Source organism: Eptesicus fuscus, chromosome 4 (assembly GCF_027574615.1).
Source record: "Eptesicus fuscus isolate TK198812 chromosome 4, DD_ASM_mEF_20220401, whole genome shotgun sequence".
NCBI classification, from domain to species: domain Eukaryota; kingdom Metazoa; phylum Chordata; class Mammalia; order Chiroptera; family Vespertilionidae; genus Eptesicus; species Eptesicus fuscus.
This window is the reverse complement of record NC_072476.1, coordinates 104,536,486-104,780,717: the sequence shown is the minus strand read 5'-3', so window position 1 is coordinate 104,780,717 and position 244,232 is coordinate 104,536,486. Positions and strand designations below refer to the sequence as shown.

Below are 244,232 nucleotides of genomic sequence, written 5' to 3'. Positions count from 1 at the left end.
ATGTTAGAGGGAGTGGGAAGGGGGTCCTAGTGGTCTACAGGTCTGGATGGAAAAGGGGCTGAGGAGAGGGGCTCAGCACAGTTCTCAGCTTTTGCTGCTTCTCTGGCTAGCTTCTATTCATTAGTGACGTTTAGTTCAGATTCAAAGGTAAAATGCTTCCAACTAAATCTTTGAATGCATCTTTCTTTTCATAGACAGGTATTCTGCACTGTATTTATTGTAGAAGGCCTCAGCAGGCTGAGTGAAAAACAAGTTCAGTTTCCCAATTCAGCATCACCATTTTCTGATCTGTCCACAAGTGCCACGTAGCAGGACTCAGGTGGTATCCTTATTTAAAACTAGAGGCCTGGTGCACAAAATTCTTGCATGGGCGGAGGGTCCCTCGGCCCGGCCTGCACCCTCTCACAATCTGGGACATCCCTCTTGCAATCCAGGACCACTGGCTCCTAACCACTCGCCTACCTGCCTGCCTGCCTGCCTGATCACCCCTAACCACTCTGCCAGCCTGCCTGATGCACCTAACTGCTTGCCTGCCTGCCTGATTGCCCCTAATCTCTCTTTTTGTGACTGTCTATACTAAAGAATTCCTTGATTTCAGAGAGATAGAAACGTTAGGAGATGATTGATTTTTTCCTATTTATTTTCCAAGAGTTGGGCAATTATATGGTGATCAGCTATATTGTTATGATAAAATATATATTCAAAATACCCTCACCAGAAGAATTTATGTATGAAACAAAAGGAAAAAGAAAAAAACAACATGGAACCTGGAATTCAGAAATTTGAATTGCATTTAAGTTCTGCTTCAAACTAGTTGTATTACTCTGGAAAAATCAACTGAGTTTGTTTCTCAATTGTAAAAGTCTGAAGTTCAGATTAGTTGACCTAAGAATTGTTATTTCCTGCATAAAGCAACTTTGTTTTAATTTTCTTGGCAATGCCAAATCATTTGTAATGTTATTTTTAATGCCTAAACAGCAAACATTAAATTATTTTTTTTGTATTGGACCTTTTGTGGATAGGAAATTTCCTATACTCTTCCCCAGAAGTAAGGTTGGGGCAGTCATTGGGGCCAACCTCATATTTTCTCCACTCTTAGAGATCAATATCCTGAATTAACTGGTGTTCAGTGTCTGAACACTGTCATTTTTCATATTGTGCCTGTTGTTTTAGTTGTTTTATATGGAAGGATGAATCCAATCTCTGTTGTTTCATATTTGCCAGGAGCAGAAGTCTGAAACATTCTTACATATCGATGTTGTTTCTGTCTTGTGAAGTTCTGCCACCTAGTTTGCTGCCAGGAACACTGGTGTATAAGTCAGAAATATGTTTCCTTGCAAAATAGAAGCAAAGCAACAACAAAAACAACAAATCCCAAACCCCAAACCCAGAAAACACTTTTAACATGGCTTAAACATAGTGCTTTATTGTTCTTATGTCAAATTCCATCTGGAGACAGGCAGCCAGAGCTGAAGCAGCTGTTGAGGAATTGCTGTTCTCGTTTTACTGCTTTGCTATCTTTAGAGTGTGGTTTTGACCTCCTAGTTGCAAGAAGATTGCCATACCATCATGTAGACCTCACGCTTGCATTCCAGGAAGGAAGAAGGTAGAAGAGTACAAAGCTTTCTCCATGTGTGATATTGGCATTCTGAATTTTGGAGGAGAAGACATCCACAGTGAATTTCATTCACATTTCATGGGATGGGAACAAGAGCAACATAAGAATTTCATCACATGGCTACTCTTCACTGCCGTGGAGTCTGGGAAAACATGTATTTTAGCCTCTATGCCTCTCAATAGAGGGAGGTATGGAAGAAAGGTGTTATGAGGATCTTTTGAGTAGATAGTCTAGTGTCTGCCAGAACAATAATGCTGTTATGTTCCAAACATTATGGATTGTCATAAGCCTAAATATGACTAGAGATCTGTGGAGACCAGATATGGCCACTTAGTTCCTATGCTTGATCACATTTTCCTTCTGTGTTTGTCAGTTGGCCTTACATGAATCATCAATAGCAAAGGCAAGACTATAAAATTAGATTAAGGTATAAAAGATCAATTCAAATGGAGACTATACCTCATACCACTGTCGTAATTTGTTAGGTTTACTCCATTCTGACTTGTTTATTATTTTATTTAACTCAAGCTCTCAAAATTAATTTTTCAACTCTCACTTAGGCTTTTATGCCTCTTAGTCACATAAATAAACTGAGCTATACAAGTGTATATGTGCACACACAGGCACACATATGAATTTTGATGCCGCTGAGTTGATAAAATTCATGAGAATACATTTTCTTTGTTTTAAAAATTCCAGTGTAATAATTTACAAGGCGTGTTGTGATTTGGTTAAATGATTAAACAGATGCTTTGGCATGAGAAGCAAGATCTCAAGGGATAGGCTTTAAGCATATTAATCATCTTTACTTTTAAAATGTCTTTTAAAGGTTGGGCATGGTTAGCTTCAAGGTTTTTGTTTTTCTATTTGAGGACTAGAGGCCTGGTGCACAAAATTTGTTCACTGGCCGGGGCGGTGGGAGGGGGGGGGGGAATCCCTCAGCCCGGCCTGCACCCTCTCGCAGTCAGGATCCCTCTCACATTCCAGGACCCCTTGCTCCTTACCGCCCACCTGCTCACTGCTCCTTACCACTAGGCTCACTGCTCCTTAGCACTGCCACAGAGGCGAGAGAGGCTCCCGCCACTGCTGCTGAGCTTGCCAGCCGGCTTCTGGCTGAGCTGTGCTCCCCCTGTGGAAGTGCACTGACCACCAGGGGGCAGCCCCTGGATTGAGCGTCTGCCCCCTGGTGGTCAATGCGCATCATAGTGACCGGGCATATTAGGGTTTTATTATATAGGATTGTAAGTGTAAGGAGAGAGTTGACTTGCTTGAGGAAACAGGAGTTTGAGAAAAAATTTAGTGAAATGGGAAATTTTGATGAGTGGTGGTTGAAGAAAGACTTTGGAAGAGAAGAGAATGTCTAAATAAAATTTTATTTTATTTTGTAAAATATGGCAAATATCAAACATTTACAAAAGTAGAGATGGTTGTATAATAAATACTCATATGTCAATAATTATCAAGTCATAACCCATCTTCTTTCATGTACGTCTTCTTTTGTTTCCCCTATTTATGGATTGTTTTGAAGTAAATCCCAGACATTATATAATTTTATTCACAAATATATTTGAATATTTCTCTAAAAGTAAAGAATTCAAAAGAGTCATTGAAACCTTCGCCAGTTTGGCTCAATGGATTGAGCATCGACCCTCAGACTAAAGGGTTTGATTCTGGTCGATCCACAGCCTTGGTTGAGGTGCGTGTGGGGAGCAACCAATCAATGTGTCTCTCACAGCAATATTTCTCTCTGTCTCTCTCCCTCTTCCTTCCATTCTCTCTAAAAACCAATGGAAAAAATCCTTGGGTCAGGATTAACAGTAACAGAAAAAGAGTGCTTAAAGAAAATGTAAGTATAATACCATTATTATACTTTAAAAATTTAACAGTAATTTCTTAATACCATCAAATATTTAGTCAGTTCAATTTCCTCATAGTATCATTATATTTTTAAAGAATATATTTGTTTGAATACAACCCAATTGTGATCCATCAGTTGCAATTAGTTATTATGTCTCTCTCAAGCTATATATTTTAATTGTGATTTCAAATATTTGATGCCTATGTAAAGAATGATGTAAATTATCCCTGTTTCCAATCTAAACAGTCAATAAAATATGCATAGTTTACTTGTGCTGTTTGGAATATATTTATTTTTGGTGGAATGAAACAAATGCGAAATCACTTACTGGCAAGAGATCAGCTATAGATTGGAGGTTCCTATGAAATTCTCCTCAGGTCGAATTAACTTGCTAGAGCAGCTCACAGAACTCAGAGAAACATCTGGCCTACAGGATTAGCAATTTATTACAAAAAGATGTAACCCAGGAACAGCAGGTGGAAGAGATGCATCAGACAAGGGATGGAAAAAGGGCAAGGAGCTGCCAAGACCTTAGACACACCCACCACTCTCTCCAGTCTCCACGCACACCACCTGGAAGCTCTCTGCACCTGCTATTTTGGGTTTTTGTGAAGGCTGCATGACACAGGCATGGATAATTAAATCATTGACCATTGGTGATTGAGCTCAATCTCCAGCCCTCTCCCCTTCTTTCAGGTGAAGGTCAGGGCTAGAACTGAAAGTTCCAATTCCCTAGTCACATAGTTTTGTCTCCTGGCAACCAGCCTCCATTCTTTAGAATTTTCCAAAAGTCACCTTATTAACTTAACGGAAGACATATTTATCACTCTCAACACTGAAGGACATTATGAGTGTTTTGGAAGCTGTGAGCCAATAACCCTGGATGAAGCCCAACTTTATACACAAATTGCAATATGTCATGTCTTTAAGGCTAACATGAACAAAATGTTCCACTGCTTACTGTGGCTTAACATGTGGGCTCTCTCTCTATATATAAAAGGCTAATGTGCAAATTGTCTCCATGGGAGTTCAACTGTGAGAACTGGAGTTCAATCACTTGCTATGATGTGCACTGACCACCAGGGGGTGGTGTGGAACAAAGGAAGGCCCCAGCCGGTAGCCTGCAGCCAGGGAAGGAAGACCCCAGGCTGGCAGCCTGAAGGCCCCAATCAGCCCTGATCGAAGGCCAGGCCTAGGGACCCTACCCTTGCATGAATTTCGGGCCTCTAGTATCAGAATAATTGTTTTCCCTATTTACAAAACACTGGTGTAGTAGGAAAAAAACAATATTAAAGAAATAAAGAGAAAATAAACTTAAAAACAGCAATACTATCCAATTTCAGCTATAAACACCTGCCCTACAAAGACAAACATATACAATATACGAAGGAATACTTCGTATAAAGTGTGTGTGTGTGTGTGTGTGTGTGTGTCTGCATATATATTTGCATTACAAATTGGCAAAGTATCTCACAAGTTATAGTATTTAGACAGGTTTGTGGTTCTGTAGTTGGCACTCAAATATTTCCCTTGCCTGTCAAGAAGTGTCACCTTTAAGATTTATTCAATGAGTACCATATGCACATCTAAGTTTAGACAGTTTTATTTAAGTGACTGAATTAGCAATTCTCACAGGGGCCATTCTGCTGTGGGTGGAAATAGGATTCTTCCACGGAGTCATGAGAAAAGCATTTCGGGGACTCACGCATAGGAGGATGTGAGCAACACTGGCAAGATTTATTGGAGCGAAAACAAAGGACTGCCCCCAGGTGCCCGATGTCTCACCCACGACCAGGTGGCTCAGCTCCGTGTGGCTGCAGAAGTCCAGGCTCTGGGGCCTCAGACCCGCACCTGTCAGGCCCAGGAGGGCCAGGACCCAGAGATGTAGACTTCTATGTCTCGTTTCCCTATCAGTACGTCACCAAGGCCTGATGGTGCCAGGGGCGGAGAGAGAAAGTGTGCACTCACGAACCTCAGGCCTTTGTCAAGCTTTGATTATATTACCTTGGGTTTGGGAAGAAGTATGCTTTCTTTCAAATTTGCATATATTTCATCTCATCAAAGCCCCACAGGTAAAGGAGGGCAGCGATTCATAACTGCATAATAATGTTGAGGCGACCAAGGCTCCCCCTGACCTGGCAACTTGCTCATGTCTCCTGACATCAGGAATGAGTCCCTTTCCTGGTTTCCTTGATGAAGCAGCAGATGCTCAATGTGTGCTGGAAAATGGAATTATTGAGTATTTTAAAATGTTATTTGGCTAAACAGGATCAGGGCACTTCTGGGCTTTCAGGCAGAGATGAGAGTTGAGTGAATGTCATGAGGAGGCAGCAGTGCAGAGAGGGGGCAACTAGCTCAGGAGGCAGGGCTATTGGTGGGACTTTGTATGAGCAATAGTCAGTAATAATAAAATAAAAAAGACAGTAATAATATAATAAAATAAATATAATAATAAAATATAATATAATAATAAAATAATAAAATAAAAAAGACAGTAATAATAAAATAAAAAAGATTAGAATGCACAACAAAAATCCCTAACAATAAAAACCACGGATCTCTAAAATATCCCGGATAATATATAATCCCGAAGGCACTACTTTATTTTGGACCTTACTCTCCTGTCAGGGAAAATCTGCTCCTTTTAATTGAGACTTAGCATCTTGGCAGAGCAATGGTAATTTCCCAGCATCCTCCTCAATTTCTGCGGGAGCACTGACTGTCAGGATGATTTTAATGAGGTCGATTATCATTTTAGCAGCTCCACAAGACTTCTGTGAGAGAAGAAGAGAATATGGCTTGGGACAACCATATCCCTGAGCTATTATTTATTATTTATACAGACTACTAAGTGTTTTGTTTTTTTTTTAGGAATAGAAAACTAGACTAGAGTAAAAATTAACTGCTACATCAATAGAGCACTCCTAATTTCTGGGTGGCATATTCTTAAGGAATCCCTTAGGTTTCCCTTCAAAACAAAAGACACACAGAGAACTAGAACTGGTGCCTGAATGTGAGAGGAGAAGCATTCTGTGTTCTCTGAGGGCTTGTTTGTCTTCCTGTCCCCGTTGCCTACATACTGCCCTGCACTCTGTATGGTCTTTAATTGCACTTGCAGTTGGTAATCATGCTAATATTTGTTTGATGATGTGATTGATGTCTATCTTCTCTCCATGAAGACAAAAGACCGTGTGTGCTTTGCCATCCATTTGTATCCCCCGTGCCCAGCAAAGTGCATTGGCATGCTGTCTTTCAATAAATATATAATCTGAACCACCAACTAACAAATACAGGTCACCGGCCGGAGTATCCTTTGTGAAATCCACCCCTTTCATTTCAGAATGAAGTTTACTCCATGTCAATCCTGTGCTAAACAAGGAAAAGGCTAGATTTAATCCGCTGACCAAAATGTATGGTCCTGTGTTTTTTTAAATTTATCTTTATTGTTGAAAGTATTACAGATGTCCATTTTTTTCTCCCCATTGACCCTCTCCACCCTTTCCCAGGTATGATCCTGTTTTAAATTTATTTCTTTAACTATCTTTCTTCAATGTTTACAAAATAAAAGTAAGGGGGAAAGATAGTTTTTATTAAAGAAGCATATATAGACACAGATTTTCTTATAAAGTCACATGCACTTGTTGAGGGCAGCAGGAATGGCACCAGGTGTCTGACTGGTGGGTGGGGTCAAACCAAACCTGGGTCCTGGCTAGGAAAGAATTTAAAGCCAAGACCCGAACTGTAAATCACAGAGGTAGAAGTAATTTCTAGAAGAAATGGGCTTAGGAAACAAGTTATAGAGGTAAAGGAAGGGCCCCTGGAGCTTGGGAGTGAGGAAGCTAATGGTAAAGTGCCTGGGACAGGTTGGGGCAAGGGAAAGGCAGGAGGATTGCACTGGGTCCTGCCTCCTAAGGGTTTTAAGGGTGGAGATTTTAGGGGAGGTTCCAGGGGAAGATCTCAATGGAATATTCAGCAGTTTTCCAGGTGTGTCCTTTCAGGGTTGTGGTCTCCACTGATTGATTGGCCAGCATCAGTGCAGGGGGTCATTATTCAATGCAGCTGGTCCTGATGTCAGCTGTGGCTGGTTCTGTTGCTTATCTGGGCCTGGACCTGAAATACAACTGAGGCCTAGTGTTGCCTCTAGAGAGGAAAGGCCAGGGGGTCCAAACTGCAAGACCAGTGATATGCTAAGGGAGGAAAAGTCACCCTGGGGGCGAGGTCCCACCCTACAATTGTTCTGTGCTAGGCACCTGGGCTTTCCATGCATATATGTTTGTAAGCAGATGAAAGGAAATAGTCATGTTCATACAGTCACAGTTGTGAACGTTATTTGTGAAAGGTTGATTTTAGTTGTGAAAGGTTGGATTATCTGTAATCACTGGATCACAATTCATTATCCTCATTGTTTATAACCTACTAGCAGAAGAAATCCATCAATTGCCCACCTTTTTTAAGGAGTAGGAAAGAAAATAAAGTCAGAACAGATATTTTAAGAGCCAAAAATAAATAAATGAATAAATAAATAAATGAATGAATGAATGAATAAATAAATAAATAAATGTTCTGAAAAAACACACACCCAGATACAAAGTGATAATAAAAATGCTAAAATGTTAACTTGATAGCGACAATCCTTGGGTCATATGCTTTCAAGTTATTTCATTGCTATTTAGTTATTTTGTTTTGTGAGCTACATAATGGATTAAATTTTTGACCTTTCATTAAGTATATTTTCAAAAATTAAGCGTACAAAGACATTCAGGCATCTTGTCAAAGGTACACTACACTGATATTCTGCCAAATTTGGTTCTATATTAATGCATTTAGAAATTGCAAAACTGGCAAGAAACATGTAGGCTGAATGGCTTCCCAATTTAAAAAATATACAAATTAAACATTTTTCTAAACATTAAGCTATTTCATGAGGCAGGTGGAAAACAGTTCTTTCTATGCCACATTTTTTCCCATTGGTTTCTTGTTGAATACCCATATGATCATACATCACTTTGTATGATAGCTTCTACTTTGAATTGCTCTTTTCTTCCTCTTTCTGTCATCTATTTCTAAATGATGAGGTTGAGGGTTCTTGGCATCATATTTCAAGGGAACAATAAATGCATCAGGCAAAATAATCCAATTAATTTATTTGAATTTTAGTTGTGAAAGGTTGGATTAACCGTATTCACTGGATCACAATTCATTATCCTCATTGGTTTGGGCATGTCTTTCTTTTAGGTCTTTGTGAATGGAATAAAATTTACATTTCTGTTTTACATATAAATATTCACGCAGTTAGAAACACATTGTTATTTCCAATAAGTGGCCGAACAAGAGTCGTGTCCTTGATCAGAACTTATTTCTTTTTTGCTTGTGTTCAAAGGCAAAATAAGGTGTTACCAAACATATTTGCATTTAATTAGCAGGAGTTGGTACACTGCATATAAACCTGTTTTAATTGGCAGGAGAGTGATTAGAAATACTTTTTAATTTGAATTTGATTTGAATGCCGTTATGTGGTATATATGCTGCAGGTTCATCAAAAGAACACCCCTCTTCCCATTCTCTGTAACCATCAACCTGATATTCACTTGTCTATGTTTCCTGGCTCTGAAGACATGTGCATTTGACACTCATATCTAAAGCCTCAAAATTAATATGTGACTACTCCTGGAAACTGGACTTCTAAACACAAAATTTTTCTGTGCTGTAAATGGCATAATGCTACTGAAAAAATCCCCAAGGAAAGTTAATTTAATATGGAAGAGAGCAATTCAATAAGAATCAGGAGACTTGGATCCTAGTCCTTGTTTTGCTACTATCTAGTTGGTGATCTCAGGAAAGCTTGTCAACTCCCTGGGACTTTCCTCAGCTCCTAACCCATCCTACTGTCATTCTACCCAATTTTGCTCAAGCCAGAAACCTAAGAGTTATCTTTGGTATCTTTCTATGATCAATTATATTCAAACCATCAGCAAGTCCTATTGATTCCACCTCTAAAACATAGCTTGAATCTAGCTACCTCTCCCCATATGCTCTATAACATCCTCAGTCCAAACTACTATTGTCTCTCACCTGGACTAGAGTTATAGCTGCTTAAATAGTGTCCTTGATTCTGCTTTTTCAAATGAAAATTGGATTATTTTGATCTTTCCACTGATTTGACATCAAGGGTGATTCATTCCAAAGAGAACTTTTAACCTTCCTTGCTGAAATTAATCATCATAGTCATGCCTGTATGAGCACAGTGAACAAACACCTTTCATCAGCTTAGGTAGATATAAAGTCTGAATTCTCCAGCCATTTCTCCAAGTAACATTCTAAGTAAGCCTGTGGGCTCCTTAATAAATCAGGCTTCAAAGGCAAGGTTGGCAGTAAAAGTGTCTTGTGTGATAGGAAATAAATGATGAAGTCCAAGCATTTTCTCCACTGATGCTAAATAATAATAATAATAATAATAATAATAATAATAAACCAAGATAGTTGAATGCATAATTCACTTTAGACTCAGTAGTTGTAATATGCATACACTCCAACCAATGCTCAGAACCAATAGAGTGAGTTGGCTGGTACTGTCTCCATTTTCACATGAGGAAACTGAGTCTCAGAGGAGTTTTTCTGAGTTCAAACAGCTACTGAGTATCTCCAACTGTTATCAATCTTTGAGAATTTAGGCTTGATTTTATTAATTGTCCAGTTTATTAATTCCCAAAAAAAATGTTATCTGTACCTGTTTAATTCTAGAAAATGAAGAAAATTAAAATAACCCAAATCCCAGTGATTTGTTCTCCCAGTTGTTGTTTTTAAAGGCATTACACACACAATTTACATAGTTTAAGCATATACAGCATGATAGCCTGTTTTTTCCCACCTTTTATTATGTCCTTTAAATATCTTTTTAAAGAGGTGCTGGTCAATGGTCGTGTACTATTTCCATATGGAGGGCCCATAATTTATCACTGGATATTTAGGCTGTGTCATTTTTTGCCATTATAAATAACGTTGTCATGAACATCTTTCTCCATAAATCACTGTGAGCATGACTTTCAGGGCACCATCTGTTCCTTGGAGTCCCTTAGTTGGTGACACACACCTCGACTAACTGACATTTGACAGGTGGAACTGAAGCTGTACAGCTAGAACTTGTCAAGAAGACAAATAGAGCGGCAGTGGCTGCCTCACTCCCATAACATAAAATAGATACAGCTCTAATTTTGCAGGCCACTTGTTTGGTTAGAAGCTTGATGCCTCATTGATTCCACAGATGATATATTCCAAAAGAATGAAGGTGACCTCAGAGACAGCCAGCCATTTAGAATCCAATTAATCAAGCTGCAGGGATGTGGTGTCTGACGCCAACCAGACAGACACACCAGGACCTGTTAGACTTGCGACTCAGAGATGGAATTTAGGAAGGTGTGGACTAGGGTTAGTTCTTGGGTGCTCTTCTGCAAATTGCAGGAGAGAGACACTCTTTAAACTGAAGGAATCTTGGTTGTGCGAGTTGTAGGTTTTTGTAGAAAGAGAAAAAACAGTGAAATATTCTAAAATTCAGTGAGCTTTGTTGAAGACTGCCACAAAGAGGAACTCACTCATAGCCTTAGGATTCTGCTTCCAGGACATCTGAGATGTAGAGCATGATGATTTATAAAGTTCTTTAAACTTGGGTCTCCTTTATTTTGTCAGTATCTTGCAGAATAAACAAAAATTAAAATCCATATTGAAAAAGGGCCTGAATTGGTTTCCTGTTACTTAACAAGCATGAATGCTTCATATTCATTTCTAGTAGCCTAAGAGAATAAAGCCTTTACCTTTGATCTGGAATTTATTTAATTTTCTAGGATAGTGGTGGAGATTTTAGGCCCAAATTCCAGGTATTTAATATGTTAAGTTTTGCTCTTTGCTTCATGATGATGGTTTTATCACTAGCTCTTAACACTTCTTGTACTAAATTGCTATATTAATATTAATAGTAGAGTGTGAAAAATTCAACTGGTAAGTGGTGTATGCAAAGTAACCTAATGCAAACTTTAATGGATTAATGCACTAAAAATATCCTTAAGGAAGATTGCTATAAGTAAAAGAATAAAATACTTTAAAGCAATGTACTTTAATCAAATAATATGAATGTAACAGCTTGTATAAGCCTTTGGTTATATTATGGGGCACAAAGAGAAAACATTTTCTTTTTTTCCAATCACAGTGCTATGGATTGAATGGTGCCTGCAAAAAAGAATATGTTAAATAAAGTCCAACCCCTGGTGCCTGTGAATATGACCCTATTTAGAAATAGGGTCTTTGCAGTTGTGATCTAAATAAAGATCAGGTCATTAGAGTGGGCCTAACCCAACAGGACTGCCATCCTCCTAAGACAATGCGAACGTGGGTAGACAGCACAGAAGGAAGACAAGAGGACAGCCACGTGATGATGGAGGCAGAGACCGAGTGATGGATGCACCTACAAGCCAAGGAGTGCCGAGGGTTTCTGCAAACACCAAAAGCCAGGAAAGACCAGGAAGGGTTCTGTCCTACAGTGTCCGGGGGAACTGCTGAGACATTGATTTTAGATTCCTGGCCTCCAGAACCGTGAGACGATACATTTTCATTATTTTAAGCCACTCAGCTTGCGGTACTTTGTTATGGCAGCCCTAGCCAACAAACACAGCTTTTCTATGCTCTGCCCAATTCCATTTTCCTCTTGCCTCAAATAAATCTGGGACACATCATGTACATTTCTGGCCAGTTTCTGTTTTTAGAACTTGGTTCAGCTTAAGACTCCACTTGCATTTCCAATTTACACCTCATCACCTTCTCCGCCTCCAGCATCAATGAGGCCTGTGGGTCAGAGGACTTGGGGAGGGAGGAGGGTTGCTTTGGCAAGTTTCCAAGCCCTCCAGCCTCATGGAAGTGAGGAGGAGGGGCAGGTCTCATCCCGGGACACTGCCCTCCCCTGCAGCTGCTGGGCCTGGTCCTCTGGTGTTGGAAGCAAGGAAGTGGACTAGGCAAGATGCCCAGAGTTGTCTGATGGATAGTCCATGACGGGTGTCACTTCTAGACTTGTTACTAAATCTAGTTCCATGTTACTGGTGGTCTGTGTGTTTCCTTGGGGTGATGCTTTCCTTTTCTCCTACTCGCTCTGCCCCAGAACTTCCTGGGAGAGGCAGCCAGTCTCCTTCTGGTGTTTTCTATAGGTTCACATCCAAGATTCAGGGTGGCCTCAGAGCACCTGCCTCTCCTCTTCTCTGTGCTCCTGCCTGCGGAGCCAGGAGAACCAGAAAAGTTATTTTTTCCCTACGCCTTGGGACTCAGATGGAGAAAGCGCTGCACCTATCTTTTTCCTTCTCACCCTGCCAAGAGCGCTGGCTGCTCTTGCAAGCATCCTGCGCTCGGGACGCTCTGAGCAGGAATCGGTCTTGTGTGCTTGTCAAGGGAGAACTCCCCTGTGTGGACCCACGCCTTCCAGGATCTCCTCCGGGAGGCTGCCTCCCAGTACTTGGCACCTTGTAGCCATTCAGAACTCTTTGTTGAATGGATGCATGAAGGTTGCTTTTCAAGAATGTGTTTTTCGCCTGGCCGATGCAGCTCAGTGGCTGAGTGTCAACCTATGAACTGGGGGTCATGGTTCAATTCTCGGTCAGGGCACATGCCTGGGTTGTGGACTCAATCTCCGGTGGGGGGTGAGCAGGAGGCAGCAGATCAATGATTCTCTCTCAGCATTGATGTTTCTATCTTGCTCTCCCTCTCCCTTCCTCTATAAAAACAATTAAAAAATGTATTTCACAAGTTGTAGATTTCTATGTTTATTGATTAATAGAAGAAAATGATGGCTTTTGTTCTTATTTCTACTTGTGAGGGTGCTTAATACCACAGGCTTCAAAGGTCCTCTGAAATTTCATCATTTTAATACAACATGAACAGAAGAGTTAACTAGATTGATATGCAAGGTATTTCCTAGGGATATGCTGCAGGGTGTCATGGGCTGGAGGGGAAGCTAAGACAGGAAAGACAGGGAGAATAATTATAAGAAACTAATACAAAAGAGTTTGTCAATAACTTCTGAGCATGCCAGTCTGCTGTTTGTACCAGAATGCCCTTTTGTAGGGGGTATTTTTGGACAGTCAATCTGTTCATCGGTAACTGTGTTAGGCCAAACACTTTCCAGGATGCAGTATTTCCACTTTCCTGTTGGCACATCTTACAGTTCCTACTTCACAGATGTTCACTGTCTTGCTTCTCGTTGATGACCCCATCCTGACGCAGTAGAGTTGGTCCCCACCCTTGATGCACTGGTTGGGCAACATGCAGACACACTTGGAAGCAGAGGCTGCAAATGAGAGAGACAATGTGATCACCACAGTTCTCAGGGTGGGATTTTACCTAACTTGTCCCCAGAGTGGCGAGCTCCTTGGTTAGCAATAACTGAGAACGCTGAAACAAAGGCAATGACCCAATACGCAACTGTGGCTGAAGGGCGTGCGTGGCCTGCGTGTAAGAGAGCAGAGTGCATAGTAAGCCAGTAAGACAAGACACAGCTTTGGGTCATCTCTGACACCTCCTTCTCGCTCACTGTTCCCACACAGTCAGTTCCATCCTGCCAGCCCATTTCCACAGTGTCATCAGTTAGTCCTTTCTGTTCTTTTCTCATCGGCCTTCGTACATTTAGATTTACAATTTATTGAGCATGTACTATAAAACCCATTTAATAGGCCAACCACTTTACATGCTTTATTTCATTTAATCCTCACAATAGACATGAAATATCTGTTAGCATACTAATTATACAGGTGAGAAAATGGAGCTCAGAGGTGTTAAGTGATTTGTCCATGGTCCCACAATTAGTACGTGGCAAAGGCAGGTTTTAAAACCCAAATGACTGCTGCCACCATATGAGTCAGCCTGACACCCAGCAGCGGTTTCATTAACAGAGCAGCGTTTGTAAGGCAGATGTCAATTCTATCCCGTGTGCCTCAGCTGATGGGAGAAAACAGGGCAAGGAAGTGGGGAGATACTCTTAGGTTCAGGCTTTCTGCCCTCGGTAGGAAAATTTCATGAAAAAGCACACTTTCCCTCCTATGCCTCCTGTCAACCTGCTGGAGAAGATTCCAGTTGTGGAAAGTCTTGTCCATTGTCAGGAAGGATGGGGTCTGGTGAAGGACAGCAGGCTGTTCCATTTCTGAAGAGAAAGCCAGTTCCCTGGGCTTCTGGAAAGGCCACCGTCACCACTCAGTCTAGTTGCGGCTGAAACGCTCTTCGCCAGGTTGTTTTCAGAGCACCAGTACCAGAGCCCTTTCCCATCACCTCCCTTAGTCCATCCTTCAACACTCAGTTCTCATGCTTTCAACCTTGTGAAACCCGCCCAGGCCCCGAAGATACTTATCTCCCCTACAACTCTCATCGCCTATGGCCTTGCATTAAAATTATTCAGGCAAGCACTGTGTAAAGTCATTCCTCCTATTACGGCGAACAGTGCCAGTGTACAAAGGCCTTTTATCTTCAGACATCTCATCGTACTTTGTACAGTGACTTCCTTCTATTAGATACCAAAGGGCTGTGTGCCGAATAAGTCTCCCCCTCTTGTTAGTTAAGGTGGGATACTTTTGAAGTTCAGGCAAAACACTTAATATGCATAAAAACCGGCTCATTGCAAAATCGTTTGTGTTCTAACTTTTGAAAAGTGAACTTCATGTCACTTTGAAGTTCCATTTTAAACTTTTTCTTGTGTTGTTTTAGAAAGAGAAGGAAATGAGTAGCAAAGTACACAATTTAATCACAGTGACATTCAATTCAACTCAGGATTAATAATCTCCCACCTTGCCGTGAGTGGGGCGGGTATCAAATACAATGTTTGACTTTCTCTTTCTTTATAAACGCTGTGGTGTATACAATGATGCTGGTCTATAGTGCTTTTTTGACTCGAATTCTCTGTGACATTGACAATTAGCAATTAAAGAGGCTGCCAGAGGCAGACCATATCTACTGGGGAGGACGTGCTTCCGTTGTCTGATTGTGTGCAGGGCCAAACAATACTTTAAACAATGTCCATCTCTTACTAAGAAATATTTATGTTTTAGGGTGATTAACTTGAGCAACATTCATGTATTCAAGTATTTTACTGTTTGTTTTTTTCTTGTTTGATAAACTTTGACTCCTGGGGACTGGGGATGTTGGACATATGTACAACAAAGACCTAACAATAAAGACCGATTTTTATGAAACTGTAAGCTGCAGCTTATTTGTTACTCAGACAGATTTAAAAATAATAATTTGTGGAAAAGTAGCACTCCATCTCCCCCTCCCCCCCGGTTCTTTGCAATAGCGGAATCTGATGAAGACCTCTTCTCCATGATAGATAAGGAGGGGTGAAAGTTAGCACTAAACACATCCCTAGCATGCCTGAGCTACCATTTTGATTTGATCTTCTGTCCAAATTCCTTTTATTTTCTGTATGTATTTTTGACAATAATGTTCTTACACTACAAATTTCAAAGAAAATGTTTAGATTTTAAAATGATGTTGTATAACACTGGCAGTTTTTTTTTTCCCCTGCCACAAATTATTGTTTCTGAGAGAGATGTCAGTTGGATAATGGTGTTGGTCAGGCAGTGAAAGAATGAATAACAGTGTTCATCTAGAAGATGACTTAATAGTGTTTAGAATTAGGCAGTGTACATATGGGGCCCTGGTTTGCTGTCTCTCACAGTGAATTGCCTTGTTTCAACATGGCTGAAAGGTTGGAGCCCCAGACATTGACCTCCTGAGTTGCTACCATCGGATGGTCCGTTGACCATGGCTCCTGTGTCTACCCTTTGTCATGAGTACCATCCTGCCACCTGTCAAGGGAGCTGAGCCTCGACAATCAGCTTTAAGTAGAACAGGATGAAACTTTATTTAGGAAATAAGGCCTCTCCCCTTTTCTAGGACTGATTTGAAGAACATTGGACTGGAAAGCAAAAGAGGAGTCAATGGGAACAGTAACGTTTTTCCAAAAGTAAGGTGGTTTTAGTAAAAATTACATGTAACAATTCAACAAGTGTCTATTGAATACTTTATGCCTCATTTTAAAATAAGCTTTTGAAGAGTGACACGTGGGATATCTGCTGCCTTTTTGAGTTCTGTTAAATCCTATTTTTCAAATCCTATATTTATAGGTATACTAGAGGCCCAGTGCACGAATTGGTGCACCAGTGGGTTCCCTAGGCCTGGCCTGTGGGGATTGGGCCAAAACAGGCTCTCTGACATCCCCAAGGGGTCCCAGATTGTGAGAGGGCAGTTCTCGGGTGACACACCCTGGAATTGGGCTCCCTGGGTCCAAGGTGTGGGTGAAGCAGATTCAGGGTGACAATGCCCCAGCAGCAACCTAATCCCTGGCTGATTCCGCAAGGAATCAGGCTCCCTCCTCTACTGGTTGGAGCATCTGCCCCCTAGTGGTCATTGCGCATCATAGCTACCAGATGAACCATCAAACAGTCAGATGGTTGCTTAGGCTTTTATATATATATATTGTATGAAGCTCAGGTGGGCTATTTCAGGGTCAAACTTCATCTTAGAGCATATGGACTGCTGTGAAATTCTGCTTCCAAGCAATTAACAAATAAAATGCCAATAGTCAATACACTTTAAAGAAAATAGAAATGTAACGCCACTTCTTAAACATCAAATTGGCAAAGATATAAAGGAGCGATAACTCCAGGTTTGGTGAGAGTGTGGGAGAGCAGTCTTTATCATACATTGTAGATAGGAATACAATATGGTAAAAACATTTCTGGAAAGCAAGTTGATACAAGAAACTTAATAATTTAAAATAATATTTAACTGGAAATTCCATTTTCTAAGGTATAGCCTAAGAAAATAATTTAACATTATAGATTTATCTGTGATAGATTTGTTTATCACAGCACTGTCTGTAATAGCAAAACACTGGGAAAAATCTAAATGCCTAACAGAAGATTGGTTAAATGAATCACAAAATGTCCATATAGGCTTTTGCAGACATTAAAAATTATGTAGCAGAATAATATATGATGACATGGAAATAGTTTTATGATATAAATGAAATGCAGCAATATGTAAAATAAGATTTAGAGTATGATCTTATTTTTTTAAATTTGTAATATAATCAGGGAAACCCCTGGAGAAAAAATTTTTTATGGAATGCTTCTCTATATAAATTATTAAAATCACTCCAAATCAGAGTGCCAGCACCATACCAGCAGTCCAATTCTAAGCAATCTTGAGAGAGACTACCCTGCTGGCTCATCAGCCTGCTCTGGGAATGGGTCTAGCTTTGAACCAGAGATGATGCTATAGTCTTGGAACATCTGGTTGACCCCATGCATGGTGGAAGAGAGGGTCAGAGAAACAGTGCCTGAATCTATGAGGGTCCCTGTCTGGGTTCAGGGTATCCTGCCCGAATAATACAGCCAGCCTTGGCTGGTTCCAGGCCCTACAATTGGACATAAAAAATTTGAGGAATCTGCTTCAGCAATTGGTGTCCACAAGGAGCCCAATCCAGGCACAGAGCCCTCTACCTCTGCTGGCCCCAGCTGGTCCCAAATGCCAAAGGAAATCTTAGACAATTCAGATACACACCCTCTAAAGCTGGGAGAGGGGAAGGGTGCCTGAAGCACGAAACCAGGATGTGTACTCTTCTTACTGGGGTCTGAGGGTGGTGCTGATTATATATGCATAGCAAAAAGATGAGAAAGATTTATACCAGAACCGTCAAAGCAGTTATTTCTAATTGTGGGTGGGTTATGTTTTTCTTTTCTGTTTAAATCACTTTATAAATATTTTTACAACAAAATGGAATTATTTCTGATTAAGGCAAGGTTCATTTTAAGAGTGTATGAATGTAAATAAGATATACTAGCTGAGATGAATTTTAGGCGAGAGCTTTTCTAGTATGTGGTCACCATTGGCACTTACCTGAACATTTTTCCCAGTCGTAGCAGGTGTCATAGCCACAGGATTCCCTCTTGGTGCTGTTGAATGAAAGCTTTGTTCTTTCAAGACCCCATTCTAACGGTGGACCGTCTTGGCAGGAACCAATATGTAGAAAATGGAATTGCTGATTATTTAAACACTTCTTGGCCATAAATTTGCAAGCTGGTGAAGTAAAGTGACTGTTGGAGTCTGAGTCAAACACACAGAGATCTTCTGAATATTGGCTGCCCAAGAGAGGAAAGCAAGCATTTACACATGAAGACCAGAAGACAAGAAATGGCATCCAGCCAATTTAGTATGTTAACTTACTACCCAGTTATCTTTCCCCTGCTCTCCCCACCCTCCAATTTCTCTTCTTTTCATCCCCTTGCATGCTCTGGGATTCATCTTTCAAAACTTTTATCTTAATCTTGGTATTACTCTCAATTGCCTTTGAATTAAGTGAATTTTAAATTCTTAAAAAGATCTTTCATATTTTTATTCAAAGCAACCTGCCTTTCTGGAATTATTTTCCCACCCCTTAATCCTTCTATATCATCTGAAAATTGTATTGATCATTTTCTAAATTGGTAAGATTATTCTTCCTTTGCTGTCATCCCATGCCCTGCTCAATCAGCATTGCGTTGTCTCTCCTTTCTGCCCATCTGTGTCCAGCTCAATTCCTGCCTATACGTTGAAACTAACCCTGACTGACCTAGCCCACAATAGTCCATCTGTACCTTTTCTGAGCTCAGTAATACTCATTAATTGCAGCACCAGAATTGTATATCATTACATGGCTTTGCAAGTGGGTTTGTATTATGATTAAGAGCATGCACTTTTAAGTTATTCTTTGTTAACTTGATGAATAGTTGATGAATCCTGCTACTGAGAATTAACCAGCGGCCATAGCCCTTGTCTCACTGAGAGGTCAAGAACTCCTTGGTCACTCCAAATCAGAGCCTCTATTCTGATGTCAATTTTAGAATTAACAATCAGTTCACCAGCACGTAAGACTGTTTACAGGAACTAGAGCCTATAGCTGAGAGGAAAAGGCCACTCACTAAGTTTGGAACACCTCGGCTGGGGCCAGCCACTCCCCCAGACACCTTTAATGCCATAGAAAAGAGAACTGAGGCTACAGAAAGAGGCTAGAGAGGTAGGGAAGAACTTCAGACAGTTCCAGAGGACAGTCTGTATTCTCATGGTTTGGTATTACGAAGATAGAGACAGAAGTTTCCCCTGGATTCAATGGGCAGTGTGAATGCTTTAAGTACCACCCAGAGGGGACTCCAGCAGCGAGAAGCTGCATGGTGGGCCACTGTGGTGGACACTGAGGAGGGTAGATAGAGCCACCTTTGGGCTGAATTACACAGAAAAAGATGCTGTAGTGTTTGAATGAATGAATGAATGAATGAATAAGCATTTGTGCCCCTGCTACACAGAGGAACATGAGAGCTATTCAGTGTTTAACGTGCAACAGTTGGGCACAGTCTGCTGGCTTCTTACCCCAGGATTCATTCTTTTTCCTCCCCAGTGATCTAATTTTATTAAAAAATGCCTGCACATCCAGCCAAAGAATGGCATTTTCAGCCTCCCTTGCAGAGACATGTGGCCATGAGAATAAGAGAAGATTAAGGAGATGAAAGCAAATGATGGGTCTTTCAGGAACTCTCCTTCGGAGGAGGGAATGTGTGTGTTTTCAGCTTTCCTTTCATCCTCTTCCAGCAGAGCAATCTCAGGGCAGAGCAGAGAGCAGAAGGGGCCTCAGTGCTATCTGAAATAGGCAAGTAATCGCACTGGCCCTAGATTGCCTACCTCTGGATTTATTGTGTGAGATAGAGAAACAAAAATTTATCTGAAACCAATGCTACTTTGCATTAATTTCAGCTGAAAGTAGACCTTCAATAATAAATAACCTCAACACTCCTGGTTTGTTTTTTTTCATGCAAAGAAAAGACAGTTATAACAACAAAGAGGAGATAGCTAACTATTCATGGCAGTCACATGAAGATATATAATGTTTATGCCCTGCCCCTACATGAAAAAATAGACTGACAAAGGTGTATGTGTGTGTGTGTGTGTGTGTGTGTGTGTGTGTGTGAACTCCATGCTCACACCATTTTCTCTACTCTAAACTTTTGGAGTCACAACTTTGCCCTATACTTAGGGAAAGAGGAAAGCTTTGAGATAACTGAATCTGAAGTTTAGAAATAGACAGGAATAAGTATTTATAATAAAAATGAGACTGTTTTAATAAACAAAAGCCATGAGAACTTGGGAACTGGGCTGAGAGATGATGAGAAAGCTTGCAACCAGTAGGAAAGGAGGAATTCAGTTGAGCACAGGGGGGATCAGTTATTTGAAAAATTAATATGTTTCATGTTTGTGATTCAAGAAGCTCAGCCCCGTGAAATAAGCCAGTCAGTGAAAGAAAAATACCACATGATCTCACTCACTTATGGATAATAAAGAATATTATAACCTGGTGAACAAAAAGATAGATACAGAGGCAGAGAAGCTTCTGCCTGTCAAATTACAGCAGGAGGGCTGGGGGGTGGTTAGGGGCGGGAGGAGGTAAGAGATCAACTGAAGGACTTATAAGCATAACCAATGGATGCAAGACATTTGGGGTGGGGTGGGTGAGGGCATGTGCCTGGAGGTAGGGGAAGGTCAATGGGGGGAAAAAAGGAGACATATGTACTACTATTTATAATACTTTAAACAATAAAATAAAATTAAAAAGAAGCTCAGTCCCTCCATCAAGCTGGCTATACTAGACTGGCCTTCCCAATTCCCAAACACGCTTCACAGAGCGCCTCTTACCTGCAGTCTTCTTCTGGAGACATACAGATGCATTCAGATCCTGATTCCTTTTGTCCTAGTTGACAACGGCCCTTTAATTTGCTCATAAAATCTGAAAGAAGAGAAAAAGGAGTGAAGTCCAGTGCATGGAATAGATTCCAAGTGAAAACTTGATTTTAGGAGCAAAGGCAATGGTAAAAGATTCTAATTTATCTTTTACAATGGTAAAAGATTCTCATTTATCTCATTTTGGCTTTTCCAAATAAGCTGTTGTGAAATATTCCATCAAAAAGGTCCTTTCTAGCTCTCATGCACTGTCATTTTCCAACCTAAAATTGCTGTTAAGTTCAGACAACTAAAGAAAATGGAATTGGTGAAATTTCTGTTCACTTGTTTCCTAAATATTTATTGAGAAAACTATGGTATTCCCAGCACCACATTAGGTTTTGGGGGTAGTGTATTAAGCAAAATTTGACCCAGATCCTATGCTCAGAGAGCTTATAGTCTTATGGAGGAAGATAAACATGAATCAAACAAACACATTCATACAAATAGAATTGCCATCCTTATTAGTTCCATTAAAGAGAAAGCATATAAACAAGGAAATTGATGTAGCTGGAAAGTTAGAAATGGTGAAATGATAAGAGAAAAGGGGATGGAAATAGCAGGAAAGGAAAAGAAATATCAGGCATGAAAGTGCTAAAAAGCGAGGCAGCATGTGACTTTCCTGGAGCTGAAGACCAGGGTAATTGAAGAGCACAAAAACAAGCGCACGGAACAAGGTATGACCTTGTACAGGGTCCTTCAGGGCTTATGGAAGGACTTCCATCTTTACTTTATAAGCAGTGAAAAGTCTTTGATGGGTTTTAAGCAGCAGTGGTGTGCCAAAATCAGAACTGGATTTTGGAAAAGAAATTAATTCTGGCTTCTGTGTGGAGAGTGGTCAAGAGAGCTGTGGGTAGACAATCTAGGGGGTTATTGTAGTAGTTCGGGTGAAAGAAGATGGTGATTTTGATCAGTCCCCAAGGTAGAAATGGAGAGAAGTGGATGCACTTGAGGCAGAGTTAGCAGATAAAATAGATGACTCATTAAAAATAGAAATTGGTTGTACATCAGAAAATTGGCGAATAAGTGTGTATTCCTATGTTTCAAGTTAAAATAAAATGCTTAAATTATTAAAAAGTAGTATGTACTGCTTTTTTCATGACCTCCCCTTCTAACTTAATTTTCAGTTAGCTATCAATTCTGATTTTATGGGTGAGCTTGCACTTCCTCAAAATGTTGAAGTATATTGAAAAAGAAACATAACCTCGATCTCTAAAATTTGAAGCTATCCACTTGACCAATAACTTCTCATTTCTGCCTGACCTCCTCCTCTACACAACCTGCTTTGCCCTCCCAGAACACACTCAAGAAATAGCACCATGGTAGATGCTATGCTACCAACCTTGGGAGACCCCTCTCTAGGCACACACATATATTTAATGTGTATATATGCATACATGCGTGTAGATGAGAGAAAAGGGAATCCTGAGCTGCTACTCACCATTTTCACAGGTGAGTGAGTTTGAAATGGGCGGTGTCCAGGAATCCTCAGTGCATGTGTACCTCGATGGCCCAGAAACCACAAAGCCTTTGGGACAGGTTAGCTCAATGGATTTTCCAATTTCATATGATCTCTGAAACGGTGCGATCTTCAGAACTTCCTGCACAACTGGCTTGAGGCACTGTGTCACTGCAGCAGAAAAATTTTAGAGGCGTCAGTGAAGCGGAATACACACCAGATGTAGGCCGATTTTATACAACGCAAGAGGTGATTTTAATGCAATTCATTCCATTCGCTCTGTTTTAATGCCCCCTTGTCATCAGAGAACCTGGGGGTTGAGGATCCCAGGCTTTCCCTGAGACCCTCCTTTAGCTCCATTGTCTGAGGTTCCCTTCTAAGATAGGTTCCAGGCACTTCCACCTTTCATTATATTACAGGAACCTCTTCTTCTTCCCTCTCCTTTGCCCAAAAGCAAGTCACCGCATTGTGAGTGATAGAGGCAGGACATTCTAACCGATCATCATAACCACCATCAGCTGGTCTCAGTTCTGCCTCACGGGGTCCCATGATAGCTCTTTGGAGTCCCCATGTGAGCCTTGTCTGATTCTCATTTTGACTTTACTGGAGCACAGCTATGCGTGGAGCCTTCACACTCCTCCTCAGGAAAGGATGTGAAGTGCTCCAGGGAGAAAACTGCTTCTCCCATGCAGCTTCATCGCCGATACACTAAGGGACTCATCAATCGCCGATACTTCCTGGGACTCCTCAGTCTGCATCACTTTGGACATCGGACTAGGCAGATGTCTGTGGTTAGAAGCAGTGAGCAGACCTCCTGGGTTTCTCTTTAAGCACGTGTTTTGCCAGCCTGTGTGTATGAGGCCAACATGCAGGGCCAGAACTGACACCTGAAGATGCTTTGAAATCCGGTGTTAGCAGATGAGTCCTATTTTCTGCTTCACTAACCCTTTCCACCAGAGTTATTAAAAAGTAGTAAAATGTCCTGGTCTATGGTGACTTTGCTTTATTTATTTTGGGCGCATTGATTCTTTAGAGCGGTCACGAGAAAGGGCAGGCCTCACGCTGGCATTCCACATCGAGCTGTCTCCAGGTCCTGTCTGGCAAGCAGCTGAAGTACTGGTACCCAACAAGCTTGAATCCGGTATAGCATGCGATTTCAGCATCTTCCCCAATGGAGTACACTTTCTTCTCATTCTAGAATTAACACCGAAACCAGCAAATTATTAGTGCTATGAATAATATTTCTCAACACCTTGGGGTCATCTGGTTTCTTTCGATTCCTTCACTCCTGTATCTACTCAGTTACAGAGTCCTTTCAATTTCATCTTTTAAATCTCTCTCCAAGTCCCCCTTTCCTTTGCCATCACCACTGCCTTTGTTTATGGCATTTATACATTTATAATCTCTTACAAGGACAACTTTCTAACTGGTCCCTTTCCCGTGTGTGTGTGTGTGTGTGTGTGTGTGCGCGCGCGTGCGTGTGTGTGTGTGTGTAAGTGTGTGTGTGTGTGTGTGTCGGAGGGAGAGTCACTAAAATTTTCAGTTATAATGGGTCTTACTTGCTTTGGAATATTACCCTCCTCACCTCTTGCCATTTCTTCCTGTAAAACCTGTCCCCTAGCAAAACAAAACATCTGCTGTTCTTTGAATATAACATTTATTCTCTCTCATGCCTCTGTGTCTTTACCTGGCTGACTGGCTAATTCTGCTCTATGCCCAACACTTTCTTCCCTTCTCTCAAGACCCAACTCAAGTAGAAAGTCCTCTGTGCAAAGGTCCTGCATTTCCGAGCTTCCCGAGGAGCACGCCTTTCAGTTCCGGGGGAAACATGCGCAAAGCTCTGTTTCCATAGTGTCATTACTTCTACCAGCCCCACCTGGACCCCTGGGCGGCACTTCCACTACCAGGTCTCCATCTCACAGATCATAATGAAATAGATGCAGGTTCTTACAGCCACCCCAACCCTTGTGATGCTCAAGTGCCATTGTCCACCCACATAAATGCACGGGTAGCATGTGAATTGGTGGAACCAAGTAACACAAGGAACCTGCTATCCTTTGATCCAACAATCAGGTCTAAAGACATCTCCAGGGAATTCAGGGTGGAAGAGTGGCAAAGTGTTTCTAAATACCACTTTTTCCACTTTTTAGGTCAACAGAAGATTATTAAACTAGGAACACAATAACTCTAACTTTTGAAAAAGCATACTTTTAAACTTCTATCTTGTTTTTTTAAACCCCAAACCTGAAGGGAAGGTCAGGATGCTTACTCGGATAAATCCATTTTCCGGAGGAACTGGACGAGGACACCCTGTGTCTGATTCTGGGTCAGGGAGGTCTATTTCTTTTACATATTCATCGTCATTGATACATGCTTGTCCACTAAAAGGGAACAATAAATATGTGCATATAATATAATAAACATGTACATACACACACACATATATTGAATGTATATTTATACATAGAGTGGCATGCAAATATTTATATAAAAGGGTAACAGCAGGTGTAATGCCTCGCTAACACGCTGTGTTGGAAGAGGGAAGATTCCAGTTACTTCTTTGCTTAGCAGTAAGGTAGTAATGCCTTCACTGTGCTGGCGGGTGCCTGACCCACCCTCCCGCTGCGCTCCTTACTCGTTCTGCATGATCGAGATGGAGCAGTGCTCCTCTTGCCGACTCTCCCCCTCGCAGGCCTTCCCTCCTCGCAGCGGGCTGGGGTTGTTGCACACTCGGGTTCTCGATCTCTTGTAGGTGAGGTCGCACGGGCTCCAGGAAGACCAGCAGCCCCAGTTCCCGTCCACCGCATCTGGAAGGCAGGCAGACCCGCCCCCGGTGATGGTGTACCCCAGGGAATGTGGGCTTTGAAGCCAGGCCAACCTGGGTCCCCACTTTTCTGCTGTGTGGTCCTTTGTGGAATATCACAGGGCTGTTGTGAGGATAAGGGGAAGTTAGGGCCTGAGACCCCACCTGATTTCCTTCCCTGATCCCTACAGCTGGATAAAATGGCCACAGTTTGCGAATCATTTTCAACGACCGCAACTTACCTCACACATATGTATATGTGTACACACATGATAAATATGAACTTCTTCTGAGTGGAATATATATCAAACCGTGTGTTTATAGGCAATAGAATATTTTCCTACTCCTATGACACATCCCCTTTCTAAGGAGGATCAGGTAACCAGGAATATTACTTAGCCCTGTATGAAAACTTCAGCTATGGTTTAATTTATCCCTATCACAAAGCCATCTTCATTCTACATTACAATATACAAAAGGCTTATAACACACATTGTATTTTATAGCATTTTCTATTAATTTCTTTATGTCATATTACAGGCATTGTGCTGTGTATCCTTTATGTATTTATTCATCTTCGGATACAAGCTGACATTATCCCCATTCTCTGGGTGAACAGATGGAGGCACAGAGAGGCCAGGCGACTTTCCCAAGGCCACAGAGCTGGCAGGTCACAACAGGCTCATCCAGGGCTGTTGGACTTTGGAGTTGAACTTTTTCCAGGCTTACCTTCCTTGTGAGTTTGCGTAAGGTGGGAGGTGCAAATGGCAGTTTGTCTTTGTTTTCATTGACCCACCTAGCATCCCTTTTGGAGGGGAAAAGACGCCTCCCTCACCAGGAATTGCTGACACTTACCCGATTTAAAATCCGGGGCACGTCTCTCACAGTTGTCACCGTAGGTGCCGCTCTGGCACACGCACAGACATTCGGTCCCCGAGAGAGTGGGGCGGCCGTTGTTAGGACACGGAGCGCACTGGCAAGGGTCAAACTTGGCTGCGTATTCCTGGAGAGCTCTCCTGAGGTTGTTCCGTCGGGTCACCGCACAGGAGATGTTTCGTACCAAGTCCGTGATGGGAGCGAGCTAGAGAGGAGGTCTGGTCACGGTCATGTCCCTTTGCCTAGGCTGCCATCACCACCCAGTTCCCAAGGTATGGACAATCCCACACGTCAAAGGGGTTCGTGCAGAATATAGGATCTATGCCAGTTGCACCGTGGAGAAAGGGATGAGTTTTTTCCGTTTCTTTCTCACAGCAGCTCTCAGCAAGATTCGCTTGCTTCTGCTGTCCCCGAAGTATGGCCAGTGTGATGTGCCTGGAGCTTAGGTTCCCTGGAAATTCTGCTCTGGAGATGCCCCTTACCTGGCCTTGCATCATGTTACGTGTTAAGCGGCAAATGCATGCATCAAAATACTGAGCGAGGTGAGCAGGGGTTAGGCAGCGCAGGGATGTCCTGCTAAAGCTCACTGAGTGTGACCCCAGGTGAAAGATCCAGAGGATGAAGAGAGCCTCTCTGGGTTCTTTGCTCTCCCAGGGGCAATACTGGCATTTGGGGGAACCAGAGGAGAAAGTGTAGAATGGGAGCAAACGGAGAAATGAACTCACTGGTAGGATGAGCAAAGAATTGCAGCAAGAAATAATGGGGCTTACACAAAACCAGGGCTCATTTTATTAATATATTTTTTAATTAATTTCTTTATTGATTAAGGTATCACATATTTGTCCTCATCCCCCCATATTTTATTAATATTTTAAAACCCCAAAGGAATGACTATCTAGTGCCAAAAGTGACTCACTTTCCTACCACAGCCTGGAGAGCGTGCTGCATCGTCAGGCTGCGTGTGCATTAATCTATGTTCATTGTGACTGCACTCCTGCCTTCATTTGAACCAAATGAGCAGGACAGCCTGTTAGCAGGCATTTAAAAAAAGGTGCTTATGGAGCATTATGCTAAGTGAAATAAGCCAGGCAGAGAACGATAAATATCACATGATCTCACTCATTTGTGGAATATAATGAACATGAACTGATGAACGAAAACAGATCCAGAGACAGAGAAATATCAATCAGAACGTCAAACCTCAGGGAAGGTAGGGGAGGGTGGGGGGTAAGGGGGAGAGATCAACCAAAGGACTTGTATGCATGCATATAAGCCTAACTAATGGACACAGACAACAGGGGGGTGAGGGAATGAGTGGGGGAGCTTGGGGGCTAATAGGGGAATAAGGACACAAATGTAATACCTTAATTAATAAAGAAATTAAAAAGAATAAAAAAAATGTGCTTATGTTTGAGGCAAACACTGGTTCCAAATGCACTAGGTCTGATATGTGGGCAAAGTGTTCCTTGAATAATAAAAATCACCTTCTTATGTAATGACAACAAATATAAGACTGGTACATGTAATCAAAGTTCATAGAACCAGAGAGCCACATGCACATAAAAATCCCACTTATCCCCCGGAGCTATCCATGAAGGCTTAGGAGAGCTCACCAAATAAAAGTTGCAAGCAATTACAGAGACCAAATGCTTTGCACGCCTTGGAGAGATGAAGAGTACTACTCAAGGCAAGTTTGAGCAGTTTTATTCACTAAATCCCCTTTCCTGATATTCCACGTATGCTGCAAATTCTAACTATGTATTAGAGAATGCCTGCTTGAACAGCAAAAGCAATAGATGTGTAATTTAACATTGTGCACGCACACTAAAGAAAGACATGTCCTTTATCATCTCGGAGCAAAATGGAAAAGGCGTTGCGTGGCCATTCCTTTGGGCTGCCAGAGAACTACTTTAGCTCTCTCACCCAGCACACTTTTTATTCTTACCTTAAAGTCAATCACAACAGGATTATCCTTCAGCGATTCTACCCACTGAGAAAAGACGTTCTCGTCAGGACCCGAGGTCCCCTTCTCCCACACCAAAGCCGCGGAGTACTCACTCCTCCCGCCTTGGACCAAGGAGATGGATTTCTCTGCTCCCTGCATCATCGAGCCTGCAAGGTGTTTTAAAAATAATTGCCCATTTAATTTTATTGCAAATCGAACCTTTAAAGAAGAGCCTGCTTGCACAGAAGTGGATGGTAGAGGCATTAAGTAAGCTAAGAGAAGAGCGAGAGAGCACCGCTCCTCATCCCCACAGGCAGTTTATGAATAGCAGTGCCAACAGTGCCCACAGCTGCCGTGTATTAAGCAGCTTGTACACAATCAGCTGCACACATTATCTCGTGCAGTTCTCCCAATCCTGAGAAATAGGTGCGGTTGTAAACCTGGACAATAAAGCTAGAAGGGAATTGGCCCCCAAAGTGTGGTCCGCCCCTAGGGAGGACTGGGCGCCTGGGATGCAAATGCAGCCCAAGTCCTGACTACTCTGCTCCCTGCTCTCTGATGCCAGCCCCCCACTTTTGATACGTATTAGTATATGTCTGGCTCCCGGGATGCTATAGACCCCTGGCTTCTGCTATCCAATGTGTTGACGGCCACACTGGAGACTTCCGACTACAGAACAAAGTTGACAGAGTGCTTTAAGACAGGAGTAAAAGTACAACTAACCAAAGGAAAAGAAAAAGAAATTAAACTTCAAGTGAAGAGTTGGCACAGTGTTTCTTTAGAGGCGATGATATTTACTACACATAGCACAGGTTTCTATATAGATTTGCAAAACAATCTATTAACTAATGGTGTCTCTAACTCATAAGAATCGGAACTGAGGAATAGGAAATAGTAGAAAGAAATACAATCAAATGAAAAGGAGGCCTGTGATATGGGTGAGAGTTAATGCCATTAATTTGATGTTGATTCTTCAGGGCCAGGAAGGATTAGCCTTGCCCCCACTGTAAATAGTCTAGAATGACTAGAACGATGGGGGGAAATACTCTCCCTATGAAGAGTAGTCTGATCTTTTTCAAAGTGAGGCATGTGAAATAATACAGAAGGGTATAAAAAGAAAATTTTAGCATTTTTGTATTTATATTTCATATAAAGAATGGTTGAAAAATCATATATTTGCCAATATATCTTATACCAATTGACAGTGACAAAATATAATTGTCTGAAAATAAAATTAACAAAGTTAATTATATACAGAAAATATTAAAGTAATTCCTAATAAATGCAGAGAAAAAAACATCCAAACCTTAATAATTATTACAGAAAACCTAATGGAAATGGAATGACAAATAGAATTTAAGATGTGGGAATTAGCGTCCTTGAAAATAGGCAGTTATATTTTGTCTTTGCAGTGTGTCATTTATTTCAGACTAAAATGGTGATAGTTTTCAGTGTTTATTTGTCTTTGTACTGTAGTTTTGAAATCTTCCTTTTCAGTCAATTCTTATATTTAGTCTTTTTGTCTCTGATGTCTTAATTTATTGAATTAACTTTCTGATTAAGTTATTCTATTGCAGGAAAAACTGGCATAGAAACTGCATCCCTTCTTTTACTGGGTTATGCATGCTGCTCTCCTTTTCCCTCTTTTTTCTTTTCTTCTGATATAATACGAATGCATGGTTGTCAAACCAGTTCTCATTTTGCTCATGCTTCACATGGGCATCTGCAAGGAGACCATCTATATGCTGATATTTTAAATTATCTAGTTATTATAGTACATATTGTATTTTTGTTTGTTCCCTATCTGTCTCCCCATGAGAAGATAAGCTTCACATTTTGGAAGTTTCTGTGATTTTGCCTTCCCTTGTCCTGAGCAGAATGAGTAGCAACCTGTCGGGGGAAGTAAGGGAACTGGAGAATTTTACATGGAGAAGGGAGTTCTTTACAAGGCACAGCACGGAAGAGAGCATGCCTGCGTCAGGGGACTGCCCACACTTTAGCTAGTCAAAGACAAAGAGGCAGGGACTTCCCTCTCAGGCTTTGTGGAAGCATGACATGCTTAAGGCATGAGAGCTTCATGATAAGAATTGCCTCAGAGAAGATTCCTCTCAGAAAATGTGTGGGCAGATCGAAAGAAGGCAAGACTAGAGGCCGGGGGCCAGTGAGGAGGCTTCTGTGGTGATCCAGGTTGGAAACAAATGGAGTGTGTGCCATGGAAATAAAGAGATGAGGATAACTAGGAGAAATATCAAGGAGGTAGAGTGATCACTCAGTGGATGCAGAGGCTAGAAAGAGGGAGAAATGAAAGCTAAGAGGGCAAGAGGGCAGAGGTGAACACTGTACTCACCCCTCCCAGGACCACATCAAAATTACAACTAAGTGCAGAACAATCAACCTGGGGAACCACCTGAGGACCAGCTGAGCAGAACTCCTACAAGATACAGCACTCAGGAGTCTGGCTTGGCTGTCTTATCCTTTTTAAAAAATCCTCAACTGAGGATATGTTTTACAGTGAGGGGGGGGGGGGGAGCGAGAGAGAGAGAGAGAGAGAGAGAGAGAGAGAGAGAGAGAGAAACATCGATGTGAGAGAAACACTGATAGGTTGCTTCTTGTATGTGCCCCCACTGGGGATGGAACCCTGCAGCCTAGGTATGTGCCCTGATGAGAATTGAACCCGCAACCCTTTTGGTGTATGGGATGATGCCCCGAACAATGGAGCCACCGTGGCATATCCCTCTGTATTTTTAATGGCTGGTTATACATATCATTACTTTGTAAGCTTCTTGATAGGAAGGCCTGATCCACACCCATCTTTACATCACAATGGCTAATATTGGGTTCAGCCCATGGGAAGAATCAATAAATATTAATTAAATTAAACAACTTAAGTATAAGATAAAGAAAACCTTAGCCATTTCCCCCTGTAAATGTTGCTAATGACGCTGTATTTGCACTCTCTCCCCACCACACACAGGGCTCTGAGGTAGATAACTGAAATAAGTGCAAACTGAAAAATCCCACACTTCTGAGAAACACGGTCCTAGTTACTGTCAGCCGCGGGGTGCCCTGGGCAGCAAAGGGAGAGGGCTGTCACCTTCATATTTCTCTGACATCTTGTTGGTGGTGCACCGGTGTTCCACATATTTTTTTTTAAAGAAAAGAAAGCGTTTCGTTGTTTCAATCCGGATACAATTTTGAACTTCTGACTCCGTTAAGCCTAGGAAATGGAGCACAAACAAAACCTCCTGAGAATTCAGAGAAGAGCATGAGGCTCTGCAATCAGCCGCCATCATCTCTACTAGTAATTCCCGTGAGTGCGAATGAACGACAGTTCTCGCCTACAGATTCAGTCCTTCACAGACCCTGAGAGGAACCTGAACAGAAGAGGTATTTATGAGTCCCTGCTACCTCTCCCTTCCACACTGGCCTGAAGAAGCACAGCTGGGGTGATTGTGGCCCAGCCCAGGGGACCATGTTGGCCTCTTCCTGTTGCTTACGTAGAATGAACCTCTAAGCTCGCCCATCCTACTGGCCGCTGCCACTGTGCAGCCCTGCACGTCAGAAGATAGACACACACTGTGTCGTGCCCTGCTGTCAGGTTTTGCGGGGCCATGGCTGACACTGTGAAACCTCCGTCCACTTCACTTTTCCTTGTTCATCATCAAAAATGTGAATCCTGTTGGTCATCTCTCCTTCCCTGGATGCCCGTTCTCATACTCACCTGCTCACCTTCTCCCTGACTTGGCTGCTCGCTCCACCTCTACCTCCAAAACCTTTCTGTTAGCTCTCAGAAATTCTGACTTCTGACCTAGGAACTCTTGTCAACATCCTCCCTGACTATTCTCTTGCTCTCCTTGTCTGAACTCAAGCCTGCATTGGATCTGTTTCTCGTTGTCTCTACGGGAGGTAGGTACTGCCCCATTCCCAGCCCGTTCAGCTGTGGGAGCTGGGGTTGACCACATCTTCCTCAATCCCTACTGTTGCTTCCACGGGTGCCTCCCCACAGTTGTCTATGTCTCATAAAAATTCCGGTCTCTGAGGCTGAGGCCACCCAGTTCTAATACCCTTAGTCCTCATGGTCCTTGTCTTTCACTAAACTTCCAAGCATCATTAATTGAAGATTGTGTCACCTGAATCACTCTTGGCCACCACAATGCTTGCCATTATGCTCAATGTCTTCACCATCTATGTGGATGTCAGGGGTTGACTGGGGCACAGTGCAGGGAAACAGATCTTGCCGTTTGTACACTTAGGTGATACTGCCTACCTGGGGTCATTTGAGGAGAATCCATGTTTCCTTTTTGTTAACTGCTTCCCACACCACCTGACCTGCTACCCGAAACATCAATTTTAGATTGTCCAGGTTGTTTGATGTTTAGTTAAACATTGCCTTGCAAAACACAAGCACATGAGGGATAGAGCTGTTAATATCAGCCCTAAAGAATCTTAAAGCCAAGTAGTTTATCAAATACTGATATTTAAGGTTGCAGGTCACCATAGGAAGGAAGAAGTGTGTTTAGAGCTTGAGGCACAGTTTGGTGAGATGCTAAACCTGAAACCTGAAGGCAGAGATCACTGAGAAATGAGGCGGAGTGGAGGAGCATGGGGAGTGCCCACCTCACAGTTTTCTCAATGGTTTGTCACATTGGAAGAGATGCGTTAGAAGTTGTAAGAAGTTCTTAGTTTTAATTCCCCATGATTATCTTGTATCTTTAACTTTAGAAAGAAAAGTCTGCTATTTTGATCGAGTTGAATAAACATAAGTCACTTTTCTACTGGTAGTATTGTTCCTATAAGTGGGTGAGTCAAATGTTTAGGCCACATTAGGAATTTAATGCCCCTATAGCAACAACTCCCATCTTTTCTTATTCTCTTGTTAGGTTTTGATTATTTGTAAGTTAAAATTAAATGTTATGTGTACAATTCATTAATGATAACAAAATTAATTAACCATAAGCTTAGTTAAATCCATTTTCTGAGGGTTAGAGGAGAATCCTTGAAGATTTGAATGAAGAATCCCTCTTATGAGCCATGTTGTTAGTCATACAGTGATTAAAACATCAAGGTTTCATCAGTGAATTTCTGAATAAGCCTTTTCTTCCCTGTAGCAGATCCTAGAGCTTGCTGCCTGACCTCTACCCACACTGACCAAGAGGCAACTTGATGCTGTAGCACTTGGCCCCTCAAACCCCAGTATCCCTTTGCTGGGGTATGGGGATGAGTATTTTAGAAATGTCCTCAGCTACTTTGACTGGACAAAGGCCAATAGTGCTAGTTGAAAATGTCATACTGATAAGTAGTGAGGCAGTTAATTTTTCTGCTCAAATTAAAAGCAGAAAATGACTTCTTAACAAAAGGAGTTTAAAATTACCATCTTGCATATTATGATATTTTAATTGATTAATGTTTCACGGAATTCCTGAAATTCTTTTCACCTTGCAAACTGAAGCAATGTCAACTTTTATTCAAGGCTTTAAATTGACTATGGGACCCTGAACAATAGGGGAATAAATCAAAGGATGCAACTAAAAAGCAATTGAATTTTGTTTATTTTTCCTGAGGGAGACAAAGTGCTATGAAATATTCAAGTTGTGGTGTTTTGAAATGAATGACAAGGGTTATGATTCTTATTAAATAAAGCAAACAAAAACTAAGCTTGTACTCTAGTATCATGTCATGGCTAACTCAAGGGAGAACAAATAGAAAGAGATAAAAGGGAAGATGCCAGAATAGATATTCATCTAGAGAGTAGGCAAAAACAGGTAATCACAACCCCTAGAGAATTCCATTTCATTAAGTTTTGTTTCTGTCTTGGTGTACTTCAACTTAACCACAATTAAAATTGTGCACCAATAGTGTTATTGTGTCTTAGAGAAATAAATAACTGTCTATACTAATTGAACATAAGAATATATATTATGTTTAAGAACACTGAATATAAGAATATGTTTTATTGCCTATATTAAACATACATAGATATAGTGTGTGTAGATATGTGTTTGTGTATGTGTACACAGGTGTGTATGATTATATATTTCCAGTTTCCTATCACATCTCAAACTCCTGTTCTTTCCCTTATTAAGTGTCACTCTCTATCTCCATTTACAGAGAAAGAGACGGAGGGGGAGAATGTTCCAATAGGGAAGGATAGTTCATCACTCTTCATTTTGGTTATGGGGCTTCAGCTATTAAAACACTGGAAGGTTGATTAAAGATTCACATCGTTCTTTAACTGCCCTGATCTCTAAGCCTTTGGAGGCTTTGCTCTGAATGGGTGATGAATACAGCTCATCAAGTGAGAAATTATTCTCTGAGCCATAGCCGAGGTAATCAGAATAATATCATCTCAAGGGTGAATGAAAACAAGTCAAGGGCCAGAGATTTCCCCCCACGATTTTTGCCCAGCATTAATGTTGATGCGAGTCTCTGTGGCAGGAGACATCACATTCATCATGCAAGCATCGCTCCAGTGGGAAGGAGAGCTGACAAAACAGGAGGGCTAGGTGGTATAGAGAGCGCATCACAGCATAAACTTCTTCCATTTCAGTAACTCCATCAGGTGAAATTTTTTAGAGACCCTCTTAGTGAAAGTATTTCTCAAAGACATTTGTCCCATCTCCTCTCTTAGGAAGCTGATCAGGAGGGATCTCTGGTCACCTAAGGGCAGCCCCAGGAACCATTAGTATTTTCGACATGAGATGTAAGAATGGAGGAATTGACACTCCATCGACACCGGTGTTGTATTTATCAACAATTCCCTTGTTCCTTTTGTATAAAGTTACTTGATCAAGAATTGTGACTTATTTGGGGGAATTGGTCAGTTGAATTCTTGTTACCATTCAGTTTCTTAATCGTGTTCTCAAGAGACACATGGTAGAATCATCACAGGACCCTGTGCCATTTCCTACAGGGGTCTGAAAACAAATTATTTCAAAGGTGCTTAAGTTGTATTAATAATTAATATTTGCAATTTAAGATAATACTTAGGAAACCAAGATTTAGTTATAGGCTAAGGTGTATATTATTATTTTATAGGTAGGAAGGAAAACACCACTGGCTGCTAGTGAATTTGCACTTATTTATAGAACTTTTCTATATATATAAAAGCCTAAGCGACTGTTCGACCAGTAGCTATGATGCGCACTGAACCACCAGGGGGCAGATGCTCTGACCAGTAGGTTAGCTTGCTACTGGGGTCCGGTCAATGGGGATTGGGTGAGACGAGCTAGACACGCCCTGGAGCCCTCCAGCGGACCCTCCCCGGCTGGCCAACCTCCCACAGTACCTCCCTGGCCCCAATTGTGCACCAGTGGGCCCTCGGCCTGCCTGCGCCCTCTTGCAATCTGGGACCCTTCGGGGGATGTCTGCAGGCAAGTCCAAGGGACCCCACCAGTGCACAAATCCATGCACTGGGCCTCTAGTTCATCTATAAAATTATTATCGCCTATTAAAATGCTGTAAGTCAATGATCCTTTAGGATTTAGTTCCAGGACAAATCTTGTTGACCTTGAGCAAAGGGAATGCTCTTTAGGTCACTGCTACTGAGTCGCTTATGATCTTCCTAAATGCCAGAAAATTCATAGACAAATCTGATGCCCCATCAAAGATGTTACACATATTTATTTTTCCTTCTTTGTTGGTCCTAATTTACTATTTTTGTTTTATTTCCTTGACTTTGTACTTTTGGTTGTTCTTCATATTATTTTGAAAATAAAGGAGGGTCTAATTAAGGTTAATAGAAAAGAATTAAAATGATACAATAAGAGAAAAAGACATCACCTGTGACCAGATCAGCTAATGAAAAGGGCGGCCGAGGTAAGCATACCTGAGTTCTTCAGTTCCTCACGGCTGTACTGGTAGAGGAGGTCATACACGCCTCCTAGGGAGCCAGAGGTGAAGTAGTGAGTCCCAAAGTTCTCAAATATCCGGCTGTACAGAGCATAGTTGTAGTCCAGAGGCAGTTGGTTAAGGGCTTCTAAAAACACATTTGAAAGCTGCAGGTCTTTACTTTTCATTGTGAAGTTTAAGACTTTTATAACCATATGGATCCTAATAAAACTGGAATCCTAAATGGAAGAGGAGAAAAGAGTGAAAAGGAAAGATGATTAAACATAATGAAAGCTTGTCTTTAGGTATCAAGCACTTAACTGTCATCTATTTATCATTCGCTTCATTTCAATCTACTATCACAACAATTTTAACTCGCTATTGCCTGTTCTCACACGCACAATTATAATTGTCGCTTTATTGTCCAGTTCCTTTTCCTGAGATGTTGAAAGCGCTAAAAGAGATGATCTCAATGATGTACACCATGTGACTGAGGCTTATGTTCCCTACCAAAGAGAGATCAGTTCTCAGAAAAGCAAATCTTTTTCTCTTGATCGTCAATCATGGCTGCATCCCTACTGAGTTTTTATTTAGAAAGCCTTGCCAGTGCAAATAATTGAAAAAGGATTATGCAACGAATTTTCAATTGCAAGTTATGCAACTGAGACTCAAGTCCCAGCTTTGTCACTAACTGGGAACAAGCTTTTAAAGTCTCCACGCCTCAGTTACCCACGAAATGTCTTCTGGTGCACAGATGAGGGCTGTGCACTGTGACTTTTCACACCCTTCAGCATAACACCAACCCAAATGCTCTGATTCCAAATCGCTAAGAGGCAAGATTAACACAAATTATCTTTATTCTCTCTCCTCCACCCATAAGCAAAAAATTTTGTAAGAAGGTTTTTTAAAAAAAATCATTTCTTGTTATGTCGGGTTGGTTTAGAATTAGGTGGTTAGTTATTATACTCCAAACCTCATTCCATTACATTGTTCTTCTATACAGCCACTGAGTTTTATAAGTGTATCCATGTAACTGCTCTTTTTAAACATTTTTATACACTTTATGTAATTTCCCACTTTTACCAAATTGTAGTGTTTGAGCAAAACAAACAAACAAAATAAAAAACAACAACGCAGAAAGAAGAGTATATTTTAGCAAAAGAACTTCATAATAACCGTAAATTATTAAACAGCTATCTTCCTGTGTGCTATAATTATGGCACACAATGACTGCTAACACAACAGAAAAACAATAATCCCAAGGATTGAAAAGGAGTCATCATCCCCTTCCCCACTTCCTTTCCCTTTTCCTCCCCGCTCTCTACCTTCTTGCCTCCGGCGCTAAGACCACGGAAGTGAACAAGGTCAAGGTCCTGCCTTTGTGGAGCTTCCATTTTGTAGGTGCATTAATTCCATTTTTTAAGTTAAAAACCTGATTTTTGTCATAGAATCTGGCTTTTGAAAGTAGGAGGGGCATTGTGCTTTTACTAAGGAGCGTTCTCACTCCCCGGAGATCTGAAATGCCTGTTGAGATTTGGGCACTGAAAGGAATGGTTCAAAATTTCCAGGCAGCTTTAAGAACTACATCGTGGGAAATACAAGTGAAACTGGTAATTCAGCTGAGCACGAGCACCTCCAGGGCGCTCCACCTGTCAGTGCATTCGTCAGTCCCGGTGGCTTGAATTGGCTGTCATAGGCCAAAAGACGACGTGACAGTGAGTTATTAACCACATACGTTCTAGTTCAACATTCGGTGAGATCTTTTTTGTGAAGCAAATTGGAAAAGCACTAACTCTTACTAAGAAAACTCAGTATGAACAGCATTATGACTTTGAAACAGACAATGAGCGCAATTGTGACAAAGATGGCAGAGGAAACAGGAAACAGCAGCCAATAGAAACGAATAAGAAAAATTAAAAATGGGGGGAAAGCGAGCAAGTATCTCAGTGAGAACACTAAATGTAAGTTGGCTGAATTTCCCCAGCAAAAGCCTGAGACCACCAGATTATATTCAAAAAAGCAAAGTTCTGTGACATGTGGTTTGTAAGAAATACATACACTTAAACAAATAAGACCAAAAATATAACCATAAACATAGCCAAACACAGGCAAAAAGGAAGCATCATTATACATATGGCCTCTATAATTTTTGAAGGGGATAAAACAACCATGAAAAAACACTAAAGCTATTTGAATATGAGTTAGACATCCTACTGATTGGATAGCTCCCCCCTTCTTGTCGCATGATTGTTGGAATTGGCATTAATTTTCAGTAAAGAACAAAAAGACCAGGAACCATTATTTTACCTTTTTGTGGGAAGATTGAATGGCTTCCTTGAAAGCAGAATTTTGGGTGGAGGACTGACTTTTCGTTGAGGAATAAAAAATTGGCACATGAACACCACGCTCGTCTTTGGTCGAAGCTGAGATTTTTTGATCTTTGTTCTTTCCAATAGGTGTTAAATCAGTATAGAACTCTGTTTTCAAATCATCTTCTTTAATTTCCACCTGGAGAAAAGTCCATATGAAATATAATAGAATTTAAGAAATGCTGGAGCTACTTGTAAAGATCTAATGCAATGATCACTCATTTATGCATTCAATGAACCTTTATTGAGGACTCATTTTGTTAGAGAACATGGAATATATTAGCTCCTGCCCGCAGGGAGTCAGTAGTTTAGTTAGGGAGAAAGACCATCACAAATACTTAATTCAATATATGAAGCATTGTGCGGCCTAGGGAATTGTCACAAATAACTATAAAATCCAGAGAGATAATACCAGGAAAGTCTAGCTTACGGAAATGAGTCTCAAACTGAGATGTAATGGGCTAATAAGCAACGAGGACTATTTTTATTCTGCCTATGAATTTGATGTATTTTGCAATCTAATTTCAGATATCTTTCAGAATATTAAGGCCTAGAAAAGGAGAGGGCAGGTCCTGTGTGATCATGCTCTGGAATCATCCCCATCTCTTTTAGCCTTATTCAGAGTTGGGCATCAGCACTCTTCTGGCCATGTCTGCAAGGCAGAGGACAAATGATCAATTGGTTCTGCCTGGTGGGTGGTTATCAGTCTTCACTAGCTTGGTGGGAGAAGAAGGGAAAAAGCTAGTGGAGCTGATTTTATTTATTTATTTTTTATTTATTTATTTATTTATTTATTTATTTATTTATTCTTTATTGTTTAAAGTATTACATACGTTTCCTTTTCCCCCCATTGTCCTTTCCCCAGCTGCTCCCATCCCCCAACACATGCCCTCACCCCCAACTGTCTGTGTCCATGGGTTATGCTTATATGCATGCATGCAAGTCCTTTGGTTAATCTCTTATGGACGTGATTTTAAAGATAGTTATGTATTTGTTATGGTTATACCAGTAAGAAGAGAATAATAGATAAATTTTTTAAAAAAAGGTTGCAAAGCAAATTGAAGAGTACTTGTTTATGTGAAAGATGCTTGTCTGGTTTGCAATGGAAAAATTTTTTCTTGTTTTAAAATATTCAGTATTCAGATACACTGTGAGGCAAACCATATGTCACAATTAAATAGGTTGCACAATTAGTCAAGCAAAGATAAAATAACTCTGCTGCAAAAAGGTCTTGCTCAACAGTAAAATATAGTCAAAAGTTCAATGTTACTTTCAGCTATTGCATTGCACACCACTTAGCATTTAAAATGTCCAGGAATAGCCCTAACCGGTTTGGCTCAGTGGATAGAGCATCGGCCTGCGGACTGAAGGGTCTCAGGTTCTATTCTGGTCAAGGGCATGTACCTTGGTTGTGGGCACAGCCCCAGTAGGGGGTGTGCAGGAGGCAGCTGATCAATGTTTCTCTCTCATTGATGTTTCTAACTCTCTATCCCTTTCCCTTCCTCTCTGTAAGAAAATCAATAAAATATATTAAAATAAAAAAATAAAATGTCCAGGAATAAAGCTCTTAACGCTGAAGCAATGCAATCATATTTAGCTATAGTTGCTGACATTTCTGCACCATTCCTCTAAAAAACTTAGATCACAAATATTTTATTTCATGAACTAGCTCTCACACAAGAAAAGATGTGTCAGCTTAAAGAAAAAGATATTGTCAGGTAAGGAAGGGGGTGTGGGTATCCTGGCAGAAGTTCAGAGAAAATCTGACCACATTCATTAGCTTGGTAGGAGGGTCGGCTCACAGACAAGCAGTGCTGAAAAATTAGATGGAACTGGGAAACAGCCAGGTCTTGTAGGCCCTGCTAAAATACTGGGATTGGATTCTAAAGGCAAGCTTTTGCATATGAGATCTTTAAAAATATTAACCGAATGAATGAAAAATTGGGAGTGTTACCATCACATTTGTGTTTTGCCAAGATCATATGAACTATAGTTAACTAAAGTGGAGGCAAGGAGAGTGGTTTAAAAACTATTGTAATAAGCCTAGTGGGACAGGATAATGGCCAGGTCTAGGGGAGTGGTGGTTGGGTAGAGGGAAACTGGTGGATTGAAAAGATATTTAGGATGTAAGTCAACAGAAATTGTTGACCAAGCAGCTGGGAGGGTGGGGGAAGAACAGGAATGCTGTTCTGGGAAAGGGAATATAGAAGGGAATGTAGAAAGCCAAGGCAACTTTTGGAAGGAGGAAGATGAGTTCTTTTAGTGGTGTGTGAGGAACAGCTGGTAGGCTCTGATAAACTTCATTTTTCCACATTTTCCCAGGAAAAGATGTTAACTAAATTCTGATTTATTTTTAAATATGATTTTGTTGATTTCAGAGAAAGGAAGGGAGAGGGAGAGAGAAACATTAATGATGAGAGAGAATCATTGATTGGCTGTCTCTTGCATGCCCCCTACTGGGGATGGAGCTCTGACCAGGAATTGAACCATGACCTCTTGGTTCCTAGGTCGACACTTAACCACTGAGCAACACTGGCCAGGCTGTTAAAGTCTTTCTTGATATAACCATCAAGGTCTCATCTAATATAGGTAGCATTGAAGCAGGAACCAGGATTCTAATTTGCTCTGCCTTTTACTTGCTGCACAGCTCCAAGAAAGTGGATGTTACCATTAAAACAACGTCTTTTCTGTTTCACTTATCCTATATAATAAAAGCCTAATATGCTAAGTGTCTGGTCGTCGGGTCAGCCATTCAACCAATCAAAGTGTAATATGCTAATGACATGCTAAGGCCGCTCAACCACTCGCTATGATGTGCACTGACCACCAGGGGGCAGACAGTCGACCAGTCACAATGACATGCACTGACCACCAGGAGGCAGATGCTCTGACCAGTAGGTTAGCTTGCTGCTGTGGTCTGGCCGATCAGGACTGAGCAAGATGAGCAAGCAGGACATGCCCTGGAGCCCTCCCACAGTCCCTCCCCTGCTGGCCAACCTCCCAAGTCCCTCCCTGGCCCCAATCATGCACCAGTGGGGTCCCTCACCCTGGCTTGTGCCCTCTCACAATCTGGGAACCCTCAGGAGATGTTGGAGAGCCGATTTTGGCCCTATCCCGCAGGCCAGGCCAAGGGACCCCACTGGTGCACAAATTTGTGCACAGGGCCTCAAGTCATAAATTAAAAGAAATAGATTATTTTGTTTAACAAGTATGGGGCACTTATCATGTGTAAGGTACTGGGCCAGATTCTGGGAATATGTAGTATGATGTTCATTACCACTTAGGGAAACACATAGAAAACCAAACCAACTAATAACATCGAAAGAAAAGGGGCAGATCCACCTCTATTATACTTAGGATTATTTGATTTTTTAGGAGGCAGTCACTCTTTTATGTCTAAATTTTGTGGTTACTGGAGGGAGAGAACTATGGTAGAGAAAATTCTGAATAAATCGCCATTTTTCTTTGTGGGGATATGTTACAGCTGTATGTTTGCTGAGGACAGCATGAACTTTGGTGTTTGGGAAACCTGGGATCAAATCTCTAATCTGCTACTTACTAGCTGTTTGACTTTGGGCAAATTAATTATCTTAGTTTTTTTTTTTTAAATCTGTAAATTGATGATAATAACACTGACCTTACTGGGTTGTGGAAGGATTAAACACTAACACCTAACAGGTCATTAAAAATGTTCATTACCTTTTCATTCTGTCCCTTCATTCATCACTAATCTTTCATTGGGAATTTAGTTTAAATCACCATTGGCACTGGCCTGCCACTGTGATAGGCTGTCATACCTCAAAGTTGACATTTTCCAGATTGGCTGGAACCCGGTAAGGATTACTTGCTTTAATGCTTTTGACAGTTTTACATATTCCTCCAGTGAAAGAGTTATCGAGGACTTCTCCTCTGGGCTCTCCTGCCAGAAAATTAAACCTAGAAATAAAGTAGTTTTCAAGAATTCAATAGATGCAGAGCAATCTTGAAAATTTACCTTACTGATATGAAAGAAATACCTCTCATGGACATTTTTGACTTATGACAAATGACTTGGAGGAAAGCCCATTTTTTTCTAGTCTGTGGTGAAACATCCAGAAAGGGCTAGAAACCAAGACTCAGCCCCTCGGGTTCTGTCAGGGTTTCCTTATTCCACTCACATAGTTGTCTTGGGCTTTCAACATGAAATAAAATTCGGGTTGATAATTATTTCATGACTTAGGAAACCAGCACAAATTTTGGAAGCCGATTATGAGATAAATGATTATATAACTAATGCCAGTCTAGGCCCACTTCTTTCAGAAGGATATAGTAAAGGAATTCTTATAGAGAGTTAATACTAAAATAGTAATAGCAATATTTTAACAGAATTCTAGTAACATTGTTTTATCAAGCAATAATATATACAATTTATTTAACAAATGCTTGCATATTATATACTATAAGTCAAGCACTATTTGATCTACATTTAATATTATATTTATTTAATACTTATGATAAGCACGTGATATAGATATAATTATTATAACCATTTTACAAATGAGGAAATTGAAACATAGAGATTAGTTAGTTTAGTACAAATCAAGTATTTAAGATATTGTTTTCTGGGAGATGAAAAAGTCATCCAAGGTGCTAATAGTTTTCCAAATTCTTATAGATATTAATATGTGTTTTGTGGGAAAAGAAGGAGTTTTGTGTCAAAAAGTTTGGTATTGATGGATTACATATGGTGAAATAATAGAAAAAATATATAATGGTCTTTGTCCCTGATTCCTGGCACAGGGCTCCAAAGCCCTTGTAATCTCCTAAGTGATAAGAGCACTACAAGCATCTTTTGTTCTAGTATTTAGTCTTTGACCCCTGATTATAACCCAGGGTTCCTAAATCCCTTGGCATTTCCTGGGTGATAGAGGTGTTTTTTTTACTTTTTTTCTTATTTCAATATTTATGTTTCAATTACAGTTGACATACAATATTATATTAGTTTCAGGCATACAACATAGTGATTCGGCATTTATAAAACTTACAAAGTGATCACCCCAACAATTCTAGTATCTATTCGTGCAGTGTCTTTTTTTTTTTCTAACCGGGTAACTCTTGGTGGGCACCTGGATGGGGACTGGTAACCAAAAAAATCAAACCTTTATTAGAAACTTAGCATTTTCAGCTTCATCTTTCATTCTCCAGAGAGAGGAGCGGGGCTGGGAATGGAGTTAAGGATCAATCATTCCTACATGATGAAGCTTTCCACAAAAACTCCCCAAAGGATAGGGTTCAGAGAGCTCCCATTTTGGTGAAAACATGGAGGTGCAGGTAGAGTGGTGCACCCAGACAGGGCATGAGAGCTCAGAGCCCCTTCCCACACCCCTTGCTCTACTCATGACACCCAATTGGATATTCATCTGCATCTTTTAAGATGTGTGCTTATAATAAGTTGGTAAACAGTAAGTAGATTGTTTTCCTGGGTTCTGCAAGCCCCTCCAGCAAATTAATCAAACCCAAGGAGTGGGTCAGTGGGAACCTTCAATGTATCAGAAGCATAGGTAAAGTGGCATGGGAAGAAGGGGGCAGTCTTGTGGGACTGAGTCCTTAACCTGTGGCATCGGCACTAAATCCAGGTAGCTAGTGTCATAATTGAATTAAATTGTAGGACACCCAACTGGTGTCACAGAGAATTGCTTCATGGGGGAGAGCGCCCACACATCTGGTGTCAGAAGTGTGAGTGTGGTAGTGGTGTGAGAGTAAAGCAGGTACACAGGAGGAGGGCTGGTACATGAGTTACAGCTCACTGAAGTTGTTAAAAAAAGGGAGTGGTTCCTATGGCTTCTCATACCCCAATAGCTGTGAGCACATTTTGAGGTGTGCCCTCATTCATATTTGAAGTTCTATCAAAATGGGTACTTGAGGGAGGAAGTATGAGGAGCTGGTCTGGGAAGAAGTTTCCAAACTACTCAAGTTAGCATGACAAACACAGGTGTTTCAGACTCACTCATTTTTGTTTTCTGACTTAAGAGGGATCAATGAGGAAGAAGGAACTGCTCACCTTACACTGCCTTATGCTATGTACTTGTAAATTTGTCACAAACAAAGGGCTTAACAAAAGTGGCTCCTAGGTCATGAGGAAGCTCTGAAGAGGGTAGCTGCTTGCTGAGAGCCTGAAGATAGGACTTCCACAGAGGTGACTCCCTCAGGCTTGAGAAACCTTTTATGAGTTAAGTCAACTGTGCAGCCATTTTCAGCCCTATCCTTTCTCCTCCCCTCTGTGGTATTTAAATTGACTTTAAGTATTCTGGTCTTTCAAATATATCACGGTTTTTTTATATTGTAGGTTTTTAAAGGAATTTTATCTTATTTGGATTAGTGTGTAATATTTTGTAACTTTTAATATTTATTTTAAAATTATGTATATATGCTTGTACGTGCATGTGTGTGTGTGTGTGTATGCATGTGTGTGTGTATTTGTGCCTTGGCTGAACCTGTGAAAAAAATAAACAGCATGATAATATTGCCTGACTCTTGCTTCAGGTTTAAGACCTGATGACTGATGTTAACAATGAAAGAATGTTGTTCTGTCTTGCTAAATTCTTCCTTGGGGAGATGCCATTTAAAAAGAGGTACAGGCATCCAGGAAGCTACTTTTTGTGGGGAGAAATGTGTGAGAGAGGGGGCAGAGATTCTCAGGCCAGCAGAAAGAGATTCCAATAAGCAGCTCTCAAAACTCTCAGTTCTTGGGGAGTGGGAGAGGACTGGCTGTCCTAAGCCAGCAGGTTTTGCTCATTTCTGAGAATCCTTAGGACAGCAGCTGTGCTTGGCAGAGGCCACATAGGCCTTCTGTCAAAGTACACATAGTGTGTGGTCCTCCCCATCTGCACTCTAGATCAAGACCAACTGAGCCAGAGATGAGACTGGAATGTCACCCTTCATCAATCAGAACATTAGAAAACATGATTACTCAGTGGGAGTTTTGGCTGAGGTTTTTCTCCCAGGGAGAGGAAAAATGAAAAGGAAACCATTTCTGCACATTGATAAGAAGATGCTGTTGAAACGCTCTCATTGAAATCAAGTTAGAAATTCTTAGGACAGAACCTCAGAAAAGCCTGTAGTCATTGGACACACCAGTGAGGAAACCACCGCCGAGAGACGTTCAATAACTTGGCTATGGTGCAGCGAGTTAGTGCAGAACGCGGTCCTGCACCTGGCTCCCTGACTTCCAAGCTAATGGCCGTTCCATTTCACTGCTGTCCTTGATTCTGGCTCTATAGCTTCTGGTATCCACTCTAATCAAATGAGGTTGTATTTGCAGTGGCTGCTGTTTGTCTTTGATGCCTCAAGGCTTCATATTATGTAAGTCTGGCAGTGTAAGTGAAAACTTAAAAAAAAAAAGTCCAATACAAAGCAATAAAAGTCTATAGCAAACTATTTGCCTTCTGGCCAAAAAATTGAAGGGAGATTTCTTTATTATGGGAACAGGAGATTATCTGTACTTAGTTTTCTTTTTTTAAAAAACTATATATATTTTATTGATATTTTACAGAGAGGAATGGAGAGGAATAGAGAGTTAGAAACATCAATGAGAGAGAAACACCGATCAACTGCCTCCTGCACACCTCCCACTGGGGATGTGCCTGCAACCAAGGTACCTGCCCTTGACCGGAATCGAACCTGGGACCTTTCAGTCCGCAGGCCGACGCTCTAGCCATTGAGCCAAACCAGTCAGGGCTGTACTGAGTTTTCTTACACTTCCAACTAAGGCTCAGTTCTTCTCTTTCCACTGACTTCACTTACATTTTCTAAAGTTTTCTAAGTCATTGGCTCAGTGTAATGAATTTAGAATCCCTTGCCAAACCTCTAATGATCTCATTACTTGAACACGAACCACCTGTTAATGCAGGTCTGACCTTTGGCCTTTAAACTGTACTGGCCTGCCCATGCATCATATAGTTTATGTGAGAAAAGTTTTGGACACCCTAGCCATGCTCATTTAACCTCTAACTCTCTTAACTTTTCCCCACCATTGTTTTTATCACCCCTTTTTCCTATGTTTGGCTAAGCCCTTTCCTCTGGCTTGGTCTCCTATTATTGACTCAGGGCTTGACTATAACCCTTGAAAACTGGTTTTAATTCTCTAGTATTCCAACTTTCAACACAGTCATAGGCATACTCTTCTGATACCCTCATTCTCCATTTGCTCCTGGCATTTCTTAGTGGTTACTCACTCACTCAAGACCTAGCACCAAAAATCCACCCAGGCACCACCCAGCTTGGTTGGCCTCCCACCAGTTTGCCCTGATCCGCTCCAGAACTGTCGAAAGGATGTATGAGAATGAAAACAAACAAGTATGAAGGGCCCATAACATTGCCTGGTACAAGGTAAATGTGAAAATGCTAAATAATTTCATTCCCTAGGAGTGAGGATCATGGCCACATGCTGCCCGAGTATGGTGGCCAAGTGCCAGAGGCAGGGCTGGTAAGAGTAGAAAGAGGTGAATGAGGAAGCAGACAAGGTGTATCATTACTTCATTGCTGCTTCCAACTCAGTTCTGAGACGCTGTTATTCCCCCAAATGATAAAAAGATGTTACATACCCAGTGCTCATCCTGTTTACATTAGGGATGGGGTTGTACTTCCGTGAGCATACAGATTTTTTTCTCCCACAATCCCTTTCATCTGAGTTGTCTCCACAGTCATTTTCTCCATTGCATTCTAATTTGCTGGCAATACAACGACCTATCAAGGAAAGCGAACAACATTGACCACAATTGATTATTTAAGGTATTTATTAATCTGAAACGCTAGTGATTTAAACCTCAAGAAAAAGTTAACAGCAGGTTTTCTAACAAGAACTCATCCAAGATCATGTTTTACTCCTTTAAATTTAAAAAAATTTTCAATTACAGTGATATTTAATATTATATTAGTTTTAAGTATACAGCATAGTGGTTACACATTTATATAATTCACTAAGTACCCACCTAAGTTTTCATTATTTTTAAATAAAGATTTAGGAACATACGGGAATGGAATGATAAACTTGTATTTTCTCCCATTTCTTTTTAGGATTAAAAGATTCACCATAGATTATTTAGTCACCATGGGGCTGATTGGCTTAAATAAGAAAATGAGATCTAGAATCCCATTCCCATTTCAGTAAGCTTTCTACAGAAATCCTGCTCTGTAGCAGAAAATGAATTGTAGGTTTAGAATTTTGTTCTGACTAAGGATAGCAGACTCAAGGTCACTGTTTTATTGTTAAAAACTAATTACACGCACGTGCACACACACACACACACACACACACACACACACACACACACACGTAAGTATGGTAACATGGCTGAATCTCCAAAATTTTATTTGTTGAGCAAACAAAGCCAGACACACAAGAGTGATGCCATGGGATTCCTTCATATGATATACAAGAATAAGGAAAGGAAAAAAAAAAACTAAAAAAAGAAGAAAAATAAGGATAGGAATTAACTGGAAAGAGGAGAATAGAAACTTCTTCAGGTTTATGGATATTTTCTATATCTTGATTGGGGGTCATGTACATGTGTGTATACACTCATCAAAATAAAATTGCACACTTACTAACTGTGTATTTTACACTATGTAATTATTTTACTATACATAATTAGTATATTTTTATTATGTAGTCATATATAACTACATAATATAATTGCTTTACTACATATAATTTATTCAATCTAATTATGTTTGGACAAGTTAAATGCCTAGGTGCTATAGCATTCGGTAGCAGGTTAAATTAGTGAGTTTAGGAAATGGGACAAGCTTCATGTACTTAAATAATTACTTTTCCTTTTAAACTTGCTGAATTTCATGAGGATCCTTGTGCATAAGGCATTTCAATTTCTGTAAGCATATATTACAGAAACTGAAATGCCTTATACACAGCCCCTCTCCTGCCCTCACCCTCTTGCCTATAACCAGGGGCACTGGCGTCCTACAGTCTCACTGACAACAATGCATTGTTTTACTCAAGGTTACCTAGTTAACTATTCTAGGTTGTGATCAGCATCTCACCATTGCTATGTGTGACTATTTGGACTCACTGAAATGCTTGGGGAAATTGAGTATTCTGTTGAATACATTTTTTTTTTATTAATGGAGAGTTTCCCAGAAAGCACTTAGTTTCATCTCTTTTGGTTAATAGCTTTCACTAAGGAGGTAGAATGTTAGAAAGTAATTAAGCCCTTCTTTGATTATTCAAAATCCTGTATTATATCTAGACTAACATTATAAAGAATTATGGCTACCCATCCCAGCATCATATAAGAGTGAAAATATAGAGAGAACAGAATTTGTATTAACCCCAGGATATAACCTGACAGATACTCTGGTTTTAAAAGAGCACATTTCTAGTTTTTTATTTGTTTGTTTATTTTTAGGGCAGAACAGAGTAGGTAATTTAGTTTTAAATAGAGACGTTTTTACTAAAGGAAAAACCCCCAAATATTATATTTTTTAATGTTTTGAACCTGGTACTTACAAATTTGAGCAAAAGCTAATTTTTGATATGGTTACACTAAAAAAATCCTATTTTATTGAACTGAGGTAGGGCTATACATGCAGGATACAGTTCTCATTAGTTGTGAGCAGGGTACCAGATTTATTAGAACACAAGAAATTCTATCCATATGTACTTCTGGGGATATTGGAGAAGACTATTAACAAGGGTAGGGATGAAAGCAATAGGACGTCCCTTGAGTGATGTTTAGGAATGAGTGGCAGGTGCGATATAGCTCTGATGAGACACAGCTAAGTCACATGGTTTCAGGCCACAAAAACTCAATGGAGTAGAAAGCACCAGAGGAGAGATATTGTAAGCCACACACACTGTATATCCTCTACTAAAGAAGGGGTGGGAAAGATGAAGGGCAGTTTGGATAGTGCAGACTTTGCAGAAGTCAGCAATTAGCCAGAACATATACATAATACATATACACTCACACCTGAAGCCATGTAGTCATTTAGAAATTGTACATGTTTTTCCTATGTACTTGAACTGATTTTTGTTATTACAATGACATATCTATATCTATATCTATATCTATATCTATATCTATATCTATATCTATATCTATATCTATATCTATCTATAGAGACCTGATGCACGAAATTCATGCAAGAGTAGGCCTTCCTTCCCCTGGCTGCTGGCACCAGCTTTCCTCTGGCACCCAGGACACAGGCTGGCTTCCCCATGGCCACCTGCAGGCACCCAGGACCCAGGCTGGCTTCCCTCCAGCCCCTGCTTTGTCTGGAAGGATGTTTGGTCTAATTAGCATATTACCCTTTTATTATTATAGATAAAAAGCCTAAGCAACCGTTCGGCCATTTGACCAGTAGCTATGATGTGCACTGACCACCAGGGGGCAGATGCTTAACACACAGGCATGGAAACATGGAACAGACTGATGGATCTCAGAGGAAAGGCGAGAGAGGGAGGGCAGGAGGAGATTAACCAAAGATCTTATATGCATACTAGAGGCCCGGTGCACAGATTCATGCACCAGTGGGTTCCCTTGGCCTGACCTGAGGGCATCAGGCAGAAACCATCAGTCTGATATCCCCCAAGGGGTCCTGGATTGTGAGAGGGCGCAGGCCAGGCTGAGGGACCCCACCGCTGCCGGGCCTCTACTTATTTTTATAACCAGCTGCAAATTCTTTAGTCTTCTATGCTTAAAATGAGGACTTTGATAGAGGAGTTGGCACAGTGCACGAAGGTTAGCCTCATGGGTAATTCTCAAAGACTCATTAAATGAATACACTTAGTCTTGGGGACTCCTGGAGGACTCTGAACAGAAACTATGAGGGAGGAAAGAAAAGAAGGAAGCTCTCTTTAGGATAGACAGTTCTTTGATAGCTGAGGGCCAAATATCATCCTAAGTCAGACAAAAGATGATCCATCCAACATTTTATTCTCTTTGAGAGTGACATTAGTGGATGTTTTTAGGAGAGCATAGTAGTATAGCATCTTTGGTAGAATATTTAACCAATAGGCCATGGCACTACCCAATCAAAATGGTTGCCAACCAAATCCATGCCAGGGATTAACCAGTGAATAGCTGAATCTTGGGAAAATCTAGGATTTCCTGTGAAGGAATATGGACAACAGGACAGGGGGCACTCAGGAAGTAGCTGCTTACTAACCATTGCAGATGCATTTCAATATTTTAGATTTTATCTATGGCTGTGGCCATATTGCTGATGAACTAGTGATCAGCTATGTCTAATACCACTAACTTTCCTGAAATCACTCATTATAAATTGGTGGCCTATAGATGTATTTAAAGACCTCTTAAACTTGTGAATATTTTTGGCCTAAAGACAGCTCTTTGTAATAAATTTTATAGAATGTATCATCTATTAAATAAAGGAGTTTTTTTCTGGTAATTTGTTATGAAAACTCTCCTTCAAGCTTCATATAATTAAACTTCACTTCAAAATCTTTATCTTAATATTCTGGATATAATGCTTAGATTTTTCTACTATTCCCTCTTTTGTCAATAGCTCACAGGACCTTATTCATATAGGTATGCTGTGTATATACCTACTCACATACCACCCTCTTATTCCAGGTTTGGGAGCAGGGCACAAAGGGAAAACCCTGACACCAACATTTCTGTCTGACACTTGGAAAAGACTGGCAAAGCTGAAGGCAGGAAGCAAGGATTAAAAGGAGAAAAACCTTAGGTCCAAGGTCTGGGGTCAATTTTCTATGGAATTTGAAATCTGCTATCTAGTTATAAATACTTTACTTTCCAGTGCATTCCAGAGTACACAGAAATGGTGTAAATTGTATTCATCTGAACTCTAAATTTAACTTCAAATGGACGATTTAGATAAAAGGTCAGTGAACTATGGCCCTTGGACTAAAACTGACCTGCTGCTTGTTTTCATAAATAAAACTTTATTGGAACACAGCCATGCTCATTTGTCTATATAGGTATATCTATGGCAGTTTTGATGCTAAGATTCCAGAGCTGATTAGTTACAACATAGACCTATGACCTACAAAGCCTAAGATATTTACTATCTGGAATTTTAGTGAAAATAGTTTGCAGAAATCTGATCTAGACTATTAAAAAATGGTGAGTGTTGAAGAGCTATTAATTATGCAAGACAATACATAGATTAAGTAGTATATTCAAGGCTTGATTATACCTAGTGAAACTTAACCAAATTTATAAATCTGAATGAGTACTGGGCTTGGAGAGAATGTTACCATTGTTTAAATCATTTTGAGTTGCCTCTTTTGGAATTTCCTTTGGAGGCAATCAATGGACCACCCAGAAAATTTGTCACATCATCTCTAATCATCCCTCTTCCTGACATATCTTAATATTAATACCCTTGGTGTAATAAACTATATGAAAATCTTTTAAATCTATTGCTCCTTTTCTATTGCTTATTCTGATTATAGATTTGTGCTTATTAATAGTTAACTTTTAAAAGTATTGTCTCCTTCTCTTTCCCTCATCTTCCTTTTTCTTCCTCATGCTTTATAACAGGGCATCAATACTTGATAAGCAAATGAATCAGGTAGGTGGTTAAGATGGTTATAGTTTGAGAGCAATAACTTCACACGTAAATAGCTTGGTAATTGGTAGCATAACCCCTCCGTCTCCCCATACTTAAAATATGGTGGGATTCCTCTATCACAGCATTTACTGGAGTCAATTGGGATGACTCTGTGCTAGTCAAGTCATTTTTAGTGGAGGAGGAACATTTTCCAAAAGTACATTACCACTGTCACAACGGAATTTATTCTTGCAGTCAATCTCTTCGATTTTGCAGAGTTTAGTTGGAATGCATGGTTGAAAATTCACCAGGGGCTCCGTACACTTTTGTCCTCCAAACTGACTGGGGCGCAAAATAGATCTAACCTTAAACTGAAAGAAAAGGAGAGAAGGCTAAGTAACTATGAGGCAGGATTGAAGCCAAAATGTATCTCAGAAATCTAGGTTTCTCAATCACAGTAGTGATTGTTGTTATAGTGGTGCTGCCATTAGCTAATGATTTTTCTTATTCCATAATTGTGTGTCCTTCAGGAAGTCTCTGGGCCCCAGTTTCCTAAAAGGAGGAAGTGGGCAAAAAGGTTTCTAAGACTTGTAACTCTAAAGTCACATGATTCTAAGTTAAATAGAAATTCAATGCACAAATATTTACTGAGTGTCTCCTGAGTGCAGATTCTTCCGGGAAATAAATAATAGTCCTTCAATATCTCAAAGATAGGGTGACGTGAGTGATAAATGAGAAAGGATTTGGGGGTTCTTTTGCACAAGGAAGTCACCATGGAAACCAAGGGTGACACATTCTCTACACTTTAAAAGATTTAAAGTATATAGATGTTTTATTGATTTCAGAGAGAGGAAGGGAGAGAGAAAGATAGAAACATCAATCAGCTGCCTCCTGCAAGCCCCCTACTAGGGATTGAGCCTGCAACCTGGGCATATGCCCTGACCCGAAATCAAACTGGCAAACTCCTGAGCATGACATGCATTCAACCAACTGAGCCACACTGGCTGGGCTACACTTTAAACAATTTTAAATGGTGAGGAGTAGAACAGAGTCAGGGAAGGACAGAATTATGACAGCATTGAAAAGTACTGACTTTGATATCAGAAAAGTTTGAGTTCAGAATGCAGATCCTATATCCATTAGTGATGTGTTCTTGAGCAAATTACTTAGTTCCTAATGAGCCACAACTTCCTCATCTGTAACACGGGGAGAAAAGCACAATGTGGTGTGAAGTTTGAATAGGGTGATGCATGGAAAGGACCTAGAACAGTTCAGCTCAGATAGGGGGAGCTCCACAGATGAGTTTCTTTTTCTTCCCTAACATGTGAATGCTCAGCATCTGTCCTGATGGGTCCACACGGGCAATGTCCTTACAGGAACAAGCTCGTGGAGGGTAAATATTGCAGCGGGAACAGTAAACAAATGGAGGGACTTTCCCATAGGGAGAGGCAATTAAGAGGAAAGGCAAGGAATCAGGCTTCTGGCTCATGTTCCAGATTTCTGTCTGATTTTAAACCTTGGACTGAAATCCTCATTTTCTAGAGCCTCCTTTTGCTCCCCGTGTTCTCAGAAGGCACAGACAGAACTGGGCAGTTGTGACACGGGTACTGGGGCCAGAATTTCCTTTTGGTGGTCACACAACAATGAAAGTTGTAAAATGAACCTCCTGGCCCTTAAAAATTGCTCAATGAAATGTTTTCCTCAATAGAAAGTGGGAAAGTTTATTTGAAGAAATTCAGCATTTCTGTGATGGTTGAGCCTTTGGGAACCCGAGTCGTTTTATTGTGATTCCGATTTCCCGAATATGTCCACGTGTCACCCACCTGCTTTTTGACACAGGGGTCACAGTCTGACCATGGTCCATAATCCCCCAGGAGGCAGTTGATCGGACAAGCTTGCCAGTTACACTCTCTGGTCTCCCAGAAGGTACAAAGCTGCTCACAGGAGTTCTTCTGATAGTATTCATTTTTTATTACTTGCCTGTAATAGTGAGAAAAAAACCTGCTTCGAATGGGTATAATCACAGTGGCTCCAGCCCAATAAGAAAAATATCACTGAGAATTGACTACAGTGAATAGAAGGAAAGAAGGTTTTCATGAAAAATCAGGTACGTTGGCATACGTACAGTTCTTACCACTTCATGGAACTCAGGACCAGGTACATCATTTATGGGGCCCGGGGCAGAATAAAAAAGGGTGGAGGAGACTGCTCTTATTAAAAAATTAAGAATTTAAAACAGTGGTGATAGAGCATTAAGCCAAGCATGAAGTCCTTTTAAGTGTTAGGTCACTCACTGTGAAGCTGGCCCTGATGGGATTCCTGGAAGAGACTGATTGGGAAAGAAAGGAAAAGAGAAAGTTCCTGAAAATTGCTTAAAAGATCTCAATGTAATAAGTACAGTGATCAAGGTGGAATCAGAGAGGTGTGGGGCCAATCAGTCAAAGAGGAAGTGACAGGAGAGATACATCTTGAAAAGCTCATGTGAATTCTCCCAGCAACTAAGGGAAGAGCATGTGGAGGGAAGGGCCGTGCAGAGAGGACAGGTGGGGGAGCCCGTGACACAGGCCTGAGAAGAGCCCAGTTGGGAAGAACGGGATTTATTGTTGAACTTTACTAGGTGGACAGTGAGACAGCTACTGAGGGACTCTTCAGTAGAAGAATATTCTAAACAAATCTATTTTTACATACTTGGTGGATGGTTTATTGTGGAAGCCAATGGGTTATTTTTAATGAGACTCACACCATACAAATGCAAAAAAAGAGTTTTCCAAAATAAGTTTCTAAAAAGCGTTATCTCCCTCAAGTCATGTGAGCATCTGCAGGGAACAGAAACACCTAGTAGATTTTTAAAAAAACCACTGGGACAAGTAGTCTGAATTGGTAAAAAGACTGAATTACTACATGTGAATTACTAAAAACTACCAGTTTTCTTGCTTCTTGTATATGCCAACAATCAAGGTAGCAGCTAGCATCGCTGTGCAGTTGAGCTCCTGTTAGACTGTTTAATGAGCAGAAAATTCTCTGTAATTAACTCACTGGTGGTGAGCAGTTATATGCTGATTGGATAAAAAGCTTGAGTAGCGATTCTAAGTAAATAGTCAACTGAAAATATTGCACAGATTCTTAATTAAATTTCTTTGAAACTCCTCGATATTATGGAGAGAATAAAAGTAGACTTCCATTCAACCTTATGTGGAAAAGACCACAAACTCCTTCCAAGTTCATGCGTTCTTACTTTGAGACATCTTGTTTTGTCCCATTGCTTAGCGTGGCCCTTTTGGATATTGCTAAGGCTGCCCTCGAGGTTTCCCAGGGCACACAGCAGAGCTGCACAGCTCACACCCACCTGGATCTGGTTTGGGTTCCAGTATTGCAGGTTTTGGAGCAGCTGGACCACTCAGTCCATGGGAAATGATCACAGAAGCAGGCGTGGCTCTTGTCAATCAGGGCGCTTAGCAGGATGAACCACAAGACGGGGTGTCTGGCCATGTTCTGAGAGCCTCCAGGCCCTGAAAAGCAGTGATAGTGTGCACCTCAAAGACCTGTCGGGGGCAAACCTTTACAAATCATTCTGTTAGAGACTCAGATATCATCTTAGAAAACCCTGGTGTCTCCCTGTCTCGCTTTAGGCAAGTTAACACATAACTTTACATGTTCACGAGTATAAATTCTATTTCTAAAGATTTTTAAGGTATATATTCCTGTGGTTACAATCCCCAGTAGGAGGAAGTTTCTCTGAATTGTGAGTGGTAGGCTACAAAGCAAAGTATGTAGTATATATTTGTAACCCATTCCCATTCCAAAATGGGAATTCTTGTGTAAACTTACCCTTTTCAAAACAACTGCTCATTTTGTGTGGGCAGGACCCTCAAGTACATTCCAGTTTTTCCTACTTTTCTGGATCTGGGGAATGAGTGAAGACCATTCTGCTGGAAGTTCTATTCAGTTTCCTGACATCCTGGAAACCTGCTAAAGCAAGTTCCCCTCCCCCCCTAAGAAAAACCCATAAAAAATCTCGTAGACACAGACAACAGTTCGCTGATTACCAGAGGGAAAGGGGGTGGGGGAAGTAGAAGAGAGTAAAGTGGGGATAAATGGTGATGGAAGGAGTCTTGACTTTGGATGACATAGGATCACCACTCAATATTAGCTTTTAAAATTAATAATAATACTTACGAGTGTTGCAAATTTCATTGTAGCTGTTAGTCATGTATTTTTCAAAACTAGGAGCTCTTTGAATTACATCAAGGATCATGTGAAGATTAAAATATGTTTTGATATTAAATATTCAAAGTGATTTAGACATTAGTTTGTTTTTAACTCCAATTTTTAAAAATTGTTTTTATTGATTTCAGAGAGAGGAAGGGAGAAAGATAGAGAGATATAAACATCAATGATAAGAGATCAGCTGCCTCCTGTATGCCTCCTACTGGGGACTGAGCCCACAACCTGGTCATGTGCCTGACTAGGAATCGAACCACAACATCCTGGTTCATAGGCTGATGCTCATCCACTGACCCACACCTGCCAGGTTATTTTACATTTCTTAGTTGTGATGAAAGAATACGTCAGTTAAAAAAAATGGGGCTCATCATTTAATAAATTTTGTTCAAGCCAAAAACTTGAGATCAGATATAAAAAATTGTGTCTCCAATATGGTAAAAAATGAGAACATTTCTTCTTAATATATCAGTAAGCTTTTGAACTTTCCTGCAAGCTCAGAGAAGAATACTGGAATAAAAACAACCAAATTCATTGGCATATGACTAAATACGTCCTCCAATTTCAAATGGAATCTGCGCACATTTGAGTATCTGTTGTATGCTGCTGGGCTCTGAGTGAGAGACAAAGAAAGAGTTCACAGTCACTGTCTGGGTACAGTAGACAGAGATTGGAGATGCTTCCCACGATTTTTACCTAAGCTTTTCGTATCTAACTCTTAGGTAAGGGGCTGCAGGCCCAGGATGTCGATGACTAAGCTGGTCCCTGCACTTGCCTGCCGACTTTAGTTCACTGGTAGAGTAGCTCGGCTTTCCTGGTTTTCCTCAGCAGCACAGAACCGGGGACAGTAGGACCAGGGTGCTCAGACAGAAGTTAGGCTGTGATCAGACAGAATGGTGTGAGGCCTACTCATCAGCCCGAGCTCCAGACCTGGTGCCGGGCGGAGGGGCCAATGCGGGGAGGGAAGAGGACATCTGTAATACTTTCAACAATAAAGAGAAATTTTTAAAATAAATAAATAAAAGGCCCTGGGGAGCTGAGGTTTCTAAACAATATGAAGTTTCCCTGTGTAATCACTCGACAGACCACCACCCCATCCCCAGCCCATCCCCAATTTGGGGTCTTCTTACGCAGGACTGCTTCAACAAGGAAAGCTACACACAGGGGGTGGCTGCTGTTGCTGTTGTTTGTTTATTTTTCTTTTCTTTTTTTTTTTAAATAGTTTCAAGCATTTCAAAAAATATTTTATTGATTTTTTTTTTTTTTTACCGAGAAGAATAGAGAGTTAGGAAGATCGATGAGAGAGAAACATCGATCAGCTGCCTCCTGCATACCCTCTACTGGGGATGTGCCCGCAACCAAGGTACATGCCCTTGACCGGAATCGAACCCGGGACCCTTCAGCCTGCAGGCTGACGCTCTATCCACTGAGCCAAACAAGTTAGGGCATTTGTTTGTTTTTCTTACTGGATTTGGAAGAAATAGATTTCTTCCAGAATAATTCTCTTAACTGTACAGAGGGGAACTTCTTAGAGCATTTTGTGTGATCAGCGTGTGATTGGGAGAAGCTGAAGTACCAGAGGTTTCCAATTCTCCATCCGCAGCACCCACTATCTCTTTGAACTTCCCAAAGCTGGAAAAGTATAGGTGGATTTCATGTCAGTTCTCATTTACAACTGCACAAAGATAAAAATATTCTTACCTCCTCTTTGGCTGTAACTGTTCTGAAGCAATTTGGAAACTGCTCTAAATTAAGATGGTATGTCAAAGTCTCTTATTTGAGCCCTGGCCTGCAAACTCAGTGGTTAGAGCATTGGTCTATGCACGGCTTGTGGATTCGATTCCCGGTCAAGGTCACCTATCTGGGTTGCAGGTTCGATTCCCACCTCGAGTCAGGGCACATGTGGGAGGCAACCAATCGATGAGTCTCTCACACGGATGAGTCATTCTCTTTCTCCCCCTCCTCCTTCCCTTCCATTCTCTCTAAAAATCAATGAAAGAAATATCCTCACTCCTTGAATGAGGATTTTAAAAAAAAGAGCTTCTTATTTGAGGAGATGCTCATAAAAGAGCTAATCGGTAGTGTCTCCTTTTATAACATTCTGTTGTTATGCAGAGACATTACTTTATGTTTAAAATATCCTTTTTATTCAAAGGAAGATAATTATTTTACGAATTATTTTTATTCATGGCCCAGCATATAATATCCAATGCTTCCTTATTTGTTAACTTTCAACATCTCTAGGCACTTGGGTGCTATCTAAAATGATGAGGACATTTCACTTACCCATCACCAGACAATGGTCATATAAACACAGAACAAAAGAATGCTCAGGGGCAGGGGAAGACAGTGAGGAAAAATCTTCCACTGCAGGACCCTGGGAGAAGGGCAGCGATTCCTCAGGTTTCTCACAACTGGCATCCACGCCTGAACTCTCAAAATCTGCGATCCCATTGCATCAATAAAAATGGCTTTGTGAGCATTTAAAGAATTTCAGTGTAGCGTGAAGTCCATCTGATTTTGACCTGTTTGTCCTCCCTTGACTGATTTGTCTGTGAGGCAGCTCAGGGCATCTTACCCAACAGGTTCAGAGGATGAGCTAGTTTGCTCTCAAGTGCAGCTTCTTCCTTTCCATCTCCATGTAAACTTTTAAAATCTCTTATTTCTTGTTTTTCTTTCATCTGTGTGTACCGCAGGGGCTCAAGACATGCTATTTACCATCACCGGTGCGGACCCGGGAGCCCAGGCACAAGACTGATCATGCAGCCAAAGGGTATGTTTGCTTTGCTTTTAATCGCAAACCACAAGGTAGTTTCTGGAAGAAAATTTCCTCAAGGAACATGAACCTTTGGTTCTTTTGATATTTTAGCAAAGTAGCTATTGCTTATGTTTTAAAAAGAAAGAGAAATGCCCACAGTCTGAGTTCGGTAATTTTACACATGAAAGGAGAAGTTTGTTGGAAACATAACCTATAGTGCTGAAATATTAAGATTACAAATAAAATCATTATAGCACTCACCTTTAAACAGAGCTTGTGGTGGCCAGGGATCGAATCTGTAATTGCCCGGGGAGACAATAGGTGCTCACAACAAAAAGGATTGAAATGGTAACCCAGACAAGCCTTTCCCGCCGAGTGCTAGCCAGCAGGAGGGAATGCCGTCATATCGCGGGGACCTAACTCACCTACAGTGTGTTACACAAACATCCCGCGGAGACTCTGGACTTTGTACATGATTGCTTCAGTCGGCAGTTACCTGGAAACTTAAGAGTGAGATATCCCACAGGGACTTGAATTTTCAATGGTTTTCCCAGTCAAGGGATATTGCAATAAGTATTGCTACTGCAGAGAAAAGAAATCTCTGACTCTATCTTAAAAACTCTTGAGAATAAATTGCTTAAAATTTCCTTTCCCTTCCCCTTTAGGAATGTTCATTTCACTAAAATATGTATAGATTCTTACTTTTTTATGATTATAGAATATTTGTAGAGGGAGATTTAGAAAATATGAAAAAGTGTGAAAAGGAAAATCATTTTTAATAACTAGACAAAGACACTATTAATATTTGAAATAAATACTTCTGGTCATATATAATGTATAAGTGTATTCTCTCTCTATGGAAGTATACACATGAGCATATATATATACTATATAATAAAGAGGCAATATGCAAATTGACCATCACTCCAACACACAAGATGGCCGCCCCCATGTGGTCAAAGATTGCTGCCCCCATGTGGACACAAGATGGCTGCCACAAGATGGCCGGCAGGGGAGGGCAGTTACGGGTGACCGGGCCAGCAGAGGAGGGCAGTTGGGGGCGACCAGGCCTGCAGGGGAGGGCAGTTGGGGGGGACCAGGCCTGCAGAGGAGGGCAGTTAGGGGTGACCAGGCTGGCAAGGGAGGGCAGTTAGGGGTGACTGGGCCAGCAGGGGATGGCAGTTGGGGGCAACCAGGCTGCAGGGGAGGACAGTTAGGGGTGACCAGGCTGGCAGGGGAGAGCAGTTAGGGGTGACCAGGCCAGCAGGGGAAGGCAGTTAGGGGCAAGCGGGCCGGCAGGGAAGCAGTTAGGCATTGATCAGGCTGGCAAGGGAGTGGTTAGGGGGTGATCAGGCTGGCAGGCAGAAGCGATTAGGGGCAATCAGTCAGGTAGGCAGGCAAGCAGTTGGGAGCCAGCAGTCCTGGATTGTGAGAGGGATCCCGGTGGGATCGGGCCTAAACGGGCAGTCGGACATTCCTCGAGGGGTACCAGATTGGAGAGGGTGCAGGCTCGGCTGAGGGACACCCCCCCCCCCCCCGTGCACGAATTTCGTGCACTGGGCCTCTATTATATATATATATATATATATATATACATATATATATATATATATATATATATTTCTGGCATATAAAGTGTAAGTGTATGTGTCTCTGTATAAGTATATACATGAATACACATATATAATTTTTAAATGCAATCGCACACTCGTTTAAAGATTTAAATGTACAAAATTGATCCCATTCCACAGTTTATAGAACCATCATGATTGGCCTGTGCAAAATCTTCTATTTTATTTTATTTCACTATTTATCTCCAAGATCTTGTGTCATTTCTTTCCCCAGATTAGTTACATGTATTAATGTATTTGGTGTTTGTCCTCACATGGTTATTTAGATATATGTGTATCCTTCAAAACTACAAAGTCTCATTTCCCATGTGTATTTTTTACAATTTACAGAAATGGCATTTTTCTAAAAGTCTTATTCGATTTCTTATTTTCTTCATTCCACGTTATGATTCTGAGCCTTAGTGGATGTAAACCTACAGGAGCATAGACATTCATCATGCCAACCATATTTCCTCACCCACTCCCTTAGTGGGCACTTCTCTTGCCTTCAGCTCCCACAACCAGAAACCCAGGGGACTCTTTCCTTGTGGACCTGTGAGAAAATGTCTAAAGACTTCCGGGTTGCTCTCTAGAAAACTACATTACCTTTACACTCTTTCCTGCACCTATGGGGGCTTCTCACTAGTGAGTTCTTAGTAGCCTTTGCCGTTAGCCATCCTACTGATGTTACATCTGTGCAAAGTGGTATCTCATGGTTGTTTAAGTAGAATGACTGCGATCAGTAGTGAACTTCAGCATCCTTTTATTCTCTCCAGACATTCTAATTTTCTATGTAAATTAAGAACTCATATTTCCTGATTATTTTTCTACTGCATTTCTTGACTTATTTTTGTTATCTGATTTTCAGGTATGCCCCATACATTCTAGATACTAATGTCTTATAAGCTCTGGATTGTGCAGATTTCTTCTCTTACCCATGTGTTAATTTCATCTGTGGTGTCTATGACTGAAGAGAAAAATCTTAATTTTAATGTAATCTAATATGTTTATTTTCCTTGGATAGTTTTTGCTTTGGATAGTTTCTCTTTTTCTTATGAAATTATTTTGTTTAAGAAATTATAGTTTTATATTTTATAAGTTTTATATTTTATAAGTTTTATATTTTATATTTAATCCTCTGCTGTTACACTGTGTTTTATAAATGGTCTGAGGTAGAATAAAGTAAATAAAACTCCAAAACCTATCACTTAATAAATACAGAAAGGCATTTATTAAAACTCAACACGTATTCCTGATAAGACCTTTCATCAAATTAGAAACAGATGACAACTTTTTTAATCTGACAGAGTATCTACCCAAAATTTGAGGCTACCCTCATAGTTAATGGAAAAATATTGAACCCTTTCCTCTTAAGAAGAGAAGAGAGATAAGAATGCCTGCTATCTCCCTTTTTATTCAATCCTGTACTGGAGTTCCTATCCAATGCAATAGGAAAGAAGAGAAATAAAAGGCATACCATTGAAAAGAAAGTAAGTGGTATTTCTTGTCGACAGCTTGATTGTGTATGCAGAAAATCCCAAAGAATTCACAGACACATATTAGAATTATAAATTAATTTAGTAAGATTTAGTAAGATTGCTGGATATAAGTTTATTGTAGAAAAAAATATTGTTTCTACACACCAGCAAAACCAAATAGGATGTTTAATTTGGAAAGGTTTAAATAATGGTAAAGCAGGTGTTTTTTTTTTTTACATCTAATGATGATTATGCTCCTATGAAAGGCTTGCGGTATAGCTTGAGACTGGCTAACATGGATATTACACTAATGTAAAGTGGAACAAAATAGTGCAGTAGAAAAAAAGAAAACTATAGAGATTGAGAACATGGTGGTTTATATTTTACTTTTGATTCTGCAATAACCAGTTGTGTGATCTTCAATTAGTCACTTTATTTCATTGAAATAGTTTCCTCATTTGTAAAATAAATGTTTTTCACAGTTTTTTCAAAACCGTAGAAAGCTTCTTTAAAAATATTAGTTATATTCTCAATATGGAATAGAGCTAAAAATATTCCTCAAATAACTTACATTTTCACCATATGAAGGGGGATGCTGATCTCAGCAGATCCTCTGAAGCAACACACTTTAACATGTGGGGTAGTAATGTGCCCCAAACCAGAAAACAGGTGTCCTGATTTATAGCATGTTTTCTTTGTCCTACACTACATAGAGACTTTAAAAATTTTTAAATACATTTTATTTATTTTTTACAGAGAGGAAGGGAGAGGGATAGAGAGTTAGAAACATTGATCAGCTGCCTCCTGCACCCCTCACAACTGGGATGTGCCCGCAACCAAGGTACATGCCCTTGACCGGAATCGAACCTGGGACCCTTCAGTCCACAGGCCGATGCTCTATTCACTGAGCCAAACCGGCCAGGTCTACATAGAGACTTTAAAGATTGAAATTTCAGGCCAAGGAGGAAGCAGAGCGAGTGGTGTGTTGAAGACACTTTAGGCTAGTGTAGCAGTTTCACCGTGAGTGTATGACATGAAAAATAGAAGGGAAAATATTTGGTGACTAGAAATAAAAGATATCATTTAAACATATACACTTCTTTTTCCGTTGGTTGTTTGGGGCCCTAAAATTAAACACATTTTTTATAGGTCATGGTGTTTGGAACTAAAGGCAAATTCTTAGAAGTCATAACATAAAGAGATAAAAGTCAGGAGCCAATAAGTTAACCTAAATAGGATTGTTAAGCAATGTGGGCTATAGGACAGAGGAGTGAGAAGGCCATGCGCCATGGCACAGGAAAAACACAGGTGGAGAGAGGTGAAGGTGGTATGGAGGAATTCTTCAGATGGAGTGCAAATGTCTGCGATCCAAATACCAGAACTGATCTGGTATCAACTGAGAATCGAGCATCTTTTCAATCATGTATGTTCGGGTTCCCCATCTTGGGTCCTTATAGGTGATCAAACAACATATCCACTCAGGGTCCTTTTCTAGAGCAGGGGTTGGCAAACTACAGCTTTTCTATTGCAACTAGAGGCCCGGGAAGCGGGCCTAAGCCGGCAGTCGGGCATCCCCAGAGGGGTCCTTAGCGCTGCCGCAGAGTTGGGAGAGGCTCCCGCCACCACCGCTGCACTCGCCAGCTGTGAGCCTGGCTCAGGGCTTCTGACTGAGCGGCGCTCCCCCTGTGGGAGCGCACTGACCACCAGGGGCCAGCTCCTGCTTTGAGCATCAGTGTGCATCATAGCGACTGATTGTTCCACCGTTTGGTTGATTTGCATATTAGCCCTTTATTATATAGGACAGTAGATTTGAGTAGTTGTAACAGAGACTGTATGGGCTGCAAAGCCAAAAATATTTACTATTTTGCCCTTTAAAGGAAAAATTTTCTTAATCCTGCAACTTAGAGGGGAGATTCTCTAAGCAATATAACCCCAGTGTCCAGTTCTAGGAGGTAAAAGTAGTCTTACTTGGGACGGATGGATGGGTGATTGTGGCAGAGCTAGCAATCGAAGGCTTGTGTGCAGTTATGCTCAGGTATGCCTCTGTGCAAGAAGATGAAGCTCCCTAAGCAATGTTTGGATGCATGCCGCTGAGAAACAAAGCATACTACGAAGTTCGCCAGCTGAGCTGTTTCAGCAATGGCAGGCCTTATAAAACCTTGGCTGGTGACAGGCAATGCATTTTTCACACAAAATGCTCTACATTTTCACAATGTAGAAAGCTTCTAGTGAGCTTACATGTAGACTGACCAGTAGAAAAAGCTTTAATTGCAAAGGAACAGAAGGGTGTAGGAGGCAATTAGAGCTAGGACATGGAAAGTTAAGATGGAGCAATTATAATTTTTCCAGTAGGAGAATATGTATTTTGTTCAAAATCTTTATTCCTCTCCGAATGATGATAGATTTACAGCTAACTGGTATTTTCTGCCAAGAAAATGACCCCAAACATAAGGTAATGAATAGTGGAAGCTGCTGATTACCTGAAGGCTTTTTCATATGCTTAAGTATTCACATGCCAACTGATCATTACAGCAAAAATACTGTATTTCTCATTAGAGCCAAGGCTAATGACCCCATCTATTTTACGAGTCCTTTAGCGTGTACTTTGTCAACGGGTGAGTAGATCAAATTGCAAATTGAGTTTTTTCACATGGTGATTCATAGATCAAAACTCTCAAATGGAGGAAATAGAAGGTTGCATTGGATCTCAGGATACCATGCTCTTTTTCCCTTTTCTTTTACTACTAAAATTGTTAGGATAGTCTAAATTGGCTGCATTTGATTTCTTACAATCCACTCCTCATTAACGTCACTCTTTGCCATCTGGGTTATAAATACAACCAGCCTACAAGCCCTATTTTCTCAATGACCACCAATAACTTAATTGCCAAATGGAATGGCCTCTTCTCAATCCACTACTGGCTTCTTGCTCTGAGGAAGCATGTTTTCGTTTCTTTTTCCTGAACTCTCAGGAAAATTTTAAAAAATATATATTTTTACTGATTTCAGAGAGGAAAGGAGAGGGAGAGAGAGAGAGAAACATTAATGGTGAGAGAGAATCATTGATCAGTTGCCTCCTACACACCCCCCACTGGAGAGCTAGCCTGCAACTCGGGCATGTGCCCTTGACCAGAATCAAACCCAGGACCCTTGAGTCTGCAGGCTGATGCTCTACCCACTGAGTCAAACCAGCTAGGGCTCTCAGGAAATTTCTCTTTTCTCCCACTACGATTCTCTTCCCATCTGAATGTCTATCCTCGGCCTCTTTCTTTTCATCAGATATTTTATCTACTTCCATGGCCTTATCCATCACATTTGTGTTCATTGCTTCCTACTCCATCAACCCCTATCTTCCTTGTTTATTAACAAGGTCCAAATAGAACACCATCTCCAGTGGTGGCATACTCTCTCCCACATGTCCTCTATTCTCCTAGCTGATAAGTCCTGGGGCTCTTGTCTCTGAAGTGTCTCTTGCCTCTGTATTTCTCATCTTCTCCACCTCTTCACCCCGTCTACGGCTACAGCTCCCTTTCCAGCCCCAATGAACTCACAAGTTAAAGATTGCATCAATGACTTCACCGGTCCTAGAATTCCTCCTGAAATACTCTGTCAGGTTACTCCTTCTAGAGCTTACTTCTCAGTGTTATAACTTTACTCAAAATCTCAATGTTGCTCTTTTCAGAACACCATCCAATTAGGACCAGAATTCAATTAGCTGATATTTGAAACTCTGAGCAATCTGATCCTATATGACCTCTTTACACTTATTTTCTCTCCTTCCTTTTGCATAATTCATCATCCAGCCAAATTGGACAACTTGCTGTTCATCAAAATGGGCTACTGTTTCTCCTGCCAATGTATTTCTTTCCTAAAACTGCTTCTCCCCTAATTTCAGATTCTGAAATATTAGTGCATTGAATATCTGTTCTTCAAGGGCCATTCCAAATGTATTTCCTTCTTAAATCTTCCTGCATTTTATAAACAAACACTTTCACTCTTAAGATCAGACACTATATGATTCACCCATCCTTGAAGCTTACATAGCTTTTACCTCTTACATGGAGCTCACATGAAATTTCCACGTATTATGATTATTGGTATGTTATATTATTACTTACTATCTCTTACTCCATTTAATATATTCAAAGTTTCTAATGACAGAACCTAAATAATATTCATCTTTGTAATTAACATAAAAGTTAAATAAATGGTGATTGAATTGAGTTGTGTACACATGATGAATTTACAAGAAAATTGCTGAATTTTAGATATGCCTTTAACACATGCCCGTAGTTAAAATTTCATGTAGTTTCTCACTAATTTGGCATAAGAGGCAACAATTTTTCCTTTAGCAAAGTGCTACAAGAATTGTTTATATTTAGATATTTGCTGAATTGTTGAGTAATGCATAAAGATGATATTAAATTGAATAAACCCTTTGATGATTGTTTGTAAGGAAAAGAGAATGCTCTGCTAATTAGGCTCCTAATCTAAAACTGAGTTAACAGAAACATCTGTGTCATAAAAATCTATTTAGTGATAAAAACAAGTCCAACCGCTGCAAGGTTTTGCCCCTTTTAAGATGATAGAGAAACCTGGATTAGATTTTAACTCAGGGCCTTCTGGGAAAAAGCAACAACAAACAAAACCACATTGATTGAGGTCAAATGGGTCTTACCTAAACTCTTCTTTTAAAAAAAAAGTATATGTATTGATTTCAGAGAGGAAGGCAAAGGGAGAGAGAGATAGAAACATCAATGATGAGAGAATCATTGATTGGCTGCCTCCTGCATGCCCCCTACTGGGGATCAAGCTCACAACCCGGGCATGTGCCTTGACTGGAATAGAACCTGGGACCCATCAGTTCCCAGGCCAACACTCTATCCACTGATCCAAACCAGCTAGGGCTTACCTAAACTCTTGAGTCAAATTCCTAGTTTGCTTTTGAACCTCTAATTGTCCCATGCATCTTGACCACTGTTACCAAGGTAATTTTCTGTCTCATTCAGGCTGTTGAATCAGAAGTTCCATAAACTGGGTGGCCTATCAACAACAGAAATTTATTTCTCACAGTCTTGGAGGCTAGGAAGTCCAAGATCAATGTGCTGGCAGATTCAGTGTTGGGTGAGAGCCCACCCCCTCATTCATAGACAGCCGTTTTCTCTCTATAACTTCACATGGTGGAAAGGGCCAGAGTGCTCTCAGAGGTCTATTTGATGAAAAGGCACAAATCCCATTCATGAGGGCTCCAGTCTCACCAGCTAATCACTTCCAAGTACCATCACACTGGGGACTACTTTCAACATATACATTTTGAGGGGACATAAACATGTAACATATAGCATGTTCCTAAACTCACTATGATGACAATTTAATATTTGGGTAGCATTTTATGGCATGCAATATACTGTTCAAAGGAGCAATAGTATATATTTACCCATTTTGATCAATTTATAATTATTCACCGAGCATCAGACATTACGTTGAAACTTAAAGATAAAAAGATAAATAAGTTTGGTTAGTTCTTTTGAGAACTTTATTTAAAAGGTAATGATAGAAAGAAAAAGGTGAATATGAAAAGTCCTGAAAATTATGTCTCTCACAGAAATCATAAGCTCTCTTGTGCATGCAGTCACTTACTCTCTTGTCTTTGGGTCATATTCACTATAACTACCACCAGTATCATTACCCAAGGCCTTGTATTCACTCATTCAGCAAAAGTTTACTGCAAGGCACTGTTCTAGGCACTTGAACAGTGAATAAAACAGAGAAAAATATTCTGCCTTTGTGAAATTTACAATCTATTGGGCATAGGAGAGAGAAAACAAAATAAATATGCAAGTTACATAGCTTTTTAGGAGCATTTATTTAATATTTATTAAAATATTGTATCTTCTAAAAATGCAGGTCATTCTTTTTGTCTCTATTTTTTCATGCTCCTTGGCTTTCTTGGAGGAAAATGTGTCCAGTCTTGTCTCAGAAAATCTAATCCTATGGAGCCTGCTGAGTTGGCTGCAGGTCTCATGATTCCGCCTGTTGGACAAGGCTGTGGGCCAGGATTGGATATGAGCCCATTGGATTGCATGTGCCAAGGCTGGGGATGGGGACTCAGAGGTTCTAGTTAGATTTGATGTGAAGCTTACTTATATGCCAGGCAAAGGGGAGGATGCCTTTCTGCAGAAAGAAGAGCAAGGTGGAAACTTAAAGAAATTTATAGATGTGAGGTCACGTGGCCCCAGAGAGTGTCAATGTTGTTCCTCATAAGGCCCAGTGCACTTTCCTTGATTTTCATCAAGTACCCCACTTCCTTTGGATAAATTTTCTTCTTCTTTTTTTTGCTTATGATACTTGGAATGTTACTTACAAATGATCCTTAACTAAGATAAATTTTGTGATTTTCAAATAGTTGCAATTTCAAACAATTTCAAACAAGATATTCAAACACCTTCACAGTGGTATGATACGCACAGCTCAATCAGAAGGAGGCCTATCCAATTCATCCAAGCCTTGTGTGCCAGCTGATGTCAGCCCCAAGCCCTGTCCACAATGAAGTGAATGGTGCATAGCGCCTGCTTTCTCTGAGCTACATGCAACCACCAGCAATTGTAGAAATGAATAGATCAGTTGAATATTGACTAAACATGCTTTATTCTGTCTCCTAAGACAGCGTGGAAAGTGGAAGGTAGAAATTGTGCTTCCAAATCAGGACAGCTTCCTGGAGGTAGTTCATCGAAGATCAGTTGATAAGATGGATGGGAAGAGGTGGGAAAGGAAGGTCATCCCAAGTTCAGGTATGGCCGTTGAGAGAGCTTTGAGTGGGCTGCATTAAGCTCTGTTTATTTTCTGGGATATGAATAGGTAATAAATGAGGCAATAAAGCAATGAAGGCAGATGGGAGGTCCTTGAGATAGGTCTGGCAAAGCACCTGGAGGAAAAACATTTATTCTGAATTCTAGGCTGGGGGAAACTACCGCAAAGCTAAGGATAGCAGTCATTTGATCCTCTGGGCAAAGGGCACTACCTGAAGCATGGAACGAAGGAAGAAATAGGTCCAGGTCAGATATCACTGGGGTCACGGGTAGGTTTGTGGCTATGAGGCAAAGAAAGAAATGCTGTGTTGAAGCATGTAAATGAGTCCAAGTTTTAACAACAGTCTGAGAGTAAAAGGCAGTGAGACTTGGCTCACATACATAAACATCAATTTCTTCCAAGTTCTGCAAGGAGAAAGTTGTTTCAGTTAAATTCTTGGAAGCCTAACAAGCCCATTAACAGCACATGGCCAGCGTATTTAACCCGCAGTGGAAGACAGAAGTTCCCAATCATCCTCTATGCATCACTAGGTCTGTGGCCAACACAGAGAAAAACAAAAGGAATGGAACAAATTGAAGTGTTTGGTGAGGTCACATTTTAAAATAACCCAACTCTGATGAATAGCTGTATTTTCTATAAACGATGATGAGACAGTCTTACAGTTAATGAAAAACTCAACTTCTGTTGACATGGACAGAGTTTCTTGATGTCTTGACATGTTTTTTAAACATTTGCAAAAAATGGGATTGATTATTTAGCTGTGTTTATTCTTTTTATGATTTGATAAAAAGCTACTTTTTCTTATAAATCTATAAAAATGTTTTCTTAAGAGAGTTCGTAATGAACTCAAACCATTTCCCAACCCACCCTTTAGTTGAAAGTATTTTAAAAGCCTGTTCCAGGTTCATTTTTAAAAACAAAATATTTTTATTGATTTCAGAGAGGAAGGGAGATGGAGAGATAGAAACAGCAGTGATGACAGAGAATCATTGATTGGCTGCCTCCTTCACACCCCCCACTGGGGATTGAACCTGCAGCCCAGGCATGTGCCCTGACCAAGAGTTGAACCATGACTTCCTGATTTATAGGTTGACACTCAACCACTGGGACATGCTGGCTGGGCTCCAGGTTCATTTTTGAAATATTCATAGAGGTTCTCCTATACATGAAGGACTTGATTAAACCCTTAATTTAGTGTGAATTCCAATTAACTGCGAATAAAACAGATATGATTCTTGCTCTCATGAACTTATAGTATATTAAGTGAAAGTGATATAAAATAAATGAACACACACAAAAAGTATATAATATCTTGAAGTATATAACATTTTAAGTAATAACTTTAAAAGTATATAATAAAATATGGTAAGAGCCATAAAAATAATGGGATGTTGTAAGAAAACATAAAGAATATGGAATTTAGATTTGGAGGTCAGGAAAGGATGAAGGACAAACATTTGGGCTGAGATTTTATTAGATGAAAAGAATTTAGTAAATAGAACAGAGGGAAACAGAGAAAGAGTTGTGGAATTCTTTTCCTTCAGACTTAAAAAGAGGTTGTAATCTTCACTGTGACAGCCCTCTTTTTATCAGCCTTATTGAGGTACAACCAACAAATAAAATCATAAGTTATTTTAAGTATTAATTATGGTGGTTTGATGATATACATAGTGAAAGGATTCCCACCATCTAGTTAATGAACACATTCATCACCTCCTATATTTCTTTATTTTTTTTTTTTGGTGAGGCATTTAAGTTCTACTCTCTAGGAAATTTTAGATATATAATTCAGTGTTATCAACTGAATTATCTAATAGTTATCAAATAGTTATATTTTACCTTAGATCCTCAGGCCTTATTCATCTTATAGCTGGAAGTTTGTACCCTTTTACCAATCTCTCCATATTTCCCTAACCCCCCAGCTCCAAGCTACACTTTTCTACTTTCTGTTTCTAAGAATTAGACTCTATTGTCTTTTATTTTTAGATTTACTTTAGATAAGTGACACCATCATACAGTACTTGTCTTTCTCTGTCTGGCTTATTTCACTTGCACAATGCCTTCAAGGTTCATCTGTGTTGTTACAAATGGCAGGCTTCCCTTATTTTTTCACAGCTGATTAATATTCCATTGCATCTATACTACATCTTTGTCCATTCATCCTTTGAGGGACACAAATTGTTTCCATGTCTTGGCTGTGGTGAATAATGCTGCAATGAACTTGGGAATGCATCTATCTCTTCAATATCCTGCTTTCATTTCCCTTGGATATATATCCAGAAGTGAGACTGTTGGATTCTATGGTAGTTCTATTTTTAATTTTTTGAGGAACCTCCATATTGTTTTTCATAATGGCTGCACCAGTTTACCTTTCCCACCAACAGTGCTTTCTCCACATTCTTGTCAACACTTGCTATCTCACTTTCTTTATGACAGCCATTCTAACGGGCGTGAGGTGATATCTCACTGTGGTTTCAACTCACCGTTTACTTATGATTAGTGATACGGAGCACCTTTTCCTGTGCCTGTTGGCCATTTGGACAGCCCTCATTTTTATGCAAGTAAAGTATTATTAATAAAGGAGGACTGGGTACCTTGGTGATTATTCAAGTTAATGCAAAAAAAAAAAAAAAAATGGTGAAAGGGGAATTAGAGGTCTGCTGCTCTCTAGTGGAACTTGTTTTACTTTGTTTTCTGTTGTCCTCAGTATTCCCATGGCCACCCGAATCATTCTGCTATGCCTTTTTACCTTTAATAGACTTACAAATGTTTTGAGTGTAATTAGGGGGAAAAAAGGCATTTTTATAAACTAAATTTTTAAAAAAGGGCAAGGATATAATACACAGTCTTGGTAGTTTAATTTGAACATTTTATAATTTACATCATTAAAAAATAGAAACAAGTCTTAAACTGAGAAACCAAAGCCATGACTTCACCTTTTCCCACTTCTTCAGTGTTCTGTCCAGTACCAGTCAACTTCAATTTTGAGCGGGAGTTTTTGTTTTGTTCTGTTTTTATCTCCATAGTTCTTAGTACTAGTACCTCTATAACTCCATTTAACCTGATCCCAGGTCTTTATGCTATAGTTTTCATGTAAACCCCATAATATACTGTTCTATTGGCTTTAAACTATGCATTTACAATAGGAATAACATTGCCCTCATGAGGAAGAAAACTAGCTTTTGCTGGGTGATGAAACACTCTTAAGTATTACAGTAGTCTGTGGCCCTACAAAGCTTAACCCTACCCAACAGAACCTTTTTCCTAAGAATTTAATTTATTTTTTGGGTTTTCTTACATGTCACATAAGCAGCACTGACACTGAGTTTGTGGAAGATAGACATAATGTATACAAGATCAGTGCTAATTAACTCTGGTGGGCAGATGGCTTCTTTCTTTTGATTGGTCTATTTTGAGGCAAGAGGTGACCTACTCATGTCTATTGGCTGCTGTTGGCTGCCTCATAGATGTTGTTTGCTTGGTCCTCATTGTTTTTGTTTGTGACTTAGACTTTGAGAATTAATTAAAAATAGTTCATATTTGCCAAAACCGGTTTGGCTCAGTGGATAGAGCGTCGGCCTGCGGACTGAAGGGTCCCAGGTTCGATTCCGGTCAAGGGCATGTACCTTGGTTGCAGGCACATCCCCGGTAGGGAATGTGCAGGAGGCAGCTGGTCGATGTTTCTCTCTCATTGATGTTTCTAGCTCTCTATCCCTCTCCCTTCCTCTCTGTAAAAAATCAATAAAATATATTTTAAAAAAATAGTTCATATTTTATTATTAATTCTATAAAAATGATTCAACCCATCAGATCAAGTGCTGAAAAAAATGTTGACTGTATCCAAATGAACATCTTTAGCTATTTATTTTCTTATATCAATCCAAGGTTAAAAATTAAGTTAATTAAAAATAAATTTTAAGAATCTAATGTTTAAATTATATTACTTTTTCAACAATTAATAGTTACATAAGCTCTTCTTGCTATTTATTACCTCTGTTGCTAATTTGCTATTAACTTTATAAATTACAATTTAAAAAACTAAATAATTACATGAAAAATTACTTAGCAAAAATCACACAGTTGTAAAGTTACATATTAATGGCCTTTTAATTTTTAAATTTAACTTTTAATTTACAAAAGTTTAGTAACTGAACACTGCATTAAGCAAAAAGAATAAACTATATTTTTTCTTTTTATGTATAAAGGACAGGTATTCATACAACATATAAACAAGTATTCAATATATATCAAATATTAAAATTTTATTTGGTTTGGGAGTGAGTGATTAGGGAGAAAAGAAGTCTAAAAAGGTCCCTAGGGGGAGATAATTAAAAAAAAGTTTGGAAATGTACTTTAAACTATCACATGTATTTCAGAGAATAGAAGAGAAAGAAAAAGTTTATGTTTATGTATGTCCACATATGTGTTACTTCTCCATTCCATGTGTAAGAGTCTCTCTGGGGAAAAGTGGGGGGTGGTTGCTTATCCTGAGAGAGGTAACCTGGTGCCTGGAAGTCCTTTGCCTGCACAGGGGCTGCAGATGGAAACCCACTCTCTTCCCTGCTATTCACCTCCATGTGCCTTTCATCGCTCCCTCTGCTCTAAGTCAGGCACTAGTCTCCCATGTGCTTTCTGTCTTCCAAACCTTGTTCAAATACCCAGTATGTCTACTGACATCTCCTCTAGTCTCCTTGTCCTTTTTGGGTTTACAGCACTTTATTTCTTTCCTATTATAATGAGAGATTGTTGAAATGACCCCATTATGACCAGTTGCTTTGTTCAGTTGAAATTCATGTAGCCTTTTAAATGGGAATAAATTTAAATCTCTTAACCATTTTCATTTAATTAGTTACTTTCCCTATTATTTTCCCTCACCTTCAGAAACTTGAATATGCATAAGTCCTTTTGATATTCTATTGAAAATTGTGCTTTTTGATCCATTTCTATCACAAATATAAAGAATATCATTCAGGAGAATGTGAGGGAGAAATGTATATTCAGCTCAAAGCTGAACTTGCCTCAGGTACTATTGAAATGAACAAAAGCTTCGATTTTTATGGTTTCTCCTATTTCTGACATTTAGGAATTAATAGGTATTGTTACTCCAAAAGGGTACTTGGGAAATACTTATCAGAGGAGGCAAGAAAACAAATAGAGCAGCAGCGAATTAGTCATGAAATTGTGATAAATTCATTATTCCACAAGGGACTAGATGGCTGAATGAAACTGTGCTTAAATTCAAGTGCTTTTTCCTGCTCTTCTTTCCCGTGATTGTAGAGAAAATCAGTGGGGAACAACAGTTACACAACAGGCTGGGTGAATGAGCAACCTCAGATGCCAAGTCACCAAGCAAAACACTCAAGATGGTGTGGACGTGGTACCTTCAGAGTCCTACCCTTCAGAAAAAGAAAGGTCAAAATACCCTTTCTTGACACCATAGAAAATACCGCATTGACCTTTGGTGTGACTGCTGGCTCGGTCTTCTCTAATAGGTGGGTTGAAGCGGTCTGTTTGAATAAAACCAGTGTTCTCTCAGGCTCAGCCATATGAAGACAACAAAGATAATTTCCTTTTTAGGTTGAGGTGCCTGCACTGTAGTACTTTCATGGTTTTATTGAACATTTTTATTAGCTAAATCATTAGGCAATCTCATGGGAAGGTTATATAATATTACAGGAAAAGCTGCAAGCTGGAAGGCTGACCTGCCCCTTTCCAAACGTTACACCTCAGGACCCGGTCGCTTAGGTGCTCTGAGGCGGTGGTTTGGTGGTAATACCACTTAACCCGGATGGTTGTTGTGAAGATAATTTAGGATAATGGCAGTTTTCTAACTTACAACTAAAGCACAGTTCAACTAATTGTAATGTAACAGCCTAAACTCAGTTCCAAGTCACATAATTTTTTTATTATCCACTTTATTTTTCAGCCATAGTTCAAAAAATGGAGAACTGAGAGATACATAGCTACAACTCAGCTTTACTATAAAAGATTACAAAAATGGTTTTGGAAGCTCACAAGGGATCTCTTTATAGTAAAGAGTTTTAAAGGCAGAGACTTGTTGAACGAAAGTAACTGCATCTCCATGTATACAATGAGATTAATCAAGATGTCCATGTGACCCAGAGCTACTCAGAGTTCAATTACAAAGAAGTGAACTCTGGGTCACAAGCACAGATGCGAAATCACATCTTAAGAGCTTAAATAAAACTGATGTGATAAGTTGGTGTTGTCTTTAGGGGATATTGCTCTAGTTTAATGGACTTGAAAGAAATATTTCCTCAACTTAAAAATCACTATAGTCAAACATTTGATGAGCCTTATAAAAACATAGAAACAGCCCTAACCAGTTTGGCTCAGTGGATAGAGCGTTGGCCTGCGGACTGAAAGGTCCCAGGTTCAATTCCAGTCAAGGGCATGTACCTTGGTTGCGGGCACATCCCCAGTGGGAGGTGTGCAGGAGGCAGCTGATCGATGTTTCTCTCTCATCGATGTTTCTGACTCTCTGTCCTTCTCCCTTCCTCTCTGTAAAAAATCAATAAAATAAAAAAAGAACAAAAACAAAAACAAAAAAAACAACCATAGAAACATGGAACAGACCGATGAATCTCAAGGGGAAGGCGTGGGTGGTTGGGAGAAAAGAGATTAGCCAAAGAACTTGTATGCATATATACATAAACCATGGACCCAGACAATAGTGTGGTGAAGGACTGGGGGTGAGAGGGGGGTAAATGGGGCGGGGAGGGGAAAGAGTATATCTGTGTAACTTCCAACAATAAAGATAATTTTTTTAAAAAATGTTAATTGGCCAAGGATGAACCAAATACATAGCCTATTTTACCCTCAGGCCTGGATATACTGGTGGGTTTCTAGAGTCTCTTGTTTCTTTCATGTCAATGTAAGCAATTATGTCTGGGCTCTTAAAAGGGCTCACTTGAATTTTAAATCCTGTTTTTCAGGTCCAATGCCATCAAACCTCCACAGTTGTCCCAATTTTGAGCACTTGAAATGACAGGAAATCTTTTGTTTTCTGAGACAATAGCACTATTTTTCTATAGTGAGATTTAAACCCTTTCCAGCACATTACCACCTTACATAAAACCATCAATCCCCTTGGCACAACCACTGAGAATTTCAATTGCCAATTGCTTACAGTGGATGTTAACTGGAAGAGGGAAGTTTTTGTTTCCTGACTAGTTTATATTATTGCCCTGAGGCTGCACTGAAAAAGAAGAAGGAGAAGAAAGAGGACAAGATCCATTCCAGTTTCCTAGTGTCTCCTCACATGTGATACCTGTTAAGATTAGGGCCACCATCAGTCCTCAACAGGGGTGCTGTTGGTGTTTGGCTGTGACAGTTCTTCATGAAGCCAGAATGCCTTGTGTGCATGGAGGGTTTCTTGGTATTTCCGGCCTGCACACTAATTGCCTGGGGCTGTCCCCAGTCATTGTGACAATCTAAAACCTTCTCCTCACCTTTCCAAAAGTCCCCTAGGGAGCAAACCACTCCCAGCTGGAATGCCAAACCTCAGAGCAGGAAGAACTCATTTATTTTTAAATGGGTGTGTTTATTATTCATGTGCAGATAATGACTTCTAGATTATTCACCAATTATAGCCAAAGCTTCCTACCTGCCAATTTTTTTCCAAAAGTTATTCAGGCCCACATTTCGTTTTTATTCCACCACCAACTTCATGTAAGCTCCAAAACTCAAATACCTTTTAACTCCTCCGTCTGGGCAAATGAAGTGGTTGCCTAGTGGTGAACTGAGCTGGCAGACGCTCAGAGCAGCTGTGACTCAGCCGCACAACCGAGCAGGGAATGCACACACTGCAAATTGTTGAGAAGCTGAGTTTCAAACATAAAATGTCTGACCTCCACAGTACTTCCAGACTTCCCAAATTCTTCCCTAAAACGAAGCAATAATCCCACAACTTCTCCAGTCTCAATGTTGTAGTAATATATAGAAATGTTTAAAAATGTCTAAAAAATATTAAGAAGGTTTTAAAATGTTTAAATTAACTTTCCTTGAAACTTCAAGTGTGATATTAAGGACACATTCCCCACTGCCCTGAAGCGTGTGTACCTCATAGATAAGGATTTGAAATTCAGTAAACAACTCCAAGTGACTTGTCAAGATAACCATTTGAGTGAGTGCTGTATTCTCTCTAGATAACCACATGTAGCCCCTCGCCCTGTTTGAGATAAACATGTGTGCATGGACGTAATTCATCGATAGCCACCTGGACAGCTGCAACTGTGGTGCAGGCTTTAAAACTGGGGACCTGACCAGCCCAGCCCTCACCTGTCAAGACAGCCACAAAGACACCTCCTTTTGTCCGTCTGACAAGTGATGCTGCTCCGTGCTCCTCTCTGCCAGACGACAGAAGAAGAAGAACTGCTAGTAACTCCCGACTGAGATGCGACTGAGACGAGACTGAGCTCTCGGGGGAGGAACATGGGCCCCTGCATCCGGACCGGACCAGCCCAGCTGCCGGACCCCAGAGGACAGCACCACCGGGATCCCATCAAGCCTGGACCCGCAGCACCAGGAATTGTGTGAGTAACACAGTGCTGTGTGATTTGCAACTGCATATGTTTCGTGTGGTGTAATTCCTCCGGCAGTTAATTGAATCATTTTGTGTACGCTTAAAATTTAAATTAAAGCTTCTGGTCTTTTTGGTCCTAAGCCTGCCCTTGGTCCTGCTTGCGTAGAGCAGCCTCTTTGCTAGCAACTACTTAATGTCCCACACCTGCACGGTTAAAGTTTATCTCAAGGGACGCCTTAGATAAACACCCCAGATCCTTTCCCGGGATCCACTTGGGACACTCAAACACTAGTCCCGTTGGTTTGTTTTTTGGTTAATCCTCACAGGAGATTTTTTCCCTCATTGATTTTTAGAGAAAGTAGAAGGGAAGGAGGGGGGAGTGAGGGGGGAAGAGAGAAACATGGATGTGAGAGAGACACATTGATTAGTTGCTTCCTGCACATGCCCAGAGCAGGGCCGTGGATTGAGCCTGAAAACAAAGTACACGTGCTCTTGATTGGAGTCAAACCCACAACCCTTCAGTCCTCCGGCCAACGCTCTAACCACTGAGACACACTGGTTAGGGCTCAAACGCTAGTCTTAAAGATGAAGATTGAGTAGGAAGAACAGAATTAATAAATGGAAACATTAACCAGTTAGATTTGACAAGGTTGCACTTCAATTAGTAACACACTACACAATAGTTTGCTTTTCAAATGAGCAAATGAAGTATCCATCACCTCACACTGAACTTGTCAGCTAGCAATCACATATCATACAGGATAGTTTGTATTTATAAAACATGGTCTATACAACTGAGCCAGCTTTCATCTAGAAATCTTTTCAAAACCAGAAACACAAACCTCACATGCATGCTCACCAACAAAGGAAAGAAAGTAATAAAAAAATGGAAAACATAACTCTGACTGGAAGAAATCCCAGCAGTCACTGCAGCACACCAGCCAGGCCCAGAGTAGCTGACTGCGTATTTCTTCTTATGGGCTCCCACCAGGAATCTCAGCCTATACTGAAATATTGAGGTCAGGAGCATTGCAAAAGCATTCTAGATTTTAAGTCTTAGTTTCAGAATAAAATTTAGTAAGTGTTAAACTGCAGATAAAATGAAGAGAAACTCAAATATATTTTAGGGAGAAATTTCTATATATTCTAAATTGAATTTAAACTAAATTTTTACGTTTTTTTTTTTCCCCCCAAAGAAATTGGCAGAGCAAAACAGAGGCATAACTATGTTGTTAAGTTTCTTCTTCCAATTATTTTTAAATAAAGTATCAATTAAAAATGAAATAACTTTCTATTTTTTATTTTTAAAAATCACGAATCCAGGAAAAATAATATTGGAGTTGCATCTGAACATTTAAAATCTACCATTAAGGATTGCCAGATGGAAGGGCCGGGGCGGGGGGGTCCTAATATATGGTGACAGGAGATTTTACTTTGAGTTGTGGTGCAATATACAGATCTTGTAACAGAAATCCACACCTGCAACTTATATGTTCATTTGAACAATGTCACCCCAATAAATTTAATAAAACATTCAACTGGCGAAAGCAGTCATTTCTACATTGTTTAATGGTCACTTGTCAACCCACAAATTATTATCAGCTTTCATTTCATATTTAATGAGATTTTAAAAATAGCAATATCACTACACCCGGAGGTGGTTTTTCCTGCTTTCAAAATACGTTTCAAATTCTATGTTTCTGACAGGCTTTTAGAATACACAGGAATGGAATTAAAAACCTTCTATTGAATGAAATATGCTAAATGCTATACAAAGGTGTACAGCGGCCAATATGGACATTCTTTGGTAGGGAGAAAAACTTGTGATTAAAACATCTTGTCACTTTGTAAGTGAGCAAGTAAATTCTTTCTTTCCCTCCCTTTTCTTTTTCTTTCCCTCCCTCCACCCCTTCTTCCCTCAGTACCTCTTCTCTTCTTTCCTCCCTTCCTTTTTTTCTTCTTTTATCCTTCCTTCCTTGCAAAATCCACTTTTTTTTCCCCTGAAAATTGGAACTGAAGAACTAAGATGGGCAGGGAGGAGGGAGAAAATACAGAGATAAAATTGTAGCCAACAGACAATTTACAAAGTCCACAGTCAACTCCAGGCGGGAGGAGCTGCAGAAAGCCAGTTAAAAGGGAGCAGGAGCTCAGGTGTGCACTGTGGTGGGAGGGTGGGGAGAAATCGCCACCTGAAACCAATTGGCCTTCCCCTCCCACATTCTGCTTCCAGCTAGTTCCCTGAAGGAGAACTAGGGAGGGGCTCTGTCCATTACTTCCCTCCCCTGGAGGCCTTCTAGGAACGGAGAGCCAGCAGGGAAGTTCTTTTCCTGCGATCTGTAAAACACCATTTAAGACTGGGCATGTGTGTGGATAGGGCCTGTATAACGCATGTGCCAGTGTGAAGATAAAAATTTATTTTAAAAAATTTTCCATTCTTAGTAATCACCCAAAGGGTTGGAAGGCATTCTTGGATTTAAGAAAACTGAGGTTTATTAGAAATTTCACTTTTCTGTGTACTGTCATGACTGAGCCTCGCATGTGCCTGCTGTTTGGAGTCACTCTGAAAACAGCCATTAGAATATTATGAAAGGACTTAATTAACTGGGTAATGTGTTTGAACCTCCAGTAGCAGGTACAAACACAAAGGAAATTAGTTTAACTCGCTATCTCAAAGCCTGCCTTCAAACAGAGGGATTTGCTGAGTTCATAAACCTTTACCCAGGGATCAGGAGGCAAAAGAACCGGTTTTACTCTTCGGATCACGTTGGCTAAAGTGTTTTCATCCTTTCTTGCCTCCTCAGGAAGAAGTGATCCTATGTAATAAAAGGCTAATATGCAAATTGTTTGCCCAGGCGCGAGTTCCACCGACTGAGAGCTTGACCTGTCGCTATGACTGCTCTGCAGCTGCCAACCGGAGGATCTGGGCCTGATCGGCTCCCCCCAACCCCAGGCCGGCTCCACCCCTGATCAGGCTGCCCAACCCCAATCGGCCTTGATCACCCCAATAGGCCTCTATCACTGACCAGGCCGAGGGACCCCACCCGTGCACAAAGTCATGCACCGGGCCTCTAGTTGCAATATAAAATGCCAGAGTATATGAGTCATTGTTGGCGGGGTTTTTTGCTTTTGTTTTTGTAATGGGGATTGGACTGAGGCATGAAATCATGACCAAGGGTGCACAGTGACCAATCTGGACAGTTAGCAGTGCAGCAGGAGGCTCTTCAAGGGAGGTGGCTCGCCAACATTGACCATGGGAAATGCTGACATTTCTTACAGTGAACAATCTAAGTGGCCACGTGCTGGTCATTCATGGCCAACAGAACCACTGTTTCATGTGAAAAGGATGAATCAAAGCTTCAGAAACGTTGACTGCAAGGTATTTGCTGTTCTAAGTTTATTTGACATTTAAAAAAAGTCTAACTACAAATTTCAAGTTGTATACCTGAATAATATTTACTCCTCTTTATGTCATTTGATTTCCTCAAAGTTCATATTCAATAAAAGACGAGCTTCCCTCAGGACTTCCCTGTGGGGCTATTTTACCTTCTCTCTCATCACCACCATCCCTTCCAACTTTCCCCACAGTATTCCTCTTCCTGGACCTCTGAGTTATTTCTCTCTAAAAATTGCCTAGGTGCCCAGACCTTGTGTGTTAGCCTCTAAATATATAGTCTCCTTATTTTTACAACCTATGAAGATCTAAACTTCCAAGAAATCTTTTAACTTCCTCCTCTCTCATAAAATCTTGCTTCTTTATTTATTTATTTTTATTTTTAATTTCTTTATTGATTAAGGTATCACATATTTGTCCTCGTCCCCCCATTTCCATCCCACACCCCTCCCCACACATTCCCCCCCCCCCCCCTTGTCCTTAACCGCTGGTTGGGCTCATATGTCTGCACACAAGTCCTTTGGTTGATCTCTCCCTTTATCCCCACCCTTCCCTCCCCTCCCCCCGAGGCCCGACAGTCTGATCCATGCCTCCTTGTTTCTGGGTCTGTTCTTGTTCATCAGTCTATGTTGTTCATTATTTCCCCTAGATGAGTGAGATCATGTGCTATTAGAAATACACTTATAAGAACCGAAAATGAGACAAGCAATAATGGTTATGGTGACAGGCATCTTGCTTCTTTTTAGAGATTTGGGTATTCAAGCTATCTAATCTTTTATTTAAAAAAAATTTTTTTTTAAATTAATTTCAGAGAGGAAGGGAGAGGGAGAGAGAGAGAAACATCAATGATGAGAGAATCATTGATTGGCTACCTCCTACACGCCCCCTACTGGGGATTGAGCCCACAGCTTGGGCATGTGCCCTGACCTGGAATAGAACCAGCGACCTCTTGGTGCATGGGCCGATGTGCAACCACTGAGCCACACAGGCTGGACTTAAGCTACCTAATCTTAACCAATCCTGCTAAAGTGCCCAGTGGATCTGCATAACTTTCCGGGTGTCGTTCCTATGTTTTAACAAAAGTTACCTGGAGCCATGACACAGAAACTCAAATACAGATGGGACTCCTCTTCCAATATCATGGCACAATACATGTTATTGGTCTCAACAAGGGCCAACAGAAGCAATACAGATGGTTCTATTATCTGCCCTCATTCCTGGAAAAGACCATGGAACACCTGCATTTTCTGATGTGTGATTGTGAAGTTATGGGGGAAGGGCTCAGCAAAAGCATTCATAGCAATAAAAGGCAGACTATTCATTTCCCTTTCATAACATGAACCAGAACCAAGTCGTTGGAAGCCAATTTTGAATCTGAGCAGATAATGTTTTCTGTATCCTGCTATTATTTTTCTCCCCAGCATGTGCTCAATGAAGATAGGCGGTGAATAATTATCTGACTGCTTAAAACCATTAGGCCAGGTTCCAGTGAGGTACCACAGCTGTGCTAGGGACCAGAGACTAGAGAAAGAACAGCACTCGGGGTTTTTCCCACCATCCATCTCCACCAGGAAGAGTGCAGTAGAGAGAAGATAGGACCCCAAGTGAGGTGGTCCCAACTTCCCAAGGTCAGCCCTGAGACACGCGGGGTATGGGAGCCAGCAAGTGAAGTTATCTAAGAAAAGAACCACAATAACTGTGCTGGCTCAGATATCTCCCAAAACCTGAAAACTGGGATTGGTCTGTCTTTAGTCTCTCCTCATGTGGGAGGGATGCAACCAAAATAGTCCAGTTACTTTTGAGCCTCTAAGGCAGTGGTCGGCAAACTGCGGCTCGCGAGCCACGTGCGGCTCTTTGGGTCCTTGAGTTTTTAGCAAAGGCCAGCTTAGGAGTACCCTAATTAAGTTAATAACAATGTACCTACCTATATAATTTAAGTTTAAAAATTTGGCTCTCAAAAGAAATTTCAATCGTTGTACTGTTGATATTTGGCTCTGTTGACTAATGAGTTTGCCGACCACTGCTCTAAGGTAAAGGCAAAATGCAGGATGAACTTGACATTCAGGGGCATACACTCTGAAGTGCTTTTTCTGGATGTGATCACAGTAGATTAAACCAAACCAGCTCCTTGGAACACGTGCAGTTCTCTTCTAGAAAAGGGCCAGGAGTTGGCGCATGTGCTGCTGCCCATATTGCCTCCTCTGGTCAAGCAGAAGTGTTTTGTTTATTTCCTTAATGGTTTTCTTCTCATTAGGCTTGCTGCCACAACCAAGTGGAGATTCCTCAGCCTGCCAGCGGATGGGTCTGGCCTCTGTCTGCCTGTGTCCTAGAGGCTAGCCTTTTGCTTTCTGTCTCTAAATTTTTAAGAGCTGTCTTAAAGGTAGGACTTCAGGCTACATCAGAACCAGAGGAAAATATCAGCAAGTAAAATCCTGCTGAGAAGACTAAGTGAACAGCCTCAGGGGTTTGTGCCCGAAGACCGGATCGAATCCAATATCATTTCTGTCTGGGAGTCAGAAGCAGGGTATTTTTGGAAGGGTTAGGCATTTTCTTCATGGTTAGGTCTAAAGAAAAAAGCCCACTCGCTGAGAGCCAATTTTTAACTTTTTTAAAAAAATTATTATTGCTTATTTAGAGAGAGAGAGAGGCAGGGAGAGAGAAACATCGATTTGTTGTTCCGCATATTTATGCATTCATTGGTAGCTTCCTGCATGTGCCCTGACCGACGCCTGGGATCAAACCTGCAACCTTGGCTTAGCAGGATGATGCTGTAACCACTGAACTACCTGGTCAGGGCCGCTGGAACCCTCTTTTTTTTTTAAAAAAAAAAGATGGTTTTTTATTGATTTCAGAGAGAGGAAGGGAGGAAGAGAGAGTTAGAAACAAATGATGAGAGAGAATCATCATTTGGCTGCCTTCTGCACACCTCCCACTGGGGATTGAGCCGGCAACCCAGGCATGTGTCCTGGCCAGAAATCAAACCCTGACCTACTGGTTCATGGGTTGACAATCACTGAGCCACACCAGCCGGTCTGGGGCCCTCTTTTTAACATAAAGGCTTACCATCCAACTCAAAATACAGGGACACCCAGGTTATGTCTATTTAACATTAAGTTATTGTGACATAAATACTTGGGGGATAGGTTTGTACTGATACCTGTGAAAAAGAGAACATGAGGAAGACCACAGTAGGATGAGGGGAAGACGTTACAGAGAAGAGTGAACAAGAGAGGAAGAAAACTTAGACAGGAAGACATGATGGTCTTTTGGGGCTAAATGAAGAGAAACAGCAAAAAGACCAAATAGGCCAGGTCTGAGCACAAAAGTACTCACACCTACTGGGATGAGGGTGGTCTCCCACGAGGCTGCTCTGGTTCATGGCATGTCCTCACTGGTCTTGGCTGAAGTTAAAGGAAGATCTAAATTGTACAGATATTTATCCTTAAGATATGTGGTCAACAATTCCTTCATGTGGAAAAATTTGAGGAAACCATCTGTGGGCAGAAAACAATGGCTCCAGGAATTTCCACAACAAACCATTTCGATATCAACAAAAAAAATCTTTCAGGCAAGTGGAAGTTTCCTCCTTTTTCTCCTACTTTCACCAAAACCAATGGAATGTTTACCTGTTCCCCAGGGTAAGTCTATATTGACCAACTGAAGCACTTGAGATGGAAATGACTGTGACTGAGAGGGCAGGAGAGATTTCCAAAGCTTGTCCCTGATGCATACCAGATAGTAGCGCTTGTGTTGCTGCTGGAGAAAATAGCTTTAATTGCATGTTTGCATTCACCCAAAATGAGAATACGGTTTTCTGAGAGGGTTCCAGCAGAACTCTTCCATTCAGACACGGGCACTGCCTGGGGATCAGAAAACTGGGCTCTGGCTTAAGCTTTGGTGATTGCCTATGGGAGCTTAGAGAAGGCTGCTGACCCCCTGGCTGTAGCTTTCACCTCCGTAAAATGTGGAGATTAACCTACATGTTTTCTAAGATCCTTTCCAGGGCCAATACTCCGGAAATCTACACTTCTCCCTGACAGCTCAGAAAAAGGACTCATGGAAACCATGTCTCTAGCATGCCTTGATTATGAGGAATAAAAAAGTTAGGCTAACACTATGGTTTGAGTAACAAAGACATTTTTGTATTTGGGAACAACCATGTTTTCTAAGCTCACGCCAATGAGGAATTATAGAGCCAATGGAAATGGAATTTGTAACTGTATGTCTCAGTGTGTATATAGTTATGGACCTTCCTCCATTGCTGAAGAAGTATGTGTCAACATATCACTGTATAATTTTCAAAAGTTGGGAAGTAGAGAGATGAAAGTTCTTTTTTCTTTTAAATATATTTTTATTGATTTCAGAAAGGAAGGAGAAAGAGAGAAACATCAATGATGAGAGAGAATCATTGATTGGCTGCCTCCTGGACACCCTCTTCTGGGGATCGAGCCTGACGCCTGGGAATGTGCCCTGACCAGGAATTGAACTGTGACCTTCTGGTTTATAGGTTTACGCTCAACCGCTGACCCACACCGGCTGGGCTGAAAGTTCTATCCCTCAGAACAGCACAATAATTCTGGAGAAGGCAAACAAGATGCAACAGAACTGACAGGGCTCAGGAATTGAGCACCTCAGTGGGCAAGGAGACACTGGACTAAATGTCCTTATAGGCAGACCTGTGTGTGAGGTGAGGAACACGTCAGCCTGGTCTTGCCAGCAACAAGCTGTGTGATATAAGGCGGGTCCCTTAGCTTCTCTGTGTCTCAGTTTCCTTGTCTGTAGAAGAAGGGATTGGAGTGGATGCATTCCTAATCACCTACAGTTTTGGAGCCTTATGACTCTGTGAGAAGAAATTCTAATACAGTCAATTACAAATTGAAAATGTAAACAAATTGTACAGATGCGTATTTTAAATCCTTAAGAGAATAAGTTCTTCAAAGACACTCATTTACATATCAATTATTTATAACTTAATTAAAACTCACAGAGTCGAATACCTTTAGATATGAAAGAGACCTTAGCAATCAGTATTAACTGTTATAAAACTGCATCCTAGTTACTTGTGAATGTCCCCTTTTATTTGTGAGTTCTTTCAGGGCAAAAGAGTCTTCTGTTCTTTCGAATCATAGTACTTAGACCAGTGCAGATATAGAGTAGGTACTAAGTAAAGATTAACTCAATAAATTTTGCAGCTAAAAAAACCAAAAACCCTGAGAAGGCCAGCTAAGCTGCCCAAAGCCACACAAGCAGCTGGAATAGAGCTTCTGCCCCCAGGAGACCCAACCAGAGAGGGATGGTTCTTCTTTAAGGCCACATTGAGATCATTTTTCAATAAAAAAAGTCATCAGCAAGGGCATCTTTCTCATGCAAACAGGCTTCGGAGGACGTTAAGGCAGGCCAAATAAAACTGAGCAGACAGTAAAGCACCCAGGAAATACTCAATAACTGTTCACCAATTGACTTAAACCTGAATCAAATTTTCTTCTTAAAAGTGATAAAATCATATGTCTATGGTAGCTGTATGAAAAGATAGGGCCCATAGGGTATAGTAACTACTAAAATGAAAGTGAGTACAAAGGAGAATGGGAACTTAGAGGTGAGCAAACTGTGCTTATAAAAGTAGGGCAAGTTGTTCCAGAGAAGGTGAAGTTAGATCTTAAAAGATAAATTTTGCAGACAAAGACATGGTAAAGGACATTTCAGACAGAGAGAAGGACGTTGGCAAAGACATGAAAAGGTAAGGGAAAAAAGACAAAACTTCCACTGTGGATGTAGCAAAGGGAAGGACAGGAGACTAACAAGGGATAAGTAATGGTTATGGTAGAGATGGGGTTGGGGGCACAGAGTGAAGAACTCTACCATAAGCTTACAGTCAATTGGCCTTCACCCAATGCTCCCTGTGGGGCCTACTGATTGGATAGCATGCCCACCACCATCTACAACTGATTAGACCAGAGGTGTATACCTGGCCCAAAGTCACCCCATCTTTTGGCTTGATTGTGACCAGCCAGATTTTCTATCTCAGACCTTTGCCTTAAGAGGTATGGTTGATGACTGTCTGACCATATACCTCATGGCAAGCCAAAGCCACAAGCAAGTGAATGCTACAGAGCAGCAGAAATGCTATGGGCCTTGCAGAGTCTGTGGACAAGAAAACAGAGCTGTTGTGCTGAGAGAAGTAGCAATGAAGGAACACGAAATCAGAGAGAAAGAGAGAGAGGAGAGAGAGAGAGAGAGAAGGTAGATGGAGAGCCACAGAAAGAGATGCAAGGGGATCATTTCTAAGAGGAGCGTGTGAGAGTAGACAATTAGGCCAAATGTAATAGAGCCATCAGCCAGATGAGGACTTGGTTTCATCCATTAGATTTGACAATTATAAGTGACCTCAAAAAGAATGCAGTCTCAGGACACATGTGGCCAGAATCTTGACATGATTATTTGGAGTCTGAGTGCACTGGAGTGTCTGTGACAAAAGGCAAATGAAATCTGGATGTGACGACTTCGCCTGTCAAGTGGTGAGCCCATAGCAAATGGTTGCAAGGATGAGAGGTTTCAAAATGTGTTCAATGGGCCACCCCCTCTGAGTATATTATGGCGGGATGATCTCTCCTTTCCTCCACTCGATTTCCCCTAACTTGAGGAGGAATTGAGCTCTGCATCCTTCTGAGATCTGTTATCTTCCCTTTCATTAATGATCACAACTAACATTGCTAATGTCCCATCGAGTTCACCCATGTACAACTCAGCAAGTCCCCACTTAATCTAACTACATACTATTCAAACAGGGTGGGGCAAAAGTAGGTTTACAGTTATGAGTTCACAAAGCAGAGTTTATTGTTTTATTGTTATTTATTAATTATTGTATTATTTTCTGTGCTAACAACTGCAAACCTACTTTTGCCCTAGCCTGCATACTGAAAGATTGGATGTCGGACCTCAGAAAACTGTCCCTTTCAAAGAAATGTGTGTAGCCTCCACTGTGCAGAGATGGAGGAAGTGAGGTGAGCTAGGTTTTGCATTGCAATTCTTCTACCAGGGGACCCTCAGAGTGTAGCTAAGCTCCATGTAGGCTGCGGCTGCACAGGTAGCAGAACAAACGCCAAAAACATAAAAGACGTATTTCCTCGTTGCTGGCACAGCAGTTGATGCCTTACTCACAGCAGTCCTTCGTTTCTCTTTTATTTGGTGATATGACTTCCCAATGAAGAGCAGGAAGCGTGGAAATGACAAGTGGTCAATAGGAGCATCCGTTATGTTTAAGAGGGTCCACAACAAAGATATATGAGCAAAAGGTTTCACAGCTGAAAATATAAAAGTATCTTCAAGGTCCAATACTAGAAAGATGGGGAATGGTTGCATAAAATACGGTCTATTCATAGACGATTGCAAAGGCACTAACAATTACATTCATGGTGTGGTGTTAGAAGTCAGAATGCCATCACCTTTAGGGTATGGGGGTGGCTGGTTGGGGGCCTTGGAGGCTCCGAGAGCTGATAATATTCTATGTCTTCATCTGGGCGCTGGTTATGCAGGTGCATTTAGCTTGTGAAAATGTATTGAGTTATACTCATTGGATATGTGCACTTTTTTATATGTATTTTATGCTTCAATAAAAATTTAACTGAAGCCTGGCTAGGCGGCTCAGTTGGTTGAGTGTCGTCCTGTACACCAAAAAGCTTGTGGGTTCCATTCGGGTCTCCGGTGAAGATTAAAGAAAGTTGACTTTAAAAAAAAAAAAAAAGAGAGAGAGGGACTGCAAGCTACTTGAAACTGTTGTTTGTTGTATTATCACATTTCCATTGGTTCCCTCAAAGTATATTGGACGTAAAATCTTTCAGGAAAACAGCTCTGGCTTTTAAAATAGTAATCTTTATTTATTTATTTATTATTTTTTTACCCAGTTTTATAGGAGAAATGAAAAGAGAAAAAAGCAAGCAATGAGTGAGGCCTAAAGGAAGAGAAAAAACCCACAATAGTGAAAGAATGTCTTTTGAGAAAGCTCAGAGCTGAGTTTCCTTTGTTTATTACTGTATTACTGGCTGAGAAGTCAAGGGAGCTAAAAGAATAGAGCTGCTTTCTCTGGTGAATGTATTTGCCAAATACATCAAGTCTGACGGTCATTTGCTTACCACCAGGGTGCACCCATGCACACACTATTCCAGACGCCTAACAAGATCAGCGTTTTTAGCATTTAATAATGGAGCTCAACCAAGTCACGTTTAAAAGAATACTGAGGGCATGGGGGAGAGGGGAGGGTTGGACCTCTGATACACTGTTTATCATAGCACAATTCTCACGTCCTCTGAATTTTTAACGTTACGCCTACAGTCTGTTCCACTACAGCATGTATTTTAAATGCAAATCAACTCATATGCAATTGGTAATTAGGGGATGACAATAACAACAAAAAAGAACAAACTTCTGAATTCTATTTTTATTCTGGATGTAACTGTCTTGATTAAAGTGACTGATGCTAAAGACCTATATCTCCAAAGGGGGAGTCTGAGTGAGTCTCAGGCTGTGAGACATCAAATGGTAGAGGACTCAGGTCCTCAGGGCAAAGGCCAGCGGAGATTCATTCTGCTAGCATCACCTTCGGGGTTCTCATGGCTTTGTTAGTGCCCTGGTTAAAAGGTGCCATCGGTGTTGAGGGATCTGCTCCTGACACTGTGTTCCCCATGAGTGCTGTTGTGTTCAGTGTACGATTTTGCAAACAGTTAAGAATGCGCGTCCGCATAGTGGTATGCAGAAACCCCCATGCCTAGGATTTATTTCTCTTGAGCAACAATTGTGTAAGACTTACAGATTGCCAGGCATTTTCCTACACATTTGACATACATCGTCGCATTTAATTCTCAGAATTTAGTGAAAGTTGGTTCTATTCCTATCCCGTTTTACACACGAGGGAACCAGGAGCCAGAGAGACTAATGGAGATCAGGACAGCAGGGCTTCAAGTGGAGACCCATTTGGATGGAGGGGGAGGGGGAAGTCCTACCCTAAGTCATACCAGAGGGAGGGCTATCTTAAAAGGCGAGTTTGCTGAGAAGTAAGATTCTGTTATAATGAGGCTATCATAGATCAGCCAAAGAACTTGTATGCATATATGCATAACCCATGGCACAGACAATAGGGTGGTGAAGGCCTGGGGCGGGAGGGGTGGGGGAAGGGGGAGGGCAGGCTAGAAGGGGTCAATAGGGGAAATAGGGGGACATATGTAATACTTTCAACAACAAAGATTTAATTTAAAAAAAGAATGAGGCTATCATGTAAAAGGAAGCATATGACCTCACTTGATAAAAACTGGTTTCCAGGTTTTGCCACATACATTTAAATTCATGGCCAATTCCCCTTTCCAATTTATACTATTTTCAAGCGTTTGATGAAGTCGTCAATAGATAGTCTATGCAGCAAGGCTGAGTGCGATACATTGTAGTCATTGCACTGATTCGTGTCACTAAACCTGGTTATTCTGGTCACTTGAAATTGATGAACTGAAACCTCCCTCCCTTCCTTCCTCCCTCTCTTCACTTCCTGCCTTCCTTTCTTTTCCAGATTGGATTAGCTATTGAGCTCAATTCCGCACAAAATCAGGCCAGGCATGGACTATGGACACTTTTTGCATAAACCTTTTGTATACAGTTTCTAAAAGGCTCAGTTGCTTACTTCTCTACCTATGACATTTCTGTGGGTAGAGAAATTCTTTCAGAAATTGATATAATGGGAATAAAAGAAGCTTTCATGGTAAACAGGCATTGGGTGAGCTGCCTAAGGCACAGGCTTCTGGCACCAGGAGCATGTGATAGGGGATATTGTCCTCAGCTGCCTTTCTGTACATCTGAAGATTAGTAAAACCCGGCCTTGTTTTCACACTGAGTACATAGTGCATCAAGTAATAAGAAGCTTGTCGCATCACCTGCTAATTGTACTCCGGACTCTGAAAGGAGGAAGTGTCATCATGGAATTAACACTTTACAATTTTACAATGAGGGAATGATGTATAAGAATGGAGAAAATAATGCTGTGAATGCATAAGGGCAGAAGATGTGACATTGCCTTTTACAATTCTCCCTTCCATTTATTATAACAAAAATGCTTTTCCGATTTTTTTTTTTCAAATTTTCCATTTTGGTGCCAGGTACCTGAGGTTTAGTGATAGTTTCTATTTTGAGAACAAATTTGGATTTTAAAGCATTCCAATAGAGGCAGATCAGTGATTAGCAAAGCGGGGGCTAAGGCCTATGCCAATCAGAATGAGATGAAGTGCTTGTTAAAAAATGTGAATTCTCAAACCCAGGTCTATTTATTGAATTAGAATATTGGATGTGGGAGTCTAGTTCTCTACATTTTTAACAGGTCCCTATGTCTGTTAAACACACTAAGGTTTGGTGTGTGTTAAATTTAGGTTTAAATCACTGATTTAGAAAATTCAGAGAATCCACAATAGGTGTGGTGGTTGTAGTCAGGCACAACAGCCATTGATTGATTGATTGATCGATTACTATAGATTTCAGAGTTTTCTCTGCCAGATTGAATAGGCTTTGTTTCTTCCATCCAGTTGACTCAAAAGAGTTAAATAATATACTTGGTCAGTCAAAAACTGAAGACCAAGTCAATGAACAGAAATCCAGTTGGGTAACCAATCTCAGAAGTCTTATTTGACTGAAAGATGACATTTAAATCATCCCATACACAAAGTTTGTCAAAATAGTCAAACTAATTTATGAATGCAGAAACAGCCTTAAAACAACCACCACCATCGAGATCATAGATATGTTTCAGTTTATCCTAAAATTCTTCAGTTGCAAATATTGATACATGCCGGTCACTCAGGACCTGTGTGTAGCTAAACCTAAGAGACTCTTCTCAGTACTCAATTGCTTGACTTCTCAGCAGTCATTTGATTGTTGAATACTTCCTCCTTTTTGAAATAGTCTCTTTTCTTGTTTTCTGTGATTCCACACTGTATAAATGAAGGTTGTTTTTCTTGTAACAGACAACCCCCCAAATCTTGGTGGCTCAACACAAAAGTTGATTTCTCACTCATGTAAAGTCCAATGTTTTCTCCCAGGGGGTGAGGAAGGTTTCTGGCTTCCTCTAAGAGTTAGCACTGAGCCACTAGATGGAAAAGAGACAGATCATTATGGGACATTTTTATGTGTCAGCTTTGAAAGCGGCCTTCATCACTTTTGCTCCCATTGCATTAGTTAGAACTCAATCATTAGGCAATACTGAACTGCCTGAGAGGTTGGGAAAAAACTAGAAAAAAAAGAAGCAAGTTGGTGCTCAGCTAATAATGTCTGCCAAATGAACTCTCCTCATATTCTTCCTACCTCTTTGCATGCTCTTTCTCAGTTGCATTTGTGACTCTTGGCTCTCTACCTAATCTTAGAATATTGATTTTCTTCATGGCTCTGTTCTAAGTCTGCTACTCTTTTTGGTTTTCAAACTTTCCCTGGTCAGTTTCATTCTTTCACATGGTCTTCCTGTGCATCTTTAGTCCAGGGAGTCCCCAGAGCAATGTCCAATTGCTACTGAAAAGCTAACCCCTCGATGTCTCAAGGTATCTTAGCCTCAAATGTCAAAAGTGAACTTGTCAGCTCCATCCTGCATCCTTGCTCTTTGCAGCCTTCCCTGACACAGTAGCGGGCACTAGTCTCCACCAAATTACCTCATCAAAACCTGGAGCACTCCCTGCTTCCCTCCCTTTCTCCTCATCAATCTATCCATCATTAAGCACTCATGATTGCAATTGCCAGTTATCTCTTAACTATAATCATTCCTCTCCATCTCCAATATCCTACCCTAGTAAAGTCCATCATCATATCTTTCCTCCTTCCTGATTTCTACTCATGGTTTTGCTCTCCCTAGTTTACTCTCTACAGTGGTACCAAAGTAATTTTTATAAAATTGAAGTATGGTCATGTCTTTTCTCTGCTTTAATTCTTTTGATGGCTTTTCCCTGTTCTTTAGACAATAAAGTCCAGATCCCTTACTATGGTTTAGAGTGTCCTTCATGATTTATCCCTCTCTCCCCATTGACTTTAAACTCCTCCCCACTCCACTATTGTCCTTGGATAAGCAATTTTCTCTTGATCCTTTTGCAAACTATACCGTTCTCATTGTTTCCTCTGGACCTTTGCACACGCTATCCCCTTTACTTAGAACATTTTCCCCTGACCTCTTTGAAGGTCTAAATCCAACTCATTTTTCAGGTTTCAGTTTATTAGTAAATGTCATTTCCTTTGGAAGTTAGAAGCTCTGCATATGCTCCTGTGACACTTTGGACTTACTAGTATTTTCTTAGTCAAACTGTTGATGAAGGAATAAAGCTAGTAAGTGAGAAACTCAACCAGCTACTCTCATATTTCTGCATATTCTATGGTACAAATGGTTGCTTATATGTCACAGTTAAATTCTCTAGGAAACAATTTTCTAGAAGTCAGCTTCTGATGGCATCTCGGCATAGCACCTCCGATCGCCTTCCCTGGCGGGAAGGGCAGGACTGCTGTTTCCAGGCGCTTGTTCATTTCCATCACCATCCACCTCCTCCAGGAACTCTGGCAAAGCTGAGGAATGATTTTCATAACATCTCCCAGAGGAGCACAATAAAGGAATCAGAGACATCTGTGCATTGTTTATACCGCCATTATCCTTTAGTTGTAAATTACTTAACAACAGCTGGGCAACAGAGAAGGAAGAGCTATTCTATTGGAAAAAAAGAAGGTCTGAGCATAACAATTCAGTGCTTTCAAGTTTTATCATCTACAGAGTTATAGTATTTCTTTATTACTTAGAATTGTTAATTATAATGCTAACTAGAGGCTCAGTGCACAAAATTTGTGCATGCGTAGGGTCCCTAGCAGCTGCTGACTGCCAGCCGGGGCCTCCCTTCTCACCCACACGGGGCCTTCCTTCGCACCCACTTTGACCTGGCGCTCCCTGCTCTCCTGCTCCACCATCCTACCACGGTCCGTCTCTCGTTGGGGCCCATGGGGCCAGTAGTGCCTCCACTGCCGCCCACTGCCAGAACCGCATCACCAACGCCCACCATGTTCCACGCCGCCCCCTGGTGGTCAGTGCATGTCTAACTCCCAGTCAGTGGAACTCCTTTCTGTGGGGACAATTTGCAGATTAGCCCTTTATTATATAGGATTAGGAGACATCAATATATTGAGTACAGGCATAAAGTGAGTAAAAACAATTCTAAAAGTACCGATCAACTTGGGGAAAGTTAAATGGAAAAATGTATAACCGATTTGAATGTTGGTCTGTGCCACACTGATCCCCCTCAAGGACTGAAAGACTGATTCCTCCTGTAACTGCAGAACCAGCTCAGTTTGATGAGATGCTGAATTGATTTTCAAAGACCACAGACTCAAACCAAAAGTCATGCAGCCAAAGCATACCCAGAGGAGAGAACTTTGACCTCCAGCTGCATCAGAATCAAAGTCTCGCCCTAGCCCACACCACCAACCCCAGGGAACCAAGGAATCAGGACATAACCGGAACTTGAACACTGGAACCCTTCCAGAAGCCAAGGGCCTCTTGTCTTGTCTGGGAAGATCTGGTGTTGATGTCCCTTTACCATATATAGCCTATTTCCAAGATCCTCCAATTAAACTACGCTGCTATAAAAAAGAAGGAATTCTTACCATTTGCAGCAGCATGGATGGACCTGGAGAGCATTATGTTAAGTGAAATAAGACAGGCAATGAAAGAAAAATACCACATGATCTCACTCATTTATGGAAAATAAAGGACATTATAACCTGATGAACAAAGAGATAGACACAGAGACAGTAAAGCACTGAACAGACTGTCAAATTACAGCGGGAAGGCTGGAGAGTGTTGGGGAGGTGGGGGGAAGAGATCAACCAAAGGACTTGTATGCATGCATATAAGCACAACCAATGGACACAACACACTGGGGCGGGGAGGATGAGGGCATGTGACAGGGGGTAGGGGAGGCTGGGGGAAGTTCTATGGGGGGAAAAAAAGGAGATATATGTACTACTATATGTATACTTTAAACAATAAAATAAAATAAAATAAAATACAATAAAATAAAATAAAAAATAAAACTTGCCCACCAGCACTTCTGCATACCTGTTCACACAGTCCCTTTAAAACCCCCCCCTTGCTTATCCAGCAAGCAAGATAGATCTGAGGCACCATTAGGTCTCCCATCTTCTCAATTGGTGCCTTCTCCATCAATAATCCTTTCCTTATTCCAAACCCTGATGTTTTGAGTCCTGGCCTTTTGAAGTGCTGGGCACATGGACTTTGGTTTGGTAATACCCCAGATGTGGAGAGCTGTCTGCCCTTGACTCAAGAGAGCCAACCTCACCCTAGGTCACAGCCATTCACACCAGCCTGTGGAATCTTCAACATTTAATTAGCATGCCCTATTTTTTTTTAAATCATCTTTATTATTAAAAGTATTACAGATGTCCCCTTTGTTTGTTTGTTTTCCCCACTGACTCCCTCTACCCCCATACGCCCCTCCCAGGCCTTCACCACTCTATTGTCTGTATCCATGGCAGCCTGACCCACTGACTAGTTGAATTGGGAAAGAATGGCCCAGGCTTTTTGAACCAACTTGAAATAACTCTTAAGGACTCCTAGCTAAATTGAACTGGCTGAGACCTTGAATTGAATGTATCAGGGCACCAATTCTCCCTCTATCCAATACTGATTCCTTCTCCCCACTGTTGATCCCAGGAACACTCCCTAATGAACTTCCAACCCATTAATCTCATCTCAGATTCTGTGGCATAAGCCCTCTATATCAGGCTGGGAAATAAATTTGCTTGCTCTGTTATCCACTAGGTTCTGGATAGTACTTGGGAAATTAAATGTGGTTGGTCTAGTGAGCACAGTAAGGGAGTAAGATTGGATTTGGGCATGGAGGTGGGAACTGTAACTTGAGTTAGAGGATAGACTGACTCCTTGAAGCTTTGGCTTTAGTGAGAATTATTTAATCTTTCTTGGTGCCCTATGAGCTTTGCTCTGAGAAGAAGCCTCTCCTGAATCTGAACTATAGTGTTTCTGGTTGTTGCTATAATTTTGCTTGCATGTTTTGTCTTATTTTGATAATTAACTGTTCTTTTATAAGTTACTTATCACTCAAGACTTTTTAGGATAGAATTCAGATATTATATGCTGTTATTCCTGCAGAGTCTCTACTTGGGTGTCCTAATAGTTTATTATGAATAAATGGTTATTGAATGAAGCCCTTAAACATAGATACCTACCTCATCATGCTTTAGTCATTCATTCCTCAGCCTCTTCCTTCCATATATATACATACTTATATTTACATTTTTTAAGGCTGGATAAATACAATGAGTTCTTTATCTGTATGTCTTCATTTACTGGTTTATCTGAACATAATTCTCATTAAAATGTAAAAGTGATTCCAGTTAAAGTTGAAAACATTATGTTCCAGGGATGGGCAAAATGATCTACATGCAATCAGGAAATACTTCCCGAATTTTGAAGAAAATATTTGCAGAATGTATTTTTTATTGGGTTTAAATTCTTTTGAAATTGGCAATCTATTTAAGGACTAATTAGACTAATCTTTCTTAATTAGAATAATAGACTAATAACAAAAACTCATGCCTTCTATGCTCCATGTAACAGGATGGCAAGTGCATTGTAGAATTGATTTTTAGGCCCCGAAGGCTCAGTGATGAGACCATGTCTTGTGGGAGACAGCCATTCACACCAGCCTGTGGAATCTTCAACATTTAATTAGCATGCCCTATTTTTTTAAATAAAATTATCTTTATTATTGAAAGTATTACAGATGTCCCCTTTGTTTGTTTGTTTTCCCCATTGACTCCCTCTACCCCCACACACCCCTCCCAGGCCTTCAACTATTATCTGTATCCATGGTAGCATGCCCTATTTTTATTGCTGTTGGAACTACTTTTTGTTTGTCAATAAAGGAGTAATTTAGTTTCCCACTCATACAAAGGGAGGGAGGCAATCAAAAGTCCAAGAACCACATCAAACTAGGATAGTATAACATAATTAAATAAACATGAGCGGCTAGGAGGGGAGAATGTACACGGGATTGTAAATCTTCAAGTAAAAGAATAGATTGAGTATAGGTACAAGAGCTCTCTCCATGAAGAATGGGGAACTGGCAAGAGGGACTTAAATTAGAAACTCATGTCACTTCAGCATTTGTTGAGTCCTCTCTATACATGTGTGCCCCTGGCACTGGGCTGCAGTTCCTACCCTAGAGAGTCAACTGTGGGGGATACTGATACAAACGTGACATCATTACCCAAGGCAAGTGCTGCCTGAGACGTGGGCAGAGGGGCCAACACAGTTCTGGAAAACTGGAACTATGTCCAAAAGTTAGGCCATTTCTCACTCTGGGCTTTCAGGATATTTCTTAGGGAAAAAATATTCTTCATTGCTCTATTGAGTTTTGTTTTCCAAATAATGTGCTTAAGGAAATCTTTGTGTTTAAGTAGGAAATTGCCTGAAGGAAATATAACTTTATTCTTCTATTGGCAGCAGGTTTATCAAAATCATCTCCTGTGAGCACAACTTTATCCACTCACAGAGATCACAGATATTTGTATAATATGGTAAAAATCACCCCACACTCTTCTCCAATATACTTACACCTATAGCAAGTCCCTGAAGACCTGGGAAGTTTCCAGTCTTGGAGGAATCAAGGAGAACAGGTAGGGGAGGGACTGAGGCAAATCAGTATGAGGTCACGGATTTCAAGATGCCAGCACCTGAGACGAGGAGGGGGAGGTGCCACTGTAGAACTTGTATAAATTTATTTTCTGTTATCTGTTCTTTCTAATTTAAAAATATCTGAAGTGGAGAGGAGATAATGGCTGTTAGCAGATTAGCTTTTTGTTTTATTTTGTTTTGTTTTGTTTTGACTGTGCTTTATAAATAATTATTTTCTGCATCTCAGAGTCAGTATCCTGACTCTGCCACTTGCTAACTGTTATCATAAAAAAGTCATTATCTAACACCAATTAATTTGTCCCTGTGAATAGTCATGTTTTAGGTTCCTGAGTTCTGTGTATATAAAGGAAGCAACAGCACAAGAACTTTATTGATTTGTGATCTGAATTGTTTTTATGAATGTACATGGGCCTCATTTGACTTTGTTTGGTGAGCAGATTCTCCTTCCACGAAGGGGGACTAGCAGTTGTAGGATGTAATGTCAGTGATTTAAGTCACAGTTCCCTTTTTCTGTACTATTTTTTTTTCTAAAATGCAATAAATCCCCTAATTAGCAGATTATACTAAATCCTGTGGATGGATATGTATGCTTTCTGGAACGGGACTATTCAAATGGAGGCAACCTACCAGAAGATGTGGGAATGGGTCAGGTTGGGGGTGGGGGAAGGGATGGAAATAATTATATCACCAGCCAAGGGCAAGAGTCATTACTTCCCACAAGGACTACATTTAACAGCTTTGTGGACGGCATACCTTCATCCGGCACCTTTGGCCCATGGCCTTATGTTTAGGATTGTAGCGATGAAAATGAGAGCCCTTCTGAGGATGAAATTAGATGATGAATGCGAAAGGCAAATCACAGAACCTGAAAGTAAGTACACTGTAATCTGGTCATCATTTAATGAGTGGTAGCTATCAGACTAACAATCTTCGACTGCTATTCTCATTGAGGAAAATGTTGAGTCTTTCTGTTCTGGTGCAGAATAGTTTAGAGAGGCCTCCAGAATCTGAATTTGGGGAATGAGTGAGGGTGATGGCCAGCTAGTTCTCAGGAAAGGTTGGTTCTAGGGCGATTTAGTGGGAACACCGGCTGCTATTTCTCTGTTACCCTAATGCAGTGGTGGAATGCAGCAGACAATTATTCCAGAGTCATGTAAGTGAGTGCTGAACAGTGGTTAATTAACTAATTCTTCAATAAGGAGTTGTAATAACTATTATGTAAAATATTAAGTACCTGACTAAGCTGATTAATGATAGTTTTTCTGAGCTTCACAACCCAAATAAACAATAAAAATGTATAACCAACCAATGTCTTGGAAATTTCTATCTCTTTGTACCATCATTTCTGCCCTGCACACTCCTGCCTCTTACTTTCATCATTAATTTCCTCCCTTAACCTGCCCTGCTTTTCCCCATCTTCTATTTTTTTTTATTCTTCTGCTTCCCTAGACCTCTTGCTTTAATTGATCATGTTTTGAGAACAATATATAGTAGCTTACTTTTCCTTAGAGTGTATTACACATTTAATAAATAACCATTTTCACTTTTAAAGGCTGGTAGATTGAATATTTTCCTTTGTAAACAAAGCAAACCTTGTTATTTTTTTTACACTCAATTGATTTTCTTTGACAAATACTACTCCTTAAGGAAACGGCTTATTCTTACTGGCCCCACTGTTTCTCCTCCAGGCTATATCTATTGCTAACTCCCTACAGCTTCTGAACTCTAGTCAAGTTATTTAACAACCATTTCTTACAGATTTAGCATCTGTCAAACACTGAGACTGATGCTGCGGATTAAATAATATTTGGTTCCTTTTCTCAAAGATCATGCATTATATTTGAAAAGATAAGACTTAAAGCTACACAATATATAATTTAAATGAGTTCCTACTGTGTGTTCTGTGGAGAGGTTTGAAGTCAAATACAACAGACCTAATTTAATGATATAATGATATTGTTCTTAATTTCCTAGCAGCAGACTAGTTCCTAATAAAAGACATCTCCCAAATCTCTTTGAAAGGAAATCAATAAGTATGCTTATTTTCGTTTAGAATGAGATCTGAAAAGGTAATACAGGCATGGATTCTATTAAGCAGTGTTATTTTATCTTTCCTAAGATTATTACAATAGATTTACTCCATATTCTAGACTCATTATCTCTGGGACTCACTCAAAATAGAGTACCACTTAAAAGAAAGGCACTTCTCTCCTAAAATATATGACTAATATTTCATTTAAAATGTCATATTAGATATAATAGTTCAGTCCCTGGACTCAATCAGGCAAAGATAGCAGCATTCTCTATGAAAGGAATTTCAGTAAAAAAAAAAAAAAAAAAAAAGCAGCTACTTTTTTTTTTAAAGTCAGAAGGAAAAAAATACTTTCTTAGGTTACTTACTGATTGTCTGAGATGGGGAAGAAACTGTGTGGTCCAAGAAGTCCTTAACCAGGAAAAAGAGAGATCATTCTTTCTTATTGACATCTCTGGGACAGGTAGGTGAGAGAGGCTGACCATCTTCAGTGCTAAGACAATATGTGATTTTATTATTATTTTTTAAAATATATTTTTATTGATTTCAGAGAGGCAGGGAGAGGGAGAGAGAGATAGAAACATCTATATATATATATAAAAGCCTAAGCGACAGACCAACCAAATGACTGGTTAACTGGTCGCTATGATGCACACTGACCACCAGGAGGCAGACGCTCAATGCAGGAGCTGCCACTTGGTGGTCAGTGCACTCCCACAGCCAACCTCCTGTGGCTGGCCAACCTCTCCCAGTCCGGCTGGCCCCAAAGGGGCCCTGATCAGGGCTGGCTGGCCAACCTCCCGCAGTCCTTCCTCCCCAGTGGGCCGGCCTCGATCAGCCAGATCAGCCCCGATCACCAGCCAGGCTGAGTAATCACACCCATGCATGAATTCGTGCACCGGGCCTCTAGTCAATGATGAGAGAGAATCATTGATTGGCTGCCTCCTGCATGCCCTCCACTGGGGATCAAACCTGTAACTTGGGCATGTGCCCTTGACTGGAATCAAACCTGGGACCCTTCAGTCTGCAGGCTGATGCTCTATTCAATGAGCCAAACCAGCTAGGGCAATAATATGTGTTTTTAATGTCATCTTTGCATCTGAGACACTCACGGATCTGGCCTCACCTGAGATCACAGGTCAGTGTGGAGAGAGACAGATAGGAATAGACCATGTTTCATATGGTTTTTGGATATTCACTTGGATGTTAATTAATTTTATAAAAAAGATTTATTTCTTCATGGTGAGCAGGGGCAGGAATACAGGGTAGGGGAAATCAATGTTCATGGCCCTAACCTGCAGGTTCTCAAAAAGATTGTTCCTCTGACTTACTTAACAAAGGTAGTTTTCCAGAGACTTTGAGCTACCTTGACCATAAGGAGAGAGGGAAGCAGTAGGATGAGGTAAATGGAGAGCTGGAGGTGGTAGGCATTTAAGATGCTGAGAAAAATGGTGAAAATAAATAAATAAGTAGAATGAGGAATAGAATGCTGGCTTGATGAGGAGGGGAAATAGAATTTCAGGACCTCTGGTTTATAGAAGAGCAGATCACGGAAGGGGCTTGAAGCAAAATGTGAGTCTACTATTTAGTGGGTCTGAGAAGTTTCAAATCTCAAGCATAGTTGCATAAGTATAAATATGTGCATATGTTTGCTTAAACAGGTAATATATGCACATTATAGATGTTCAAAAAGCTCACAAAGACATATAGTGAAAATGTTCCGGCAATCACTTTCTCTAAGCCACCCATGGCTCAATCCGGGAGGCAACCAAGGTGGCCAGCTTCTTGAGCATCCTTCCAGGGATATTTGTTGCATGTGTCCCATGACTATATTTACTGACTTCCTTTGGCAATATGGAGGAAGGGGTTTTGCGTCTGAGTGAACAGCGTTGATTATCAGGTAAGCCACCTGAAAACTAAGTGTTCCTCTGTAATAGAAGGCTAGCTCGTGGTCATCAGAATGCACTAGAAGCCAACTTGCTTTCCTGAGAGATAAAAAAGAAAACGGAGAAATAATTTGCTGAAAATGGAGCAATGCATACAGCTATTTTGATGTTGGTCATTTAGAAATCTGTATTTGTGTGTATTATGGAACATATTAAGGCATTGTGCCTGCCTCATGTTATTGGACATACATTACAATAGAGGAGACAGTGGGTTACAGGATGAAAGCTGAATGGTAAGGTGACCTGAGCAAAGGAGGCATATCCTGGTAGATCTATGTTAGATTATAGTTTAGATAAGTTTTTCAAGAATTACCCTGTAATATTCATTTTCAGAATTTTAGAAACTTAACTTCAAAGATATGTCCAGAAAGAATAAATGAATAGTCTTTGGCCTATTGAATTATTATCTATGGCTATGGTATAGTCTCTTCCCACCTTAAATTCTAATGATTTGAAGCCAGAAACTGAGCTTTATTTATTCTTGTATTTCCTACCAAGCTTAGTCTTACCAGGTAGGTACTCTATAAATATGTAGTGAATAAGTGAGTGAGTACCTGTATAAATAAACCAACCAAGCCATTAAACAATCTATGGTTTAATTTCTGTACTTTCAATAATCAGTATTTCCATTTGAGTGTTGATGAAAATAGAAAAAAGGCATAGCAGTCCATTTTTAATACCGCTGTATAGCAACATTGCATGAGACACAAGGTGCAATTCTTATGTCAGTTGTGCTAGATTAAGATGTTAATGAAGAAAAATTCAATGAGCCTTGAAATGCTTTTTTTAGCTACTGAACCTGCACTTTCAAAAGGGCAACTGTACAGCTGTGTGTCTGGAACAAAAGACAAATTAAAAATAAGAGATTAATTAAGCATTAAATTGGTATTTTTTAAAACCACAAATTTCAGTACTAGAAGTAGTGAAATCAATCATGTCAAATGTGCTATACTGGGAGGTTTTGATTTAATTGATTAATTACTTAAAAGCTAATTCGGTCTGAACAATTAGAATATCAAACAAAGAACACAGGCTTTTACCTACCAAACAAGCTTCAGAAGAATTGTCCATTAAGTATTATGATTGTTGCAAAAAAATATAACACCGTTTGCACAGCTTTGTTATCAGGAGTCTTACCTTTGACATTTCAAAAGCAAGGAAAGCAAATGTCTTGAAAAGCTGAAAAGCCAATTCATTATGATATGACATTTGGGAGCTGATATTATCGTCTGCGATTTAAAATTCAGAATTTATAAAGTACAGTCACATAACACAGCCCAGCAAACAAAGGGTCGCGCTGAAACCTCTGTACTTACCTGGGAAGACAACAGGGAGTCACAAAGAGCTGATGGTTTTGTATTTGCAGCAAACAAAATTGTATGTCCAAGAAACTGATTTTATATAGGGGGATTTAAAAATCTACGAAATGGCCTTTGCCATCACAGTTAGGGAATGTTTCTTGAACGTGTATCATGTGCTGTTGGTTGATCATTTGTTTGCTTTATTTTTAATCAAAATGTGAAAGCATGTGAAAACGTTTTCAAAGCTCCTCTGGGGATTCTGCTCAGAATATCAATCACAGTCTTGATGCTGTTGTGTGCTTATGCATAAGGTTTTCTGGTCCAGAGATTCCTCTCTGGCAACATCAGGAGGTATTTTCAGTAACATCTGCATCAGAATACATCCAGTTGGGGACATTCTTAGGCAACCATAGTCTCAAACGTCACCGAAGGTGCCCCGACGCCCAGATAATCTCCCTGGCCCTGTACCTAAGTAGCCACTTTCTTTTTCATGAAAGGAATCACCATTAAGATGGAGCAAAGCACACCACCCATTTTATGCTCTCTCCTCTCCTTGTCTCGTCCTGAAAATCCTGCAGCTCTCCTAAGACTGGTTTACTCGGTGTATTGTGCTCAACTTTCTTGCAGATGATCAGCAGAGCAAAACATTCCCTTTCCTCCTTCCTTATAGACACTTCAAGGAAAAGCACCCAGTGATTTGTACAATTGACAAGTGCAGCCATGGCTTCAGGGCAGATTGAGAAAAACTCATATTCTCTCTAACATAACCCAGAAGTGCCTGTTCATCTACCTTGTGGCTGAGGCACATGCTTCGTTGCTGCTCTGTGATTTAATTCTGAGGAGAGATAGCTGCTGCATTTTCAATTGATATATAAAAATAGCTGGTTGCACTAGACACTGTCTGACGTCAATGGAATCATTAAAAAGCAGTGACCGGTCTGCAGAATGTCTCCGGGGAAGCGATTGAAGCTCAATGTGCAGATACTGAAGACATATCATTTTTCTTTTTGACAGACAGCCATCTTTTTCTATTGCAAGGTAATTTTCATCCATCGTTTAGCTAATATGGGACCAAGGCTCAAGGTTTTCTTTCACTAAATCATGGCACATAACCCTGTTCTAAAGGTCAGCCACATCTGAGGAGCGCTCATATCCTGTGGACGTGGTGGGAATGGACAGTGGAGGGCCTTTGGAAATTTCTCAGTAGACTCAAACAAATGCAAGCCCACGGGTTAGCTCTGATTGTTTTTGTTTCCAACTATAGGCATTTGTGCTGAAACTTTTGGAAGGCACTGACATAGGAAACACAGGATAGTAAGTAATATGGTGCTGAGGCTCACTTACAATTCTTTCCAGGAGGTGTAACTAATACCCGGCACCAGGGGTGAGTAGCAAAGTACCAGATGGGTTCAGGCTCGGGAGTTTGCCAAATCTGCTGCCCTTTCACCAATCTAGAGTCCCTTCCCTATTCCTCACCCTGTCATTTTGCTCAACCACACTGGCATCATATCATCTTCCCCTTCTTGATTAAACTACTCCAGCCCATGGACATGGCCCTAGTTCAGACCTTCAGTGAAGTCTTTCTCTCTTTCACAACCGGGACATGTACCCTCCCAAGAGACCCAACCGGGACATGTACCCTCATTGGGTACATGTACCTCTTGGTGCATAAGTCAATGCTCACCCACTGAGCCATACCAACCAGGCATGGTGACTTTCTTTAATCTCCAGGATATTGGCTAGCTAGAATATTAGCTTCCAGAGTCTCCAGAATCCTGTGAGTTTAGGGAAATTTAAGCCTTCCTTAAGCACATTTGGTAACTAGTGAAAAAATTCTACTTCTCCATTTTTCTGATAAAGTATCTGTTTACATCGACTGAAGAGTTTAGGATTTTTTTCTACCATGTGCTATGTCTACAGTTAATCAATTTATTGTTGGGGAGTGTCAGCTTAGATTAGCTGAGTTCATCTAGAATCTCATTGGGTTGGTATAGTGGGTATAATTGTGGTAGGGAGGAAGATAAATGGCAGAAAGGCAGGCAATTATAACATAGCCTAGTAAAAAACCATGAGATCTGTAGTAAGAGAATATGGGTAAGAATCATCCTCTGCTCAACAGCCATGTAAACCTGAATAGGTCATCTAACATCTCTGAACCCACTTCCTTCATTTATAAAATGAGGTATTTTCTGTTAGGGTTTTGTGCATATTAAATGAGAGCATGCATGTGTAAAGTTTATTTAACAGGGGAAGCATTGTGGTGTGTGTGTGTGTGTGTGTGTGTGTGTGTGTGTGTGTGTGTGTTTTCATAAGAGAAGGCAAAATGTGGTTCCCAATAGAAGGCCTTCTTTGGCACCTGCGGAAGAGGCACAGACTGTATCTGGGAAAGAATGTAGTGAAGGCCAGCCCATGGAAGCAGAGGGAGGGGAGGGAGATCAATATTTGTTCAAGCCTTAGGATTTCCTGGGACATAGAAGTTATAACCATACTTTTCTTGTAGGTGTCCTCAAGGGGAGGAAGAACTCCTTGGACTCCTCCTGCATCACGGAAATATCCAGAATCTCCTGATGCCTACCAGAGCAAATTGGTTCCACTTTTTCTCGGACAGGCATTCTAAGTAAGAAAAGAAGGTTTGCCCGACTCACACACAGAACTAATCTGGACCAGGGACTGGACATGAAGATGGAGGAATTGTTGCTAAAAAGATTTTAAGTGATAAAGATAGATCCCACTCTTAGCCCCCTCCCAAGAGACCCATGGAAAATAGAGGAACTGACCAGGCAGAGTAGCTCACCTCACCAGGTTCTACCCTCTGTGATGCCCCTCCCTGAATTCTTTCTCATCCTTGGGATTCAGAACTGACATCAAGGCATTCAAGCCAACCTGATGGGTAAATAAAGGCAATGGCCCTCCAGGGTGCGAATTCAGGGGTGTTGGGAAGCCTTTGTGGAGGACATCTGTACTTGTGCCTGATTGGAGCACCTTCTTACATCTTTCAGTAGCAGAGCTTTGCTTTTCCTTGTAAATCACCATTCCCCATTCTCAGGCCATTCTCAGGGGTGCAGTGTTTGCTTGGGAAATTGAGTTCAGGCCCAACTCAGATCAGGGAGACTCAAATCTTTTTTCTTGGTTGAAACTATTGGGAAAAGAAGTACTCTTTGGTCATCTTGACTCAGTGTGGGAAAATCCTACTTGCATATACTCCCCACAGAAGAAAGTAAACTGAGAGATGGTGGAAATCAAGCTCCGCTGATATTATGTGAGATCCCAGATCCTGTCATCCCCAAAGCTACTTCTTTTTCAGATTCAATTAGCTTGAAAAATATGTCCCCAATGTTTGGCTTAAATTAATGTGGGTTGGATTTCTATGACTTCCTAAGAAGGTAAAGTGAACCTGGACTGAGAGAGTGAAATCTGCCTGGCCATGCACCAGGCTGGAATAACGGCACACACAAAGGCAGCTCGGCACAGTGAACAGGAAACGCTCTTTCTCCCAAGGACGCGCTGCAGCTCTGTGTCATCATGACCCCGTCTTGAGTGGCTACGGCTGTTTGAAAGGAGACCAGTAAGAAGGAGACATTCCACTCGACACGCAGGATCTAAGTCACTTTGACCCAGGAAAGCAGCCTCAATTCACAACCCGGCAGCAGAGCTTCAGATGAGGGGTCTCTGCCTGCAGCCCTCCACAGCTGCCTCAACTTTGTGGGGCCAAAGGAAACTGGCCCTTGGGCCTGCTCTGCAGTCCAGACCCTGACAGTCCTAGCTTGCTTCGAGCCCATCAAAATAGCGTTGCGCTTGCGTTTCATCCAGACTTACCCATTCACAGAACTCCATAGCGACTCTGGGCTCTCCTTTGTTTGGTGAGGTGACCTGTATTTCATCTTCTGGGTGACCTCTCATATACCTGACTTCATCAGGCCACGAGTAGTTGCTGGTGGTTTTAGGTCGACTAGGTTTGGGAAACAAAAATGTTTTAATTATTATAGCTTTCTTTCCTATAATAATCCCACCACGCAAATTGGTTCATAATGAGAGATCTTCTCATTTATTGTCTTTCCCCTACCAAATGTCTCGTGGGAAAGTCAGTAGTTTGAAGCAGTTGCATTAAGACGGGGCTGCGTAGCCTAGCTACTCTGAGTGGGACGCCTGTGCAGCAGCAGTAGCCTCATTCGGGAGCTTGTCTGAAAGGCAGAATGTGGGGCCCCTCCCTGACTTGCTGGATAAGAATCTGCATTTTAGTAAGCTCTGATAACTGTGTTCACAATAACTTTAAAAAGTGAGCTCCAGGAAGTCCTAGGCGTTTCCATAGGGCTCCCCAGGAAAATGTCACGGTAGGGAAGGGGGACACAAAGCTACTGGCCTTTCCCTTATGAAAGCTGTCCTGTAATACATTGTTCTGTGAGTTGCCGTTTTCTGCAAATGCTCCTTTAAAGGAAGAAACATTGGAAAACCACTATCATAGCCCTATTGTGACTGAGCTCATCCCATTGTTTGTGAGGGAACAGGTTTTGTTTGGGGTGGGTAGGGGAAGGGAGACTCCTACTAAGGGGAAGTTGGGAACTTGGACACAAAGTCCCCTCCCCAGTTTTGTCATTTGTCCATGCGTGAAGATGGCTGCTGGCAGGAGATGCTCATTCTTTTAGGCCCATGCATCTGGGATTCTAGAATGGGCCTCAGTAACAAAATTGGAGGGTGGGTCCATCAGAGGCCTATTTGATAATTTCATGAAAGAAGAAAAATTCAGGAAGATAAACTTGACCAGGAAGAAAGCCTCGGTCCTCAGAGGGGAGCAGTGACTTTGAGGACAACGTGGTGGCTTTCCCTGGAATTAACTTCTGTCCTGAGCTCATAGATGAGAGAGAGACAGAGATAAGGGGACAGGGCTGTATCTGAAAGTTGAATTAGCTTTAGCCCTTGATCTTGGGTAATTATTGGGACACAAGAGCCCTTCTATTAGAATGTATCACGGAGGGAGGAGAAACATTTCCTCCGCACCTTCACGTGCCCACAGAACACTCACCCCTTTCATGAGGATTGCCCTTTGCAGTGATGCTGAGCTGGGATGAGCAGTGCCAACTGGCCGGCAGCTGAGTCTGATGGAGAAGGGGCGGCCAGGCCGGAGACTGTGTGGACATCGACATGAGAAAATAACAGTAGCCAGTGGGCAGGGCCGTGGAGTAGATGAGGAATGAAAAATTCAACAAGAGATTGTGTTGAATCTCAGAATATAATACCTTCCCACACCCTTTCTCAGCTCCTTTTAAGTAGCATCAGAAGCCAAGTTCCCCTGGATAAATAGTCTGCGGGGTTTGTGTTGACTTTATAGCTAAGAAACCGGGTCTTTCTGTTCTTGGGGAGAACGTCATGCAGTGCATTTCCCCTCAATTCTCTCAGTGTTGTCAGTATTTCTCCAAGGAACACAGGAGGTGGAGGACTGGGACTTTCTGAACCTTTATAACCACCTGGTGCTCAGCATATTCATGGCCCTTATCAAGCCCGTATCCACCATTTGATTGGGTCACAAGCAGTCACACTTTCCTTTCATTGTTTCTGAACATGTTTTAATAATTGCCATGCCCCGGGAATGCTGAAATTGCTAAGATGTGCTTCTTACCTTCAAAGCTTAAGAGATGAGTAATCTTATAGTCCAATTAAAAATAATCATTGGTTCTAAGTTATTGTTTCCTGCCTTTTCCCCGTGCCAACATAGAGACCAGTTTGCAGGCACATTTTCCCCTAAATAAAAGAATATAATCTAACAGTAGCTGAGCAGTTGTGTTGAGGCAAAGATTTTCTTCTTAATTATTTCTCAGCAAACCCCAGGCGGTCAAGCTTACGCATTCCTATGGGGAAAAGAGTGTGAGTGGAGAATAGCACTCTTCCAAGAAATGTTTCAGGCACTGCCAGCACTGGCCTCTCACCACTCTGTCTCCCTGGCACTGAGGGCACTCCATCCCACCATCTAGATTCTAGAATGTGATGTGGTTCACCTTGCTAAATGGCTCCTCATGGTTCTAGAAACACTTCTATCCACAGGACTAAAGGCTGAATATGGTAGAAGGTGCCTCGTTACATTTAAGTTCACTTTCTGCTCTTGACTCCAGTGCAGCCAATATTAGGGTACATACCAAGGTCATATATTGGCCCATATGTAGAGAGCCAGTGTCGAGACCTCCCATCACATCACAGTAAGCCACAGTATCACTTTCACTTCAAAAGGACTATTCCTCCAGTTCCAGATGACGTTTTCCCTCTCGATCTGGGATGCCCAATTGGATCATGTTTACGCTGGGTCGGGGAGACTCTGCTCTATTGCGTGGGGTCTGCTTTACTGTGTGAGGGCAGCCTTTCCTGTCAAGGAAAAGCAGTTTCATCAGAAGCCCTGGAGGTGAGCTCCAATAGCATGTGGTATCTGAGCTTGCACAGTGTCCTTCACTCGTGTCCTGCCTACAGTGGCCCGGATTGTGGCCTGAGAGGGGAGGGACCTACTCTGCATTATACCATTATGTGGCCACGAACAAACGCTTCCCAATTATTCTTGGAATAATAGAAATTGTTTTTTCCTTCTCAGGCTTTTGGGAATAACTATTCAGTTTTACTATCTGGGAATAAAGGTCATTGAGAATGAATTTATGTTTATTTGGTTGAGGACAAAATAGTGCCACCTATTAGCTCTAGTGAGAAACTAGCAAAGATGGACTTCATCCATTTTCCTAAAAAACATTTTAGGAATATCTGTAGTACTTAGCAGACATTAGGCAAATTTTTGCTGAATGAATGAAGAAATACATAATGGCTCTGAAGAAATGATAGCAATGTTGTTATCTTAAGGAAAAATATGATTATGTGGAGCACTATTTATAGATATAGACTTTTTCCATAAATGTAAGATCATTACAACTTTATAAATAGAAATCCTCTAATGTCACAAACCTACTAGTGTATATAATAAACAAAGCCTTTTGGAGGATTTATGTCCAAGTTCAACTTCAAATATAACCTTGGACCACACCTTTTCTTGCTGGATTATTTTTATAATACTATCACAATGCTTTTGTTTGTTTTAAGAATGATTTGAACATAGGACTTATTTGGTGAAATACAGAGGCAACTTTACTCCTGAAAAGTCTTATGTACTGGGCATGATTGAGGTTCAGCAAAAGTTGATTTCTTCACCTTAAGCTTTTACCTCAAGATGGTGTTTTATAATATCAAGACTATCTATCTATCTATCTATCTATCTATCTATCTATCTATCTATCTATCTATCATCTATCTATCTATCTATCTATCTATCTATCATCTATCTATTTATGGCTAAGTGACTGTCCGACCATCCAACTGGTAGCTATGATGTGCAATGACCACAAGGGGAAGATGCTCTGACCAGTAGCTATGATGCGCACTGACCACCAAAAGGCAGACGCTCAATGCAGGAGCTGCAAAGCTGAGGTGACTTGGCAGCGGCAGTTCTCGAGTGATGCACCCCAGCACCAGAGAGGAGGGAGCCCAATTCTGGGTGCATCATCTGAGAACCACCCTCTTGCAATCCGGGACCCCTTGGGGGATGTTGGAGAACCGGTTTTGGCCTGATCCCTGCAGGCCAGGCCGAGAGACCACACCTGCCGGAGGGACCCCTGCTCACTCCACAGATGCCCTTTGAGCCAAGCCCTGGTGCTGCTGGCTGGGGAGGGACTGTGGGAGGTTGGCTCCAGGGCGTGTCCAGCCCATCTCACCCAGTCCCATCTCACCAGCCACCTTCTAATTAATTTCCTTTCAATGTGCACGAATCTGTTCACCGGGCACTAGTATTAATATAATATTGCTATATTGACATTGGCTTTCTTGTGGCAATGTTAGACTCTAAGAGCATCAGGGTTCAGACACACCTGACTTTGATGTAATGAAAATGCTCATGGCCTTGCTTCTGTTGGTGGAGAATGTATTCTTTCACTGAGGAAATCCTAGTACAGTGACTCATAATTTCTAAAATAGAATTATATTTTCTGATATTCTGAGTCGTCCTATTTAAGAGATCATACTTGTGCTTATAATGAAGCACTGATCAATATGAAATAAAAATATAAGTAGAACTGGTACCAGGACTTTATTCAGCATTTCACTAGATACAAAGAAACTTTTTCTTACATTAAGAACATGATCTTATTTTAAAAAATCACATTTGCTAAACAGAATTGTTAGCATGTAGTTTCTTTACACCACATTTATCAATGTATCAATGACCAGATCCTAAAAAGAGAAGGCACAGATCTGTCTCCCTCTGGTGAATTTCCAGTATCCAGTGAAGGAAATGTCACCAGCTCTGCAAATCTCCGTCCTTTGGAAATGAAGCAAACCCACACAAAGGTGTGCAAGTGGGGCCATGGGGTGGAAATGTTGTATTATAGGATTGGAATTTTCTTACCACTTATGGGAATTTCAAGAGAGGAGGTAGGTACTAAAACTGTTCCAAAATTCCATCCACTTTCAGAACATGTCAAGGATTTGCTGTTGGATACAACAGTGTTTCCACTCTTTGTTGAGTGAAAACTCTATTTTAGGAATTCCACCATGGTTTTATTCTCTGTAATGGGCCCAAGATCTCCCTGTTCTTACTCTGGGGTGTCTTGGGTTTTCAATTCTTCAGAAAAAGTGCTGGTTGTTATAATTTGGTTTGGCAAGTCTCTTTGTTGAGTGCTAACTTCATTGTCCTGGTCACCCATCTGCTGCCCAACCCCCACCCAATCTCCTGAGGAGGCGCCAACAGGACTGTGTCCATCTCTCAGACCCTCTCTCTTCTTCCAACAGTCAAGAAAGTGTTACCGCTCTCTCTCTCTTTAAAAAAAAAAAAAGAGGAGAGATTGAATTTTCAAAGAAATCCTGGTACTGCATTAGAAGATGACACCACTTTCCAGAGGCATTTTCCTGTGTGGGTGTTGTTGTCCCAATTACTGGGGAATGTTATTTAAGGGGACACTGCACCTCACAACAGGCCAGTGAAGGGACATTTTGAATGTGGTGGCATTAAACTTATAAAGGTACATACTTGATTATTTTATCTATTTTCGAGTTGGTCCTTCATAAAGTATTTGTGGGACTTGGCATGAATCAAGATTTTCCTTAATGGAGGGCATTAGGACTACTGATTTTCATGAGGTATCTTAACATGGGAGTGTGGAAGGAGGTAGGATTTCACCCCTTTTAGGTAGCCCAGCTGAAAAAGAGAGCCAGGATGGATGGTGTTACTAGATAAGGGGGGAAAAATTACAGGACACCAGTTCAATTTCAGAAAAACAGTGAATAATTTTTAAGTATGTCTCATGAAATATTTGGGACATGCTTATACTAAAAATAGTTATTGTTTATCTGAAAATCACTATCTCCTACGTTCTGGTACCAGAACTTTATTGGGTTTTCCACTGGATATAAAGAAACTTTGGGTGTTCTGCATTTTATCTGGCAATGCTAAATATGAAAAAAAAAAAAAAAGGTAATTGAGGATGAAGAGAGGAAATAAGAAGATTAATATTCCATACCCAGATCCCAGCCAAAGGAAGATTATGGATTTTTTGCTTTGAGCATGAGAACCTGTGCAGATCCTCGGATTAGACATGAGTTTCCTATTGTGAGACCACAGGTAGGTAGATAGCAAAAGGGTGAGAGTGTCGCATGCTTGTTTTTTGAAAAGGAAACCACATTGGGATCACTGAATGCTGATGGGTCTTGAGCGACCCTCAGGGAGCCAAGGCAATTCATCTTACTTGAGAAGATCCCATTTTAAAAAGTAAAGCTTTGGAGAAACAACTTTTCATGGGAAACTTATAAGCAAAATGGGTTCGATGCATAGAACAGCTTTAGAGGTGAACCGGTTCTGTTGGTGATAGAAACAAATGGGAATTTAGTCTCATTGTATGACTATGAGTTTAATAAGTTAATGGACGTTTGCAACTTTTGAGAAGCATCAGGTGCTCCACAAGTGGTGGGAACTCAGGTAAGTTCTAAAGTACATTTCTCGTATCATTTTGTTAAAAAGCCATTTCTAACAAAGACATAATTTCTCTTTAAATTTTAATCCCAAATTGCAACAACAACAACAAAATGGCAATGGATTAAGGCTGGTCATAATGTGCCCTTTTCTTTAGGATAACTTTGATTTTTTTTAATAAGATATAATACACTTCCACACACATACCACATACCAGCAAATACTTTTGACTCATACAAATATATATTTAGAACTAATACCTAAAAATAGTCCCACAAATGAAATAAAAATTACACAATTATCAACAGACTCAATCAACACATTTTACAAATTCTACAGAACACTTTATCATTGTCATTAGGGAAACAAACAATTTAGAGCATTATTTAAAACCGCATGTAACACAGGAGCCACCAATGAGTTATGGCAAATATAGCATTTACACCATTGTGTCACTGAAGTCTAGCTGAAAAGACTAAAATGTTGTAAAATAAAATACTTTTTAAAAACCTTGTTTAGCATATCCTGAGGGACACTGTGCATCATTTTCTATGAGCAGTTCAAAGGATGAGCATTCTACCTACGGAGCTCTTATTGAGTTGAGTGGCCAAAGGTTAGAAGATTGTGTCATTGGATCCGAAAAACTGTAGAACTGAAAAACTCACGAAAACATGCATTTCCTGAGGCTTCCAACTTTCCAGACTAAAATTCTAACAGGGGAGAACCTGAACAGGTCAGAACCTCAAAGAGCTCAAAACAACTTTAAGTGAAGATGAGGACTTGTTTGTAATTTACATTCAAATCCCTGTTCCATTCTCTAGCTTGAAGTATAATTGACAGTGTAGTTAGACTATGATTGTTGGGCATTTCTTATTTATGATCTTCTTACTTTTTCATTGGTTTCTTAGTGATTTTTCTCCTCTTGAATATTTAAATATTTGAATTATGTTTATGCCTACTCACGTAGGAAATATTGATTTTAAGAGTTAAAATGGCAAAAGAATTAGGTTGAGTGATTACAGTTTCAATTTGAATAACGTGTGTGTGTGTGTGTGTGTGTGTGTGTGTGTGTGTGTGAAGACACACAGCATATACATGCCAAACATTTTATGCTCTAATACATTCACTGTTAGGTGGCACTTCATGAAAGTGACTTTTCCCAATATGGCTGAAAGTGAATATTGAGGTCATCATACAGAATATCCTAAGGCCTTGAAACAATGCCTCCTCATTCTCTGCATTCACATGATTGTGTAGTAATAAGGGAGACATAAATGATGATGGCAGGAGCATTCCATTTGAGTCCTTCAAAATTACAGACAGGAAAGCAAACCAAAAATGACTCTCTTTGCATAAGTTCCCTCATCCATCCACCTACTCCTTTGACTTCCTGCTGTAGATTAGATGAAAGTTGCATTTTGTTTCTATATTTTTTTGCCTTGCAGAATTTGTGACATAAAGTCTTAAGAAACAAGCAGAACAAAAAGTACACCAAGATGTATCTCCTACCATCTTGGGGCCTCTTGGTAGCCCTTTACTCCTAGCTTGTCTGGAAAGACACTGCCCAGCTAAGACAAAGAAGCACAGGCTGAGGGGAAGTTCTGATTGCATATTACTAGCCCTCACCGCTCCCCCACCCACACCCCCCACTGCCCAGCATGCTCCCTAAGTGCTCTGGGCAGGGCCAACAAATAGAAGACAGCCAAAGGCACCTTCTCTTTTCTCCCCTTTCAAAGGAATTCCTTCTAGTGGACTCTCTACCTAGTTGGAAGACCCACAGTTCACTTCTATCTGCTCTCTCCATTAGAAATTAAGGCAAGTCCCTTTTCTCTCAGTGCCTGCTACATAGCATTGTGTCCACGTGGAAACAGTAACAGTGGCTTGAAGAGACCTTCTGTCAAGCATATCATTAGTAGCAATAGAAAACTTTCTCCAGTTAAGAAATTGCACAATTAGTCTAATCCTTCAGCAGGGTTTTTTTTTTTTTCCCCAGCACCGAAATGACAAATACAGCAAAGCAATACTCTAAGCAAACTTTATAGGAAAGCATCTAAGTTCAAGAAAATACAACATAGTTACCTCTATTTCACTAATTTTCATGAATATGTTGAAAGATCTGTTTCCTGTCATATTGATAAGTTAAATCCTGTGTCATTTCAAGTGTGCTTGGCTAAAGATCCTCCTGAGGGATGAACAATGGATAGTCAGCGAGAAAACTTGCCCAAAAAGCAAATTTACAGGACATAAATCTCAATAATCCATAGTCCTTTAAAAAGGATTCATATTCAATTGCACTCAAGGAACAAGTGAAAGACACAGGAAGACAATACAACTGCAAAGCAGAAAGAAAACAATATTTGCAAGTAATTAAGTCCCAAGCTGGAATATCTTTACAAAAATATTTGAATATGATCAGCTACTCTACTTTCAAAGGTCTTATCATTCTTTTTTATACATTGTTAAGTGTTTCACAGTCTTAACATTAAATTATTTTATATTATCAATATTTTCACTTGAAAAAAAGAATTTGATTGTGTCTGTCCATGTCTGTGTTTGTGTGAATTTTAATCTCTCTGCATAGGAGTGGGTATGTATTGATATATTGTGTAGGGCAAAACATACACAAGTGGAATGTAGATCAGAGCTGCTGCGTGTATTTTCATGGTACTTGGTCTATCACATCTACTTATATACTTTTCATAATCATTCTCTTCAGTACAAACAATTTATCTTTCCTGCAATTGCCAATAAATACTATTTTCTGATAATGAATATTTATAACCATGTAAACAACTCTTGATTATTTATAATCTGGACACACATAATCCTAGAATCAACTCCCTTACCTAGGTCTCAGAGATTTAACCACATGCCTTACATTTAGATTAATTAGAAGCTGAGAGCACGCTTCTATTTCTGTGGGCTGTGTTTTCCCAGGAAATGATTGATGCATGGTTATTTCTAAACATTAAGATACAATAATTCATAAGAATTTCAGAAAATTTTATAATTTTTTTATAAATGCCTCACTATATTCCTGTGAGGCATATAGGTAAAGATTATTGTGCTCTTTTAAGACTATTTTAGCATTGTCAAATATCATAAAGACAACAAGGAGGAAGCAATACTCATAGTTGCATTATCTTTTTTCTTCACTGTAGACATGGACAGTCAAATGTTGGCTACAGAAACTTTCACCTCATTCTCAACCCTAGGGGAGGATGGGACCCAGAGGGGTGAGTCTGTGTCAGTTTTCAGTAGTCTGCTCAGGTCACACCTCTTTGAGAATCTGCTAAAGATGGTTCATGATTCTTGAAACTTCATGGACAGAGTTTCAAAAGCATTGCTTTGACTCCTTCTGCCACCCTTCCTCCTTTTTCAACTTTAAGTAAAAAAAAAAAAAAAAACTCCAAGTCAAGCTTCTTGAAATATGTTCCTCAAAATCTGGGATTTAAAGTTACATGTTTAGAAATCCTAATTTGATAGGAAAGCTTGCACAATCTTTCATTTCTTTCTCCTTCCTTTTCTTCCCCCCACCCCAACCCCTTTTCAATCCAGAGAATAGTTAGGAGAGCTTTTGTAAGAGTTCTTTGCAGAGTTCTCTGATTTTAACATACTCTTCAGTCATAATTTTCATTTACTGGGCATTTGTAGGGCAATGTTATTAGGAGATTCTTGAATTAAATTAGCAACCATCTCTTCCCAGTCCCCCATTTAAAGTTGGCACAAGTAATTCTTCCAAAGAATTGTTTACTCTATATTTATAGCTGCCTTAAATAGAAATACAGTGAAACACTATTATTTTTGTATAACACAAAAAATCACTGATTATGGCCTTCAATATTACTGATGCAGGGAAACTATTTTAATGCATATTTTCTATGACAAAGAGTTAGCAATGATTGCCCAATTGCAGATGACAACAGAATATTATACCATGTCCCACGCAACAAATAAATTTCACTACAACAATGTAATACACATTCTGTTGGGACAGTCAATTGTTTTGAGTCCCATACAGCATCTAATTAAGAAGAGCGAGCGAAGGGGGCAGGGTGAAAAGGTTCAGTTAGAGGATACAGAGAGCATAGCAGATCTAGGTTGAAATCAGAAACACAATCAAGTAAACACTTGTGAGTTATATATTACAAAGACTAATTCTGAAAAACAAATTTCACTGGTCTTTTTTAAAATCTCTAACACTAGAAGTAGATTTTGCTCATCAAATGGGAAATGAAATATTTATACTAATGCAGACTATGATAATAACCACTCAAGAATTGGATTTCCCCTTTTCCCACCCACTGCCAGCCCTAATTCCCTCAGAGACTCAGTGGAATAGGAAGATCAGAGTGTTTCTAGATAATATGCCTAATACAATGAATCTTCTCTATCTTATTCATGAATGCTCAAAATGGTACTATCAAGTGTTGGCTTCTCCTTCATCAAAGACATAGTTGAGCTTTATGACAGTGCTGATGAAATCACCAAGTTCTACAAAATCGGCAGTGACAATATTGATGCCGCTCTCTCCTGGTTTCTGCGTGCTGACCCACTGCATCATGGCGGGAAGAGCCCTGAGAAAGGAAAGAAAAAGAGAAGTTGTGGGTTCTTGAGGTTAAAGCATGGAATGAAATACATGTGTATTTCCCTGGGTCTCAGAAAGTATATCTAGTCTATAAACTCAACTCACTGAGGCAAAACTGGGTCAATGGCCTTGAACTACATTAATCTTATGAGTAAAATACCATAAAAATTCTGATCCATATTTTTCAGCATACACATAGAGAAGGATCCAGCTCCTTCTAAAGGAGCATATAATGGATCTAAAGTGCCCAATGCCTTCAGAAAATAGACTGGCAGGTGGAGAAATTTGGTCCCTCATGGCAATAGTTTCCTAAGAGAATTCTATTAAAATGAAAAATCTGGATCCTTAGAGCAGAGACACAAGCATATTCAAGTCATTAGAAAGACAGATGTTGTGGCAATGTGTGTGCAGCCACTCGGGTTTGAAGTCCATTACTTTCTGGATTTGCTAGAGCAGATGACATATTCCTGTTGCAAATATAGCATGATGTTGGCATTTTAGGAAAGGCAGATAGTTTTGGAAAGAACCAGTGCATTTCCTGGGAAGGATGGTTGTTCAACAGATATGCTCAGGTTGAGAGGTGAGAGGAAGGGGTAGATAAGAGTGATGCTGAGGCCAATGCTGATTCTGTATTAACCTTAACTGAGTGTCTAGCTCATCAGTGCCTTAGGCTCTGGGGGTACCAGGCCATGGGCGGTTCCTGAGCAACCAACCTCCCACCTTAGAACCATGATCATCACAGAAACACCTCCTCAGATGCCTCTGCTACTCAAAGATTAGGGTTCCTGGGCCTGAATTGAAAACAATTAATTGTTATCCCCATGGAGAGACATTAGGAGAACACAAGAGTGCTCGTCTGTGTTTCTGGATAAAATAGATTGCTTTGAGGATTGATAAAACATCCTTTTGGAATAGCTTGTAGTCCTCACATGAAATACAAGTTTTACATTTAAAATGCCATTTCTCTTCACTACCCTATTGCCTGTGTCCATGGGCTATGCATATAAGTATATAAGTTATTTGGTTTATCTCTTCTCATTCCCTCAACCCCACATCAAGGTATGTCAGTCTGTTCCATGCCTCCCTGAGGAGGAGGATAAAGGGGGGGGGGGGGTGGTGGTGGTGGTGGGAGACATCTGTAATATCAACAATAAAAAATCTCCTACCCAGAATGTTTCAATCACCTCTCAGTGCTTTTAGGATGAAAATAAAAATCCTTAATTAACCTATAGGGCCCTGAACAATGGCTATTGATTTCAGAGAGGAAGGGAGAGGGAGAGGGACAGGGAGATAGAAATATCAATGATAAGAATCATTGACCAGCTGCCTCCTGCATGCCCCACACAGGGGATCGAGCCTACGACCTGGGCATGTGCCCTGGTTCATAGGTTGATGCTCCACCACTGAGTCACGCCGGCTGGGTATAAATTTTTTATTTGCCCTCACAAGTTTTGCCCTCTTGGGGGCAACATTGACATTGAGAATGCATGATTTATAGCAAACTTACAAGTTGAAATTATACTTAGTTGTGATGTTTTTCTATCCAGCTTTCACAATTCCAATCAAAGTCAGAAAGGGGGCTGGGGAATAAACTTGGTACACAAAGCCTCAAAGCCCTCCTCTGGAATGTGGAACTCTCCTGAGGAAAGGCATCTTCAAATAGATTCCAGGTCTCTTAGAAGAGAAACAAGTAAGTCTACAGGAGTCAGAAAATCTCCCTCCAAGAAAGCAACAGGAGGTGAGAGATGTGAGAGCCAGAGATCTTCTAATGTTCTGGCTTTGAGAACTGGCTTTGAAAAGATTTAGGAGGTGGAAATGCTGAGATCAGTAGCCCTCAATGCGCTGACCTTGACTGATTAATTCATGTCAGGGTCATGAGATTAATTCAATCTCCTACCCAGAATACTTCAATCACCTCTCAGTGCTTTTAGGATGAAAACAAAAAGTGTTAACTAACCTATAGGGCCCTGAACAATGGCTACCAGGGGCTTCTCTTGTGTCATGTCAACTCCAGTCACTCTCTCCATCACCAAGTTCTAATCACACCCCCGTCTTGCTCATCTCGAGCAGCCTAATTTTCCTCAGGGAACTTTGTAAATGCTGCTGTTATTTGTTTGCTTTGCTTTTCGTTTATTTATAAAGAGTGGTTTTCTTCCCCGCCCCTTCACTGGACCACCCACTCATCTTTCAGGTGATATTTTAAATGTCACTTCTTCAAAACACTAGTCAGAATTGTAATTATATTGGTGTATTTGACAGATATCTGTTCCTCAACTAGACTGCAATCTCTTTGAGCACCAGGCTGTGTACTTTCTCACTGGTGTATTCCCAGTCCTTAGCATAGTGCCTGGCAGACTATGTACTCAATAAATACATGTTGAATACATGAACAGGGTTTCCCAGTCCTTAGCATAGTGCCTGGCAGACTATGTACTCAATAAATACATGTTGAATACATGAATAGGGTTTACTTTTAGAGACAAAAGCTTTATTTTTAGAATAGAATATATGCAGTAATATAATTCATGAAAAGGCTACTGTTTTCCTTACTTTGGCTACTGCCATAGATTTCCGTTTGTGAATTCACTGCTATTTGTTTGGAAAAAAAAAGTTTTTTCTTAAACTAACTTGAAGAACTTTAACTTTTCTATATTTGGCAGGTCTCACTTGCAAATTTTTGAATTCACCAAACAATGTGCAAAGCAACTCTCCCCACATTATACATCTAGTGCTATGAGATTATGTGTTAATGATAATGATAGCATTTTCATCACCTTCATAAAAATAAAGTTTATTAGAATTAAACTTAATTCATCAGATTTAATTTAGTTGTTATCAATGTATTATTAATTTTTATTAAATATCATTACATAATTTAATATTTACATGTATTAGACATTAATGAGGAATGCATGTGAAATTCATATTTAGGTGTGCCTGTGTGTATACGTAACACTTTCACAATGAATGCATTTTATATGTGCTACTTTTCTAACTTCCTTACACTTGTGTTTTGTAGTAATGAATAACAATTGTAGATAATAAAACATCTTTTAGCAAATTTTGTTTTTTAAATTGATTTTTTAAATTGATTTTTGTTTTTTAAATTGATTTTTGAGAGATAGAGAGGGGAAGAGAGAAGGAGAGAGAAATAGAAACATTGATGCAAGAGGGGAACATTGATCTGCTGCCTCCTACACGCCCCCTACTGGGGATCGAGCTCAAAATCCAGGCATATGCCCTGACAGGGAATTGAACCAGTGACCTCTTGGCTCATAGGTTGACACTCAACCACTGAGCCACACCCGCTGGGCTGAAAGCATTCATTTTATTTTTTATTGAAATGGATTTTCTTTTTTTAGTGAATGAAATAGAATCTTCAAAATCAACGCATTAATTTTTACCGACCTCTTTGATGCACTGGGGATAAAGATGACTATGAAAGTGTCAGAGCCTTGTTGCTGCTTGTCCCTAATCTAGCCTCTCCTGAGAAATGGAGACTTCATTGATCAACAAAGTTTAAAATAATGACCACAGATCTTTCTTACCCTGAACAACTGAGTCAGCCAGGAGCAACTATTTGAAATCAAATCTGACATATTTTAAAATGTGATTTCCTGTCAATATGGCCATTTCTGAAAGTTGGGAACTTTCACCAGAAAATGAAGAAAAAGACAAAATGAAAAGGAACCCTTGCCCCAAAGACTGGCATTTCATGCACTGACACACCCAGCAATAAAAAGCAGCGCCTTTGCACCTGTAGGTTTAAACCCCAGGAGGGGCTTCACAATAACCTCAGGTAGACACACAGGCACAGGTATGTCATAAATCACAATTTCTGTAAACATAGCCTATCAAGTTTTGCTAACACTGTTTCTGTTCAGAAAGCAGCATATCTGATGCATGTCTGATGAAAAAAGCTCATTTAAAAAATATATCTTTTCCCCTCGAATTGCACTTAGACAAAGAATTAAGTCATGAAATATCTGCAAAACAATGGCCTAACCAGCAACTGTGGAGATTTTAGAAGACCTGCGCTCTCCTGGAAGGACACTAAAGCCCTCCCAAGACTGCCTATGACCTGCGCCATGTGCTTTCAAAACTAAATCACTACAACTATTTAGGTGTAAAACAGAAAAGAATTAAAGGCGCTGGTGACCCTACAGTCAATCTGAATTTTCACTCTGTAGCTGTGAGAGAAAGAAATCCTTCTCTGCTTGATTTTCCCAGATACTCTGCTCAAATCAAGTTCAAACTCCATGTGTAGCTTGACAGAGACATCTATTTAACACGTATGTATAAGGCACCTCTCTGTGCTGCACAGTAATCTGTGTGCTGAGGACACGATGGAGCTCAGAAACAGATGAAGCCCTTGCCCTCCTGGTACCTGCGGTCCAGGAGGGGAGAGAGGAATTTATTAAAACAACCAAAACGATCACTTCAACTTTACTGGCGCTAAGGGAGAATCTGGTCCCGACTGTAGCAATGGGTTTTATTTGTAATCCTGAGTCCCAATGTCCCCTAATGGTAAAATTAGGAATAAACATTCAGAGGTGGACATGGCCGCACAGAAGGCACTGATTCACATGTGAGGTCCGGAGTTCATCATAAAGGCTTGGCCACAGCCATGAGTGCAGACACGCCCCGGGAGTCACATGAGCTGCTGTCCCACCAGGAATACTGGGCACTGGGCATGGACTAACCTTCGCCATCACCCTCACCATGCCAGCTGCTTTAAGTTGTCAAAGGGATACATTTCAAATCCTCAGGAGTCCACAGGAGTTGCTTCACCTCCTTCCCATGCCTGGCAGGCTGTTAGCCTATTTTATTTCTGTGTTTGTTTAACAAAAAGCAATGAAGTCAAATCAAAATGGAAGCAAAAGACACTGTCCCTTTCCTTTGGTGTTGGCAACACGAGCCCTTTTGACTGAGGCATGGAAGAAAACCGTTAAAAATCCACTTTCAATTAAAATAAGACCACCTCCAGGAAAAATGGTGTGTAGAGTTCATAAGATGTCTTGTGCTCCCAGCCAAGGTTGCAGAATAAGCCCTAGACGGTGAGGAGACGGTCTGTGCGCTGAGCCAGCCCTCCCACGGCCTCCAGCAGCCCAGACGGTTCTGTCTGCTAATTTCTAAGGGAGCCCAGGAAGAAAGGAAGCTTTGCAAATTCCAGACAAAGAGACCCTTCAGTACATTCAGATTTAGATTTCCCGGAGGCAGTCAATGGGTTTTCTCCAGAGTGGAGTCTCAATACAATGAACACTTGGGTGTGAGATCAGGGATCCCTACCTCAGGCTCTTCCTCAGTAAAATAGCCCCCACTCAGCACAGATGCTCAGGGAGTTTGGGTATTTAAAATTCAGAAGCAATTTACTTTATTTAAATCCTAAAGTTTCTGTCTGCTGGCACTTGCGCTGCCCTCCTCCTCTCTGGAGCTGCTGCTAAACTGGGCTGAAAGTTTGCACATCTGTTTCTGCTTGGGACAAACATCTGGAGGACAATCGAGTTGTGTCCCTTGGCTTGCAGTGGTTCCCAACTTGGGGGCCCAGCACCTGGCTGTCAGAGGTAGTCGTGTTGGAAGCCCGACAGAAATCAGTCACCCATGAAGTGTGGTCACACCCGTTAACTGAAATGCCACTTTTGTTTACTGCTGGCAGGATCATTTTATCCAGTGGTCAGCAAACTCATTAGTCAACAGAGCCAAATATCAACAGTACAACGATTGAAATTTCTTTTTGAGAGCCGAAAACCGACTTCTGCGCATGGGCCACGAAGTTCCAATCGCACTGTACGTGCACGCCCGACGTGATATTTTGTGGAAGAGCCACACTCAAGGGGCCAAAGAGCCGCATGTGGCTCGCGAGCCGCAGTTTGTCGACCACTGATTTTACCAATTCAGTTTTAGTGTTGACTACCTATTGCTTATGTGAGGTTCAAGTGGAATTCTGTATGCCTTTAACTGTAACCACAGGGAAATGAGTTATTGCTTATGTACATTTATGAAGAGGAGAAGGGCTCGGTGAGGGGAAATGGTGTAAGAAAAATGGTCCTGGATGGTGAAATCCTGGGAACTATTGTTCTCTATCACATTCATCTGTTTTCTCATAATGTCAACAAATGTTTACTGAGTACCTACAAGGGGGCAGTGGCTGGGGCAGACACAGGGATAAATCAGACATGGTTCTTGCCTTGATGATGGGACTAATTCTAGAATTACCTGAACTGTTGCAAATAGAAATTGCTGGACTGCTCAGAATAGCTTTGCCTGAAAACATTGAAAAATGATGTCCATGAAGCCTCCTTTGGGTCATGCACTAGCTGCTGGCCTCTTTCCTGGCACACGCTCCAATTCCTATGGAAAGATTCCATGGACTTTTATAAATTCATGAGGCTAAATAAAGTCTACTATCCAAGGACTCTTAAGTTAAGGAGTACTTATCGGTTTTAATGGACTGTCTGCAATCAATACAGGAGCAGTGGGAGGGCCTTGTTTGGGATACTAACAATGCGTGACCCCGGGAAGGGTACTTCACTCCCTTGCTGCTTATTTTCCTCATTGTAAATGGGGATGATAATGGTACACGTTTCATAGTGTTCTTGCAAGAATGAAATAGAACAGCACTGTAGAGGTAGGTAGTACAACATAGAAGTTAGGAATAAGGACTTTGGGGCAGACTGTTGGAGTTCAGATCCCTGCACTCAGTTCTATGGACTTGTGTGACTTTAGGAAGTCACTTAACTTCTTTTAGATTCAGTTTCCTCACTCGTGAAAGAGAATAAAAAGAGTAAATTCATGTGAAGATTAAATGGAATAACATGCATATAAAATGTAACATACTACCTGAGAGATCAGAACTCAATAGATCCTAGCTGCTACTCTCTTTTTAGTGTTAATGCTTAAAGTGATTATCACATAGCAGACAGTGAATGTTAGTTGCCTTCATATTTCCTAGTTTTCCATTACTTTAAGTGACTACGAAGTTAGTCCTGTAGGCCTGGGTGAAACCTTTGTAGTGACTGTCTTGCAGCCTGTTGCCCTGTTTTCTTCACTCTCCCGTTGGACCCTGATCCCAAGGGAACTCGGAATAAAACTCTGCATACAAATCTCAGCATCCCAGAGTCTGCTTTTGGGGAAACCCAACCTACAAGTGTACCATTTAAAAATATGTATATTTTTATTAATTTCAGAGAGGAAAGGAAAGAAGAGGAAGAGAGAGATAGAAACATCAATGATGAGAGAGAATCACTGATTGGCTACCTCCTGCACACCCCCTACTGGGGATCGAGCCCACAACGAGGCATGTGGCCTGATTGGGAATCAAACCATGACTTCTTGGTTATAGGTTGCCCCTCAACCCCTGAGCCATGCTGGCTGGGCCAAGTTTATTATTTGATGGCAGGAAGTTGTGATCCTTAGATTCTCTTTCGTCCCCCAGCCCCACCCTCTATGTCCACCCCCCACCCCACCTGCCTCCCTCTCCCTGCCCTGAAAATCAAAAGTGGCCTTTGGCAACCTTAATGAGATAAGAAAACTAAAACCATATTTCCATTTCAAAAATGTAAGGTAGGTTGTAGGCTGGTTTGAGGGTGTTTTCCTTGTTGCTGTTAAGGGTGGAGAGAGGAATCACCTGAGAACAACCACACTTATGTTTAGTGCTATGCACTGTGCAGACTTCTTGGGGGCCTCCACCTCCTCTGGCAAAGCAGAAAGGCCACCCAAACAGGACTACTTAGAAACAGTGACCACACAGTCTTCCTCTGTAAGGAGGCTTTGAATCATGGATCAGAGGCTCACGAAGGCCTGCACCTACTTCTAAAGAAATCATGGTCACTCTGATGGGAGACTTTTCCAGTCCCAGCTGCCCCACAGAAGCTGCGGGTATGTATTTTCTCATCACAGCCTTTGGCGTATAGTACTTTGCGCACTTCCATGTCTGTGACGTGTGCTTTCAAAGAGAGTGTGGCTATGGCATCCAAAGTAGATGTTCAATTTCCAAAGAGCCAAATTCAGAAATTTCACATTCCTTAGAGAAAATGCTAACAGGCAGAATGAACACAAACAGAATTTAATTTGGTCACAATATTCTAGGTACAAATGTGTTCCTGTGTCTGTGGGCCAAAGTAATCCTGCAGAGTCATCAGAGGTGATTTCTTTGGCCTTTTCCCCTTTAATCAGTGACAACAGCAGGTGCAAAGGGTAGAGGAGTATGACATCTGCTCTGTAAGATAATAATACTCATTAAGATCTTAATTCTTTAATTTCCTCCTGAAAGTGGTCTTATAAAGTCAGCGTCTTTTATTAGTCCCAAAAGAGTACAAAATTTTAAGTCAATTAGTCCGAGAAGAGTGTTTTCCATTGTGTTATCTGTTGCTTTTATCTTTGTGAAATCATGTTACCTGACACTTATTTAAATTGCCCACTTCAGCATGCTTTGACAACATAGAAAATTCCTAGGAACTTAATAACATGCAATAAATATTCCCAAACCATATAGGTGCCCTGTGTGTATCTTATTTGTTAATACATCCTCCCTCTTCCTTTTATGTGTCCTCCTTGCCACCTTTACAAAAGTGTCAAAGGACATCAGGTTTGAAAATGCCCTTCAGATGTTTATAAACAGTCACCACATTCTGTGTAAAAATGTTTCCTAAATGTTTCCATGGAACAATGCCTCATCGGATATTGGAAGATATTCTCAAAACAAATAAATATTCCTTTGGTCAAATACATTTAGGTAATGTTGAAGCCTCTTTGATGTTCACAATATTCATGATAGCATCCTATCTAATAAAAGAGTAATATGCAAATTGACCATACCTCTGCTACACCCACAAGCCACGCCCACCAGCCAATCAGGAGTGAGTATGCAAATTAACCCAACCAAGATGGCTGCAGCCACAGAGAGAGCAGGAGGGAGGCTTGGGTTTCCCCGGCGATGGAGGAAGCCAAGCTTTCCGCACACCCTGGTCTGGCTTGGCCTCCGCTTAAGGCTACAAAATTTCAATTACCGTATTTTCTGGTGTATAAGACAACTTTTTAACCCAGGAAAATCTTCTCAAAAGTCAGGGGTTGTCTTATATGCTGGGTGTCATCTTATAGGGTGGGTATATCCCAAACTCTATATTTTAACTGGAAAAGTTGGGGGTCTTCTTATACACCCAGTCATCTTATACTCCAGAAAATACGGTATAGAAGATAAATAAATCCTAACAGAAATGGCTGCCACCATGGAGCGAGCAGAAGGCTTGGCTCTGCTCCAGGCTACAGAGTTTCAATTGTAGAAGATAAATAAATCCCAGATACCAGGGCCTCTGCTTGGGTCACCGGGGGGCGTGGCTGGCCTGCAAACCACCACAGGCCCCTTTCCCAGGCTGCCCCATGTCCCAAAGGAACCCCCACCCTGATCCGGGACACCCTTCAGGGCAAACCAGCTGGCCCCCACCCATGTACCAGGCCTCTATCCTATCTAATAAAAGAGTAATATGCAGATTGACCATCACTCCAACACACAAGATGGCTGCCCCCATGTGGTCAAAGATCCTCCCCCCATGTGGACACAAGATGGCCACCACAAGATGGCCAGCAGGGGAGGGCAATTGGGAGGGACCAGGCCTGCAAGGGAGGGAAGTTGGGGGCGATCAAGCCTGCAGGGGAGGGCAGTTAGGGGTGACCAGGCCGGCAGAGGAGGGAAGTTGGGGGTGACCGGGCCTTCAGGGAAGGGCAGTTGTGGGGGACCAGGCCTGCAGGGGAGGACAGTTAGGGGTGACCAGGCCTGCAGGGGAGGTCAGTTAGGGGCAAACAGGCTGGCAGGGGAGCAGTTAGGCATCAATCAGGCTGGCAGGGGAGTGGTTAGGGGGTGATCAGGCTGGCAGGCAGAAGCGGTTAGGGGCAATCAGGATGGCAGGCAGGCGAGCAGTTGGGAACCAGCAGTCCTAGATTGTGAGATGGATCCCAGATTGGAGAGGGTGCAGGCTGGGCTGAAGGACACCCTCCCCCTCACCCCCTCACTCCCCATTCATGAATTTCGTGCACCAGGCCTCTAGTATTAACATATTAAGGACTTTGAGATGTTATTGGAATAAGTTAAGAACTTACTAGTATTTCCCTGAGTTAAAACTTATCTGTCCCCAAGAATAGTCTCACAACCACCAACACATGTAAACACACACACACACACACACACACACACACACACACATACTCTTCTTATTTCTTCTTAGAGACCAATAGATATGTAGACGACCTAATGTTCTACAGAACTCTGTCTGGAACTATTGTCATTCAGGGTCCTTTTCGAGGGATCAACTCTGCCATTTGTTTTAGGGACTTGAAGTTCTCACAAGCCCCCTGAGGCAGACCCTCTCATCTTTGAACTGTTCCCGCTACTGGAAGTTTTCTGACCACCCACTAGTCTATCCCTCTTCAACATGATATTCCCTTAAATATTTGACAATAATTGGGACTCTCCTACCCCACCATCTGCATCACCCCTTCTCCATCTCAAATACCCATTTCCTTTCCTTAGATCAGTGGTCGGCAAACTGCGGCTCGTGAGCCACATGCGGCTCTTTGGCCCCTTGAGTGTGGCTCTTCCACAAAATACCACGGCCTGGGCGAGTCTATTTTGAAGAAGTGGCGTTAGAAGAAGTTTAAGTTTAAAAAATTTGGCTCTCAAAAGAAATTTCAATTTGTTGATATTTGGCTCTATTGACAAATGAGTTTGCCGACCACTGCCTTAAATCATTCTGTTTGGAACCCTCTTATTGTCCTTGTCACTCTCTTCTAAACACTCCACTTTGTCTATGCTTCTTCCAAAAGAGGTACCTGAAAATAATGCACTTTTCTAACTTGGGTGCAGAGTATAAGAGTATCTCCACCCTCATTCTGGGTACTGTTGTTGTTTTATTATGGCCAAAGAGCATTCTGACTATTTCTCTGTTGTTACCACCAAAGTCATTCCATTGTCACCTTTCCCCTGAAATTCTTTAACAGCTTCTTCTGAAGGAAGCAGGTGCCGTGGAGGGAAAGCAACTCTATTTCTACACTTGTCTTTTCCTTCCAGCTTAGGGAATCTTCTCTCTGCTGCCCAAGAAGACACAGAGCATGCAGAAGCTGAGGTCCCTGAACTGTAGCACAGTTCTCGAGAGTGGTCTGAGGCTGGAGAGGGGCTGAAGATTGGGAAGTGGGAGCAGATGAGAAACATGGAAGTTTTGATCCTTTAGGAGGCAAAGCAACGGTATTGTCAGGGGATGTTAGCCATTCAGGTAAGTCTCTGCTGGGTTGTTTTAGAGTTAAGATCTCAACATCAGAACAATTGTGCAGATACAAAGAAATGTTTTAAGTAATATAATTTCCCCCTCAACATCTGTAATCTCATATGCATGTGAATACTTGGTCGTGTGAATTATCTGCCGACTTGATTGAGTTTGCACTTAGCATGTTGCAGAAGCAGGGTTTGGTGAGGTGACATAATGACAATAATGCTGTCCTTCCTCAGGGCTGGTGCTCACTCTAGCTTTAATTAAGTCATTAATTAACTAGCTATTGAGTCTAAGAGTCCCTGAACCTAGAATGTGCTTTATGAAAGAGGAGCATTGTTAGTAACTGTGTCTGGTTGTATTTTAGGGAAGGGTTTGAAATGTGGTCCTAAAAGAACCCTTGCTACACTTTTTTTCTATTTATTTATTTATTTATTTATTTATCTACTTATTGTTGAGTTTATTGGGATGACATTGGTTACTAAAATTATACAGGTTTCAAGTGTACAGCTCTATAATACATCATATGTATACTGCATCGTGCATTCACCACCCAAAGTCAAGTCTCCTTCTGTCACCTTTTATCCCCCTTTACCCTTTTCTTCCTCTCCCTCCCCTTTCCCTCTGCCCATCACCATACTTTTGTCTGCAACTTGTAGTTGTTGTTTGTTTTGTTTTTTGCTTCATCTCTTCATGTTTTTCACCCAACCTCCTTTACATTAATCTGTAATGCTATAAAATTGTCCCTCCATGGGGGGTAGGTATACAGATTGAAGAAAAAGAGGGGAAAAAGATAAAAAAAACTCACAGACATGGACAACAGTGTGGTGATTGCTGGGGTAGGGGGCGGTGGAGGAGGGTATTGAGGGAATAAATGGTGATGGGTGGAGACTAGACTTGGGTTGGTGAACACACAATACAATGTATAGATGATGTGTTGTAGAATTGTGCACCTGCAACCTGTATAATTTTGTTAATCAGTGTCACACCAATAAATTAAGTAAAAAGGAAAATAATTGCTCCATCACAAAACAAAACAAAACAAAAAAAACGTAAAATAAAATGCTTTCTCGTGAGAGACCAGTTCTGGGTTATCTCAGGGGAGGTGTGCAGGGCTGGGTGTTTGAAAGTTGTTACAGAATTTATTCAGGCTGGAAGAAGAAAAGACACTGGCATAAAGAAGGCAGAGGAGCCTTCTGGTGGTGACATGAAGAGTTGTTGAAAATTCAGAAAAGAGGGTCGTGTGTGTGTGTGTGTGTGTGTGTGTGTGTGTGTGTGTGTGTGTTGGAATCTTAATTAACTTCCAAAGTTCCATAGTCACACCTACAATTGCATTAACCGCCTGGTTTTACAGAGATGCTGCTCTCCGGGCCCTTCCCTCCAAAGCACCGCTGTGAGACAATGAAGCCGCAGTTTCATCCAGGGGATGGGGGGACCAGTGCACACCACAATCTGCCTTATACCAGCGCACTTGCCTATAACTGAATTTGAACTTGACTGCACACAGTGTCTCTGAAAAACTTGGAATATGACACTAAGAAAGGAAATAACTAAAATACTAACATATCAAAACTATCCTAGAGGCAACAAAATGTATTTTCGATATAATTGACACACTATATTCATTAAACCAAAGTTGTTAAATGACGTGAAGGCCAGGGGTTCGCAGTTCCTCTGCTCTAGACTAGAAGTACAATGACAGAGATCTCATCTGTCCTTCACCATTGTGGACTGGAAAACCTCAAACAAGCCCAGTTCACATTCGAAAAGGAATTGACAAAGGGAAGTGGCTGGTGAATCAGACAGTAGCACTGGTGATGGTCACCATCTCTGGACTGTGCGGGCCACTGCTCCCGGGAGAGGCGAGGCCACGGAGGAACCTTCTCCCCCGGTGCCAGTCGCGGACAGGGACCTGTTTCAGAGGGACAGTGCTATTTTCAACTACTCAGCAGGAGGGAACTTCAACAACGTCACTGCTCATTTTATTAGGAACCCGTGTCCCACTGGAAGTCCTTAACCAGAAATCGTTTGAAAGCGTGGCTCTCTTAGCTACTAATAATAGCATGTGTTTTATAACAGGTCTTATTCCTGGTGCGAAGTTTCATTTTAAGGGGTAAAAAGGGTTTGGCATTAAACAAACAAACAAAAATCTTGGAAACATGCCACTGAAGTAAGGTATTTTAAGTACATGTGAAAGATGTTGCTGTGCAAATACCATGTTTGAATGTGGCTCGTTACTACGTCTGTTGGCAAATAAAGAAAGGTTCCTAGTGCTTTTCATAGCTACATTATACTGTTACATCTGGTGGAACTGAATGGACAACAGAATCAGTAAGGCTGGCCTGAGAAGCGTGAATCCTTGACTCTCCAGCTGGCTCTGCTCCTAACAAGCTGTCCATAGAGGACAAGACCATCGATACCACATTTCTACATGGCTACGTCCAAATGAGCAGCTTCCTTGACTATAACGTCATTATTGAAACCGTACTGTGACCCCACTTGAACCATGTCTGCAAGGCCCTGGCTCTCTGTGCAAAGTGCAGGATGAAAACGCATCACTCCCACTCAGGGTTATTAGGAAGCTCAGATACAATCACGACTGTGCACACCCTTGAGAACTGCAAAGTGCCCTGCCAATTGAAGTTGTTAAATAAATTATTTGGAATTATGTAAACTGGAACTCCTCCTGGCCCTCAGCTGAACTCTTCACAGGTAAAAGGGTTGGACTGCCTTTGGCTTTTCCGTGTTTGTGCACTCAACCTGCCTTGGCTGAGCATCCGTTCTCTGACCTTATTCTGAGGCCAGGGAGGGTGGAGGAGAAAGAGTCAAGGTCATGGTAGAAAAGAGTTTCTAGCACACTTTCTGTTTCCATTTCTTTTAGAATCTCCTGCATGTTACTAATCTCCAGTAACTTGAATCTAAAATTAATGGGAGCCGTCTAGTTACTATGCACCTATAGATTATAAATTGAGGTGCCAGCATACTGCTTTGGGACCAAACAGCTTGACTAAGTGGCAAAGGAGCTGATTTTAGACATGTTTTCTTGACCAAGAGAGTTCACAGCCCTCTCTGGTTGGAGTTTCCACCATCCACAAGAGGGCTTTGTTCCAATCACTGTAGTAAATGGGAATGGATTATGGGGCTGAGGTCTGGTGAGCCCTGGTCTTCTATCTACTCAACAATAAATCTGGGAAGCCAGCAAGGGACCTGCCCCTTTTGGAAATGAGCACAGCAGCATGTGGCTGTGATTTTGAGAGCACTGTCCCCAACAGGGTGTCCCATACATTCTCAAATGAATCAAGCCATGGTAGCAACAGCTCAAGCAGAGCATCCTACTCTGGAATCCTTCCGGTGAGTGATGCCATAGCTTCCATTTGATCCCGTTAAACCAAACACTACTGTGTGTCAGGCACTGTGCTAGGCAATGGAGGCGCTGTCCCAGGTGTGAACAGAGAGCTCAGAAAAGTATGTAAAAATGAGACCTTAAAGTTTCTAGTTTAAACCAGAAAACCTAAGCATGTACTCAGGAAATGGCCTCAGTTTCACCAGATGCGCAGTAGCTAGATGTTATTTACTCTCTCCACCAAACGCTCTATCAATGGTATAGGATGTTTGGGCCCCAAAGAGCTGATCCCAAAAGGCTGTTTGATGATTAAGATAAAGGTTCACTCACTCTGTCTTATTGAACATACAAAATAAGATGTCCAGAATGCTTTGTGTTTGAATATTTAACGTGGATATTCTATTATCAGCTCTAGCATTTCATTCTCTATATTGACTTAATATATCAATAGCAACGGTTGTAGGAAAAATTTCAAAGTAGAAGCAAAACTCCCAAGTGTGGCATAAAAATAAATGTAAATCAATAGAAAAAAAGGAGATGATTGATTTTAAAATTCAAATATACAAGATTTTGTAATGTACTTAGCTATTTCAATAGCTAAAATCCTTGCTTCAGATATAGAAAATCATGCGCAATGGTGCTTCCGTTTTTTGTTTTTTTGTTTTTGCATTTTACTAAGAAGGATGATTTCTGGACAAAAGTAAAAATAATGGTGGATGGCTGGATGGATCCTAGAAGTCTGCATGTTCTCAAAAGTGAAAAATTTGCAGCTTCAGAAAGCTATACTTACCTGAATGTAAGTACAGACTGAGGATAGATTTTTCTCTTCATCAGAAGCATGTAAAAGTCTAATGATAATGAATTCACTGCCATCAACACACCTGTACTGTCCAAGCCATTCCCACTTCACACAAACTATAGGGTCCTCAGGCCCAGGTAGCTCTACCTTCCCTATCCTTACCTACTAACTGGCCTCTAAGGGTATGAGTATGTGGAGAACATTTTATACACCACAGTGATACAGGGAAATTGAACTAAAGATATTAAGAGCATGTTTTCCCCTTCAAATAAAGGAATCATCCTTTATTACACAATCTGAACATTTCTGTTTACTAGTTATTTTGGTTCAAAATCTTTTACATAAATAGAAAAAGCAGTTCAAAGCCCAAACAAAATATTTCCAAGTGCCCAATGAATATTTTTAAAAAATGAATTGCTATTAGGCAAAAGGAAAATTAGCTTTGTTTATATGCAAAGTATATGCCTTCCTTTTGGCTGAAATAAATGGTCAATTCAGTTCTAAAGTCAAAATGTCTAATCCCAGTAGGTGGTTTCATGTTTGTAAAATCTCAAAAATCACTAAACTCGGTATGTATCTGCACCCTGAGCATTGGATTTAAATAATTTAAAAACATAACACAGGTCTAGACTAAGAATATTTTTAGTCACAATGAAAATCCAATATGCTTAAACCTGGAGAAAATAAAGAATGACATCAGCTAATAGTGAATTCTGACATTTTCCTGATCTTAATGAAAATGTTTTTCAATGTCAAGTTATAGTCATGTTAAAACATTTTCCCCTAAAGCCCAAGCATATATTTGCCATATACAAGGCAAACATTTTCATGAATTGTATTATTTACTTGCTTAAGCTGAGCTGGCTGGCTCATTTGTTTGAAAAGAAAATTTCTCCTTTACACCTTAGGCATCTCTTTCAATTTCATATAACTTACAAAAAACTATTGCTTTTTTACCATCTTATATTTGCTCTAAGTCTTAAATGGCTTCTATGATTCTCCATTTGCCATAAAACATTATCTTGGACTGAAGAAATAATCTTTCTAAACTGATGCTCTGAATTAATGGGCATGTTTAAAAGGAATGATTTCAGATGGACTTCTAAAACATGAATAATAAATTGGTCATAAAGGACAAGCATTAAGCTGGTATTTAGAATCATCTCCATGAACACAGGATAGAAGAAGGCAAGTGTGTCCAATAGTTTATGGACATATTTGACTAAAAGAATAAATGCCAAGTCAACCATCCAGAAATGTAACTTATTTTTTAAAAGAATAGGCTCAATAATGAAGACTTCAGATTTCTTCAGCTTTTAATTGAATAATAGGTAAGATATTTTACATTTCTCAGTTTCTTTTTCCACAGCAAAATGAAAATACGAACTCCAAATGATTAATTAAAGAAATACTTGAATCAAAACTGAAAAATCTATTTCCATTTTGCCACTTAAGGAAATAGCTATTTTTGTTATAAGTTTCATGCTCAGCATAGCTCCTGTTAATTTTCTCTTGTAAGTTTATTTAAATTCAATTAGTTTGCCTAGGAATTATTTTAGATGAGAAATATGTAAATGCGACTGATGCCTGTGGGTCACATCCATTAATAGCAGGTCATTTATGTAAAAGAAATTAGTATTGATTACTAAAACTTAAACTTCCTAAGTTTCTATTAGAAAAATTTCAGCTCAATTGCAACCTATGTTAGCTATCATTTAGAAAAAACTTTCTGATTCATGCAGAGTAAGCCACACATTCTCTTTTACTTCATATGATTAAAATTATATTTGTGTTGCATTCAATTAATATAATAATTAATTCATTCATTCAATTTTAGACACATGTATTGCCCACCTACTCTGGGCTCTAGTTACTGGAGAGTTAAAGGTGAATAAAATAAATGCATCCCCTGCTCTCACATAGCTCACAATGTAGTGATGTGTGTATGTGTGTGTATGTGTGTGTGTGTGTGTGTGTGTGTGTGTGTATGCACACTCAGCAATTAACAAGGTAATCATAAAAATAAGTGTAATTACAAGTCAGTGATAGATATGAAAGGAAGTTAAATGGTCCTATAAAAGTATATAGTGACCCAATCAGGGTAGTCAATGTACCAATGTGGGAAATTTCTTTTTAGAAGTTTAGATAGTAATTGATGAAGTAAATTAATGTTAGATTTGTCTCAAAATAAAGTGATCCTCTAGACATAGGTTTTCTTTGAGATTTTCCAAATTATGTCTTCTTTCAATTTAATTAGACAAGACAAAAGAACTTGCCAGAAAGAATGAAGCTTGGACATTGCATAGTCCAACCCTGCTATTGGAAACTTAGCATGAGGAGGGGTGAGCAGCCTGCCCTTGCATTGTTCCCACTCAGCAGCAGAGATGAAATGGTAGCCCCGTGACACTAAAATCCTGTCCACAGTGCACCCCTCTCACCGTACCATCTGGGCCTGCTTTATCTGATGTTATCTACTCTGATGCATATTCATGAAGCAACTATTGTTTTCTAAGCACAACTTGACATTCAGCTCAAGTCACTTGTGAAAGAAAAAAATAACAATGCATACACCAAATACTGTGTTTCATTATTTCCCCTCAACTGTATATGAGTACTGAACATATGCTCAGTTTTAAAGACATTAACTTTTATAGATTTAGGCTCTTTTGTTTAAATCAAAATTGCCTTTAACTCATGGCCAACTCCATATTTAATTTTTGCTGTATACTTATTTGACTTTATCCATGTGAAATATTTTCTAATGACTATTTTTTAGAGAAGTTTTAAGTTTACAGAAAAATTACGCAGAAAGGACAGAGTCCCCATATATGCACTCTTTCCTACCTTCCCACATACAGTTTATCTTATTATTAACATCTTAAATGAGCGTGGTACATTTGTAATAATCATTGAACCAATAGTGATACATTATTATTAACTCAAGTCCATAGTTTACAATGACCCATTCTTTGTGCTGTACAGTTCTACGGGTTTTGACTAATGTGCAATGTCCTGAATCCACCATTACAATGTCATAGTTACAGTTTCACTGCCCTAAACATGCTCTGTGCTCCACCTATTCAACCCACCTTTCTTTCCCCTAAACCCTGTGCAACCACTGATCTTTTACTGTCCCCATAGTTGTATGTGTATGTGAAAATACGCATACCATAACATATTCAATTTTAATCATTTTAAGTGTACAGCTCAGTGGACATTAACACCTTCACATAGTTATGCAACCATCACTATTATTCAACTGTCTGTAGTTTTGCCTTTCCCAGAATGTCATGTTGTTGAAATTATAGAATATGTAGCCTTTTCAGAATGGCCTCTTTCACGTATAAGCATGCATGCTTGCTTCCTCAATGCCTTTTCAGGGCTCATTCCTTTTTATCTCTGAATAATATTACCTTGTATGGATGTATCAAGGTAATTATAAAGATAAGTGTAATTACAAGTTGCTTATCCGTTCCCCTTTGAAGGGCATTCTGCTGGTGGTTGCCAATTTTTGCCAATTATGAATAAAGTTCCTATAAATATATGTGTGCAGGTTTTTGTGTGAACACTAGCTTTCCACTCATTTAAGTAACTAAGAGTGAGACTGATGGATCATACATTCACACAAGGTCTAGCTTTCTAAGAAACTGCCCAACTGTCTTTCCAAATAGCCGTTCCATTTTGCATTCCCATCAGGAAAGAAGGAGGGTTCCTGTTGCTTTATATTTGGTGGTGTCGTTGTTTCGGATGGTGTTGTTGTTTCGGATTTTAGTGGTGTTGTTTGGTGGTGTTGTTGGTGTTGTTGTTTGGTGGTGTTGTTGTTTCGGATTTTAGTCATTCCAATACGGGAGTAGTGGTATCTCATTGTGTTACTGAATGGGTATTCTAAAACTTTCCAAATTAAAAGGCTGAAGAGGTGCCTCAGCACAGAAAAAGAAAAGCTTCGCTATTACAATGATCTCTGGTCCACTGTCAGCAAAGCTTGCCCTGTGCTCTGCATAGTTGAACTGTTCACTCCAAGGCAACATTATTGATCATATTTACATTGCTTACATATCACACGGCACTGTAACAGTTTACTGCTCTGCCAGGCTTTCTCACTGGACTTCGAGGTCCTGAAGGCAGGAAGCTCGATGTCTCTGGCCTTACATCCCTGGGCCTAGCACAGAGTCTATGCAACGGTGACCAGTGAGCAGCTGAGAGTCGTTCCTGGTTAGGACAGGTGTGAGTAGAGGACATGCGAGACCACCTCAAACTCATCCTGGCCTCGGGTTCACCATCTTCTCCCTACTCACCTTACCCTGAGCTGCAATCATCCCATGCTTTCCCTGTTCTAACATCACATCGACTGAAAGAATCACCAAGTAGGGGCAAGAAAGAAAACACTGAGAGAGAGAAAAACAAATAGGCCCCAAATGAGTAACTAGTCCATAAAAATGGAAGTAGCTGGCTTTATCACTCTGAGCTTCCACCTCCTGGTGGTGAGGACACAGCCTCTGTCGTGGACGTCACCCTGTCAGGGATCGTGGGGACCCTGCCAGTACTACGCAGGGCTCCCTGGAAGCACTAAGTAGAACTGGGGCTATGGAGATATTTAGAAATGCTCTCTGGCAGCTTGGTTGGGTACTTGGAGAAACAAATACTTTCCCCAAATGGTTGTTTAACACGTCATGGGATTCTCTATTGTAAAGTGCTTCTCATTTTGTGAGGTACGTTAATAGCATCAGCCTCATTTCCTAAATGAGTTAAGGGGAGCTGCTGTTGTGGGTACAATTTTCAAAACAAAGGCATGACTGCTTGTGTGATATTATGGCCTAATGAGGGTGCCAAAGGGACCCCAGTGTCCCATCACCTTAAATACACGCAGGAGGATGAAAAGAGATAATAATCACAGGATGGCTGAGAAATCCTACTGGAAACTCAGCGTTTTGTATCTTTTCATCTGATGTCACAAGAATGAGTTGGTGTGAGAAACCAGGGATCCAGCCATCCCTGGGAGGAACCTTTTGCAATCTCACCATCTATTGCTATAGTTTAACTAGTTAATTAACAAGACAAAGAGGCTTTAAAAAAAGTGAGGATATTTTTCCATTGCTTTTTAGAGAGAGTGGAAAAGAAGGGGAGGGGGAGAGAGAGAGAAGAGACAGACAGAGAGAGAGAGAGAGAGACAGAGAGAGAGACAGAGACAGAGACAGAGACAGAGACAGAGAGATGAGAGAGAGACACATCGATTAGTTGCCTCCCACTTGTGCCCTGACTGGGGCAGGAATTGAACCTGCAACTGAGGTATGTGCCCTTGACCAGAATCAAACCTGAGACCCTTTGGTCTGAGGGCCGATGCTCTAACCACTGAGAAACTGGCTAGGGCAAGACAAAGAGGCTTTTGCAGATATTATGGCAAAAGGTCTTCCAACTTGGTAACAGATAGTCCCTCAGAAATGCCATAACCATCATATAAAATGACAACTTACAAATAGAGCAAATGACTGGGGTCTTGGTTTTGTGTTAGATCCCCAGAGCATTGGGCCAGAGGCAATGCTGAATACATTCGGTGCTTGGCCAGCTCGCAAATGCAGGCTAAGTAAACGGCTTTGAGAGAGAGCAAGACCTGTGGTGGTCCATGACGCTTGGCAAAGAGGAAGGGTGACTTTTAAACTGCCTGAGAATGAGAACAGGCCACCACTGCCAGAGAGAATATGGACACACTGGGCCAAGGGTAATGAACAAGGTCAAGTACTAATCACACATCCCAGGACTTGCTTGAATTATCCAGTAACTTCATCTAAAACACATAATGCAAAATCCCTAGGCTGATTGTAACATGATTTGCTAATTTTTCAAATGATTTATTAACAACATCCATGCAAAAATATGAGAAAGATTTCATTTGCACACCAATATGTTACCAGTTCTACATGTGTGAGATGAAGACCCAAGTTCTACCCAGGAACTGTTCGTGTGCCCAGAACATTGTTCTCATGTTTGTTCTTTTGTATGCAATTCAAGATCTACTTTTTAAAAGGATGGCTGGGCTCACTGGAGACTGTTAGGATACTAAGCATGACACCAGCAACAAAGGAGCAATCAGAAGTTCAAAGTGCTATGTCTGGATGAAAAATGTCAACTTGATAATCAAACAGCTTCTATTCTATGAAGGACTGTCATTCTCAGGCAAATAACTCCTCCCAAATTCAGAGGAGTCAAGTACTCATGTTGGGGAAAGTGTACGGAGTCCTTACATTAAATTCTGCCACAGAGGGTGTTAAAAGTACATTATACCTGAGGAATAAACATTCCCTTAAACTGTGGCAACTAGAGCATGTCCTAAATCCCTGGGGGCGGGGATGGAGGTGAGGGTTTGTCACCTTCTCTACATAAATGGTCCAAGGGCTTAAAGCAACGCTTCTTGTACTTTACAGATTTAAATACTAAAAATGCTGGAAGTTTTGCTGCACACTTGGGGAGAGTCAAAGACAAAACAGCACGAAGCAAGTTGAGTAATTATTCCATCACAATCCCACATATCGGGGTGTCTATAAGCCATCCTATGGTATGGAGCACTCGCCCCTTAGTTGTCCTTTAGCACTGCGCTTCCTGTGTGGACTGCCCTGATTGTGCCCACACACATCCAGGCAGAGGTCTGGAACGACCCAGAAAACATGCAGGCTGTGGGTTGCCCTCAGTGCTCCGCACCGCACCCTTTGGTGGAAGAAAGCAGGCCCAGCTCCACCCTGTGCTGCCCAGTGCACTCAGTTAAGCAGAGATCTATCTGCGATGCCACCATGGATGAGGTTGGTGAAGACCCCACTCATTCGTCCAGAGCCAGAGGCTTTCACTGTTCCCCCTGTGTCACAAGCTCCCACTTCCTCAAGGTTTGGAGTAGATTCACATAGAAGAGTTTTAACCTCAAGGGACCAAAAAGCTGGGGGAGCCGAATCATTCTCCTCTGAGCTAAATACCCGCCATCTTTTCTTCATGTGGTAAACATCCTGGGCAGCCTGCTTCTTCGTGTTCCCAACAAAGTCTAAATGCTTTCTGCACATTGATCACAATTTGACAGCTCAGTGTGCAGTTTGCAACATGCTGGTTGAGTACCCTTGCTTTAAAAGATTCAAGGTCCATTTCCACAGTGAGGATCCTACAAATGACTGCACTTGAAGCATCCTAAACCTGGCCGAGGCTCTCCCCCACTGCCCCCCACCCAGCAAGAGCCCAATTCTCTTGACTTTTTAGTTTCTTCTCTCTGTTTGCTCACTGAAAATGAAGGGGGGGGGTTTGACTTCAGCCCAATCAACATTAGACCTCATAACAGAAGCCCTGGGTGAGCTCTCTTTGCTTCAGTTCCCACCACCCGACCCCTTGGCCACAGCTCACCCCATCTCTTTTTGAGACTCCCTCTTCACTTGCTCTTTTCCTCCATTTTTCTCTTTATCTGCACCTAACACTTACATAAGGGAATGAATCTCAGCATATTAGGTCCTATCCCCATTATGCAGAGGGTACTATGAATTTTCATGGGTTTCCACCTCTCATCTTAGGACTTACATATGCATTCCATTAGAAGCACTGTCAGGGAATGGAGAACTGGGTAACTAAGATAAAAGCTCTTCTCTCTTAAACCATGCTTAAAGGGGCACAATAAGGCTGATCTAAGCAGGTAACATAGATCAGAAAAATCAGGTGCACAATCTTATCCCAAAACAAGTTCAAGAAAATTTTCCCGGATATTCATAAAGTAGATCAATTATAGACAATATTATTTCACCCAGAAAATTGCCTCTTAAAATCTGACAACTATATTGTACAAACAAATCAAAATCTCTTATTTGTTACTAGAAGTTCTTGTTAGATCTTCTTTGCTTTTTGGGTTTTGAAATTTGGGACTGGTGACTAGTTTAGACAATTTTATGCCTTTACCAGCACCTTGAAATAAAAAGCTCTGCAAAGAACTGGTTTCTGTTCTTACAGTGGGCAGAGTTCACCAGACTATACTTCATAACATTATGGCAAGGACTAGAAAAATTTTAAATTAGGTGATGATTTGTTTCATACACTATAAAAGAAATTCCAAGTCCTCAGAGCAGATACTTTTTCGAGGCAAACTTGCTCTAACCTTTGCTAGAATTTAAAAAATAATTTATTTTTATTGATTTCAGAGAGGAAGGAAGAGGTTGAGAGAGAAACATCAATGATGAGAATCATTGATCAGCTGCCTCCTGCACTCCCCCTTCTGGGGAGAATTGAGCCCGCAACCTAGGCATGTTCCCAGACAGGTACTCGAACCATGACCTCGGACTTCATAGGTCGATGCTTAATGGGCTGAGCTGGACTGCTAGGAATTTTAAGACAATAAAAATATCAGCAAATACCCTGATCACTAGGTCCCTCTGATATGTGCTTACATTGGACCATATACCTTCCCACTTAGCATTCCTTCCAGCGTGTCATTTCACACCAATGTGACTTGATTAATACCACACTAATATTTATTCTCACTGAAGCATGAGCTATGGACTAGTATGGGACCTGTTTCCTCTTAACCATCCTTGTTTCCCCAGCACCTGGCAGGAGGTCTGAGCATAGAATGGACTTCAAAGCATACAAGGGAAGTAGAGCTCTCACCCCGCTTCCTTCATGGGCCTCTTGCAGAACAGAGACAGGTCAAACCTAACCTCAGTGATGAGGGGACACAAATAGTATAAAGGAACCACTGGACTCCCAGCCCAAGAGCCTGGATTTTAGGGACAACTCTGAGTCAAAGCCTAACTCTGACTTGTAGCCCTCAGTTTTCATATTTAAAGTGAAGCTGAGATAAGGAGAACAGTAAAGATCCTTCCAGTTTTTAAATTCCAGGTTCTCACTGCTGCCCGTGTAATAAATGGTTCTTCATTCATTCAATGAATAAGCAATGTAAATGTTACTACTGCCCATTACACTTGAAGGACTAAACAGATCTTGGTCTCATGATGTTGAGTCTATATTATTTTTCATTTAAATTATATCACTCAACTTCCTCGCTTCACTTTGCTGCTTTGAAACATGTGAAAATATGTCATTTATTATTTTTTGAAGATACTTGAAAAAGGGAACAAAATAAATGCAGCATTCTGGCCTGGTGAATATTAAATTTCATGGTGATTATTATATTTCAGAACTCGGTCATTTTCTCCTAACCTATTTACTGCAGCATTAAGTCATGTGGGCTTAATGAGGCCAGAAATAGCCTGTTCCCAAGAATGGCCAGATCCTGATAATTTTAACCAATGAGCTTGCCTGACAATAAGACAGTCTCCCTACACATATATGCACTTAAAATTATAAAATAAAGGGCCCTGTCTCCTTTATCAATTAAAAGGCTCTGCATATAAGGGACTCACCCCATTGTCTGGCCTCTGGGTTATTTTCTCTGGCTCTCTCCCACATGAACTCAGGTTCAAGACCCATTAAAGACCTTGTCCATCTTGAACATAAACATCCTTGCCTATTTTACACCTCCCATGATTTGTATTAGTATTCCTCCTGCCTCAAAAGTTCTTTCTCTCCAGACTCATCTGGCAAATTCCTACTCATTATAATGCTAAGATCAAAAATCACTTTCTCTGTAGTTTTCCTGGAAACCTCTGGGTTCATGAGGGCAGTGACAGCATCTTATTTAACTTTAAAAGAACAATAGTGCGCAAATGCTGGCAAAAGCAGGTGCTTGAGATATGAATGAATGCTGATTAGCCTACTCTTAAATCTCTACCTGTTTTTCTTCATGTACTTGGTTGGAATGAAGGTAGCAATCTATTATACAAAACCCCTTTCTATACTCAGCATTCTGCACTAGGAAGTCTGAAAATATTAAGACCTAGTTTTCTTTCAGTTATTCAAGCAAAAAGAAAACATACATCTGAACAATTCTTAACAGCTAAAAAATGTGTGGGTTTTTTTTTTTTTTTCGTTTTTTTTTTTTTAGAGAGAGAGAGAGAGCTTAAAATGAGACAAATGCTTTTGTAGCAAGTCATTCTTTTGGAGCCATGAGAATTTTTTTTAGGTTTCAGGTAATTTTCTAAAAGAGTTCTACGTAAGTGAAATTAATGTGAAAAAAGTCCCCATACTCATCACCAGCCAGAGAATACTTCCCAGAGTTGGACCTATCTGTAAGAGAACCTCTCAGAAAAAAAAACAACCTGTAAAGAGCAAGAAAATAATGAGGGTTTTCTCATGTGAATCAAAGACCATGCACATCATGCTAAGGAATTTTACTAGCAGTGTTTACTAGTTCTTATGACAGTGATTTCTTGGTTAACTGAAGCATGGCACACTGAAAACTTCAGCCAGAACCAATATTTTGAGTCTTAGCTTTTAAGAGAAAAAGCCAAACACAAGAAAATGAATTCATACTGGGAACTCTATATAAATAGGCTTTCCTGGATATGGTCTAGGTCAGTACACATCTAGTTCATATATATGATTGACATTTTATTTATTCAACAAATATTTATTGAGCATCTACTACATGCCAGTCACTGTTCTAGATGCTGGGAACACACAAGTGAGCAAAAGAAATAAAAATCCATGCCTTTGTGGAGTTTCAATTTTACTGAAAATTATTAGGTAACATATAGAGTTATGCTGTGCTATGAAACCACGCACCAGGTGAGCAATTGTTCATGATTCTTCTGTTTCTGGGTCTGTTTTGGTTGTAGACTTAGGAGCAAAGAGATTGGTGGAAGAACTTTCCTCTGGGCTCCTATTTCTCTACTGTGAGGATTAGTGGCTCTGAATGATCTACTTAATTGTCTCCTCCTTCACCAGAATTTGAAGTTGTCCAAAGAAGAATGTTTGTTTTGTTTTCTATCCTTGTGTCTTGAGTGCTAGAATATATGCCCTCCTACTTGAAATCTCCTTGTTCAGCCTCTGGATGCTATACCCCATGAGGTCTTTTTTTCCAACTTTTGGTCCTTCCTCAGTTTTCCTGCAACCACTTTTTTTTCTGCCCAAGCCTAAAATATTGGTAGTTCTTAAGAGTTTTTCCCAGTTCTTTTGGGTTTTCAACCCCTCTCTCAATGATTCATTATTCCCATAGCTTTATTTCCAATATGATGGAAATCTCCCAAATACTTTTGCACCCAGATCACTTTTCAAAGCGCTAGACCCTTCAATCCAGGCTGCCTTTCGGTCAGCTGGACATAGACCTCTCAAAGTCTACACATTTGAAGCAAACTATTATTGTCCCTTCTTCTGCCCATTCTACATCCAATGTTTTGGACCTCACTGAATGGGATCCTGAGTAACCCAAGCCAGAAACCTGTGTTTTTATTTTTATTCCTCCAACTTCCCTCCCTTCTCTCCCTATGACAAGGCAGTTGCCCAAATCCTGTAGATTCTACCTTGCTAACACTTTTAGAATCTCTGTCAACCTCTTCTCTTTTATTCCCTACAGCCATCAGATTAGTCCATCACCATAAGTTTCTAAATTCCTACTACAGCTTCAACAACAAACATTTATTGAGAACCTATTATATACCTAGATCCTGAGGAGCAAAAATAGACAAAGTCCCTGTTCCACTGGAATTTTGGTCTGTAACTGCTCTCTGGCCTCCCTGCCTATAGCATTGTCCCACTCACATCAATTTCCTCTGCTGTAGAGAGAGTGATTTGTCTAAATCCAATTCTGATCATATTGCTTCCCTTAGTTCAATCAGTTCTCAAAGATCCCTCAAATTTCTTAGCATGAAATACAAGGAATGTCCTTCATAAGGGGCACTGTTTTTCTTTCCCTAGATTTATCTCTTACTCTATTCCCAAATGCTGTATTACAGCACACAGAACCCCTTGCAAGTTCCCTAATGCAGTGTGTATTTTCTCTTACATCCAGAAGCATGCAGTTCAATGTGTCTAAAGAAAAAGCTCCCAACAAAATATAGACAGACACATACCAAGCTTCTGATACCCCAAATGTGTCCATATTTACTCCAAGACAAACCTCATTGTACTATCACTTCTTCCCTCCCCTAACACTGGCACCAGGTATCCATCTACTAACAGTGTACAAAAAGGCAGCCCCTTAGACCTAGAAAGTGCCCTTGGAATTCTAGGTACCACAGCTCCTAACCCAACATTTGCTTATGTGATGCCAATGATTCTTCTGTCTTTAGAGATCATATTTTACAAGTTACAGAGTTACAAAGAGCCACATATCACCTGTAGCAACACTTTCCAAACCAGAACAGGGAAGATGCTCTCTCGAACACTTTTCAGTTACATAATAATCTTTCTAGGCAGCAAGGCACTTGTCTGCAGTAATAACATCACAATCCATGTCTCCTTCAACCTGCATGCTCCTGCTTCAGCCGGAAGCCCCACCTTATTCTGAACTCTTACCAGAGCCATGACTGTCAATGTCCATTTACACTTCTTCCAAACTCTTTCCCTGCCTCCCCTGGAGAGGATGTCGATTCCGGCTAGAAGACTGTACCTAGGGATTTTTCTATAATTGCTTTGAGACATATTATGTACATTTAAAGGAAATGGGTTTCTTTGAGTTGTTTTTATTCACCAAATGAGTCTCCCCATCCACGTTGCCCTAGCCACAGGAGTAGGTTGTATGTAAGACATGGAGAGGGGCATGGCGGAGTGTTGGTCAAGCTTAAGTTTGGATTGGGATGAGTGAGGATAATATCAGGAGGAGAAGAAAATAACCCCTGCTCACTATGCTTCAGGACTTACTTCCTTCCCACTGGTGTCTCTTTTTCCTCTGGACACCAAGTGGTTTCCTTTGGCTTCAATTTTTAACTTATATGAAATGACTGTTTGCAAAACCAGGCCATTTATTTTCACTACCCAGCCCCTTCTCCTTAAAAGATTACTGAGCAGCTTGATGCTCCTGAGAAATTTACTACAATGATGAGCATTACCACCCAGAGATGGCCTTACATTAGTGGAGAGAAAACTGGGCATGACAATAGAAGAAACTTGGCATGACAATAGAAAACTTGGCATGACAATAGAAAACTTGGCATGACCTGGGTAAAAATTAACTAGTGATTTTGGGCAAGTCATTTCAGGTGTGTGGATATAAGAGCGTAGGCACCAGAAATTGTTGAATGCTATTATTATCAACTCACTTTTGGGTGACTCCTTGTCATTGTTCCCTCATTAATACAAATGTTAAGCTTATTATCATCAGGAGTATCAGCAATTCCCAAATTATGTTGATCCCTGTTTTGAAAAATGAAAATGGCCTCTCATTTTAATTCAGCTTATATATAACTCAGTTTACAGAGTACCATGTCTGACCAAACCTTTCTGTTATTAATGTACTAGAGCCCCGTGCATGAAAATCATGCACTGAGGGGGAGGGGGGGAGTGTCCCTCAGCCTGGCCTGCTCCCTCTCCCAGTCCAGGACCTCTTAGGGGATGTCCACTTGCCAGCTTAGGCCCGATACCCCTGGGGATCGGGCCTAAGCTGGCAGTCAGACATCCTTCTTGCAGTCCTGGACTCTCAAAGTCTGGGACCCCTCACTCCGTACTGCCTGCCTGCAGCTGAGGCTGGAGGGGCTCCTGCTACTGCCGCTGTGCTCGCCAGCTGTGAGCCCTGCTCCTGGCTAAGCGGTGCCCCCCCCCCTGCCATGGGAGTGCACTGACCACCAGGGGGCAGCTCCTGCATGGGGCCAGGGAGGGATGCTGGAGTTTGGCCAGCCGGGGAGGGACCGCGGCAGGGCTCTAGGGCATGTCCAGCCCGTCTCACTCAATCCGGATTGGCTGGACCCCAGCAACAAGCTAACCTACCAGTTGGAGTGTCTGCCCCTTGGTGGTCAGTGCTGGTTGAGCAGCCTTAGCATATCATTAGCATATTATGCTTTGATTGGTTGAACAGCCGACTGGATGACCAGACACTTAGCATATTAGACTTTTAACATATAGGATTTTGAAACATATGCTAGGAACCCTTGCTTTCTTTCTTCCTTTCTCTCTGATGATGGAGCCAAAGTGGGAAAGATTCAGTAGGCCATACCCATCTGGAGGTTTGCATGTTGTTAACACAAGCTATCTGGCAAACAAGGAGGGCTGCATGGGGTGTGGGAAACTTGCATCCCAGGGGCCACAATTAGCTCTTGCAATTAGCTGCACAATTACCCCAGTCACAACAAGGATGACAGAGATCCTAGAAGCAACTTAATGAACCATTTTTAGTTCTACTACAACAACCATGCGTATACAGACATGTATGACCTCACCCTGAGATGGACATATGTTTATTTGCAACAAAATCTGCTGGGTTGGTTGATGTATTCAAATAATGAAAATGTGACTAATGACAACCACACGTCTATCTCAGAAAGGTGCCTTGCCAACCTTATCCAGGTAGCCCATCTTGTCAATAGATCCCTGAGGGACAGGTATTTAAACTATTTGTTAATTGTGGCTAGCCTTTGCTCCTTGGTATAAACCAATATAGATGTCAGAAAAATACTAGAGGTTGAATTTTAGAAAGCAATCTTATTTAAAAATTGTTATTGTCATAATTTAAGTGGCACTGGCCAATTATGAAATTGTCTGATATGAATTCGTTTCTTAAAACATGCAAGACTTGATTTCTGTTTGAATATGGAATTTATTTTTTCTTTTATTATCTTCCAGGGTCTCTGACTCTCAAAACTGCTCAGTAAATACTTACAAGCTATTATAAGGCATTTTAGGGGATACAAAACTGAAGAGCTGGTGGTCCTTGTTTGCAAGGAGCTTGTGGTATAAGTCAATCAGTGGTTTTCAATCCTGACCCAACACCAAAATAACCTTGGGATCCAGAGATGGGGCTTTAATACATGTAGATTGTAAAGTCCCCCTCATAATTCTGATGCACAGAATCATTGTAACCAATTTAAGCTTAGCTCTAAAAATGATTACAACAAAATGAAAATAACAATAAACACAATAGAAATTTATAATATTAGTGTTAGAGGAAAAACGAAACCCCAATATAACTGTTGCAAGATGGCCATATAACTTTTGGCAATTAGTGTATGGAATGGTTATGTGTGACTACATCTATTAAAATATCCAAATCATCATAATAAGCTTTATTACAATAAGGTTCTATTTAAAGTAAATATAATTGGACTCAATAATTTCCTAGGAAATTAGTTTATTGAAGAGGATTATTTACTCTTTTAATTTCACAGAGTACCATTGAGTGTCTTTACAAAGTGGTTGTTGTTAATAATAATAATGAAAGTCAACATTTATTGATCATTCACTATGGACCAAACACCAAGCTAAACACCTTGTGTGACTATCACACTTATGCTTCACGGCAGCCCTATCCGTGCATTTTTATTCCCATTTTATGGAGGAGGAACTGAAGCTCAGAGAGTTTAAGGAACTTGCCTAAGATCACACAATGGCCAGTGGCAGAGTCAGGACAAGCCCAGCTCTGCCTCGAAAGGGAATGCTTGAGCCACTAAAACTCTACTAGAATCATGAACAAGATGCCTAATGGATTCTGAATAAGAGAATATACCTCCATGAAGACAGAAGAGAAACAGTCCAGAGATGGAAGACGCTAACAACACCTTGCCATGCTAGCAGACAGCAGCTGTGCGCCGCTGAAGTCTGGCCAGGACCAAACCAGAGACGGTCGGACCTGCATCACTACCATTTGTCCACCACCCAGAACTGAAATATCATTGCTGACATGTACACATAAGGAAATGTTTGACATTGAAATTGGGACTCAAAAGAACTGTTGGCCCAGAAAGAAACTCACTACTGACTGATTCATTTGCCTCCCAGCAAATAACCATTATGGCCTGTCTTGTTTTCGGTTCTTATAAAGTGTATTTCTTGTATCACATGATCTCACGCATCTAAGGGAAATGATGAACAGCATGAGCTGAAGAACAAAAAACAGACCCGGTGACAGGGAAGCATCGATCAGACTGTCAAACCTCAGAGGGAAGGTAGGGAAGGGTGGGGGAAAAGGGGAGAGAGCAACCGAAGGACTTGTGTGCATGCAAATAAGCCTAACCAGTGGTCATGGACAACAGGGGGGTGGGGGCATACATGGGGAGGGGTTCGGGATGGGAATAGGGGGATGAGGACAATTATGTGATACCATAACCAATGAAGAAATTAAAATATAAAAAAAAAATAAATAAAAAATAAAAGTTATATAAAAAAAGAAAAAAAGAATATACCTCATTCACGCCCAGGATGGAGACTAAGTAAAGGAGTTAAGAAATGAGTGGAGAGACTGCTTTGCCACTCTGCTGGAGGCCACATCTCAGCTGTTCATTTTAGCTCTATGATTCACTACAATTTTGTTTAAAAGAGCTACAAGATATAAAAGTAATATAGTTAAAATGGATATTTCACTTAATTGGCTGTTTTAATCTTAAACTAATTATCCTATCTAATACAGAGGGAATATGCTAATTGACCCTCATGCCATTGCAAAGATGGCGGCACCCACAGCCAATAAGGAGGGAATATGCTAATTGACTGCCCTGCCCTCAAAGATGGTGGCACTCACAGCCAATAAGGAGGGAATATGCTTATTGACTACCACACCCTCAAAGATGGGCGGTGCCCACAGCCACAAGATGGCGGTGCCCAGTGGTAGTCCTTGTTTGCAAGGAGCTTGTGGTATCTCAGGCCTGCCTCTGGAGTCCCCCAGTCCCTTCAGCCCCCCAGCCACCCAGGGCTGGCCTGAGGCACAGGCAAGCCTCAGATGTCGGCTAACCAGCTGCCCAGGTCTGGCCCAAGGTGTAGGCAAGCCTCGGATGGTGGCTGCCCAGCCGCCCAGAGCCGCCTGAGGCTCAGGTAACCACAGCTGGCTGAGGCTTGCACTGCCGGCAGTGGCATCAGCAGAAGTGTGATGGGGTGTCGCCTTCCCCTGATTGCCGGATCACCTCCCGCCCCTGAGGGCTCCTGGACTGTGAGAGGGGGCAGGCTGGGCTGAGGGCCCCCCCCTTCCAGTGCATGGATTTTCATGCACTGGGCCTCTAGTCACAATTATAATATGCAAACTCTTGAATCACCAAAGCTCTCACAGCTGAAGTTTAAAAGCTGGATGGAGGAGGCTGCTCTTTGGTCCAGCCAGCAAACACCACATTTATTTTTATGTTAGCATGTTAGTGCCTCAACAAGGGCGATCATCTGAAAATGGGATTGCCTTTTCCTCCACCGCTGAAATGCTGGGAATTAAAATATTCTGGGTGAGAATCAGTGACAGGCCTTGGAAGCCATCTTCACACATTGAGAAAAGCTGCTCTTCTGACAGAAGCTGAAGTTGTCATTTGAAATCCCTCAATTTGGAAGTAGATATAAACATTTTCTTCTCTTTGATTTTGCAGATGTTCGTAAATATGTGATACTTTTATATTACTGCTTTGGGTTAGCTTTGAAAAGAATCATCTAATTTCAGAACTTAACCATATACAACTCTAAAGGAGGGGCGATGTGTAGGGGGTAAGAAAAAGCAACACACTCTGAAACCAGACTCTAGAAACCATAGAAGCTGTGTAAATCTGGGCCAGTGGGTTTCCTTTGTTAATCAGTTTTTCCACATATAAAATAGAAGTGAAAATATCCCGTGTGAGTTTTTCCAAGAACCCTATGTAATAAAAGCCTAATATGCAAATTGTCCCCTTGGTCAGTCGTTTGACCAGGAGTTCGACTGGGAGACTGAGAGTTCGTCCGCTTGCTATGATGTAAGTGGCAGTGGAGGCACTGTTGGCCCCAATGGGCCCCGACAGGCCCCAACAAGAGTGGGACCACAGCGGGATGGTGGAGCAGGTGAGCGAATGGCGCCAGGCCAAGGCAGGTGTGAGCGGGGCCTGATCACCCCGCAGATGGCGCCCAGCAGTGGCGGTGGAGGGTGGGGCTGCCTCCTGGCTCCCAGGTGCTGAGGGAGCCAGGCGGGCCACCTCCCCTCCCCAGCCCCAATCAATCGCCCCACAGGCTGGATGGTGGAACATGTGAGGGGGCAGCGCCAGGCCAAAGCAGAGTGCCAGGCAGGGCTATGGGGTTGCGAGGCTGGGGGCACAAGCTGGGGCCTGATTTCCGCAGGCCACCCTGAGGGATCCCATCGATGCATGAATTTGTGCACTGGGCCTCTAGTCAATAATATTTATCATAGATTATCTTATTCTATGACTCTAAAGTAGGGGGGTTTCTTTTTATAACAAACACCCCAAGACTTAGAAGCTGAAAGTAAGATATCCCTCAGAACTGTTACTGTGGGGATGACTGTCCACTCATCCCATCAATGGTAGGCTGACTCCAAATCTCTGTAGGGCTCCTCTATTGAAACTGCCTTCAGAGCATGCTCATGAGACACATAAGAAAAAGCGATCTCATTATTGTTCCAGTTGGATTTTGACTCCAAACAACATTCATCAGCTTGGCTCCCCCATCTTATTTACTAAACTTGGCTCTGAATGAGTTCAGGTTGTTCAAACAATCCTACAATTGCTTCAGCATCACTTGGCTAGATAAAGAAATCCCCAAAGTGACTAATCTGAAGGCAGCAGACACTGGAATGTATACATTTTGGCATCTTCATTTAAAGCAAAAAACAAGCCATATAACTAAACATTTCATGTTTTCCTAATCCCTGGGCAGTTGGTATCATCTGTTTAACAAGAAAACAAATGAAGATCCAGGAAAAGCAACTGTCACGGGATCTTTTGTGCAGTGGCTGCCCTAGGCCAGTAGTTTTCAACCAGGGGCATTTTTTTCTCTCTCACACACACACACCCAGGGGGTGACAATTTGACAATATCTGGAGACACTTTTTAGAAAATATATTTTTATTGATTTTAGAGAGGAAGTGAGAGGGAGAGAGGGACAGAAACATCAATGATGAAAGAGAATAATTGGTTGGCTGCCTCTTGCACACAACCCAGACATGTGCCCTGACTGGGAATTGAACCCTGACCTCCTGGTTCATAGGTTGACACTCAACCCCTGAGTCACACCAATTAGGCTGGAGACACTTTTGACTGTCATGACTCAAGGAGGGGTACGTGCTACTGGAATCATGTGGTAGAGACCAGAGATACTGCCGAACATCCTACCATGTACAGGGCAACCTCCAACAATGAGGAAATATCCTGTCCAAAATGCCGGTTATTCTGAGGTTGAGAAACTCTGTCCTAGGCTGAGAATTCTGACTCCTAGTCTGTTTAGTTGCCCTCACTCAGGTCTGTGTGACTATCCCTGTGTCCTTGCGTTTCCAAAAGTAAACGCTTCCACATGTGTTTTTCTTTGGGAATGAAAGAGTAAAGTTTTTCATGCTATGTTTGCCACTTGAATATCTCCCTTTGCCCTGGGCTCCTTTACCAAAGGATACCAAACGGTCACAGAGGTTGCCTGGAGATGCATTCGGCATGTTAAAAGTCTAATTGGCAGGAAAATTAAAGCAACTTAAAATGTGTGTGCTCTTCGGGGCGATGTGCTATTCCCACTCCATATTATTACATCACAGAGACAGCTGGGGCGAGAGCAGCTGGGACTTCCGGCACTATCGTTTTGGCAAGTTGCTATAAATTTGTCCCTTCTCACTACAAAACTGAGAAAGAAGAAAGGAAAAAAACAGTACCAAGGCCAACTACGCTTGTCTAAAGGTTGCTCCTCCATGTCCTTCAGAAGCCCCCAACATGGCTCCCTTGTTGTGAAGTTAATTCAATAAAGGAAGGAATGCACTTCATTTGATAAGCACTCTTGGTCATAGAGGATAGATCTTGGCGTATAAACTGTGTAGGAGAGAATGTCAAGCCTAAAAGCATTTCTTTTCCACCTCTAACTTTTAAAATAATATATGTACCATGCAGTTATTAAATTTTCTCAGAGGACTTGCTGAATTTTGTGGTCAAAAGAGAACCCTTTCACATAATGGTTTTGCCTCCCACCTAAATAGCTGTCAACAACACCGATAAGCACACAGTGTGGAGTGTCCGTGGCTGGTCTTTCAAACCTCCACAGAACTCTCACTTGCTGGCCTCGTCTGAACCTGATTGTCTGGAAGCGTTCCCCAAATCAAGCATAATTTTCTATCTTAGGAAAGATGCTGTTTATCATTTTCAGTGGCCAATGGTTGGACAACCACAAAAGTAGATCTTCTTCGAGTAGAGAAAATAAGACGTGCTCTTGATATTTGAGCCAAACGTTACAATGTAGTGAGGAAAGAAATGGCAGCCAAGGTGAGTGCATTGTTGTCCTGAGATATTGGAGAAGTCACTTTTGTCATCTTTCTTTCCTTTGAGCCTCTATGGGTATTAAATCTGCAGGTCATGTTACTGCTCAGTTGAAAATTCCATCTTGTACCATTCCTAACTGACTCTTACATAAACCTCACATTCCAGGGAGACTGCCCTGTAACCCCAGGACAAGGGTCATAAGGCAAGATCTTATAAGACACTACACCATCCCTCTCCTGTCCCCACTCAAAGCCCACAGCATGGTCTTCAGAGTTTCATAACTGAGGGACTGGCTGACTCATGACATGGATGAATTCTCATGATGGGACACTGGGAAAAACTACTTTGGTCCACTTTGTTGAAGAGAAATTAAAATTCTCTCAAGTCATAACATAAGTGACATCCTAGACACCAAGTGGGTTCTATTCCTTTCTTCCCCTCTCCACCCCATCATATCTAAGTTCTGTCTGAATTTTTATCAAGAGCTACAGAAGGACAAAAGCCCCAAAATATCTCAAAGATAAGTCATGCAACATTGGGTCAGAAAACACACACACACACACACACACACACACACACACACACCACTTTCATAACTACAATGGCCTCAAAATACCAAAGAAAATATGAGGTCTAGAGAAAGCAAAAAGAAAGTAAATGTATGAAACTTGGTGAGAAAGTACCACATTGGGTAGACGAGCAATTGTTCTCTACCCTCAGTTGGAAGATAAAGACACACTACTTGGGAAACCCTTCCTTCATGAGCAGGAGCAAAACAATGTACTCTCCCAGGCGCTGAGTGAAGACTAGGTTCCTACTTAACTTCTTTACTTCTTCCACCCCTTTCAACACACACACACACACACACACACACACACACACACACACACACACACACCAGGCAGGCACATATACATTTTCAATTTAAAGCTGGCTCCCTTGGAGCAGAAATGGTGGGCCATTGAAACAGCCTTTATATGCACAGCCCATGCTGTGGAGACATTGAAATGTCCCTGCTCATGATTTGTGGCATCAAGGAGCCTCTCAGATACAAGATTCTCTGCTATGTCCTGTTTGGGGGTTGCTGGAACACAGGGGTGAAGTGTAAGCACATAGCCAGCAGCAACGAGCTATGTGTTATTGCAAAAGTGTTAAATCCTCCTTCAATCATAGAAAACCATGTAGAAATGCACATGGCTGCCTGCTCTGCTTGTGAATGACCATGAGTCAAGTTTATTCAATAGCCCTTAACTGCTCACCAGTAAATGTAAAATGGAGACTAGAATAAAATGAAGTTTCCAGGTTTTGCTTTTTTAGCCATAGATTCAGCATGTCTCCTCTGAGTCCGCGTATGGTCTCTGTTAACAGACAAACTTAGACTAAACTATATACTCAACCAAGTTTCTCTACATCCATTCATGATAAGCTATTCAAATTACAAGTAGTTTATTGGGAGAAATAGGCAATAAAAATGAAACCCTCCAAAAATATACCCCCAAAATCTTAAGGATGCATTTTCACAAGTAACCCTTTATATCATTATTGTGTTAATTATGTCATGACTGGTTCACTTTTGAACCTGAGCTAAATCACATTGGCTTTTCTGTTTAGTATTCACTAAATGAATGAATTCGCTCAGTTTTGTCCTGGCCAAATCTCACATACATTTCCAAAGGGCAGCCTGTGCTTTTAGCCTTCACTAATGAAGTCACACATCCCTGTCTCACTGCCACAGACATCGGGGCAGGATGTCACAGATCCAGAAACAAGTCGCAAGATTCTTCTCTTAATAGCTGAGGTCACAGGAAAATGAGTGATGAGGGGGTGAGAGGCAGGGATATTTTAAAGCAAAAATTCCAGCTATACTTGTGATTTCTGCAGATAAAAATCAACGATGACAGGCAAGTCTCTAGCTATTCCTGTCTAATTATATTTAGTACTTTCCAGTAAGTTCATTAGCAAAAGGCTACAATCCCAGACAATAGAGCAAGAGCCAGGAGACCTGTACTCTACACAGTGAAGCCAGATATCAGGCAGGGCATGTAGTATTTTCTTCTGAAATCCTCCAAGGCCAGATATTCAGAGAAAATGTCATATTCACAGCTTTTGTTACTGCTGTTGTTATACTGAAAATGTTATGGAAGAAAACATTTTTTATCAACTGAATGTGATATATTAAAAGCTGAAATGTCATGATCTAGAGCGGTGGGTGTACATTATTGAAGATTTTTGTTACAATTTTGTTAGGTGGGGCACACTGAAAGCAACTCCTTGCCCTTTTATTCTTTGATAGAGAGGATTCAGCTTACATCACCTCAGTTAAATAAGCATTTATACTGGTCAGAGTCAACTTTGTTAATCAATAGGTCAGTCACCCAAAGCCGTGTCTACCAAGTACACCCAACACAAATAGCATTCAAGGTGCCCGTTCAAACAAAGCCAAGAAAAAAATGCCTCCCCTGACACAAAGGGCAAGAGAACAATTCAGGGACCACTGGCCATCTCACCTTCTGCTCCTCTGTGCCCTGAGAAGTGAGACCTTGGGAAAGACATTGGGATGCTCACAGATAATAAAGAATAAGCAATTAATTCCCTTTACAAAATGCTGTGTTCTCACATTTCTTTCACACCTTCAACCCCTTCGGCCTCCACCACCAGGGATTCTTTGTACTTGTTAGTCACGTCCAATCCTTGCCCCATGACAGAGGAAGAAACTTAGGATCACAGAGAAAAAAAAAGTGAAGCTAATGATCAATATGACTCAATTGGAAGTCTACATTTTCAGTAGACAAGCCCTGAACTAGGGTATCACCAACTCTTTGATTTGCCTCATTATCACAATGGTCTGGGTTTCTGCATAGACACAGCCTCAACTGTTTCAATGAGAAAAAGAATCACAAAGAAAAAACACACAGAAAACTTAATTCACATCAGAGGCTTTAAAACCAAATGGAAATAAGTGCTATTTCTTCCTTCACATTGCACTGAAAGAGGGAAAGAAATTAAAAAGTAACGCCTGACATCTGGAAGCTACCCTGACACTCACAAATAGGCCATGTTATTCTCTGATTGCAGATACACAATCTCCCAGAACACCAACCTCCCTATGAGGTTACTCAAAATCATGGGAAAAGTAAGATAAAAACAAAAACTTGGTAATTTTGTCTAGGCACAACAACAAAATTACCCACAGAATAGCCAAACATTTATCTGTCTAGACTAAATGAATGACTGGGACTTTTTTTAACCAATTATAGTTTATTCTCCCTTTAGCCCTATAGGTAAGACCTATTGAAAGACCCAGTTATAGAATTGTCCTTGCTTTCTGGCTGCATCCAATCTAGAGAGAATCTCTTCCTCCTTGAGCCTCCCCAAGTGACCCCCCAAGGCCCCAGTTCCACAAGAGGTCCTTTCCATCACCTGCTCACTAGGAGTCTCATGGTTTCCATGGTGTGGGTCCAACCTCACTGCAGCAAGTAATGAACTCGGGGTGTTCAATTATACACTTGTGTCTGATGATTTGGCCGTCACAGAACATTTATGCCCTTCTCCCCACTGTAAAGTCAGAAGGTCTCTGCAGAGTGGAGCTATTCCTCCTTGGATAAATGGCCTTGCTCTCCACGCCAAGGAGCCCTGTCTACAGAGGGCAGACAGCACAAGGCCTGAGCTGTCCAGATCCGGCCCATTTTACTTCTAGACTCAGATACCTTACTTGTTTATCTACTGACAATTCATGTTTTGGTTCATTTCCAATCTCAAACAAGCCTCTCCTCCCCTTACTTGCTGGCTGATGTCCCCAGACTATTGTGCCACAACCTGAGTGACTAAACATCCCTGCTGCATGGCACTCCATCCTTATTCCCTATGCCTCCTCCCACCCCCATCAACTACCTGCTCTCATCTTTCTGTGAGTGCTGGCTACAGACTAGGCTAGTTCCTTTTCAGACATTAAATTCAATCTGCCCAGTAATTCCACATAACACAACTGATACCCAGAGTCACTAAAATAGGCATATTCTCCCCCCACCCTCACCCTCTCTCTCTCTCTCTCTCTCTCTCTCTCTCTCTCTCTCTCTCTCAAACACACACACACACACACACACACACACACACACACACACACACACGCACAACACTAGGAACTGAATGGGTATCTGACTTCCCAACAGCTTAGAACTCTCTCCAGTCTTCAACTCTCCTGATGCAGATAATAAAAGGTACCTACCAGGATTTGCCTGCACTTTAACCTTACAACTTCAGCACAATAAAGGAGAGAGAACGCTTTTATGTGCACTACTGCCACCAACCCCTGAATCAGAACCTCTGGGGAGCAGCATTTAGGAACTCACATTTTAACAAAGTCTCCATACGCACTCTCCAGCTGGCCAAGCCTCGGGCTAGGAAAAGGGTTGCTTTCTGGAGTTTCCTTTCCATTTCCAAGCCAGGATCCTCTCTCTAGAGCAGGGGTCCTCAAACTTTTTAAACAGGGGGCCAGTTCACTGTCCCTCAGACCGTTGGAGGGCCGGACTACAGTTAAAAAAAAAAAAACTATGAACAAATTCCTATGCACACTGCTAAGTTGGCTGCTAAGCAGGACAGGCAGCGGTGGCAAAAACACCTGGCGGGCCGGATAAATGTCCTCGGCGGGCCGCCTGTGGCCCGCGGGCCGTAGTTTGAGGACCCCTGCTCTAGAGGTTCAAAAACCTAGATTCTGAATTGATCCCAGCACTGGCTCATAGTGCCACTAAACACATTATTTACCTTTTCTGATCTTCAGTTTCCTAAACTGCAAGTTGGAAATAACACCTATTGAACAAACGAGGCCTCAGATAAACATATGCTGAAGAAACAATCTTATGATGAAAGTGCCTGGTAAACAATGATTATTCTAATGCTGGTTTTCCACGGTCTCCCTGTTATTCTCTCTCTACAGGCATATGGAACCCAAGGAGACAGCTTCCCATTTTACTGAATAGGCTGGTCCACAATCAGCTGCTATAGTGCCTACATCCGTGGGGGCAGGGCCTGGGAGGACACAGGCAGAAAGCTGCTCTTCATGGAGACTGACACGCTCTCATGTCACCCTGCCTTCCAACCCACCTCTCAGTGAGTTTCTCTTGGCTCTGCACAGCTGTTGACATGACTGATGTTGCAGGCAAACAACTTCCCAGAGGCCAGCCCCGTACCTGCTGGGCCCAGGCAATGACAGGTAAATTGGGCAGCAGTAATGTTGTTTGGGGTGCTGGTGTGAGCTGCGGCGTGTCCTGATTAGATGGAAAAAATAGAGTCCATTGTGTTTGTGAGGCAGAAAGAGAGAGAACCCAGAGAAGGTTGGCCCTGCACAAAATCCATGGCCCAACCCCAGGCCCGACCTCTGACCCTCAGTCAGGGCCCCAGGTACCACGGTATGTTGTGCACGGTGCAGACCTTTCATGTTTGTCCCTGAGCCTGTTCTATGACCCTGCTTGGTCTTCCTGTCCATCCCGTCCTCTGTCCTCATCCCTCCCTGGGGTGTGGAGGACAAAATTCTGCCTTTAAGCCAGGAGACCTGGATTTTAATCCCACTTTTGCTGCCAGTTAGCTCGGTAACTTGGGTAATCATTTAGCATTCCTTTGGCCCAATTTTCTTACTAAATGGAAAAACAGTTAAATGGGCAGCAAGCACACAGTGGGGGGAATTGAGCCCCATTACCTCTAAGTTCCCTTCCTATCCATATTCTGTGGCAGTGCTGGCCTGGGGGCCCCATGCCAGCGTCCCACCTTGGTTTGCTTTCTTGAGACAAAGCCATATACTCCACGACCTGCTCTTCTCACAGCCTTCCCACTCCCCAACCCTCTACCTCCTCCAGCCCAGCGTACTTACCTTCCTAAATCCTTAGAGTGAATCTCCCCTCTAAGATGAGAGATACTGTATAACATGCACCCACTCCTAGAAAATGTAAATTTTCCCTAATTTGCAGGAGTAAGCATGAGACATGGAGTCAAACAGACCCAAATTATAATCTTGGCTTTGCTAAATTAACATGGGTTTTTTTGAGCAATTTACTAGATACGTTCAACTTCTAATATTAGAAGATCCATTTCCACCTACAATGGATCTGCTAATACCCACTTTGTCAGGCTGTGGGGAGGATTAAATGAACACAGTTCCTATAAAGCACAGTGCCTGGCACATAATGTGAGCTCAACAACTATGGTTGCCTTCCTTTCCCATCTGGGTCATATTGGTGCTTCTTTACAACCAACCACACCCTGAAAATTCTGCCTTTCCTCCAAGGCAGTGACTAATCCTGAGAGTCAATGGGTAGGGCTGCACATTGTCCACCTCTAAGGATGTCATTCAACAGAATGTACCCCCAGGGCTCCAATGGGGAGCGTGTCAGTGGTGCTGAGATGTCCACACCTACCTTTCTCGCCTCCCAAACACTTCCTGACATCTCACTTTGTTTCCAACCTTGGACTGGTGAGTTATCTTCCATATCTTCTATCCTTATGCGACCTATGCAGTCTGTTCAGTGTCATTCCCTGAGGTCCAGTTCTGACTGGTCCCTTCAATATCTTCCTAGTACATCCAGCACATATTCACTTAAACTCAGAGTCCCCAGACTACATTTAAAGTCCTGCATAATCTTCCCCTGGGCCTTTCCTAAGCTCACCTCTCGTGTTCCTTTACATCTCACTCTGCTCCGGCCAACCTTGACTTCTGATCCTCCAGATTTCCTAATTCCATGCTTTTCTCTTGCTGTTCCCTCAGTGTGGGAAGCCACACTGCCCATTTCTGCCCATCACAAGCCTGTCCTCTCTTCAAAGCTGACAAAAATCTTTCCAGGTATCTCTTGCTTTTAAATCACTATAGATCTTGGCCTTCAATTTTTCTCTTTTTTCCAATTTGTATTTAGGTCATATATGATCTTGTCTTTTCAAACATCCTTGATGCCTGAGGAGAACAATAGCATCTTACTAATTTGAATATGTTCACAGCACTTAATACAGAGCCCCACTCACAGGAGCTACTCGACAGGTGCATACTAAATCGAACCCTCCAGCGGAATATACTGCCAACTTCATCTAGATCAATGGTTCCCAACGCGGGCACACGCCCCACAGGGGGGCAATTTGATTTTTAAGGGGGGCGATTCGAGAATGAGTTATTAACAGTGAAGTTTTTGCATTTCTTATTGTTCTAGGGGCCTCATATACAGTATATAAATATATATTGTGGCATATTTATGCATTTCAGTTCTCTATTATGTTTTGAAACTTTATTTGCTATTTTTCATATCACTTCATATTATTATTATTTTTTTAAACAATTTCTTAGTGATTTCTTTCTCAGTACTTCAACTGTCCTTTTGTTCTTTTATTTTTCTCTCTCATGGATGCCATGTTCTTTGTAAGCTTGTTTAGACCAAGTTAATGGCCTTTTAGGCTTCCTCTATGTGAATAGCAGTTCACTTTTTAAATAATAAGAATTATATGTCACAGGGGGCGGGGGCAGGGGCGGCGCATCAGGATTTTAGAATGGTTAGGTGCGACATGGCCAAGAGAAGGTTGGGAACCATTGATGTAGATGTTGTCATATAATAAGACGAAAACAAATGGGCAGTCACCACTAGGAGTGCTCACAGGTAGCTGGGAGATAGAATGATGTAATGGTTTTAAAACTCCATATCCGAGGTCACACGGTGAATACAGGGTCTTGAAAAGAGTAGGCATCCAGACATGTTTGTTTTATAAATAAACACAAAATGGAGAAACCTGGATTTAAATCTTAAATTCACCTTTCCTGAACTGTGTTATCTGGGTAAATTGCTTCACTTACTAAGGGTCCATTCTTTCATTTATGAAGGGATGGCAATGCTATTTGAGGGAAGTTTTGGGAATATTAAATCAATCAATGCATATAAAGCAGTTGGCACAGGATTGAACAGATAGAGAACACTTTAAAATAGTTTATTGTTTCCCTAATTGGTTTGGCTCAGTGGATAGAGTGTCAGCCTGCGGACTCAAGGGTCCCAGGTTCGATTCCGGTCAAGAGCATGTACCTTGGTTGTGGGCACATCTCCATTAGGGGGTGTGCAGGAGGCAGCTGATCAATGTTTCTCTCTCATTGATGTTTTCTAACTATCTATCTCTCTCCCTTCCTCTCTGTAAAAAATCAATAATGTATATTTTAAAAAAATAGCTTGTTGTTATCATCATCATCATCATCATCTACATTATTGACCTATATAAATATTATCTAGATTAATTTAACATCAATTTATTTGCAAAGATGCATTGCTCCTTAAAAATTCTGACAGGTGGTTTGACAATTTTTTTTAACAACAACAAAAAAACCTACTCAAACACCTATAATGTATAAACTTCCACAAATTGGGGAAGAACTTGACTCAAGTTGCACACCTTCTTTTTAAGAACGTGTGAATTCCGTGGGGGTGAGGTGCAAAAACTGGTGTATGAAAAAGAAATTAAAAATAGGTCTTTAGGAAATAAAATCCTGTGGCATTGCTCAAATGTAGAAAACGCATCTGCAGTATTTGGAACCAGTGGCCAGATTGGAAGCTATGGTACCTAAATCAGTTTCCCTGAGAGCCACCCACACCTGCAAACACTGTTTTCTAAAGGCATGTGCTCAGAGTTTTCCTAACCCTGTTAGACATCATCAAACAATTATAGAGAAGCTAGTCAAATGCAGGATTTTAGGATTGTAGGAATTAGGAACAGAAAAGGAGCTTGGAAATGATCTAGTTCAAACTCCCAATTTTGCAGATGAAAATTCTTTTTTTTTTTAAATGAGTGTGTAGAATGATATCTTTGCGGTTTAAATTTGCATGGCTAATAATCTTTTCATGTGCAGATGAAAATTCTTAAGGCCCAGAAAGGACTTCACATTGCCCAGCGGCTTCTCCTTTGGTGGCAAAGGAGAATTTCATGACACTTTGTGGTGTTAATATAGGATTTCTGAATGGGCAGCTGTGGTACAACCTCAGGAGGAAAATGGCAGAGTGTCCTTTGTGGGCCTCTTCACTTGCGGAGGGAAGAGAGGTAATGTGTTCTTGGGGAGATAAAGGTTCTTTCACTGACTGACTCAGAGGTAAGTTGATTACCTTTGCAAGACACTAGGCAACACTAACAATGATCTTTCCCTCTAGACCTCATCCAGAAAGCTGAAATACATGGACACAGGACGAAACAACACCTTTGAGTTTCACATCAACACCCTTCTCAGATATACGCTTTGCAACAGAGGTCTTAAAAAGAGGTCTTTCTGCTTCTTCTGAGACTAAGCTCCATTCTAGAATGCTTATGGCACAAGCATCACAGGCATGTTTAGATGTATCTGCAAGGATTTCACATAAGCCTAGAGAGAAGAAAGTTGATTCTACAGAGAGGGTCTTCGTTTCTGCTTTTAACATTCTCTTGTTACCCACTTCTCTTTCTCTTTTCAGTGATACAGCTCTGCTATTCCAGCTATCAAAGCCAGAGGCCAGTGGGAAGTTCTCAATGAGAGCAGATGGCTAAGATGGTTTTTGTTTTTTTGTGTGTATTTTTTTAATACACTTCTATTGATTTCAGAGAGGAAGGGAGAGGGAGAGAGAGAGAAACATCAATGATGAGAGAAAATCACTGATTGGCTGCCTCCTACATGCCCCTCCTTGTGATGGAGCCCACAACCTGGGTATGTACCCTTGACGGGAATCAAACCTGGGACCTTTCAGTTCCCAGGCTGACACTCTATCCACTGAGTCAAACTGGCTAGGGCTGAGGACAGTTTTCAAAATTAATTTCATGGGCTGTTAATAAGTGTGGTCTAAAAAAAAATTATGTGCTTAGAAAACATTGAATTAGTTAACTTTAAACAAGACTCACCACTAAAATACTTGTTAGTGCCTTTTATATGCTAATGTGCAATGTGAATCTCTTGGCAGAGCTGTGGAAATATAATATATAAAAACATTTTCCACACTTCCCTAACTAATTTGATTTTTCCTCCGCAAGTCCTACTTTAGTCCTACTACAGCGTAAGTTTTAAGCCACTCAATTTGTGGTACTTAGTTATGGTTGCCGTAGGACATTAACCTTTTGCACTCGGATGTCGAGTGTGACTCGACACGGTTAGCATCGGTAGCTAAATTATTGAATGTATCAATAATTTGAAATATTAAAAAATCCAAATAAGTAAGTTTGTATGAAAAGAAACTCCAGTTTTTTTATTCTACTGCCGCGCTTTGTAAAATCTGGGGTATATAAAAAATTAAATCCCAAGTAGAATAAAGGAATCAAGAAAAAAGCAAGCAAGTGCAGAAGGTTAATATACCTAGATGTGAATTTTAGCTCTGTCACTTAGTAGCTCTATGAATTATTTAAACATTCTCCCCCTGATACTTTAAGGACACTTACCTTTCTGTGATTGTTTCTCTGAGGCCGCTGGCCACTCCTTTGACCACAGTGCTAGCTTTGGGCGTCAGCACCACCTGAGATATAAAAAACGAGCCCTTCTTTCTTCTCTCGGTGATGGACGCCTGAAGGAACTGAATCAGTTTTTCCGGGTCTGTGGTGTTGGCCCAGGGTGCTGGCATCATCTGTCCAGGCCAGAGGAAGGGCACCTCCAGAGCCACGGGACTGTGGTAGAAGACCAGCACCTGGTAGTCCTTCTCCCACAGGTACTTTAGACTCACTTCCTGTGCAAAAATCGCTGGGCACATTTTATTTCCATAGATGTCTTTCAGCATCTGGACCAATTTTTCATGGTGATATTTCTGCATTCCATAAAAATGATTGAAGTCCAAGAACACGACCTCCTTACGGTGATCTGTGAGGAATGCATTGATCTCCTCAAGGCCCTCGTTGACTTTGGCACTGAACAAACCATGAGCAAAGTAGAGTTCATTGTCGGGGTCTCTGGGCTTGGTGGAAATTCGAAGATCAAAATAACGGATCCCAGCTCCTAGCTGACCAGTAAAGTTCATCGTTTGAGTGGCTAACCATTTCCGCATCAGCTTTTTGGCCACAGTTCCAAAAACAGAGACAAAATTCTGGACAGTTTCTGGCTGTTCAGGCCCTACTGGAGAGGCTTCGTCGATGTAGAAGCTGAAAGAATCGTGAGATCCTAGAAAAACAACAAGGCACAGTGTGGTTACATTTCAGTCCTTCGTCCTCCCCAACCTCTTTCCCTCTTGCAATGTCTATATCTCTCTCTCAAATGAGCCAAAGGAAGCACTAAGCAATATTTACCAAGTTCATTCTCATGCCTCAGGGAGTTTTTTTATAGCCTAGTATAATAACAGAGCAAATTGGTTGTGAAGTGATAAAAAATTCCTTCTGATCAACGTTTTAAAATTCAAATCATCATCTTCTACTTCTGTCAACAAAGAATTTAATGTATTCATTAGGATTGGTTTTCCACATACTGACCATTCAAATATAGGACTTATGGGGACCTACCAGTTCCCAAATACTTTGTCTATAATGTTGCCCCTGTTCTTCATTTGGGGTTAATTTGAAGCCTAGAAGACTTGTTTCAACGAATAAAGAAGCTCTGCTTATTTCAATGAATAAAGAAGCCCTTTCCACCAGCAGACAGTCAGTGTAAGAATGGCAACCTCATACCCTTTGGAAAACACAAGAGGTCAAAGGGTAGAAGAAAGGAGAATTAAGGCAAGAGGACAGTCCAATGCTGACATGTTTAACATTGTTTCTGACCCTGCATTTGGGCAACTGTCATCTTAGATAAGGTTGCAAGTTACCACAACTGAGCATATTAAAAAATTAACTAGGAGGCCATTTTCTTTAGATACTTCCTCTTAATAGCAAAGTCTCTTTTGGGAGTTGGCTTCCCAATTTAAAAGAATTTCTTCCTAGGAAGAACAAGGACAACCTATTTCTTTATTTCTGGCAGAAATTAAATAACTACAGATATGTAGCAACTAATGTATGATTTGCGTGTAAGTACAGAGAGCCACTTAAAATATTATTGGACCCCATAGAGAAAAATTATTTCAAGTCATAATTTTATTCTTAAAGCCTCCTTTAATTCTTGGGTGTGATCTACTATCTAGGTAAAATTAATGTATCCTGGATTTTTCACACATTAGCAGATGTCATCATTCCCCATCTGTCCTTATGCTTCTTCACACCTTGTGGCCCAACTCCTGATCTATATTCCTTAAGGGACACCTTCTTCTAGGTCATTACTCCTGCCACCCAAACACACATACGCACACATACACACACACATGCACACTCATGGCCCTCTAAATTGATCATCTATCACCTTTTGGCTTTTGTCTGATAAGCTATTTGAAGTGATTTTTTTCAATGATGCAATATTTACCTTTGATTTTATTCCATATCTATGTTAATTTATATCTATATCTATATATGTATATATCTATGTCTAGCATTAAATGGTCCATAGAAATCATAAGAATATGGATTTCAGCCACCATGGTAGGTTGTTAGAGAAAATATTTTGAAAAATACTTCGATGCCTTGCCAATCATAACCTTTAAGATTTGGAACAGATAACTCTTTAGAATTATAAGATTTTTTTTCAAATAATTAAAGGTAACCCCCAAGTACAGAAATGTCATGTTTAATTTAATCTGGAACTGCCTGATATAGTTATCTTTAGTACATGGTATTGGGAGAAAATGTCAGCACTTTCTCAATATGCAAAACTGGCAGTTTGGATCTGGCATTGGCAAGTTTTAATAGGGATTGAAATTGCTATATATTGATTAATATTTGCTATTCAGTTAATTGCTAATATAAATTGAGAAACTAAACACTCTGTACTATTGCTGAATATAAAAGAGAGTCTGTGTAAAGAAAGAAATACATAGGTGAGTTTAAGAAGTGTTAGAATTAAATAATCTAGGTATAAAATAAATGAACACTCAATATAAGTGCTAATTTTAAAAAATTTAAATTTAATTTCAAGTTATGTGAAAAAGGGTGGATGAGAGTAATTGGTTACTTCTGTAATCTAATAGAAGACATCACTGGAAGCAAGTAGAAATGGAATTAAATATAACTAGATTTCTTTTTCCAGAAATGAGTGGGTTTTTGTTTCAATATGACTTTAATTTCAACATTCTATCATATTGCTATATGCCAATTTTTTCAAAGCCTAGGAAATTCATCACTTTTGAAAATCCTATAAAAGGATATTATAGTTTCTAGTTAAATTACTTGTTGACATTTAAGGAAAATGTGTTATTAAGGTCAAAATAAGGTAGTGTCAAAATAAAAATTAAAAATAACTAATGGTCAGGAGAAGACATTGGTACCCCCATCAATATTTGTTCTAAGCTAGATGACTCTGAGGTGCATGTACAGTGTTTGGGGCTGAATTATGTACCCAGATACAAACAGTATTTGGAGAGGAAAATTAAATCATCAATCAATACAAAACACTATGCATTTTAGGACAAAATACATATCTAATGTTGGCCCAAAAAGTAGTATTTTCATGACTTTTAATTTCATTTGGAATAGTACTTCCTCCCTAATTTTATCATTTTTACTAAACCATTAAACTTTCTATTTGAACTTAAACCAAAAATACAGCAGTACTTTATGACCTTTCAATAACAGAGACAAAGTCTGGACCAGCCCTGTGTCCTTAAAGCCACGGAGCCCTGACCACCAGCAAGACAGTGCTAAGCATCATTTTTACTGTTCTTGGCTGCATCCACAACCTCTCTGATTATCTGGCCTAATAGTTTGCTTCTACACTGGTTGAGTATTACTGGGCTTCTGACCTCTTATCCTTCTCTTGTCCATAGCCCCAAAGGCATACCTTGGACCCGCTACTTAATGTTGTTCCTCCGATTCTGAACTGAGCCTCTCAACTTTGAGCTTGATTTGCACCTCTACTCAGAATAGAGCTGACCACTCCCCTTGTGAACCCAGCCCAATCAAGTTCATTTGTTTTGGCTCTGAATGAGCGAATGGAATGGAGAAGGTTCTTTTCTTTCATTTCTTAGAAACAGGCACTTTTATTAGTTTCTTCTCAGTATGCTAGATTTTTCCCTCACTGAGGCAATAGGCACTCATCTAAGATGGACCCCAACAATCCTGCCTCCTGGCATTCACATCCCTCCCGGAGTGTGGGCCCAATCTAGTGGCTTGCTTCTAATGAATTAAATAACACCAACACAATGGGACACCATTTCTGACATTAAATAACAAATGATTGTGACCTCCATCTTGCTACTCTCTACCTTGCTGTTTTTTTGTTTTTGTTTTGTTTTGTTTTGTTTTTGTGGGAGAGGGAAAGACAAAGAGAAATATCGATGTGAAAGAAACACCTATCACATCGATTGGTTGCCTTCTGCACGTACCCTGACCAGGGCCCAGGCTGGGAGGAGCCTGCAACCAAGGTACGTACCCTTGAGCAGAATCCAACCTGGGACCCTTTGGTCCGCAGGCTTATGCTCTATCCACTGAGCCAAACCGGCTAAGGCTGCCTTGCTGGCTTTGACAAAGCAAAGTGCCATGTTGGCGAGGCCCATGTAGTAAAGAACTGGAAATGGCCTCCAGCCACCAGCAAACTAGGAATTGAGGCCTTCAGTCCAACAGGCCCATTCCAGACCACACTGAAAATAAATGAAATCCACTCTTGGTTTCTAACTGTCATGGAGGAGAGAAAATACCCAAATTATGGAAACAGTATTAATTCTCAAATCACTTTTTTAAAAGACTTAGGAAACATTTTATTTACTTTTCCACATTACCAATCACTGATATGAGTAGCTAAATCTTATATCTCCTTGGGAAAGCATAGCGCAATCGAGTGTCTATTACATCCTAGGTCAATCTTAGGTCACAGCATTGAGAGCTACTGGCTTTGGTCCCACAGCTGTCTTTGAAATGACCTATCAAATCACTTTTATTTGGTTTGGAAGTCAATCAGTTCTTTCTAATTGTAAACACATAGTGTTGAATCTGACAGGAAAAAAAAAACTTTAAAATTAATTACTTAGTTCTTATGTGACAATATACAATTAATCTCATTAATTTTTGTTTACCCCACTGACTAAACTGATCAGCTATTTGGATTTTTTTTTTTGGAGACAAAGACCAAACCTTATTTCTGGTACATAATCTTGCCTCAGTCTCCAGGGCATGACCGTGTCTTTGTGGACAATATAAGAAATTTTGTGGCCCTAGCCAGTTTGGCTCAGTGACTAGAGTGTCGGCCTGTGGACTGAAGGGTCCCAGGTTCGATACTGGCCAAGGGCACATGCCTGGGTTGTGGGCTCGATCCCCTGTAGGGGGACGTGCAGGAGGCAGCCCATCAATGTTTATCTCTCATCATTGATGTTTCTATCTCTCTATCCCTCTCCCTTCCTCTCTAAAATCAATAAAAATATTTTTTTTAAAAAAAAGGAAATTTTGTGTCATCAGAGAAAATGCACGCAATGCACCACAAGCCAAAACACTTCTAGAATTGAACAGATCATTAAAAACCACACACTTGTAATTTAATGTATATACTTCTCTTGACATAAAAATCATGTAGAAAATACATTTTCAAATATTAAATAATCCCAATATATTTCAGTATATTAGAGCACTGAGATGAATCCTTTTGTAAAGAAAAAATCAAAATAGTCATGCTGTGGTTTCTCTTTGGGTAAATTTGTGTCTTTCATATTGTGAATAGCCTTCTCCCTCAGCCCATCTCAGAGGCAGTGAGAGGAAGGAAAGCAGGTTGGTTTCCTTGCTTAAGTCTTTTGATCAAGGATCCCAGAGGCTCAATTTGAGAAGCCCTATTACACCGATGCCTCCCAGGCGTAGAGAAGCTCAATATTCACCACAATTTCTTTAAATTTCCTGAGTGGATTCCTTAGACCAATGGATAAGCTGTCAGTGAATAGTTTAAGAGCAGCGGTGGGTGTTCCCATCAAGGAGGGCAGAAAAGAGAGCTCGCTCCAAGGGCCACCCTTGTTGAAACTATTAAGACTTCTTTTCACATGAATTTCTTTTCAAGGACAATCAATATGCATGCCAGAAAAAATAATAATTAAAAGAGACCCCAAGAAGTGGAGCAGTCCTAAATGACTGTCTAAACCAGCTCACTCTGCATTCTCCCTCTCCTCTGGGCATCCGTCAGATTGGACCCTTCTGAGCATAGTCACGTGGAATCCGAGGTTGTTCACACCATGCTGCTAAGCCAACGACAACACCATCAGAGCCTTCTGATGGCAACACAACATCAGTGAGGGCAGCTTCCAAAAACAAAAGGTTCTGAAACTGGGAAGAATCTATATCCAAAATGTGAAGATTTAAGAAGACCAGTTGTCGGGTAATTAGAAAGAGCAGCAGACCCCGCTGCTCCCCTAGAGCAGGGGTACTGAACCAGTGGTAATTCTGACCCAGGGGACATTTGACAACATATGGACACCGTTTGTGTTGTTATCACTGAATGGCTGCTGGCAGCTAGTGGGTAGAGGCCAGGGATGCTGGTGAATATCCTACAACGCACCAGGCAGCTCCCACAGTGAAGAGTCAACCGGCCCCAAATATCCATGGGAACAAGGTTGAGAAAGTCTGTTCTAGTGGAAACTATGCAGGCAGATAAAGTCATTTCCAAAGGTAGAAACCACACACTCTGAATTGCCGCCCTCTGCCTGTAGTACACACATTTCTCACACCTATAATCACCTCTCACACTTCCCATGCTGCCATTCTCCTCTGAAGCTGTTTTAAACACTTATAGCAGCTGAAAATTATCACACATGAAGCACTGCTTCTGAGTTTGCTTGAAACCCAACGGAATATGTGGCTTTGGTACTGGTTTTTACTAATCGCTTGATTTTCACTTCAAAATGTCTTTCATTGGTTCTGACAAGTTCTCAAGATAAATCTTTCAGGCTAAAATTAAACCATCCAGATAGGTACCTTTTATTCATTGATTTCTCACTCTACTCCAGAGGCCCCTGTGTGGCACAGGTTTTATGGGGACAAGATTTATCTAGCTGTCATTTATTAAATAAACTGACTGTGTGCAAAGCACTGTGATGAGAGATGTGTATGTGGTGAGAAGAGATGGGGGTTAGGGAGATTGAGATAACAGCACTTATCAGGTAAGGGAAGAGAAGAGGGGTCCCTTCTATCAATATTTCTTAGGCCTTACCTCCTTCTCTGTAGTATTAAGCATTTGGTAAGTATGGAGTATCTATTATATGGGTCAGGAATATGGAAACAAAATAGTATACAAGACTCATCTAGGCTCTGTCCTTGTGGAGTTCATATCATAGTGGAGAGAAATAGGCAACAAAAACCACCACTCTCAGAACGTGTGATAAATGCTATGATAAATTATATGTGATACCTTTTGATAAAACAGTAGTTCAGTCCTGCTCTATAAGATCTTCTAGTGATCATCAATAACCAAAGCTGAAGAGCAAGAATAAAAGCCCAAACACATGTAATCATTACGTTTGTTTATTCCTTTTTAATGTTAAGGTGCCTATGGATCACTTGAGGACCTTTCAAATCTCTGTGTTTCCACATTCGTAATGACCATTCTACCAAAGGCAGTGAGTCAGAGAGAAGGTGAATCAAGGATGGCTGAGTAAGAAAAATGAAAGGTGGTGCCCATGAAAGCAGTGTGGCAAAGATTAGGGAGAAAATGGCATATTTTGTCAGTGACGTTGGCCTGGGCTGTTTTAGTAGAGCCTAGAGAGGAACTCAACAGGGACATGTGTATTGACGAGTAATCCAGAAGAGAACCAGAAGAAGACCATGCTCCTCCTGGTACTCGGCTCTGCCTCAACTTCCAATGGGTCAGGACAGCCCTAGACGCAGAGGACAAGTCTGGACCTAACAGACAATTGTGCTTTGTATAGGAGGAAACAAAAGAATCTGATTTGCACAGCAGACTGTCTGGTTCTTCCCTATTTGCTGCCCCCAAAGATGCTCAATGAGCTTGAAAGAAGAGGACTCGCAAGAGTCTGTAGTAGCGTATGGCCCAGGGTCCTACAGCTGCTCAAGATGTGTCACTCTCCCTTTGCTTGCTGGACTGCAGCTACACGAGCCTTCTTTCTGCTTATCAAATACACCAAGCTCATCCCAACATAGCCCTTGTGCTTGCTATTCCCATTGCCAGCAACGCTCTGCCCCTAGTGGTTTGCATGGCTGGCACCTTTTCGTTCAAGTGTCAGCTTGAATGTCACTTTCTTAAGTAAATCTTCCTGTATCTAAAGTAGCTAATTCATCCCACCCTCCTGGCTATCTATCAGTCCCTATCACATGATCAAGTTTTATTTTTTTCATGGTATGTATCTCTAGCTTCAACTTTCATTTTATTGAATTGCTTATTTGCTTATTGTCTATCTATTCTCACTAGAATTTAAATTCCATGAGAATTAGAATCAAATTATTGCTCACCACCATACTCCCAACAAAAGACACAATGATTGGCATATAAAAGATGCTCAATAAATATTTCTGTAGGACATAATATCTTTCCATCTCTCTAAACCTCAATATCCTCATCTGTAAATGGGTGTGATAATGCTATCTATATATAAAGATTATAAAATAAAATCTATAATAAGCACTAAACAAGTTTCACAGAAAGTACTTGATAAATACTAGCTTTTATTATCACTATTATTATTTTTGCATTATTAACTCTGAGAACTAATTGCCTGACACAAAGTAGGTTATCACCAAATATTGGCTGAATGAATTAATGAAAGTTATAAACACTATAGTTTCCATAATTTCTGAGAATTACTCAATGAAAATATAGCCATAGTATCCAACAGTGCTTTAGATAGATAAAGTGTTTTAGAGTCTCTTTCTTTTTTATTCCCTGGCTCTAAGTTGCCTCTTCTGTACCAGATGCAACAACACCAAGACCCACCATCTCTGGAAGGCTTTGATCCTTATGCACATGTCACTCCAGATTTTTAGCACAAGTATAGGGTGTCCTGATATCCAGAGACAGACAGACTACCACAGCTTTCCCTCAACCCAGGCCATCTGTAGGGGGTGCAAGTGTAGGACAGCTCTTCCCTTGGTAGTTTTATACTTGGGACAGGTTACTTAAAACTGAGCATCAAGGGCAACTAGTGACAAGCCAAGTAGACTCAATCATGTCTAGGCAATGTACCTCAGAGGGAAAGGAAAAAAGTTGACAAGAGAGATGTGGTTGACACACAGCCCAGTCTTTCCTACCCCTCTTTAGAAGCTAGTGGTTTAAGACTCTGATATTTTATTATTAGTATTACACTTTGCATTCAACACTATTTTGTATTACTTTCAGGTGTACCACACAGTGGATAGACAATCATATAGGTTACAAGGTGTTCCCTTCAATATATCCAGTACCCACCTGGCAACACACATAATTATTACAATATTATTGACTATACTAGAAGCCTGGTACATGAAATTTGTGCACCGAAAGGGGGAGGCCCTCAGCCCAGCCTACACCTTCTTGAAATCCGGGACCCCTCAGGGGATGTCCAACTGCCGGTTTAGGCCTGATCCCATTGAAGATCAGGCCTAAACCGGCAGTCGGACATCCCTCTCGCAATCCAGGACTGCTGGCCCCTAACTGCTTGCCTGCTTGCCTGATCGCCCCTAACCACTATGCCTGCCTGCCTGCCTGATCACCCCTAACCACTCGCCTGCCTGCCTGATCGCCCCTAACCCCTCTGCCTGCCTGATCATCCCTCACCACCTCTGCCTGCCTGATCACCTCTAACCATTCGCCTGCCTGCCTGATCACCCCTAAGCACTCTGCCTGCCTAATCACCTCTAACCGCCTCTGCCTGCCTGTCTGATTGCCCCTAACCGTCTCTGCCTGCCTGATAACCCCTAACCACTCTGCCTGCTTCCCTGATCATCCCTAACTGCTTGTCTGCCTAATTGATTGCCCCTAACCACTCACTGGGGGGCAGCTGGCCAGGGTGAGGGGCTGTGGCCATTCTGGTCTCTGCTCGTTCTGGTCATTCCACTGTTTTGGTCACTGGGCTTTTATTATATAGGATTGCCTATGCTGTACTTTACAACCCTGTGACTGTTTTGTAACTGCCAATTTGTACTTCTTAATTCCTTCACCTTTTCCATCCAGCCCCCCAACCTCCTTTCCCTTTGGCATCCATCAATCTGTTCTTTGTATTATGAATCTGTTTCTATTTTGTCTGTTCCTTTATTCTTTAGATTTCACATGTAAGTAAAATCACATGGTATTTATGGTGCTGATATATTTTATTATTTTTTAAATGTCATCTCCTTCCCCTGGTTTCTCCACTAGAACCTCTATGTAGGGGCAGCATGCAAAGCTTGGGGCAGCCTTGAATATCTGTAAAAACAGGAGCAGCTCTGATTCTCTGGGCAGACCGAATGAATGGCCTGGGGAAGAGAAGGAGCAGATTAGATAAAACCAAATCCATATCACTAAAACCAACTATTCTGAAAGAAAAGAAGAAAACCTCTATTGTGTTTTTCCTCTAAGAAGAAAACATATGAAACATGGCAAATAAACAGTCCAATTATTATATTCTCTTAAATTCAAGAGCCAGAAGGCTTTGGAAGCTGATTTAGCTTTGTTCTTGCATGTCTGGCAGTATTGGCTTTCCTTTTATAAATAATGAAAATCTGAAATAACACTACATTACCCTTAATCATGTTTGTGCTACAGAAAGAACATCTACTTGAAATATAAGCCTTTGATTCTATGATGCCCTCACAAAACACCACTTCTTGCCAACAGCTGGATCTTTTTTTTTATCAAACAAATGTTTGCAGCATGGGGATTATTTCTCCCTTTGGTCTTTCTTCCAATCTCTCTTTCACTTCCTCCAGCCTTGGGACTTGAGATCTGTATATGTTGAGAACAGCTTATCTCCTCTTGTTTTCAATCTCATGGCAAAGCTGGGATAATAAGCAATATCTGTGGATCAGGGGCACATATACAGACTCATTTCTAAAAAATAGAATTATTAGACCTAAAAAGATTCTGAATAGCATCACCTTAACACTACAGGAAATTGTGTCCCATAAATCCAAGAACATGCACTTGCATTACATTCCAAACAAACATTCCCAAACCACTCGCTTCAAAGTACACATTTATATAAAGCATTGCTTCTTGCAGTTATGTTGGTGATACAGAGCATCAATCATGGAGATATTCTCTCTCTCTCTCTCTCTCTCTCTCTCTCTCTCTCTCTCTCTCTCTCTTATTTCTCTTACTTTAAAATGAAAAACACATGAATCTACATTGTATCTAGAAGGGGTAATGGCTGTTGCTGTTTGTGAAGGTAAAAAGTTATGCACTGACATTAAAATATATTAATTGAATACTTAAGAATTAATTAAGTATTTAATAGGTACCTAGTTGACGTCCTGCCCTATGCTAGTCCTGGATGTTAGAGAAGACAGTGATTCTCTGACATTTAAGACATTCTTTAGTCTCTCGTGGTACAAACAAGACAGCAAAGGAAATGTTGGGAGCAATGATACCACAGACTCACTCAGGGACTGGTGGTCTTGCTCTCCACCAACTCTACCCTACCCCCTTTTCTACACGACAGAATATATGTTGTTTTTATTGGCTGAAAAACAAATGTGATAATATTAAGGGATAGTTTAAAAATAAAAAATGTGCAATTTTCATACCCTCTATCCATTTACCCACACATCCTTTGAGTTTGGGTCCATATGCATTCATATTTTACATAGTTAGATCAGTATATACCAAATACATTAAATTATGTCATCAATGATTTTCTATAGTATTACAGTCTGCAGTTTAAATGACTGCATTATATTGTATAGACTAATAAATTCTTTAATGATTCCATTGTTGTGTCTTGTGTTTTTTTCCTTGTTTTATTTTTTAATAACTATAGATTTAAGCTTAGGGAAGCTTGCCTTTGTCTTGAAAAAGAAAACAAAATAGCAAAGTTTTCATATCATTTGCTAACCTGACCTTGTTTTAAGACAGAGATGTAGTTATCTTGCAAGAGCAACAGTTATACCATGAATGGTACAGGTCTAAGTCTGATGAAAGTAAAAGGAGACAATAGCATTGTGGGAAGAATTATTATCTGCTGGTGCCATTTGCGGAGAAGAAGCCCTTGCAAATGTCTAAATAACACTAAACTCTGTTAAAGTGTCTTATAGGCCAAAAAGGGAATGAGGTTTGAATAAAGTCCTGGATTTGAGAGTTACTGGAGCTTGGATATGTAAAAATAGGGTTGTAGGGTGGATCATGCTTACAATGGTCCCAAGTTTGAATCAACTACAATGACAACACACCACTTCTAGGGTCCCATGCTCTTCCAGGGGCTTAGGTGCTAACAGAAGTGCATGCCATCATTTTCCAAAGTAGATGCCTATTCCCAGAGCCAGAACATGAGAGGAAGAGAGATAGAGGAAACCTTAAGCAATTCTGCAGAGAAATCCCCTTTCTCGTGGCTCCTCTTTTGCTCGTGCTGAAAGAAATAACATTGAGGGGGCCTGCAGTGGAACTCCTTAGGTAGAACATCTCCAGGCTCACTGGACCGGTCGGACACCCTGTCTACACTTTTCTTCAAAGCATCATCTTCTTTCTCTCCTTCTACAACTTCTGATGGAGCTATGGTCCCTGCTACTGTGCATTTCTACATCAAACATAATTTCCATGCTCCTCTGGGGGAGAGCTGCCACCGTGAGAACCGTCTTGTGAACTATTCTTCCTGATTCTTGTTGTGCATCCAAAAGAATCTTCTCCGTGTCTCCAAGTGGATAGAAGATGAGTAACAGAGCTGTTTCAGCCCCTCCCTTTCCCCCCATTGCCAGGATCATTGCCATTGTTGCTGCTCATGGTGAGGTCAGCTGGCGGGGTCAAGGCTGTGCCCTTCCTCACAGGGGTGGCAGCTGCTCTATTAAATGTGATGACACTGTTGGCTGTTGGAAGAGCTATGGCCGCAGCTGGACTGACTCCTGTGCTCGGGCAGCAACGCAGTTTTGCTTCTTTAAAATATTCTTAGTGGATCAGCTGAATTAGCTTCTTGGCTATAAACGTCTTTCTATTTTTATAATTAGTTCAGGTAACAGTCATCTTGCCTTTGGGGTGGGAGGATATAAGCATCACTATGAGTAGTCTTTGAGTCTAAGCAGAGTGCATTTGCTTCTGCACTTCACAACATGGTAAACAGATTTTTTTAAAAAATCTCCTACTACAAAAAATACATGAACATATATCTTTAAAACATTTTATTTTAAAAATGCACAGATGAGCTAGTAAGAATATAAGGAAAATCTCCAACATGCAAAACCTAACCAAAGAGCAGACAGAATCTAGTACGCTAAGTTAGCCCTGAAGCCTTGGATGTCATGAGGATAGTAAACAATATAAAAACCTAGGGCTTTGGATTTTTTCGGCCTGAACAAGCAGTGTTCACATAAAGCTAAGACCTCCCCAAGGGCTATAGTATAACCTCCTACTCTCAATAAAAGTGAGGCTTCTCTACACCAAGGGAGTTGGAAAGCAATTTTTCTGTCTTGGCCTGGCTCTAGATTGGGGCTGGTAGGTGGAAAGAGGGAGTAGGAATTACCTTTGGTGGGGGAAAAAGTATCCAACTGGGAAATGGTACACTGTGACTTAATTGTTTGGAGGATTTAAGATATCTGTATGGTGGTTATGAGGGTGATTATTATATTTTTATTCTGTCAGTGTTTATGTCCTTCACATTTCTGAGTCAAAGGAAAAAAAACAGAAGTAGCCTATGACAAATAAAAGATTTACTTTCAGATTATAAAACATTTAAGGTATGGCTAATTAATGCCAATTAAGATCTCCACCCTCTCATATTGAACTATAATCCTGTTTTTCTACACTTTAAAAAAAAAGAATATTTCAATTCAAGAAATCCTAGAAGTTATATATTTCATCATGGCAGGTGGCTGAGTTCAGTAAATAATTGCCAGGATGCTTTGCCTAAGATTAACCAATATTGTGTGTCTTCTTGGAATAGATCCAAAACAGGCTTTCCACTTAATAAGCCTTTAAAAAAAAAAAAAAAGTTCTTCATTTTTTAAAATATATTTTTATTGATTTCAGAGAGGAAGGGAGAGGGAGAGAGAGATAGAAACATCAATGATGAGAGAGTATCATTGATTGGCTGCCTCCTGTACACTCCACACTGGGGACTGAGCCTGCAACCCAGATATATGCCCTGACCGGGAATCAAACCACCGTGAACTCCTGATTCATAGGTCGATGCTCAACCACTGAGCCATGCCGACCACTTGATACACTCTTGAAGACAACATCCATCTTGGATCTAAATCAGAAAACCTATCAACAAGTGGTTCTTTGGAGTTGGGGCAGAATTTACTGGCAGATCCATATTTCATTCAACTATTCAATTCGTACTGACCATGCCCATCTCTGAATTCTTAGAGCATGTATACCCCCTAATCACACACTTAGTTCTCCTCTGCATTTGATAGGTATGTAGAGTAGCACTTCAACGAGACCCAAAGCTCCCAAAGAAGAGATTTGTTTTTGCAGTCCCTACACTGTCAAGCACATTTGCAGCTGGAAGGAATATTATCTGCTTTAAACCTGTCAACTTACATTTGAGGCAACTAGTCCTATGAAGTGACTATCTGTCAGAGTATCACCAGAAAACCATTGTCACAATCCAGTTGGGATAATTCAAGGAGAGTTTATTTCTAATGAGACCATGTGGATGGGGTATAGAAGGACCATAGATTATAATATATTGTCTCAAGCCCAGTAACAACAAAGGATAAGGATACAGAAAGAAGCTTCTGTGAAAGGACTCACCCGTCCCAAAACAAGCTCAGAGAGAGATCCCGGGCAATGCACTCCGACATCACTTTCCTATATCCACTCAAAGTACCTCCATTGGTCAAACCCATTTGTAAGTTTGAGAACACGGAACCCCGTTAATGAATTCTATAACAGTCAGCCACCTGGAGCCAAGGGCAAGGTAAAGGACAGTGGGGAGATATGGAGGTAAAAGAAGTAATATCTAGGACATATAGCTTTAGCTGGAGTCGAGTTCTCCTGTTTCTAAGTCCACTATCAACCAAAATATAACTCTTCTCATATTGCTCAAAACGCCTAATGAGTTGAGTTCAACTGAATTGAATGAAAACTCCTCAACAAGAAGGAATCTCTGGGCACCTAATGTTGAGTCAGGGCCCAAAGAGGGTGGTTCTCAGACCTTTCAGAATTAGAATCAGATCCAAGAGCTGTACTCAGAAGCAGATGGGAAGCCAGAGTAGTGCCCAGGGCCAAGTGAGTAGAGTGTTCCAAACAACAAGATCCATTCAGCATCCTCTTTTGCTAAACAGTGACATGACCAAGCATATGGCAGACCAGATACTCTGTGAAGTGTAGGACCACAGCCAAAGACAGATTTGGTCTTGTTTAAGGGACATGCTAGTTTTCAGATTTTTTTAGTTAACTCTGTGAAGCATATCTCCATGTCAGGAGAGATCTGGTAGGTGAAGAAGTTCAAGAATTGTTGGTGTATTTTGGTCCACACCTAAGATCCCTGCCTCAGTAAGAGGTAGAACTGAACTCCAGAAGAAAAGAGTAGATGCACACCTCTTTGTGGGCTTGAAGGCAGCTCTCCTAAACCTTCACTATAGCAAAATCCCCAAAATACCAATTAATCCAATATGAACAACAGCCACTTCCTTGGACCAATCATCAGACAGAGAACACTGACACACATGTACAGGACAAGAACAAAGGTGGGATATTTCAGGATGACATAGGAGATGTTTTCTAGACTTCTCTCTTTCCTTCTCAAATCTGTAGATAACACTAATGGTATCCATTTTCCTTTGTGGACATACCTTGCTGGGCAATTATGATAATCAAGTGAAATGGTGAAATAGCACTTTATAAACTCTAGGGCTCTCTACATATGACATTTGTTATTATTACCCACTGTGGGCTACCTAAGGGTCCCAGGAAGGAATACCCATTTCCACCACTTAGGGTGGTTACCATCCAGGGAGATGGTTTCATGGCTAATGCCTGCATTACAAAGAGAGTTTCCCATTGCAGTGGGTGGATAAGGTCATAGAGTGTGTCTTCTCAAGACCCCCCGCTGAATTCCTGGGTCAGGTTCCTCCTTCCCAAACCAGGAAACAGTACCTAGAACCAGGTGATGACACTTGGCTCAATACCAAGCGAAGGGCTCAGGGTACTGTTTGATCAGACTGTGAAAAAGTACTCCCTTGTCTTTTGTTCTATTTGGTGAGGCAAGAAGACAGAGCTGGTGGCTGAAGAATCAATAGGAGAGGGGCAATCAGGCCTCTGAGAAATCCTTGGAGACATCCCAAGGGAAGGGAAAAAAAAATCCTGGAATAGAGTAACACATTAATATTAACTACTCTCTGATTAACAGCTAATTGTTGCAAAAGAGTTTACCGACCTTTTCCCTGACAATTAGGAGAGCTGTCAGGCTGTGGCACAGACCTGTGCTGTATAAGCCTGCAATGACTTGACTTCTCCAAGGAGGCCATGGCTACCTGGGTAAGGTAACCATGGGTACTTAGAAAGCACAGCCAAGGAAACTTGCCCACAGTGCAGCCTCATCTTGTGCACATGTCAGACTGGCTGAGCAGGCTGAGAAGGTTTTTGGAGATCAGGATATGTGGGATTGAGGAAAGAGAATATCCTCAGGTGTTGTTTCAGCTCACTACTTACTAATAGTTTGCTATATCTGTGTATTGGTTTTCAGAATTCAAATGGCATGGTAAGGTGTCCGAATCTAAGCTCTATCAAACAATTAGACAACAAATGTAATTGCCTCTTTATTATGAAAAAAGAAAATTGTCCAGAATGGCTTGGAATAGTCTCTTCAAACTGAAATGTAGGTAGATGACAGTGTGGTGTTCTACAAGCCAATTCTTAAGCACGGTATGTGTTTCTAGGACATCAATTTTATTTGATATATTTATTTGAAGGAGGAAGAGATTATTTTTGTACCACACACACAAAGGAGAAGAGGACAAATTTTTCTTTTGATTTTAAGATAAAACATGAGGAGTCAAAGACTTTCTCCCTGTGGCAAGTGACTCTGGACAGACCCATGCACCCCTGCTTGGGTGCTGCAAATATAGCCATTACAATTACTTGGGTAGAAAATTCTAAGGAATTCTGGTTATGTACAGCCCTATGTGGAAGCAAAGCAACAGGCAGTGAAAAGAACTTGGAAGGTCTTTTATAAACCTAGAAGTTGACAAAATATACATATGTTACATTAATTTTTTTGGTAAAATTTACTCAATATTTAACATGCACCAGGCAACATCCTAGACACAGAGCCAAACACAAAGTTGAATACTACATAACCTCATTCACAAGTCCTCCAGGTTATGAATTAAACTAGATTAATGGTTCCTAAAGTAGAAGTAATATCTTCTTATTCCCCTTCTTCTTCCTGCCACCCCCACAAAAAACATCTTCCACCCCAGCTTCCAACTGAAAACCATCCCCTCATAAATTATCCAAACCTTTTGTTACTCCAGCAGTGACAATGAATCAGCCACCATTTTCTAAAAGAATATGACCCCCAAATATTTTGTCATTCCCTATGATTCACCATGAAATGGTAAATCATTACACCCCCAAAGATTACACTGTTTATCATAAAAGACTCCTTGTGTGAGGAGAGCAATAGAGTTAGAAGGAGGCCAAGGTTGAGCCACAGGCAACAGAGTTCTAGGTCTTGCCATCTCGGAGGAATGACTCAGGCTGCAGTCCTTGATGGGTGGACAGTAGGTCTTAATGTAATGATCAGTTCCCTCTTCTCTCCTGTGTAGACTAGAAACAGAAAAGTTGGAAGTTTGGCAGGAGAAGAGTTGGGAAGTAATCATTTTGAGAGAAATGCCCTGATGGGTCCTCAGGGAGAGAAACAATGGGAAATGCAGCCGGCAGCAAGGGTCCCTCCCTTCCCGAGTCTGCTCAAGATTCTGCAGCCACAAGTCTCCCCCAAATCAGATAAAACTCCCTGTCCTCAGGGATAAAACTCCCTACTGTCAGGTTTAATGATAACAAAAGAATAACACAAAAAATTAGGGCCTATGTCCTATACAGTACATTCATTGTTTAGAATAATTTCCTGGAATATTAGAATCAAAGAGCCAGAGCAAAATCCTCACCTTTTTTTGAATAATATAATCTTATTACCCACAAAATCGTTCCACATCGACAGTCATATGGAGAGAATGACATGGATTCCGGAATTCAATTGCCCTGTTCCACTACTTCTCAGCTAAGTGACAACAGGTTAAATGACTTCATCGTGTTGTGCCTCAGTTTCCTTCACTGTGAAATGGGGAAGATACCATTAACCAACCTCACTCAATTAAATGTGGTAATGCTTATAAAGTATGTGGCACAGTGCTGACATGACAAAAGAATCCACTATTGTGACTATAGTCAGGAAATTATTTCTCTGCTCTTCCTCAGCACACCCCTTTAGAAGCTAAATATTCCAAGTTAGTGGTACCTGGAACTGTTCTTCCTTTTTTATTGCTCCCTTAATTATTTCTTTTAATTATTCTGTGTCAAATGTGTAATTGCTATAATATGCTCAAATTTTTTTCAAAAAGTGTAGGGGGTATAAATTATAAATAAAAATAAAGACTATGGTTATACCTATACTAGAGGCCCGATGCATGAAGATTCGTGCAAGAATGGGCCTTCCTTCCCCTGGCTGCCGGGCACCACCTTCGCTCTGGCCGGAGCCACCTTTTTGCTCTGGCCCGGAGCTGCCTTTCTGCCTTCCCATGCTGCCCAGAGGCAGGGAGTGGCTGGGGCAATGCAGAAAGCCTGCATCATCACCATGGTGATGATGCAAGCGTCCCGCCCCCAGCCATGCAGCACCTGCATATGTAAATTAACCCAGCATCTTTGTTGGGTTAATTTGCATACTCACTCCTGATTGGCTGGTGGGCATTGTGAAGGTATGGTCAATTGGCATCTTACTCTTTTATTAGTGTAGATTATTTCATTTATGAGCTTTAAAATGGACTTCTCTTTATATCTAATTCCTATCCATAGAACAAGAAGAAACTTTTGGATGTATATTAATTAGAGGTTATAACAAAAGGGAATAGAAGAAAACATATGCATCACTAAATGTGACATACTTAATCTATTGTCTGTTTGAGTCTTCCTCAGCCCCAACGTACACATCTTTTATTTATGTTTTTAATTGATTTTTAGAGAAAGGAAAGGAGTAAGAGAGAGAAATATCAGTTGGTTGCCTCCTACATGTGATCCAACTGGGGATGGAACCCAGCACCTTTTGGTGTACAGGACAATGCTCCAACCAACTGAGCCACACTAGCCAAGGCAAATGTACACATCTTTTAGAGTGGTATAGCTACTATGGAAATCCTAGCCCAAGCTATGCAACAATCTACAGATCTATTGGCACAAATTCAGTGTTCCTCATCCTCTTAAACAGCCAACTTCAAGGTTATGATAATCACATTTTCTTTTAGGAATGTAAAGGGTAACAAGAAAAGACGCAAAGGAATTAACCTGGATGTGCCTACCTACCAAACTCCTTCCCTTGCTAGTCAGCCAACAGGTTAGATCTCTTGGGCTGGGCTTCTGCCAAACCTACAGTGCTTAGCAATCCAATCCCTGCTGCTCCTCTGTGGCAAGCAGCCCCTGCAGTTCTCAGGAGAGAATTTATATTTACACAGCAGGATAATTACAGACAACAGGCCAGGCCATGGAACCCAGATACAAAATGACATTATTCGTCTTGTTAGTCTTGCCCCCACCCCCTAATTTTGTCACACCACCTCTACATTGTCAGCAAGTTATTGGTTGTTTCCACTATATTAACTCAGGCAGCTTCTCTGCAATCATGTGACCAGTTAAGTCCATTATGTGAGGCTAAGGTAATCAAGTCATACTAGCCATTAAGTTCACAGATGGAGCATTTCCCCTGAATTCTCTGTGTGTGTGTGTACACACACACACACACACACACACACATACACACACACACACACACTGAGTGGCCAGATTATTATGATCTCTGAATGCATGATAATCTGGCCACTCAGTGTATTCCTATATAATAAAAGGCTAATATGCAAATTGTCCCCTCAACCAGGAGTTCGACCAGCAGGCAGGCCAGCCAACCGCCCATGTCCCCTCCCCCTGGCCAGGTTGGCCGGACCCCACCCATGCACGAATTCATGCACTGGGCCTCTAAAATATATATATTTTACACACACACACACACACACACACACACACACACACACACACACACATATCAGAGAGAAAGGGAGGGGAGAGGGAGGGGGGATAGAAACATCAATGATGAGAGAGAATCATTGATCAGCTGCCTCCTGCACGTCCCCCACCCAGGACCTTTCAGTCCACAGGTCAACAATCTATCCACCAAGCCAGTCTGGCTAGAGCTGTGTGGGTTTTGTTTGTGTTTGTTTGTTTTTCAATTGAATCCTATACACCAAGTAGTCCCCTGATCTTCTTCCGCTCTCCTAAAGTGAAGCAAAGATCTTTCCAGCAACCATATCTGGTATCCTAGAGAAGTCATTTTCCAGTAACATGACAATGGGAAAGTATGCCTGACACTGCGCATCTCTTTCATAACATTTGTCAGAGCACATTGCTCAGTTCCTAAACCCTTGCTAATGGTATCCTGGAACTTATTTCTAAAATATAAGTAATTTGAGGTTGGTAAGCCCATGAACTATATTTCTTTTGATAGTCTAGGGCCGTGGTCGGCAAACTGCAGCTCACGAGCCACATGCGGCTCTTGGGCCCCTTGAGTGTGGCTATTCCACAAAATACCACAGGCCTGGGTGAGTCTATTTTGAAGAAGTGGTATTATAAAAAGTTTAAGTTTTAAAAATGTGGCTCTCAAAAGAAATTTCAATTGTTGTACTGTTGATATTTGGTTCTGTTGACTAATGAGTTTGCCGACCACTGGTCTAGGGAGTTATAGGGTGAGATGTTTAGCAGATATTTAAAAACAAAAACTAGTTGGCAGAAACCAGATGGAAGGAAAACTTAAATATAGGGTGTTCCCCCCAAAAATGTATATACACACTTAACAGCTGATAGCTCAGTTGATATTTCTTTCTTTCCAGATTTAACCCATTGGAATTAATAATTATTCAAAGTATATATACAGTTTTGGGGACACCCTGTGTATGCACATACTAATGTCACCTGACTTTAACAAAAATTCAGACTCAAGTCAACTCAGGTGTCCTGGGCACTGAGTTCTCATGTCCTAGTTACCCATTAATAAAACAAGTTTGATGTAATGACATACTTTTCTTCACATATTTACTGTCATTCTCAGTATCACTCATGAAGAAATACACAATATATTTTATATGTTATTTTCTAATATATGTTTCAAATATATTTTTCTAATGCACATAAAAGTTACCAACCTTGCTTTAAGAGTTACTTATATATGTATTCTTTTTAACATGCATATCATATTTTTATTCTTATTCCATAAGAAAGTACATATTTTTATTTAAAGACTTTTAGAACTCTTCACCTCAGAATTATTATTCATAATGTAGGTTCAATCTGGTCAACAGCCAAATTTATCAGCTTGCTCTTTCTCATAACAATTGCCTGTCCCTGACTGTTCCTTTATTAGCCCACCTTCCATTTTATCAATCCCAGAAATGGCTTTAAATTATGACTTAAATGTCCTTGAGCAGCACTATGTGAAGGTAAGAGTGTGAACATGGCAGCAGTATAAACCAGCACTTAATCCTAGCACTTGCCTTTTACTAAACTCCAGGGCCTTGCAAATTTTATCAACCACTTTCTTTGCATATCTGGGTAGGATGGGTCTTACCTGTCTACTTCCCTTTCTTGGTTAAATTGTGTTGGCTGCCCAGCCAGCATTGCTCAGTGGTTGAACATCAACCTATGAACCAGGAGGTCATGGTTTGATTCCTGGTCGGGGCACATGCCCAGGTTTCGGACTCAATCCCCAGTGTGGGGCCTGCAGGAAGCAGCCGATCAATGATTCTCTCTCATCATTGATGTTTCTATCTCTCTCTCCCTTCTCTCTGAAATCAGCCCAAATGGGATTTTCTTCAATGGGGAAATAAGTCATTCTATCACATTAGGTATACTGTCAATTACCAAAATAAAAATTGCAAGGTAATCTAGTGAAAACTTTCACCACTCAGAGAAGCCACTGGACATAGGGCCTGTTTTCTACAAGGACTTGTTTAAGAAAGACCAAGTGATCCTCCAATGAAGTCAGGAATGGATGACACTGCAATCTCAGTGGAACAGGACTCCTACTGTGTGTGTGTGTGTGTGTGTGTGTGTGTGTGTGTGTGTGTGTGTGTGTGTTTGGGGGAATGGACTCACTTAATATCTGGAGATAATCTACCAGGAGGCATAAATGGGGGAGGGAGGAAGGGAGAATGAGAGAAAACATTAATGATATTATCTTGTGTGACCTTAGCAACTACTTGGTCAAATTGAATTGCAGATTGATTTAATGGTAGTATATGCCAAATCACTTAAGAAAGAGCTTGTGGATTTGTATCTTACAGGACTGGGACTTCTAGGCACTGAATTTGGGCTCCCAACCATTTTGAACATGAATGTGTTAATATGACTTCAAATAATAAAAGGAAGCACAGTTGGGTTTATTGTGAATGGATGCTGTGACTATGTGGGCGCTTTGGGAAATAAATGTCCTTGAAAAAGAGAAACAGAAAATGTGATAAGGAGGGCGGATGGAAAAAAAGAAATTGAGGAAGGAAGAAGTTCTGAGACCTTTCTGTAATAGATAACATCTATTCATATCCAAATTGATCCAAAAATCTATTAAAGTTAACTTCTGCTTAATGTCCTTATTCAGCACCAATTAATTACAAGTATCATAATGTTAGAAAAATATTTAGCTTCTCAGTAACCTTGATGCCTCTGGAAACACTTTTATTTATAGAAGAAGAAAGCAAATGTCAAGATGGGGCCTAATGCCAAGTTGGCAAGGCACCTCCCAGTGACAGTGACTCAAAGCAAGAGAGCAAACTCTAGAGCAAGCAAGTCTGAGTTCGAATCCTAGCTTTGCCACTTGCTAGCTGTGCAGCCTTGAGCACGTTACTTAACCTGCCTGAGCTTTAGTTGCCTCACTTACATTGTAGGAATAATAATAGTACTTACCTTATAGAGTTGTTATGAATTAAATGAGTTAATATTTATAAAGCACTTTAGCAGTTCCTCACATACAGCAAATGCTGTATACATGCTTGTCAATAAAGTAAGTGCACATATTTAATTAATTTGTTTTCCATAAGAGAACAATAAACCCAAGGAAGTTTTGCTGAATTGAAGTGAACCAAACAGTTGCTTGGAACCCCAGTGGGATTAGATTATAAAACCAAAATAGTGAACTCATAAAGAATTGGACTGTCTGTAGTTTTCCAAGGTTAAATATGGAAACAGCAGTAATTCAATTTATTGAAAATAGCTGCAGCTTGAAGCAGCAAAAATTTCCACATCCTCCTCTGATAATGGAATTTTGTGAGGCAGGAATGTTTAGGAAAGACACAAAACGCTTCACAAGCATGGTTGGCTTTTCACCTGCCTCTCTGCTGGGGCCATCACTTGTCCAAAATTACCTTGGCCAGCCAGCGAGAGAATCCTCTGGCCTGGTGCGTGCTGCATGTGGAGGCAAAGACTCATGTATTTGTTGAGTGACCTACGCTTGTTTCTTTTTACGATGCCTTCAAGGGGTCTCACAGTATGTGGGGCTCACATAATTTGAAGCTATAAATTACCCAAAAGCTTTGGAAGGGGAAATAAAATGTTTAAATGAAATCAGCCTTAAAATAGTGTTGTCAAGTGTAAAGGAAATAGAAGTTATCATGGAAGATGGAGGAAATGTTGGCACCTCTGAGCTTGTCCCCCAGCCCAACACACAGTTCCCATCTGCAGCTTATCCAAGCTGGCTCTAGGGACAATTCTCTTCCCCTCAGCTTTGGCTCACCAGTTGGTTGTCCTCTAATGGGTATTTTAACCAAATTGCCTTCACTTGGAAATAAGCAAAAAAGGCATTCTCTACTGAGGAGCTCATTAGACCGTGGGCAAGAGTCAGCGAGCAGGTGCACAGAAACAACAGCGAGTGGAGATCCATGCCAGCTCCCCGGCTGGAAATCATCCATCTATTTCCATGTAGAAATTTCATCTCTCCTGGCAAGATGTTGAGTTCCAAGCACTAGATTTGGGGTTATTTATTTATTTCTTATTTAAATTTTTTCTTTTTTTATTGTTTAAAGTATTACATATGTCTCCCTTTTCCCCCATCGAGCCCTCCCCGGCCACTCCCACCCCCCAGGACAAGCTCTCAGCGCCCCAGTGTCCCTGTCCATTGGTTATGCTAATGTACATGCATACAAGTCCTTTGGTTGATCTCTTACACCCTCCCCCCCATCCCCTTCCCTGCCTTCCCTCTTAGGTTTGACAGTCCGTTCGGTGTTTCTCTGTCTCTGGATCTGTTTTTGTTCATCAGTTTATGTTGTTCATTATATTCCACAAATGAGTGAGACCATGTGATATTCAACTTTCTTGGACTGGCTTATTTCACTTAGCATAATGCTCTCCATGTTGTTGCAAATGGTAAAAGTTCCTTCTTTTTTATAGCAGTGTAGTATTCCATTGTGTAGATGTACCACAGTTTTCTAATCTACTCATCTGCTGTTGGGCACTTAGGCTGTTTCCAAATCATAGCTATTGTAAATTGTGCTGCTATGAACATAGGGGTGCATATGTCCTTTCTTATTGGTGTTTCTGATTTCTTGGGATGTATTCCTAGAAGTGGGATTACTGGGTTGAATGGGAGTTCCATTTTAACTTTTTGAGGAAACTCCATACTGTTTTCCACAGTGGCTGCGCCAGCCTGCATTCTCACCAGCAGTGCAAGAGGGTTCCTTTTTCTCCACATCCTCGCCAGCACTTGTCATTTGTTGATTTGTTGGTGATAGCCATTCTGACAGGCATGAGATGGTACCTCATTGTTATTTTGATTTGCATCTCTTGAAGGATTAGTGACTTTGAGCATGTTTTCATATATCTCTTGGCCTTCTGTATGTCCTCTTTTGAAAAGTGTCTATTTAGGTCCTTTGCCCATTTTTTTGATTGGGTAGATTTGGAGTTATTACAAAAATGTTTATTGAATTAAAAAGTAGCCATAGATGGAACTACTGGCTTATTCTCTGGGTAGAATAGGAATGAGAAAAATCGTTACTTATGTATATTCCTATGAGTATATGAGACACTCCACTGAGAGTTTGTAAAGGTATATAAAATTCTTAATATATCTTTTTCATACCATTTTATTAAGATCTGATTGACATACAAAATGCCATCCATATTTAATGTATACAAATAGATGAGTTTGGAGATCAGGATACATCCATGAAACCATCACCACAATCTATGCCATAAGCATATCCATAACATTTTTTGGTATTTAGACTTTAAATTCTCATATATTACTTGGTGGTAACTTTATATTAAGTTACAGATTTATTCATATCTCACCATCATTTTCCTAACAAGTGTACCCTAAATTTCGTTGTCAAGATGGATAATTTTAATGGGAGGTCCTAGGAATTATACAACATGAATTAGAAGGGAACTATTCACTAGGCATTGCATTAAATAGTTGCCTGCCTTTATATTTTACCTTCCTATTCTCCACTCAGAAAAATACTAGCAGAGCAAAATCCAATCATCCTTTTTGTTAGATTGTTTTTCAGACAATGTGTGGAGTATTTTATCCACAGAGGGAGGTCTCATTGACCTGGCTGACTTGCTGAGACTTACAAATCTCTAATAGAAACTAGGTTTTTGATGGTGAGAAGCAGACAGTTTCAGAATTCAGAGGACACTGTTTTCAGAAATTTAGGAGGGGAAAAGTAATGTGATTACCTCCAATTTCAAATCACTGTCTTCTAAGTGGCCTGATGGGTGTGGGGCCCATGAGGTTTGTTGTGCATGAGGAGCCCAAGGCAGTCACATGGGACGTTGAGCAGGATGAGTGAGAAGAGGAGCTGGTCAGGGGAGGAGGAGACCGGAGGGGACAGAAAGACAAGCAGAGCTGACTGATTCCTGAGGGAGAGACAATAGGGACTTCTCCCAACAAGCCAGTGTCCACCCAGGAAGGGCGCAATGTTCCCTGGTTTCCTGTCTTTGGAGGCTGTAAAATTGTTTGTATTGACTTCATACTCCAGAGCAGATTACCACTTTTAGAGCAATGCCCCACAGCCTGAATAATATTACTAGTCCCTCTCCCCCTATTATGTCACTCAAAACAAAAACAATTTTAATGTACAAATTGCAATTTTCATGCTGGTGCTTAAAGTTGAAGAGTTTCTTTCTAAATGTTCCAGTTGTGAAATTTGAATACGTTTATCAAAGCTGAAAACTCTCTTTGCTCCAGCTGCTTTTCTGGTAGCTGGCATGGATTTATTCAAAAGATGAAGGGAAGTAAGAAGGAGAGAAGGAAGGGGAGGGGAGGGGAGGGGAGGGGAAGGGAGGGGAGGGGAGGGGAGGGGAGGGGAGGGGAGGGGAAAAAGATGTCCTGAACTGAGGTTGCTTATTCCTTACTTATTTGAGAAGGTCTTAACATTTTCAGTGATAAACTACATGCCATCTTTTAAATGTCTACTCCAGAAAATACTTTAAAACAGCCCCTTTCCAAGTCCAGCCTGCCTGAGAAAAGCAAGTGAGCGAGCCCAGTTTTACAGGGTCAGGACCGCGACTATGAGGCCTGAGCACTCAGCAGAATGGGCAACGGTCAGTGAATAACCAACCTTTACTGAGTAAATCAATGGGGCAAGAAGATCTATTTTATTTTCATATAAATGCAACGAACAGAGAAAAAGAAGAAAAAATGCCGTCAACCAGTTGTTTTGCCTCAAACAAATAGCTGCCCAGGCTGCAGTGGCTTTCTTGATATTTTTGCGGAGCCGACCTGCTTACAGGTGGAATTGCTGCTGCTTTTCTTTGCCAGGGAAAGGAGAAAGGGCGCTGCCTACTCTGTCCACAGCACAGTTGTCTTCCTGTAGTTCTCTTTTAGCCCAGAACCTGTTTGCTTGTTTTTTACGTCACGGAACTTGACCTTGTTTTCAAAGTCCGGGGCAGTGAGCTGGTGCTGAGGGCGCTCTGGACCAGCCCGGCCTGCTCTGCCCAGTGTCCATCGCAGAGCTCTCCCCTTCACTGACATGGAGTTTGGAAGTGAAGGGCACATGCCAACCTGCCTTCTCTGTGGCTGCTCCTCCGCTAGAATCAGCCCAGGATGAGAATTCGGATGCTGCTACCTCCCAGCCGGGTAACCTTGGGCAGATCTTTGCCTCTCTGAGCCTCAGAATCCACTCCCTAAGTGAAAACAATCCAACCGGCCTCATCGTCCTGTGGAGGATCGCATGATAGTCAGTCCCTCATGCTCATAACCCGGGACACGCCCCGTGGTCCGGAAGAGAGACACCTCTCTTCGTTTGCTCCCTTTAACCCCCTACCCTGTACCTAAGAAGTGCTCAAGAGAAAGTCAAAATATGGGCTGATGTTGGCTCTCAAAAACCTCCCAATTGCAAAGCACCCCACTCTACCATAGCCGAACACACCCCTTTCCTCAGTCCACAGGCAGAGGCAGCCAGATTCATTTCTCAGTAACCTCTGAGGACAAGGTTATAGATTTTTCCATGTTTGCTCAGACGCAGGAGAGATGAGACCTGAGCTCCCGGTGCCGAGGTGTTTTTCTTCGATTACTGACGCACAGAGATGACAGTAGGAATTAGGACATAAAATGCTCCTCCTAAGAATGATTGAAGGGGTGTGAACGCAGCCTTGCTGTCTGAGATGATCTAACAGGTGCGCTCACAGTAGGGGAGTACATTGTCGCGATATCAGGTCATGCATTCAAGCCTTGAGAATCAATTCTTTCATGCACAGAAACAAAACATAAAATGACTCTTCTCCCTTGAAGTGAGATCATTTTCCATGTCTTCTAATCTCCTCCCATCACAAGCCTGAGGTGAAAAGGGGAAGAGGATGGGTCACTGATGTAGCTGTGATGTGATAGGATCTGACTGGAGCCATTGGATGGAGCGTTTGTATGGGGGGCAGGGGGGCAGGGAGAGGGCACACATTGCAAACAGCAGCAGCACCAGAGCCATTGACTCCTCTCCCACTGCACACGGATCAGCAGGGGGCGCTCACACAGCACTTGCGGAAGGTCCTGGGTCGATTTTCTACTTATCTTTCTTTGCTTACCTCCATGAGCCCTGGTGGCTGCTATCCAAGGTACTATATTACAAAGCATTCCACGTTTGATTTCTGTGTGTGATTTTGGACAAGTCACTTGACACGGTGAACCTCTTCTCACCAAGTGATGAAGAGATGGGTATTGATAATTCATAATTGCAGTGGAGACAATGGTTAATGACAGAAGGATCTGACCTGGTTAAGAGGTCAGAGAGCCCAGCCAGATGATATGACTGCTGCCTGGATTTTGTTCTCCACTCAGTCATGTGCATTTCTGCAGGGTACAGTGAACCCACAGGCCCTCTACCCAGACCTGTGAGACCAAATCTTCTCAAAGCAGAACAAGAACACAATCGATGCAATGATTTCAAAGGCACTGAGAGTCCAAATTATCCAGGGGTGAATCTTGAAATGATCTTTGAAAGGTGGATAGAATTTTGGTGGATGGGGATATTACGGTGAAAGGGGAAAAGACAGGCATTGTGTAAAAAAAAATAGTGGAAAACGGATTATCAAGGACCTGGTGGAAGTGAGCCCAGTGAGAGTGAAGTCAGAGGAATTGTCTGGGGAGGCCCCTGGGGTGTGCCTGTGGCTGGTATTGGCAGGTCCAGTGGAGGACTAGGAAAAAGCAGGTAGGCTGGAATTGATAAATAGGGGAGGAAAGGGGTCGTAGGTTTTGGTTTTTTTAATGGCAATCTCTTCATAGCTTTTCCCTCTTAATTGTAATGGCAGTACACGCTCATTATAAAACAGGTCCAGGTGTGCAAAAAGTACAGGAAGAAAAACAAAAATTACATATAATTCTACTATTCAAAGAATTGCCTATTAGTATTTTGGCATATAGAATTTTAGATAATTTTTTTTGCATAAACATGTGTATCAATACATACAGACAAGGCGCATATGATTTTAAACGGTCTCATATTGAGAATACTAATTTGTAAACTGCCTTTTTCACTTTTTTTATGTGCCCTGTGCATTTCTTTAATTCAGCAGATATATAACTTTGTCATCATTTTTATGAAGATGGTAGATGCCACTATATGATTGTATGGCAATGCACACAACTAGTCCCATGTTGAAGGATATTATTTTCCAAGTTTTGACTATTGTAAATAACCTTCTGATAAGTATCCTTAGAGAAGACAGAATATGCAAAAAAAAAAAAAAAAAGTCAACTTGCCTTTGAAAACCCAGATTAGTGTCTTGTTTTATTATCTAACTAGTGGCCCGGTGTATGAAATTCGTGCATGGGGGGGGGTGTTCCTCAGCCCTGCCTGTACCCTCTCCAATCTGGGACCCCTTGAAGGATATCCTACTGCCGGTTTACAGGGATTGAGCCTAAACTGGCAGTCGGACATCGTTCTCACAATCTGGGACTGCTGGCTCCAGTCGCTTACCTGCCTGCCTGCCTGCCTGAATGCCCCTAACCACTCTGCCTGCCAGTCTGCTCACCCCCAACTGCCCCCCACCACCAGCCTGCTCGCCCCCAAATGCTCCCCTGCCAGCCTGATCACCTCCAACTGCCCCCCCTGCTGGCCTGCTTGCCCCCAACTGCCCCCCCAACCGGCCTGCTCATCCCTAAATGCCCCCCACCAGCCTGATCGCCCCCAACTGCCTCCCTGCTGGCCTGCTCACTCCAAACTGCCCGCCCCCCGCCGTTGTCCTAATCACCTCCAACTGATTCCCACTGACGACCTGCTCACTCCCAACTGGCCCCCCTGCTGGTCTGCTTACCCCCAATGGTCCCTGCCGTCCCATCCTGGCCTGATCACCCCGCAGCGACCCAAGGTCCCAGGCCCTCCTTTTTTTATTTTTGTCAGCGCCTCCTTGAGTGGAGGCCAGGATCTAGGATTTATTTATCTTCAATAATTGAAACTTTGTAGCCTTGAGCGGAGGCCAGGGCCGGCCAGGGCAGGTGGGAAGCTTGGCTTCCTCCATCGCCGGGGGCAACCCAAGACTCCTGCTTGTTCCAGCTCCGTGGCCGCCGCCATTTTTGTTGGGATTCATTTATCTTCTATAATTGAAACTTTGTAGCCTTGAGTGGAGGCCAGGGCCGGCCAGGGCAGGGCGGGAAGCTTGGCTTCCTCCATTGCTGGGGCAACCCAAGCCTCCTGCCAGCTGCCATCTTGGTTGGGTTAATTTGCATACTTGCTCCTGATTGGCTGGTGGGAGTGGCTTGGCATAGCGGAGTGATGGTTGATTTGCATGTTTCTCTTTTATTAGTGTAGACTAGAGGCCCAGCACACAAAATCGCGCAGGACCCAGACCCGCTGCACCGGGCGGACCCAGAGACCCGCTGTGCTGCGAGACCCATCAATGCACCTCCTGGTGACCAGTCGTTTGGTCATTACGGTGTTATGGTCACTGGCTTTTTATAATATAGATAGTTGAGCTTCATTGGGTGTTACTCACATGGACACTGGTCAACTGTGCTGTGCAGGCAGAGAGATAGTGGAAAATGCACTGGACTAGATGGTAAATATTTTGATAACTCAAGTCTCGTTCTTGCCTGAGAAATCTTAGAAAAGTGCCCTGGCCTATCTGAATCTGAAATTTTCATATGTAAATGAGACAGAGGGTGGTTGGGGTGGGTGGGCATGTGTAGTAGGGGAAGACACTTATATAGAACTTCCCAAAATACTAATTCTAAGCAAAGTCAATAGGTGTTCTTTGGTAAACATCATGGTTCCATTGTAAAATAAGTTTCAAAATACTGGACAAAGCTTGGAAAATGAGATTTATGAAGACTGGTTAAAGCAGTAGAGATCCTTATTTAGAATTTAGCAGCGAAAGGAGACTCTCCCATGAAGAAACAGGAACCACCATTCAGCATCATGCAGCACAGGAACCTTGTGGTCTCATGGTCCTTGAAGTCACTCTGTGCTACCTGTTGGATGGCATCTCTGCACCTGGCAGCCGGGCTATGGAAACCACTGAGTCCTAACATAACACATTGGCAGGAGGCTCACAGGGATGAGAGGTTGTTGGTGTTTCCCCTGAGGAGGGTGTAGATATTGAAAGAGTGGTTGGAACAGCAATGACGTTCAGGAAGCATTCACCAGGTAAGATGTACTGGCATCCACTCAGATTAGTTGGATATCCATTCTGAATGGATGCCTGATACATATTTTAAATATTACAACTGATGAGACTCATAAATATCAACCTTGAAAGTTGCCTTAGCAATGATCTAGTTTAGCATGTCCTAAGAAATATATCACTGAACACTATGCCCATAAATACAAGGCAAGTTAGCTTTGTTTAAAAGAATTGAATCAGTTATTAGGTGAAGTCGGACTCAAATCCTGACTTCATCTCTTACCATCTGTGTGATCATTTGCAAGTTACTTAATGTCTCTAAACCTCGGCTGACTCATCTCCAAGCAGAGACTTGGTTAAACAGTTAATTACACTCACAAGTTCAGAGTTCACTACTTTATATGTTCAATAAATGTTAGCTATTACTTTTGCTGTGCTATATGAAAAATTCTTATGAGGCATCTCTTTGTAATAGAACCAGCAGACACTCTGCTAAGAAATTCCAATTGTCAAAAGTTGTGACTCTCGAATATTATGATAAGCAGCCAGGAAACCTTTGAGTTCAACACCATCACCACTTCCTAAGCACTTACTTAGAAGGTGCACAGCAAGGGGGTACAGAGGGCCAAATCCAGAACTTGCAGAAAACAACTACTTCACAGTTCTGTGGGCTGCACTGGACAAGAGACAAAAACCTACTTCAAAACAGAGTTTTCAAAACAAAACTTAAAGTACTGAAAAGTAAAATAATTTATCTGTAGAATTCAACTAAAGTTCAGTTCTTTTATTTCCTGGATTCTGTGCCTTTGTATGTTTAGCATAGTCCAGGAAAAAGTATGAATTTAAAAGAAAGTGGCTCGTTAATTCTTTATGAAAGCTCTTTTACTTAAGCATTATATGGGCCAGCCTTGGCACAGAATTTCATGAGGTTAGAAAGGGGAGATAGGTTAACTCTTACCTTCAGATTGAAATGTTATGCCCCAGCTTATTTTCTTAAAAACAAACAAACAAACACCTTGTATTTTCACCTTTTTATCTTTCATTTACTAAACTTACTCCAGTGGGAATTTAAAGACACAATTAAGTCAGGAGATATCACTCCTGTCTCTATGGAGCTTATAATCTAACTACAATGACAACACAGCATATATGAAACTAATAGAAATATGAGAAACTGCAACATCAGGCCCACTGGAAAGGGCTATGAGCCAGACATATAGATAGAGGCTCTGGCCACAGTAAACTTTCTATTCTACTAAGTGGTGGTAAACACTTCACAAATAAACAAATACTACAAATAAGTAAATGCATAAAAGAAGGCAATTTCAGAAAATATTTCTTAAAGAAGACCATAATGACAGAGTCTTGTGATGGTAACTGGTGGCAGTGGGACGTGGTTGGGGAAGGCCTTCTTGCAGAGGTGACATTTGAAGAGAAGCTGGGGTGATGAAAGGAAGTAGCAATGTGAGCCTCTCAGAGTGCTCCATCTCAGACCCACAACACAGCACACTCACAAGCTTCAATGTGGGAAGAGATTGGTGAGGTCCAAAAATAGAAAGAAGCCAATATGGCCAATTTGTGACCCAACTGATGCAAACATGGAAAGGGTGGGGTCAATAAGAGTCGTTGACCCTGTGATATCATGTCTCGTGGATATTGGCAAAAAGTTTGGACTTTTTGTTAGGGCAGTTATTGGAGAGATTGGATCAGAAGAGTATGGTATAATTTACTTTTTCAAAAGCCCTCTTTGGTATTGGAGAAAACTGGTTTATGAGGTTCAGAGTAGAAAAAGGAAGACTACTGTCCTTTGAGGTCTGATAAATCCTGCTAGCCATGCACCCAGATCCTCTCTTTCCTTCTTCCTGGACACAGACTGTAGGACATTTCCCAGCTTCTCTGAAGCCATGGGTAATGCTTATCATTGAAACGTAAGGAAAATAACTTGTTTGGGAAGAAGCCCCTAGTTCTAGGCTTCTGTTTGTTCTGCCTGAAGTTGACTGGGAAAGGGACTACTAGACAAATCATTGCTGAGTCCCTGAATGACTACATTGAGCAAAGCTGCCGCCGATTTAGAACCCTCACATTCAACTTTCATGTGAGAGGGAAATTAAATTTCTCATTTTTAATTCAGGGTATTGGTGGGCTTATTTCAGCAGCTTAATCGTTTTAACTTAATTAATGCACAAGGCAATGAGAGCAGCCACTGACACAAGGGAGAGTCTCTCCATTAGAAATCGCCAAGGCTGTTAACCTGGGCTGCGTGCTTTGGAAATGACTGTTTAGTATTGAACCTGTGATTAGAAAAAGCAACTTTACAAGCTATTTTTATCAACTGGAAACAGAGCATAAAAAATCTAAGTGATCAGCCAAATGTTTTTCTCCTTGGAACAGAGCCAAAGAAAACAAGCATTACATGTGTTTATTCCTAAAACTATAAAAGTACATTTATCAAAGTAAATCTCAAGGCTTTTTGTTTGTTTTAATGCAGGAGAGCCCCTGTTTCTAACAAGCTAAGCAAACAAAAACAGCATCGCTGGTGAGCCACAGTGGGGCTCAGGGATATTTCCTGGTATACCATTTCCATAGAAAGGAGACTGTGCTGCTTTCCAGGTATCCTGCACCTCTTGGGAGCCACCCGGAATACACTTTAATTTCTTATATGGGTCATGAGTGGAAAATTTTTCCATAAAAAGCAACTAAGAAGTAACTGATGGATTGTTTTTATTCTTGTGGAAAAACTTACTAGTTACCTAATTAACACCCATTCTCCCCTTCCAACTCATTACTAAAACCTTGATTTGTAGGTGAGTACATTGATGGGCTAAATGAAAGACTACATTTCCCAGCCTCCCTTGCAGCTAGTAGTAGCCACATGAAGAGTTTCATCCAATGAGATGTAAGCTAAAATATTATTTGAGACCTTCAGAAAGTTCCCTTAAAAGAGGTTTTCCCATTAGGGAGTACCCTTCCTCTTCTCCACAAGCTGTAACACATTTGTAATATTTGACCAAGAGGTGGCCTTGAGGATGGGCACCAAGTACTAAGGATGGCAGAGCACAAAGATAGGAGCCTGGGTCCCTGAAGATATCCTAGAGCTACCACTTTAGTCCTAGAACAACTTCCTCTAAACTCCCTTCAGGTGAAACAAAAATAAACTTGTTTAAGCTACTATTTTTTGGATTTTTCCCCTGTTATATGAAATGAAACTTACTCCTAAATTAACATTCTCCCATATATTTAAACCTAATTTCTAAAATCTTCAGTATCTCAAGTTTACATTGACTTGTACATTGGTTCTTTATCAAGTACTACATTCTCCATGGAGAAATACACAAACAAATATAAAACATTATCTCTCTTCATAAATTCAGCCTGGCTAGTTGGGCAGGCAGAATTTAGAGGGGAAAAAAGAGTAAAAAAAAATAACAGTAAATAGTGTTAAATTGGATAGAAGTGACTATGGCTTTTCAGAAGTGGAAAGGAGAAGTCAATTGGGACAGGGATAGAAGAAGGATTCATACACAGGTGAGACATGGGCTTGGCTTGCAGGATGACCATTTATAAAGAGTAGTTGAGGATGATGATTAAGGTATGGATTTAGGAGCCAGACCATCTGGGTTCAGGTCCTAGTTCCACCACTTACTAGTTAAATTCTGTCCATTTGTCTATTCATTGGTTAGTCCTCCCTCCCTCCCTCCTTCCTTCCCTCCCTCCCTCCCTTTGTCTCTTTCTTTTATTTGGTTTTTGCTTAAGATAGTTCAAAGCATGTTCTAGTATGTCAGTGAATCTCAACCCTTTACATATCATGACACACATTAAAATAATGATAAATATACATGCAAACTAAGCTATTGCCAACCTGCCCAAGTTAGCATCTTTCTAAGCCACAGTTTTCTCATCTGTTAAGTGGAAGGAAAGTAAGTTAACATTGTGAAGATTCAATGAGATCATGAATATGAAAACCATATACACTGAGTGGCCAGATTATTATGATCTCTGAACGCATAATAATCTGGCCACTCAGTGTATATCCTATATAATAAAAGGCTAATATGCAAATTGTCCCCTTGACCAGGAGTTCGACCAGCAGGCAGGCCGGCCAACCGCCCATGTCCCCTCCCCCTCCCCCTGGCCAGGTGGCCGGACCCCACCCATGCACGAATTCAAGCACTGGGCCTCTAATATATATATATATATTAGAAATGAAAACATTGCAATGATATACACTGAGTGGCCAGATTATTATGCAATGATATACACTGAATGCTTACTAAGTCCCAGTAAGAGATGACTGCTTCTATCTATCTATCTATCTATCTATCTATCTATCTATCCCAACAAATATTTATGTGTGAGGGTTCAATGATATACACTGAATGCTATACACTGAAATATATATATGTGTGTATATGTATATATATATATATGCACTGAGTGGCCAGATTATTATGTGTACAGAGATCATAATAATCTGGCCACTCAGTGTATATCATTGCAGTGTTTTATGGTTTGCCTGAGCACAGAGTCACACTGAGAAGTAACACTTTTTCAACATCCAAAAATAATTAAATTAAGCAAACTTTAAAAACTGTCTTGCAGTGGCAAAACAATGCCAAAAGGAAGATCCATTCACTGCACAGGAGAAAATTTCATATTTTTCACAATCTCGTCAGCTGCCCCTCCCTCACTCAAACACCTCAAATCCAAACTGACCCTATGACTTTTCTTTCTTGTCCCCAGTTCTTTCACCTTCTCTATATCATCCAATGTGACAATCAACTTGTCATGATTTGTTTTAGTCCTTCCCTTCACCCTTTACTCCAAGCCACACAAGTGACAAAATAAAGACAAGCAAAGACAGAATTCTCCTTATTGTGAGATGGAGGAGGTGGAGAAGGAGGAGGTCCAGGGAACCCTCACACATAAATATTTGTCGGGATAGATAGATAGATAGATAGATAGATAGATAGATAGATAGACAGACAGAAGCAGTCATCTCTTACTGGGACTTAGTAAGCATTCAGTATATTGTTGTGGAGGGTGGTAAGATTGTACAGACCTTTTCCAAGAATGCTGAAATGGTTAGCAGTCTGAAGGAAGAAATCTGACTTGAGTCTTCCCTTAGGAACCTTGGGATGTGTTGATGAAACAAAATGATTACCTTTTTTTGACAAGCATTTCAGGGCACAGATAAATAACCAAATTGTTGTTATGTAAGAAATATGATAACAATAAAATATGTTAACATATGATAACATTGTAAAACTGTACATTATTTCAGGGCAGGCTGGGTAAAGCACACACAGACCAAACTTAGGTGTAAGTACTAAGACAGCCTATGATTGTGCTAAAAAATAACAAATTTGTCTGTGAATCCATGTACACTATTCCATACCTTTTAGGTTTTTTTAAACCCTGCTCTGTCTTGATACTTTTCCTGAACTATTTTATTGGTAAAAATTGGAATCTGCTTCCCCCCACCCCTAGTTAAATTATTTTAACTATTCTGTAAAATGGGAAAATTAGTGAGGTGCAATTCAGCCCATGGATATTTTTCTTCTCAGGTTTTGTTACTCATCTCTAGGCCAGAATCTTTAATCAAGTTTCATCCTGTAATTGATGACCTTAAGAAAAAGTGAACAGTGGTGACAACCATTTCTCACGTAACAACAATTTGGTTATTTATCTGGTATTTTAAATATTATGTCTCCTCGTCTACCCATGAATAAGGTTAAGGTTTCTTCATATGTATCTCCAAGACTCCTTGAACTTCCTAAGGAGCAGCGATGCTGTAGCCATTCTGTCTGAGGATGGCAGAGTTAGAAGCAGGGAATAAATACTGATGACAGCACTTCGGTGTCAGCAGAAACAGAAGGGTCTTGTTTTGGGTGGGGTCAGAAGGCCTCATTCAACACTTCTATTCGCCAATAGCTTCTATCTTGGCAGTCATATACACTTTGCCAAGAATAGCCAGTTTTTCTATAACTGAACTAAATTCTGCCTGCTGAAATATAAGCCTAATTTTTTTTTGTCCTCATTACTTAATCAAATGACTCAGGTCCTATAATACCCGTTAAGCTGCAATACACACTGGGTGATTAATAACACATGAATTAATAAAGGAGGACATGTTTTAAACAATGGTTTTATAGCTGCAGATAACTATATTAATAAAAATGAATAATGAAATGGTCAATTCAATTTTAAATACGTACAATAGGCTGATGCCCATTAACTGTGCATCTAAACAAACAGACACAAGTAAATGACTCATTGCAAAACTGCACATTATTTTATTAGCACCTGGTAAGCTTTCTGGTTATGGTAGCAAAGAGTAAGCTCTATATAAGAGTCTGCTGTTACTATGGGTATTCATTTTGGCAATAGGATTACTAGAGTAGCTTTGAGTATTATATTTTTGAAAAGGAAAAGGGAGAGAATGAAGTAATAATTGGTTCCTATTCTTGAAGTAAATGAAGAAAAAGAGTTTATCCAATAAGCTGTTGTGACATAGACAGCTAGTAACAATGTGCAAATATGTAGCATGCTCTCCCTGGACCCAGCTCAGGAAAAAATTCTCCACTGATGAGAATCTAAGTCCATGGCCCTGAGGAGAAACCCATTTCTTTCTAATAATGTGCTGAGCACAGTCAACCCGGGTAAGGTCAATTTTGATTTGTGACTTTGAGGATCCTGCCAACAAAATTAATAACAAGGCTGATTTATGGCATTGTGCGGAGTAATTCCTGGTGACAGACTATTTTCAAGTACCAATTTATTTATATCCAGTGTTCAGGGTCTCTTGTTAAGGAAGCTTACATAAATCAGATCATCAGGCTCCCAATACAGGAATTATGATGACCAGGGTGTCCTTATTATGCCACCTTTTACCCAGTGAGTCAAAGGAAAACTAATAGCACATCTCAAATGCACGGCAGAATTTCAACCAGAGCATCACCAAGCAGGTAAAGAATTATGAATTTCTTCAAGACCCCTTCAATGGGGATATGGCAATGACACCACTGACTGTCATTAGGAAGCTAGAATTAAATTCAGGGAGGAAAGACATCCATGAGACCCTCTCTGAAACTGTAGCAGAGTCTTCTTTGGGGAAAAGACCAATGAAATTTTGTCTCCTAAAACCAAAATGCAATACAAAACATATTTTGGGAGAGAGAGGGGAAAGTGAAACTATTTTTTTAGACCCAGCCGATAACAATGCATGGGGGAATGTTGAGGAGGTGTGTCATTGGTTGTTGGCTTCCTACCAGTGAATTACCACATACAAACTATTTTAAAGCCTCTTTGGCTTTGGAGGATGGATTAGTCAATCACATTCATACCAAAGCAATTAACCAGTAATGGAAAGTGTGGCTTCTATCCAGCGGGCTGTTCATTCTGAAATTGATTGGGTTGTGATCTGACTCAACTAGTCAATTTTGAAAGAAGGTTCGCATGGGTGTTTCATACTGGCAAATAGAGCAAGCTTAAAAATCCCCATGGAATGAATAAGTGCTGGTTTCAATTGAACAAGCTTTTTAATTTGGAAGCCACTCTTTCAGATAAATGCTAAATTAACTATAAAATTGCTTTATTTTAAACCTAACTAAGGCTACTTGTAGGGGCACTCTAATAATTGTTCAATAGTTGAAAAAGCTATTAATGTTCATAAGTAACTTCCACCTACATGCCACCTACGCCAAAAGCTCTTATGCAATGGCTGTGTGACGGGGGGTGGAGGTCAGAAAAACTCAGGAAGGTTGGTTTGAAAAATAGGCTAGAGAACTATTCCATTAACCTTTAATGCTTATAAAACTCCTGCCCAGTTCCTCCTTCATGTCTGACCATGAATCAATTTGGTTCGGTTAACAGAGCTGTTGCCCTTTTCTTCTCATTGCTAAACATTAATAAGTTACCAAAAAGGCAGGATGGGCAAGATGTGGTCATTAGTAGAGTTAAAGACTCAGTAATTGCAATTAATGGAGAAAAAGAATTTGAGAAGAAAAGGACAAGGCCAAAATATTGAAAAAGCTAAGGCCAAGAATCTAATCAATTTCTCTTCCCTTGGGAGGTGTTAGGTCTTCATATAATACTAGTGTCCCAGTGCATGGATTCGTGCACATTGAAAGGAAATTAATTAGAAGAAATATTTTAATATCACTATTCACGTCTTGCTAATGAACGGAAAATAGGATTCTACCGAGTCTCCTATCTACCTACTCCAGGATTTCTGTGAGGATCAAGTAAGATGAGGCACAGGAAAATGCTTTACAAACATTTGATTAAACTGTGAAATGTTTGCACCTGGCTATAAAGTAAGTCAGGTTCCTGGGCTGAAGAAACTCCAAGGAGGCTAGTCGCTAGGGAGAGGAAGCTGGGCGTTGCTACATGACATCATTACCCAGAGCCCACAATGACCATTTCCAGGCGGGGCTGAGCTGTGGGCCACATTTTGCGCCATGGGGTCTTGGCAGTGTTGGCTGCGATTTGGTGGGGTGTTGTTCCGGGGTGGTGGCGGGGCCTGTGTCCCACTTGGGGGAAGCTGAGTGTTGGTTTGTTGGCACCAGGTCTGTGGTGCCATTTATTTTTAAATGGCCAGTGTGCATCATGGCAACTCCTGCGTTGAGCATCTGCCCCCTGGTGATCAGTGTGTGTCATAGCTACCAGTCAGACAGACGGACGAACACTTAGCCTTTTGTATATATAGATTATTTCCAGGATCCTAGATCCTGATGGATTAAAAGAGAGGAAAGGAGGAAGCAAAGAGGAAAAGAAAGACAGTACATTTATATACTCTGTGTGGTAACAGCATATTAGAATTAAGATGCAACTACATGGAATGTGGAACTTGAATAGCTTTTCCATCTGAGTGACATGGTGAGCCCCATTTAATTTCCTAGAATAGTGGGGGACTTGAAATGGCTCAAAGACCAGCAGGAGGAGGTCATCACATCTGTCTCTCTCTGCAAATGGACCTGATAATATGTCAGCATAAAGTTACAACCTCTTCTTGTATCCACTTAGGTAAGGCTGACAAATAAAAGTAGCATAAATCTCCAAACCTGGGAGGCTAACATTTATCTCATTAAGTCAAAGCCCATTAACTTGCCATCATCATCTGGCTGCACACTGTGCTGTGGATAAATTAAATGCAGATTCAGACGCATTATGGCTGCTGTTGGTTCACATGCAATACAACAGTACAAACACCACCAGGCAGGCATTCACACACCAACATTATGAGGGATAAAGAAGGAGGAGAGAAGCCTACCCTCAGATACTGGTGCAGCTGTAACTGATAACCTCATAACAGCTCTTAAAATGCCATAAAGAATTGCAACATCGACTCCATAAAGAATTGCAACATAGATCATATTTCTCCAGATCTTCAAGACCAAATGGACATCAAAATCTTTGTGAAATCAATGCATTTGACAAGGTGCTCTTGACTGGTATCTGGAGCCCATTTCTCCCATTACTCCTGGAGCCTGCAGACCTGATCCATGCCAGGACCCCTGTTGACTTCAACAAGCTGAGAAAGATGAGAAAGCCACCTGCTCTTGAAGAGGAGAGGTCTGGGGTCAAGCTTAGGGCAGATTTACTTTGGATGGAGTCTTCCTACTTCCCACATCCTAAAGAGCCAACACTTCAATCCTTTGGAAAGTGCCTTGAGAATTGGTGCCAATTAGGTCTTCCAAAAGTAACTGAGAAAATGGGTAGAATAAGAAAGTAAGATAAATAGGCAAGACTTTTCACATTGCAAAAACACGCCGGACTGGTACATAGGTTCAGTGTGGCCTGCCTTGAATCTATCTGGAAAAATTAGTGAATAACTAAATAAATACAAAACTTGTCTAAAACAAAACTCAATTCTCCCTTAATTTTCCTAACTTCCCAAGCACCCAAACTCTGATCCCCTTTTCTACTTCCTCTTCTTCTTTTCACCAGGTAACAAAACCCAGTGTATGCTTTTAAGTAGAGCAGAACTTCAGTATTTGTTTAATGAACATATGAATGAGAAAATGAATGAATGCTTGTACTTTGTTAAAAAAAAAACAAAACACAAAAAAACACACACACAACAAAGAAAAACAAACATTGTATTCACTTCCCAAACTCCTAGCCTGATATGCATGTTCTTCATAACTTAAGAGACAATGTACCTATGTATCTTTAACTTCATTGCTTCCCTAAAAGAACCTTCCATTTCAGCCAGACCCAGAGTGCCACACGTGCACTTTCCCTCCTTACCTATAAATCCTCTAGCCCCATGGTCGGCAAACTGCAGCTCGCAAGCCACATGTGGTTCTTTGGCCCCTTGAGTGTGGCTCTTCCACAAAATACCACAGCCTAGGCGAGTCTATTTTGAAGAAGTGGCGTTAGAAGAAGTTTAAGTTTAAAAAATTTGGCTCTCAAAAGAAATTTCAATCGCTGTACTGTTGATATTTGGCTCTGTTGACTAATGAGTTTGCCGACCACTGCTCTAGCCCATCAGGGATTCTCTTCCATGATATTTTCCAGAACATCTCCCACCTTACACATGCCTTCCTCTCTGAACCTCCTGCAGGATGTAGGGTGTCAATTTTCATGTTACTTTTAACATTCACATGTTCACATTCTGCATATTATTTTATCTATTATCTTTTAACTTGTTATGTTTTCCCCTATTCTCCTCCAGAGTACTATCTAATATTCTTATAAACAGGAAAAGAAATACTTATTGATGTCCTCCTAGCGATTTGCATTAATGCCTTTTATATCAGGGCTCAGAAAAAAACTTTTTTAAATGAGTAACTAATGATTGTGCTGAGATTGTAAAGCAGAAATCTTAGCACATAGACCCGGGTCTAATTTCAAGATACCATTCTAATTTTCTGAATGAACTACATATTTTTCTACTATTGTCTATGACACTACTGATTTTCATGTTCAGAGAATAAAATACAATCTCAGTTTGCAGCTTAGTTTGGATTGTGCAAAAGCAGATGCTAAGCCTAGGATTTTAATACCACTGGGAACGTCTGGGATATAATATACCATGCCTCAGAGCTGTCTCACTAGGAGGTTCAGGAGGCTGAGCTATTTATCTACCAACTTCCTTTTGTCATCAGTTAAGGCTCTGCCTGCACCCCACCCCCAATCCACCTTGCATTAAGAAGTTTTGCATGTGGAAGCCACAAGAATGGGGGTGCCAAGGGGATAAAGGCAGAACACAAATAATATCTGCTAGATCATATTTCTTAAAGTGTAAGTATAACTTTTACCAGAGAAATGGTATTGACACCAAATACTTAATAAATGTAATTCTAAAGGAGATACTAATGGCATTCTTTAGAGGAATACACAAGAGATCAAAAGTACAGTAAATATGTCTACATACAGAAATGGTCCCCTGCAAATAAACTGAAGAAAAGAAAGTGACTTGCTTCTCTATTCCATCTTCCAAGCTTCCCTGGGGTTTAGCTTGATTACCCTCCCAGCCTCAAGATTTTGAGGAGCTCAGTAAAGGTGAGAGCAGAGGATACCTCTAGGAAGTCGCTGTCTAGAAGACCGAGGCAAGCAAAGCAGAAAACTGATGATTTTCTTGCAATGGATAGGAAATTAATATTTAAAACATCTTAGGCACCAAAGCTTCAAGCCAGGTGGTAGTTATGTCGTCTCTAGACAAGCTTCTTTACTCCAATTTTCAAAGGTCTCTATGATAAAAGAACCATGGAATTTTAATTAGCAAGTTTCAATTGACAGAGAATTAAAATTCAACCTCCTATTCATCAATACTTTAAAGAGGAAGTTCTGGGCACTTCCTGGAAAAAGTGGCCCTGTCAGAGCTGCTGATAGTTTACACACAATTTACAAGAGTGTCACCATTGACACAAGTAGGTTGACAGTCTTTTGCAAAGACACAGCTGACTTCAGGTCTCTCCAGCAACAAAGAGAGAAGCTAATTGACTGTTTTCCCATTTAACTCGCATCTTCGGAAGAACGCTTTTCCTGTTAAGACTTTCTCTAGATGTTCCTTATCAGAGGTACACTTTCTAAATGCAGGTCTCCCGAATCCTTGGGCAGCCTCTAATACCTACACGCTGGTCCTCCTCCTTGAGGGATGTGAGGAGCAGCATCAACTCCTTCCCTCCTCTCCTTTCAAGGGATTTCCCAGACAGTGAATAACAAAAGGAAGAGGGGTGGTAGGAAGGGGAAAAGGAGGAGATGGGTTGCAGCATAGAAAGTGGGAAGGACAGAAGCCGAAAAATGAGGGAAGAGGAGTAGCAGGCCTGGAGCTAGAGTTGGAGCTGGAGCTGGAGCCTACTGCTGTCTCTGCGCCAAATTAGTAAGACCCCAGAGTGCAGCACTGGGTCCGCAGCTCTGGACTAAAGGAGCCTCCAAGTCAAGAGCAGGTTCTCCTGGGGCACACTTCAGGTGGAATACATGGCATCTGGGAAACGCTGTTCTTTTGGGACATGTTGATCAAAGAGGAGACGTCATAAGATATTGAAGGCTCAGGGGTTCCAACCACCTTTAGGCACCCTGACACATCTCAAGTAAGTGCAGAAATGTACATCTAAATTTGTTTTGTTATTATTTTTTTATTCCTGTGATACACATATGGAGTATTGTACAAGCCAGTAAATTCCTTGATAGAAGTAATGTATAGACTATTTGCCATGTGATAATCTTTGGGGAATGTTCTAAAGGATCTCTGCTTGAGGAGGGAAATGGCACAATTGTATTTACAATTCAATTTGATCCACATTTGTGATCTCAAGACTGCCACTGATGTCAACAAGGCCACAGTCTAGCATAAAAGATGTGTAAAGACCACAATGACTTAAAAAAAGGTCATGTGCCCCAGATGCTTACACAGGGAGAAAAAGCACTGCTCTGCCAAGAACATTTGAGAGAAACACCTCAGAAGAGGGGCCGTGATTGTTTTGTAGAGTCGAGCTGAGCTCTGTTTATTTTCCACTGGGCGTCTACCCCCTAATCCTTGTTATCAGCAAAGGACCAGATGAACTCACCTAATGAAAGACACTGGAGAGAGACGACGCCCTGAGAACCTGCTCTCCGCGGGGCTCTCCCGTGTTTCACATTTGTCACTTCATTCTAGAGCTTTCAGGTAGTAATTTTCCGTAAACAATATAATCAACCGACTCACTGAACAGGAAGATGAAATATCATTTTCTTGTTGGTTTGGAGGCTTCCCAAGGCCTGCCTGATACTTGGAGTATAATATTTACCCAACTCTCACAGAAGGACAATTGTGTGGCTATGTTGAGAAACAGTGATATTTTGGTTGCCACACAGTCAGCCAAGTCTTGCTTTCCTCTCGTAAGAATTACATTCCTTAGAAATGTGAAAATGTGTTGCAAACTATAAAGAGATTGAAAATATAAGAACTTACTACTGCTACTGTCCAGTCTGTGTCGCTAGGTAACCAGACAGCATGGCAAATGGTACATGGAGTCTGGAGTCAGGGAAATCGAGATTCAAATCCTACTGTCCACTTGCTAAGGTATGTAGAATAGGACAAATGGGATTGGTAAGTGCTGAGTGGGAGTGGCTCAATTTCATAAGGGAAGGTCAGAGAGGCCTTCTAATGAAAGTGACATTTGAGCAGAGATCTGAAGGAAGTGTGGGATTTTTTTCATGTAGACAGATAATAGGCAATTGTTCCGATAATTCTGGAATTCTCCTGGAATCCTAAATTCTGTCCAGTTCTGTGGAAGCTACCTGAATCCTGTATATGATTTTTGTAAAACCACATCACAAATACATAGATATCAACCATACTTCATTAAAACCTATTGTTCCAAAATATTCTATGTGTTTCTAAGTATGAAATATGTATATGCAATGACTGATTTTTTTCTAAGGCAGATAAGTTCAAGATGAAAAGATCTTTATAAGAATGAACAAAAAATAAAATGGCTATTCATGTGGGAAAAAAGGATACGCGTTCTCAATCTCTGGAGTTACCGTTTTATTAAGGAAGCTCACTTTCCTGTTTAGTGTTGGGTGTATTATGAGAACACATATGCCCTGATGGGAAGAGCTTTCTGCAAAAACATGTTTTAGAAATGCTTTTGTTATAAAAATGAAAGAAAGTCAAGCTAACACAAACACGTGAAACATAGAATTCCATGTCATTGAATAACCAAGTTAAGCACCTGATAGCCATCCTGTCTCTCCATCGATAGCCACTGAACAGTTGATGGCATAAATCTTTGTCTCAAAACACTGTGCTTTATTTTAAATTATAAGAAAATTAGGTACAACTGTGACAAGAGCCTACTAATAATAGAGAGAGATATTCACACATTAAAGTGACTGTGGTAGACACAGTCAGTTCTGTACATGAAGCTCACGTCACGTGGAGACTGCACGTCACTAAGAGAAACAGAGCCCAGTGCTTAGCCTTGGTCCAGGGAGGGCCATTGTCCTCTCAGGTAGTTGGCTCCAGAAGCGCCCCCTTTTCCAGCACCACCTACTCCTGAGGAACCTGACCTTATGACCACTGCCTTAGATATGATGCTGGCAAGACATTCAAGCCCAGGCAGCTGTGTACAGGTGACCTTTGCTCCCAGAAAAGTGTGACTATATTCAAAATGCCGTGCTTTACAGTCTTACAAGGAAACTCCCTTTGCTTACGTTGGTTTCAGGATACTCCCATGGGACCAGGTCTCTTAGAAGGTGCATGAACACTCATACTAGAAGAAGTCACCCACTGGGACAGGGCAGTGGGTGGAGAAGAACACAGAGGAAATGGATGAAGACTGGTCTTCCCCCGTCCTCCATAGACCACTGTGTTCCAGCTCACTCTCCCCCATCCACCAGAAATGATGTTCTTTAATTCTGAGAAAGAAAACAGTTAAAAACCAGAGAGACATAGGGCTGTTTGTAGATGGCTGCAAAGAAAACGTGTGCAGATATGACTGGAAATAACCAATAGGAGTAGCACGTTTAATCATGGGAATCAACCATCATTATGCAGCATGTTTAAAATGCGACAATTTTAAAAGGGAGAGAACAAATGTGAGCTGTCACTGGGAAGATGTTTAACCATCACACATACTAGTACATTGTTTCTCCTATTCCCTCTCCCTATTCTAGATAATGTCCATGGTGCTAAAGATGAGCGGGTCAGAGATGAGAGGGTAGAGGGTGGTCAGTGTCATGCTTTAGAAAACATGTTCAGGTGTGACCCAAGTGGATGAAGCTTTAGGGCTTTGCTATTTAAAGGAGTGTAGAAGGAACAGAGAACACGCTGAACTGCAGCCTGAGCATCTCCAGTGGAAATGAAAGGCTAGACACTGAAATGGAAAGGTTCAAAATGAACTCAGAAGGAAAACAAACCAACCAACCAACAAACAAACAACCCAAAATGAACCCAGAAGTAAAAATATAGATAATTCTGGAGAGGGAAGGAGAATCGTGACCAGGGAGAGTAAGAAATATAAACCATCGTTTACCTTGAAGAGCAAACATTTATCAGTGACATGGAAAGTTGAGGCAAATAAAAGAAAGTTCAAGCATTTCATCCAATAAGCATTAATTGAATGCCAGTCCTATGCCGGGCACTGTGCCAAGTGCTGGAAACAAAGGATGGACAAAACAGTAGATTTAAAGCAAAGGGTTAGGGCGAAGGGTTGGGCCATTTCACAGTAATGCTAAATTTCCCAGAAATCTGAATGCTTGTCTTTGCACTGTGAGGCCCAAGAAAGCTAAAGCAGGAAGAACAGGGTGAAGTGAAAAACAAGGATTTCGCAAAAAACATTCAAAAAGCATCTACAGAAATTGCATTTATTTCAGGAACTACATTTACATTTAATGGGGAAATTTCCTATTAGAACCGGTTAGATAATTTTCAAAGAAACATTGGGTGGTGTTATGCAAACATTTGCAATGTATGCTACATTTTAGCTGTACATTTTCATATTTAAAAAATATGTTTATATTTTTTCAGTGTCTGTTCCTACAACTTATTTCTTTATGAAAAACTTTTGTTTAGCCATTTCAATAGAGTACTGCTTTTTTTCCTTTCTAATCTATTTTTTCTAAGGAAAATATGTCCCTTAAATACTAAGTACCTTTTAAAATGACTAAATAAAAGAATAAAGTTATTGATTAAACATTCTGTTCTCTTTTTGAGTCACTTCAGGTTCAAGACTATAGAGACAAAGGTAGCTTAAGAAGACAAATGACAAAAATATGCTTTCAGCCACTTTCATGTTTGAGCATGTTAGGAGGGTTTCGTGTCTTGCTTCTCCCCAATGTAAATGGCATTCAGTCTAGACAAAAGGAAAGCAATTAGTCTCCAGGATTTCGGAAATGCTATAAAAATCACCCACATCACTGTGGCAGAGTAGCTTGCTTCAAAGCCCTATCATTAGATTCCATTGCTATAAGTGGAGGTGACAAATCAATCATCACAATCTAGGACCAAAAAATAGGGCCACAGACCCTGGTCGCTCAGTTGGTGAAGTGTCACCCCATACTCCAAAAGGTGGTGGGTTCGATTCCCAGTCAGGTTGTGGGTTTGATCCTAGTTGAGGTGGTTATGGTAGGCCCAATCGATAGATGTTTCTCTCTCCTATCAATGTTTCTCTCTCTCTCATTAATTTTTTAAAAAGTAATAGACTTTGAACTGTATAATAAATTATAGTTAGTATTTAAAAAATAATAATACCACAATTAATAAATACACTAAGTCCAGCTTAATCTCTATAATTTTGAAAGAATGGTAAACTCATTTGAATAACTGGGACATGTCCAACTAAGATCACACTTCTCAAGTCCATTTAGACACCCTTAGTCAAATTAATATTCCTAAAATACCATATTTGTAAGATCAATAACAACATTTCATAGCCCTGGCTTCAAGACTGCCAACTGGTTAGATGGCCTTATCTCTTCTTACTGCTTCCTAACACAGTCCACTCCATTTCATCAGAAACACCTCCCTACAATTTCTCAGTCTATCTTTCTCTGCTGACATCTTTAGTCAACACTCTCAATCTACCTGTCAGACTCTGATCTCTTCTTACCAACTTCTTTTGTGCCTCAAAAGGCTTACCTCTATCACGCATATAATCAAACAAGTGACAAGTATTAACTGCCATCTATTCTGTGTTTATTTTAAAGCTAAGGTATCATGGAGGAGCAGGGAAGGAGGAATAATTAGATACACGCAGTCCTCGGGTTACTTTGGGCTCGATGTACGTTGTTTTGTGGTTACGTCGCCATCTCCCATTTATTTATTAAAAAAAATAGTTCCGTCATTTCGACATATGTAAATATGTGCTTTATGTTTTTTATTATTTACTGTATTTACCACAAGTAAAGGTCAGGAATTGTTATCTTTCTTTTAAAAATTTTTTTTTTACTGTTTCACTTCATTACTGCTCTATGTGCTCCATGTGAGTGATGTAGGTGCTTAAGTAGGTGGGTTCCTACTTACGGTGAAAATCACTTTACGTCACGCTGTAGGAACGGATCTCCGACGTAACCCGAGGACCTACTGTACATACACACAAATCTTACAAGGAGCTAATGCTCAAGGTCAAGGTATATCTTCAGGAAATAGTCCCAGGTCAAGGTTGTAAGAGCTTTACTATGCAGTGCAAAGAGAAAAAGGAACTACAATTTAGAAGACTTAACCTAGATTTTCCATAAAGATATATGTGTGTAAAATATAATGTAATGGTCCCCAGTCTCCTCTAAAAGGTGCTATTTATGGGTGCTCTATATTCCCACTTGGGTGGTAAACCTTTACAGACAGGGAATTTTTAGTTTTAGCACTTCAGTGCCTACCGCAATAATGACCACACTATTAGTTCTCAACAATATGGGCTAAATTTTAATATACCTCGTCTTTGCTCCTGTTCAACTGTAATTAAACCATTCAAAATGTGGATTAATAGAAGTGCTCAGAGGCACAAGGAATACAAATGTGTTCCTCATCTTCTGTTGGTATAGACCACTGTTTGTGTCCCCCCAAATTTCACATGTTGAAAACTAATCCCCAATGAGAGGCACTTGCAGATAGGACATTGGGGAGGTGCAGAGCCTCCGTGAACGGGCTTAGTGCCCTTACAAGAGAGGCCCCAGAGAGCTGCCTTCCTTTTCTTCCACGTGAGGACACTGAAAAGACATGCACCTATGAACCAGGAAGCAGGTTCTCACCAGACACCCATCTGCCATCACCTTGATCGTGGATTTCTCAACCTCCAGAACTGTGGGAAATAAATGTGTTGTCTATAAACCACCCAGTCTAGAGCAACCCAACAGACTAAGACATGTACATCATCAGATTTACAGGGGTTTTTTAAAGTTAAAGAAATTTGGGGGTAAAAGCTGTCAAATCCCAGCGTAGAAATTCCAGGGTTCATTGCATCTCATCAATACTTCGAACAGAGTGCCTGGCAATCTTTAAAAAACCCAGCTCTTTACTTTACATAATTTGGGGGGACACAAACAGTGGTCTATAGCAGCACATATACCTACAGAAGATGAGGAACACATTTGTATTCCTTGTGCCTCTGAGCAGTTCTACTTTAGTGCCACTGTACTCTGGTAACCAAGAAATTCAACATGTTTCCACACAAATAATTTTACCTAGTGGGTCCTCACCACTCTGCAAGAATTGAAGGATCTCGTTGTTCTGTTTATGACAGCTATGTTACCTACTTATATAATGAAATTTCATTTGAAATCTTTGAAATTAGATGTCATGTATTATCATTAACAAGTGGCTTACAGTTTTCATTCTGTAAGTAATTTCAAATTCTTGTTTGTGAGTGTGTAAAGTTATTAGAACTATTCTTTGATTGTTTAGGAATTGTCAGGTTTTTTTCTTGTGTTGTTGTTGCCCTTGCCTAAATATTTTGTCTTTTATCAAAGAGATTATAGTAAGTTCTAGCTTCTGAATTTGGCACAAAGTTAATTATTTCTATTTTATCAGAAAATACATTAAGAATATTCCTGTAGCATCAAATCTTGATCCTCTAACAATCAGTTTGTTATTTTCTGAATAGGACCAGAAGTTATCTGGACCACATCTAGAAACTGAAATGGATAATCCACTTACACAATTCACTTTGATATTATATTGGCTTATTGGTAAATAAGCTGAAGTGAAATATTCTTTCTGGTTATTGAAACAGACTTTCCTGTATAATCCATTAGCTTCCTCAACAGACAAAACCAAAAGGGTACATTAGTATGTTATGTATTGAGAATGAAGGGAAAGGAATCCTAAATTAGAGAAGCTTACAGGAACAGTGGATAGCACATGACTAAACCAATTTCCTTTTCTTCCTGGTAGCCTACGAAAGATCAGGAAATTATCCCTCCCACCTCAAAAACCTGCAAAAGAGAAGAAATCATGTGATTTATTTTTTTTTTGAAGTAATAAGTCTCAACCAAGTCACTGCAGTCTGTCTCACATGCACTTGAGAATTTTGTTTTCCCTATTCCATAAAGTATGCTGCAAAACTGGGGTGCTTTCTTCCTAAGACACGAGTTACAGGAGAATTTTCCATTACTGACTCACTAAAACACCTACACTGATACTTCTACTTTCAGCCTTTTTTACAGTATTTCAGAGGTGTCTGATCATCTTTCAGATGATTAAGAGATAAGACAATTGAGAAAGAGGAAGGGATGGTACCTTCAGTCACACGATTGCTGCGATGTGGGAGAATGAAGCAGCTTATTCCTCCCTGGAATGACAGCAGACCAGTCAGTGCAGTGATCAGAACTCAACTTGGTTCCACACCAACACATCAGCCTCCCTCTCTGACCACAGGGATAACTCTTTAGAAACTCAGTTGTGATAATATAATCCCATATTTCTGTTTTTCATTAACAAGCTCAATTTTAATTTAGGTATAAAATCCATTGAGAAAGCAAGTTGCTCATAATCAACAACTTTGTTCTATCCGCAGCCCTGAGAAACTAAGTGTACAAACCTGCACCCAGTAGCCTAAGAGGACCTCGGGGTCACACAAGCACCCAGGCTAGTTCCTCAGCAGGACATTCAGCCCAGAAGTAGATGTCACACCCCCACAATGGACAGGTCCAATTACAAAAGTCACCATTTTCAGGAGAGCCCAAGCCATGCTGTCCACCCAGGTACATAGGGTTGCTCCCAGTGACGATTCAGCTTAGAAATGCAGGTCATTTCATCATGAGCAATTTTGCCTAAAAATAGGGTTGATATTTTACTCTGATCAGGTTACCAGGGCAACAGAGCTAGCAGGTTAACCAAAGGTCAGATTCTGACACCAAGGGAAATGGGGTATGGGCAGAGGTGCAGTTTTGAACATATTTGCATATGTGAGAGTCCTACGGGGATGGCATGTAGTCAGTTGAGTGGTCCTAGAATTCAGAGGAGAGATCTTGACTGGAAATATAAATTTGGGAGTTATTTGCATATAGGTAGTGTTCAATGATCTAGAGTGAGAATATGAAGTGAGAAGAGGAGCCTAAATCAAATGTTTAGAAATCTGATAGAGAAGGGCTGAGGGGAAGCGACTCAAGTGGTGGGAGGATAATCCATGAGTGCCAGAAGCCTGAGGATGAAGTATTTTCTTAAAGAAAGGATGTGCTCAACTCTGTGAAGTGATGCTGAAATGATGGTTAAAAAGTATTCATTGGCTTCGCCACCCTAAGGTTATTGGTGAATTTTTGGTAGAATGGTGAGCAGCCAGATAGATTTGTGTAGGGACATGAACAGAAAGTCAAAAGGTGTTTCTAAATTGAAGACTTATGTTTTATATTCTGGGGAATTCTCAACCATCATTTTTAAACATTGTTTCTATACCATTCTCTTTTCTTCTTTCTGAGTCTGTAACACACGAGTATTGGACTTCCTAAATCTTCCATGTCTCCTAACTCTTCTTTCATATTTTCCATTTCTTTATCTTTGTCCTGTGTTCTTCTAGTACATTATTCTCTCCTCAGCTCTTTCCTGTCTCCTAGTCAATGTATGAAATTATGTTTTCTTTTTATTTAAGTGACTTCTTGTTTTATGATCACTTGTTCTTGTTGTATTATCCCCTATACTTTTTTATTGGTGTTTTCATTTCATTCTTTATCTTTTAAAGAATATAAAAGTATTTATTTTAAATTATTTTCAGATAGTTTAATGATCCCTATTTTGAGGGATGGAGATTCCCAAGCTTGTTGAATTTATTGCATGTTTTTCATGGTGTTGACTTTCTCATATACTTATGGAGATCATCTTTTGTGTAAATCCATATAGTGTCATGGAGGACCTCCAGCACTGATTGTGTCTGCCCAGAATTAAACCCTGTTAAGGAAACTCAATTTAAGAACATTCCTAATCTTCAGTTCCTACTTATCCCTGTGGATTCTTGTTTTTTGTTTGTTTGATTGTTTTATATATATATATATATATATATAATTATATATATATATATATATATAATTTCAGAAAGGAAGAGAGAGGGAGAAAAAGATAGAAACATCAATGATGAGAATCATTGATTGGCTGCCTCCTGCATGCCCCCTACTAGGGATGGAGGCTGCAATCCTGGCATATGCCCTGACAGGGATTCGAACCGTGACCTCCTGGTTCATTGGTCAATGCTCAACCACTGAGCCACACTGGCCAGGCTAAAGCATTTTCATTTGTGGTCCCCAGAGATTCCCCTTTCCTATCATTTGAAATATTTGTTTTCTTGTGTAGGTATTTACACAGTATTTTTTTTAAATGAGTTTGGAGCAGATGGGAGAGGCTTTAGCATGTGCTCTATCTCAATGAATTCTCTGGAATCAGAAGCCTTGTCCTTGGTCCTTGTCTCACCTTTGCTTTCAATCCAACAATCAACCAGGAGAATTTCTTTTAAAAATTGAGGTTGAGTAGGAGAGTGACTCAGAGTCTCTTTAGAGATAGCCAACCAGTGCATATTCCAAACTGATGCTCTAAGCAAGCCTGAGGACCAGAAAACATGTGTCTGTGGTCTGAAAACTGGACTGACCAGTGCAAACATCTATTCTTAGCTCTGCGCTTGACTTTTGAAATAGCCTGAGGAAAAAGCTGCTGTCTCAGCTCCCGCTTCTTACTAACCTCAAAAGATTTATTCTCAAATTGAATTCCCCTCAATTCAATTTGAAAATAAACTTCTGCTATGACATTAGCTGAAAGTTTTTAGTCACAAATTTTTCTAACTGACAAAAACAAGATTTTGAATAAAAAAAAAAAATCTACCCAATTAAGTCTTTTTTATCCCCCTTATCCCTCTGCAGGCACAAAAGGAAACCTTACTTTCTCCTTAGATTTCATTAACCAACACTTAAAAAAATAGTATCTAATCTCTGAAAGTGTTGGAGTCCCCAAATATAATTCTTATAAGAATCTGACCTTAAAATACTATGTAAGTGCTTAATAAAAACAAATGTTAAGGGTCACAAAATTGTTTTAAGATTTCATTGAAAAGTATCTTCAAATGTGTGAGATATTTGAGCACTGGACAGAAAAAAGTACATCTAAAAATGCTTACAAAGTCAATCATTGAACCTAGTGACATGGGGAGAAAAATCACAGGTACTATAAAAATTATATCATGGTAACATTTATATAAGACAGCAGTAATTTATTTATTATTTATTTAATCCTCACCCAAAAATATGTTTTTATTGATTTTAGTGAAAGCGAAAAGGAGAGAGAGGAAGAGAAACATTGATTGGTTGCCTCATGAATGTGCTCCTACTAGGGATCAAACCTGCAACCCAGGTATATACTCTCACCTAAAATCGAACCCGCAACCTTTTGGTATACAGGACAATGCTCCAACCAATTGAGCCACCCAGCCAGGGCAAGACAGAAATAGTCTTTTGTTTTGTTTTGTTTTTTTAAACTTACCATCAATGAAATAATAAATGAGAAAAAAAAGGGTGGCTTTTTATATCATTTTGGTAGAAAAATGTTCTTTCTGTATCAGCACATATGCTGTTTTCACTACTTTTCTTAGTGGTGTGAGTCATAAATTCTTCTGGCTGTATTTTTTACCCTAACAAAAGGTTTTAGGTACCAACAGAGCTTATCCACAGTTTCTATCTTCTTAAACATCTTGCTTCTCTTGGTGAGAATGAAAGAGAGAATGAGAATGGTGGGACCAAAGGTGATAATGGGCCAACAAGAGCCAGTTTAGAAAGAACTCAAAGTCCTCATTGGTGTGGTCCAGACCCCCAGTTCTGCCCAATGCTTTTCTAGCCAAGGCATCATTTAGAAATACATGATGTGGAATGACTGTAATTTATTTGCTTATATCCAACAACACTTCCCTTTTCACACTGCTTTACTTCCTGTTGCCCTCTCTGTGTAGCTGGGTTTTAATGATGATCACATTTCCTTCACACAATGAAGACTCTAAGCCTCTGCCCCAGTCCCAGAGAACAATCTACAGAATTAAAATCTAGATCTATTTTTTTACTTAAAGGTAAGTTTCTAATTGTAATGAGTTCACAATTTAAAGTTTCAAATTGACAAAGTATTACATTGCATGAGACCCCTACTAATAGATATTTAGGTTGTTTTCAATGTGGTTACAAAATATTTTTGTTGAGGCGGTGTGTTTCTTAATTTTTCAAACTGCAATGCTTCTCCCATTTCATGCATTTCAGGACAGGCTGTTTATTCTGTAAACATCAGTAGCTGTATCCAATCTGCCCCCTGGTCTCTGGACCATTTGGTAAATAGACTATAGACTAAGAATTGGTAAACCATTCTTTCTCTTCATTGTCTACCTCAATACCATTTTCTCATGGCTTAAGATGTCCTGGACTACAAAACTCAGTAATAGATTCAAGGTGATGAAGAAGCATACAATTTAACTATATTAAATTGTACATGATAGAATTGAAGATGGCTGCACTATTAAGTTTTCAACCAAGTGGATTTCTGTTAAAGTCCTTGAATAATTAAAGCAGGACCTTAAAAAATTAAAGGATAAATGGTAATCGAAAGAGACTTGACTTGGGGTGGTAAATACACAATACAATATACAGATAATGTATTATAGAATTGTACCCCTGAAACCAGTATAATTTCATTAACCAATGTCACCCCAATAAATTCAATAAAAAGAAAATAATTAAACAATCTAGACCATAATTTCTATATAGTAAGATAACATGAAACACTGAATAAGCAGGCCAGGTTGCCTGAATTCAGAGATGACATTGTAATGGCTTAAGAGTTCAGCAAGTGTTGATGGTTTGAGGTTATAGTTTTGCCAAAAAGGCACAGAATTATTACAGAATGGATTATCTTTAGCTTGGTATTAATTTCTTTTTTTTTTAAATATTTTATTGATTTTCCACAGAGAGGAAGGGAGAGGGATAGAGAGCTAGAAACATCGATGAGAGAGAAACATCGACCAGCTGCCTCCTGCACACCCCAGCACCGGGGATGTGCCCGCAACCAATGTACATGCCCTTGACTAGAATCGAACCTGGGACCTTTCAGTCCGCAGACCGACGCTCTATCCACTGAGCCAATCCGGTTTCGGCTTGGTATTAATTTCTTAGTACTCAGGAGATTCATTAGCTGACCAGAGAAGGAAAAAAGTTCTCCTTGTAGATAGTAATATAAATCTTTAATTACATCTCCATTACAAACGAATAATTTTTTATCATGCATAAATAATAAAATGTGTTTGGCTTCCATTTAAGAACACATTTTTTTTAGAAAAAGAAAACTCGTGGTTAACTCAAAAGTCAGCATCAAGATGGTGGATAATCCAAAATATTAAATACAATTATAAGCCACTCCTATCTCCTTAATATTTCACATGATACTTTATGCAGAAGATTTATTTGAAATACTTTACTTTATAAGGCATTTTTATTGTCTTAAAAAAATCTGCACATGAAGAAAAATATGCTAGAGGGCAGGGGAAACTCTGCCTGGTATTAAAAATTAGCATCTAAATTAGCCATGAAGTAGAAAATGCATTCATGGGTAATTGAGGATTAACAGTATCTCAACAGAATAAAAGAGGAACTCTGACATATTTGGCCTTTAATGAATCAATTTATGATCACTGGGATTTCTACAGCACAAAGCCAAGTAATGACTTGTTCCCTCATATAAAATGATAGTACATTTATTCTCCTTTCTTGGTGCCAATTGTGAGCACTACAATAACTGAACTGGTAAACCATTCCATATTTGGGCTTCCTTAGTACAGAGAAACACACATAGGGGAACAGTCCACAGAGGGAACAACTACATTGCACAATGACTTGGATGTCTCCTCAGGTCCTTCATTGGAAACTTACAGCAAAAGGTCCCTTCTTTGCTAATTTCAAAAAAAAATCTTCAGGAGTCCATAAGCGTGAGAATCCTTCCTTTATCACAGGAATTCTGACCATCATTGTCTCGTGTGTGTGGCTCTGAGTATCTGTTGGGCCAATAAGGCAGAACACTCAGGAAATTACTAGAAAGACCATATTTTTAATTGACACAGCTTGACATGTGAAATGATAACATTTACCGGGTAGCTATATGAGTGTGTGAAGACTTACAACACAAATATATCTACAAAATAATGCATTATATCTGCAGCCCTCTGAGACTTTTCTCTTTATCCCTCCTTGCCTCTTGGTTAGTCTGCTGAGAGTAACATGTACAGTTTTGTGGGTTCATTCTCTGCCAGGCATTAAACATAATATGGTATCCCATTAAATCCTCACCACTTTGGGAGAGTGTGCAGAAAAGTGTTATCTGCTATCCTTTGAAAGACTTTCTTACAAGTTTCCCTCATGGCTGGCATCTAGGAACTTGGATTTCAGGAAGGTTTCCACCATTTCCAGAATTCAGCTGATGAGTGGCTTACTCTGACTAAACTACTTGTACAGACATGTGGCTTTATGTGGAATATCTGGAATTTGATACATGCCAGGCAGAGGATGCCTGTGTGATCTGCCCCCAATAGAAAGCCTAGGTGTTGAATCTGTAATGTGCTTCTCTAGGTACAACATTTCAAATGTGTTGTCATGCTCATTGCTAAGAGAATTAAGCATGTCACATGTGAGTCCCTGGGAGAAGGCCACTGGAACTTGTCCTGACTTTCCTAGACTTTGCCTATGTGCCTTTTCCCTTTATTGATCTTGGTTTGTATCCTTTCACTGTAGTAAATCATAACTCTGAGTAGGACCATGTGCTGAATGCTGGGATTCCGCCTGGTGAATTGCTGAACTTGGGAAACCAGACACAGAGAATAAGTAGTCTTATTGGTCACATTTCACCGAGGAGGAAACTGAAGGGCAGAAAGTTTAAAAGATCCCAAAGTTTTCATCCAGGTTTTTTAAAGGATAAAACATCATTCTGGGTGACACAGCAGTGTTTAACTCTCCGGTCTTCCACTGTTTTGAGATTATACAATCTCCAGAGATTTCCAGAGATTTCCCTGTTGTACAGTATTCAATGACAATGCTCTTCCCATTTCCTGCTACAAAAATGTCCTGCTGGACACTAGACCAGGGGTCAGTAAACTACAGACCACAAGCCAAATTCAGTCTACCACCTGTTTTAGGGCAGCCTACATGCTAAGAATGAATTTATATTCTTAGATAGCTGAAAAAGGGCAAAAGAAGAATACATTGTGACTTTACATTTTTTAGAAATTCAGATTTGAGTGTCCTTATATGATGCTTTATTGGAACACATCCATGTTCATTAGTTACCAGTTTCCATGGCTGTTTTCATGTAAAACAGCAGAGTTGAGTAGATGCAAAGACTATATGGACCTCAAAGCCCTCTACAGACAAGCTTGAGACCCCACTCTCTACATCTTTCATGTTCAAGGCCTTCTCTCTTAGCCAACCTCATGTCACTGGTACTGTTCACCCCCCTCCCCCCCCCCCCCGCCCCCCCCACACACACTTCACTTTCCTAGCCCTGTCATCCTGAGCAAACTCTCTCGACCTCCGGAAAGCCAGAGCCCGTGTCTTATATATCTGATTCTATGTACTTGGAGAAAAAAATTTACTTCTTTCCTCTGAGCCTCAGTTTTCTCATCTGAAAATAAGAATAATATTATTAACCTTACAGTATAATTATGAAAATTAAATTAAATTATATAGATAAAAATAATTAGTTCAAAGTAAGAACCCAGGAAATGGCACTTGTACTACTAGTAGCTGTCATTTCTATAATAATATCTGATTGTCTTTTTTAATCTCTTTTCTGTAAAAAAAAATTTTTTTATTGGTTTCAGAGAGGAAGGGAGAGGGAAAGAGAAATAGATACATCAATGATGAGAGAGAATCATTGATTGACTGCCGCCTGCATGGCCCCCACTGGGGATCGAGCCCGCAATCCTTGTAAGTCCCCTGACCAGGAATCAACCACTTAGCCACACCAGTCAGGCCATTTTGTTTTGTTTTTGTATCTCTTAATACACTGAAGAGCTTATGGCAGATGATCAATTAAAAAAACACTTTATTAGCACAGCATTATAGACATTGACCAGGATGTCACTGGGTGGTTGAGAAAATTTGGGCCAATTTCATGCCTTCTCTGAGTTTCAACATCCTCATTACCTGGTTCTACTTGAAAGGCATTTCAAAGGATCGGGTACATCTTTTCTCAGATGGCTGGTCTAAAATGCTACTCAGAACCAAGATATCCCTTCCATGATCCTTAAGATCCAACCCCCTTGTACCATAATTCACTTCCAAAGTCTGGATTTCTCAGCATTGTGGCTTGATCCAGAAAAACTCATCTAGGTATTAGAAGTTATTTTGAAAAGGCTGTTCTATATCACAGCCCAATTTTCTACTTATCCACTACAGAGTCTCCTTCTCTTATCTGATTATAACTGACCTAATTTGTAAAGAATCCAGTGAAAATAGTCTCATTAAGTCTTCATTTCTTTAGCAGCCTCTCTTTTCTACCCCAAATGATCTAGGTCAGAATGGCTCAAAACAACCAGCTGGCAAAATTACAAAGTCACTCAAGAACCTTCTCAAGGGAACTCGCAGGGAGTGGAATCTCTAAGGATTGGTGGCAGGCATGTCCTGGCTAGGAGTCTGGTTAGGTACAGTTGTAGGAGTGAAAGTACTTTAAGAAATGCCTGAAAAATATAACACAAGGTAACCCCCCTTTCCCTTACAGAAAGTTTTTTAAGCACCCCTAGTCACTGCACTTTCGATTAATAAGACAAGTAGTAATTCAGAGGATTGTTTTATTTTGACCACTGTGCTTCATGCAAAAGCAGTACAATGAAACAATGCTCAATAATAAAATCATTCAAACAATGCTTATCAAGTGTTATGAAGTGCAAAACACTCCAGCTATGGAGACTATACCAGTTAGATATTCCCATAATGATGCTGTAGACAAAGAACTTCAAAATCTCAGTGACAACAACCATACGAATCTGAAGAGGCTGAGAAGGCCCAACTTCGGGCAGCAGTGACTTGCATGGCTCTGCTCCACATGTAGAGGTGTAGGCTCAGAACTGGCATACTCTACCTTCTGTCCTATTCTCAGCAAGTCACATGGCCATTTCCGAAGTCAAGAGGAAGTATCCTCTGGTCAGTATGAGGGTATGCCAAGTGGATGTATAAAGAGGTAAAGAATGCAGGCCAATATTTCAATTTACTACAGAGTCATAGGGTTAGATAGGAATCCAGAGATCAATTAGTTCAACCCCTCAATTTTAAAGACAAGGACTCTGAGTACCAGAAAAGTTAAAAGACAACTAGCTAGAAAAAACCATTTTTGCACCATAATGAGTCACATATACCATGATGGGCCCTCTAAAGGAATAGGAGCTTAGACATATTGAGTGAAATTACCCACTATAAACAATACTTAGCTATGAAGTTTTGTTGACAGGGTATGGGGCTGAGACAAACCCAGAAGGCAATTAGAGATAGTTTAAATAGGAAGCAAAGGAAGGAAGGAAGGAAGGAAGGAAGGAAGGAAGGAAGGAAGGAAGGAAGGAAGGAAGGAAGGAAGGAGAGAGAGAGAGAGGGGGGGGAAGGGAGGGAGGGAGAGAGAGAGAGGAATGGAGGGAGGGAGGGAGGGAGGGAGGGAGAGGAGAGAGAGAGAGAGAGAGAGAGAGAGAGAGAGAAGGAAAGGAAGGAAGAAGGGAAGGGAAGGGAAGGGAAGGGAAGGGAAGGGAAGGGAAGGGAAGGGAAGGGAAGGGAAGGGAAGGGAAGGGAAGGGAAGGGAAGGAAAGGAAAGGAAAGGAAAGGAAAGGAAAGGAAAGGAAAGGAAAGGAAAGGAAAGGAAAGGAAAGGAAAGGAAAGGAAAGGAAAAAGGAAAGGAAAGGAAAGGAAAGGAAAGGAAAGGAAAGGAAAGGAAAGGAAAGGAAAGGAAAGGAAAGGAAAGGAAAGGAAAGGAAAGGAAAGGAAAGGAAAGGAAAAAGGAAAGGAAAGGAAAGGAAAGGAAAGGAAAGGAAAGGAAAGGAAAGGAAAGGAAAGGAAAGGAAAGGAAAGGAAAGGAAAGGGAAGGAAAGGAAAGGGGCGGTATCCTTGTGTCCAACTGGATGGCAGAATCGATCATGGGAACTATGACTCAAGGCATAACTTTAGTCCTCCAGAGGATTATGGGGAAAGACAAAGCTGAAGTCCTGTAGAAACTTGAGTAGAGTGTCTGAGGGGAGAAAATTCCTTCCTCACTTCTGAGGTCCCTAGCCTCTCTCTGCCAACTTCCTTGGTTCTTCCCACTAAGGGTGTACGAATCACTTTATAAAATGAACCACTTGCCTCTCTCTTCAGAGGCATACTGCCCCTCCAGAGAATGTGTTATGTTTGTTTTCCTCTAGGCCAGGTGGTGACAATTAGAGTCCCTAAAGGTAAGGCAGTGGAACGCTAGGTCTATATTAAGAAGCCCATTTGCTTATGATTTGAACCACTTTTCCCAAAAGTAACTCAAATTATTTAGAAGTAGATTGCTATTTTTAGCCCTCCCCCTCTCTTTAAAATTACAAAACTCAGCAAGTGCTCTCCAACTAGATCGACAGCTTCTGAAAAGTCCAGGCAAAAGATGAGACACTTGCTTTCGGTATCACCCTGGCTCAGGCCTGAAGTTGAGGATGCAGGTAAACAAAAGGTATGCTATGATTGCATGCAACTGTCATCGGGCCTGGGAGGAGACTGTAAAAGAAACTAGGTCATGTGTGGAACAAGGTCAGCGGAAGGTCGGAGGCTTCTGGGATGGGCACCTCTGCCACTGCTCCCCTCCCTTCTCCCAATTTTCTTCAGAAGAACAGCAAGTGAGCCCACAGACACTCCCGTGGGAAAGTGGAAGGGTAGGGCCTTCATCTGGATTATTGGGACTAAAGACTGCAATTTTCACTGTTTCATTGGCTCTTCAGGTCCCAAGCCACATGGATAACGACTTAAGAGTGCTATGGGAACACGTGGGAGGCCCCCACCTCTGTGCCCATGTTCTAAATGTGAATGTGAAATGAAAAGCCATGCAAAGGACTTGTTTTACCTGAAGTTCAGGTATTTCAATAAAAATCAACATGACCCTCTGATTTAGGTGAATTCTTCCAAAGGTTTTTGTTGTTGTTCTTCTGTAGTTATTTATGGTTTCCTTCCTGCTAGTGACAGAAATTGTCTAATGTAGCTTGTTTTACCTCCAACCAACCCTTAGGACAGCCTGAAATATATTTAATGTTTAGTATGTAATTTCTGAACAAATGAATTCTGATCTTGTCCAAGTTGCAGTAGGGTGCCACCAACTCCACCCAAGAAAAGAAAGTCTTCTTGGGAGGTAACTGTGGGCAATGTGAATCCTAAATGTATACAAACCCAGAAGATGTTTCCAATATAAGGAATTTGAAAGCTTCCCACATATTCGTGCACTAACCCTTACCAGCAGGATACTTAAGAGGACAAAGAATATTAGTGATATCACATTAAAGAAACAGAAACCTAAGAAGGTAATGTGATTTTACCATCTTCAATAAGTAAGATCATGAATGAAGTAAGAAGAAGGAAATACAAGATTATTAGCCTGATAGCTGGGAGCAAAGCTAAAGCAGCAGCCCTTTCTTAGTGTTAAAGCCTCAAAGAATTACAAACACTACAGAAAACTGCGAGCAAGCCTCCAGGTGCTTATGTCAAAAACCACAAATCTAAAAAAACAAACAAAATCCAAGCTCTAGCTGGTTAGCTCAGTTGGTTAGAGCATCCTTCTGTTATACAAAGGTTGTGGGTTCAATCCTGTGGTCAGGGCACATACAAGAATCAACCCATGAATGCATAAATAAATGGGACAATAAATAAGTGTTTCTCTCTTGCCCTCTTTCCCTCTCTACATAAATATATATGTTTTTAACCCTTTGCACTCGCTTGCTTTTTTCTCTATTCCTTTATTCTAATGCTAACCGTGTCGAGTCACACTCGACATCCGAGTGCAAAAGGTTAAAAACATAAATCTTGGTCTGACTGCACAAGTTTGTCTTTTCAATTGTGGTTAAAAACAAAAACAAAAAACATCAAACATAACAAAAATTGTACTTCCTTAACCACTTTTAAGTGTACAGTTCAACGTGTTAAGTGTTTCACATTGCTGTGCAACAGAACATTTTCATCTTGCAAAACTGAAACTATATTCATAATCACCATTTCCACTCTCTATGAGTTCAATCACTGTAGATACCTCACATAAGTGGAATCATGTAGTATTTGTCCTTTTGTGACTGGTTTATTTCACACACACACACACCCACACACACAAATCTCAAATACTGGGCATTAGAAGAGAACCTGGGAAGCAAGTATAAAGTTCATAGTAGTTAGCATAATCAATCAGTAACATAACAAACTGGAGTTTTCTCACAAATCACAGTGAGAGAGCATTCAGTTAGGTACAAGGCATTCTGGGACTGTGCAGGAGGGATCTCACAAAACTCTTCTCATCCTAGGATGTGGGTATAGTCCGGGCAAAAGTTAATCTTAGAGAGAAACGTCTGATCATCTAAAGTGGTGTCCAAAGCTCAGACTTGGACAAGTAAACTTCATACAAGGAAGTTCAAAATGGCGGATGGCTCCCTGTGTTTCTGGGAAATCTGCTTGTAGATTTCCTATTATTTCTGCCCATATAATGAACCTTGTTCCCTCTACTGAACCAGAATTATTGCTGGTCACTGTCCTGTATGAATATGGATATTCTCCAAATCACTGTGTCTACCTGGCCAGCATCTTCTCCACCAACAAGAAGATCCATTCCCCTCTTTGGGCCACTCACGTCCATCCCTCTCACTGTACCAAGACAGCCCATCTTTCTGTACCCAGATGCTTCAGAGAGCCAAGTGCTGGACACAGGAAGGGAACTGTTAGCATAGCCCTCTTCACATTCTCTTGATTATGGTTGGACTGGTTCTGGAGCCTAAGGCAGTGCTGAGTCTGAAAATGGAAGAGAGAAAAGTTAAGAGGCTTTAACTGAAAGTATGAAGGAAAAAGGAGCTTTGAGAGGCAGAAAACAGGGGCAAAGTAAATGAGGCCAACTAGATAGGATGGAATGGTGAAAAGAGCTACCTTTATTGACCACTCACTCTGTGACAGGTATACTACATATATTATCCTATTGAGTACACTTAGCAAAGGATGTGAGGTTGGTACTGTCTATCTCCATTTTAGAGAGGGGGGAATTGAGCCCAGGGAGGGGTTTTCTGTGTGTGTATTTGTTTGTTTTTTGGCTCCCCTGAGTCAGTGTAGATAGCAGAACCATGGCTTGAACCAAGTTTGTCCACAACATCCAGTGCTAAGCCGTTTTTCGGATGTAACACCAGAGACCTGGTGTATTAAGTAACTTGCCCAAGACTTGGTTGCAGATCCAGGACTACAACTGGGGTCTTGTATCTTCCAAGAATATCTTATATCCTTTTCACAATAAAAGGTGATCCCTTACGAAGGATGTAGATTACCTTTACTTCCTTTTATAATTACTCACAAACCATTCATGTATCTTCTTATAAAGTTGCTGGCATTCACTTTTCCTGTTTTGGACCTTGTGGTATTTACATATCTTTACACCTGTTTTTACAATCTCTAGAAATGGCTGTTTGGTTCTGTGATATTTTATCAGTTTTTTCCTTTAGTATTTGAAGATATATATATATTGCCTTGGCATGAAAGTTTGACCACATTTGAAAACATTATTCCTTACTATTGGCTCACTTTTCTACTAAAGATTATCCATCCTGATAAAAACCACAGATAAAATATGAATAGGGAGCATCGTGTCTGCCAGGCACTGCTCAGCATTTGGCATGTATTCTCATTTAATCCTCACAACAACCTAAGAAGTACTATTATTATCCCCACATTTCAGCTGAGAAAACTGAAGCGCAGAGAGAGTTCAGTAATTTCCCCTGAGTCACAGAGCTAACAAATGGCAAAAACGGGCTTCAAAATCCAGTATCTGAAACCAGAGCCTGCATTTTTAAACTATGCCTCCTCTGCCTGAATTAGAGAGTACTTATTTCTTTTTCTCATCCATTAATTTCACACCACCTGCCCCAGGTCATGTTCTAGCCCTTCCTTGTACTAGCTCCCAGCAGAGCAAAGAGAGACCTTGGTACTTTTTCTCTTTCTAGTGTAGCCCCAGCCCTTTCTTGACTTCAGCCATCTTGACACATTTCTGAAATTAAATGCCAGTTCTTACATATTTTGTAAATGGCACTTTAAATCTATTATATTGGTTTCTTAGACAAATCCTCTTTTTTTGCCTGTTGGCTATCATGTACAGTTTTGTTCTATTTTAATAGAATTTCCCATATTCCAATACATAGGCTAACAAAATCATAAAGCATTATTCAGTATAATTGCTGGGTTGAATATTTTGGCTAAATAATTCACCAAGTTGAATTACCAACTTACAAATAATTAGAATACACACTTTAAAAAATAAAGCAGTGTTAAAGATAGCATCATTATTTTTTCAGAAGACACAGTCCAATCTGATAGTTCTTCAAAGTTGTTACTATGATCAATAACCATTAAGCATATAAACAAAGAATTTATAAGAAAATTGGTTGAACATGTAGTGCCATAATGACTGACAACGGCTATATAAAACATACTCCTGTTTTACTTTGTTCAATTGTCATGTGTCTCATTCAAAAAACATTGGGTCCAGTTTACTCTATCAAAATTCCTTGAGATCATTCCTTCACTAAAATTAGTTTGGTTTTGGTCAGGACTTGTTTTAAAAAATCGAACAATGGAGCTGATTTGGAACATTTTCTTTGGGTTGCCTTGTTTTCAGTCAACAGAAGAAAGGCCTTTGAGCAAGACCAGAATCCCTATATACTGGCCTTGTCATCTGTTAGTCAAATATATTTTACACATTGACTATAGGACACATATTCTGGGACCAGGTCCTGCACTCAAGGTGCTTATAGTCTACTCAGTTGACAGATAATAAATATATAAACAATGTTGTTGCTACTTCCTCCAGCACCATGAAGAAGATAAATGAAGCAATTGTTAGCAAGAGTGATGAGGATGAACGTACATGGCACTGGTTAACAGAGTCAGGGAGTGTCTCCCGAGGAGAAGGCATCAGCGTGGAAGCCAGAAGGATGGGGAGACAGACTGCCGATGCTCTGGAGGAAGAATCCAAGCAGATCTGAAATCCAGTATCTGAAATAAGTATGAAGAGGCTGAGAAGGCCCAACTTCGGACAGCATTTTTAGACCAGTCATCTGAGCCTAGAAGTCTGGAGGGTGTGAGAGCCAGAAAGCATGGCTGCGATTAGTGAGTGAGGAAAGGGGGAAGGAGCTGCGGTCAGAGATAGACAGCAATTTCAGTGACTAAATGCAGAGGGTTTAAACAGGTGAGTGATGTCCCTAATCTATGCTTTTGGAGTAATGTGTGTGAGAGAGATGACAGTAACTAGATTAGGGTTGTCATGGAGAAGTAGTGAGAAATAAAAGGATTTAGTATACATTTTGGAAAAAGATCCAATAGGATTTACTGATAGGGTGATTTTAGAAGGCCTGACGGGGGAATAAAGAAATGAAGAATGGCTCCAAGGATTCGAAGGCTTGAAAGACTGAGGGATATTGATACAAAATAACTTAGATGAGGAAAACTTGATTAGAAACAAACTTGGCAATGAATGGTGAACTCAGTAGTTTTTGGGTCCTGTTAAAGCTGGTATTTCTATAGGGTATCAAATGCAAACAATGGGGAGGCAGTGGGATATATGAGGATAGAGTCCAGCAGAAAGGTCTGGCCAATGGCATACACTTGGGAATCATGGACATAGAGATATCATGTCAAGCCATAGGTTCAGATGTTGTCACTTAAGGGAAAGGTATAGTTATAGGAAAAAGGGATCAAGGCCTGAGCCCTGGGTACCCCAGCATTTCTTTATATGTAAAGATAAGAAGACATACTTAGCACAGATGACCTAAAGGAAACAACCCGTGAAGTTGGAAACACAAGAGAGTTCAGTAAAGAGTGACATTAGCAAGATGGCAGACTAGAAAGCCCCAAACCCTCCTTCCTCCCGCGGAGACACGGCTTCAACAATACATGAACCTTTCCTTTTAGGAGAGATCCAGAAACCCACACAAGTGTGAAGCCAGCCACATTGAAGCCGAGAGGAAAATCTGCAGCACGATCTCACCAGCGTTCCTCCCCCTGGCACAGAGCCACACGATTGGGAGGAAACTCCCAGTGCCAGCTCCCAGCTTCTCTTGGGGGAGGAAGATTGGACCATATTTGTAATGTTGTGATTTGGCAGGGGGAGGGGAGGGTGGCACTGCCTGAGGAACTGGCTTCTGTCTTGCCTGTCTAGAGCACACATGAAACCAAGAATCCTCCAGATGACAGGGGCCACTGGGGACAGAAATGCTGAGTGGCCTGTTGCTTCTCCAGAGGACCTGCCGTACCCCAGACACAGGCCAGTAGAGCTTGGCAGCCTGTCCCTTGGTGGGGAGAGAAAGTAGGGCATGTGTCCAACATTCTGGCTTTTCAGGGGCTGCCCAAGGAGCTGGCTGCAGTCTTGCTGTGTTGGAGCTCTGATGAGACCTGGCATCGATGCCACGAAACTGCTGAGAACAAACGTAAATGCGTGGCATGATGACAGACACCAGAGGGAGTGAGAGGCTATGAGATCCTAAAGAAATAACTGGCCACGCCCTTTGATTAGGAGTCCACCAGCACAAGTCCAGCAGGGGTTTGAGACAACCCCCAGAATCTGTAGCCAGGTCGATCATGTCATTTTGATAATAACCACTTTAATATGTGTGAGGTGATATCTCATTGTGGTTTTGATTTACACTTCCCTGGTGAGTGATTTTGTGCATCTTCTCATGTACTTATTTGTCCTTTGTATATGTTCTTTGGGAAATGTCTATTCAGGTCCTCTTTTCCAATTTTAAAATCCGATTACTATTATTAATTTTTTGCTGTTAAGTTGTTGGAGTTCCTCATATATTTTGGAAATTAACCCCTTATCAGATATATGATTTGCAAATATTTTCTACCATTCTTTAAGTTGCTTCTTCATTTTGTTGATTTATTTATTTGTTTGTTTGTTATTTGTTTGTTTGTTTGTTTTTGCTATGCAGGAATTTTTTTAGTCTGATATAGTCCCACTTATTTATTTCTGCCTTTGTTGCTTGTGATTTTGGTGTCATATCCAAAAAGTCACTACCAAAACCAATATTGAGAAGCTTTTTTTCCCTATGTTTTCTCCTAGGAGTTTTATAGTTTCAGGTCTATATTTAAGAAAATCCATTTTGAGCTGATATTTGTATATGGTATAAGCTATGGACCCAATTTCATCCTTTTGCATGTGAATAACCAGTTTTCCCAGCACCATTTATTGAAAAGACTGTCTTATCCCCACTGAGAATTCTTGGCTCCCTTCTCAAATATTACTTGACCATATACACATGGGCTTATTTCTGGGTTCTGGGTTCTGTTCTACTGGTCAATGTGCCTATTTTAATGCGAGTACCACACTATTTTGATTACTGTAGATTCATAATAACCATTCTAATGGTTATTATCAATCTACGGTAATCAAATTATGATACCACAGCTTTGTTTTTCTTTCTCAAAATTGCTTTGGCTATTCAGGGTCTTCTGTGGTTTCATACAAAATTTAGGATTGTTTTTTCTATTTCTGTGTAAAATGTCATTAGAATTTTGATAGGGATTACATTGAATCTATCAATGGCTTTGGGTAGTATGAGTATTTTAATAATACTAATTCTTCTGATCCATAAACTTAAGATATCTTTACATTTATTCGTGTCTTCTTTAAAGTTTTTCATCAAAGCCTTGTAGTTTTCAGTGTACAGATCTTTCACCCCTGAGGATAAATGTATTCCTACTTTACTGTTTTAAGCTTTTATGTAATATTATACATCCACGAAAAAAGAAGGAAATTGTCTTATGCTACAACATGGATGAAACTTGAGGACATGGAACTAGTCACAAAAGGACAAATTCTTCATTATTCCACTTATATGAGGTATCTAAAGTAGTCAAACTTATCAAACTAAAAAGTTGAAGGGTGGTTGCCAGGAGCTGGTGGGAAGGGAAAATGATGAGTGGCTATTTAAGGTGTATGAAGTTTAAGTCATCCAAGATGAAAAGCTCTAGAGAACTGCTGACACCATTATGCTTACAGCAAACAATACTATACACTTCAAAAATTGCTAAGAGGATTAATCTCGTGTTATGGTTTTTTTATGTAATAAATTAAAAGTGCATTAAGGAGGTAAAAGAAGAACATGTTTCAAGAAGAGAAGTGTGGTCAGCCACATCAAATGATGCTGAAAGGTGAAATAAAATAATAGAGAATGAGCCATTAGCTTTGGCAAAATATAGATCGTTGGCAGCCTTGATAAAGACAATTTTAGTGCAGTGGTGAAAAAATAATGTAATTAGCATGGGCTAGGGATAGAAAGGGGAATAACAACCTGAAGAGAGGAGATAGTTCTATAAAATTCAGAGAAACAGTGCAATGTATAGAGAGGCAAGTATGCAGTCAAAGAAGGCTTTTAAAAAATGCAAAATAAAAATGAAATAAAATAAAGCAGAATATCCAGGTGCAGGAGCATTGATGAGTTAATGATCAGAAACAGGAAGTTCTTATCTATTTGCATCTACATAAAATAAGAAGTGAGGTCATAAGTTTAGAGTGAGGTGGGAAGAAGATGTTGATTTAAGGAGCAAAAAGAGGTACGAAATTATCATCTCAGAAAATAGGAAAATAAATTTACTAGGATGTGCAGTAAGATTCATGATCAGAAATTTCTAGTGAGTCCAAGATATCCAGGTTGTGTAATGTTTTCCAGAAATGTTTGGCCACCAAAGTTGTCTGGGATTGGGATAGGTAGAAAATTGAATTTAACTGAGTTGGAGTTTTTCCAGGTAAGTAGAAGAAGAAAGAGTGAGACAAGAGAATTAAGGACATTTTCAAAAGTAGGACTCTTCTACTGGACCCAAGGAATTTGAGCTGATATAAAGAGAAAGGAAGATGTGAGGGAGTAATCAAACTGAACAAAATTTCACAGTTGCAGCCTTCCCTCCTAGCAGCTTTTAAGGCAGGACCTTTATATCCCCTGACCACCTTTCTTTTCTGGGAGAAACTCGGGGCAGGTCCTGGCAGGAATGTGTTTAGGGCTAACTGTGCTAAGGCAGTCCTGGTCCTGGTGGTGGTGGTCATCGTCATCGTCGTCGTCATCCTCCTCCTCCTCCTCCTCCTCCTCCTCCTCCTCCTCCTCCTCCGTATGACTACAGGGAAGTATGACTTGAGATGTGCATTGAGATAAGTTCCCATTCGCCCATCAGGACCCCTTCAAGTGTGTCTACTTCAACCCCCAACAAGCCAGAGAGGGGCTCCAGGAAAGCCTAGCAGGCAGCTAGGATTGCCATTCATCATAGCAATCCTTCGTGAAATAAAAATTCTCCAAGTGAATGAAGGAACCAACCATCCTTTATAATGTTGACTAAGGATAAACATGGCTGCCTCATAAAAATGAATTCTATGGGAAACATGGTTATTAGCTGGAGTTTAGGATAGAGTGGTGTAAGGCTGTCCACTCCCAGGATCCGTAATGGAACATGGGGACATAAGAACACAGCTAGCAAGTCACTGCCCATCTGTTTCAGTACCTGATCCCTGGAGGTGACTAATCCTGGCTGCTGCTCAAGAATGCTTAATCATTGCCTCCTGCCCCTCTTCCTGACCTGGCTTCCTCTCTTAATAGAGCATAATAAAAGCATATGGTGCTGTAGAAAGCTTCTGGTGGCAGAGTTCTGATTCTGTCTAAACCATGGCAAATTTCTCACTTTTCTCTGACTTCTGGAATATATAATTTAGATACTTTTCCAGTCTCCAATCTTCTGAGACCAATCCTAATGCTACCTAGGCAAGGAGATCTGAGAGAATATATAGGATTCTTGAGAATGTTAATCCCATGATTTGAGTTTGAGGAGTTTGAGTGCCAACCAAGGAGACATGTTTCCAAAAGCTAATGCATGCGGATAAGAGGCCAGCCTCATTGGTGGTAATTGGTAAAATTTCCATTATATCAGAGCTGACACCTTTAACCAACAACAATTAAAATGTATGCATATGTGTGCACATGTGTGTAAAATTTAAACTTTTCTTGAAGGCTCAGAGCAATTACTCTACTAATGTGCTTTAAAAAAATGGAGCTATTAGGGATGACTTTAAGTATATCAGATTAGTTGGCTCTATTTACATTTTCCAAGGCTGCTCACTGGGAACAATAGAGATCCCAGCTGTATCCCTACTTCTGGATCTGTCTGGAGAAATAATTAGGTAGCACCCATCAGAGGTCTACTTACAGGAAAACTCAAGAAGCTTCTTGGAAAAAAGAGTTATCTTAAGAGAAAGTCAACATACATACACACAGAGCTAACACTGAGAATGATACAGAGTATAGAATAAAATCTATCCAATATATTGACCTCTGCCCAGCTCTCATAAACTCATACTTGAGTCTTAGGGCAAGGGGCCAACAACAAAATAATCAATGTAAGTTCTAAGAGTTCTTCTGTTGGCATCTATGCTTGGCAATAGATTACAAGTTTGGCATTGTTGGCACTGCTGGCTCAGTGGTGCTGGCACACACACAGGGTCAGCAGGAGTAGCAGCTGCATCAGCAGCTTCCACAGTGAGGGACCCAGCTCTGGGACCTTCTGACCACAGTGGAGTGCAGGGCCCTTGTTACACATTAACATCAACAATGTTGGGCCTCTGCAGACACAGTATAGGCCCTGGTGGGACTGCCAGCAGCAGTAATGTTTGGGGTATAAAACTATGGTAGCACAGTCCCTCTGGAGGTCAAAGGAGCAAAAGTGACAACTGTCCAAAACAGGAAAGAAGGAAAATGGTAGATACCGTGTGGTAGTCCCCACAATTGGCTTATAAAAGACTGAAAAATTTATCCAGAGATTTCTAGAACTATTTGGAAGTCCATTAAGAAGGTGCCTCAGAGTAGCTGAAACTTTTTACCTTTGGATAAGAGGATTTAGAAGATTTTACATTTTGTGTTTTCATTGGTTAGTCTTTCTTCACGAATAGTCCCTGTTGTTATTGCTGATGTATGGCACTCAACAGTCTTATTCCTCTTTGTAACTTACTCTTTCTATTTTGTTTGGGTGGCATTGGAATTAAATAAGAGAAAATAAACTCTAAGTAAGAATATGAGAAACTTTCCTATGAGCAAAGCATGTGAGCTTTAACATATAAACATGGCAATATCCATTTTAGCAATTTGAAATGGCTTTTAACATTTTCAAACTATCTTAGAACACTGATTATGACAAATAATTAAAATTTAAACAAGTGAGTTATAGCCACCTTTAAGCATCTTTCTATTCCATGTACACCATGCTTGAAATAAATGAGGCACGGTTGACAAATACAAACGAGACTGATCATTTTCTTTCCATCAAAATGTACTAATTACCTTGTTTTTTATGGCTTTCTGATGCTACTTATTACTAACTTTTGTATTCATGATGCCACTATTGCTTAAGAGCAATAGTGAGAAGTTCTAGCTTACAGATAAATTGACTGAATCTGCACCCTATAAATATAATTCCAGTATCACAACAAGGAATGAGACCAAATGGATGAAGAATCATCAGAGATGTTTTCTGAATCGTCATTAGTGACCACTAGCATCACCAGGTGGGTGGATTTAAGTGCTGCTGATGGCTGATGTCAATGAGCAGCAGGACTCTAAGGAAATGAAGGGAAATGTTTTACATTTATCACAGGACCTAATTTGAACACTTAAGTAGCAACTGAATCACATATATTGTTCAAGGTGCATGATAAACTGTAATGTCCGTTAACAGAAATGTTCCCAACCTGGGCCATTAGCCTTGAGCAAACAGAGGGCTCTGGCTCTAAGCCTGGTGGTGAATTTGAACACTCACAGAGAGACTGCACGGTCCAATAGGAAGAGCTTCGTCAAAGATGCATATTTAAATTTGGCTCTGCCACTTACAACAAGGATTCCCTGAGAGATCCCTCAAAGCAGCAGTTCCCGAATGTTAAACGTGTATGTAAATCACCTGGCAATCTTGTTAGAAGGCAGATCATGATTAAATCATCCTGAGGGGAGGGGTCTGAGGGGCTGCATTTCTACCAAGCTCCTGTGCTGCTGGCCTCTGGCCCAACTCTGAGTAGCAAGGCCTTTGATTATTGATGGAACATGAGCAAAGCACATGTGTACACGAGAAAACTCCTCATGAACTGTATGTAAAATGACATAAGCATCACCTTATTATATTGATTAAAAATAATTGGTGATTCAATTCAACTGCTCAGGAAAAAAGTCCTAGTAGAATAAATTATGTTTTAGATATTCTTCTAATTTTCCTCTTTAACAAAAGCAAAACTGGGAATTGGAAAGGCCAAGAAGAAAGATATTCATCCTAAACATTTTTTGTTGCTTAGTGAGTGCTTTGAAAAATTAACTTCCATATAACCATCTTAACCAAAAAGATGGGGGGAAACACACACACACAAAACCCGACTTTTTAAAAGAAATGTGCACAATCAGATCCAGTTCCAGATTTGTCTGTAGATGGTCTCACTCCAATCAAAATAGAAATAGTGAATTACACGGAAAAGGAAGAAGACAGTTGGCTCCAGGAAAACTGACAATGAGAAGAGATTGCTGCAAGGGAAGAAATTAAAAAGTAATAAAAGCAAACATAAGAACATAGAAATCAAAGCTGTAGGGACATCTAATTTCCCTGCCTAAGTATCACTGTTCTTTTTCATCAGTGCTGGCATTTTCTGTAAGAAATGAGTAAAATTGACAGGCGCAATTATTGATTCCCGGAGCATTTCTGTGTTTCTATGTAAAGTATAATCAATAATCCCTGTTCAAATGCTGGTTCACAAATTGGCCAAGGAACCCAGCAGGCAAAGAGAGAGCGAAGAAAGAGGCAGGTCACTCCAGATTGGTAGGTGGCAGCTTTCATTAGCAAGGAACTTATAGACCAGGCTTGTCTTGGGCAGCCACATGATGAGGTCTCCACACTAGCCTGCCAGACTCTTAAACACTTGTACAGAGGACTTAACTGGGCTCAGCCACATATACCATCCAGACGGCCCAACAACACATCGCTCTTCAAAGGCTATGACCTTGAAAATGGCTCTGGCTGTGGGAATGGAATATGGGCAGAATGAATATTCCAAGGACAGGAGAGGAGGTGAGGAGACTCCAATTGCCTGAGTCCTACTCATGGGTCAACTGACAGTCACATCCTCTATATGAACTCCTCCAACACCAAGAAAACACAACTTACTCTACTGTGTGAAGACTTTCAGCACTTATCAGAAAATGCATAACAGACCCTTCCCATGGGAAAGAAACCCTTCCTGATCATTTAGGTTTTGGACAGAATGACCCCCTGTCACAGACCCAGACCACCAACACCTTAGATTAAGCAGCAGCTTGCTTGCCCCATGATGGATCTCTTCTCAATGGTTCTGGAGCTACCGTGACTATAGAATTAAAAATTCTGCTTCAAAGACGCCAGAGGTCCACCAGAAATTCATCTGACTCCCCTTCACCTGCATTTTATACTTTGTCTTCCTGCTGCCATCCTGTTTATCCTCTCTCACCTGCTTGTGGTGGGAAGAAGCATCATTCATCACCCAGACTGCCAGGGGATTGTTAAACAAACATGTATGAATGAATGAAAACCTTGTTTGGTGTCATCAGAGAGAAGAATAAGTGATACATGAGACTGAGATCTGAGTACCTGTCCCTGTGTCCTGACAGTGCCATCCCTTTGAAAGATAAATGACGGTAAAACTACTAACACCAATTATTAACTTGATTCCTTAGGTCAGTCTATACCAAATCATGAGGCCATTTAGATGCAAAATAGCCACTGAGGGATTTGGTTATGAAAACATTCCAGATGCAGACACTGAGAAATGTTTAGAGAGGCCAGCAATGAACTCATGCTGGGGAGTATCTCACACTTGCACACTGTTCTTAGCACGGCCCCTCCCCAGTCATCTGGTTTAACTGCCCCAAGTGGATGGCCTCCTAATTAGGCAGCTCTTCACGCTCCAATTCTGTCACCTGCTGAAAACCTGAAGTTTTGAGGATGACAGAGCAGCAGTTCCTTCCACAGGAACACTTGTGTGGGGCATCAGGAGTGGCTTTAAATGGTGGAGGTAATTACTTAATTCAAGCTCTAGCAACCGGCCAAGTAAACATGTAGCAGCCAGGAAGCTATTAGCATGATTTTAAGGCAATTATTCCATTAGTGTTTAATAGTCTCCAATTAGTCTTTTCTGACTGTCAAAGTTTGAATGTCTTTTTTTCCTCCAAAACTTCTCACAGTTGAGTAATGCAGAAAAGTGCCGTAATCCATTTTTAGACCTGGGGTTATGTGTATGGTTCTACCAAATCTACATTACAGACTCATGGGAAACTGGCGGGGGGGGGGGGGGGGGGAGATAGATTTGAAGAAATAGTTCTCAGATGTATTGGGGGTGAGAATGGGAAGCTCTGCAGGGGGTCCATTTGGAATATAATACTAACAGGGATTGGGAAGGTGGTGGAAATTCCCATGGCATCCAATGCCATCTTATGTCTCTAAGTATACCAGAACATCAAAGTCAGAGACTTTGTTCCATGGGGAGAAAAGGAAAATTGCCCTGTTCTTGTTAATGCATGTTCCCTTGTCCCTTCAACCTGGTCAGTACTTGTTGCTGCTGAATTATCCAGATACAAACGCCAAAGCATTTTGCTCCAAAATTCCTAGAAGCTCTTCCCTAAGGACCACTTTAGGGTCAGATCTCTGAACTGATATTAGGCCATTTGCCTTCACTGAGCTGCAATTTTTACATGTGTGAAATGGAGTTCCCAGTCCCAGCAGGGCCTGCTTCGTGGGGTCTGGGGAAGGATCATGTGATCTGGTATACATACCAGGGCTCTGAAAAGTCAAGTATTACAGAAATGTTAGAGATTCAGACAGGGTGCCGTAGCTTCCCTCAGAACCAGCAATGTGAATTTAGGCTGTTAACCCCTTTGTCTCTGGAGAGTCACACATTGGAAGCCAAGCATGGCTCACCCCTCTCACCTTCCATGTGTGCAGAAATGCTCAGGGAGAGGCCATGTGAAAGTAACTTTAAAACCGAAGGAAAAAGGAAGAAAAAAGGAGGATGGGAACTCCTGTGGAAGTGAGGGTGGAATTTTGCCAACAAAGTTGTGTACTTTCTACCATTTCCTCCAAAAGAGCACTCCCCAGGCTCGCCCAGGCAGCAGGCACTGTAGGGTGGAGAGGCTGGGTGGTTCTTTAAGCTGGAGACACCTCGGCTCTTGGGAAGCTACCTCTCACAGGACACAAGGACACGGGCTCTCCCCTTCCCAGTGGCGTTCCGAGTGTGGCCTGTGCCTATCAGAGCAGCCAGACAGCCACTTGACTGAGGGCCACTGATTTGGGCTGCTGATCAATTCCAGCACTGCTGGTTAGAACCTCTTGGGATTTTCAAGAGAACCCTACTTTTGCTTTTTGGTTTTGTTTGTTTGTTTGTTTGAAATTAATGTTTCCCCTCAGCGGCTGAGAGGGGGCGCTGGGTGGAGCAAATCAAGAAGAGGTCGAACAGAGGTTGAACCTCATCGGGCTCAACTAGGGGCAGGTGTGGACCACCTGTGCGTAATTTGTCATTTGTCCTCCGGCCCGACCCTAGAAGGATTAGGCATCCACTCCTGCAGCCCAAGTGCAAAGTCAAATTGGTAAGGAAGTGTGGCCGAGTCCGGGCTGTCGCCGTGGCCCACTGTCCTGGAGTGTCCTCCCCACTGCTCACCTGAGCCAGGGGTTGCTGCGCGCACCGACCGGAGACCTGCCCAGACCTCTGGTCCCAGGCGCGCGCCATGCTGAAGCCTCGGGCTGCCTCCCTTTCTCCTGGCTGCGGGGATCCCGGGGCGCCAGGACCATCACCTCTCCTGGGAATCCCACCCCTCCGCCGCCGCCGCTCAGGGCTCCCTCCGGAGCAGCCACGCAGGGGCCGCAAAGGCTCATCTTCAGGACCCGGGAGCTGACTGTCGCTAACAGCGCTGGGATCACGGTTCTCACGGTGGCCACCCGGCCAGGCCCTCGGGTCCTCCCAGACTACTACCCGGCGCCCTCCGCCCCTCGTCCCTGCCAGCTTTCGGGTCAAGGGCAGCGATCACGCTGCGGCTGCTCCCGCAACTTTCATCCCTCTCGGGGAAGCGCTTTGTCTCTTTAAAGGAGACGGGGGACCACGAACAGAAATGGCTCAGGTAGTTCTAACGGAGAAATCTACCAAATCCTCTGGAGTCTGTGACAGGGATGGAGTCGGAGGTCCAGGCGCTGGACGGAGCCCCCAGGACACCAGCTCCGCTCACAGCGCACGGTCCCCCACAGACCCAGAGGCGCCCCCCGCCTCCAAGTCTGCGGAGAAAAACGAGGGAGGGGGCACCAGGGGCCAGCCCGCAGCCGAGCCCTTCCCCGCTCCAGCCCTCTGCCACAGCCTGCTTCAAAAGCCCAGCGGGAAAGCAGTCACCTTGACCCCCGCGCCAGGGTCCCCAGAGGTTAGGGAAAGGCCAGGAGGCCGGAGGCTCCCCGGCAGCGCTAGCCTGGCCCCAGACCCACCCCTGGGACCAGTGTCCCTCCCGCGGGCACCGGGGCAACTTAGCACCTAGTGGCGGATCGGCAGGGCGGGGCAGGTGGCGGCGCCGCGCGCCGTGCGCCCTACCTGGGATGGCTAAATTGGTGAGGGGGATGCTGTGGATGCTCTCCGGGAGAGTTGCCATCCAGTCGGCGAATTTGAGCTCGTTGGTCCCCTGAGACGAGGCCATCGTGCAGGTGGCGTGCGCGCTGCGGGTCCCGCACTGCTCGGCAGGCTGGCAGGCTGCTGCCGCTAACCCGGCGTTTGCTCCAGCCCCGCTAGAGTTTACACTCCGCTCTGCGCCACACCCACAGGATGGCGCAGACACACGCGGGTTTCAATAATTATTCCAAACACCCCATGCTCCCCAGTGCCTCCGCCAGACTCTGCCCAAGCTGTGGCTCCTGACGTCCGCGCTCAGCTTTCTCCTCTCTCCCCTCCCTCGCAGACTCCCTCCTCCCGCCCTGTCCCTCCTCTGCGTCTCTGCCTTTTCTCGCCATCCTGCAGCTCTTCTTGGCTTTTTTTTTTTTTTTTAATCGTGGTTCATGGTCTCGCTCGGCCCTTTGATGTGACTACCTGATCCTATTTATATAAAAAGCAGTCTTGTGGTTGAGCCTAAAATCTTGGTAGACTTTGGGATGCTATCTTCTCCCCAAGAGGTGACTTCACACACCGGCTTTCAGGACTTTGCATTCGTACCAAAGAGCTTTCCGTTCTGAAAGCTACAACAGGTGATGTTTTTTCCCAGCCTGATGGAGCCCGCAGGTCTGCTTATAACAAAATGGTGGTCTGCAATCACCACTGTGCCTAATTTTTGGAATAGTTGACGAGAGTGTGCTGTTGGCAAAGGGCAGTAAGTTCTAGGTGGTTCCTACTTAATGCCTGGCATCCGGTTTCCGACATTTCAAGATAAAGAAGCCCTTCGACCCCTTCATTGCTCTGATCATGAGACCTCTTTGTGATTTCTATGGAGAAAGCTACCTGAGTCCTCTCTCTGTCATTGTCAAGCCACTCAGGATAAGCCCAAAGCCTGATGCTAGAAGAAAATGACCACATTTCCCAGGGACATGCTGTAATTATTGACAGGAGCATTTGGTGAAATTTATTTGGCACCATTCAAAATGATCTGTGTGACTGTCTAGATTTTCATTCCCTGGCAGACTAGAGAGATGTGCCTCTCTCAAGAGAAATCACTCCTTGTGCCTCCAAGACACTCCTTGTGTCTTGGTCCACCTGCTCTCAGACAAGACAAGGAGAGAAATCAAGTCTTACAAATGTGATGGGGACATAAAAACCAAGGTAAGAAAGACAGCTGCTGTAAAGCATGGGGATGACTATTTCTCTTCAGTAGACCATTAACATTAACAACAACAACCAAAGCTTGCTTATAATACACGGATGTAGAACCCAAAGAATATTTCCCAACGGGAGCACTTTGAAAACATGGAGAAAGGAGAGCTAATGCCTTATGCGTGTGACCAAATTTTCCATTGTCCCATAGAATCATTCCAGAGGTCATGGTAGCCCTGGCTGGTTTTGCTCAGTGGATAGAGCGTCAGCCTGTGGACTGAAGGGTCCCAGGTTCAGTTCCAGTCAAGGGCACATGCCCAGGTTGTGGGCTTGATCCCCAGTAGGAGACGTGCAGGAGGCAGCCGATCAATGATTCTTCTTCATTGTTGATGTTTCTATCTCTCTTTCCCTCTCCCTTCCTCTCTGAAATCAATAAAGAATATTAAAAAAAAAAACAAAACAAAAAACAGGTCATGGTAGGGTTATCTTTAAGAATGAAAAGGAGATGTAATGGGATTTTTTTAAAGGTCAATCTTAATATTCTTGCTAGCAGCCACCTACCCTTTTGATGAGTGAGAATTTAGCTCACTGTGGGATTCTTGGTCAAGAAACCTACAAACACCACCCTTCGGCTAATGCTGGTGCTCCGTGGGCATCACAGAGGGCTATGAGGAGAGCTCAGACCTGGGAACCCAATGCTTTGGCTCTGAGGAGTCTGGGCAGGTCCTTGAGTTTCTGTCAGCCCTAGTTGTCTCCATTAGAAAATGATGATAGTAACTCAGATTCACAGTGATGCTTCCCGGAAAGAATGCAAGAGCTTGTTATGAGCAAATCATCACACACAATATGAGACTTAGGTTTACTGAGACAATGACATATGCATATTCTTCCTCTTGTTGCCTTTTCTATGCTTATAAAATATTTGTTTTTCAAGAGGATGAAATAATTATTGAATCTTGGAAATATTTTTAACAAGAGACATTTTAATGTCATACCTTGTTTGAGTGAACTTAGGAATTTCTAAAAGGTTACAAAGCATTTTCTTAAAAAAATGAAACCACCCTAACTGATGGGGAAAGTTGCCTCTATGAAGAATTGTACACTTTTGGTAAAGAAAACAAGTAATCCCTCCCCTGTTTTATCTTCTTTGAGTGTTAGAATTTTTAATGTATTGGATTTTGCATAAAACCTTACATTTCTCTGCATGCAACTCACTAGAAAAGAGAGGGCTGGAAATCGATAGTTCTGAATTTCTTTCTTGGCTTATAATCAATTTTTAAGTATATTTTTATTGATTTCAAAGAAGAAGGGAGAGGGAGAGGGAGATAGAAACATCAATGATGAGAGAGAATCATTGATTGGCTGCCTCCTGCACACCCCACACTGGGTATTGAGCCTGCAACCTAGGCATGTGCCTTGACCAGGAATCGAACCATGACCTCCTCCACTCAACCACTAAGTGACACCGGCCAGGCTTATAATCAACTTTTAAGATAATTTTATGACCTAAATACCCAGTCTTTCTATTATCAACTCTGCCACTATTTATTAAGTAATATTAGGAAAAGCATGTAATTTCTCTTGGCTTTAGTTTACCCACTGTATTAATCAGGGTTTTTCAGAGAAACAGAATCAGTTTTATGAGAGAGCAATCCTATATAATAAAAGCCTAATATGCAAATCGACCGAAAGGCAGACAGATGGAACAACCAGTCCCTATAATGCACACTGACCACCAGGGGGCAGATGCTCAATGCAGGAGCTGCCCCCAGCCCGCAGGCCCCAGGTCAGCCAGGGTGGGTGCCAGCATGGGCTCTCCCCATCCCCTGATCACCCTCCAGTCACCGAGGAGCAATGGCGGGGGAGGGGTTGGGGCCGGCCAGTGAGTAGACTGGTGCCGCCCCCTGGTCACCCCAGTCGCCCTCTGATAGCCCTGCTGGTCACTCCTCAGATCAGTCCTGATCGCCAGCCAGGCCTAGGGACCCTACCCATGCATGAATTTCATGCACTGGGCCTCTAGTGGAGAGATTTTATACAATTGATTTGTGAGACTGTGAGAACTGGAAACTCTGAATGGCAGGCCAGCAGACTGGTAACTTAGGTAGGATTTTTATGTTTCAGTCTTAAATGAGAATTCTTCTTCTTCAGAAAACCTCTGTCTTTTCTCTAAGGCATTCAACTGCTTGGATGAGGCCCACCCACATTAAAGAGTGTAATCTGCTTTACTCAAAGTCAAATGACTGTGTAGCTAATCATATCCACAAATACCTTCACAACAACATCTAGACTAGTGTTTGACCAAACTACTGGGGATC

General features: G+C 41.0%; 2 protein-coding genes, 1 long non-coding RNA gene and 1 pseudogene across 3 annotated transcripts; all 4 read right to left on the bottom strand.

Moving 5' to 3' along the window:
• Positions 1 to 13,455: 13,455 nt before the first annotated feature.
• Positions 13,456 to 55,609, bottom strand: C6 (complement C6). Its single transcript, XM_028131284.2, has 17 exons — positions 55,467 to 55,609; positions 53,944 to 54,100; positions 52,347 to 52,491; positions 47,167 to 47,308; positions 42,382 to 42,520; positions 38,523 to 38,723; positions 36,214 to 36,454; positions 31,483 to 31,605; positions 28,389 to 28,555; positions 26,423 to 26,648; positions 25,400 to 25,571; positions 25,034 to 25,145; positions 23,826 to 23,958; positions 22,747 to 22,935; positions 21,222 to 21,312; positions 18,399 to 18,640; positions 13,456 to 13,797 (listed from the first exon to the last, which is right to left on the bottom strand). Exons 1-17 carry the CDS (start codon positions 55,607 to 55,609, stop codon positions 13,616 to 13,618), a joined length of 2,805 nt encoding a protein of 934 aa, XP_027987085.2. The 3' UTR covers positions 13,456 to 13,615.
• Positions 55,610 to 106,760: 51,151 nt separating this feature from the next.
• Positions 106,761 to 108,806, bottom strand: LOC114227802 (uncharacterized). The gene is made up of 3 exons (XR_003613883.2): positions 108,553 to 108,806; positions 107,959 to 108,061; positions 106,761 to 106,887 (listed from the first exon to the last, which is right to left on the bottom strand). It is a non-coding gene; the product is annotated as an uncharacterized LOC114227802 (long non-coding RNA).
• A 7,987-nt stretch (positions 108,807 to 116,793) lies between these two features.
• On the bottom strand, positions 116,794 to 240,817 carry PLCXD3 (phosphatidylinositol specific phospholipase C X domain containing 3). Its single transcript, XM_008155605.3, has 3 exons — positions 240,715 to 240,817; positions 163,505 to 164,213; positions 116,794 to 117,500 (listed from the first exon to the last, which is right to left on the bottom strand). The coding sequence occupies exons 1-3, from the start codon at positions 240,815 to 240,817 to the stop codon at positions 117,347 to 117,349; spliced, it is 966 nt and encodes a 321-aa protein (XP_008153827.1). The 3' UTR covers positions 116,794 to 117,346.
• On the bottom strand, positions 175,451 to 175,943 carry LOC114227800 (BCL2/adenovirus E1B 19 kDa protein-interacting protein 3-like; annotated as a pseudogene).
• Positions 240,818 to 244,232: the final 3,415 nt, after the last annotated feature.

Coding starts and splice junctions, on each gene's coding strand:
- C6 (XM_028131284.2), bottom strand. CDS start 55,609: ATGGCCAGACACCCCGTCTTGTGGTTCATCCTGCTAAGCGCCCTGATT. Junction 31,606..36,213: donor TGAGGAACTGAAGAACTCAG/GTATGCTTACCT, acceptor TCCATTTCCTAG/GCTTAACGGAGTCAGAAGTT. Junction 28,556..31,482: donor GATGTCAGAGAAATATGAAG/GTGACAGCCCTC, acceptor AACACCTTGCAG/GCTCGATGATGCAGGGAGCA.
- PLCXD3 (XM_008155605.3), bottom strand. CDS start 240,817: ATGGCCTCGTCTCAGGGGACCAACGAGCTCAAATTCGCCGACTGGATG. Junction 164,214..240,714: donor CACCAATTTAGCCATCCCAG/GTAGGGCGCACG, acceptor TTGTTTTTCTAG/GATCTCACGATTCTTTCAGC. Junction 117,501..163,504: donor AGAGAAACAATCACAGAAAG/GTAAGTGTCCTT, acceptor TTCCTTTCTCAG/GGCTCTTCCCGCCATGATGC.